General features: G+C 33.9%; 22 protein-coding genes across 32 annotated transcripts in view; 9 read left to right on the top strand and 13 right to left on the bottom strand.

Annotated features, from left to right (window-relative positions):
* Positions 1-1801, bottom strand: part of LOC129809657 (homeobox protein rough-like) — a 10014-nt gene extending 8213 nt beyond the window's left edge. Inside the window, exon 1 of the mRNA XM_055859669.1 lies at positions 1314-1801. Within this exon, the coding sequence (XP_055715644.1) occupies positions 1314-1578 (265 nt within the window). The 5' untranslated portion in view covers positions 1579-1801. The remainder of the gene's footprint in view (positions 1-1313) is intronic.
* A 5583-nt stretch (positions 1802-7384) lies between these two features.
* LOC129810090 (coiled-coil domain-containing protein 12) lies at positions 7385-8075 on the top strand. The gene is made up of 2 exons (XM_055860351.1): positions 7385-7631; positions 7690-8075. The coding sequence occupies exons 1-2, from the start codon at positions 7477-7479 to the stop codon at positions 8027-8029; spliced, it is 495 nt and encodes a 164-aa protein (XP_055716326.1). The 5' UTR covers positions 7385-7476; the 3' UTR covers positions 8030-8075.
* On the bottom strand, positions 8017-9592 carry LOC129810089 (spindle assembly abnormal protein 6 homolog). The gene is made up of 2 exons (XM_055860350.1): positions 9375-9592; positions 8017-9315 (listed from the first exon to the last, which is right to left on the bottom strand). Exons 1-2 carry the CDS (start codon positions 9528-9530, stop codon positions 8071-8073), a joined length of 1401 nt encoding a protein of 466 aa, XP_055716325.1. The 5' UTR covers positions 9531-9592; the 3' UTR covers positions 8017-8070.
* A 2721-nt stretch (positions 9593-12313) lies between these two features.
* Positions 12314-13203, top strand: LOC129810091 (ribonuclease H1-like). The gene is made up of 3 exons (XM_055860352.1): positions 12314-12484; positions 12551-12913; positions 12976-13203. Exons 1-3 carry the CDS (start codon positions 12476-12478, stop codon positions 13054-13056), a joined length of 453 nt encoding a protein of 150 aa, XP_055716327.1. The 5' UTR covers positions 12314-12475; the 3' UTR covers positions 13057-13203.
* A 4479-nt stretch (positions 13204-17682) lies between these two features.
* On the top strand, positions 17683-19505 carry LOC129810094 (ribonuclease H1-like). 3 transcript variants are annotated; one of them, XM_055860355.1, is made up of 5 exons: positions 17683-17950; positions 18041-18339; positions 18414-18570; positions 18627-18796; positions 18850-19505. In XM_055860355.1, exons 2-5 carry the CDS (start codon positions 18248-18250, stop codon positions 19205-19207), a joined length of 777 nt encoding a protein of 258 aa, XP_055716330.1. In that variant the 5' UTR covers positions 17683-17950; positions 18041-18247; the 3' UTR covers positions 19208-19505. The 3 variants fall into 3 exon arrangements, with proteins under 3 accessions (XP_055716330.1, XP_055716329.1, XP_055716331.1); XM_055860356.1 differs by having other exon boundaries at positions 17684-17804; XM_055860354.1 differs by having other exon boundaries at positions 17683-18339.
* LOC129810092 (mitochondrial-processing peptidase subunit alpha) lies at positions 19228-25034 on the bottom strand. The gene is made up of 4 exons (XM_055860353.1): positions 24858-25034; positions 23677-24792; positions 23314-23612; positions 19228-19448 (listed from the first exon to the last, which is right to left on the bottom strand). Exons 1-4 carry the CDS (start codon positions 24914-24916, stop codon positions 19273-19275), a joined length of 1650 nt encoding a protein of 549 aa, XP_055716328.1. The 5' UTR covers positions 24917-25034; the 3' UTR covers positions 19228-19272.
* A 3749-nt stretch (positions 25035-28783) lies between these two features.
* Positions 28784-40616, top strand: LOC129810095 (zinc finger X-linked protein ZXDB). The gene is made up of 5 exons (XM_055860357.1): positions 28784-29060; positions 29263-29368; positions 33625-33730; positions 33913-35075; positions 39420-40616. The coding sequence occupies exons 1-5, from the start codon at positions 28822-28824 to the stop codon at positions 39774-39776; spliced, it is 1971 nt and encodes a 656-aa protein (XP_055716332.1). The 5' UTR covers positions 28784-28821; the 3' UTR covers positions 39777-40616.
* Positions 40617-44484: 3868 nt separating this feature from the next.
* LOC129810097 (attacin-B-like) lies at positions 44485-45238 on the top strand. The gene has a single exon (XM_055860359.1). It carries the CDS (start codon positions 44584-44586, stop codon positions 45130-45132), a length of 549 nt encoding a protein of 182 aa, XP_055716334.1. The 5' UTR covers positions 44485-44583; the 3' UTR covers positions 45133-45238.
* A 3466-nt stretch (positions 45239-48704) lies between these two features.
* LOC129810096 (uncharacterized) lies at positions 48705-59963 on the bottom strand. Its single transcript, XM_055860358.1, has 7 exons — positions 59141-59963; positions 58801-58933; positions 54432-54519; positions 54183-54364; positions 53585-53714; positions 49272-50158; positions 48705-49211 (listed from the first exon to the last, which is right to left on the bottom strand). The coding sequence occupies exons 1-7, from the start codon at positions 59184-59186 to the stop codon at positions 48884-48886; spliced, it is 1794 nt and encodes a 597-aa protein (XP_055716333.1). The 5' UTR covers positions 59187-59963; the 3' UTR covers positions 48705-48883.
* Positions 59964-64789: 4826 nt separating this feature from the next.
* On the bottom strand, positions 64790-89495 carry LOC129810149 (phospholipid phosphatase 3-like). Of its 2 annotated transcripts, XM_055860452.1 has the most exons (6): positions 89212-89495; positions 84650-84840; positions 66039-66190; positions 65751-65968; positions 65388-65688; positions 64790-65319 (listed from the first exon to the last, which is right to left on the bottom strand). In XM_055860452.1, exons 2-6 carry the CDS (start codon positions 84693-84695, stop codon positions 65191-65193), a joined length of 846 nt encoding a protein of 281 aa, XP_055716427.1. In that variant the 5' UTR covers positions 84696-84840; positions 89212-89495; the 3' UTR covers positions 64790-65190. The 2 variants fall into 2 exon arrangements, with proteins under 2 accessions (XP_055716427.1, XP_055716425.1); XM_055860450.1 differs by lacking the exons at positions 84650-84840; positions 89212-89495 and adding an exon at positions 69388-69757.
* Positions 89496-89734: 239 nt separating this feature from the next.
* On the bottom strand, positions 89735-110759 carry LOC129810137 (phospholipid phosphatase homolog 1.2 homolog). Of its 2 annotated transcripts, none has more exons than XM_055860434.1 (7): positions 110302-110759; positions 99321-99522; positions 99070-99221; positions 95447-95664; positions 95082-95382; positions 94896-95021; positions 89735-89870 (listed from the first exon to the last, which is right to left on the bottom strand). In XM_055860434.1, the coding sequence occupies exons 1-7, from the start codon at positions 110386-110388 to the stop codon at positions 89769-89771; spliced, it is 1188 nt and encodes a 395-aa protein (XP_055716409.1). In that variant the 5' UTR covers positions 110389-110759; the 3' UTR covers positions 89735-89768. The 2 variants fall into 2 exon arrangements, with proteins under 2 accessions (XP_055716409.1, XP_055716410.1); XM_055860435.1 differs by lacking the exon at positions 110302-110759 and adding an exon at positions 100321-100369.
* An 11714-nt stretch (positions 110760-122473) lies between these two features.
* Positions 122474-123512, top strand: LOC129810160 (protein JTB). The gene is made up of 4 exons (XM_055860466.1): positions 122474-122760; positions 122820-122956; positions 123016-123109; positions 123175-123512. The coding sequence occupies exons 1-4, from the start codon at positions 122705-122707 to the stop codon at positions 123335-123337; spliced, it is 450 nt and encodes a 149-aa protein (XP_055716441.1). The 5' UTR covers positions 122474-122704; the 3' UTR covers positions 123338-123512.
* LOC129810113 (transcription factor TFIIIB component B'' homolog) lies at positions 123485-133377 on the bottom strand. Its single transcript, XM_055860398.1, has 4 exons — positions 132213-133377; positions 131800-132136; positions 123791-124236; positions 123485-123728 (listed from the first exon to the last, which is right to left on the bottom strand). Exons 1-4 carry the CDS (start codon positions 133279-133281, stop codon positions 123514-123516), a joined length of 2067 nt encoding a protein of 688 aa, XP_055716373.1. The 5' UTR covers positions 133282-133377; the 3' UTR covers positions 123485-123513.
* A 99-nt stretch (positions 133378-133476) lies between these two features.
* Positions 133477-142146, bottom strand: LOC129810122 (leucine-rich repeat-containing protein 40). Its single transcript, XM_055860412.1, has 5 exons — positions 141831-142146; positions 141332-141531; positions 140939-141266; positions 136396-137425; positions 133477-136335 (listed from the first exon to the last, which is right to left on the bottom strand). Exons 1-5 carry the CDS (start codon positions 142006-142008, stop codon positions 136230-136232), a joined length of 1842 nt encoding a protein of 613 aa, XP_055716387.1. The 5' UTR covers positions 142009-142146; the 3' UTR covers positions 133477-136229.
* Positions 142147-147779: 5633 nt separating this feature from the next.
* LOC129810107 (uncharacterized) lies at positions 147780-155186 on the top strand. The gene is made up of 5 exons (XM_055860383.1): positions 147780-148240; positions 148319-148645; positions 148829-149170; positions 153186-153464; positions 153732-155186. Exons 1-5 carry the CDS (start codon positions 147979-147981, stop codon positions 155138-155140), a joined length of 2619 nt encoding a protein of 872 aa, XP_055716358.1. The 5' UTR covers positions 147780-147978; the 3' UTR covers positions 155141-155186.
* Positions 155128-159492, bottom strand: LOC129810127 (guanine deaminase). The gene is made up of 4 exons (XM_055860421.1): positions 159289-159492; positions 158974-159228; positions 156141-156295; positions 155128-156062 (listed from the first exon to the last, which is right to left on the bottom strand). Exons 1-4 carry the CDS (start codon positions 159382-159384, stop codon positions 155189-155191), a joined length of 1380 nt encoding a protein of 459 aa, XP_055716396.1. The 5' UTR covers positions 159385-159492; the 3' UTR covers positions 155128-155188.
* A 2223-nt stretch (positions 159493-161715) lies between these two features.
* On the bottom strand, positions 161716-166753 carry LOC129809662 (uncharacterized). The gene is made up of 2 exons (XM_055859682.1): positions 165181-166753; positions 161716-161729 (listed from the first exon to the last, which is right to left on the bottom strand). The coding sequence occupies exons 1-2, from the start codon at positions 166751-166753 to the stop codon at positions 161716-161718; spliced, it is 1587 nt and encodes a 528-aa protein (XP_055715657.1).
* Positions 166754-179288: 12535 nt separating this feature from the next.
* On the top strand, positions 179289-234384 carry LOC129810112 (cytoplasmic polyadenylation element-binding protein 2). 7 transcript variants are annotated; one of them, XM_055860392.1, is made up of 11 exons: positions 179289-180724; positions 193277-193682; positions 197683-198459; positions 201265-201367; positions 201442-201492; positions 224645-224827; positions 224908-225020; positions 225103-225313; positions 231511-231596; positions 231681-231887; positions 231971-234384. In XM_055860392.1, the coding sequence occupies exons 2-11, from the start codon at positions 193395-193397 to the stop codon at positions 232085-232087; spliced, it is 2136 nt and encodes a 711-aa protein (XP_055716367.1). In that variant the 5' UTR covers positions 179289-180724; positions 193277-193394; the 3' UTR covers positions 232088-234384. The 7 variants fall into 7 exon arrangements, with proteins under 7 accessions (XP_055716367.1, XP_055716366.1, XP_055716365.1 ...); XM_055860391.1 differs by having other exon boundaries at positions 179289-180637; XM_055860390.1 differs by having other exon boundaries at positions 179289-180621.
* Positions 204395-216757, bottom strand: LOC129810119 (uncharacterized). The gene is made up of 3 exons (XM_055860405.1): positions 216315-216757; positions 208111-208316; positions 204395-208026 (listed from the first exon to the last, which is right to left on the bottom strand). The coding sequence occupies exons 1-3, from the start codon at positions 216665-216667 to the stop codon at positions 206627-206629; spliced, it is 1959 nt and encodes a 652-aa protein (XP_055716380.1). The 5' UTR covers positions 216668-216757; the 3' UTR covers positions 204395-206626.
* Positions 234385-266965: 32581 nt separating the features above from the next.
* LOC129810115 (protein asunder) lies at positions 266966-269105 on the top strand. Its single transcript, XM_055860400.1, has one exon. The coding sequence runs from the start codon at positions 267058-267060 to the stop codon at positions 269065-269067; it is 2010 nt and encodes a 669-aa protein (XP_055716375.1). The 5' UTR covers positions 266966-267057; the 3' UTR covers positions 269068-269105.
* LOC129810118 (intraflagellar transport protein 81 homolog) lies at positions 269078-274319 on the bottom strand. The gene is made up of 2 exons (XM_055860404.1): positions 272658-274319; positions 269078-269540 (listed from the first exon to the last, which is right to left on the bottom strand). Exons 1-2 carry the CDS (start codon positions 274197-274199, stop codon positions 269118-269120), a joined length of 1965 nt encoding a protein of 654 aa, XP_055716379.1. The 5' UTR covers positions 274200-274319; the 3' UTR covers positions 269078-269117.
* Positions 274320-277528: 3209 nt separating this feature from the next.
* LOC129810156 (uncharacterized) lies at positions 277529-278349 on the bottom strand. Its single transcript, XM_055860460.1, has 2 exons — positions 277893-278349; positions 277529-277829 (listed from the first exon to the last, which is right to left on the bottom strand). The coding sequence occupies exons 1-2, from the start codon at positions 278248-278250 to the stop codon at positions 277660-277662; spliced, it is 528 nt and encodes a 175-aa protein (XP_055716435.1). The 5' UTR covers positions 278251-278349; the 3' UTR covers positions 277529-277659.
* Positions 278350-281694: the final 3345 nt, after the last annotated feature.

Genomic DNA, 281694 nt, shown 5'->3' on the forward strand with positions numbered 1-281694 from the left:
GCAGAAAAAGTTCATGAAAAACATAATCCTTCAGTGTTTCGATATTTTTTTTTTAGTGATAAAATTGTTATAAAGAATCTATATTTTCTATAAAATGTACAGGATAATGTAAATAAAATAACCAAAATATGTACAGACGTGTTTTTCTTCTATGTTTCTTACTTTTTCGGGTTATAATAATTATATTTTATCTTATTAGAATAAAAAAGGTTAATGGCGTGGAATATTACATAAATTAGGTGATACCAAACACAATTTAATAGAAATATAACGCAAAAAAAACATTGTGTGCCGATAATTATCCAGAATTGTGTTTAAAGTGCTATATTTTATTATTATACACTCAGTTAAACACAAAGATTCATAAATTTTTAAATTATATGATGAAAAGAGTCGGGAATGCGATTTTGTTCACTAATATTGTGCCCTCGGAAAACAGTCGTTGTATTAAACTTTCATATATGATAAAAGTGCACGAGGCTCTGGAATTCTAACTGAATTGGTGAAGATAAATAATAATTATTCATTCGAGAAAAATATTTGAGCAAGTTTTAGAAAAAAAATAAAGGAAATGACAGTTCTTCAGTCGATAGTTATAATATCGACATTACAGAGTGATTATGTTTTATTTAGTCATAATCGATACATTTTACCGTACATCATGACGTGATTATATATTTAAAAAAATTGTTATAATTCGGATGTAAAAATTCACTACAAAAATGGGCCTCTATTATGTGGTTATATAGAAGACATTTGTAAAATCTTCGTCATCGTTTTCGTATAGAAGTCAGACATTTCTACTCGTTTATAGCCATAAATGCTCCTTGGAAATTATCTCATTATAACGTAATGGTTTTTTCATCAAAATTACCATTGCTGAATTAAATTTGCTACTTGGGTGTAAACATAACAAATTTTAGTTAATTAAAAAACTATTTCTATAATTTAAAAAATAAAATTCCCAAAATTAAACAAAAAATCTAATTCTAGCGCAAATGAAGTAACCAAGAGTTTCCACTTAAAAAAAACTGAAAACGAATGGCATTTGTTATATTATTTAAAATTTTAGATGCTCCGAAAAAAATTTCTCTTCTATAAAATTATTATCGTAATGTGCAGGGATTATAGATGAATGAATTTCCATGGAAAATTATCACAATAGAATTCAAATATTCGCGCACTCGCAATATTAAATATTTTCTGATATTCTTTTTAGATTTTACAGAAGGTTGCCCTATTTTTTTCAATCCGGATTTTCATTGCTTTTCGCAACTTAAACAGATTTTTCTAATAATAAAAATTTCACTCACAAAAAGCTGAAAATCCCATGGGGAAATGAGATGAATCTGGTCCAAATCCCACGATTGTGTGCTGAAATGTTGGCAAAAAATGCGCAAATTCTAATCGATTTTCACAGATTTTCTGCGAATTTCGACTTTTTTCCTCAATTTCCGGCGACGGGCTGCTTATTTCGCTTGGCGATGACGAATTCCTATCCAAATTTCCGTACAAATATTCAAAAAATCTCCTCGGTGATGATGGACGATTTGCACAAGTTTTGGTCACTTCACTCATTTTCTTTTGATTTTCACAGCAATATCCAATAAAAAAAAAGACACCGCAATCCTCCAGAGTTCTTTTCCCTTCAACCGCCCATTGGACACTGATCAATTAATCACTGCAACAACACTTGATATCCCTCTTTGGGCTTTAGAACTCCTTCACAACAATGCACTAATTTTCAGCGGCATTTTTTGGATTTAGCTGATTTTAACTTTTCCCGAGCAATCTGCTCATGGTAATGATACCTTTTGGACTGATAACGTCTATGCAATGGTATCAATTGATATATTTTCCACTTTTCTTTTGCACTTTGTGACAAAGTGTTTTCTGATTGGTTGAGAATTTCATTGGGAAAATGTGTAACCACGCCCATTTTGTCGCACCGGCTCAGAAGGGATCATTCACAATAGAAAGCGCAAGTGAAGACCAATATTCTCAATTTTTAAGAGGCATTGTCAATGTATAATTCTCTATTAAAGTGTTATGTATCATAAATTAGACAGTATTTAAATCAGGGGGTGAATAAGTAGGGTTAATGACCGACTGTGGTGAGTGACAAATCGGCTAATTGGCGCCGATAAGTGTCTCAATGATCAGCTGATCGACAGTTAAATGCAAAAGTGAAAAGTTAGTGACACACTTGTCTGTACGTTCTGATATAATTAAAATTGTAAAAGAGTGATGTGAATTAAAAGTCTTTTTTTAATAGGATTAGTGTAAAGTGGTACAAGTTGGACCATGGTACAATTTGGACAGGGCTTTTTGTCTTGATAAATTTAGTACTTCATTTTTACTTGTATATTTTTAATGCTTTAGTTTTATAATTTGATTCCTTGTGCTTAAAAAAAAAAATTAAGTACTGTAGTTATCAAGAAAAAATCCCTGTCCAACTTATACCGGCGAATTTTCCAACTTGTATCACTTTACCCTAAGACGCTTTTTTATGTCTAAAACATATTTCTTAAATTTAAAATGGAAAGGGGTGACGACAACGCGTCCGAGGCTTTGCGAGCTGCTCGAACTACCGAGAAGGAGCTTTATTTATTTATTTAGGAAATTTTTTGGATGCATGTAAGATGAATGTAGATTTAAATTTTTTTATAAATCATCATAAAACCATCTGAAAGTTAAAAATTGTCTAAGAAAAGGGTAATTAAAAAAAATAATATTTTAATTAGTTGATTGACCAAATCTCTTTTTATCAAACGAACGAAATCGCCTAGGCCAATTTTCTGGGAAGTTATATGGCAACTCTCGTTGAGTTCGAGCAGTTTGTTTAAAAGAAATTAGCGGTATATTATCACAATTTTTTGGCTTTTTAAGTGTTAAATAGTTACAAATTTCTAATCTAAAAAGAAAAGCAAAAAAATGCCACTTTCTTTGTCTTTCAAATTGTAAAAAAAACACTTTTTATAATTACATTGTTAATAATAAACAATTTTTTTTCGAACTTTGAACAAAATATTGAAATTTTATTGTAGTTTTTACATTAATACTTCCAGTTCATAATCTGACCGTGCTATCACACTTGGATTTTTTCAATTTGTAAATTCAATAAATTTAATTTTCAGATGAATTGTTCCTATGCGTTATTTTGCATTAAAAATCATTTAAATTGATGCATTTTCGATCATTTATTGATATAAACTAATACTTGGCCCATCAAAACGTAGCATAAATGTGGTTGCTCAATTAAATTTGAATTCAGCAAATTAAAATGTTAAAATTGCTCATTAATTTCAATTTTATTGCAGTTAAACAAGTAGTGTTTTGAACCAAATGGTTCTTATTAAATTTATTTACTCGTAATAATTATTATTTGTGGCCAAAAAATAAGATAAGTACAGTAATTTAGTGATAAACTTGTACGCGAGTGAAGCATCAGTATCGGGAGTAATTTGCTAATTTTTTCCAAAGCTATTATTGTGCCAAGAAATCTCCTACGACATCTTCAGGAAAGTGCCGAAAATTCATGAAATTTTCTATAGAAATTCTGTAGAAAATTCTGCAGAATTTTCATACAACGATCGGAGATCGGATCCACCTTTAGAACAAAATTCTGCAGAATTTTCGACAGTTACATTTTCAAATCTGACGAATTTCTGCAGAATTCTGCAGAAATTGCCGGGTGGGTTCCGGAATCATTCACAATCAAAAATCTAGCGGCACTATTTAAAATTGAGAAAATTTCTTGCAAAATATGTCTCGGCTGTGAGAATTTTCAAGTAAATTCTAGAAATCTTATAATGCTCAATTGGCTCAATAGAATATAAATTTAAATTGTGAAAATCCTAGTGCGATAGCACCGTGAGACAAGAAAATTGTAATGGTAGGGTTAGTCGGTTGAGTTTGATTGAGATTTTAAATTGAAAGAATTAAATTGAAGGTGATAAAACATATGGCATATGGCACTGGTCGCCGCGCGCCCGAGAAGCCTATAGATGATGATGAAATCTCAATCAAACTCAACCGACTAACCCTAACCATTACAATTTTCTTGTCTCAGATGATGAAATGGAAGTATTAAGGTAAAAACTACAATAAAATTTCTATAATTTGCTCAAAATTCGAAAAAAATAGGTGCGGTTATGGTTTTGTCGCACACTCCATCTTTCTTATTATCTTAAAATGAGAAAATAAACCTATAAAATTGATTGGATAGAACATCAATAACTATTTATTAAAACTTCAGTCAATCAGAGAACATGAGAGAGCAAATTATTAAATGGGATAAAATTTATAATAATTCTTATGTTGGAAATGCTTCAAAAACCGATTTAGAAATCTCCAAAAATCTCCAAGAATTGAAAAATATTGATAAAATTCAGAGAAAATAATCTAAAAGTGCTTTTTTAGTTTTTTATATCCGCTGTCTTTAACACGAAATTTTTCATATTTATATTGCATTAAAAAAATGGTAAATTTTTATCTAATCGATCTTTTAATTTTAAGCATGCCCTTTAATATTGGTTCTTACATTTTAGTTAGTCCCATCGCGTTTTGTGATTGTCTGCAAAGCTTCTAATATTTTCTAATTCCCAGTCAATCAGAGGATAAGAAGAAATTCAGGTCATAGTCATAAGGCAAAATCTTCAATCCCCAAGGGCAGAGAATAAACTGAATTGCAAATTAAAATTATTTTGTGAGATCAAATACTTCATTAAAATAGATTCTAATAATACTTTAGCTTTTAGCAAAACATAATAATTTTAAAAACCTAGCTGAGTTATTTCTTTTTAGATAAATTATGTAATCATTACAATTTAAGATTTTGCATTTGAAAAAATAATTATTTGTAGACTCCATATTTTTTTAACACTTCGTAGAACCCTAACTAAAAGTGTCACGGAAGGACCAAGTGGCAGCCGCTGCCACTTATCGAATTTTACATAATATTTTGATATTTTTAATTACATTTTAACATTCGGAGCTTTAGTCAGTTCTTTTCTGGTGTCTGAACCAGAAATTTCATTTCTTTGGGTACTGTATCTAAAGATTTTTAACCATTCGATGTTGTCATCTTTATCAGAATCATGGAGTCAGGGAAAGTGGTGTACCTTTTAATACGGCAGCCTTTGAATTTTTAATTTTTCTCTTATTTTTCAAAGGAAAAATTCTACTTTATGAACAATAGTTAATACTATTAACTATTTTCTATTAACTTCGCTTAACAAAATGGATTTTTAGCTTTGGGAAATAAGAAAAAATTGAAGCATTCTGATTTTGACGCATTTAAAGGTATGTCACTTTTCCCTATATTTCATCTCAATAATTAGCAAAAACACTTTCAAACTGTTCTTTTAGGGCTTTTATACACTAACAATCAAGAAAATTACATCTGCAGAACGTCAAACTCCCATATAAAATGCAAATGGCAGCAACTGCCACTTGGTCCTTCCGAGTGCAGTTTTTTGTTTTTGCAATATATTTACACTAATATTTAATTTTTATTAAAAATTTTATAACGAAAAAATAGCTAGATAAATTCTGCACGCATTCAATCAGGCCTCCAGGCGAAATGATATATTCTTCACTATAAAAAATAACATTGAAAACTAAATTGGCAGCGGCTGCCACTAGGGTCCTTCCAAGTGTTAAAATTAAAACACTCAGTATAATTTTTAGGCTTTTTATTCTGCACGTCTGCTCTCTTCGGCGTTCAGTCTCAGTCTGTCGTCTGTCGTGCGCTCGTGAAATGCGCTCGTCCATGCTCGTCCGTCTGTGTCTCCACCTCGCGGAATATTTTTGCAAATACGTCCCGTCCGTTATATGTCCGTTGACCACATATTTAAAAAATACAAGAATTTCTAATTTTTAACCTATTCCTTACCATGGTATTATACATCATACGCAAATTGAGAAATTTTAGATTATTCATTCCTGGGCAATTTTTATCCGAATTGCTAACGGGAATGGATTTTTACTAATTTTTAGTTCTTCAATTACTTGGGAAAATAGTCCGACAGAAATGAAAATACATTTTGTTCAAGATTTTGTTATTGTTTTCTTGCTTCGCGGAAGGTGATGCAAAATTTTTGCTCAAAATGGAGGAAGCAAAATTCGACATCCCATCGAATTTGTTAAAATTGGGCTCTTTCCTCTTTCCTGATTTGAATTCTAGTTGCCAATTTGTGTTCTTGGATAGTTACTCTATCTAAATCAGTAAAGTTTGTAATTAATTAATGCACAGAATTTAAATTCCGTGACATTTTATATTATTTAAATTCACCAGGAGTACAATGTTCATCAAGACAATTCAGTTTGCCATGGTTTTGGCCAAATTAATAACTTCAAGCAAAAAAAACTCTTAAAAAGCCCGTGATATAGATTTTGAAAATGGTATGTACACTTCCCTTGAGGACAATAGGATCATATCTGACCCGGGGTTTTTCCGTGTTTTCACGCAATGGAAAATTTTTTTCCTCTCAGAACTATTAGGGTAAGTGTGCCAAATTTCGGCATAGTTGCATGCAAGCGCCAAAGTCTCAAGTTTTAAATGTAATATTTTAAATTTAAATTGATTTTTTTATTCTTTCTTCTGAAAGAGTGTTGTATGGAACCTTGTAAAGAGTTTACAGTCTTTATTTACTCTAAAATAATTCTTAATACATTTTAAAATGAATAAAAATGTAGACATAGCTTTGGTGCCCTATTTCGGCCACCTTCATCCTCATAGTTCCTTGCCCTTCAGGAATTCTTCCAATGCCTTTTTCACGTCATCTCGTTTGTCGAAGCTACATTTTTCGTTATTCTTTTGCATTGTATAATCTCTAGAGTATGTAAAAACTAAAAATTCATGGAAATTCGAGGAACAAAAAAGGTGGCCGAAATTGCAAGCTGGCCGGAATTTGGCACACTTACCCTAGATGTAAGACCTTTTACTGATTTTGTTTATCGGTTTCATTTTTATTGCTGATTTTCGGTCAGCGAACATTGTCTCGTCGTTAAAGGGTTAATAGCTAGTTATTTCTTTTGAGGTAAATTATGTAATCATTACAATTTAAAATTTTGAATTTGAAAAAAATAATTTAAAAAAATACGTGAATTTCCAATTTTTAATTATCATCCTAAAATCTTATTTTCCTATTTAAAAAAAATAGTAAATTTAGCTTAAATTTTAATACTTTTTCCAATATAATAATGAAATTTTATATTTTTAAAATTATTCTATGCGTATTATTTCTGTATTAATTTTCCTGAATGCTTTTGCAAAAAATCGTGAAAGCATTCCACTAACCGTTAATGTTTAGAAAAATTTAAATTGAAAAAATGCTAACCGTGCTAGCAGACCCTCTAGCGGAATTCTACAGAAGTGCTTTTAGTAAACAAACTCATCACGCGTTTCCATATCGAAAAATCAACAATTTTCCGCAAAATTTCGAGAAATCTTAGAAATAATCACGCTAGAAAATGTCCACAGAAACAGAACCGGTGGAAAAGGAAAAGAATGCAGCGAAGAACATAGGACACATGACGGAAAATGCTCTGAAAAGGCGAGAAAAACTCTTGGCGCTGAAGCGAAAGATAAACAAAGATGCTCCAGGAGCAGAAAATGGTCCTGAAAAGTAAGGATATCACTGCTGAAGCATAGCTTGGTGTACTCAAGGATCTTGTGGATTTCAGGAAACTCTTCCGGAACTATGAGTCTGAGGATCCGGCGATTGTGACGGAGAAAGCAGAGCCAGGATGCGTGGAGAATGAAGTTCAGGGGCAGCTGGAATCCATGAAGACGCCCATCGTGATCGACGAGATAGACATTGCCAATTTAGCCCCAAGGAAACCCGATTGGGACCTCAAAAGAGACGTGGCCAAGAAATTGGAGATTCTAGAGCGAAGGACGCAGAAAGCTATTGCTGAATTGATTCGGGAACGCCTGAAAACAGGAAAAGATCCGGAAGATTTCCTGCAGGCTGTCAATGCAGCCGCTGAGAGGGCTGCAGACAAATCGGATGAAGATGAATAGGGGAATTTATTGAAAATAGAGGGGAAAAGGGGGATTTTTTCTTAAATTCTGTTTCTCTGGAGGAGGATATTAGGTTGTTTGGTGCCCAGGAGTTTGTGAGAGAGATCTCCGAGTTTCCGGGTGTATTTTTCTTCGATCGCATCGATTGCATCATGGAGATTTTCCATCGTTGTGGTCACTTCCTTTCCATTTTCCGCGTAATCTTTCAATTTCTGCTCCATTGTCTTGAGAATTTCGCTGAATTTCCGGATTTCTTTGGATTTTTCCTCGATAATCCTTTCCTGCTTCGCTGTGAGTTCCTTCGTTGAGCACAATTTCTCTGTCAGAGAATCATTTTTCTTCCTCAGCTTCAGGATAATGGAGTTTGCCTTGCTGTTCTCTTCAGTGGCAATCTGCAGGGAGTTCCTCTTTGTCCTGCAGAGGCTCCTCTCGGCCTCCAGCTCAGCAGTGAGATCTGAGATCTGTTTCTCACAGCTCAGCACCTTTTCACGCTGATCCTTTAGCTGCCTCTTGAGATCCATGGCATTGAGCTCCTGCTTTCGTCCCTTGCAAGCCACTTCACTGGCTGCTTCCTGGAGTTTTGCATTCTCCTCAGTCAAACGCCTGTTCTGACTCCTCAATCCTGCCAGTTCCATTGTCAGGGCTTCAATTTTAGCCGATTGGTCAGAGATTCCCTGATTCAGCCTGAAATTCTCTTTCTTCATCTGCTCCAGCTTCTCCAGGTTCTTCAAATTGATCTCCTGCAGCCTCTTTTCCTCACTCACCTTCTCCTTCTGAAGCTGCTGCACTGCCTTCTTGAAATCCTCAATCTCCTCCGAAGTCTCCAGAAGGGCCTTCTGCCGCTCCTCCTGGAGTTTCTTCGGAAACTGATTCACTTCTCCCTGAAGCCTCACACAAATCTCTTCCCGCCGGGAGAGTTCATCCTTCAGAGCTCCCACTTGATCATTCAGCCCAGTTATCTGCTTCTGCAGCCCAGAATTCTTCTCACTCAGATGATACAGGACAGTCTCCAGAGGAGCTTTCTCCACTGGCAAACTCAAATGCGTAAGATTCCTGAAGGATCTCCTCTCAAAAATATTCAGCCTGAAGCTACTATGATCACACTTTTCCAGAGAGACGGACAATTCACCCTTCCGGCAGGAAACCAGGATATTTATGAGATGATCAACAAATTCCTGGAATGTCACATGAAGTGCCTGATCTGTCTTGATTTTCTCAAACGCCGCAGTGTCTACCGTTGAGATTGCCATCCAGGAATCATCACACAAACTCGTCAGCCTCAATTGCTGCGGAAAATTTAGGAATTTACACCTGGAAAGGGCATTTTCTCAGCATTTTTCCTCACCACCAAATTCAAGGAGTTTGCCTTCTCCACGCAAATGTGAAATTGTCGTTGATCCTGCACCTCATACTCATGATAGCTCACGGAAATTGGTGTGCACTTGAAGATCTTCACAATGGAAATCCTATTTTGCTTCGTGGTAAAGTATTTTTCACACATTTTCCGCGGGAAATGCTAATAATTGCGAAAATGTAAACAAATTCCTTGTCACTGGAAATTCTAAACAAATTGCCATTGTTTCACGCTAGAGGGCAATATAGTAGCTGCTTTCCCGCCAAAAGTGTTCAGCATTACTCTTTCCGGACCACAAATCCAGCGAACGAATTCAACTCATTTTATTCTAGGTGTCTACACATTATAAGAAATTTCTATCAAAAATGAGCTTCAAGAAGTGTTCTTCAAGAAAATTGCCTACACATTGGTGAGAATTTTTGACAAAAAGATGGATTTTTGAAGAAAATTTGTCTAACGGCGTTATCACACTTGCACATTAAAATTTTAATGTGATTCACATTAATTGTCGCTTATGAGCGTCCAAATATGTTATTTGTGTCTTTGAGTCACTTAATATTTGGAGTTTTTCTATTTATTGATAAAGAAGTGGACTTGGCCTGCAAAAATAAGTTTAAATTTACCTAAAGCATAAATATTTTTCACATTAAAAAATTAAAGAGAAAATCGCATTAATTTTTCCCATTAATGCTATAAATCAATTTATATCCAATTTTGCGGGCCAAGTCTACCTTTTTATCAACAAATAGATCAAATTTTGAATATAAAATGATTCAAACACACTAATTACACATTTGGACTCTCACCAGCAACAATTAATGTGAATCATATTAAAATTTTAATGTGCAAGTGTGATAACACAGTAATGTGTAGACAAATTTCTTCAAAAATCATATCCAATTGAAGGTAATTTCCATCAAAAAATTTTAGAAAGAAATTACCCGCTACACATTGGAATAAATTTCATCAGTCATTCTTGACAGAATTCTTGAAGGAAACCATCACGATTCAAGATTGTTTTTCACGAAAATTTGTTATTTTCTGTTGGAAAAAGTGAGAAAAACGTTTGGTGAAGTTCATTGGGATAGTAGGGGAATGTGGGCATGGTTCGCACAGAGTGAACCTTCAAACGATGCGAATTTTCTCTTTGTTTGCAAAGATTTGGTTTACTATTTTTCATCTCGTCTTGTAAGGTTAATAATCAATTATCGTATGGGTAAGATGTGACGACCTAGCTCTTTGCAAACAAAGAGAAAATTCGCATCGTTTGAAGGTTCACTCTGTGCGAACCATGCCTACATTCCCCTATTTAGTCACTGTAGTATATAGGGGGAGGCTTTGATTGTTCGCACATACGCTACTTTCAGACACTTCATATTTCTCCCATATTCCTTTATGAATCTCACATATGGCTATATATTTCAATAGCTAGACTTAAATCCCATCTTTCCTGAAAAAATTGAGAGTCTAATCCTTTTTTCCTAGTTTCAGGAAGCAAAAAATAAAAACAGGTCCAAAACTGTAATTTTGCTGTGTAATATTTCATACGATTGTGCACAATTAATAATCACTTTTCTGAAAAACTACTATCACAGAGGGTAGAAGGGTTATTAGGGATCAGATTTATGTAAAAATCTTTTAGACTGAACAGGCACTTTTTGTGGGTGGAACAAAATTCACAAACTTGACTCAGATTCATCGATCGCACATAGAAGACATGGCTTCTCTCACATTTTCCAAGAAACTTCATTTTAGATGCGATCCCTCATATTCACATCTATTGTAATATACCGATTTGATCCACCACTAAAAAGGAAAACTTAAAAATCGTAAAGTTGATAAACAAGAAGTAATTTGACTCAAATAAGCTGCAGTTGAGTAATTATTGAGCAATTTTGCATTTCTTTGATATAAAAATATTTTTCAAGCTTGCACAAACTGAATGTGCAATGAAAGAATCACATCTGCAATAAGATCATACAGTTTACAACTGGATTTTTGACAATCTTTGACATAACCTCACTTTTGTGTTGTTTTTCAAGTCAAACAAAAAAAATTGTCCGTGAGAAGCTGTTTTGTGAAAATTTTAGCCTGTTCACCTGCTGAAGCTCAATATCTGTGCTAAATCCCGATTCCGGTAGCTGCAGGAACAGAGAAATCTTCAATGATGCGCATTCAAACGTTTTTGTGCATATCCGGCTCCGTGGAGGAATGGTGGAATCTTGTGTGGTCTTCTCGCTTGCAGAGTTTTAGTCAATTTTTAGCTTTAAAAACTTATTAATTCGTGTAAATTTGGTGATATTTGGACATTTCAAGAAAGTATTCATCAGATTTAACCGTTTCCGGAGTCAAATTCTCGTAGAATCAAGCTAAAAAATGGTTTTTAGTGTCAATAAAACATCTCTCAGAAAAGTTCCAAAAAAGTGATATTAAAATGTTTTATTCCTTATAAAAATAGTTTAATCAAGTAGATTAGAGTTCCCTTTAAACAATGATGTGCAACTTTTAGTGTCCGGTGCAAAATTTACGGTGAAAATGGGGTGTTCAATGATGGCGTGAATCGTGTGCGAAAATAGAAACTTGATTCATCTATCGGACAAATCGCCATTAAATTTTCATTTTCCTCTGGAGGAAAATCTAAGGATTTCCTGGGATTTTGTGTGGAGGGATTATGAACCTTATAAGTAAGACATTTTTTTTGGCATATAGTTGAAGAATTCATACGGTTTGCATGATAGTCAGAAAAAATCATTGAACTTGAGCATCATTTTTGTGTGCGAAAGTTCAAAGCCTCCCCCTACATTCTGGCGTATTTCAAAAATTATTTCATAAATTGACTCCCAAATGTAGGCAAATTTTCATAATTGTATATGCATAATTCCGACAGGTGTATATGGTGTATATGTGTATAATCCCGATGTCGCTATCTGCCGATATCGTGGATGTGATTTCCCCTTTTTTGCGCTCTCTTTTTCTTCGCGATCTATTTCACAATCTTATTCTGTTCTTGAATCTTAAAGTGTTCGGACGGTGTTTTTTCCTAGTTGGAATATTACTTTGATTCAATTCGAACGTGCGCATAAAAAATCAGGATGTCTATGGTAAGATTTTCAGCCATAATTGCGCTTCAATAAAATCATTAAAATTGTGCAATTTCGTTTTTCCAGGGAAAAGGATACATGAATTGCTGGACGGATGGCTGCTGCCTCGGTAATGGGCTTTCCGCAGGAAGGGGAGTCTTCTTCGGTGACAACCATCAATGGAATGTCTGGGAGAAGGCTTCTGGGGCCCCCACAAATACCATCGCAGAGATCCAGGCGGCTCGTCGTGCCATTGAGATCGCAAAGAGGAACGGAGTGAGGAAGCTGAGGATCTATTGTGACTCCCTTCAGGTCATTGAGGCTGTTAAGTTGTGGATTCCCAATTGGAAGATGAATGGTTGGAGGACTACAGATGGTCATGAGGTTATCAATAAGAAGGATTATATGGATCTGGACCAAGCGCTGGATGGCACCATTGCTGTGGAATTGGTAAGATATTCTCTATTCTACTTTGTCTTTTTTCCAATCATCATAGAAAATTTTCTTCTCAGAAACATGTGGCAGCCCACAGTGGAGATTATGGGAATAACCAGGCGGATCGCTTGGCTAGGAAAGGAGCCGAATTGCGCTAAAATTCTGCTTAAATGCCCACGTCGACTGCATGCTTTTTAGCTTCCTTTCAGTGAATTTAATTTTCCTTTGGCTAAATCCGTGGGCTGTTTTTTAATAATTTCACTTGCAGTGTATTGAATTACAAAATAAAGTTCTTCAGAATTTAATTTACAATTGTATTTTTTCTTTATTTTTCCAGGAAATTGATTAAAAAAAGATTGCATCTTGTCTGCATTTAATGATTCATTTTTTTAATCAATTTCTTGGTAAAAAAAAAGCGCGAAAAGGAAGTGGTTTCTAGTGCTCGTTGTTCATGTTCACATTCACAGCTATTGAAATTGAAATATAGTAAGAGAGTAAGGACGGACAGGTGATTTACTTTTACAGTAGACTCTCTCTCAATCGGGAATATGGGGCAAAATGTCATCCGGTTTAGCGATAGAATTGAGCGTCAAAGCCTTTGTAAATTCCACAAAAAGCGCTCAATTATAATGAATCACGATAAAATAGGAAGAACTACAGCGAATTTGAGCAAATTACCTTCATAATTAAACGTGAAAATTGTCAACAAAATTTGTCGCCCGATTGAGAAAGAGCCGATTGAGCGAGAGTCTACTGTAACTCTTTCGTCTCCTTTGGGACTCTGGGTACCCATGGAAAAAATATTTTTTTTTAGACTATTTAGAATAGACAAAAAACCAATTCTTGTGGATGAGTACAAACTATAAGGATGTCCAAATCTAGGATATTTTTTGCAGCATCCCAATTAACTCCTGAGCTAAGATATTCTTGGTCAAAAATCGTGAATTTTCGATTTTCTGCTTCCTTGCACATATTGTGACTTTTTTCATATTTCTAGACCCGAATAAGGAAAAACCTCTCGGGGCCAATAAATATGATAACTAACAATTACAGATTACATAAATTCGAAAAACAATTTTTTCATAAATTTTCAAAAAACTTGTTCAAACTTGATGGGAACTCTCGTCCGCATAAATCTAGAGGTCAAATGTAAGGTTATCCCGCCAATGCCCGCCATTTGCTTTTTGACACCAACCTTGCAAGAAAATTCCAAGCGGGAGCGAAATTTTTGCCAATATGGCCGATAATTTTGACATTTAGCAGCTAGGGAGATTGCTTTCAGGGAAGTTTTTCCTATTCTTCCAGATTTTGGTGAATTCTGATTGTCCAGGAAGTGTTTTTTTTTGGCTCTTGAGAAAGCTTAATGTGTCTGCAATAACATCGTTTTGAGAGAAATGTGTGTTAAAGTGTTATTCTGTGAAATATTTTGAGGAATCTGTTGGCAAGCAGGAGCTGGGTGTCTTTTTTAGCACTTCCTGGACATCCCACAAGATACTGGTCAATAATTCTTCTTGTTTTAGTGGTCAACATTTTAAAGGAGTCATTTGACAAGCAAAAATACTTCACAAAATTGATATTATTGGCTTTTGGAAAACTGAAGTTTGTCCAAGTTTGTATCCTTTGCGTTCTTTAGGGGACGAGAGTTCCCATGAGTTTTCCAATTTCCCAGAGGCGGAGAAAATTCTTTCTCTACAAAAGTATCATATTTGACCAGTAAGACTTACAATAAAGTGAGTTTTACTGAAATTCGTTCGCTGGATATGTTGTGGTCCGGAAAGAGATATACGGGAAACCGGGGCACCTTTGAATTGGCACACTTGGGCTTTCTGTTATTAGGTGATATTTTTAACAATTATTGTAGTAACCCGACTTTGAGGGTTACTTTCAATGACAATTTCATCATCCTAAGATTTTTCTAGAAATATAACTTCCAGAAACAATTCAGATCAAAACAGGAAATAATTGACAAAAAATATATGATTAAAAAGTATTTGTCACACCATAAGTGTGAAGTAATTAAATAGAGGCGACACTCTTATCTCAAAATGATGGTGCGGAGTCTGAACACCGCCAAAAATGAAAGCAAATTGTGGTGCAGATTGAGCACCCGGAATAAAATAAAATGATAATAGTGGAGCCTCCGAAAAATAGTCACAACATTGCCGAAATTATTAATTATTGGAAAAATAATAAAAGAGGGTGAGCTGGAATGAATAATTAGTCTACTCAGTCTACTCAGTCCACTCAGTGAGTACTGATATCATCCATGTACGGAATTTAAGTCGAGAAATAAATCCTCAGTCACTCTCACTAAGGGTTTTATTATGTTGTGACAGTGTCTTGATTATTCTTCACAAACCCACCACTGCACTACATTATAATTATCACAAATCATGCCCTCAGATCAGCTCCAAACTTTGCCAAAATCTGTTTGACCACTTCCTGATCACGAAGGCTAAGAAACGTTCCTGGCCGGAACTTAATATCTGCCGAACTAAGAAAGATATCTATTTGGGGTTTTCGGCAAAAGTTCTCTATCTGGTGAAAATTGCAACTTGGTGTATTGACCTTCCACCTCCCTTCCATCATTTTGGATACCCCTCTTTTTTGCTACATTAAATTAATTTAATTTTGGCTACATTTAATGCCATCTTAGAATAATAATCAAAATGTTGTAAGGTAAATTAAGCTAATTCAAAACCTGCTTCAATTGCTTGAATGGAAGATCACTAGTGCAAAGTTATTTTGGCTATCAAGACGTCAATCATCTTTGTCTCTGCATTGCAAAGTTTTGATCTATAATATGATCCTCAAACCCGTTTGGATGTACGCTGCTCCTATCTGGGGATGCGCTGCGAATACCCTAATTGATAAACTGCAATCTTTTCAGTCCAACTGACTAAGGAAAGCCATTGGTGCTCCGTGGTATATTACAAATCACTGCATTCATCGCGATTTAAGGATGGATACAGTAAGGGAGTCTATCTCTGAAGCAGCTGTGAAATTCAACGCACGTATCCGGGTTCATCCGAATCCCCTTGTAACAAAAGTGTATCATAATTGTGACTTTAGAAGACTGAACAAAGTAGATTCTGGCCAGGTGATGTGTAGGCTGTGTAGGTGGCCTAAGTGATTTTTTTTCTGTTTTTTTTTTTTTAATTTATAGAAGTGATTTTTTTCCTCTAAGTCTGAGCATTGGCCCCGTCTTCAGCAGATTCTTCTAACACGAGGCACCTTGTAATGATTACATTGTAATACCAAATAAAGTATCTCGATACGATAAATAATAATAATAATAATAATAATAATAATAATAATAAAAATAATAATGCTGGCAAAACATTCCATGAAGGAACTAGGCCTTCAAGTTTTCAAGGGTATTTCTAGACATGCATTATTATTTTTTCTTGTACGGGATGAGGTTGTCAGTCCCATGCCCGTGGAATCAAGTGCAGTGAAGCTCACTGGATGCAATCCGAACACCTTTAACGCCAGAAAAATTCCCGGTGACCTAAGGGGGATTCGAACCTGGGACACTTGCATCATAGAGCGAGTACTCTACCACTTGACCCATCGAGTGCCTCAAATTTTTCTGATGCTACGAGAAATCAAACCTTTGTCATAATGTTACAAAGAGTTGCACATTATGACTCGCTAATTTATTAAGAGTAATCGATCGAAATAGTAAAATAAATTAATTTAAAACGTTTTTTATGGATGAATGGTGTATGATTATCTAAGAAATGATAATTTTTAGGAAAAAAAAACTTTTATAATTTTTATAATTAGACGTTAATGAAGCTCAAGGTGTTTCAATGAGACTGATTTTAAACTAATAGGTCGCAGGCTAGGTATGAAAACATCACCTTCTTGTATAATTTGAAAGGTCCTTTGAAATATGTACATTGCTCATCTTCTGGTTTTATTTCACAATCTGGAGCATTAAAGGACGAATTAGGGAATTCATCATCACTGTTGAAGTCTGCTTTTTTGTCAATTTCACTTAATTCGCAGAAATCGACCATTTTACTCATTCTAGACAGTCTTCGTGTAATCTCAATTATTTTCCAAGATTAATATATTGCAAAATAATAATATATTTTACTAGAACAACCAAAACAATTAAATAAAAAAATCGATAATTTTTAAAAATTTTACCCTTGAACGGATAAGACCGCCCACAGGCGGTCTTCCTTTTTTTCTTCTAAAACTCTTACTTCTAGTTTTTTCACACTTATCAATTGAAATATACACACTAGAAGAACATATCTTTCAGGAAATGAGATTCTTACTACAGTTAGATTACTCTTTAAAACAATCTTTTTTGCACTTGAAAACGCAAAATTTCGCGAGCGACATTTTGTTGTTTTTTCTCTGACATGTCATACAAAACTGAAGATTGTAAGCAAACGAAAGGTCAAAATGAATTCAGCTTCAGAAAATAAGTTAGTAAGACTATAACTGAGGACACTGTAGAATTACGCATTGGCTCACTATGAATCTCACCTACACTAAGCTGATCTAGACTTAGCTTTAGTATGTTTTTCTGTGGTTTTTTAAGTGGAATTATATATTTTATCAATTGCTATTCTTACTGTGTAAATACAATAAAAAGTGTATTCTGTATTGATAAGAAAACAACTTTTATATCATATTTCAACAATAAAACAATTTATAATAGAGATAAAGTTTGATGATTTATTATTTCGGGGAATTCCCTTTTTAGCGAATATTGATTCGGCACCATAGGCTCCATATATATAAAAAACGATATTGCGAGGCCCTGGGCATTAGTCAATACGTTGCCCTTGTAAGACTATCTACCATCCGTATCCGTTCCCCTTGCGACCACACGCTTCTCAAGTGCCCATATACACCACTGATCCAATCACTGAGAAAAAAGAGGGTGCGATTAACATTTTTCCTCAGAAATTTAACACTTTTTAGGTGTAAAAATATATAATATCAACATTTTTTAATGTTAATTTTACACTTTATGGGTAAAATTAACATGAACAAGGGTAACTTTAACCCCCAATGCACCTAAAAAGGGTAATATTTACACCGATTTCGGATCAATAATGCAGGGTAAAATTAACATTTCCGGAATGTTACTTTAACTTTTTTTCGGATTGCTCTCAGTGTTGGAATGAGAAGGATTTGCTAATGCGAGCTTTCTGCAGTTGCAAGTTCTTTGGCTCTGGATCAATTCAACTCTCTGTGACGTCATCAGTACCATGCTGCGCAAGTAGATGTCTCTGTTTTAAATCCCTGATGTTTACAATTTGCTCCGAGTGATTTTTCTTGGATTTCTGCTGCCCAAGTTGCATTTTCAGCAAGAAATCGTTGATGAATAATTTGCTGAGAGTGTTTAAAGTGTGCCCAAAGATGCCTTTTTATGCTGTGGCCAAAGGGAAGACGCCTGGAGTCTATAAAACTTGGTAAAGAAATGAAAATCTTCAATTTTTTGGTTATGTTTGCAAAGAAATTCTGGAAATTCTGATGATTTTCCCAGGGATGAATGCAAGGCAAATGTTAATGGATTCAGTGGGGCTCGATATAAGAAGTTTAGCACAGTGCCAGAGTGTCTTAAATTCATTGAGCAGGAAGGTGTCAGTGCTTCAACGTCTCAGAAGCCCAAAAAGAACAGTTGGAAGGGAAAGAGTTTAGCGGTGAGTGGAAGGTTTCTTGGGATTGTTCCTTCTTGATAAGGGAGACTTCCTTCCAGGATCTCTGTCCAAATCTCTTGCTGAATAGGGGAATTAAGAGAAAGCATTCAGATGTTGAAGATAGGGATGATGACTTTGTGGATGTTTGGACAGATGGAGCTTGTCCGGGAAATGGTAAAAATGCCACGTCAGCCGGGAGGGGAGTCTTTTTCGGAGATGATCATCCATGGTAGATCATTTTGTGAGGATTTTATGTCCTTTCTTAATTAAGTAAATTTCCAGGAATGTCGCTGAACGAGCCGATGGACCTCCGACAAATAACAGAGGAGAAATCCAAGCTTCCCGGCGAGCCATTGAGATTGCCAAGGAGAATGGTGTGAAGAAGCTGAGAATCAACACAGATTCTGATTTTCTGATAAAAAGCGTCAAGGATTACATGCCAAAATGGAAAGTAAATGGCTGGAAGACATCCACAAAAGCCGATGTGAAGAATAAGGATGACTTCCTGTTGCTGGACAAAGTTCTGGATGGGACAATTGAGGTTGAATGGAATAAAGTTCCAGGGCATGAGGGTGTTTATGGGAATGAAAAGGCTGATGAATTGGCTCGTTTGGGAGCTACAAAGCACGCAGAGTCTTGATAATAAAACAAATTCTAGTTGACTGAAATTCCCTTTAATTTATATACAAGTTAATTGATGGCGCTTCAGCGGAAGAGTGAGAGTCTTTTGCTGTTGGGAAGACGTCCTTCTCCATTACCCAGGCCCGATTGAATATCGTCAATGTTTGGAATACCCTTGATCTCGCCACGGGCAGCAACAGCAGCCTTCGATGACAAGAGTCTCTTGGCAAAGCGCATAATATCTTCCGATCGGATTTGTTCTGAAAATTGTTAAAATTAATTGTATTTTGTTTCTAATTAAATATTTTCCAGAAAAAGAAGTATTTTGTAAAGTTCCGCCCAAAATAGTTTTAGACCACGCCCCCTTAAAGTTCTTAATTTCGCTTGAAATTTGCAGCGAACAGAGCAAATCAGAACAATTAGACATCAGAAATTGCTTCGCTTTTTCTTACTTTTTGCTCTATACCTTTTGTTACTTTTTACCCCAAGTGGCCATTTTTAATAAAAGGATTTCTGGAGAATAACCTTTGTAAAATTCTAAAATGGATAGCAGATTCGTATTCAAAGAATCCAAATCATTTAGAAAATATTTACCAGTGCATCAATTTTGTAAAATAAGTAGATAAGGGAAGAGCACCCCGGATCGGAATGTTAAGAGACATGCTCAATAAATTAGTTGGAAATATAAGCCTCAAAATACTATTTGGTGTTTTTGTGTATGCGCTACTCGGAATATTAGTGATCCATTTCACTATATCTGTACATTTCATTTTTAAATTTTTACAGTAAATTAATAAAAAACAGATGTAATTGCAACTGTGTATGTTGCACCTCGGATCGTCACGAATTTAATCAAATGTCTCACGGAAAATTGGCTGTATAATTTAAATTTAAACTAATGCACTATATTCTTGTGAAATTTAAATGGTAAAAAGTAGCTAATAATTTTTAAAAAGTCATTTGAATTGGTGCAACAATATGGTAATAAGCTGACGAACCGAGGAACACTGCCGATCGCTAGTGCTCTTCCCTTAATAATTGATATCTTCTGCAAGGAAAATACTTCAAAAATAGAGCTAAAAATTTAGATATTTTTTATTTTCTAAATTCTTTGTTCGAATTTTAAGAAACTTACGACATTGAACAAGGTCTATGGAGGCTATCTATGGAAAAAAATTGAAGCTGCTATTTCTTTTATCTTGGAAGATATTGAATTTTGAAGTTTTTCGATTTGTGACTTTTTGCCCCATATCAAAAAGTTTGTTAGAGTTTATAAATATTTTAGTTACCAACAATTTCAAGTACACAGTAAAAAGGGTTGCAATGCGTCCCAAGCTCTGCAAAGTGTTCGAATTTGGGACTTAGATGGTATGGTATACCTCAAAGGTACTTTCGTATCATTTACCCATTTATCGGTTATCAACCCATTTAAACCGATTCCTAATCACTCAGAAGATCCCACAAAATATTTTTAAGAGAAATAGAATTGATTTTCGGCCAACAATTGCTTATTGGTTTATAACTTGATTATTAACGGTTCACAACTGATCGATCACTCAAAACATTACTCAAAATAGAGTAACGGCGTTATCACACTTGCACATTAAAATTTTAATGTGATTCACATTAATTGTCGCTTGTGAGCGTCCAAATATGTTATTTGTGTCTTTGAGTCACTTAATATTTGGGGTTTTTCTATTTATTGATAAAGAAGTGGACTTGGCCTGCAAAAATAAGTTTAAATTTACCTAAAGCATAAATATTTTTCACATTAAAAAATTAAAGAGAAAATCGCATTAATTTTTCACATTAATGCTATAAATCAAATTTTGCGGGCCAAGTCTACCTTTTTATCAACAAATAGATCAAATTTTGAATATAAAATGATTCAAACACACAAATTACACATTTGGACTCTCACCAGCGACAATTAATGTGAATCATATTAAAATTTTAATGTGCAAGTGTGATAACATAGTAAGATGGTGTAATTTGGAATCATATCTAATACTTGGAATTTTGAGATTTTCTCACTGTTTCAGATGGTCAAAGAGAAAAAGAAAATCACGAAGAAGTACAAGACTTTACACTCGAGCGTACTACTTGGTTGTTTTTTACTTTTGCAATCTAAAACGGTTAGGAAATCTTAAAGTTCTAAAGTAGACATGATTCCAGATACCACATCTTATCCTACACCTCAGGAGTAATATAACTCAATTTCGTATAAAAAATGGTTATCGGTTATGAATCTGTTCAGATTAGAACCACTTCAGTTTTATTGGAAATTCCAAGACCTTTCCAACGAGCCCAAAAGTGATTTTATTCTGATGAGCAATACGCTCTCTAGAGCCTTTTGAAACTTTGACCTTGGAAAACCGTTATTAAAAATAATTCAACGGGATTTTTGTATAAACACGAGTGTCCGCCTGGATAAACTCTGTAAAACATCCAAAAATTAAAAAAAAAATCTCACGACGCGTTTTCGAGCAATTCCAAAAAACATGGTTTTGGAAGAGAAATGGAGGGATTGGGGGAAAATGAGAGGCATGTTATAATGATCCTTGAGTCGACTTATGGGGGGTCCCCCAAAGTTCCAAAGCCGATATGTCTTACCGTTTGGCCTCGAGACAGCCGGATTTACAGATGGATAAACAACGTGACATTTCTCAGAAATCGTCCGAAACGTGAAAATTTTGGGAGTGGAAAAACCGGGAGATTGTTATATAGTCATATGTGAGATTCATAAGGGAATATGGGAGAAATATGAAGTGTTTGAAGGTAGCGTATGTGCGAACGATCAAAGCCTTCCCTTACTGCTTTCTCTGTGGAGTTCGAGCAGTTAAAAATAAGGTGAAATTTCCGCATTGAATATTTTTCGAAATAAAAGGATAATCGTTGTAATTTACCACTGTAAAAATTACTACGATTTATTGTAGTAAAAAATCATTTTTTCAAAACCATTTTTTTCCATTTTAGAAGGAATATAAAATAATTTTACCGTTACTTTGACGTTAATCATTTGAAATATTACTATGCTTTCCTTACAAGACATGATAATCGTAGTAATTTTTACAATGAAAAATTACTACGATTGCCGTTTTTATTTGTAGGACTTCAACTAGAAAAAATCAACTCCTTTTTACTGTGTCAAATAGTTCAAGTGGTAATCATTGTAAAATTCAATTTTTGGTTGAAAAATGACACTCCTAAGATCCATTAATCGTTGGAATGATAATCTTGTTGCTCTCATAACATGCAATAATCGTAGTAATTTTACAGTAAAAATTTACATCGATTATCGTTTTATTTTTGGGAACTAACCAAAAATGTTACAAATTCAGCGATAATCATTGTAAATTTGAACACTTAGACACGTCAATTGTTAGAAATATCACTATGGCAATAATATTACTCTCACGAGACACGATACTTGTTGTAATTTTTACATTGAAAAATTACAACGATTATCGTTTTCTTTTTGGCAATTGATTAAAAAAAAAACAAAGTCCTGTTTACTATGTCACATAATTTCAAGCGATAATTATCATACAATTTAGTTTTCGGTTGAAAAAACAAAACTTGTTGATTTGATGGAAATATTATATGATAATCATGTTACTCTCATGACATGACATACGAAAATATTCGTAATCGTAGTAGTTTTTACAATGAAAGCTGAGATTGTAAAGAATCTCAGGGAATTTTACAGCCAAAACTTGCTACGGTTATTGTTTTTATGAAATTTACCTAGAAAATTTTTATTCCTTTTTATTGTGTTTTCAATCGGATAATCATTGTAAAATTTAATTTTCGGTTGAAAAAAAAAGAACTCTCCTACAAGAATCGTTGAAAGTACGATAATACTGTTACTCTTGTAACACAAGATAATCGTAGTAATTTTTACATAGGTAATTGCAACGATTCAACTAGGAAATTTTTTTTCAACTTCTTTTTACCGTGTCAATTAATCTTAAAATTAATTGAAAAATGAATTCTGAATTTCAATATATTCAATACACATGATAATCGTAGTAATTCTTTCTACACTCACAAGAAATATATGAGAAGTTTCTGCTAAAAAGAGGCGTGGCCTAATATTATTTCAAGTATAATTTTGACACTTACCGATTTCCCGGATAAAGTCCTCGGGACGCTTCCTGTGACCTGTGGATAGAACTTGTCGGCCAATGTCCTCAAAGACAACCGGCCTGGCTTCCAGATTCATCAGTAGCATTGACTGGAGTTGTGTCTTGGCCCGGCGCAGCTCTTGCTCTCCGGGAGCTGTGGCCATTGTGACTAGCTCCTTCGTCAGGACTTCGACCATGCCACGGACGTGCGATGGAGGAGCACTGGCGTGAATGCAGAACAGCCCGGTGTCGTTGTAGGCATGATTGAAGGCTGTTGCGCTGTACATCCAGTGGAATCTGATCGAAGGAAGATGAAGTCACGGACTTGCAGGGATACTCTGGAATGGTCAATCCCACTCACCTGTTCAGGACATTTGTGTAGAGTCTCGTGTACATTCCCTTTCCTGGACCTCCGGCTGAAAAAGATCCTCCACCGCCCATCATGATGTTGAGAACGCAGGCAGGGATGAAGTCTGGATCTCTGTGAGAGCATCCTTCCAGCCCAATGACCACATGAGCCAATTCAGGAAGTCCTGCAGCTGCATAGATTGGAATCTCGCATTCCTCCAGCTTCGAGCCTCCTGTGTACAGAGCCAGCGAAGTATCTGCTGCACTGGGGCCCCTTGTCTTGGTATTTTCCGTCTCCCACGTCGCTGGAGTGTCCACAAAGTATTTTTCAACATACCTGACCAGGTCATCATGAGGCACTCCAACTCCTGCCACTACCATCCTCGACGGAGTGTGATGGAGCTTCAAGTAGCTCAGCAGGGTATTCCTGTCGATGACACTGGCATTGGGCTCTGGGCAGAGCTTGGGGAAGCCCAGGGTATTTTCTCTGTAGGCTGCAGCATGAATCATGTCTGTCAGAATGAGATCTTGTTCAGGACGCATCTTCAGAGACTCCAGTTCAAACAGAATCGTCTGTCGGGCTATATCAATCTCATCCATCTGCAGACTAGGCCTCAGGACAACATCCGCCAAGATCCTGGTGATACTCTCCAGGCCACGACTGTCCACAGAGGCTGCATAGATGAAGGTATCGCGACTACTCTGACAATCACAGATTCCACCGTGTCTCTCCAATTCCTTCAGGATATTATCCTTGTCCGGATAGTTTTCCGTGGACTGGAAAGCCAATTTCTCCAGAAAATGTGACACTCCCTTCGGATAGGCCACTTCATACCTCGCCCCAGAGTCTATTACCACCCCAATGGTGCAGAACTGCCCGAATCTGCTCTCTGAGGCCACTCTCAGGCCATTGGACAAGGTGGTAACGTGAGTGGTGTTCTGTTCCGGAGTCACTGTAGCGTACTGCACTTCCTGCAGATTTTCCACGGGCTCTGACAAAGGCGGCAGCGGCGTGACAATCTTCCGGGAGGGAATATTTACAGTAGAACCTCCGCCACTGGCACTCCCAGCATTTGGAGGATCTCCAGACCCGTCTTGGGAGGATCTCGTGGTAAAACTTTTCCATAGTCTGCAACAAAAAAAATTAATTGTACTTAATGACCGGAAAAAACGCATTTTCCGGAGGATACTCACCGTGGTCTGTTGATCAGGACACCTCTTGTGAGAGCTGAAAGGTTGAGCCGAAGGGACATGGTGCTGTTGCTTCTAGGATATTTTTACAATTGAGAAAATGCTGAAGAAATCATGCGAAATTATCACGAAAAAACCGTCCCGGAAAATGTCGCATGTGTCAAGGTGCCATAAAAGGCTAAACTGATTGCCGGTGTCTATGATTCTTCTGGTTGCCATGTTAGACTTAGGGGTCAATTCAGAGATTCAGCTAATTACTGATTACACATTAATAAATCTCGCTCCTTGGAAATTACAAGGGGCCAACTCACTTTTTCGCGATTTTGAGGTTTTAATGCACTCAGATAGAGAATTTAATAAAACTTCAGATGATATGAGTCAATAAATTTCGTTATTAGAGAAGTTTTTCAAAATTTTACTCTTTATGATTGCTTGCGCGGTTTTGCTTGAAGTCAAGGGGCACAAAATGGATTTATCGTTTAAATTTTCGTGAAACAAGGGACTAACTCAAGCAAGTTGATCCCTTGTCATTCTAATTTCATGAAAATTTGCGCATCATTTAGAACGACAAAGAGCTAACTCATAAAAAAATATATTTTGAAAGATAAAAATACGTAGTTAAGTCAAGTCATATCATGTTCAATCATGTTTGTATGATCACCACTGAATTCTTATTTTTTGTACACCCTAATAATTCCATTTTGTATTTAAAATCTTGAAGACTCATTAGAGTTGAGAATAAATTAAAAGAAGTTGACACTTTTATTGCCTTCTGCACTTGGACAAGTTAAAAGGGAGAAATTCAGAGAACCCATTAATGAATCACAAGGAAATGGTGATCTCATTATTTTTACTATTGAATCACAAAGATCTTGAGCAGTGGCTCAAAAGTTATATAAGATGTAAAAACACAATTTTGGATAGAATAAAGTGGACATCGAGAGAAGCAAGAAGTCTTCTTTATTTCTCAACATTCTGATTTCCCCGCTCGGAAATCATAATTGTATGTTTCGATGTTTATAATAATGCTCATACAAATATAAAAGAATTAAATTGTTTTTATTAACATACTTAATTGAGATAATTATTTATACAAAGTTGATTGAATCTTTCATGCTGTCTCCTGAAAAATGGCTCAGAATGAGTTGGCCCCTTGTAATTTCCAAGGAGCGATCTGAATTCCAATTCAGACATCCTAACTGATTACTGGTTTAGCTGATTAAAAAAGTCTCCAAAAAGCTCCTATGTTGTTTTCGTATTCAGACACATCGTAATCAGCAAATTACACTGATTAGCCGCTGATTTATTCTCGACCACCTCTCGCGGTGGCCGATAAACTGATTTAAGTTAATTTGACATTTATGAAAATGTAGTGATTTGTATCATATTTTCCCGGCTATTTTTTTTTTTTGAAAAATTATGTAAATAAGGTGATTGTATTTTTATTATTTTTATTTTTTCTGTCATTTTTTTATCCATAAAACAATATTTTGTGGCAAAGGGCCACTGAAACTGCGATTAGAAAATAACTCTGAAGAACTCGATATTATTTTTTTCGAATATTGAAATTATGAAACGAATACTAAAATTCCTTATTTATGTTTTTGCCTTCCGTATTCCAAATCATGAAAGCTTTATTTCCAGGATGTGATTGATTTCTTGGACTCCAGTTTGTTGATATATTTCCATTCAGAAGTTTTTTTTTCTAGCACGCATGTCTCGGATGATTTTCCAACTTGAAGAATATGAAACCCTGTCGTGGTTTCTTGTGATGGTTTTCAATTTCGAAGCCGATTATAAGAATATGAACAAAGAGTTTTCGGGAACAGTAATTCGTCTTCCGAAAGCCTCCTCTCTATCCAAGACTTGCTCTTGCCTTGCTCTAACATCGATGTGAATAATTGTTGACAAAGTGAGAGGTTATACAATATTTAACTTTGAGAGACCTTGTATATTTAAGGTTTGTGATGCAGATAAATGAAGATTTTCACACTACATATTCTGTATCAAGCATAAAATGTTGAATGATAAAGGAATTGATCAATATAATGATACAAAATTGCGAAATTTTAGTTCATTATTCTATAAATTTTACGAAAATGACAGACCCCTTTGAGAAATTTTGAATTCCCGTCAAACTGCAAACTCTCCACACTGATTTGCGATAATCAGTACCCATTAGGAGCTTTTTTTGAGAAAGCTCATAACCTGTGAATAGCCACGCAATCGAATAAACGTCAAAATAAGTTTGTCCGCGTAGAGTTTCTCCATTGACGTACGATTTTCATTTGACGTTTGTTCGGTTTCAAACGTTTCTTGCTTACCTCTGCTTTATAACTTTATCCAGAACATTTTTTATTATCTAAACGAGAAATGTGCTTTACAAGTTATTTTCCAAAAGCTGTTTTTAGCAAGAAAATTCTTGGAAAATTCTTTGGCAAAAAAGAGTTGAACCGAACTTTGCCGCGTAGGTGTCACACAGCAAAACGAGTGCAAAAGTGGCGGAGAGTATTTTGTATTTATTAAACTCCAGAGAAATTTAGGCCTTAAAAACACATTTGTGATGCTGGGAATTCTTCCAAAAATCATTTAATGCAGAGGCGAGCAAGAACCGTTGAAACCGAATAAACGTCAAATGAAACATAATGTTAATAGTCAAAACACTACTAGAACAAACTTATATTGACGTTTATTCGGTTTGAACGGTTCTTGCACACCTCTGAAATGTCTTCCTATCAGAATTGTGCTGCTTTAGAAATTGTATGCAGTCTAATTAGAACCATGGATTTCGGATGGGCCTTTTCGCCATGTGCAATGTTGGAATTATTTGTTTTTTTTGCCAATTGGAATGTAAGTCGACGAAAAATTATATCTCCCGAAGGAGAAATATTTTAAAAACAAGGATTAAAATTTCAATATTTTTTCTTTTCTATATTCCTTGCTCGAATTCCTTAAAACATTTGACGTTTATTGAAGTTCATGAAGGATTTTCTTCATAAAAAATAAAAATTTGAAGTCTCGGTCTCTTTTCTCTTGGAAGCTGGAAGATATCGAATTTCAAATTTTTTTTATTTGACAAATGATTAATTAATTCTTTATTGTACATGGGCCTACTGGCCATTTTGTACATGATAAATGTGAAATAAATAGGGTGCCTGAGTCCACTTCAATAAAACCTAAACCTAAGCTACTTGACATTTTGCTCCCTATGAAGTTTATTCAAATATCTTACAAAAATGGTTCGAAAATACTGGTAGGGGGAAGTGGGGCACTTTTGAAAGTGGGGCACCTTTGAAATTGGAATTTTTCACCTATTTTTAAATAAAATTGAGCCTTATCGTGATATAATTTAGCTTCTCAATCTGTTTGTGCAGCTAAATTACATCACAAGGCTCAATTTTATTTAAAAATAGGTGAAAAATCCCAATTTCAAAGGTGCCCCAGTTTCAAAGGTGCCCCACTTCCCCCTAGATAAAGTTTTGAACAAAAAAAGTAAATTAATCTGTAATTTAAAGAAAAAGGTATAGAAAAGAAAAGGATTGTTTTTTATTTGACAAATTTTGCTCCAGTTTTCCATATAAACTAAATTATTTATTGAGTTTATATGTATTGAGCAAAACAACTAAATTTTAAAGTTGATCCAATTCAATTTTGCCCCACTTCCCCCTAATTTCAGCTGAAATAGGATTTTTTTTTTTGACTTTTAAATTAGGAATTTGGATATTTTATTCAACATGGTGGATAGTGAAATATTTCTTTGGATATTACAATAAATTGTTATGTAGCAAATATCGCAGGAAATTTATAAATAATTAAAAACTTATGAAGATCGAAGTCAGTCAAAACAATTTTCTTACAAAGTACTTTCTGGCTCGATTGCAATAGCTGTGAGATTGTAAAAGGGCGCCTTAGACTATTGCGTCACGGATGAAACGTCAGATTTTATAGTGCAAAAATTCCGTGAAAGATGGCTGCTGAAGGAAGTGCTGAGAAAAATACCGTGAATATCCTGGCTGAGACAGGAGAGAGGATTGATTTCCAGCTAGATGACTCGGACTTGCAGGACTGCATTGATAATCCTTTAGATATTGCTGATCTGCAGCGAGTGATTGAGCAGGGGACGTCGTTTAGTGACAAGGCCTTTCCGGACGATGTTACGTCCTCTGAAAAGGTCTTCCCGGACACCAAGGCGGAGCAGCTGAATGGGTAACAAGATCAATAATTCACTTCATTAGCTATTTTGGTGCATTTATCTGGTATTTTTCCATGTTGTTTTGCCCACTGTGCTGGGCTATTTTGTTCGAAAAAAAAAACAAACTGGATGTGATCCTCCCCATTCCGATGCAACGATATCACTGATCTTTCGTGATAATTCCCATCTTTCTGACCACAAATTCTTGTTAATCAGTTACATGGAGCATACAATCCTTCCTGATGAAATATCCCTCTGTATACGACCCGGAGCTAAACACAAACTCAGCGGAGAGCCCTCGCATGCGACGATTACAATCGAGGTACTTTGCATTTCGTGAGTGTTTTCCTTCCTTCTCGCCACCCAAAATCTCTAATTGCCATCATCCACCCACATTCTAAAATCCTCATTAATTGTGTCAGATAATCATTTACCAGAAATTTTGTGAGTTTGTGTCGTCTTTTGCTTTTTTTCGCTTTTTTAAAACAGCTTCTTCCATCCCTTTATTGTCTGCCTCAGCACTTATCACAAGAAGCATATCATATCGCTGTGTGGAGCTATATTATTCATTCTAATGACTCTGTAGATGTACTGGCCATAAATCATCCCAGAGTGTTTCATCTTAGTGCCGAGAGGAAGATGTCTAATCAAATATAAGCTGGTTTTTATCCATATTTCTCTCACAATTGCATCTTCAATTCGTTCACTTCCATATACAGAACAGATTTGTCCCAAATATGATGACGCATTTACAATTATTAATTTTATAATAGTTTTTTTTAAGATTTTGAAAATTGGAATTAGAAAAAAAAATAATGGTAAAAAATTATACGATATTTTTTCCGAGAATAAAATAAAAACAGACTTAAAAACAGTGTTAGCCCTATTGAAAAGAATTCCTATGTCTCCAGCACACCTTTTAGATCAAGAAAATTTTCTGAAATCTAAATTCAGATCCTTTCTTTCTTAAATGGTTTGCTTTGCTTGTTCCTTTGGCATTCAAAATTAGATTGAACGAGATTGAATTTATTCTGATGTTCAAAAGAAGAAGAAGAAGAAGAATGTTACAAAGTGGGATAGACATATGCAAAACGTTTGAGAAAGAAAGGGATGTGAATTTCGATTTCAAGTAACTTACCTGATTTAAAATGTGTGCCGGAACGGAACCATTAGAATCTAACGGTTTCGGCACACCTTTTTGATCAGTAAAATTTCATGAAATTTAGATTCATATTCACTTCCTTTTTAAACGTTTTGTAAGTCTACCACAATCTTTCGCACTCAAAATTAATTAGAAATAAATTGAATTTATTGTGATATTTAAAAGAAGAAGAGTAGAAGAAAAGTTTGAGATAGATATATTGGCTCCGTTCAGTAATGGCCTTTCGAAGAGACAAAGTCGCTCTAAAAAACCAAGCCAAACTTATGCCCTAGACACACTTATGACTAAAGTCCAGAGGCGACTAAGCTAGTTCATAGCCAAGTCAGTTCCTGACACACTACAATCCAATTTTCGATAATACAGGATTTTTTTGTGTTTTCCGGCAGTTAATTTAATATGAGTGGAAACTGATAATGACAATTGGTATATTGGTATTGAATTGACTAACAAATTTACAAAACATGATCTTAATTCTCTTTCTATTCCTCTCCTATTCCTCCACACCCATGTTTTTAAGTTATCTTGAAATTGATACCAGGTTACTTATTATTAAATATATTTTAAAGATAAGGTATTTTCAATTGGATTGGGGTGAGATTAGTTTTATTTGAAAGGCCTTGAACTCCCGGATAAGTTTGAATGAATTTTATACGATTATAAATCGCAAACCAAACAGTAGCGACACCCATGCCTAAATTAACGTTAAGGATAAGGTTAAGGATAAGTGCTTTCCAAAAACTTATTGGTGAGCCTTTAAACTTGAATTCGAAATTCGATATTTTCCAAAGTAAACGAGATCGAGGCTTTTAATTTTCTCCATAGAACTTCTTAATAGTTTAAAACATTTTGTTGAGCACACACTGATCAATTTTTATGAACTTTTTTTCATTTTTTTTTCATCAGTCAGTCTTCTCAAAATTATTTGGATACGCTGATAAAGAATTCGATGTTCATGTAACAAAAATATACAGTAGACTCTCCCAAATTCGGGCATTTGGGACCGAAATGTCAACCGAATTTGAGACAAATTCGGGCAACAAATTAAAGAGCCGAATTAGCGAGAGTCTACTGTACACTTCAGTTACATTAACTCGGCTTATTTCGTCTCCAGTTCGCCTTTTTTGCTTGCTCTAAATCAGAGACTTCTGTCGTTTAACATAACGTTTGGTTAACGACTTGTCATATTTCTCGTCAAGATAGAGTGAAATGGTCTAGTGCAAATTATAGAGGAATAATTTTCGGCCAATATTCCGAAAGACAAAATCTCGATAGTGAAGATCCTGAAAAGCCAAAATCCTGAACGACAAAATCTCGAAAAATCAAGATCCCTATAAGAGACAAAATCCCGATATACAAAATTCAGAAAAACTAAGATTTCCAAAAGCCAAAATCCTGGAATTCGAAGTGCCGAACGCCAAGATCCCTAAGACCAAAATTTCGAAAACCAAAATTCTGAAAGTCAAAATCCCGAAAACCCAAAATCTCGAGAGCCAAAATTCCGAAAGCCAAGATCTCGAAAAGTCAAGATTCTGAAGCAACAAAATCTCGAAAACCAAAATCTCAAAAACCTGAAATCTTGAACGTCAAAATCGCTAAAAGCTAAATTCATGAAAACCAAAATTCTAAAAAAGGCTAAAAAGCCAAAATTTCGACGTAAAAATTCCGAAAATTTAAAGTTCGAGGACGCCAAATTCCCGAAAACTAAAAATTCCGAACGCTAGAATCTCGAATGAGCAAAATCCTGAAAGGGACAAAATTATACGGAGGATAATGTATAGAATAATTTCTCAAAAGACAGAAAATTTCCTTTCGCCTCCAACAAGTGGGAGTGCAATCGTTGGAGTAGGGTAGAGTCAGCCCTTTTGGCCACCTAAAGTAAAATCACATTGTAAGGCAATTATGAGTTTATTTAGAACAGGAAAATGGATCTTATTTCGTGACCCCTAATCTAACGAATCAGAAAACCATATTTGATTTTGTATCGACTTGATTAATTCTAAGTTATTGAAAGAAATTCTCGACAAGGTAAACAATCACTAAAAGAACATGGGATTCTTAAGAAACTTGTTAATATTAAGAGAAATTGTTTTGCATTATTTCCAAAAGTCCATTTTTTAATTAACTAAATTTTATTGTGATATCATCATTAACAAGATTTTCTAATAAATTAAATGAAAATCGGATGTGGCTAAAAGAGTTTACTTTTTTCGGCTGTGTAAGTACTTTTGGCCATTCATTTTCCCCATTTTCCCATACATTTTACACATGGCGCACCTCGCGGATTTCAGTAAAACCAATCGTGACTTTTGAGTGACTTTTACATCAAATAGAAAATGTGCAAAAGGTCGTTTAAAATACTCTAATAATCGCATGAAATTGGTGTTAAACAAAAATAGGACTTGTGCTGTGTATGGCCAAAAGTGCTTACAAAGTGGCCAAAAGTACTGAAACATGCATAGTTGCATAAAATGAATTTTTTACCAAAATATCCAAAAAAATTGGGAATTCTCTTGGATTATTAGGAAGAAACGACTTTAAGGTATCTTTGTACTAAATTTCATTTTATTTAAGTGAAGATTATAAAAATTACAAGCACATGAAACCTTAAAATGGCCAAAAGTACTTACTCCACCCTAGCTATGACACATAAGAATTCGAGATTGTGGCATTCAGGATTTTGGGTTTCGGATTTTGCATGAAATGTGGAGTTAGCTAAGAATTGGGACACTTTAGAACAGGAAGGGAGAGATATAAAGATTTACTTGTGAAGAAAGGGATTTAATATGACCTATTCGGGATTTTGATACATTCGGAATTTCGGTTTTCCGGATTTCGGGCCATTGGTGATTTTGGCTGTTTTGAATATCAATTCATTCGGGATATTTGGCCTTTTTGGGATTTTGGATTTCGGGATTTTGGCTTTCGGGATTTTGACATCCGGAACTTTAACCGGATATATGGCTCTTTTTCAAAAGCCATATCAATAATTAAAGATTGTGTGTTTTTTTTAAAGTTCTTATGCCAGATAAGGTAAAATGGTACAACATCAATCAAATTAAAATTAAAAATCCTAAAAATCCAATATTGAACGCAATTGTAAGGGTTCCATTTACTCAAAATTAGACCACGCCCTCTATAAGACTTTTATAAAGAAGCGAAATGTATTGTTCAAATTTAAGGAGTGAGAAATGTCATCTAAACCCCCCAAATGTTCAAATTTGAGGAACTAAAATTTTTGCAAGGTTAATGCACATCATTTTTGAGACAAATCTGTACGATAGAGTTGAACTGGAAGCATTTATTGTTATTCATCTCAGCCTCTCTAGGCAAATTAACGCGGAAATAATAAGCGTGGAGAAAAGCTTTTGAAAATGAAGATGGATGGGCGTGTGTAATATTTTCAAAATCTATTTTAGGGCTCCGAACCGCACATCTTGGCGCGATATCGTTGCAACTACGACAGTTGCTCGAGAAGCTACAGCACTGTGGGCAACTTGAGGACACACCTAAAGACGCACAGAGGTAAGTTTTTTTTTAATTTTTTTTATTTGTATTTTCTGCAATATTAAAAGTTTTTTGAAAATATTTTAAAAACACGCTTACGATGTTAGAGATCTTAAAATGGTAATTACGAGAAGAAGTGCTTTTAGCGGGCTTTTTGGGGGACAGAAAGGGGTTTTAGTGTTGATATTTTTGGTTTGCAGGGGAATATCGGTTTAAGTGTACACAGGAAGGATGTGGTAAGGCTTTTCTCACTTCCTACAGCCTTAAGATTCACATTCGTGTGCACACGAAGGTGAAACCGTATGAATGTCCTGAGGGGGGATGTGAGAAGTCATTCAATACGCGATACCGCCTCAGGGCGCATCTTCGGCTGCACAATGGGGAAACGGTCAATTGTACAATGTGCCATAAGTTTTTTACGACTCTCAGTGATCTTAAGAAGCACATGAGGACCCATACGCAAGAGAGACCGTACAAATGTGCTGAGAATGGATGTGGGAAGGCTTTTATTGCTTCCCATCATCTCAAAACACATATCCGGATCCATACAGGAGAGCGTCCGTATTCATGTCGCGAAGATAATTGCACAAAGGCATTCAGTACGGCTCATAGCTTAAAGTCTCACGTGAAGACGCATAAAAAGTACAATCAGGTGAAGAAGGAAGTTGCACCAGGTGAGGAAATAGTCAAGGGGAGAAGCTGTGAAAAATCTCCGGAGAAATCCGACCCAAAAAGTGAGGTTAAATCCACGGAGAAGAATGCAGAATCCTCTGAACAATTCAATTTGGAGACATCAAAAGCAATTGAAATGGCCATAGCTAATGAAATTGAGATCCCATCCCCATGGATAGATGTCTCAGAGCTAGCTTCGAAGCCCATTATGCCAGCTGTTCCGGTCACTCCAGCCTGCATGGCCCTGCCGACTGGAGTAACTTCCTACGTTGATCTTCCCTTCAATATCGCCTCAGCGGACACGGATTTCATCGATTCTTCCTTTGAGAGTGAACAAATGTCCTTTGAGCAACTCTTTGGGTCTCCAGGCAAGGACAAGGGGACTCGGGAGGGTGTCGATACGGATACCGGAACTATGGATATTGGTACAAATTTCTCTCCTTTACCCACGGATTTGGGCAATAAGCAGCAAATTGAGGCTGAAGCTCTGCTCAATGAGATCTTCTTTGAGACACTAAATACACCAACATCAAATCTGCCCAGCCAGGGAAAGATTATGATGTCTGAACAATTTGAAAATATGCAGAATAATGTGGAGTTTCCGGAAACTGTCACGGGGACCAGTGCTGAAATGTTAATGGTCAGGACGGCTTCGGTTCTTGGAAATGGGAACAATACCAGGGCTCTTCAGGTAAGGTTTCTGATAAGACTCAGAGATTTGTAACTAAATACGTGAGCAATTGAATTTGATTGATTTATCTTACCATCAAACAATCGCCATGAGATAAAGAATTAACCCATTTGAACAATGTACTAGAAAAACTAAGTGTGAAATATTCTGAAGGTGATTTTCTTGAAGGTCATTGATTCTTTACATTATTTTACTTTAAATTACATTTATTTACATTGTGTAACTATCAAAGAAAAGACTTTGTCTCCTAAAATCCAAATCAGAAAAGAAAATGAAGGAAAATATTACCAAAATCGACGTTGAGTCAAAGTTTCCATTTATAAATTCGTGCGCAAACTATCCATAAAATATTCGAGTTCAAATTGTTTTTTAAGTGATTAATGCACGTTGATTCGATTATCAGAGTTTATACTTGCTATCATGCCTATTTTTATTTTTTTTTAAATGAATTTATAATAAAAATCAAATGCAAAGATACCCTTACAGAAATCACAAAAATGCCAAGAAAACGGTTCAGATATTTGAAACAAAGTTTTCACATGTAAAAAGGGTGAGAAACATTCGCAGTTTCTACTTGACAAATTAATTTCACTTAAGGTTTATACTTCAGTCGAGATGATTTTCGCTTAGCGGGAACTCAGGAGTCGCTGTTGAGCAGAAATTTTTTAATGTGCAAAGTCCAAAAAGTAGTGTAACAATTTTGGTGACTAGTTCTTTCCCAAAAATTTGCACACCTGAGTGTAGTGTAAGGTCTGAAATTGTAGAAGTCAACGTGAGAGAGTGCTCCGAGAGAGAGAAATAGATCCTCTTGGAGGGGGTTGAGAGCGCGGCTATAAAAGAGCGAAGGATGCTGTCAATTTCCTCTTTGCCGCCTAGCCGTCTACGGATTAGTTAGTCAAGTCAGTGTCGCAATAAAAGCTTTTTCCTCAAGCCACAGTGTTTACTTCCGGTTCTTATAAGAACGCGTGTCCACTTGAAATACGTCACTGAGGAAGGAGGAAACCCCCTCCGAAACGTCGGTTTTATGAGAAAATAAAGAAGAAGGAGCCTAAGGTGAAATCCGTGTTCATTTCTTTATCTATCCAATCTATTGAACGAAAATCATATAAGAAATTTCTTCAGTTTTTTGGAAAATGCAAAGGTATTGGAAAACATTAACAAAATTGTTGGTAAAAATACAAATAAAAAACCAGTGGTAAGCCCAGATAAGCCTATGGTAGCAGAGTTTTTACAGGTGACCTCGAAATGCGTACAACTTGGGGTGCTTGCAACTTGGAATACGTGAAAATTTGATTGTCAGTTGAATTTTGGGGGTAAAGAATTGTGTCGAGCAAACAATTCTCAAACCACCGAAATAGAATTTTCACGAATTCCAAGTTGCAAGCACCCCGAGTTGTGCACGCATTTCTAGGTTACCTGTAAAGAATCTCTGCTACCATAAGTTTATCTGGGCTTATCACTGGTCATTTTCTATCTTAAGCAGTCTGAGTGTAGAAGGCCAACAAAAGAAAAAAAAAGTTCATTGAAATCGGTTAATAAACATTCGATCTCAGATACAATATATAAACCAAAATTTCATCGAAATCGATTCATAAACACCGAAAATATGGTCCGGTCAAGACATTTTCGATTATGGCTGGGGTCAGGGAACATAGAGGGAGGAGTGCGACCCACAGTTGGAAAGGTTTCGACCTCAGATACAACATACTAAAATTTAAAGAAAAAGCATAGTCTAGTTTTCGAAATATTCGAAATCGAAATTTCGAAAATCGATTTTTCGATTAATCGGTCTTTCGATTAAATCGGATGAATTTGGGGTGCCGTAAAGAGTTTTATTATTCCACGAAAGCTTTTCCGCGAAAGCTGAAAAACGTTGAGCAAAAATTTGCGAAAGGCATACGGGAAAGGTTTGAACAAATTCCACAATTTCCTTCTGACATTGAGGCTGAATGGGCATGCTTCCAAACAGCCATTCGGCCTCGGCTACAGAAGCTTGTGGCGTTAAGCGCATTAATGTGACGAACAACATGAAACGGTCATCTTGGTGGGGAAAACCGGGAGTAAAAGAAGCCGTTGCGTTGGAGTGAAAAAGAAGGCTTACAAGTTGTACATGCAACGTAAAGATTCTGAGTCTCTTGATCGTTACGTTGAAGCGCGAAGGGCTGCAAAGCTCGCAGTTAAAGCCGTTAAAGAGGAGGTGTGGAAAAAGTTCAGTGAAAAGCTGGAACTCGACTACAGGATGGCAAACAAAACTTTCTGGCAAACAGTCCAAAGACTCCGAAGGAAGAAGATCAATTCAATCCAAGGAGTAACATCCAAGAAAGGAAATCTTTTGACCAAAGAGGAAGAGGTCTTAAATCGCTGGAAAGAGTACTTCTCAGAATTGCTCAATCCTCAACAAGGCACTGATGATGACGTACCCACGATAAAAGGCAGGGAAGAGAGTAGTCCCTTCAGAGAGTAAAATCCTGTATGCGATCAGTAAATTGAAGGATGGAAAGGCTGCAGGAATTGACGAAATACGTCTCGAAATGCTATAAAGCGTCTGAAACGCGAAGATTTGTTGACAAAAGTGGTCTCCGGGGGATTGATTGTGGAAATTGGGGGGGGGGGGGTTGGGTGTTGAAAAAATCGAGGGAAAATATACTGCTCTCTCCATGGAGTTCGAGCAGTAATAAATAATAATAATGGTGGCACAACGTGTTCCATAGAGTAACTTAGGTCTTCTCGCAAGGGGAGTTCGGGACATCCATTATTATTTTTCATATAAAGGGATGGGGTTGTCAGTCTCATGCACCGTGAAATCAAGTGCAGTGAAGCTCACTGGATGCAATTCGAACATCTTTAACGTCAGAAAATTTCCTGGTGACCTAAAGGGGATTCGAACCCGGAACACTTGCATCATAGAGCGACTGTTCTACCACTTGATCTATTGCATTGAGTGCGACAGTTTCAGAAAGAAAAGGGATGTTTAAGCTTTCCCGAAAACCGCTTGTTGATATCTCTTTCCTTTCTCTCTCTTGAAGCTTTTTTACTCCGGACGAGGCGCACGGGACGGCCGTCCACGAAAATCGATTTTTGGCGCATATGATATTCGTGATTTATGAATGCCCAAAATGTATATAAATCCAAAATTTGGGCCCGATCTGTCGAGGGTGGATTTCACCTGAAACCACAAATTGTAACGATTGTAAAGAAACTGAAATATTTTGGGGAAAAATTGCTGATTCCTGCAACACTTTTCTTATTTTCCTTAACAATCGTTCTCATTAACGAAACCCAAAATTTTATTCGTACGAATATGATGGCCTAGGACTAAACCGCAAATGCATGATATCATGAAACACAAGAACTTTCTAGAACATTTGAACGTCGTAGAAACAATACAAAGGACGCCTAAGGGCCCAAATAGACCCAGGCTGATCCTCGAGAATATTTAGCATATAAAATTTGACAGTAAAGTTTTATCCTGAACTTTCATACACTGAGAGCTTAGGAACATTGATTAGAAGCCCTTTGCATAAATTTGCTTTACCTAATCCTTTATTACTGTATTTTACAGGCTAAATATTCTCAAGGATCAGCCTTAGTCTATTTAGGCCCTAAGTCATAGAAACCAATTTACATGACACATAACCTCACATATTTCAATTTCTACTGAACCGATTTTGACAATCACTTCAGCACAATTCTTGTTAATTATTTAAAGTCGGTTTGGTGCTTAATATCTCTGAAAATTTCGCATAATAAATCTATTTCTCTCATTCGATAAGAAGAATTATTCTATAATTTGAGGTTATGTGTGACCTAACCTCGAAAAGGAGTGTCATTCATCACTTGAAATTTCTAAATTTAGTCGAAAACGCAATTTTCTTGTTTAATTAAAAAAAATCATTAATATTTTTATTTCACTATTAAAAAACAGATGGTTTTTGTGGTTAGATTGTTTTTTTTTTTTAAATTTAAAGGACTTATGGATTGCTCTAAGAAAAACTTGCAGGGCTGATAAAGGGATTTATGAACCTTTCTCCCATTTTATGTAATGTAAATTTAACAATTTGAGATAATGATCTAACCTCAAATTAAAATTAACCTCAAACTCTGTGTTGAATGAGAAAAGTCCGCCCCTGATTTAGAAACTGTAAACTTTGTATCAAATCTTCCCAATTTTAAGTTGAATCTACAAAATGCTGGGTTTTTTTTTACTTTTATTTCTATCTCAGTCCAGACTTTTAGATAATTACTTATCTCATGGCGAGAGATAAATGCTATCAAAACACAGCTGCTTTTGAGGATTGATTGTTAATTGTTTTATTTGATGCGGGAACGATGATTGTTCTGTAGGACATTACGGCTGATGCTGATATCTGTCGATGCACCAATTGTACTTGTGACCATCAATCTGGTGGTTGTCAGGGTGGATGTGGTCCCAATAATCCCTGTAGATCCCCTGAAAATCCCCAAATCATCACAGATACAAATAATAATGCCCCAGAAGTGGATAAAGGTGTCCCTCAGAGTGTCTCTGTGGACGCAAATCCGGGCAATTCGTCATCCTGCAAATGCTCGTCGCCAAATGAAGGATTGGCCAATGGTTGCTGTGTAGTCATTTGCCTGAAGACACTCGAGTCACTGAGAAATATGATCTTTCAGAAGAATAGCCTGATAACTTGTGGTGGATCATCCATGTTCACGAGTTAAAGGGGGAAGCATAAGTAGCAGATGCATATGCCGCCGCTTGAACTGTTTTTGCATCGCATATTTTTGATGAAAAAAAAAATATGGCCAAGAAATGAAGCTTTTAATGAGTGAGTAAATTTTGCTTTAATTTATTTTAATGCACCAATTTCTCTTTCAAGTAAAAATGAAAAGTATATTACACCAGTTTCTGCCAAAGACTAAAACACGTAACTCAAAGAAACTCAATCCAAATTTACATTTTACCCGGAAATGGCAATGATTATTATATTTTTTAAAATTGAAAAATTTTCAATGAAGTATTTTGATGATTTTTGCAATTTATTTTTTTTTTTTAGAAAATTTTGTACAAAAAATGACTAAAACATCAGCTTTGTGCTTTATTCACGTTTAAAAAAATATTTAGAGAGAACTTTGAAAGTTTCCAAAGCTTTCAAAGCTTTAGCCAATTAGCGAACGGAACAAGGCTAAAATATTTGGCGAGATCAAATATTTAGTTAGATGTGAATAATGCATGAAGATTAATCAAATAAGTTTTCTTTGCATTAACTACAAAATCAACTCACAGTTTTGTGTCAACCTGTGTCTTCTCTTATTCGTGAATTGTGCATATTTTAATTAAAATGCAATTAGATATGGAGAGAGTGCCATAAATTGAAAAAGCAGGCTTTAGGTGGTTGAACTAGTCAAAAGAAATATGTCAATAAAAAAAGAAAAAACAAAGCAAAAAAAATAGAGCAAAGATTTGTTTTTGAGCAATTGTTAATTACCTCAAAATGCAAGATTTATAGTATCATGGTTTATTAAGCAATAAGATTGAAATAAAGCATTTCGCACAATTTACTTGGTTTGTTTCAACTTCCACTGCGAGATTTTTAAATCCATGCTCTATTTTCACGCCCAAGGACTTCCTTCTTAGCGACAACTATTTTTAGCATGTCTCAGGATGAGTAGAATTCTTCCGTGCAGGATAAGTTTAGCTATTTGTTCATCGCTCGACGAGAGCCAGGAGACAGGGAGAAGAAAGGTAAATGTTACATATTAAAGGGTAGAATAATTCAATAGAGAAACAGGGAAAGTGGATTGTTTAATTGAAGGGTGAAAGCGTAGGAGAGGGTTTTCAGGCTTCGATTATATTCTGGCTTCGAACACTTCATATTTTTCCCATATTCTAACTGTGTTATCACACTTGCACATTAAAATTTTAATATGATTCACATTAATTGTCGCTGGTGGAGAGTCCAAATATGTTATTTGTGTGTTTGAATCATTCAAAATTTGATCTATATGTTGATAAAAAGGTAGACTTGGCCCGCAAAATTTGATATAAATTGATTTATAGCATCAATGCGAAAAATTAATGCGATTTTCTCTTTAATTTTTCAATGTGAAAAATATTTATGCTTTAGGTAAATTTAAACTTATTTTTGCAAGCCGTCCACTTCTTTATCAATAAATAGAAAAACCCCAAATATTAAGTGACTCAAAGACACAAATAACATATTTGGACACTCACAAGCGACAATTAATGTGAATCTCATTAAAATTTTAATGTGCAAGTGTGATAACGCCGTAATAATAATAATAATTTATTGCCAACCTCCTTTTTTCCGTCTGCCGCCGACTTCAAAACCGACTTCACCGGGAATCAGTGGCGCAATAGGCAAGACCGTTGGCTCTTGGGCGGATCGATTCCCCAGCTCGATTCACTGTTGTGAGTTCGAGTCCCGCCCGGTGCAAAGATCTGAATGTTTAGAAAGAGACATTTTCACAATGGTCTACAATGGACTTAGCAGATTCTTCCAACACGGGATATGACATTATTGTAAAAATGATTACCTTGTAATAAATATCTCGATACGATTATTAATAATAATAACCGGGTAAGACGGTAGAAAATCCCGGATCACTAGTCGTATAAGCCGCTGATATTATTACAATAAGTGACATAACAAAATAACTATAACAGTGTAAAACAAATTAAAGTAGCATTAACAAATTATAAAAAAAATACACCAAACATTGACAGTCATCGTGGCGAAAAATGGATAGGAGATCAGCAGCTGGACTCCGTGAAGGAGTTCGTGTTGCTGCCGACGAGTCAAAAAGAAACTATAGAATGGGGTAAAATATATATAATATAAAAGACGATTTAACTAAAATGCAAAAGGAATTGTAATAAACACATTAATAGGGAAACAACGAGGGAAAATAGAATATCATTTACGTAAAGAAAGCATAGAAAAAGGGATTTCATTAAATTCATAAGGAAGTAGTATTTAAAAATTATGAGGCAACTTAGCGAATCAGTTATAGAGCAAAAGACACTTTAAAAGCATATGGGATTGGGAGAGGCAAAGCGAGCGATTAGGCGCCCCGCTGCCAGAGGGTCCTAGGGCCAAAGCCCCCCGTCGCCACCGAACAGCAGACAAACCCGGCTGCATCCCGGCACTCCCAGACCTCAGAGTGGACCATAATGATCTCAACTCCACACAGGTGTGGGCAGAGGAGAGGCATAAGGCCCGGAGGAGATCCCACAAAGTAGAAGGCATCAAAAGGGGCTCTGGTTGTACACCTAACATTAACTCTTTCACGTCATTAGGGTCATATATGACCCGGGGAAAAAACAGTTTTTTGACTATTTACATTAATTGAAATCTATCGGTTTGTGCACGACATCATAATAGAAGGATGTAAGATTCTTGGCTAATTTTCTCAAGACTCCAGATATTCAGGAAAAGAAAATATTTGAGATCAAAAATCTCGAATTTCGAACTTTGTAAAATGACTTTTCTTTTTCAATTTTTTTTTTATATTCATTAATTTTTTTCAGCAAACGTTCTTTAGAAACACAAAATAGAATATCCAAAGATTGTATATTGCATATTTTGATATAATAAAGTACCCTCAATTTCCAGAAAAGCGCGTAGAATTTTCTGGGTCATATATGACCCTATTGTCGGCAAGGGAAAGGTTTATGACAGTTTTTCGTGCATACAATGCAGTTGGGACAGTTGGGACATTGGTTTTCTTTGTGAAATCCAGAAGGAAAATATCATGCTCATGGACATTTCATCTTATATCTGAGTATTCTGCAAGCGTCCCATATTGCGCAATTGTATTGTGTGTGAATAAATATGTAGATAAGTTTATTTTTGCCAAATATCACTCAAAATATTGTGACAGTGACTGTTCAAGGGATTACCAGGAAGATTCCTTGAACACCAGGAGTACAGTGTTCATCAAAACAATCCATTTTGCCATGGATTTGGTCAAATTAATAACTTCAAGCAAAAAAACTCTTAGAAAGCCCGTGATATAGATTTTGAAAATGGTATGTATACTTCCCTTGCAGACAATAGGGTCATATATGACCCGGAGTTTTTCAAAGTTTTCACACAATGGAAAATTTCCTCTGAACTATTATATTTGTTCATAAAGCATTAGGAAAAACTCAATTTTACATGAATTCACTTGCTGAATAAAAGTGGGACGCGAAAGAGTTAAATAGACTTACATAGACACATAGGGGGAAGTGGGGCACCTTTGAGAGTGGGGTACCTTTGAAATTGTGATTTTTCACCTATATTTAAGTGAAACTGAGCCATATCATAATGTAATTTAGCTTCTCAACCTGTTTGTGCAGCTAAATTACTTCACGATAAAGCTCAATTTTATTTAAAAATAGGTAAAAAAAATCCCAATTTCAAAGGTGCCCCACTTCCCCCTATTGTTGCGGATCAGATCGACGGCCTGATCGTAGCATCAGTATAATAGGTTTATTAAAAGAATCACAGGTATAGTTGGAAGTTCTTATTGCATTACCTACAAAGAAACTTTAAAAATATTAGAAATACTGATATTTTTAAAAATTTGCAAAGGTGTTTATTACATGAAAAATGTTATTTGATAAATAAACGCGTGTTCATTTGGAAGATCAACAATCAATCTTTCTTATCAGCAAAGCCTAACTCTGAATTAGGACAAGACATATGGTTCTTGCATGTATAAACCAGACGTAATGTACTCATTTTTACTTTTCTTTTTTGGAAGTTGCTGCATGATAACGGTGACAATCAAAAGAAAATTTCAGATACTCTTACTTTTTTAGATTAATTTCTCGAAGCTGATCAAATAAAAAAAAAATAAAATATTTTAAACTCAGATGGTTCAAGTCCAATTAGCACTTTATGAATAATTTCTCTGTAAATAATATGCCGTTTAAGTTGTTTTGGGAAATTCTAATTGCATAATTCCTGTTTAATGTGTTTTTTGCTTCGTTAAATTTACTGAAGATAAATAGATGGAAAACACAATTCAAAATTCTTACCTTTAAGAGCCAAAGGTTATCATTCGAAAAAGCTCGTAACATTCTGATGTATCGGTAGAATGTTCTCCATAGGATTTTTTCTCGCTTAAAATGATGATCATTCACCTTTTGCTTCTCTTTGCACAGTAATTCTCTCAATGAAGTAATGATTTTTTTGCTCCTTGTCGCGAGATGAGGTCATTTCACTCTAATTTTGCGCGGGAAAAAACTGATAATGCTTCAATCAATGCGTTTGGGATTCTTCGAGTAATTGCAAGTGGAGGAATCCCCAATCCGGTGATTCCCTGCGTAGCTATGATAATTCTAGACAGTCTCTTTGATCAAGAAGGGGATTTTTCTTAGATTGCGCCATTTTTTGTAGTCTGCATTTGGGTATATAAAGTTGGGATCTTTAGGAGATCAATCATCAGTTAGTATTCAGACTCTCGAGAGTTGTAAAAGTGAAAAGTTCTTTCGAAATCCAAAGAATCTCAATTCAAAATGATCTCAGTGAAAGTTGTGTTCGTTCTTGCCTGTGCCATTTCTGCTGCGTACTCCTTTGAATATCCTGAAATTGAGGATATTGAGGAGTATGCTCCTGTCGATCTCTCTGAGGATGTCGTGTACTTGGTGCCACTGCCAGTGGCTAGAAATCGGGTCAGGCGGCAGACGGTATTTGGGGGAGTGACTCCTGGACAGGGAGGAGGAGTGACGGGAACTCTTGGAACTCGTGGGACTCTGTATGAGAACAGGGGACACCGAGTTGACGGTCATGCAAGTGTTTCTCGCCAATGGCATCCGACAGGACCTACAAGCGTAGGAGGAGGACTGGATTACACAGGACCAAGAGGATCAGCCTCAGTCAATGCCCAACATAGTCATCGGTTCGGTACCAGCCTCAGTGCCGAAGGTAGGGCCAATCTCTACAGAAGTCCCAATGGAAGGACATCCCTGGACGCTACTGGAGGCTACCAGCGTCACTTCGGAGGTCCCTTCGGCACATCCAAGCCAAACTACAACGTCGGTCTGGGACTTTCACATCGTTTCTAAATTTTAACAAACTGAAAGAAACTTTTTGGCCATAATTTTACATGTAAATAAAACAAATGAACATTTTTAGTAAAATAAATTTATTCAACAATTTTTTGTAACAAAATACCAGTCTTTTCCGATGCTATTGGGTAGTCTTACAATCATATTACGCCAAGATGCAAAAATTCATCTCATCGACTTGAACTAGCCTTAAATCGATTTCTCCAATCGGGTTTTGCATGTTTTACTTTCAAAACTTTTGCAAAATTTAATGGATTGAAGATCACGCAATTAATATTTTTATGTTTTTAAATCCGGTTCACACTTCAAATATGGACATATTGAAAAATTAAGGCAATTAAGAAGGCCATAAAGGTCCATTTTGATGATTTTGATCATTTACTGATTGACCTTTTTGATACTTTCTGAAAATATCAAATTTTGAGTTATTACTTTTAAATGGTTTACATGGAACTTTTAAAGGGATCGCTTTTCTAACCAATTTCATCACTCTGATTTATTTTACGTCAAGAGTCTTAGAACTGTGCGATATTCTGGGATTTAAAAAAGAAGAAAATACAATTGCAAAATCTAGACCGTCTTACTTAAAAAAGGGGTATCAAAGCGTTCCAGGCTTTGGGAAGTGCTCGAAACTTGCGACTTAGATGTCATCACTCAAAAGTACTTTCGCATCATTTACTATCTACCGGTTCTTACCAGATTTAAACCGATTCATAAATCACTCAAAAGATCCCCCAAAATTGTTTTAAGAGTAATAAAATTAATTTTCGGACAAAAATTACTTATCTTTTCATAATCGGTTCACAACCGATTTGAACAGATTTTAAATCACTTAAAACATTTCTAAAAAAAACATCCTAAATACCTAAATATCCTTAAAACATCCTAAATACACATCAGGTGTAATTTAATTGAATTTCGTATGAAACTTAGTCAACGGTTATGGACTGGTTCATTACCGATTCAAAACTGATTGGAACCGGTTCAGTTTTGCCGGAAATTCCAAGACCTTTCCAACGAGCTTAAACATGGCTCAATTTGGTTGATAAATGCGCTCTATAGGGGGAAGTGGGGCACCTTTGAAAGTGGGGCACTTTTGAAATTGAAATTTTTATCCTATTTTTAAATTGAATATAGACATATCATAACGTAATTTACCTTCTCAATCTGTTTGAACAGCTAAATTATATCACGATAAGGCTCAATTTTATTTGAAAATAGGTGAAAAATCCCAATTTCAAAGGTACCCCACTTTCAAAGGCGCCCCACTTCCCCCTAGAGTTTTTTTAACATTTGACCTTGAAAAACCGTTGTTAGGAATGATTCAACGGCATTTTTGCACATGGTCAATTGTCCACCTGGGTAATCTCTAAAACATCTTCAAAAATGAAAAAAATTGCACCACGCGTTTTCGAGCCAATCCAAAAAAATCAGGGGTAGGGAAGGAGTGGGAGAAAATGATTGGCATGTTAACAATCCTTGGGTCGAGTTATGGGGGTTGTCCACCGAAGGTCCTCAGTCGCTATCTCTTATCGTTTGGCCTCTAGAGCTGGCGACAGCCGGACAGACAGACGTACAGATTGACAAACAATGTAACGACATTTCTCAGAAATCGTCTGAAACGCGAAAATTTGTTGAGAAAAGTGGTCCTCAGGGGGTGGAAGCTGGAAATTTCGGGGCGGGGGGGGGGTAGAAATCAAGGGATTATATATACTGCTCTCTCCGTGGAGTTCGAGCAGTAAAATATTCCAGATACAGAGTAATCCTAAAAGAAGCATCCCATACTAAGGTGTTTTTTCTATCAAACAGGCAAAATGGTACAGAGACAGAGCAGTGCACCAAAGGAGCTCCCCCGGAGAGTTTCCCCAATAGCTCTAGTTTTACTTCTGCTAGTTAGGCTTCTAAAACGCAACTACTCTTATTTTTTTGCAGAGTGTTCTATTTAGTTAATCATTGCCTGGAACCCTCAAAATGGACCACTATAGTGTCATTATAAAGAAGAATCAGTTCAATTTAAATGGTTTGATGAAAGGCATTCTTATTAATTCCTTATTAATTGCGTATAATTTTCTCTCCAGAAGTATACGCCAAAGTGTTAATCTCTTTGAAATGACAGAGTTGATAACAGTATCACTGTTTGGATAAGCAAGGATCGCTTTCGTTCAAGTACTTTTGGTTATTATTAATCGTGTCGAGGCCTAAAATCAAGTTTGTCTTACCCAAAAACGGGCACGTCAATGGCAAGCGGACTTGTCGACATCAAGTCCCCTGTTCCGCATGAAGCAGGGGACAACGGACAAATACATGTTTGTCCGTTAAGGATGTTTTTGGTGAAAAGCATCCTTAATAATTCCTAGTTAATTACTTATAGTTTTCCGGCCCGAAGTGTACGCTTAAGTGTTAATCCCTTTGAAAGGTTCGAATTGTTGTATCACTGCCTTCTAAGTCTAAATGGATCACTATAGTGACTATTGTGATATTTCAAGAAAGGATCTCTTTCATTCAAGTACTTTGATGAAAGGCATCCTCTTGAACTACGATTCTTTTTGGAAGGATTCTGGGGAAACCGTTTATTACTCACGATTCGATGAGGATTTGAATTTCGAGGATTTGAAATTCCATCGATTTCAGACTTGCACGTGTTGAGTAATTTCGGAAAAACTAGGGGATGAACCAGTATCGTAACCGAATTAACAATGAGTGAAAAATTTACTAATCACGCTAATCGATCGTTCCGAATACCTCTTCAGATCTGAGCGGGATAATTTAATTTTTTTCGGAATAGGAGAGCATCTTTAAGAAATTCAATTTAGAATGCAGGAGATCAAGAGTACCGTAAATGCGGGTGACTTTGTCCTTCGTCGGTGATTTTGCCCCCTACTGTTCGTAATTCTAATGTGTAAGAACGGCCATAACCGATCAGATAATGGTAATATCGAATCGGTAAAGGCCATCCTTAATTGATAGAATTAAAGAAAAGCTTACGAACAGGAAGGGGCCAAAGTCGCCCACAGGACAAATTCAAGGTAAATAACCTTTCGGACTCTTAAAATTCATTGATTCTGTTTAAAAATTAAGGACCGTCAGCCAAGGGCGTAGCCAGGACTTTAGTAAGGCGGGGGCGAAAATTTGAAGTAATGTCGGCTGGTATTTGAGAAGAATATTTTCAGATCTGAATAGGTATTCTAAATAGGTTTTATTCGGATTTTCAAATCCAAAGATCGGTACAGTCCTCGTACCAGTACATAACACTCTGGAATACGGTTAATCCCTCTCAGTTTAAGTCTGAAACCGATGTAATTGGTAGGTCACAACCAGAATCAGACTGAAGCCCTATTTGTTTGCCTCATTGCCCCTTTTTTCAATACCTCTATATTTATTTAAAGTGTGAAGTGGTTTTAAGGTTTTGATAAATCGATTGAATATTTCTATTATGAGGATACAATTTTACAGCCGTATTGCACTTGTGAGTTGCTCTATATCCCTGAAATATGCTTTCGATTTTCCAATTACGATTTTTGATTTTTTTTATTTAAATTTTTAAACTTGAAGTATTTCTGCAACAGCAATTTACTAATACAAGGTCTTTTTATTTTGAACTCTAATCCCTGTTTGATCAACATTGAATTTTAAAGCTTTACATTTTTCATGTCCAAGTCTAAAATCAATTCTTAAAAGTTTAGTTTATCTTAAAGCGGTTACCATAATGACCATTCAGGTACAAAATTTTGAGCAATAGGGTCAATAGTCACTGAAAAGCAAATAGAAGGATAAAGAAGGGAACAGCTAGGACGCATAGGAGATAGATGGCTGTTCTGGGTTCACATTCAGATACAAAAACATATTCTTCATTTGACTGAGATGATTTTTCCTTCATTGGCAATTCAAGTACTACCTTTTCGTTACTGAGGAAGTCCAATGGTAGGGAGCACTGCTCTGTGGTTTGGTTACAAACAGCCATTGGATGAGTGACGTTGTAGATGATCTTGTGGAGATCGAATCTAACTCGAATGTAGTTCTGCTGAACCTCGTTTTCACTGTTGAAGACGAAGAAGTAATATCCGCTTCGAGGAACTCTGTTAAGGAGGGAAAAGTTAGGACTGTCTAATCTTCTAAACGGTATGGTAGGTGCTTACGTGTAGGTGATCGTATTGGCGTAGCTTGCTCCATTTATCTTGGACTCAGGCTTCCTTCGGTCACAATCTCGATGAGGTGTTAGGGGTAGGCTTAAGATCAGACCGGCACAGTTCAGTAGGGCCTCTTCACTCGATGAGAATGATGACCAAAATTCTGAGTTTGATTTGTCATTGAGGGTGGTTTCATTGAGAACGTAGTGATGATCAGCATGTCCGTCTGGGACGAAGCCTTCTTCTAGGGCCGAATTCTTTTCTTCGTCGTCTTGGGACAAGTCATCTCCAAAAGCTGTCTTAAAAATAATATCACGTCGTTTTCGCAGGAGAGTTTCAAATTCACTCTCAATCTCAGGATCTTTCTGTCTGTCCTTCGTGATCTTATCTCTAACACCGAAAGCCAATTTGATGTCAGATGTCGAGACTTGATCACCAACTTTTTCCACCAATTCCGTTTGCAATTCCCGAAGAATCTTCCGTCCTCTGAGTCCCATGTTTCTTAGTTTATGCAGCAATTCATCAAAGACTTCTGACGATGTCTGTGGTTTTTGTTCCCTATCTCTGTCCTCTTTGGCATGATCGTGCTTCGGGTCATTCACGAATTCCCTGTTTGATGCAACTTTTTCTGGCTCAGCATTGTCTCTTGTGTTCTCTGTTGAGATTGTCTTGTTTGGTTTTGATCTTTCGGCCTTGTACACCAATTGACTCAGTAATTCTTTCATTTCTTTTGCTGTGATATCAGAATCCTCAGATGTCTCAGCAGACGCCTTCCTATTGCGTTTTAATGCAAATTTATTGGCATTTTCTTGTGCCACAGGATCGTGAAATGCAACCTCGGGCTTAGCTCTTTTGAGCATGTCTACACGGTTTGATGGAGCAAAATCACCTTCTTTCTGCAAAGTAATTTGACAAAAGGAATATCTGTTTATTGGATTTGAAAGTACCATTTAACACTCGGCAGATACACACAAAAAAAGTTTAAAAGGAAAGTAAATAGAGCTTCTCAATTCCGTTTTCATTATTGCCTAAAAAATAATAGCATTGCGTAATTCCTCTTAATGATGTTTCAAAGTTAGTGGTTTAAAATATTGTAGAAAGTGTATTTCTGAACCGATTTGTCCAAGTTTAGGTTGGTTGGAAAGGTCTTGGAATCTTGGACAAGTCTGAATCAATCATAATCGGATTTGAGCCGGTTATGAACCTATTATAAATTTTTATCGAGAATTCAATTATATGACTTCTAAGCAGTTCTTGGAAGAGGATTCATTTCTTATCCAATTGGGGTAAATTTGAATTAGTTTGAGAGGTTCGTTTGTATGTTTCCAGAACTAGAAGCCAAACGGTTGGAGAATACCAATTGGTATCGTTTCGGGATACCCTAAAATTGCATTATTATCATTAACATAATCTTAATTTTCCCCCGACAACTTGTTTATCTCAAATAGGCTTAAAAAAACGCGACGTGCAATTTTTTCATTTTCTGAAGTGTCCAAAAATCCCGAAAGCCAAGATCCCGAATGGGTCAAAATCCCCAAAAAAAAAAACAAAACAAAATTAAGAAGAGCTAAAATCTTGAAAGCCAAAGTCATGAATCTAAATGCCAAAATCCTGAGAGCCAAAAATCCCGAAAGCCAAAATCCCGAATGGGTCAAAATCCCAAAAACAAAAATCCCGAAGAGCGAAAATCCTGAAAGCCAGTCTTGAATCTAAATGCCAATATTCTGAAAGCCAAAATCCCAAAAAACAAAATTAAGAAGAGCCAAAATCTTGAAAGCCAAAGTCATGAATCTAAATGCCAAAATCCTGAGAGCCAAAAATCCCGAAAGCCAAAATCCCGAATGGGTCAAAATCCCAAAAACAAAAATCCCGAAGAGCGAAAATCCTGAAAGCCAGTCTTGAATCTAAATGCCAATATTCTGAAAGCCAAAATCCCAAAAAACAAAATTAAGAAGAGCCAAAATCTTGAAAGCCAAAGTCATGAATCTAAATGCCAAAATCCTGAGAGCCAAAAATCCCGAAAGCCAAAATCCCGAATGGGTCAAAATCCCAAAAACAAAAATCCCGAAGAGCGAAAATCCTGAAAGCCAGTCTTGAATCTAAATGCCAATATTCTGAAAGCCAAAATCCCAAAAAACAAAATTAAGAAGAGCCAAAATCTTGAAAGCCAAAGTCATGAAACTGAATGCCGAAATCTCGAAAGCCAAAATCCCGAACGGTTTGAAATGCCAAACAGCCAAAATCCTGAATGGGTCAAAATATCGGAAAACCAAAATCCCGAACACTAAAATCCTGAATATTTTAAAATTCCGAAAAACCCAATATCTCGAAAAAGCCAAAATCTCGAATTCTTAAAAGTGTCATATCTATTTCCACGACTGCATCCTTGGTTGTTGGAGGCAAAGTCCCTAATTTCTTAATTTTGTCTCTTTCAGGATTTTGACCATTCGGGATTTGGTTTTTGGGATTTAGACTTTTCGGGATTTTGATCAATTTGGGATTTCGACCCATTAGGATTTTGCCTTGTCGGGACTTCGACTTTTCGGAATTTTTGTAGACACTGTCATAGATCAATTAAACGTAAACCAATTTTAGTAACATGCCTTGAAAAATAACGAAATTGAGCATTCTGCAAAACTAAGATTTCAATTAGTAGAACAAATATTGAATAGTAGCGTTTCGGTAGCAATTTCTGGAATCTTATAAAAAATTTATTACAATTTTAATTTTTGAGAAATGTACGATTTTTCAGTATTCATCATTTATTACTTAACTCGGTCTTTAATACGTTTTAGGATCAGTTAGGAATATCATCGTCGTTTTTCATTTTTTAAGTTGGGAAATTCTTCAACGTAAACTTGTTGCAAACAAAAACTTCAAACGAAAACAATCTTTTTGTTTATTACAGGTCCATCTATAAGATTATGCCCCCGGTTTTTTAGACTTGACGATATAATATAAATTTATGAAAATTTTAAATGAAGCAAAAAATCACTAAGTGAGAACTGAAAAATTCAATTAAATAATTTTCAAACTTCAAAATACTCTTACAGTAGTATAATTTTTAAATTTTCATTATACCAACAAAGTTTGAACATCAAAATAGGATTTAAGGGGTTACATAGGTCTTTTAGGTAAAAAATAGGTCTTTTTTTCTGATAATAATTTATTGTGTTGAAAATATTTTAGAAATTCTAACTTTTGGGATATGAAAGAATAACTGTAGAACAAAATTTAAAAAAAAAATTGAAAATTCGACTGTTGGTAGCTGATTATCGGAACCATTCCTCAAAAAACAGACTTTGCGGTAGGAAGGATTTCTCCCAGTAGGTTCATCCGAAATTAAGAAACCAAATATACTCTATTAGAGGATTAGTTGGACCCCTGGATGAACGAAGGATTTTTGAAAAAAACAAAATTTAGATTTTTTGCAAAGTTTTTGTAAAAAAGTATCAACTTTACCCTATTTTTTAACACATTTTGTATTGTAAAAATTATTCTGATTAAAGGAAGTGCAAATTATTCGTTCAAACAGTAGATAATACTTCTCAAAATAAGTATGCAAAATTTCAGAAAGATCGGTTCAGTAGACTCTGAGTAATCTTGACTACCGCATTGTAAAACGGTGTTTGGAGAAAAACGCGTTTAAGATTTTACATTTACAACAATATGCCCGCGCGGGCGGAATGAATAACTAAAGGCGTCTACACATTAGGAGATATTTTCGTCAAAAATTGCGTTTTTGACAGAAATTTGACGTTTCCCCCTACAACGCTGCAGGTAATTTCCTTCAAAAAAGCAATTTTTGACAAAAATTGCTCCCAATGTGTAGAGGCCATAAAACTGCTCTACCTCCGAGAGTTTTACTCTGATTGACTTGACATTTTCAGAAAATATTTTTCAAAAAAAAGAATAAAAAATTGTTTTTTTTTAACCTGAGAGACCCATGTAACCCCTTAAAGAAATTTCAAATTCTACCCTACTTTGAAGACCCTCGTTTATCAAGGGAGTTCTTTTATCATTAATTTTAGAATTTTGCTTTTTTTCTAGAGGTTTTAATGTTTGACCTTTCTAAAGCATGTAAAATGATCAAAATCAATTAGTCCGAATCACAAAGGTCCTGGGGGTTCTAGTTTTCTGATCGTGATTTAATTTTTTCTCAGATGAAACAGCTAATTGGAACAAATGCCTATAACGCCTATAACACTCTAAGAATCAAGTAATTGTTTAAATAAAATTTTCTAAATTTCACAAAAAGTGTCTATTTTTTAATGCCTTTGATGCTTTGATTGCCTATCCGACGATGAATTAAATCGACTTACTTCCTTTTTCTCAAGCTCCAATTCAATTTCCTGGAGTTCATCCTCCTCTTCAGACGAATCGTCACCAATGTAAGCACACTCGTGAAGATGCCTATGACCTCTAATTAAGATGAGCGATGCTCCGGGCCATCTGAAATTGTTGTAGTCAATTAGTAAAATTCATAGAAAAGACCATGGTTGTTAGAGAAGATTTTCCGCACAATAAAAATGATCAAGTGCACGCGCTATCAGTTGGAGGAGTAATTAAGTACTTAAGAGATACATGATCGCAATAAAATTGAGAGCATGATGACGACGTAATTATTTCGATTCTTTTTTTCAATGGTATCAGCTGAAGTATAAAATCATAAATGGAAATTTTACGACTGTAACGGGGAGGGATGTCTGGTAGAAGAGTGCGATATTATTCCCAGGATTTTAGAAAGATCTCACCAAATGACCGTTGTATTTGATTTAATCTAATGAGTTCATGAGCCTGTTATTGCGTTTGCATCTCTAATAAAATGGCAATAAATTTATCCAAGTGCAAAATTGCACAACGTCAGAGTTAATCATTGTGTCTACACAAGTGCCATAAATTGGTTAATTTTTATCATACCTCGAACAACTGGAAACTGTAACAGTGGATCCTTTGAGAAGATAAAATCCCCAGTATTCTTTCATGTCGTCATCGAGCAGAAGATGCCGTGTCATGTTAACCGGTAATCGATCTTTGGAGATTGTTGGTAGATTTGGCATGAGAAATGCATTGAAGGAGATATTTGCCTTCACGATTTGCCTCTGAAAGTCCATTGGAATACAATAATGTGGATAATGATGTACACATGCAACATATTTTAAAACTTACTTGGCACCACGTCGTTGAGACTTTACTGTCGATAAGACGCATATCTGAAATTCCCAGTGGATATAGCTGGGCATCATACACACGATACCTAAAGCAATATTGATTTAAAAGGAATATATTAGAGGGAATATCGTTTAGCAGATTGAGAAAGATGATAAGACACGGAGATTCTAAAGCCCCCTATTTAGTGCAAAATGTTTGTCTTATATAATGTCTGAGGAGTGTGGGAAATTCTCTCAATACACATATTCGGAAAGTTATCCCAAATATCAAAGTCCGCAAGTGTATTGACAAGCAAAATGCAACAATGTTGTTTACTTAAAATAAATTTAGTAAAATGTTGCGGAAAATGCAAGTGTGCTTTGTTTGGTAAAAAGACGATTAACTTCTAAAATAAGAGACTTCATTTTTGGGGAAAATCATTATAGCTACACAATGGATAGGGGAAAGTGGAGCAGTTCAAGTTTTAATACTTTGAAAATATCTTCTTTAAAGATTATCAGGCTGAAAGGGCTAAAATGGGGAAATTTAGAATCGTTTTGGAATTGGAATTTAGGATTTTCTTATTTCTTCTTTCGATGGGCAGAGAAAAAAATGACTACGAAGAAGTACAAGCCTTATACGAGTTTTAGACCTAAGGTTAAGAGGTTTAGCCCAATTCAACCCGTTTTACTCTCAAGAGTACTTCTTTATCCATTAAAAACAGTGAGAAAATCTTTAAATTCCGAATTAGAAATGATTCCAATTTACCCAATTTTACTCGAAAGTAACGTACGGGGTATCTCATTAATTATGATATAAAGAAAGCCTGAACATTAAAGTTGACATAAAAAATCAGGACTTTTTGACTCATGCTATCCATAGGCTTATAATGCACGATCTCACGGAAGATGCAAATATCAGTGTAATGCGGGATGAATTCGCAACTGTTAAAAAACCCAAAGAGCATTGATTCACAATCAAACAAAAATGCAAAAAAAATCCAAAAACGGTAATTTGAAAGCTCCAAAGACGAAGACGAAAGGTTAATACTACTTATTTTTTAAATTAAATATTTTCTATTAAGTAAGTTTTTTTGTTTAACTTTCAATATTTAAAAGGTATAAACACGAATATTAAGATTTGAAATTAAAACGATCGAAATTTTTAATATTTGCAAGGTAAAGCGTTTTCGAAGTTGGAGTAAGCTTTGGGAAATTTGTGATTTTCTAACTAAGCCTTTCAAATTTATTTATTTAATTTAATTATTTATTCATATCCATCTACATTAATCTAAAAGTACAAAAGTACTTAGAAAGTACGAAAGTACTTAGATTAATCTTACTTTAAAATTTTAAATTTTTAGCTCCATGATTTATCTTAAAATTGATGGGATATTGCATTGATCACCGTGAGTCATAATTTATAAACGTTGTATACTTTATTGACAATCCGTAGGAATCTAATATCTAAAACAGATTTCCAAAAATCTTAAAAATACTTATGATCACATTTAAATCTTACTATGTCAATTTATAAAATGTTAATGATCGCTTAACCCAAGAAGCAAAATAGCTGCCTTATAGAACCAAGTATTAAACAAGTCTTTTAGTGCACTTTTAAAAGACTTAAAGTGAGAATTTTCTGTTGAAATTCCTATAGAAGCTCTTAAGATCCTTAATAGTGCGCCACTTTACTTATAGTAAATCTCAGTGATGGAACCAAGAGCGTTATAAGCAAATAAAAAGTTTTTTAGTTCTATAGTGCCTTACTTAAGGAATTCTATAAGACTATATTAAGAAAAAATTGCTTCTTGGGAAGTGACGTTTACAACGAATATAGACACAAAGCAAAAGCCGTTACCACAGTTACTGATCTAGCAGACTATTTATCGAAGGTTTAAAAGTGGTCTTCAAACTAAAGGTTTAGACCAGTTTTTGTAAATCTCTAACAGGTCATTGTTTTCAAAAAATCTTGATTGATAAGAAATTACAGCAGTCAAGCACTATTAGGGTAAAGTTGACATGTCCATATAATACGGACTTCAGGCCTTAGAGCTTAAATGCTGTAGTTTCTCAATAAGCGAGGTTTTTCAGAAAATTTTGACATTATTATCAATAATTAAAAATTTAAAGTAATTAGATAATTGTAGAAAATAATTGGTCCAATTGATTCTTAATATCACAATAACTGCTCCTATTTTAGAAATCCTTTATTTTCTTAAAATGGACTTATAGTGCTATTACAATTAAAAATGAACATTTTTTTAGTACTTTACTATTTTTAATTGGTTCTGCATTATCGACATTTCTTTGTGTTGGTTGTTATCTCTACTTTTTTCCCCATGCCTCGCTGTGCTGTGTACTAAAACCATCAAACGGTCGTGAACTTAATTTAAACTTATTTTTTCAGAACTTTTCTATAACTATTGTTTTTGAGTTAATAATCTAACTAAAGTGTCTTTAAAAAATTATAGTAAAATAATTTGTTTTATTTGATTTTGAAAAAATCGTTTTAATTATTATTAAGACTCGGACGGAGCTTCCCTCCGAAAATTTCTACTGCTTATTAAAACTTTTATTACTGAAATTACTGAAAACCGTATTACTGTAGATATATTTGAACTTTGAATTTTTAGGGTAAGAAAGACTTTGAATATTACGTAATTAAGATATATGTTTTCGTAAATCATTTGACCATGATTATTATTTAATGATAAGAAGAACAATGGGTAGAGCTTGAAAGCTTTTATGGTATTTAAAGCTTCTAGTACCTATGTAGAGCTTCACGGGCTGTGTATTAGTGGGTATTTTCAAATGCATACCACTGTATTTTGCACCCGTGAGTCTTGGAAAATGCCCCATAATGGTTCGTTTATCCAATAAAATCAGAATGCCGTATGGTCAATCGAAAAAATCGTTAAATTGTTCGTAAATTTGTTCGCGACCCCAATAGGGATAAGCGGTTGAAAATGATGATAATTATAATAATTATTCCTAAATGATTGTGAATTCCTATACTGGAGACTTTCGAAATGTACGTAAAGCGTATGACCCAATATAAAATTTGTAAAAGTTTATTCTTTTTCACAAACTTTGTTCGTAACATCATTTGTTGAGCATTGTTTTTTTTACAAACATTTAGGGTAAAGTGATATAATTTGGACATAGCGTTACAAGTTGGACATTGTTTTTTTTTTGATAAATGCAGTACAAAATTTGTTTTTAAGCACAAGGAACCAAATTATAAAACTAATGGCGCTGGCACACCTTTTCAATTGAGTGAAATTCAATCGATTGAAATTTTACCTCTTACTCTTTCAAACTGAAATAACATATGTTTGTCTCTTTCTGTCAAATGAAGATTGAAATTTCAATTTCATTTTCAATTTGAATTTGAATTTTCATTTGACAGAAAGAGATGCGTTTATCTGATTTCAGTTTGAAAGAGTGAGAGATAAAATTTCAATCGATTGAATTTCACTCAATTGAAAAGGTGTGCCGTGTGCCAGCATCATAAAGAATTAAAAATGTACAAATAAAAATGAAGTACTAAATTTATCAAGAAAAAAAGCCCTGTCCAACTTGTACCATTGTCCAACTTGTACCACTTTACCCTATTTCCATTAAATTTCTTTATGATAGTGCTATGCTAATGTGTTTACATAATTAACCATGCAAAATTCAGAATTGTGAATATTTGCGTGCTCTACGTCTGCTCAATTTAAGGGCATAAGTTTATCTTTTAGCGCTTGAGATAATAATTGTGAACCCTTTGTGACCCGGGCTACTGTACAGAAGATTCTCACAGATGCTTAATTTCTTTATTTGTCAGCTTGGAAAAACAAAGATTTTTTAAACATGCTTTCAAATCCTACATGTCCTAAAGGTCCAAAGTGCAGTTGTATTATTATCTCTTAGTTTCTCAGAAATATATTTGCAAAAAGAGCGCAATTAATAGTGAAAAGTGATCTAAAATTTACTTGAATTCAGTTTGAAACTTGTTTTGTTTTTCTTAAGTTTTCCAAGGGGTGATTCATTCACTTTTTTTTAAAGTAATATAGGTTTCTGGTTTCTGGTGTTTCGCGTATGTTTTCAAGGGTTTCTCGGGTTTCACAAAACGTTTCCCAAATAATTGAATCATTCCTCAGGATTTTCTTTTTTCACAAAATATCTTTGAAAAAAGTAACTTGGCAATAGGAAATTATTAAGTTAGAGAGTAGGGGGCATCTTATCTGAATTTATTGACTGTGTAAAAATGGTCAAATGATTCCAATATCTGTATGGCCTTGTTAGCCAATGAAACCGGTGAACTTTTGAAGTGGTAGATCAAGTTTAAAACAAATTGCGTAGAAAAAAAGCAAATAATATAGGATTTGTAAAAGACATACCTTAAATAAATTGGAACTGAGATTAATATTCCTGGCATGATAATTCCAAGAAGAAGGAGTCTGATGACTTTTTTCGGTCCAGTCCATGATTTAGTTTTGCGTATATTCGATGTGAATTTGAGCGAGAATCCATCTAGGATGGGATGATACAATATGAAATTTGGGAGAACAATAAAGTGAGGGCGAAATATAAATAGAATTTCTTCACAAACAACACGAGAAAATTTTATATATCTAAAATTAAACAAAGTGTGGAAGACTTTTATCTTCAATTTAATATCAAACATCTCCTTTTGAGTGTTTGAGTTGAAGAAGAATAAGGCTTTTCCGGAGTTATTACCTTGCAGAGGACGTAGGGATTCGGCATCACGGGACTCCATTCTCATTGATGATTTCTTAGGGCATAACACACTTTTTTCTTGCACTTTTATTTGGATTTTTAAATTTTGGTTTTAGAAATATCAGTATAGGGGCGTTGATGTAACTACTAGAAACGATCTGATTGAGTGTCTATCTATGACTAAAGCGGTAGGTTTATCTTCAACAATAAAATACTCCTATTCCCAAGGAATTGCAGTATTATGAACGGGTATTTACAGAAACTGTGACAATTTAGTTGATAATACACTTTCTTAATCAAATACTTAAACACTCATTAAATGTTATGATGGCTGTAAATTTCACTTAATTTATTGTCCAACACGGTATATAGCACTGAATATAATCTTAAGAGCACTCTCCGATCTTTATATCTCCAGACAAAATATCTCGCGCTACCAAGTTGATGATGCGAACAACTGGATTTTAACAGCAGTTCTTGCAGTTTTTTTTTGAGCACCTTGTTTTGTTTTAAAATGAACTAAAGAGCGGGTGCACGTGGAAAAAAGTCAAACTATATACACAAGATTTAAATTAAGAGTAACTTTTTTATTATGCCGATTTCACCCCATGTCATAACTGATAAGTGACACAGAGAGATAGGAAAAATGTAATATGAAAATGTCGGAATAACTTCACTGGGTCTCTCCAATCGGAGATGTTCACATTAAAGTGGCTTTGTGAGGACTGATTTTACTTTTTCTCACAACTTTTGTAGTATTTAGTTGCGATCACATATGCCGTCCCCTTGTTATTACACTCACAGAGACCCGAGATATTTATAAAGTGTGCCTTATGAAAATGTCATATGTTGAAACAGAAAAACCATTTGATAAGCCCTATGAGAGTGTAGAGTACCCATACAATCATCGAAAGTACTGCCCAACTTCAGAAGAAGAAGAAAAAATCTCGATTTGAAAAATCATTTAAAAAAAATTCTAATTAATACAGCGATAACATTCACGATGACACGTGTGATGGGAATAACAAGTTTCCCTGGACGGACACTTGTCACTTTATCTGAATTTGCATGGAAACCTTTTAATTTAAATATAGGTGAGATAATTGCATGGCAATACAAATTTATTTACTATGTCATATCTCTTCAAAAAAAAAAAAAGACTTAAGAAAACTCCTACTGCATCATGAGTCACTTAAACGCAAAATCTATTAAAATTTTCTGCATCTTGAAATTCGAGGCAATAGGAAATTAGATCATTAACGCAAACTTGAGTTCAAACTGCCAGATTTACGAATGATCTTCACTTCAGATTTTTAAGCGAAAATCAGTGCTAAGTTGAAGTTTATGAACTTGCAATTGATCTCACTTTATAAAAGCGAAAAGCTTCAGGAAGCATATTAAGCAGCGCAATAACAAATTGATAACACAATTTTTTTGAAAATTTTTGTTTTTAGATAAGATTAACTCAATTCGAGCAATCAATGTAGGAGCGTAACCGGCTTGTTTAAATACAGTAGTAAGGTTATAAGTAAGACGTAGGCGATGCAAAGTTTTTGTTTACTGAAAAAAACAAAACATTCCCCATTCCTGTTTACTGTGACTGCGACTAAGAAGCAATTGTCAATAATTTCGTAAAAAATCTCAGCAGACTATGTAAATTTTTGCAATACTATATGCTATGACTAGTTTTAAATTAGAAAAAGCTCAGTACACGTGTTTAGCTTGTTGATCATTCACGTAGCAGAGGGTAGGGCAGTTTTAGAATGCAAAATTTTTAAAAATATAAAATTCGATATAATAAATTATTATGTTTAGAAAACGTGCTAAATAAGAGAAACTATTTAGATTTAGCATAATATAATTCTTAAAAGTTTTGCAAATAACTTAAAAAAATACTTCAGTTGAAACTACCCCATATTCCCCTGCATCTGTATATATGAATCATGTTAATAGTAATAATAAACAATAAAGCGGTATACAACTTAAAGAAGAATGAACTTGACCTTCTCGGAAGCGAGATTTGTAGACATGCTTTTTTATACAATGATGGATAATTCAATCTTTGAAGCCCTATGAAATTAAATAGGGGAGACAGGGGTAAAATTTGTCAAAACGAATATTACATTTTTTTCACAAGCTCATAGAAAATCTGGAATGCTTTCTATAGTTCATTTACGGTAATTTACTGCTTTACAAATTTGTCGAACTTTATTGTTTATGGCTCCGGCACACCTTTTAGATCAAGAAAATTTCATGAAATCCAAATTCACATCCTTTTCCTTCTCAAACTATTTGCATAAGTCTATCCCACTCTTTCGCACTATTCACCTTCTTTTGAACATCAGACCAAATTAAATTTAGTCCAGTACAATTTGGTGTCGAAAGAGTAGGATAGACTTATGCAAATTTTTTGAGAAAGGAAAGGACGCGAATTTTGATTTCATGAAAGTTTAGCGATCTAAAAGGGGTGCCGGAGGCACGAAAGGAAATGCGTTTTTCGAGCTATGATTTTGTGGAAATTCTCAAAACTGTGTCTTCGGTGTGAAATAAAAATAAAGCTAGGGTAAATGTCCTAATTCATAACCATTTCCAGACGCTTTAATTTTGACAGAAGATTCAACACATTTTCTGAAGAGACTTACATAAATTTGCTTCTTGACTCTTCTAGAATGTTACTGTTTAGTGAAAATTCTTAGATATAATTTGAAAACTTCTTAAATACAAGAAAAATACGCGAGCGTAAAATGCTTCTATTGGAAACATATTAATCCAAATGGAGACAAGGGAAAGTTTCTAATTGGAGACAAACAGTGTAAGTGAAACCACGACGAAAGGCTTCTAAAATCTTGTTAAGTTGCTCCTGAGTGCAGGATTTGTTCTTATTCCTGGTCTATTCTCCTTTCTCTTTTAAAACAATAAGAAAATCTCTCCAAAAAACATCATATTTCCGGCATTTGCAGATACTTCAGAAAACCCCTTTTTGTTCACGAAATAAGTAATTATTTCATTTGAAAACTTCACGTACCGTTAATAATAAAGATTATAGCACTTAATTTAACTAAAATTAGCCAGAAATTATACATAAATGTTAAATAAAACGAATAACAGTCACCTTATTGTGTTTTTCATTGGAAAACATGGTCGATCAATGAAAAATTCGATGGTAAAAAGATACACTTTTAATTTTTCTGAGAAATTAAGAAATTAAAATTTGAGAATATTAATAGATTTTTGCTTTATTTGGAGCAAAATGAGCTAAATAATGAAAGTGTGGTATAGAAAATATATAAATATAATAATTTAGTACTGTATTTATCAGGGAAAAAATGACGTTTCCATTTGGAGTAGCGAAAAATTTCCATTTGGAGCAGGTTTGAATTAGCTTAATTTACCCTAATTCTGTTGGATTATAACTTAAAAAAATCGTAAACGGACAACAAATTCGAGTTACGGATATACAAATTATTCAGTAGTAGCTCCGGCACACCTTTTGGATCAAAACAATTTCAGGAAATCAAAATTCACTATACCGTTGATTCTCAAACGTTTCGCATGTTTGTATCACCCTTTTGCTCTCAAAATTAGATAAAACTAATTGAATTGAATGGTGTGATGCTTAAAAGAAAAAGAGGAGTGCGAAAGAATGGGATGGACTTATGCATAAAGTTTGGGAATGAAAGGGACCTGAATTTTGATTTTATAAAATTTTCTTGATCTAAAAGGTGTGCCAGAGCTATAAACACATAAATTTTTTTATTTGTTTTTTAAGTTAATTTAATTCTTGCTCGGATTCCTTAAAATTTTAGACGTTTAATGAGATCTATGAAGACAATTGGTGGTAAAAAAGTTAAAAAATTGATGCCTGCTTAGTAACTTTTGATTTAATTCCAAGAGATATCTACGTAATTCAAAAAAAAAAAAAATTAAAAAATTGATGCCTGCTTAGTATAACTTTTGATTTAATTCCACGAGATATCTACGTAATTCATTCGCTTCTCGGCCTAACGGCTAAGATCAAAGTGTAGTATCTACGTAATTCGAAAAAAAACAAAAAATTGATTCCTGTTTAATAACTTTGGGTCAATTTTTGAATGTTTGATGGTCAATTTCGTCAATTTCTATGAATTTGCCACTGGTTCGTATTATTCATGGAATGATTGACCTATTAATGTTAGATCATACGCAAAATATTATAGCAAATATAAATAAATTGAATAAATAAATCTACCGCTCGAGACGAGGAACCGGTCGAGCGAGGGCACTTTACCTTATTTAAATGCATAAATACATGTTCTTTGACTCTGTAAACATAAAAAAAAATATTTTTTTCTTTTTTATTTAAATTTTCACTGCCTTTGTTTTTTTGTCCTTTTTGCGTTTGTTTTTCTTTACTTCTGAAAGCTGTAAAAGTGTAAAGTTAACTCTTTTGGATTCATTTTAAAAGCTTAAAAAATATGTTATTCCTTGGCTAAAACATTTGTTGAACATATCAGTTGAAGAATCTGAAGACAAAGTCAAGTTTACTAATTAAATACTTTTTATGCTATTCACAAAAGCTAGAATATTAAAATAATAAATTTTGCATTAGAAATGTTCTATTATTCGGAAAATTAAAGTAATATTAAAATATTTTCTTTAAATCTCTCAAAAACTAGCGACGGAAGCTCACCAAAATCCTTATAGCAAATGATCATTTCGATTAATTTAATTTTAAAGACGGAGTTTATCATTTTGTCGAACTTAGAGTGAAGATACGATTGAACATTGAGTTGGGTATATACTTGATTGACCTACATTTTTTCGTTTACCTTAAGCATATTTTGAATATGCAATTAGGCAAAAAAATATTATCAAATTTCAGATGTTTAAGCTTTCTTGTAATGTTCAGCTCCAAAACAGATCAAAACACTTCTTAACACTTTAAAGTTTGACAGAAATATCGCTTTTTAGTTTTTTTCGTTATTTATTATTGATATAAAATTTATTGAATCTTGTTGTAATAGAAAAATTAAGCCAAATAAATTCTCTGTACATATTAAATAAAAAAAAGAAATTGGCGTAAATGCCACTTCGGGATTTTATGTTAAGAAATGCTAGTACAGTAGAGTCTCTCAAATCTGAATCTCTCAAATTCGAACGCCGGTTGGATTCAAAATGTCAATTGTAGGGTTGTGTTAAAAATTTCGTATTCTGGACGAATGAAAATCATATTTATGTGCTACTTCCTGAATGTATGATCGTATAAAATGAAAAGGAAGTATGTTACCACTAAGATTTGTGAGAAATTACGGGAATTTGATTCAAAGTGCAATTTAATCTCACATAAATTCAGTTAGTTTTAAAAATATCGTTCGAATTTGAGAGGTGAGAAATGTCAAAAATACCCCCCAATCGTTCGAATTTGAGAGACTCTACTGTAATTTAAAACTTACTCTTTGATAAATCCATGAAACTCGATTAAGACAACGAATGAACCTTCTGCTGGGAAGTGTACTTGAGGAATGTTTAAAAGCTAAAGGGCCGATCAAGAAACAATGTTGAGAGATCACGATAACATCCAAATTGGTTGAAAGAAAACCCTATAGGGGACCATTGTTCAATTTCTTCTTCATTCGATCCAACGCGTGTTGTAAATAATAAACATTCTGATAAAATCTAAAAAGCATTTATTTGAGTTTATTGACATTTTCATCATTTTTGCAATAGTCCTTTTTCTTCGTGATTGTTCTCTATGAATGATTATTTTTTTTAATATTGCCTAGCTTCAGACTATTTGTGACACCTTCACAATTTATTTAAAATCTACCTAAAAACCAGCCTTGCCAGCCTAAAACCCTAAAATATCGTAATACTTTTAGAAATGCAATCTATAATACCTATAAATATTCTTTTTACAAAATTGTGTTCTTTTGGTTGCTTCTTCTCTCTCTCTTTAATTGGATTTACAAAAATTTCTGAAGTCTGTGATCGTAATCCCATAAATACGAATTACTAATACAGATTTTAATATCACAGCAAAATCGAGAATGTTTCTCGCCATCATCTTCCTGTTATACTTGGTTGAGAGTAGTTTCTTCTCGATCTTTGATAGAGGTTCTGATTAAGATGCCATTGTGAGAGGCTGGTTCGGGATCTGAAGCTTGCCTACATCCTCTAAAGTTATTGCAAAGAACCATGCACTGCAAAAACATTTCGGAAATTATTAGGTTTCAAAGATTTTTTATCTATTTGGAAAGTTTGAACTTACATTAAAATAAGCCATTATGATTCCTATGATAAACCCTGCCAGGACATCATACCAATGATGTCGATGGTCAGTTACTCTGGATAGTCCACAAAAACATGCCCAAGATATGCAAATAGTCTGAAGTAGTGGTACAAGTAAAATACTTTTCAATTTTGGAATTCGCTTCTGGAAGTACCAGATGATGAATAGGGCTTCGAAAGCTGATACAGCTGAATGTCCAGAAGGGAAGGATTTCTGACTATCTTTGACAAAAGATATTCTTGGTTCAGTGTTTTTGCACACGTAGCGAAATATGAGTTCCCTGGAAAGATTAAGGATATATTATTAAACTTCCATTAAATTCCGAATCATTTTCGTATTTACCCTGGCTGGCAAACATCCATAACATCAGGACGGCATGTGTAGAAAAAGTGAGGGCGTAATCCTCCCACAACGACTTTAAGTGTCTGAACTATTGCCAAGCTCATTATAATGCCAATGTAGTATTTCTTAAAAAAATAAAATGCCTTCTTAAGGGATGTCCTCGTACGGGATAGTTTGAGGTTTGCTGGTTTGGCTAATATAGCCTCGGTTATCCATAACTAAAAAAAAAAGTTTAAAAAATAAATAAATATAAGGCTTAATCTAAAATTTGATTTTAAAAAGACTTACTATGAAAAAGGGTAAGAATGTAGAAAGTATAAGAACTGCTGGTGAAATCGTATCTCCATTGTACTTAAAGGATAGGGCAGGGTCTCGACAGTGGAACTCACGTTGCGTATGGGGAAACCATCCACCTTCAATCACAGCGAACCATGCAGCAACTGAAAATATTATTAAGTTTAAAAGTAAATAAAGCTTAGCGTTTGATAAGGGCTTTGAAAAGTCATAAAATTTTCATAATAAATATCGATTGTGTAAGTTATCAAATGCTTGTTGCGTAAATCAAACCACAAATCGCATAGAGTTTTGGCGTGTTTTAGGCGTGATCCGTATAAATAAATATTCAATAGATTTTTTGGAAAATATATTAAACAAATTATAGCCCCTTATGATTAAATTTGAAACAGAATTTTAATATAATATTTTTTTATTAAAATCTTGTTCCACAATTCAACGCTTTTACAAAGAATTATAAAAAAAGATGTAAAAACAAATTTTTTAAAACACTTCAGGTTTTTGCAATCTTATAATGATTATCTGAGAATAAAAATATAACTGCGATTCGGTTAGTAAAATACGAAATTGAACCAGTAAACAAGAATTACTGATTTAACAACGAAATTTCAATATGCAGTGGCATAGAATAGTGGAACAATTTAATGTCATACCGCGTATTTAAGATATTTTAAACTTTATTAAAAAAATACTTATAAAATATTTTGATTTTATCATTTTCAAAATAATGAAAAAAAGAATACGAAATGAGAAGATTTAAGTGCAAGAGTGTTTACTGGAGCCTTAAAATGTTATTTAACATACTTGTTTCTTTCTAAAATTATTCTTACTGGAATAAGTATTAAAATATTGCCTTGTGTGTTACATCGGACAAGATCTCTTTGCCCCTAGACTTTTCAGAACCCTTCTAAATATTTTACTACAACATTATATTGCACAAACGATGCTTTTTTGTTTTTTGGTTTTAAAATTGAAAAAAAAATTATAGTTTTAAGAAACAAGAAAGTGTCCGACATTATAAGCTGTCCAAAATTTAGTAAAGTTTCAAATTTCGTAATATATGCACCCTTCAAACATTTATTTGACTTTTAATTCCATGGCTTATACTTTTATTAATTTTAATTAGTTATGGATCATTTTTTTTATTATTTTTTGTTTATTAAAATCAGAAAAATCTATTAGACTTAATTTTCAAATATTCAAACATTGACATGTTTTTTTATCTCCTTTAATTCTTGTGTTTCTGCAGTTTTCTAAGGTATTATAGTGTTGTTATAGTTAAAAGTTGACTAAGAATTTTACCTAATAAAACTTGTATCGCATTTTGTATTACTCTAGAATTTTATAATCTTCAATTGTGTTTTAAATTTTTAGGGGTTGATCTTTGACAGAATTAAAGTCGCACTGTAATTAAAGTTCTCCGACAGTTGCCTTATTTATTCTTATAATAATAAATAATAATCTTAGAACAATATTCCATAGAGGAACTAAGTTTTCGAAAGCCCACTGGATGCAATTCGAACTTATTTAATCCCAAAATAATTTCCAGTAAATTAAAGGAGATTAAGACTAATATTCTAGACTCACTTGCGACTTAAGCTGAGAGATGGCTTAATGTAATTATAATCAGAATAATGATTTTACTAAATTCCAATCAGTTTCCCACTAACTAAGCTGTTTTTCGGCTTAAGCTGAGATACGGATTAGTTAGAAACTGATGGAAATGTAATCTGATTATTATAATGATTATAGTAACGTTAAGCTGTGTCTCGGCTTCAGTCGTAAGAGTGTCTGGCATAAGATAGACTCAGGCTGATCCTCGAGAACAATTAGCGATTAATATTTAGCGATTAAACATAATGTAGAATAAGTTTACGCAACGATCTCTGAAACTATGATCTTAAGTCAAGATAGTGTTGTGACTTAATGTGCGTTTTGCACAAAAAAACAATTTTTAACTTTAGACTATAATTCTTGTGAGCAACCCATATTATTACTATTACTATTATTAGTGTATTAGTGTGATGCCAAAGCAGGTCAGCCACTGCTACTGGTCAGTCTGATGTACCCATTCTCTCTATTTATTAGAGGTTTGTTTTGGTGTCCTTAATAAAGGAAACAGTAAGGGCTGAATCAGATTGACAATAAAATGCTCGCCGTAGCCTCACCGTATTTCGTTAATTTACGTTCATTAATGTAATTAATTTTCATTGCAATTCTTACGCAAATTTTCCATTACCGTATTACCTTATCTCATACTCGGTGGCACTATGTGAAAATAATATACAAAAAATTGAAGTAAGTTCTGACCATTGAGTCAGAAGATAAGTGGAACGATTATCGTTCTGACCATTGTGATGTCCATCTCGTCCAATTGTGAATAAAGTGTAGTGAAAATTTATATTGACCCCCCTTTTCCCACTAGTTACTTGCATACCTGAGGAAGGAGCCATAAAGCTCCGAAACGTCGTATGTGTAGTAATAAAGGAGGATACGTCCAGGTCAAAATCCGTGTTTCCTTTGTCCAAAGTTCAACTCTTGAACGATTCTTAAGCAGTAGAACTTGAAGTTTTCGGAGATGCGCTTGATTTTGTTTGTAGACGAAACTTGTGAATGATCTACCCCGATTTGTTTGAGGGTTATCTTATGAGGGAGAACCTTTCTTAGCATCGGTCTTTAAAGTGTCCCTTTGAGCCTAAATTATTTCTTATGCCCTAGACACACTTACGACTTAAGCCGAGAGACGACTTAGTGGAAAATGATGGAAATGTAGTTTGACCATTATTTCTAATATAATTACGCTAAGCCGTCTCTCGGCTAATCCTCATGTCTGTCAAGGCCCTTAGACTAAGAAGTAAAGTCAATTCGTCTTGTTTTCCTTTTTGTTGGAAGGTTCTACCTGTTCTTCCCTTCTTTCAGAATTATAACAATACGATAGTATTGGTTATCCTTCTGATGCCAAATTTTACAGGTTAACTATTCTCAAGGATTAGACTGAGTCTATTCGCGATCTTTAGATCTCAGGGCATTTGCACTATAAGGCGATCGCCCTACTACCCATTACCTATCATAAAGCTCATATAAAGCTCACTTATAAGTTTTAGCGTGACGTATTATTGATGTCAAACAGCAATTAGATATAAAAGACCCATAAGATTTTATAAGTAATTCTTTTGATCCAGTGATAAAGTTTTTACTGATCGAAATAAATGAATTTCCCAGTACTGTCTTTTAAAGTAATTTTCGCACATTTTCGTCATTTTTGCTGAGTCAATATTTCGTTTTTGGTATTACTATGTGAATTAATGTTTATAGACAAAAAATTTAAATAATAATGTCTCACCTGCAAGTATTTTATTTATCTTTGGAATTCGTCTGAATTTCTCCTGAATTATTTCTAAGTTAAATATTCTGTGACTTGGCATGTAGTACATAAGCATTCTAGTGCACGATTTCTAATATTTCCCTATGTGAAGACTTTTGTGTTCTCTGTAATTAGCTCGTTTAGTGCCTCTTTGGTTGTTTTAAATCACATGTTATAGTGAAAGAATCATTTGTGTACTTTTGCATAAAGACCTATTATACTGAAGTTGCTCTTGGGTGTAAAATCATCTGTGGTGATGGACTTTAAATACTCGCCAACGACTCAATTGTCAACTCTTGAGATTAATGACTTGCTGGAAGTGTTTTATTTTTGTGGCAAAAATCACACTTTGAAAGGGACAGATAATCCTAACCGGCTTATGTAGGTGAGATTCTTAACGTGAGCTAACTCGGAGTGCATGCAAATTCGATTTAGAGCTGAAGTTGGGAGACGCCATTCAGTCATCTTGAATCAAATTCGTGAAATTATACAAATTTTGTATTTAAACCAAAATATCAAGGATTTGGATGAACTGACAGAAAAGTGTTATATGGGTGAAATGTAGACCAGAATGTTCTCTATAATTTTCCCATAGAACATGATCTCATCGATTACTCAGAAGCCAAGATAATCGAGGTTTTTTGTTTCTTAACTCGTTTTTTCATCCAGAGTGCCCCAAGTAGTCATTTGTTGAACTTCAACTATATCAAAGAATTGTTGTATTCTGTGGGATTTTCCATTTAAAACCCTATTTTAAGTGTCTTGGTGGAGTAGAGGCAGTCAAATTGGCATCTGAGTGATTTCAAAGCGTTATTATTGGAAAAATCAATTTTTTCACACTTAAACGGCAAAATCGGAGTGATAGCGTAGTCTGAGCGGAAAATGATGTATGGACGAAATGTAGAGACAAATGTCCTCTACAATTATGTCGAAGTAATCATCAAAATCGGTTCAGCGACAGTCGAGATAATTGAGGTTATGTGATATTGAAATTGATTTTTCGACTGTGGCGCCCCTGGTGTTGGTCCCACGAAGTTCAAATATTCTAGAAAGTTGTAGCATTTGGTGAGATCTTTCGTTTAAGCCCTCATTCATCAAAATCGGTCACATAGAACCGGAGATATGATTTTTTGAATTTCGTGAACTTTGACCCCTCATATCTCCGGTTCTATTGAAACCACAGCGCACATACGCACCATTTTGGAAACGTGCTAGACTGGACTACAACATACTAAAATTTCATTAACTTGCACAATGCCGTTTTTGAGAAAAATGTCTTTGAATTTCGATGAATTTTGACGTTATCACAGCGCCACCTGTGGTGATTTTTTGAACTTCCATCTGAAAGTGCTCATCGAGACGAAACCAAAAAGGTAAAATTTATGTCGATATGTTAATTAGAACCGGAGATAGAGGCCGGTCAATGTTCGAACTTTGACCCCTTATAGCTCGGGTCAGGGGTTATGGATCGACTTAAGGTTTTTTTTGTTTGATAGGTATAATCAACGGCTACAACATACTAAAATTTCAGCCCGATCGCATAAGGAATTTTTGAGTTATTTAACTTTTAAGATTTAAAAATTTTCTTTTTAAAAAAAGCGCCCCTAGCGGTGGTTTTATGAACTTGCGATGTTAGAAGAGGAAGTGGCATTTCACGAGAGCTTTCCAAAAAGTCCTCATTTTTTAAATTCTGACAATTAGAACCGGAGTTATGGCCATTTTAAGAATTTTTTTTTGGACCCTTATAGCTCGGGTCAGGGGGGTCGGGGGACCTTAAGTTTGGTATTGATGGAAAGCTCTAAGGCCCAGCTATAACATACTAAAATTTGAGCCCGATCGATGCCATAGGGGCGGAGCTATTGAGAAAACAAAAAAAGGGGGGTCTTCAAAATGGCGGAAGGAGGGGTGGGGGGTGGGGGGTCAATGCACCAAGTTGCAATTTTCATGCGATATATAACCTTTGCCGAAAACCGCAAGTCGATATCTTTTTTAGTTTAGGAGCTATTAAGCTCCAAAGAGCGGCCGGCCGGCCGGCCGGCCGGGAACGTAACTTAGCCCCCCATATATTCGTGATCAGGAAGTGGCGAAACACATTTTGGCCAAGTTTGAGCGCGATCGGAGGACATGAAATTTTGTTAGGATTATAGTAGGAGAGATTGTTAAGAATCTCACCTAATATTCTAGCGGAGGATTGATTGCAAAATTCTATTGATTTTCTTCCCTTCATCTAATTTGCAGAACCAATAGTCATCGTTATAAAATTATGTTAAATCACAAAATTAGATAGCAGTTTTTCTGAGTGCGCGACTGATTTATGAATGTATTTTGAGACACTAATCAATTTTGTTTCTTTGCTAATCTCATGCTGGAACACTGTATTTGTGCCTTTTCACTCTTAAAATATTCACAAATTCTCTTTATTCTTCTTCAATGCGACGTTCAATGCAGAAGATGCACTTCAATGACTTTCTTCACATTAAAATTTAACACCTTTTAGCACTATTCCCATCAAACTCTACACTCTAAATCAGTCTGAACTCCTCAATGAACTGACACGGAATACATAGAAAATGTGTTACGTTTGTAATTTTGGAAGTGCTGTTATGTATGTTACGTAGTGCTCAGGCACGAATTTAGGAGAATGAGACCTATCAGCCAATTTTATTTATTATTAACCTTTAACTAAAATTGTACGAGCGTTTCGTGCCTGGATTTTAACACCAACGCAAAAAGAAAAAAGAGTTGTGGTTTTTGTCATTGGTTCGTTCGCGTGTGTGTAAATCGTATGACATGTTGGATATTTTCAGCTTTTACGAAACACTCTGTACTCAAACATCATTTCAAGATTAACATTTTAACTCACACGTGGTATAATGCTTTTTGATGTACGCGCGATGTGCAGTTTGCAAATTGGCGCAAAAGCAAATGTTTAGGAAATGTGTGACAAGGGTTTAAGATTGTGCATATCTCAGCCTTGCACTTTAAGTAATTTTGAGCAAATGATTAATTAACCGGTATGCAGTTTCACATGATACTCTTGCAACACAAGTTCAGCAGGCAATATATTTTGCCTGTACCTTATCAAAGAATCGAACTGCAACCTGTCTATTAACGTTATCAGTCCTGTGTGTTATTTTGAAAAGTTAAGGAAAGCACAGGGAAAGTCTATGAAGGTCTTGAGACGAGAGATAGTAGGTACGTTCGATAAATTTCTTGGAATTGTAATTCCTATAATTTCAAAATTGATTAGAGTATCATAAATAGTTACTAGTATTTACCCGTTTACTTTTGGTATTAGGGTAAGGCCAGCTTCAGACTGGAGGTTTAGCCTACACAGTAAAAAGTTGTGTAAAATTTTACTAATAGTGCAAAATCGACCATTTTAGTTGTTTAATTTAAAAATATTTAAAAAATACACAACATTTTGGTAATTAATTGTCACGTGATTGAAAATTACCACTATTATAGTTGAAAAATTCTCAACAATGTTGTTAATTTGAAAATGTGTAAAATTTTAACACTATAATAGTGTGAAATCAGATAAATTAATTATTTAATTGTGATCTCTGTAAAATTTCTCACAATTATAGTGTTAAAATTTTTTAAACAATGTTTCAATTCAATTCAATTCAATTTGAAGTTTATTCCATGCCTAAAAGATACAATGTTTCCTAAACATAAGGCTATAATATAACTTACAATAAGTTTTTTTTTGTGACATGAGTTGCAACCAATTCAAGCTAACAGAGTGACGCTTACAAAAGTTCATTGAGCAATTTCTTAATATGTTTTACAGTTTGGTGATTAAAATTCAATTTCATTCTTTGTGGTAAATTATTGTAATTTTTTATGGCAATAAATGTAATAGATTTTGTTCCATATTTAGTTGTTTTAGAACGTATGTTTATTATATCCCCTTGTTGTCTTCTTTCCTGTGTATTAATTTCTAATTGACTTTGTGTATGAATTAATTTATTTTTTTTATTTTGTGTGTGTAAGATTTGCTGTACTATAATAATTCGTCTTATAGGAAGTACCTTTGTCTCTTTATATAAAGTTTCAGTTTTTGTGTAAGGTAAGGTACTCTCTAGTCGGCCGTTTAACAAGTCGGCCACTATGGGTTCTTCAAGTCGGCCGGTGGAATTATTTATTCATATTATATAATTTTGCAATAATATTCCAGGAGTTTTATAACATCATAAGGTCAGTAATTGTATAAATAACACAAATGACCGAGAATACAAATGAAATTAGACACAAAACATTAAAAAAAATTATTAAAAGTCAGAGGATTCAAATTTACCTTAAGCAATATTGGTAATTTTTCAGCATATTTTGATGTTCTTTATAATATTCACGACATTTTTTCACAAAGAATTATTCGATTTATTACCTGTACAGATTACTTTAGCAGTCAAATTTTGAGTCAAACCGCAAGTTGAGAACTTTAACTAACTCACTGTGCAATAAATTTATTTTCATTATTGATAAAAATATTAATTTTCTATCTTAAATGTGAAGGTGTGAAATTTTAAAGCCATGTTCCTCGATTCGGCCGGCTAAATAAAAGAATAAAAAGAATTTTTCCCTTACAATTTTTTGTTTTCTTAAAATTACTATTCTTTAAAGGTTTTCTTTCTTTCTTTCTCAATATCCTTTTCTAGTCCGTAAAAACGTTACGGGCTTTTAAAATTTGAAAAATGGGTGGCCGACTAGAGGAACCCCAGGTGGCCGAGTAGAGAAACGCTTATATTGAAGTGGCCGAATTGAGGAACACTATACATTTTTAAAACATTTTAATTTTTTAATAATCTAAAATTATTTTATCTCCAAATAAAGTGTACAATCAGATGGACAAAGATCTATACTACAACTTAGGGTGAAAATTTGATCAAAACAGGCAAATTAAATGTCCTTTTACATAAGTTTTTCATAAAACCCATCCTTAAGTGGCCGACATACAGCCCCTTACCTTACCTATTATTATAGTTGAATAGTTTCGTGATTGAAAAAAATAAAAACCGTTATCACTATTATAGTATGATTATAGTTTTTCACATTTTATAGTGTTAAAAAATACACAACTTTATGGTATTTTTTGTCACATGATCAAAAATGAACACTATTATAGTTTGATCATATTTTTTCACACTATTATAGTGGGAAGCCTTGTGTATTTCAACCAAAGTTGTTAAATTTTTAAACAAAAGTTGTGTAAAAATTGTTCAATTTCCATTTAAGACTTATACTTCAGTCGAAATGCTGTTAATTGTACAAAAGTCATACAGAACATCGAATATTTATATGCATAATAAGTATATCGTGAAGATCAGAGCATCAGATGTAATCATTTCGCATTAGAGGGGATCCCGAGTACAGGAAAAACATTAGAATTGTGTAAGAAGGCAAAAAAATCAAAATCTTTGATATGAAATGAAAATTCAATATAAACAGAATTTAACAATTTTCGAGTTTGCACATAAAAATTCAACAATTTTTAAATTAAATATATTGAAATTCAACAACTTTAAAATAAACAATTTTAAAATAAACACTTTTTCCAAATTTAACGCTATAATAATGGTGTGAAAGATTACACACTATAATAATGTTAGTTTTTTTACTGTGTAGTTCCCGAAGGTCTCGAAAATCTTAATAACAAGCATTTTTATTGATTTTCCAAAATCTATGAATCATTTGCCCTTAATATTCAATCCTAAACAACAATGTCCTAAAAAATCATGCTTGATAAGGAATTAGAGGAGTTAAGCCAGATAGCTAAACCTTAGGTCTGAGCCCGTATAAGATTGGGTAATTTGGAATAATCGTTTCTAATTTGGAACTGTGAGATTTCCTAAGATTTTTATATGGGAAAAGGTGAAAACTACGAAGAAGTACTCTCAATTATAAAGAATCACGATAAAACAAGAGGAACTAAAGTGAATTTAAGCAAATTTTCTTCAAAAACAAACGTAAAAATTGTCAACAAAATTTTTCGCCCGATTGAAAAAGAGCCAATTTGAGCGAGAGTCTACTGTACATATCTACTTATAATCAGAAAAATTCTTGAGACCTCGGAAAATTTTTCGAACTACACTAGGAAATCCTGAATAACCCGGAAGAATTCTTCAAAATTGGGTATTTTCGAATTTAAAAATATATTTAGGATTTGAGCAGAGATTCAACAACTAACGAGTGCCTCCGAAGCTGTCGAGGAAACCGTTAAATCTTAAAGAAACCTAGAGAATCAATTGGGATGCCAAGAACCGTTAATGTACACGTTTTGACTCTCATAGATCACAAATATCATACCCGTCAAAATCCGATTTCCGGAACCCTGCGGCCGTCCGGCTGATTCTACTTACAAACGCTTCTGGCGAGAGAACGGAAAGAGATAATTAACAATCGGTTTTCGGCAAAGATTAAATATCGGGTGGACGACATCAGATAGTGATAACAGATCCATCCTTCATCCCCTTCCGCCATTATGTAACACCCCAAATTTCGTTTTCTCAAAAACTCGTCCCTACTGCATCGATCGATCTCAAATTTTAGTGCGTTATAGCTGGACCTAAGACCCTTCGATAAAAAGAAAACTTACTCCCCCCGACCCCCGGACCCGAACTAGAAGGGGTCAAAAATTTAATTTTTAAATAATGATATTTCCGGTTCTGAATGGTTTGAAAGAATTTGGTGATTTCAAAAGCTCTCGTTAAATGCAACAACTCTACGGACACCCCAACTTCATTCGATTTAACAAAGAGTTCAATTAATCGAAAAATCGATTTTCGAAATTTCGATGTCGCAATTTTGCAAGCATCCTGAGGTTTCCTATAAAGAATCTCGGCTACCATAAGCTTATTCAGCTTTCTTGTGCAGTAGAAAAATGGATTTTATTAAAATTTTGTCAAAAGGATGTTACTAACCAATTGGACAAAAGTTTTTATTACTTTTTGTATAGAGAAACATTCTTTTGACAAACTTTTAACAGGACTCAGTTTGCCACCGGTTTCACAAAACTTTTGCGTAGAATTCTAAATGGAAGAACATCCTTTTGACGAAGTCTTCTTTTTAATTTGACAAAACATTTTTTCAAAGTTTGTAATACAATTATCACACGAAATAATTTTATTGCACATTTGAGAAAAATTACATAGATTTTAAATGTAATGCGTAGATGAAATATAAATTTACTTTACTAAATATATTACTAGACGGTTGTTAAAGTAACTTTAGTCATATTAGGTATTTGTAAGTGTGTAGAAATTATGAAAAAAAAAACATTTAAAGATTCAGATTTATAATTTGTTTTTGTGGCTTAATGAATTCGTCAAAGTTTTTCCAAACTAACTAAAATGTTTTACTTTGCAATCAACAAATTATATTACTTTCAATTCAGTGATCACGTTTTCGTTTAAGAATTTAGAGACAGGTGGGAATGTAGTTAAATCTCCAATTTGAAGACCGTTTATGGGCTTATTTTTTCTCTAATTTTTTAGCAGCCAAGAGCTTTTGGAAAATTTTGACTTATAATTGGACTATTAAGAATAAAGGTCCTAAGAGGAAGTGCAACACCTTTGAATAATTAGGTCACCTTTAAAATAGGGTTTATTTCTCCTATTTTTATATGGAACTGGACCTTATCATAATATAATTTGGTTTCACAAAGCCATTGTCAAGCTAAATTATATTATGATTAGGCTCAGTTCTATAAGAAAAAAGCTTAATTTTAAAGTTGTCTGAATTCAAAGGTAACCCACTTTCCCCTTTTAGATTCTAATGACCTCATAAAAATCGTCGCTATTTAGGTTTATAAGACTTTTAAACTGCGCTAAACCTTGAATTTGAACACCGCTTTACGGTTTCTACAAACTGCAGTGAGTTATTAGGTGAGATTCTTAACAATCTCACCTACTATAATCCTAACAAAATTTCATGTCGTCCGATCGACCTCAAATTTGGCCAAAATGTGTTTCAGCACTTCCTGATCACGAATATATATGTGGCTAATTTACGTTCCCGGCCGGCCGCTCTTTGGAGCTTAATAGCTCCTAAACTAAAAAAGATATCGACTTGCGGTTTTCGGCAAAGGTTATATATCGGGTGAAAATTGCAACTTGGTGCATATACCCCCCACCCCCCACCCCTCCTTCCGCCATTTTGAAGACCCCCCTTTTTTTGTTTTCTCAATAGCTCCGCCCCTATGGCATCGACCGAGCTCAAATTTTAGTATGTTATAGCTGGGCCTTAGAGCTTTTCATCAATACCAAACTTAAGGTCCCCCGACCCCCCTGACCCGAGCTATAAGGGTCCAAAAAAAATTTCTTAAAATGGCCATAACTCCGGTTCTAATTGTCAGAATTTAAAAAGTGAGGGCTTTTTGGAAAGCTCTCGTGAAATGCCACTTCCCCTTCTAACATCGCAAGTTCATAAAACCACCGCTAGGGGCGCTATTATTAAAAAGAAAATTTTTAAATCTTAAAAGTTAAATAACTCAAAAATTCCATTGTGCATCGGGCTGAAAATTTAGTATGTTGTATCCGTTGATTCTACCTATCAAACAAAAAAAACCTTAAGTCGATCCATAACCCCTGACCCGAGCTATAAGGGGTCAAAGTTCGAACATTGACCGGCCTCTATCTCCGGTTCTAATTAACATAGCGACCTAAATTTTACCTTTTTGGTTTCGTCTCGATGAGCACTTTCAGATGGAAGTTCAAAAAGTCACCACAGGTGGCGCTGTGATAGCGTCAAAATTCATCGAAATTCAAAGTCACTTTTCTCAAAAACGGCATTGTGCAAGTTAATGAAATTTTAGTATGTTGTAGTCCAGTCTAGGACGTTTCCAAAATGGTGCGTAAGCGCGCTGTGGTTAAAACAGAACCGGAGATATGAGGGGTCAAAGTTCACAAAATTCAAAAAATCATATCTCCGGTTCTATGTGACCGATTTTGATGAATGAGGGCTTAAACGAAAGATCTCACCAAATGCTACAACTTTCTAGAATATTTGAACTTCGTGGGACCAACACCAGGGGCGCCACAGTCGAAAAACCAATTTCAATATCACATAACCTCAATTATCTCGACTGTCGCTAAACCAATTTTGATGATTACTTCGACACAATTGTAGAATACATTTGTCTCTACATTTCATCCATACATCATTTTCCGATCAGACTACGCTATCACTCCGATTTTGCCGTTTAAGTGTGAAAAAAATGATTTTTCCCATAATAACGCTTTGAAATCACTCAGATGCCAATTTGACTGCCTCTGCTCCACCAAGACACTTAAAATAGGGTTTTAAATGGAAAGTCCCACAAAATACAACAATTCTTTGAAATAGTTGAAGCTCAACAAATGACTACTTGGGGCACTCTGGATGAAAAAACGAGTTAAGAAACAAAAAACCTCGCTTATCTTGGCTTCTAAGTAATCGATGAGATCATGTTCTATAGGAAAATGATAGAGAACATTCTGGTCTACATTTCACCCATATATCACTTTTCTGCCAGTTCATCCAAATCCTTGATATTTTGGTTTAAATACAAAATTTGCATAATTTCACGAATTTGATTCAAGATAACTGAATGGCGTCTCCCAACTTCAGCTCTAAATCGAATTTGCATGCACTCCGAGTTAGCTCACGTTAAGAATCTCACCTACATAAGCCGGTTAGGATTATCTGTCCCTTTATTTAAAAATTTAATATTTTTGAAGTAAATTACCCTCGATTCACCAATAATTCGTCACTAAATTTCTATCAATATTCTGAGTCCAATTCCCGGAAAATTTCTGTACAAAGCCCATAAGCTACAGTTGTTATAAAAAATTACTGACTTACAATTAAAACCAGAATTTCTCTACAGATCTTATACAATAAAATTGGTTGATCTGTTTTTTTTTCAATTCAATAAAAATAGTTTTAATTAGATTTTGTCACGTATATAAATAAACAATTTGTAAACGCCTCAACTCGAAATAATGTAGACTGTTAACTATTACTCAAGTTTTATGGCTTTTTTATTCAAAAACGTTCTGAGTCTGAGACAATATTTCCAAGATATCTCTATGCACTTATTCAAAAAATTATTTCACACTTTTCCAGTAAGTGCCCAGCAAAGTCCATTAAGTGCCTTTTGTGTCACACATTGAGATTTATAGGAAAGAAAGGCGTATGAATCTCCCGCCAATAGGATTTTCTTATCAAACATTTTGCAGCAATAATTACTTACAAGTGTACATCGACAATGGAATGCTTTTGTGTGATTGAAAAGCAATTGCCGTATAAAAGTTGGACGTGAAAGTATAAATAAGTATTTATCTATTGATGTCCACTTAGCATCCAATCGATACCGGATGTTTAGTATTTGAATGACTCTTTCATCTCAAAACTGGCAAAACATTTATCAATTTACTATGAACTAATGGTAATGTGGTGGAAATTATGTTGCACTTTGGGAGAAAAATTATTTATGGTTGGCAATTTATCTTGATATGTGTAGCAGACTTGCATTAAAGCGAGAGTCTTTCCTTGCAGAATAAATAAAAATATTGTTGGACAGCAAAATTACTTGAGACGATTAATTGCGATATGTTATTTATTGCTATATTATTTTCAATTTATCAATATATTCTGCGAATTTTTTTTCAGTTGATACAGGTATATTAATCGGATCATGGGGCTGTCGTATATATCATAAATTTCTGGTAAAATTGGTACCTCTGGGAAAAGGTCATTTTCTCAATAAGTTACTTATTTCTTTTCTTGTTTAAATCGATGTTTATGATAAAATGAATTAGGAATTTATAAGAAAAGTCATAGGGTTGATAAAAACGGCTTCTCTAAAATTGACAAGAAGTCTGGCTATTAAAAGGTTACGTGGGTCTCGAAGACTAAAATTAAGGTGAATATTTAAAATCTATTTTGTCTCCTTTAAAGTAACGCCTTAGACAGACTTACGGCTTAAGCTGATAGACGCCTTAGTGGGAAACTGATGGGAATTGTAGCCTAATCATTATTTTTATTATAATTACGTTAAGCCGTCTCTCGGCTTAAGTCGTAAGTGTATCCGGCACATAATTTGCTTCAGATTTAATACACTTATGCTTGAGCTTTTTCCAATTCTCGAAATGCTTATGATAATCACGTTTTGATATGGTTTTAAACTCTTCCGACGATATGGTGTTTGTCCCCTAAATCGTGACAAAACACTATATTTTCATGGAGAAGAAAATCCCTAGGGGCAATTCTTGTAAAAACGGCAGCTGAGGTATGATTACGGCATTGGTTTTGACCAAAAATTCATGAACAAACAACTGATAAATCAATAACCTCAGAAACTTCTTTAATAAAGTGATCCAAAATTGTTCTAATATATTCATTGTTTTTTGAAAAACAGGACAAATATCGTTATTAAAATGTTCTAAGTCTTTTGTAAAGGACTTAAACCTCTTATAATTGTCTTGCTCAAAATAGACTTCCTTAATGCCTTCAATTACGTTAAAGGGTTGAATTTTATTTTTTACACGCAAATTTCACGCAAAGTTTGGGCTCGTTGTCAACCGTTGGAAAGGTCTTGGAATTTCCGACAAAACTGAACCGATTAAAATCGGTTTTGAATAGTTAATGAACCGGTTCATAATTGATAACTAATTTTTATTCGAAATTCAGCTATTTTTGTTCTAAGTTATTTTGGGTAATGTTTTGAGAGATTTATAAATTCGTTCAAATCGGTTGTGAAGCGGTAATGAACCAATTATGAACTGATTACTAATTTTGGTCCGGAAATCAATTTTATTACAGTAGACTCTGGCTAATTCGGCTCCTTTAACATCGGGCTACTTTTTAATTCGGGCAGCAGTTGAATTTGAAAAAAGTTTGTTGACATTTTTCGAGTTCGATTATGATTATCGAATGAAGCAAATATGCTCAAATTCGCCATGCTTTATCTCACTTGTGATGTTATTTTGCATTATTAAGGGGTTTTCATGAAATTTACAATAAATATGCGCATGTAAACTTAATATGAGTATGCAGGTAAACAAAAAATCGTTACATTTCAAACAATTTGATGCCCGAATTTCACTCTAATTCGTCTGTCATTTCGGTCCCAAATGCCCGAATTTGGAAGAGTCTACTGTACTCTTAAAATTATTTTGTGGGATCTTTCGACTGATTTATAAATCGGTTGAAAACCAGTAAATGGTAAATGATGTGAAAGTAATTTTGAGGGATATCATCTAAGTCACGAGTTCGAGCACTTCACAAAGCCTGGGACGCTTTGGCGCCCCTTTTTCTTTACTTTTGTTAACCCTTTAACGTTTCGGAGTCACTCCAGAGTATCATTACAAAAATTGCATTTTCTGCGACAATAATGGTTTTATTGATTTAAAATTGCTATAGTATCCTCGGTCGTAGTCTTATTGACATCTTCTGAAGGTTTGAAGTAATTTTGAGTCATCGTTTAGTTGCTCTCCCCAGTTTTGTGTGACAGGTCAGAGAAAAAGCAACAAAAAATATTTGTGCAAAAAAACTCATTTCCATATTTAAGAAAACTACCGGTTTAAAGCAATCTGACTAAAATAAATTTATTTTTTATACAAAGATATCGGCAGTTGGATCAGTCGTAACTTTCTCATAACCTCATCAGCATTTTGTCTAAAAACATGAAAGTACACTCACTACACAAGAACTGCTGATGAGGTGATGAGGAAGTTACGACAATTGCTGATCCAACTGACGATATGTCATTCTACTTTGTAAATTTTAATTTAGAAAATTGAAAAAAAAATAAAATGTGAATTTTAGGAGCGAAAAGAGTTTAAATTTTTTTTTTTATATTTTCGCATTTTGCGCCTAAACTAAAAGATATAATGAAAAACGGATGGTATTTTTTAAATGGATGGAATTCACAAAGAAGGTATTTTTTAAGTTCAGTTGACAAAAAATTATGTTATAACTTTTTACTCATTTAGTTAAAGCCCTTATCTCAGTGCGGATATTCTATACAATATTAAGAAAATTACGGTAGAAGAATTATAGGTCGTAAAATTCTTGTTGTTAAGAGTAATTTGGTTTTTTTATTTATAAACTTATGAACTTTTATTAAAGTTCTTGGAAAAATACGCAAATAATGCGCGTAATCATTACATATTTTAGGATTATTACGTGAAAAATAAAACAAATTAAATAAAATTTTATTTCCTCCGCTCTAAAAATGTCATACACGTTTGAGGAAAATTTATGGACTAAGAAATAGTGTAAGGAAATGTTTTTGTAACTAGTAAATATCTTACCATTTTCAATGGTAAGATTAAGGTTCACCTAGGATGGTAAGGTTAGGAAATAGTGCCTTAAAAAATAGTTTTTTCACTTAAAAAAAAAAGAAAAGAATTTTGGAAAATTCCGGGAGACATAAATTTCTCTAAGGGGCAGATGTCATTATGCTCTGAGATCTGGGTACTGAATGGTTAGAGGTAGAGACTTGGAGTCTTCGGATAATCCCCATGTAGATCTTTTTGTTTTAAAAATTGCTATGTATTTTTCTTTTAAAATAGGTGTGATTAGAAGGAATCACACCTAAAATCGCAAAATCCTTAGGGCCTGAATTGACTCAGGCTGATCCTCGGGAATATTTAGTTTGTAAAATTGGACAGTAGGGTATTAGGTAAAGAAAATTTATGCAAAGGAACTCTAATATATAATCCAAAGTCCTCAGTGTATGACCATTTGGGAAAAATCTTTCTTGCAAAATTTTACAGGCTAAATATTCTAGAGGATCTGCCTGAGTCTAATTTGGGTCCTTACTATCACGGATAAGAATCAAGAACTCTACACTGCTTTAATAGATTTCAAGTATTTTGAAGTTCAAAAATCGTTATTAGGAAATATTCAACTAGTTCAGTTAGGGAAATGCAGGCACGGTTTGCACATAGGTGAACCTTCAATGGATGAGAATTTTCTCTTTGGTTGGAAAGAGCTAGTTCATCATGTCTTGGCCATAAGATAGATAATTAATAACATCATGAGTAGCTCTTTGCAAACAAAGAGAAAATTCACATAATTTGAAGGTTCACTGTGTGCGAACCATGCCTACGTTTCCCTAGTTGAATCTTTCCTACACTGAGAAAAAAACGGGGGTGTAATTAACTTTCTTTCCTCATAACTTTCACATTTTTAGGTGTAAAAATATATCAACATTTTTTATGTTAATTTTACACCTTTTTAAGGGTAAAATTAACATGAAAAGGGTAACTTTAACCCCTAATACACCTAAAAAGCATAATATTTACACCGATTTCGGATCAATACTGCAGGGTAAAATTAACATTTCCGGAATGTTATTTTAACTTTTTCGGATTTCTCTCACTCAGTGTATAATAAGGGTTTTAAAATTCAAAACATTTGAAATCTATTAAAACGGTATAGAGTCCTTGGTCTTTGACCGTTTGGTAAGTGTTTTGCGATCAAGATGATTCCGCTCTAGGTTTATAAGAGGAATAATTAAATATGAATTGTTTTGTCTAAAGTTATTAGTCATAAAATTTTAAATAAAATATGCGAAAAAACTTTATTTGGTCCTTTAGATCTTGTGATTAAAAGAAAATATGGGTACTTAAACCTGTTGCTTTCGGTTAATAACGTTATTATTACCAGCAGCTAATTACTGACCAACTTAACCTCTGAATTTTTTCTTGTACCTTACCAGGTACAATTTTATCTCCATCTAGATTATTTTAATTGAGCGAATTTTCCTGGTTTAACTAGGAATTTTTAAAATATTGCAAGATAAGATAACAAGTCGGTTTAGAATGTATTTTCGATTACGATAAAGATGTCTATAGCATGAGTACAATTGAGATTCTCAGAATAACTTTTAATCACACAATGACCTGAAGCTTCAAGAATTCTTTGATACAGAAATGTACGCAATGTTATCGTATAAATCTTAATTCAGAACCATCTTCAGTTATCCCATTAACCACAATTTTCTTTACAACAACGCAGCACATTGCTTTGTAAGTTCATTTGAAAACATCGTTGGTATAAGAATACGTCCATTTAAATGTTGATTAGACGTTAGTGCGATTTTACATGATTTCGAGACAAATTTCTTCCTGTGTGACTGCCTCACACCAATTACAAAATTGCTCTCGTGGGCGAACCTATTTTCTCTCATTTGCACTGAAAAATTCTGTCCAATTCATAAACATATTTATGTATTTGGAATACTCACAGAGGAAGCAAATAATAACATCCAAAGCTATACTCGGTGACAACATTACTAGTTGGATAATACAGCCAGTTCTATGACATAAATATGAGATATCACCCTATCTGGTGCGAGATTTCTTACTAATATCGGAAAGAAGTCATTTGATAGTGTCATGAGCGGGAAAAATGGACAGAATCCATTCATTGATGGCCCTGAAATTAGATTAAAAGAGAAAGATTAAGAGTCAAGAGGGTTAAAGAGTGTCGCATGTAAAAAGAACACAGAATTTTTCTAAAACAGATTATGCTCTCTGCATTCCCTCTTTTGTCTCAAAAAGAAACTGTCTTGGATTTCACATCTCCGTCAACTTTTGTTGTGCATGAAATTTAATGCAACTCTGAATTGCATTATTATGTGGTTTTGCCACTTTGAGCCTCAACCAGTGTGGTTGAGATGATATAGAGTGGCAAGGTTTTTTTTTAATCGTCATTTTCTTTAATTTGCTTAACATTCTAATGTTTCACAAGGATTATTGCAAAAAGTTTAATGGATGAATTAAAATTTTACACGAAAACATATTTTTTAATGATGATTTTAATTTTGAATATAACTTTTAATTTCATTATCAATTAAACACTTTTAATTTAGTAAAAGTTTAGAGATAGTTATATTCTTCTAAAAAAAATTATTTGTGAACTTCAGATATCTTTTTTGTATATACTAACTTTTAATTTGCAACACCTGCTTTACTTAAAAATTTAATAACCATTAATTTTACTGTCGTACTCATCAAAAATTATATTCGTCAGGTGTACAATTTTTTTGGAATAAAATATATAAAATCTTTTAGGGTAAGTGTGCCAAATTCCGGCCAGCTTGCAATTCCGGCCACCTTTCTTATTCCTCGAATATCCATGAATTTTTAGTTTTTGCATACCCTGGAGATTATACAATCCAAAAAATACCAAAAAATGTCGCTTCGACGAACAAGATGATCTGAAAAAGACATTGGAAGAATTCCGGAAGGGCAAGGAACTATGAGAATGAAGATGGCCGGAATAGGCTACCAATTCTTTGTCTATATTTTTATTTATTTTAAAGTGTATTAAGAATGATTTTAGAGAAAATAAAGACGATAAACTGTCTACAAGGTTCCAAGCAACACTCCTTATAAAACGTTCAAAAAAAAATCAATTTGTAATAAAAGTATTGCATTTCAAACTTGCGACTTTAGCGCGTGCATGCAACTATGCCGAAATTTGGCACACTTACCCTATTAATTTAATTTTGCAAATGTCCAGATCCAGAAATGTTTCTTTAATTAAATTTTTTTTATACTCCATTACATTGCTAGAATTCGAAGATAGATCAGCGTATAATCTACATGTCTAAATCTTCCCTTATAGATGTAAATCTATATAATCGACCTTAAGAACTATAGATAGCTATCTATTCTTATCACGTCCCCAACTTCTTGGAAGATATGTACATATTCGCTTCTCTCACCTGATGTCCTATTTATTTAATTTTTGATGATTTTTAATTTTTCTTTTCTACACAAAAAAATATTTTGTAAAATTGTTCGTAAATGTTTGTGAATTCCTACAGGGGACTTACAAAATGCTCGTAAATCATACAATCCACGAAAGAGTTCGTAAAAGTTTGTATTTTTTTTAATAAACATGTAATGTATGTAATTTATTTGCCAACATGTGTCTTTACAAAAATTCCCTATACCATGCGTCCGCCGCCGACTCAGCGTTGGTGCTGTACCAATTTTTGGCATAGTTGCATGCAATTGCCAAAGTCTTGAGTTTGAAAAGTAATATTTTTAAATATAAATTTATTTTTTGTTGCTTCTTTTTGAGGAGTATTGATTGGAACTTTGTAAATAGTTTATCATCTTTGTTTTCTCTAAAAACATTCTTAATACATTTTAAAATGAATAAAAATCTAGACGTAGCTTTGGGTAATATATCGGCCAACTTGATTCTCATAGTTTCTTGTCTTTTCGGAATTATTCCAAAGTCTTTTGCACATCATCTCGTTCGTAGAAGCGACATTTTTGTTTTTTTGCATTGTAAAATCTATAGATTATGCAAAAACTAAAAAATCATAGAAATTTGAGGAAAAAAAGAAGTGGCCGAAATTGCAAATTGGCCGAGATTTTGTACAGTTACCCTAGTCTTTTTAATTTCAAATGCCGAAACTAAAAAAAAAAATATTTTTCCGTGTTATGTTTTATTTTTAAATAATTTTGTAATGTATCACATTACAATGGGAACACAATGGGTTAAGTCGGACAGCTTTTAAGCATTAATAATGCAAAAGTTCTGTGTTCGAATTTCCTTTAAATCACCAGAAATGTTTTCTTAGCGGTTTTGGATACTAGATAACGGAACGGTTTTGGAGGCTAGATACTTGCACAGGGTATATATCTTAGTCAATACCGACAGGATTGTATATTCATTATTAGTTTCACTAGATTTTACTTATAATAAAAACCATAATAAAAACTTCTATAAAGCTATCAGGAGTTAAAGCCCATACAGAGTCGGGCTGATCCTTAAAGATAATTAGTTCGTAAAATTTGACGGTAAAGGATCGGGCAAGGAGGATTTATGGAAAAACCACTAGTCCTTGATTCAAAACTCTCAATGTTTGCCCCCCTTAGTGTTCGTAAGTTTTTCTTTAATTCTAGAATTCAATAATTGTGTCTTCACCGATCGGACATGTTAGATCGGATCAGTGAAATTAAGACCATCCTTAAGTGCTAGAATTAAAGAAAAGCTTACGAACAGCAGGTGGTAAAGTTACCCGCATCTGCGATAACAATTTAGGCTAATTCTTTGCCGTCAAATCTTAGGATCTAAATATTTCCTAGGATCAATCTGAACCTAATTAGGCCTTTAGGCTTTTTTCTCTTACGGTATTTGCTCGTTTTACTTCAACGTAGAGGGGAAGGTTTTCAAACTTTAAATGGTATGCTTCTTTACGTCCATCTCTTCCTCATTTCTGAGTCCCGGAGATCTGATACCAACGGTATATTATATCCGAAAGCAGCCAAAATTCCGAAAGCCAAAATCCCAAATGTTCAAAATCCTGAAAAGGATGAAATTATATGGAAGATAATGTGTAGAATAATTTCTCAAATACAGAAAATTTCCCTTTGCCTCCAGAAAGCGCGGGTGCAGTCGTGGGAGTAGCTATGACACTTTTAAGAGTTTGGGATTTTGGATTTCGGGATTTTAACCGGGACCCATATACAGTGGCGACCAAAATAATAGAATCAGCTCCGCAAAGAAACTTATTTTACCTTTAGCATTTTCGTTTATTCCAATTCCTTGAAATAATTTTGATATAGAAATGTTCAAATAATTACATTATGTCAAATAAGTATTGTTTTGGCCGCTAGAGTTCTCTATTTTTCACAGAATACATCAAATCGATAGTGAAAATTGGTTTGAACAACACGATAAGATCACTTTCATTTAAATTAAAGAATGTGGTCTATAAATCGAATAAGTTTAAATAAAGCCATATTTAGAAACCATAAATGACAGTTTTACATTTTTTTGACCGAACTGAATTTCACTATTGACGTATTCTGTGTAAAATACTAGTGGCCAAAACAACCCTTATTCTACGATTCTAATAATTTGAAGATTTCTACTTCAGAAATATAAAAACAAATTGGGAAGAAATACAAAAGTAAAAAAAATATAAGCTTTGCAAAGTGATTCTATTATTTTGGCCGCCACCGTATATATCATACCTCTACTTTGCTTTGTATAACGAGACTTTGGAAGGCTTGGCAAAGTTCTGATTCTGATTATTTTCAACTCGTCAAATCGAAGTTGAAAAGCAGAATATTTCTAATCTGAGGGGATAAATAGGTAGGCCTGTACCTCATGGTTACTTCAAAGCACCATATAGATCTAATTCATTGAGAATAGAAGGAAAAAAATCGAGTTGGATGAAGATATCTTCATTCCAAGCTTTAAAACCTTCCCTAATGGGAATTTGTAAGATGCAAGGCTATACAGCCAATACAGGGACTTTCTCGTAATTTTGTCCTGAGGGTTGAAAGTAAGGCTAAGACGGCAATGGACGCATTAGACAAAGGGACAATTTCAAAAATATATAATTCGAACCTAGCTTTAATAAGAAATTATTTGGTTTATTTGCATTATTTCTTTACTATATTTAGCACGTTTAGGGAAACATTTTGAACTGTTCTAAATCTGGTACGATTTCCTTCCCTTCCTTTATTTTACCTAAATCGATAGTGCCTGATTTCTCAAGGTTTGAACTTTTTACAAATCTTCTGAAAGCTGCTCTTAATCAATAATATAAGAATATTTTCGGATTTCTTCATTTCGCAAAAATGAGTTTGAGAAACTCTGAGCAGAGATGTCTGGCCAATTAATTGAATTTCGGCACAAAGCAGACAATTTTGCGCGCAAAAATAGGTCTTATCGTATTAGATTAGTTTCCTGGAATATATAATGAATGCAAAAAGCACTTTCTTTCTTTTTTTTCTTTCCAAAAAAAATTAATTTAAACACTGATTATTAACTCACAAGACCAAGTGGATTCTGTTGGGGAATTGTGTCAACTGGTGAAGTCCACAAAAATTGAATTATGCTTCTGGAACAACCTTTTTTTGGTGTAATTAAGTCTGGTTAATTAAGTTCATTGTAATCCATATAAGTCCCGCATGTTTGCGGAGGAAATATGTTAGGAATTATGCTTGAGTCATACAATAAGATCACACGAAATGTAACAATTCACTTTTGTCTGGTTGAATGCACTGTCTTTAGCAACAATTTAGATGGTGCTCGACGACTGATAAAAGCAAACTGGCATTCTCTTTACAATTTCATGCTGTTATATCCTCGAGACGAGACGTTATGTTCGACTTCTGTTTGATACGAAAATATACGAGGAAAGTCTATATAACATATTGTCCACATTCAAACGATAGCTCAGAAGTGCCTTCAAATGTGCGGACTTTTTTTTTAAGCTGTTTTAGTACATACCAATATAATTTGTCTTGATATCAAATGGTCAAAACAAATCGACACTAAAGGAAAATACCGGGTAATTTAAATGTTTTTTTATTATCTCAAATTTTTGCTCAACAATTTTCTACCTTTTTGTAACCATTGAAAAGGGGTGTTGATGTAGCACTCCTAATGTTGTGGTACTCCACTTGCAACAACTCTGTATCAGAAGGCATCTTTAAATATAGAAAAATCCACATGAGTGTAATTGCATTTTCGTATAAATAGATTATTTTGTATTTCCGCGATTATGCTTTCTATAAATACAGATACTTTCCATTTAATGAATTTAATTAAGCATAGGGTGGATGTATTACTATACCAATTTACGCAGAAAATCAATTTATAATGTCTTTTCTACCTCTCCTAATCTCTACTTTGATATATTTGTTTGCCTATCTATTTTTTTTCCCTTGTCAATTCTTTACGCAACACTGATAGTACAACTTCGAGATACCACGACTGTATGCTGGTATGCATTACTGACTGGTATACAGGTGAAAACTTAAAATAATATTAGACGGAGTAGAGTAAATGAGCTTAAGGGTGTGTCAATTAAATATTTTGACATTCATTAATTTGAACATGCGACGAGCTGTGATTATTGCAATAAAGATACTTCCATAATAATAATGAATGTAGACATTAAGTTATTGTTTTGATCTTTTGCCAAACACGTGGCTCAGAAGTTGTACTAAAATTTTAGCGGAACGCCGAAGGGTTCATCAACTCAAAGCGTATGTACAACTTTTTAAGAAAGATCTTTCTTTTATGCTTCTTGTACTTTTTTTTAAAAATATTTTATTGATTTTTTTTTTAATTTTTCTTCTATGGTTTCTGTTATGAGAAATTTAAAATCACATTCGATTCACAATAGATTCACCGTAAATTTATTTCAAAATTCGAATTTTTGACGTAACTTTCTTCTAATGTTTACTGGTTTTTAACTCATTACTGATCAAGGATTTTATGTTAGGGGAAACTGGGGCACCACCAAACACGGGGTACCACCAAACACTGCGATTTTTTAATTAGATATTCGACTTCTAAGGACAAGACCTATACGAATTTATAGGCACTATTGGGATGCTTGTCTACTGAAGGAATGGTTGAGATAGTCCAAGTAGGGGGAGGTGGGGCTACTTTGAGCTGTGGGGCTACATTGTTATACGATTTTTTCAAATATTTCTAAAGGAAACTGGGTTTTAACATGATGCAATTTGGATAGACAAAATAATTGTGTATCTAAATAAAATAATTGTAAGGCCCAGCTTCATTTACTAATAGACGAAAAAGCCGTATAACAATCTAGCCCCACAGCTCAAAGTAGCCCCACCTCCCCCTAGTTAAGAAATAAAAATTAGTGTTTGGCGCTACCCCGTGTTTGGTGGTGCCCCAGTTTCCCCTATTTATAAACTTTAAACCCCCTATTTATAAACTATTTATAAACTATTTATTAAACTGCTTGGGGTTCGGCTTTGCGCCCGTGATCCGGAACCACTTTCTGATGCTCTGTATTGTTTTTTCTTTAGATTTTATATATTTTTTTTTTCTTTTTTTTTGTGGCTCACTGTCTGATGTCATTCATTATTTGTATAATTCATGTTTTTATTTCTTTTCTTATTAATTACAAAAATTTGTTGTGCACAGTGGCCAAACAGCTATTATGGCTAGGCCCATTTCTTACCATTAAGGCACTCATGGACAGACTCACCATTTTTGTATTTGTATTATAAATAAAAATTGTAAAAATATTGTAAAAGTGTAAACCTGACTATACAACCTATGAAGGGGTTTTCCATCGTTTTACCCTGGAGGTTGGTCACCAACGCTAAGACGGCGATGGCCGCAAGGTACGGTGGGGTTAACATGAGTTATTATAAGTTATTAATGGTAATGAAAAATAAATACAATACAATACAATACAATTTCTCTTCTTCAATAACGTCGGAAAAATAGCCTGACAGAGAAAAATATTTTATTGCACTTTTTTGATTACGTGGAATGCTATGCAAAATGCACGAAAAGTTTGACATTGCGTCGATTTTGATAATATTTTCCTTCATTTTCTTTACTGATTTGAATACTGGGTAGCAAATTCTTTTCTTATACAGTTACACTACATAAATAAATAGTATTTGAAATCGTTTAATGTGAAGAATTTAAATTCAATGACCATTAAGACGCTAGTGCAATAGTGTCTTCTCATACCTCTAACCCAGTAAGGACGAGTAGGATTCCGGTGACCTAAAAACAAAAACATTTTAATGACTATAGAAAGTTATACTGTCCTCTATATAGTCCGAAAAATTGGTTTGTATTTTTTGGACACCGGTGTCTCATTCGTCCTTAAAGGGTTAATTGGATTATTTCTTCTCAAAGATGAACATTCTATTCCTAGTCTATCTAATGTCTAACAGGTTAAAAATATTAATCTTTGGTTTCTGGTTCTTCTTATGGTTTATTTACATGAGAAGACAAAATTCCATAAGTTCTAAAAGAATGCTAAAATACCCATTCTTGAGTTAAAATTTAATAATTTACTATAGTAAGGTGCGGTAACCGGATCGTTTTCCGTAGAGTGCTACTTAAACGCTTGTTAAGACAGTAAGAGCGATTTATCGCGTGAAAAAGCCTTAAAAGATTTCATACTTAGTATGCTAAATACAAAATTTATTTACAAAATTTTACTATTGTTTGTTTTCTTTTTATTATTATTTGTTGTTTATTGTGTAACCGTGTTGATACGCTTGAAAACACAAAACAATTTAAATACACCAAAGTAACGTACTTTCCATCATTGATAACAATAAATAATCTAAAACTCTATCTAATCTAAAACCGAGGTGTGTAATCTATTAATAGTAAATATTTATATTCTTAATAAATATAGGCCTTTCCTTTATGTAATATATTAACATAACATGAAATCACATTAATTACTTTGTGATAGCCAAAATTATTCGTTTCTTTTCCCGTCAATACATTTTTCAAAACATAAAAGATACTTTCAATATTCGGATTTAACATTTCAAAAGTTTAAAAGTTTCAGATATAGCCATAAAATGCTGCACTTCTCTCATTTCTCATCATGCACGATTTTTGGGAAAATTTTCTTTCGGGATTGCATATAAAAAGCAAGCGATCTATTACATTTTGAGAAGACAGAATTAAAAGCTTTCAGTACACAGAAAAAAAATCGTAAAATTGTTCACAAATGTTTGTGAGTTTCTATTGGAGGCTTACGAAATGCTCGTAAATTGTATAACCCACTGAAAAGTTCGTAAAATTTTGTATTTTTTTTTACAATCATTGGCCTCAATTCTGAGACCAAAATCAACATTAAAATTTCAAGCTGTCAAATATTTCCAAAATCCAGATTTCATATTCTGATGCGAAGTCTTTTTTGGAACTTAAATTGTCTTAGCTAAAACCAAAATTTCAAGATTTTTCATCACACTTAACGTAACGTCACTTCTGACAAATATCTTCATTTCTGTGCTGAATTTAGAGTTGGTAAATTTCAAGAAATTTCATGAATTTCCGCCTAAAGTAGGTGGCGACTGCTGTGAAATTTCTGAAATTTTACCATCTCTAGCTGAATTTGTTGAAATTTCATCACATAAATTAGGAAAATTAATTATAAGTTGTGTTAAATAATTATGAGAGCCCATAATCCAGAGTAAATTAAGTGCAAATAAAACTTGTGACGTATCATAAACTCTGAAATGCTTATGGAAGATGTGATACTTTTACAGGTATTCTAAGGGTGTTGTACTTCAATGCGAACATCTAGAAATAATATACCATTTCGATTAAATTACAAGACTAAACGCAGTATTTTTCATAGTAATTCTGTTTTTGTCGTTTTGTATCATCTCTTATAGAAATATTCCTCATCAATAGTAATTTCCATATGAAAATCTTCAAATTGTTAGTATCTTGAAAATTCCAAGCACCTCCAAGAGGTTCTTGGAATTATTTCAAGAAAACAAGACATTTGGCGTCTTGAAATTTAAAAATAATTGGTTGCAGAATTGCAAAACTTGATATCCACATGGTTTGTGTCTTGTATTTCAAGATTAGAAGACTTTTGACAGATTTGACATCTTGATCTTGATTTTTTGATTTTAGAATTCCAAAATCCTGAAATTTTCTTGATCTCGATCTTGCTCTTGGTCTCAGAATTGAGGCCATTGTCCGTAACTAGCTTGATCACTTGACGAGCATTGTTTGTTCTTTTGCAAAACCTTATTCGTACCTTTTTGTTTATCTTACAAAAATTTACAAACAAATGACAACATTTTACGAACATTTTTCTGTGTGTTTACGAACATTTACGAACAATTGTTTGTAAAAGAACGAAGAATGCCCGTAAGTTATCATGTTACGAACAAAATTTATGTACAATTTTGTAATTTAAACTTTTACGAACTCTTGTGGGTTATACGATTTACGATCATTTTGTAAGTACCCAGTAGGAATTCACAAACATTTACGAACAATTTACGGTTTTTTTTCTGTCCAAGAAACACAGTTTAAGAATTTTCCATTATAATAATTCCAAAATAATTTTTGAAATATTTTAAAAATTTATTTCAAGAATTCTCTTAACAACTTTTATACTTAAACTAGCTTGGAAGCATTATAATTATCTAATAAAATAAATATAAATATACATAGGAATGTCAATGAATAAAGGCAATCAATAAATCTTTGATTGCGTTTTGTACAAAAACTTCTCGCATTTAAATGCTTAAGCAAAAAACAAAAATTTATTACAAGTAAAAGTTATTGAGCTTTCTAAAAAATATCACTAAATTGACTGTACAGTGAGTTTAAAAATATTATGTACACACTTTATTTGTAATTTTGAGAAATTCTGGGGTGGGAATTTTGATATGTCATCTTGTTTGATTGTGAAAAATGTACAAAACTTAGGTTTAAGCTTTTAAAATAAATCTTTGATATGTATAATTTCTTGTGGGAAAAAAATAACAAATAGTCTTTTCAAGAAAAAATATTTTTATAGGGAATTAAGGGGTTTAAAAGTATTTAACTTAGCTAAAGCTACAAAAGATATTTACATGGGGTTTAAATAGTGGAATTCTGGCTTTTTTTCTGACTTGAGCCAAGATTTTAGATTTGGAATGCTAAATTATGAGTAGATTCTAAGGATTCTAAACATGGTGAATGTTTACTTCGTCCTTTGCACTGGTAGTGACTGATAAGAGTGTCTTATTGTTGCTGAGATGTATTGATGATGATTCGATATCATCACTGCTTCTCGTGCTGATGACTCTGAAGTTATGGCACAAAATTTTCGCCTGGACAAAGTAAAATAATTAGTTTACAAAGTCAAGTGGAAGTGTGAAGTTTGTAATTACTGTGTAGGCTGCGAAAATGAGACCAATGATTCCGCCAAAAAGGACATCCCACCAATGATGACGGTTATCTGTTATCCTGGTGATACCACAAGTCGCTGCCCAAATGAAGCAAGTTGTTTGAAGCAGAGGAACAGACCACTTGCAGCGGAATGAGGGAAACCGTATTAAGAAGTACCAGGCCATGAATAATCCCTCAAAATTGCCAACTGAAGAATGTCCTGAAGGGAATGATCTGAAACTGTCGTTCACAAGTTGAGCAGAGACTTCAGTATTTGTACACGTGAAGTCGCTGATGTACGTTCTGAAATGGACGGTGAATTATTAAGAAGAAAATTCCTTTTGAATTAAACTTTAAAGTCCCTTACCCAATTGTACAGTTTACAGCTGTATCAGGTCTGCAAGTGTCCAAAAAATGGGGTCTTGACTCACCCATCAGGGTCTTCATGGCTTCAATGATAGCAATATGAATGGAGAATCCAATGAGGAACTTGTTGTACCAATTCAGGGAGATATACAGCGATCGCTTCCACAAACAAATCCTGCTGGATTGTCCTATCCCTCTCAATGCTTCTACTATCCACATCTGAAAGTGAAAAGATAATTTGTAATTGTTTAAAGTAAATCGAATAAAATTGAAAATATAAATGTTCTATATATTTAACTTGAATTTATATTGTCAAAATTAAAGATTTGCTATTTAGCTTTAGAGTTAAAGTTCGGTAGCTCTTCAGATGTATAATCTCATCCCAAATTTTTGCATATTTAAAAATAAATAAAAAGCGGTGCTGGCCATAATTCCGAACGTCAAAATCTCGAAACGCCGAAATCCCAAAATCCAAAATCGTATCTACTGAAATTGGGATAGTCATTCCAAAAGAAAAAATATATATTTTTTAATCATTTGCCGTTTTATATGAATTATATTTTGCATAATGTGTTTCATTACGCTACCCTAACTGCATTTTGCATAAAACAATTAATGGAATTCATTAAATTTGACGATCCGACTTTCAGTGTCTATCATTCTAGTGCTTGCATCACTCTTTTATACCATAGAGTACGGTATAAGGAGTTTAGAGAAACTCACATCAGTAGGGGAAAGTACTCTCCCTTCGAACGTTCCTTCCTTCGAATAATGTGAATTTCTTTTATCTTCCTTAAGACATTTATACATAATTATTACGTAATTATCAATAATTGACGATAACCTAACTCTAACTAATGATTAATAGAAATGTGTAAGTATCTCATGAAAAATAAAAGAAAATTCCTATTATACGGAGGCATGATCGTTCGAAGGGAGAGTACTTTCCCCTAGTGCTATGAGTACGGAGTTTCTGGTAATTGAGAATAGGTCCCAACTCCCAAATGAAAGATCTTTATTGTAAAATATGAAAAAGATATCAGACAGATTTGAAACAAAATCGGTATCATATGAAAGGTTTGAAGTTGCCCGCCTTTACTTCTTTGTTGGTCCATCTGACGAGGGTTAATTTAGACTTCAATTTCAGTTTCAATTACACCAGTGAATATTAAAAGGGTTAAAAAGGCTCCAGTGAGTGAATTTCTCAATAGAATGGTATTACGTTTCACTTCGTTGGAAAGGTTTTGGAATTTCTGATAAAACTCGACCGATTCCAATTGGTTATGAATCTGTAATAAACCAATTCATAACCGATAACTAATTTTTATCTGAAATTCAATTATATTACTCCTAAGGTGTATTTTAGGTAATGTTTTGAATGATTTATGAATCAATTCTAATCGGTTTTAAACCGGTAATGAATCGGTTATGAGTCGATAAGTAAGTTTTGACCGAAAATAATTTTTATTACTTTCAAAACTATTATGGAAGATTTTTTGAGTGATTTATAAATCGATTTTAATCGGTTGCGAACCGGTAAACGGTAAATAATGCGATAGTACTTTTGAAGAATAGCCTTTAACCCTTTAAGGACGATTGGAACACCGGTGTCCCATAAAAAAAATAATTTTTCCTGACCACCTAAAGTTATTTTTCTTCTTATGTTTGTACGTAATTGCAAAGTAGAAGGTTGAATGAATCTAGGATATTGTTTTGCAAATCTCCAGTTACTTGCTGTATAATAAATTTTTAAGCACAAAAATGGCAAATTTTTAAATCCTCATTTAATTATTTTTTGTAATTCCAATTTTTTTTAGGCAAAACCGTTTTGGAAAAAGAAACTACAATACTCAAACATAATATTTTTCATTAAAGTGAAAATTATCAGTCATTGGTATCGTCAGAAAAATTACTTAAATTTTTGGGCTATTTTTGTCCCTATCGTTCATAAGAGACAAAAAATACACCAAATCAGACTGTTGGATTTTCGAAGGTTAGATGTAAGACTTTTTACTGATTTTATTTATCGGTTTCATTTTTATTGCTGATTTTCGGTCAGCGAAAACTGTCCCGGCGTTAAAGGGTTAAGAAGTCATGAATTCGAGCACTTCGCAAAGCCTGGGACGCTTTACTACCCTTTTTAATTTTGAAGGAATTTCTTTTTTATTATTTTTTGCCTGTCATATCTATGCGATTTAAAGACTAGATATTTTATCTTTTTGTTATTACTTTATATCAACTATAAGGAGTTAAAGTTTATAAATGATTTCTCTGAAAACAATATTTTCTGATATTTAATTACGATTTCCATAAAGGCCTCTACACATTGGAAGCAATTTTCGTCAAAAATGGCTTTCTTGAAGAAAATTGTCTGCACTGCTATAGGTGAAAACGTCAAAATTCTGTAAAAATGCAATTTTTGACAAAAATTGCTGCCAATGTGTAGAGACCTTAAGGGTTTGGGGGATTTTTACTTTTTTTTTTTTGATAATTTAAGGGGATCCCAAATCAAAAGATCATGAATACAATGATCCCGAAATCCTGGGGTCTCATAATAAGATTTTCAAGTTTTCGATTTTGGAAAACCTATATTTAATATTAAAATATTATCAACATAAAACTTATCACCAGACCGTCATGTCATCCCCGTGTTGTTGTTTAAAAATTAAATGGTTTAAAAAAAATATTCGCAACTTTTTACCATTTAACTCTTGCAACGATGCACTGAATTAATTCACATTTAACTTATAAAAGCTCTCTGTGAGAAACCTGGTTAAATTTGTTTAATTAGAATAAACTTAATGAATAGAAAATTTAATAATTAATAAAATAATTATTTACTAACAATTAAAAATTAAATTAATTAATAGATTATTACTTTAATAAGCATAACAAAAATACCAAATAGTGTTTTGAGGCTTATATTTTTGACTAAATAAAGCGCACGTATCCTAATATCCTGATTCATGGTGCTCATCGCTTATAATGACTGGCTATTTTATCATTGGCTAGAACTTAGAAGTTCTTAAAGATTTATCCAACCACAGATTCTAATAGCACTAAATATTCTTGATTAAATTAAACAGATAATACTTTTCCATTTAGAGTTTATCGAAAAGTTTAATAGATTAATTTTCAGTATTAGGGGAATGTAGGCATGGTTCGCACAGAGTGAACCTTCAAACGATGCGAATTTTCTCTTTGTTTGCACAGAGATAACTTACCATTTCTCAGCTCGTTTCATGAGCTTAATAATGATCTCTATCTTATGGCTAAGAAATAACGAACTAGCTCTTTGCAAACAAAGAGAAAATTTGCGTTGTTTGAAGGTTCACTCTGTGCGAACCATGCCAACATTCCCCTAGTTCGGCCAATTTTGAATACCGTAAGTGCGAGTGACTTTGTCCCCTGCGGGCGACTTTGACACCCCCCTGTTTGTAAGCTTTTCTTTACTTTTAGAACTTAAGGATGGTCTTTACCGTTCCAATCTACCATGTCTGATCGGTGAAAACCATTCTTAAAGATTAGAATTAAAGAAAAGCTTACGAAAAGGAGGGGGTCAAAGTCACTCGCACTTACCGTACCAATGTACCTACATTTTATCATGAAATGTCTTTCACTTACCAATATAAATGGTATTATTATGCTACTCAGGATCATAGCAGTTGAAATGGTATCGCCGTTGAATTTGAAACTTATCGAGATATCCCCGCAGATGAAACCTCTTTTATTTGATGGAATTATTGCAAGTTCAACTAAGATGACCCAGACAGCAACTAAAAGAAAATTTCATGCAATTAAATTTTAAGCACATTAAAAAGATTAGTTTGTAGAGGAAATGAGGTAATTGGGCAATTTCTTTAAATTATACTAACAGAAAGCACAGAGGGATAAGTCGCAGAAGATCGGTATCGTTCCCATTTTTTTGAAGAATGCCTTCAAGGAAGGAAAATCTGTGGAAAGGCTCGGATTTTTTGAATGCTTTTCAGAGATTCCTTCTGGTATTGGCAATTTGACGGTGTCATTCGTGCAATCGGCGGAAACTTCTGAGATTGTGTGACCAAAGTTAAATCGACCCTGTAAAGAGATACACAATTTTATAAATATTCTTTTATATTAAAGTTTGAAATGAATGACATCTTAGACAGATTAAGAAACAGTTTTATTAAATAAAACTGACATCTTTTGTGACATGGTCCAACAGTTTAGTATAAAGTATGTGTTCCCTTTAATTAATTTCAAGAATACTGACGGCAATGCAATACTTAATATTTCTACAAATTCCGAGATTTTGAAATAAAAATTTAATGTCTATATTTTATTATATTTTAAAATACCTCCACGATTAATTTTAAGAAATTTCTCTTGTGGACATTAAATTGTTTATAGTCAATTTTAATTCAATAATCCTGTAATTTTAATTAGATTACACAAGCGAGTTGGAAAGGAAAGTATGACTGAAGGTTTCATCATCATTTAAGCAATAAATCTGTGATAAAGCGTCATGGGGAAATTGTCTATAAGAAGGGCTTCAGACAACCTTAACTAATGTCTCGGGCAGAAGACTGAGTCAATGAAATGGGGCGCATTATATTGATTTCTATTTAAGGAAAAGACTTGCTTTAGCTCTTGACCTTTAATGTTTAACCATTCTTTTTAAAGGTGTAAATAATTTTAATGGAATTTTATTGATGAGATATAAATCACTGGTAAAATTTCTTTAATCAAATTACACAAAAAGTTAAGATATTTGCTTTTATATAAAAGCATCGCAAAATTAAAGTAACATAATAAAAGTAATAAAAAAATTATTTACGGTAAGTTTTAAAGAAATTGTTTTGGAAATTTAAAAAATAAACTTCAAATACGAAAAACCTTTTGCTTTAAGAGACGCACTTCTCACTAAAGATGTTAATAATGTGAGCAAGCAAACTAAACTGACTTGCAGACAGAACATTTTTAGTTTAAATCATGCAATTGTCGTACACATATATATGTTGCCGTCACTTACAAAATGTGGTGGAAATAGGAATTTGTACGAAAAACGAGTGTGATATGCGGAATATTCATAATTTTAATACGTCTACAGAAAATTATGTTTTATTAGTTGGTAATTATTAACAGCCGTATTTCATTTTTCCAACTTCATTTTTGTTGGGCTCGTAACTCTAAATATTACGAAATTAATAAGTCATAAAATAAAATCAGTCACATTTTTCACCTTCCCAAAAATGTGTTGCAACTGAGATTTGCGTGAAATAATAAAGCTCACCTGAAATAGGTACTACTCAAACATTAAAATATATGTTTTTGTATAATAAAATAAAATTTGTAATTAAAACATATAGGTATGCCTTAACCCTTTAAGGACGATTGGGTCACCCGTGACCCAAAAATTAATTTTTTCCTACAGCTTTCTAAAGCTGTATTTTGCTCTAAAAAGTTAGAAAAAATTATTTTTTCTGACTTTCTATTTTTGACCTTCTCTTCCTTAAAGGGTTAACAATGAAATCAGGGAATTGTCAGCAAATTAGAAAAGCTGTACATTAAACTGGTTGAGAAATTTTCAATAAAATCAATAGTAAAAATTCTATTCTACTGAGAGAAATGGGATTAATAGTAAAGTAAAGAATTATAAAAATTTTTTTCTTTATAAAGAATGAAAAAATTGCAGTTTTCAAAGGCGATAACATTTGTAGGCTGTCCAGTTCACCTGCCCCTATTAAGATCAAAATTACCGTTTTTTCTTCATTTTGATCTATTAAATTAAAAAAAAAATGCACGTTATCTTTTGAATGCTTTTCCGGCACATCTTTTAGAACGGTAAAATTGGACTGAACTAAATTTAATTTGGCGAGATGTTTAAAAGAAGAAGAAGAGTGCGAAAGAGTAGGATAGACATATGCAAAACCTTAAAGAAAGAAAGGGACTTGAATTTAGAGTTCATGAAATTTTCCTGATCTAAATAATGTGCCGGAGCCATTAAAATTTAAGAAAAAATTGAAAAATATTATGCATAATTTTATTTCTTAAGTGACAAATATAATTTTACCCAAGAAGAATACTTTTGATAAGTAGAAAAGAAAACATGGTCAGTAAAATGTATTTTCTTGTAATACGAAATGTAAATGTTTAGAGAAATTAAGGCAATTAACATAATTAACATTTAATGTGGTTGCTCCGAAAAGAAATTCTTCTTATTTTCCCTTTGACAAACTTCTCATAACAGTCTGAGGGTTTCTTAACTCTTTATCCGGACTGATTCAAAATATCTTAGCTCAGAAATTACACGGACTCCTGCAAAAATATTAGGTCAAGTAAAAAGTTCTGAACCCTTTTCCCAAGATGGTTTTAGTGAGAAATATCTGATGATATATAAATCGTATCGGGTCATACTAAACGTTGTTTTCAAGCTGATAACACTCTTCAAAAAAAGTTCTTTCACAGTTTTGTGCTTGGTGAAGCCAGTTGTATGTTACTGCTTTCCAAAATGAAGGTACAGTAGACTCTCTCAAATTCGGGCATATGGGACCGAAATTTCAGCCGAATTACACAAAAATTCAGGCGACAAACTTTTTTGAAATGCAACGATTTTTTATTCATGTGCATAATAGATATTGAGTTTACACACTCATATATAACGTAAATTGCATGAAAATCTCTCAATAACGCAAAATCACATCAAAACTAAGACAAACCATGCCAAATTTGAGCATATTTGATTCATTTGATAATCATAATCAAACTTGAAAAATGACAACAAACTTTTTTCAAATGTAACTGCTGCCCGAATTAAAAAGTAGCCCGATCTTAAAAGAGCCGAATTTGCGAGAGTCTACTGTACAACAAAAGAAAATTCAATATTTTCTTCACTATTATGGGTAGGCTATACACTTTGACTTCGAACACTTCATATTTTTCTCATATTCTTTTAATGAATATGACCCAATCAGACCTATTTAGATATTAAAACACATTGTTATAGACAAGGTTAGATTCATTAAAGGAATATGGGAAAACTATGAAGTGTTCGAAACCAGAGTGTGTGCGAAGTCTGAAAGCTTTTCGTACCACGACAAAGGTCAAAAGACGAAGGAGACGGTTAAAAAATTTATAGAGGTGCGTTCTGGGAAAATGAAGATCTCTCTGGCAGGCCAATTTTCGAAAATGTCAATAAAATTATAGAAATCGTTGAGTTCGGACCGGCACGTGAGTATTTTATTCTATTACCCAAGAGCTGAAGATTAGCCATAAAACAGTCTGAAACCATTTACATATGGATAGTCTCAGGAAGAAGCTAGATGAATTGATGCCACACGAATTGTCTCAAAAGAACCTTTTGGTTCGAATTTATGTTTGCGATTCTTTGCTGAAACGCAAGGAAATCGACCCGTTTTTGTGTCCAAAAATGCCTAATAAGGAGAGCGTTGTACTCCATCTAGGCAACGCTAGGCCGCGCTTTCACCGTTTCAAGCGTTTACAAAATTTTCTTGATGGTACAAAACTATCCTCAAGAGAGACTTCTGAAAATGAGCTAGTCAGAGTTTTTACTACCAGGGGATGATGACTTCTTCAATTGTGGAATTATGAAATTGCCATCAAAATGAACGAAACTTATCGAATAAAATGGTGAATATTTGAATAATTTCAGATAAACCTAAGTCTGTTTTTGGTTTTAATCAGAACGAGTGAACACAACACCCTATCTTTAGTTCTCATCTGAGACAGAAAAAATTTTTGCTTCCACTTGGACTTGAACTGAGGACACTGAGGACCTTTTGCTATCTAGGCGAGTGCTCCGGCTCTACTGAGCTATGAGGGTAACTGCTCTGATTGAGTATATTCTGCCTGAATTTGACCTAATTAATTAACTATGTTAATTTCATCTTCAAAGTATAGCTTAAAAGGGCTCAGAACTTTTCACTTCACTCAATATGTGTGAAATTCTTTCCTATTATTTTGTATTGTTTGTTTTGTTTAAGTAAAAATTCGTATGTTTCAAATTTTCACAAATATTTACGAAAACTTGGAAAAACCAGACAAACTTTTTGTTTGTCTAGAATAACTTGACGATCTGGTGAAAATGTTCAAAACTCTGAAATTTACGAATATGTGCATAGACAAGTGCACAAGAACAGAAATGTCCCGGTCCTAAATAAGTTAAAAAAGAGTTAATTAAATAAGTTAAAAAGTTGCGGAATGCTTGAACTCGCGAGATGGAGTGAATAAGTTTTTCGCATGATATTTAGGTGCTTACCGGTCTACTAGAGATCGAATTGATTCATAAATCACAAAAGCATTTTAAAATAAAAAAAATCACCACATAACCGATTCACAACCGATGAAGACCGATGCAGACGGGTTCGAAATTTCAATACCTTTTCAAAAAATCCAAATTTAATCAAATCGGTTGAAAAATGGGCACTCCAAAGTGGTTGATTTGACCTTCAATAATTCAAAACGGCGAATTTTCCGGTCATAGGTGTGTTTGGACGAAATGTTCGCCTGGACTACCTCTAATACACATACGTAAATCATTGAAAAAGCTTGTGCCAATTTTGAGAAAAACCGAAGAGACATGGTTTTTTAGGGAATGGAGGGGGGAGGGTGGGGGGGAAAAGAAAAGACGTTTGGAGATATTGTTTTTTTTATTGGGGGTCATCGAAGACCGGAAGTCGATATCTTTTATCTTTTTAACTTCAGAACAGTGACAAGTTGAAAAAAAGTCGACTATATAACTGCTCTCTCTTTGAGTTCTAGCAGTAAAATTTTACAGGAATTTATGAAAACAAACTTTGTGCATTGTTTTTTAAACAAATACTAAGATTTTTATTATATCTTTAATTATAAAAAAAAATTATATCGAGATTTACTTTTAAAAATGGACATAGAACGAGTTGATCTACCCCAGAAGTGTACTAATCTACCCCGGATATTTATTAGTATAGATAAAATGCACAATTAATTTTATAATTTTTATTTCCTGAATATTTTTATTTTTCAAAATCAAAACCCTGGATGTATAGGCTATAGACCCCATATTTTAGAGTAAAACATGAGCTGCTAACCGCGGTATCTCACTTACACTACATTAAAATTTTAATGTTATTCACATTAATTCGTGATTGTATTATAATTGCTTTGTCTATGCGATTTATATACCAAAATTTTGCGAAGTGCTCAAACCAAACTCGTAACTTAGATGCTATACTTCAAAAGTACTTTTATATCAGTTACCGTTTACCGATTCATAACTAATTTAAACCTAATGAGCATTTAAATGTGTGATTTATGTCTTCGAATTATTTAATTATTTGGAATTTATTCTGTTTATCGATTTATGATTAAAAGGCAGACCTATAGGGGAATTCTATAACAATATGATAATGTCATATGACAAATTTTCGTGGTTATACCGGGGAGCAGAACAGCATTAAAGCCCGGTGAGTATTGAATGTCCATTGCAAGCAGTTCTATGAAGCTCTCACTATGAGTCACTTGAATTATTTTATACGATTTTACGAGCATTTCGTAAGTCCCCAATAGACATTCACAAACATTTACGATTAATTTTACGATTTTTTATTCTGTGTAAGGAAATTACATAGTGTAAATTCTATGTTATTATAATATTGCTTGACTCGACTAGTTCGCTTATGTAAATATTTAATTAATTAATTTAAATTCAATTATTATAATGAGTACATGGTTTTTATCTTAAGTAGAAAATGTTATTAATTTATTTTTAATATAATTTTGAATTTTAAGTAACCTCATAACTCATCTCAGAATGTTCCCCTATTCATGTGTCTATGTAAAATGCTTTATGACCTGCATGGGAATTCAATTCAGATTCAAAGTCCCATCTCTGAACACATGTAGCAGATTTCAATTTGCCTAATTCCTATTTACTGATTGAAAAAATTAAATATTTCCGTACTACAACCCCTTTCTACAGTCAGTTCGTGTCTTCATTGAAGCATTGAATGTTTAAAGTTGTCCAACAATGAGAGTAACATTTTTTACAGCATCGTCACAGTTCGTCGTTCTGAACACCGAGGCTTTGTTTAGATTTTGATGCTAAACTATTCCAATCTAAACTCTGCAAGGTGTATTATTTGTGTATCGGTCAGGTGCAGAATCAATTAAATTATTCTATTTGATGCATTGTTAGATTGACGATGCTTCATCGTGCCAGATAAATTGTTTCATTCACTTTAACCTAAACAAAAAGCATAGTTTCTTTTATTCATGCATTGCGTTGGAAACTTTATGTGGCACTGCACTCGGTTTAAATAAATTATTTTAGCTTTTGATGAATTTACGTGAATATCATCATTTCCACATTGATTCAGTAATTTCAATAATTTTTCCTGGTGACTGTTTTTTGGTCAGGTGAATTTTATGAGTCAATTTGTGGTTGATGTAAACATATTAATTAGCTTTTAAGAATTTTGTCAAACTGTTCATGCGTATAAAATTACTTCCAAGTTTTTGTCGTATAAACAAAAAATTTTCTCAACTAAAATTCAAAGAAAAAAATTTCTTCTGGGTCATGAATTTCTCTTGCAATCGTGGTTCTTGGTTCAATGACTTTAGTTGTAAATTTCAAGGTTTAAAAGATATTCAATTTTAACTAGGAGCCGTGAAATAAGCTGAATTTATTGCAATTCATGATAAATCCCATCTTGAAAATGATTCAAATATTATTTCTCATTTCTATTTTCGATGGATTTTTTCACGAACTTGAGGAATTTGATTTTATTTTGCTAAAACCGACGAAACGCAATATATTGCGGTTCAATGGCAAATGGGATTTCTTTTCACCACCGGAGTTCCAGTTGACTTACGAAATACTCTTCTTTTCAATTAAAAATCATATCAAGTCAAATCACGATTTTTATCGTTAAAATATCCAAAAACTTTCATTTACGGGAAATCTTATAAATATATTCAGAAAAATTCGTGATTGTATTATAATTGGTTTATCTATGCGATTTCTATACCAAAATTTTGCGAAGTGCTCAAACACTGAGAAAAATCCGAAAAAGTTAAAATAACATTCCGGAAATGTTAATTTTACCCTGCAGTATTGATCCAAAATCCGTGTAAATATTACACTTTTTAGGTATATTAGGGGTTAAAGTTACCCTTTTTCACGTTAATTTTACCATTAAAAAGGTGTAAAATTAACATTAGAAAATGTTGATATGTTTTTACACCTAAACAGTGTTAAAGTTATGAGGAAAAAAAGTTAATCGCACCCCCGTTTTTTTCTCAGTGAACCAAACTCATAACTTAGATGCTATACTTCAAAAGTACTTTCATATCAGTTACCGTTTACCGGTTTACAACTGATTTAAACCGATTTATGAATCACTCAAAAAATCACCAAAAATAACTGAGCAGTCGAATTGATCTTCAGATAAAAATTTTATTCATAGGTTCATAACCGGTTCATTGCAGGTACAGATTAGAACCGGTTCAGTTCAGACTTGTCAGAAATTCTAAAATCTTTCCAGTAAGCCCAAGTATGATACCATTCGGCTGATAAATGCGCTCTCTAAAAGCTTTTTTTTTTAACTTTTGACCTTGAAAAAACGTTATAAAATGATATCTTAAATATAACATCTTAAAAAAAACTACCATAATTCACGGAGATAATATTAACGGATTTTTTGCAATTTTTTGTTTTGAAAAATAAGGAAAGCAGTTATAATTATCTTAGGTTTTATAATACGCATATTGAATTTTGACAATCTTGTCCTATTTTAATATAAAGCGTGTCCACGATAAGATTGTTTCCAAGAATAATGCTTTAAAAATGAAGTCTACATAATTAAAAAAAAATGAAAAATATTTTTTTTTAACTTTAATTCATTGTAGATTTATTAGATATACAGTAGAGTCTCGCTATAGTTCATATTTGGTTCCAGATTTGACACTTGGGTCGCATTGTAGTCCATCTCATTTTTTTAAAATTGTCAACGACTTTTAGTATTGAAATTGCTCGACGGCTTCCACTTTCTTTGAGATTGTGGTATTTGTCCTCGCTCTCTTCATTATGGATCACAATTATCACAACTACTCAATAAAATTTGCGAAAAATATTAAAATAAATATGATATATAATAGACATTGCATGTCGCGTACTAAAAAATATAACCTAACTTAAAATCAGTGTTTTGAAATCAACAGTCGATAAATTGTGGACTATAGAGCGATGGCCTATAACGGGGTTCTACTGTATTAGTTTTTTAAATTTATTTTTGTGCACAAGACTGGGAGAACACTTAAGTTTTTTAGCCATATCCTTCACAGATGTTCAAGGATTGTTCATGTAGCGCATGATCACCTTTCTCTCCAAATCTCGATAACCAATACCCCGATTTTTTCCACATCCAGGTTTCTGTGCAGTGGTTTTACTGTCGAGGAATCGAAGAATTACCCTCCGGACGGTCTGGCATGAGATATTTGTGAGTTTTCCAAGGTCCGCGTAATTGATTCCATGATTTTTTAGATATGTGTATACGATCAGTTCCCTTTTCTTTTCCATTATTATTTCGTATCTCAGTGAAAAATGAACAGAATTTGATTAGAGTTTCACCAAAAGAAAGGTAAAAACACGTGTTACAATGTTTGACAACTTTGGAAATGTCCAAACCCACCATTGGCCTCTCAAATGATATAAACTTAAATATAGACGGTTTACTTTAAGTTCGTTGCATGTTTTTGCCCATTGTGAGTAACATTTCAAATGAGGCAACAAACTTTTGACGCATGAAAAATGAACAACTTTTAGAAAACAATTATTTTTTCTATGAAATAAAATTAAATATTTTTTCGAAATTCATAAATAAGATCTACGGATTACAGGCAACTAATTTGCAAAAAGAAAAATTTTAAAAAGTAATTTTTTCTATCATTTTTTGCACCTGATTTGCCGAACATACATGAGGCAACAAACTTTTGACACCTACTTTACAACGAAAATGCGGAAGCTAGTGACATTTTTCATAAAAATATCAAATCATTGGAACAATCTTGTCGTAGACACGCTTTATTTCTCTGTGATTTTTTTTTAATCCCTAAAAGAAGATTTCCCTTGAAGCCTAAAATCAAGTTTGTCTTGCCCAAAAACGGGCCTTACATAACATAAAATAAAATAAAATAAATAAATTAATCCTTAAACTTAATCCTTTCGGACTTCCTCTTAGAGACGTTTTTGCAACATCCCGGGAAGACTTTGTGTTCTTTCTGATGGTTCTTAATCTTCATACTATTTTCTTAAAATCCAGTTTTACAGTCATCTCTGATAGAACACTTTTCTCACCTTTTCCCACATTTTTCGCATATTTGGACACCAGAAAACTATGTTATTAATTTTGCTTTGTGTAAATAAAATTCCGTGTTGTCCAAAATTCCCAATTTTACCCTACAAAACTGTCTGCTTAAAATTATTTTTACACTGACTGAGAGAGAAATCCGAAAAACTTAAAATAACATCCCGGAAATGTTAATTTTACCCTGCATTATTGATCGGAAATCGGTGTAAATATTATGCTTTTTATGTGTATTATGGGTTAAAGTTACCCTTTTTCATGTTAATTTTACCCTTAAGAAGGTGTAAAATTAACATTAAAAAATGTTGATATATTTTTACACCTAAAAAGTGTTAAAGTTACGAGGAAAAAAAGTTAATCGTACCACTTTTTTTTCTCAGTGTAGGGAGACTTTAGCATGATCACTGAGAAAAAAGAGGGTGCAATTAACTTTTTTTCTCATAACTTTAACACTTTTTAGTTGTAAAAATATATCAACATTTTTTAATGTTGATTTTTCACCTTTTTGAGGGTAAAATTAGCATTAAAAAAGGGTAACTTTAACCCCTAGTACACTTAAAGGGGGTAAAATTTACACCGATTTCGGATCTATATTGCAGGGTAAAATTAACATTTCCGAAATGTTATTTTAACTTTTTCGGATTTCTCTCAGTGATAGAATTTAGTTCGATAAACTAATCGCAAAGCTCAATTACATTCTAATAAGCCTTAATTCCTTTTAAAATTAGGAAAAAAGCCCAATTTGAACGGTACCCCAATTCAAAGGTGCCCAACTTCCCCCTATTAATGTTTGGGAAAAATTTTCAATCTCACTTGAATGAAATTCACTAGATTTTTACATTAAAAGTGTTGTAGAATCACTCATTGGATCGTGTAAGTGTTAATTATGTTAATAATAACAATCTCACAGTTTACAAAACATTTAAAATCGTCTGGAGATACTGTTAATGTGACTTTTACAATCAAAATTCAGCAATTCTGTTAATATGGACCATGAATATATTATCTAGTTTTTTTTTAGTGTATTTTGAAGAAAGTGGCAAATCAGAGAATCTCAAAGTGTTGAAAATGCAAATCAAGATCTTTTATTAACAATAGAAACGTGCACCTTCGTCATTCTTAAAGAAATACTTAGCCTATTAGTCATCTTTAGCATAAATTCCCGAACACCTCATCTCTCTTCAGATGTTTCTCTGGAGGAGATACTCGATGAGAATGATTGTGGTTCTTATAAATAATAAAGTCTTAGCACGTGACGCATAGGCTTAAGGGTTTTTGCAATTCTTGTACGGTGTATTCGTTATATCATCATGAGATGTGAGAATAATTTGTCTCAGTGTTTGAACTATATTATTTTGTGCAAATACACATGAGACGTAAAGAAAGTATTTCAATGTATAAATTTACGATCGTATCGAAACATTTGTGATTACAATTTCAGGTGTATATTGCCACTCTTGCCACTCTTATTTACAATGGAGAAATGGTATTGAGTGTCTAAATTCTAAAGTACCTCTAATTTATCATTACTGGAGCTTGTGTACATGATTTTTGATGTACCACTGATAGCACACCTATCCAATTGCTTTTCCGCTGACATTTTTCCACTGTTGATCACTTTTAATGCACTTTTTTTGTTGCAAAAATGAATATAAAATGGTATTGCAATTTTTATTCGCAATATTCCATACACAACTTTTACTTTTGAGGCACAAAGCGCGAATAACGTTGCAATTTGTGATCGTGGCGTACGATCAAGAGAGAGCTACACTTTCATGTGATTGTGCCTCTCTCGATGGATGACTGCGAACTGAATCACAATCGGAGAATCCCTCCTTAATATATTGAAGTTAAATGTTTTCAAAAGCTCAAGCACTATATAGAGATATCAGAGGCAACATGAGCAAGGTATTACACGTATAACATTTTTTACAGACCAGAAAATTGCCTACAATTGTCCCAAACGGGGAAATACTTTATCTCCCAAAATAGTACCAATATTAAGCAGTGTTAGTATTGAATTGCGATATAATCTCGCTATCAGAGCAACCAAAATGACTCAGACCACCTGCGAGGTGGATCTTGTTGACTAATTACAAATTATTTAATTTAAAAATTCGCTGATAACGATTATGCTTAGCAATAAAAAAACTATAGGATAGGTCACTTTGAGATTTATTCGGAATATACATTGAGGAAGGAGGAATTGTTAGGGAATAAATTTGAGAAATTTCTCTACAAAACATCAATTTGATGTCAGAGACTTGTTTTTTGCCTTTTCAAAGTACTTACCTTAAACCCTAAATTATGGTCAGTGTACAGTGCTTGACCTGGCGATTAACCAAAGGGTAAAATTCTGAACCAGGTTCAAGTTCCAGCAAAAAAAAACAACAAAAAGAAATGTGACAAAACCTTGTGTAAAAGTTCATGTGGAAATACTATTGATACTCCATGACTTAATAATGTGATAAGCACTCAGCAGTTATCAAATGCATAAATTCTGTGACACTCTAGGAACGATAGTCTTTTAACATGGGTGGCAAGGTGTCCCATTACAAAGTGCTCGAACTCGTGATTTACCGATCCTACAATATCCCAAAACAATCCTAAAAGATCCCACAAAATAGTTTGAAAGGTAATAAAATTGATTTTCGGACAAAAATCACTTATCGGTTCATAAGCGGTTCATTACCGGTTTAGAACCGTTTTGAATCGATTTATAAATCACTCAAAACATTGTCCGAAACACACCTTAGGAGTAGTATACTAAAATTTGGGATTAAAATTAGTTATCGGTTGTAAACTGGTTCCATTACCGGTTTACATGGGATTTTAACAGGTTCAATTTATCGAAAATTCCAAGACCTTTCCAACCAGCCCAAATATTACTCCATTTAGATGATAAATGCGCTCTGCAGAACCTCTTTTAAGAAATGATTAAACAGTAATTTAACAATAACTTAAGAATGATTGAACAGTATTTTCGTATAAGGACGAATGTCTGCCTTGGTAATCTCTAGAGGAAACTGGCGCATCACCGAATAGACCGAATATTATTTTTTATTTCTAAACTATCTTTCTGTTCCAAACTATGTCTTCAGTAGACAAGCATTCCTATAGTGCTTATAAATTCCTATAGGTCGTATCCTTTGAAGTCTGATGTCTGATTAAAAAATTGCAGTATTCGATAGTGCCCCGGTTTCCCCTAAAACATATCCAAAAATGAAAAAAATTCGTACGATGCGTTTTTGAGCAAGCCCAAAAAACATGGTTCTGATGGGGAAGAAAAGGGGTGGAGGTAAAATGAGGGGCATGTCAATGGTCTCAGGGTTGACTTATGGAGGGGTCCCCCGAAGGTCCTAAGTCTTTATCTCTAATAGTTTAGGCTCTAGGCGGGGTAATGGCCGGACGGACAGACGAACAGACGGACAAACACGGTAAGATCATTTCTCAGAAATCGTCTGAAATGAGGAGATATGTTGAGAAAAGTGATCCCCGAGTTGGAGCAGGAAAGCATTAAAATTATAAAAAGTTTTGACAAAGAAAAACTATTTTATTTTTATATCGGGAAAAATTAATAAAACCAAAATTCACAATCCTTTCTTTCTTAAATGCTTTGTATATATCCATCCCATTCTTACGTACTCTTCTTCTTCTTTCGAACATCACAACAAATTCAATTTGTTTCAATTGACTGCCAGAAAGTGCGATAGAGATGTGGAAAACTTTCAAAAAAGGAATCTAATGGCCCAAGTACAGCTTTTAGAACAGGAAAATTTCGTTAAGTCCAAATTCGCATCTTTTTTCTTAACCTTATTGCATATATCTATCTTACTCTTTCGCACTCTTCTTCTTATTTTCAATATCACCGCAAATTCAATTTAGCTCAATCGAATTTGGAGTGCGAAAGAATGTGGTTGACATTGTCAAAACGTTTGAGGAAAAAGTGATGTGAATTTTGATTTCATGACATTTTCGTGATCTAAAATTCGTATTAAATATTGATTTCATGAAGTTTTTCTGACATTTTATACCGGAGCCATATTAAAAAGAATTAAATATTTTTTTTTGAAAGATTTAGGTTTTTCTCTGATCAAAATGAAATATTTATGCGAATTTTGATTTAATGATATTTTACCGATCTAAAAGGTGCTGATGCATAAATTTGAATTTTTATACTTCCTTTAAGATCGTGAAAATATCATGAAATCTAAATTTTCATCCCTTCCTCTTTTGTGCCCAAGTCTAAATTGAATTTGTATTTAGGACTACGTCCTAAGTATAGGATTAGAATGTGTAATAAAATTGGGAAAGAAAAGAATAGAAATTTTGATTTCATAAAATTTTTCGATTTAAATGTTGTGGATTGGATTTAATAAGATAAATTAGAACAATTTTCGTAAAGATTTACAATTTTTGTAGATTTAAATTATATACTTTACTGATTGAATTTTAGATTTTACTGATCAAACTTAAATTAACGTTATTACGCGTTTTTAATAGAAATACATTTTTATCTAAATAGAAAATAATATTAAATATGAAAGTGAAGCAATGACTCATTCTACCATTTTATTTATTGCTCGAATATTAAAAATTTGTGTTTTTTATTTTCCAAGAAATACAAAAAATAGTCTGAATTTTATATCCGAAAAACATTTATTACGGGAGATTAAATTGGTTTTCAAACGTGCGTCAATTTTGTTAACAAAGTTTTTACTTAATAAGATACAAATAACTTTATTGTCTTTTAATTAAAAATATTAAGTATAAGAAAAAGCTGATAGCGTAAAACATTTTTATTTAGTTTTATCTACTTAATTTCAATTAGAAACTGTATGACGAATTTTTTTTTGCAAAAAATTTCCCAGTGTAAAAAAACTACGTATTTATAAGAAAAATTTTGCAAATGCACAAGTGAATAATCTTTATTCATTGTCTACACTACATTATACATATTGTTTAAATATTGACGTTTGGACAGGTAGGAACAGTAAGATTTGTTGTGTAAATAGTGACAATTTCTTATCACTTGAGAAAATCTAGTTGAATAATTATAATTGTCTTTGAAACTTCTTATCATTTTTCTTTTAAAAAAAGTGGCATTCTTGTAAAGAACAAAACTGACTGTGATAGATCAAGCGAAATCACTTGATTGATGCTAAGACCTGAACATCTCATGCCAATTCTTCTTTGTAAACTGACCTAAATCTATTTTCATATTATAATTAACCTTACGCTTACTTAGAATTTCCACGATAATAACTTTATGGTCATAAGATGAAATGACTATTTAAAGCTACTTTTATTTGCTCATAAGATGTAGAATATGATTACGATGATGAGACAACTTTGGAGGATATGTTCTCAGAGGAAATATTTTGTATATTTTCTTGAAGATTTTCTGTCTAGTTTTGCTCATTTTAACATTGTTCTAGTAATTAAAGTCTCTAAGGTTGATAGTTGAATAGTTTTCTATTTTTTTTTGTTGAGATTATAGTCCAATCGGATAAATGTCTTCAAAATATATAGAAAATAAATGTGGAGTCCCGGGCAAACAAATTTAGAAGTTCAGACCTTGATAATGATATATAGCATATAGTAGTATTATTATTATTAAATAATTATGCAATTCTACTGATAAGATTATTTATTTGATTTATTATCGACTTTTAAGAGAATTTTTCTAATCCCAAATTGATTTGTAGGGTGATCTAAATTCTATCTTATTTGCTTATCTAGATCCAAAATACTGGAAACATAATCCCCATAATTCTTGTGTAATACTTGTCCTATTTTTATCCTATGGAATTTCGAACGAAGAAGAGGATATGGCCATAAGTGTAAACAATACTCAGAAGTTTCTACGGTTATGGCCATAGACATTGTTCCTAACGATTCACGAAATTCCGTATATTTTGTAAGACTTTAGAAAAACTGAAAGACCAGTTTTTAAATTTTTATAAAATATTTTAATTGTGGCAAAAGCGGAAGCGAATTTTGTGAAGGACCGGAACTTCTGTGGAATACAACCGATCTACGCAACGATCGGTTCCACTTTGACCGGTCTCACAGAGGCCACCCACCTGTAAGAACCAGTTTCCACAGTAGCACAGCCACTCGATCCAGAGGCCAAATTATTGAAATCGTACTCGTACCCGTCAGCTCTTTAGAGGCCAAGATAAATCCACTCGGCAGATTCAAATCCTTTTCTAATTACTTCTTTATAATATGAAGTACTTGCTGCATGTACTCAAGAATCTGCGGGGTGTGCCAGTGGATTTCTCTTGGCCAATAAAAAGGTAACGGGTGCGAGTACCATTTCAATAATTTTCCCTCAGAAAGGATAGAGAAGGATAGGGAGATCTATGATCTTTATCAACTCTTAAATGAGAAGAGGAAATAATGGAGAGTTTTTTTTGGATGGTACCGCTACATAATGTTCAAGGAAAAATTAAAACTAGTGCTAAGCCTAGATCAGCTTATAGTAGGTGAAATTCTTAACGTGAGCAAATTCAGTTTGCATGCAAATTTGATTTGGAACTAAAGATGAGAGGTATTATTAAGAAATTTGGAGTCAAATTTCTGAAAATGGCAATTTTTATTTAAATAAAATATCGAAGATGTAAATGAAATGACAGAAAAATGATAATGGAATATGGACCAAAATCTAGAATTTGCCCCAAAACTTGATCTTATCATCGGTTGCTCGGTAGCCGAGTTAATTCAATTTTTGTTTTAGAACACGTTTATTTAGCCACAGCCAGCGGGCAGTTTGTGTGACGAACTACCACAATATCAAAGAATGATTGAATTTTGTAAGAAATTTCTTTTAAACCTTTATTTTAATAACGTAGTCGAATAAAAGCGATCATATCAGTAAAGCACCTATGTATTTTCGCAGCGTAATTGTAGGATTTTTTTTTTACACTAAATCGACAAAATCGGACACATGGCATAATCTGAGCAAAAAAGATATAAGCATAATCTGAGCATAATCTGAGTTTGGGCGAAAAATAGATATAAATAATGTCCTCTACGATTATGCCGAAATAATTATTAAAATGTATTGAGCAAGAGTCGAAATGTAATATGAAAATTTGTTTTTGGACTGTGGCACCCCCAGCGTTGGCCCGACGAAGTTTGAATGTCCTAGAAATTTATAGCGGTTTTCGAGACCTGTAATTCGCGCTCTCACACTTCAAAATCGTTCAAATAGAACCGGTGATAAGAGGTTTTGAATTCAGTGAAATTTGACCCCTCATATCACCGGTTCTGTTGTAACCACAGCGAACCTACGCCACTTTTTGTAAACTTCATAGCCTAGGCTGCAACGCTATAAAATTTGATCAAAATGCCCAATGGCGTTTTTGAGAAAAATGAGTTTGAATTTTGATGAATTTTTACGCTATCGCAGCGCCACCTGTGGTGACTTTTTGAACTTTATCTGAAAGTGTTCATCAAGACGAAACTAAAAACCCAAAATTTAGGTCAAAATATTAATTAGAACCGGAGATAGAGGCCGGTCAATTTTCGAACTTTGACCCCTTATAGCTCGGGTCAGGGATTATCGATCGATTTAATTTTTTTTTTGATAGGTATATTTAATATGCGGCTACAACACAATAAAATTTAGGCCTAAGGGCCTCGACAGACTTGAGGATTAGTCGAGAGACGGCTTAGCGTAACTATTTTAGAAATAATCGTTAAAATGCGTTTCCATTATTTTCCGCAAAGCCTTCGGTAAGCCGTCTCTCGGCTTAAGTCGTAAGTGTGTCTAGGGCATAATGCACAATGGTATTTTTGAGTTATTGTATTTAACTTAGAAAATTGAAAAATTTGCGATGTTAAAAGAGAAGTAGCATTTCAGGAGAGCTTTTCATAATTCCCACACTTTTTAAATTTTGGCAATTAGAACCGCAGTCAATGAGCCAAATTGCAATTTTTACTGAATTATATAACTCAAAAGGGAAGCCTTACGAAATTATTATTAGGTGAGATTCTTAACAATCTCACCTACTATAATCCTAACAAAATTTCATGTCCTCCGATCGCGCTCAAACTTGGCCAAAATGTGTTTCGCCACTTCCTGATCACGAATATATGGGGGGCTAAGTTACGTTCCCGGCCGGCCGGCCGGCCGTCCGGCCGTCCGGCCGCTCTTTGGAGCTTAATAGCTCCTAAACTAAAAAAGATATCGACTTGCGGTTTTCGGCAAAGGTTATATATCGCATGAAAATTGCAACTTGGTGCATTGACCCCCCACCCCCCACCCCTCCTTCCGCCATTTTGAAGACCCCCCTTTTTTTGTTTTCTCAATAGCTCCGCCCCTATGGCATCGATCGGGCTTAAATTTTAGTATGTTATAGCTGGGCCTTAGAGCTTTCCATCAATACCAAACTTAAGGTCCCCCGACCCCCCTGACCCGAGCTATAAGGGTCCAAAAAAAAATTCTTAAAATGGCCATAACTCCGGTTCTAATTGTCAGAATTTAAAAAATGAGGGCTTTTTGGAAAGCTCTCGTGAAATGCCACTTCCCCTTCTAACATCGCAAGTTCATAAAACCACCGCTAGGGGCGCTATTATTAAAAAGAAAATTTTTAAATATTAAAAGTTAAATAACTCAAAAATTCCTTATGCAATCGGGCTGAAATTTTAGTATGTTGTAGCCGTTGATTATACCTATCAAACAAAAAAAACCTTAAGTCGATCCATAACCCCTGACCCGAGCTATAAGGGGTCAAAGTTCGAACATTGACCGGCCTCTATCTCCGGTTCTAATTAACATAGCGACCTAAATTTTACCTTTTTAGTTTCGTCTCGATGAGCACTTTCAGATGGAAGTTCAAAAACTCACCACAGGTGGCGCTGTGATAGCGTCAAAATTCATCGAAATTCAAAGACATTTTTCTCAAAAACGGCATTGTGCAAGTTAATGAAATTTTAGTATGTTGTAGTCCAGTCTAGGACGTTTCCAAAATGGTGCGTATGCGCGCTGTGGTTTCAATAGAACCGGAGATATGAGGGGTCAAAGTTCACGAAATTTAAAAAATCATATCTCCGGTTCTATGTGACGGATTTTGATGAATGAGGGCTTAAACGAAAGATCTTACCAAATGCTACAACTTTCTAGAATATTTGAACTTCTTGGGACCAACACCAGGGGCGCCACAGTCGAAAAACCAATTTCAATATCACATAACCTCAATTATCTCGACTGTCGCTGAACCGATTTTGATGATTACTTCGACATAATTGTAGAGGACATTTGTCTCTACATTTCGTCCATACATCATTTTCCGCTCAGACTGAGCTATCACTCCGATTTTGCCGTTTAAGTGTGAAAAAATTGATTTTTCCCATAATAACGCTTTGAAATCACTCAGATGCCAATTTGACTGCCTCTACTCCACCAAGACACCTAAAATAGGGTTTTAAATGGAAAGTCCCACAAAATACAACAATTCTTTGATATAGTTGAAGTTCAACAAATGACTACTTGGGGCACTCTGGATGAAAAAACGAGTTAAGAAACAAAAAAACCTCGATTATCTTGGCTTCTGAGTAATCGATGAGATCATGTTCTATGGGAAAATTATAGAGAACATTCTGGTCTACATTTCACCCATATAAGACTTTTCTGTCAGTTCATCCAAATCCTTGATATTTTGGTTTAAATACAAAATTTGTATAATTTCACGAATTTGATTCAAGATAACTGAATGGCGTCTCCCAACATCAGCTCCAAATCGAATTTGCATGCACTCCGAGTTAGCTCACGTTAAGAATCTCACCTACATAAGCCGGTTAGGATTATCTGTCCCTTTTTTGTGATTATGGAGCTTATATGTATCACTATAAATAATTTAAAGGTTTTATTCCATTCCTTTATAAAGAATAAGAAAAATATGCAAAAATCGAAACTGCCCCTCTGTTAAAATGCCCTACTCTCCCCTATTGCAATCTATGACAAAAAGTACCATTTTTATTGAATAAATATATTTATGTGAATTCTTAATGATACTTTTTGAACAAATCATAATTTTTTGTCTTGGAATTAGGTATTAGGATAATAATTGCTGTGGTTAAGAAGGGAAGTTTCTATTATACAGTGGGACCTCGATAGAGTCAGCCACCGCTAGAGTCAATCTCCATTAAAGTCAACAGCTATTAGGTGAGATTCTTAACAATCTCACCTACTATAATCGTATAATCCTAACAAAATTTCATGTCGTCCGATCGACCTCAAATTTGGCCAAAATGTGTTTCTCCACTTCCTGATTCCGAATATATATGTGGCTAAGTTACGTTCCCGGCCGGCCGGCCGGCCGGCCGCTCTTTGGAGCTTAATAGCTCCTAAACTAAAAAAGATATCGACTTGCGGTTTTCGGCAAAGGTTATATATCGGGTGAAAATTGCAACTTGGTGCATAGACCCCCCACCCCCCACCCCTCCTTCCGCCATTTTGAAGACCCCCCTTTTTTTGTTTTCTCAATAGCTCCGCCCCTATGGCATCGAGCGGGCTCAAATTTTAGTATGTTATAGCTGGGCCTTAGAGCTTTCCATCAATACCAAACTTAAGGTCCCCCGACCCCCCTGACCCGAGCTATAAGGGTCCAAAAAAAATTTCTTAAAATGGTCATAACTCCGGTTCTAATTGTCAGAATTTAAAAAGTGAGGGCTTTTTGGAAAGCTCTCGTGAAATGCCACTTCCCCTTCTAACATCGCAAGTTCGTAAAACCACCGCTAGGGGCGCTTTTTTTAAAAAGAAAATTTTTAAATCTTAAAAGTTAAATAACTCAAAAATTCCATTGTGCATCGGGCTGAAAATTTAGTATGTTGTAGCCGTTGATTATACCTACCAAACAAAAAAAACCTTAAGTCGATCCATAACCCCTGACCCGAGCTATAAGGGGTCAAAGTTCGAACATTGACCGGCCTCTATCTCCGGTTCTAATTAACATAGCGACCTAAATTTTACCTTTTTGGTTTCGTCTCGATGAGCACTTTCAGATGGAAGTTCAAAAAGTCACCACAGGTGGCGCTGTGATAGCGTCAAAATTCATCGAAATTCAAAGTCACTTTTCTCAAAAACGGCATTGTGCAAGTTAATGAAATTTTAGTATGTTGTAGTCCAGTCTAGGACGTTTTCAAAATGGTGCGTATGCGCGCTGTGGTTTCAATAGAACCGGAGATATGAGGGGTCAAAGTTCACGAAATTCAAAAAATCACATCTCCGGTTCTATGTGACCGATTTTGATGAATGAGGGCTTAAACGAAAGATCTCACCAAATGCTACAACTTTCTAGAATATTTGAACTTCGTGGGACCAACACCAGGGGCGCCACAGTCGAAAAATCAATTTCAATATCACATAACCTCAATTATCTCGACTGTCGCTAAACCGATTTTGATGATTACTTCAACATAATTGTAGAGCACATTTGTCTCTACATTTCGTCCATACATCATTTTCCACTCAGACTACGCTATCACTCCGATTTTGCCGTTTAAGTGTGAAAAAATTGATTTTTCCAATAATAACGCTTTGAAATCACTCAGATGCCAATTTGACTGCCTCTACTCCACCAAGACACTTAAAATATGGTTTTAAATGGAAAGTCCCGCAAAATACAACAATTCTTTGATATAGTTGAAGTTCAACAAATGACTACTTGGGGAACTCTGGATGAAAAAACGAGTTAAGAAACAAAAAACCTCGCTTATCTTGGCTTCTGAGTAGTCGATGAGTTCAAGTTCTACGGCAAAGTTATAGAGAACATTCTGGTCTACATTTCACCCATATAACACTTTTCTGTCAGTTCATCCAAATCCTTGACATTTTGGTTCAAATACAAAACTTGTATAATTTCACGAATTTGATTCAAGATAACTGAATGGCGTCTCCCAACTTCAGCTCCAAATCGAATTTGCATGCACTCCGAGTTAGCTCACGTTAAGAATCTCACCTACATAAGCCGGTAAGGATTATCTGTCCCTTTTTTTACTTTACGGACTCCGATAAAGTCAACTTTGGGCCCAAATTGACTCCGACAGTCAAATTTTCCTTTAATATTAAACTAATAATATTATAATAATCTAATTATGATATATTCCACATTAAAATCAGTGTTTTGGTGTGTCAACATAACACTTTTAACACAAGAAAAAAAATTATGTAAGAACATGGTAATTTTTTGATAAAATTCGTATATTGGCTGTGTAATCATTTTTCAACAAAATAATTTTCTTTGACTTGTTACGGGGTTGTTGACTTAAAAGGGCGTTATCTGAAGACTCCAAGTCGATATCTCTAACCATCTAGCGTCCATATTACAGAACAACAATTGATTTTATTGCTATTTAGAAAAGAAATAAAATTCTCTTTTTAAAAGTTTAAAAGAAATTCTAGTAAATAACGTTAATGCTAGATAATTTTCGACCAGTAAATTGAGTATCAGGGACAGTATAGTACACGGTATTGACCTTTGGCTCCTTTCTCCTTTTAAATTATGAAGGCTTGAGAATTTAAAAGGAGAAAGGAGCTAAAAATCAATACCGTGTTTTACTATCCCTATTAACGTTAATTGCAGTAGAATTATCAATAACCAAATATGTACCGCAGCTCTTCTGAAAAAAAGTCAGAAAAGAAATCTTTAAGACAGCATTTCCTTATCTAAAATCAAAATTGTGGGTTGACCTCAATATTACCGCATGGAGAGTAATTTATACTTAATGTTTAAATAAAAACATTCCGTAATATCATTCCATGATCTCCAACTCTTACCTGAACATACGACTCCTTTGGGCCAGAGGGTATGGAATTTATGGGTTCATTAAATAATATTCGACCTATTCGACTATGTTTTGAATTTATCAATAGTACAAACATGAAATAATACACCTTTCTATCAAAAATTCACTTTTAACCCTTTAAGGACGATTGGAACACCGGTGTCCCATAAAGAAAATCATATTTCCTGACCACCTAAAGTTATTTTTTCTTATGTCTGTACGTAATTGCAAAGTGGAAGGTTGAATGAATCTAGGATATTTTTTGGAAGTCTCTAGCTATTTGCTATATTAGTAAATTTTTAAGCTAAAAATGACGAATTTTTAAATTCTCTTAATTAAAATTAATTTTCAACATTTTTTATGCTTCCAATTTTTTTTAAGCAAAACCGTTTTAAGAAAAGAAACTACAATACTGAAACATAATATTTTTCATTAGATTGAAAATTATCATTCATTAGTATTGTTAGAAAAATTACTTAAATTTTTTGGCTATTTTTGTCCCTATCGTTCGTAGAGGCAAGAAATACATCAAATCAGACTTTTTAGCTTTTTGAAGCCCAGATATAAAACCTTTTACTGCTTTTGTTCATTGGTTTAATTTTTATTGCTGATTTTCGGTCCGCGAAAACTGTCTCGTCGTTTAAGGGTTAAATTGAGTTTTTTCGGACTCCAATATAGTCAACAAATCCAATAGATTCAACAGGTCTGGAAATAATTAGTTGACTCTATCGAGGTCCCACTGTAATTATCTTTATGGTTTTCTCTTCTTAAAAAAACCGTTGATAAATAGTATTTGAAAATTGTTTAGAAAGTTTAGAATTATAGCACCGATTGGAATCTTCCAACGAAATTTCCGTGTTTTGCGTGGAAGTGTCTGAGTTTTTCCACTTTGCGATTTATTGGGTTTTCTTTCCAACCAAAAACACGTAAAAGTTGATTGTGAAAGCGTAAAATTGATTTTCCACAATTTCCAGCAGTAAATCCTGTAAAAAGTAGAAAGAAAACTGCAGTATGCAGTGTTAGGAAGTTCAGGAATAAAAAAACAGAGACTGTGAATGAGAAAGAGGGGAGAAAATGGGATAAATCTGTTGGGATTCCTGCTGCATAAAAGATAAACAAAGATGATTGAAACGTGTCCTCGTCGCCGGATGATTACCGGAATATCCTTTCTTGTTATGTGAGTTTGGCTGGTGTCCGGGAAAGGTGAGGGTTTGAGGGATTTTTTCTCGTTTTCAGACTAACGACTTTGGTACTGATAATTGAGTCCAGATGGACAGGATCTCCGAAGCCCAAGCATTTCGTCATTGAGAACAATTCAACTTGCTGGATGAAGGAAGAGTATGAAATCATCCAGGATTGCCATCCTTGTTCAGGTAGGTTGAATGGAAATTGGGAAAATTGTGGATTTGTGTTTGTGACTTGTTTTTTGTAGCTTTTGAGATTGCCAGCAAGATCAAGGGAGTCTGCATTCATACCCACAACAAGGAAGTCCTCAGATGCAAGAGCGGAGAGACAGTTTCAAGGAGGTTGGTCAGAACTCCAGAGCAAGATGGTTTTTAGTCTATTTTTCTTTTTTAAATTTGGTTTTCAGCTGCGACAAAGTTGCCTGGATGGACAAGAGGAATTTCTGGACATTCGAGAGCATTCTCTGCATTGTTGGCATCCTCTCCACTCTCGTATCTTTTTATCGGCAGAAACTCCTGGACAAAAAGGTAATGATGAGAATTCACAGGCAGCTGCATCAGTCAGTTTGATGAGACGCCTCTCAGGACAATGAGTTTCTGCCACAATTTCCTAGCCAGAAATTCTGGCAGAAGCTCAATTCTCTGTAATATTTTGTTTTTGTAAATACAACCATGAGTCATCGATCGCAGTTTGCCATGAAAAATGCTAAAAATTGATGAAGAATAATTTATTTTATAAAGAAAATTTATATTTTTTGACCTAAATGCGCCGCTACAATGCAATTGATAATGTCCTGTGGCAAATCCAAAGGTTTCTCACTGACTCCTTCGGATAATCTCAGATGAATCTTGTATCTGACGGTTCCTTCGTCAGCCTCCTGGACTATAACGAGGTTACTGAGATCGATATTTGGCAAATCATTTTCAGGTTCCGGACTTGCTAGAATTTCCTCTTCGTGATCTGTTGAAGTTGAAAAAAATCTTAATTTTCCTCCTGGATTTCCTAAAAAAACAAAATCTTACCATAATTCATGATATCTTCCTCAAAATATTGCTCTTCGGAAGACAAAACAGTCTCTTCCACAATTTCTTCAATCTCCTGGTACACTTCCGCAGCCTCTTGGCCTGGAATCTCTTCCTGAACTTGTTCCTCTTGGACTGGATCTTCTTCAATTTGCACCACTTCAATTTGTCCTTGCCCGTGGTCCTCTTCCATTTGATCCTCTCTCATTTGCTCCTTTTCAACTTGTTCCTTATTTTCTTCAAAACTTTGAGCATTTTGTGACGCAGCTGGCTGTTCAGGAAGCGAGGATTCTTTCTGACTAGACTCACTCTTTGATTCATTCCTCTTCTTCTTCCTGGGCCTTGAGAGTATTTCTTCGAACTTGTAGGCAAAGTCTCCGTCCGAGAGCTGCCTCTGCATGCGACTTGTATTTCGAAGGGGGCGCTTCTTCGAGCTGAATTTTTCCCTAAAATCAAAACCCATCAGAAAACCCAAAAAAAAAGTGAGCACGTTTATACGCAAAATAATCTTAGACTAATTGATCCTGGATTGTTTTTTCAAATATTTTACCGCTAAGGATTAAGTCAATCAAGGGGCAACTCATATGGGAAAAAGTTGTCATTTGATGGGGCTTTTATCGTTCTTGATTTTGGTGTAGTGCAAATTACGGTTTTACAATTCTACCATGCTCAGATTAGATTGAGATTGAATTATCCCAACATTTCTTGAAGTACAGTGCTGTCTCTCTTTATGCACAGTTTGGGTACTTTTTTTTGACAGTTCTCTCTCTGAATATGCACAACTTTTTTTGAAATTCCCAACGGTTTTTTTCTTTCTTTTAATAAATTATCATTTTTTTATTGTTCTAGAATTTCCCGTGTTATTTTAAATATAATATGAGACAGAAAAAATAAAATTAAGAAAATTAAAAACAAGAAAAATTAGTTACCAAGAAAATAATTTTCTTTATTACTTTGTCAAAATGTAAACAAATTGATTTTGAATGCAACCGACACAAAAGCTGTGCATATAGAGAGTGTGCATATAGAGACAGCACTGTAATTGGCTAAATTTTGGTTTTGATTGCCCAAATTCGGTTTAAAATGTCCTTAATCCATTCAGTCAATGTACCAGAAATACTTGAAATAGATTGTTCATATTTTGGAATTAGTTTCATACAAATTATTAGATTTTTTTTAAAAGAAAAAAAATTATCTATCATCGGGGTGCGGGGAACCCTTGTCAAACATGCGTCTTAACGGTCACTGAATTTAAATTCTGTACATTATTTAATTACAAACTCTTGATTTAGATAGAGTAACTATCTAAAACACGAATTAGCAATCAGAATTCAAATCAGGAAAGAGGATGGAGGTCAATTTTAAGAAATTCAACGGGATGTCATATTTTCCGTTCGCCATTTTGAGCAAAAATTTTGCATGACCTTCCACGAAGCGAAAAAAGAACAACAAAATGCATTTCTATCTCTGTCGGACTATTTTTCCCAAGTAATTGAAGAATTAAAGTTACTAAAAATCCATTCCCGACAGCAATTCTGTTAAAAGTGGCCCAGGAATAAATCATCTAAATTCACTCAATTTGCGTATGATGTATAATACAATGGTAAGGAATGGGTTAATACGCCGCGTTTTTAGTAACCAGTTTTTTGAATACCGTTCCGGATATCTAGCATTATTATTATTATTTTATTTTTATTACCGCGTTCCAAGAAATGTTTTCGTGCTTTTTTGAACATAGTTCCGCGTTTCGAATAATGGCCGCTACACACTTGAGAAATTTATGTCCACAGTCAAGAGCTTTTCTTATTTAAAATAAATGTTATTTTAAATAAGAAAACTTTTAAGTGAAAAGAGAAAAATTTGGAGTTATACTCTATCAAATGTTTTCCGCATTTAAAACGGAGAAATTTCCCATTTTGAAACTGGAAATCAACAAGAGAAATTTAAAAAAAAATCGAAAGAAAAAGATCTTAAAATTTTCAATCTTAATTCGCAAATAGAATTTTATCCGGTAATCATTTATTTCCAAATTAGAAGAATAACGTTCAGAAAACTAATAGAGAGAGAGAGTGGTATAGAGAGAGCTCAATTTTATTTCATGTTCGGTTTAAAAGATTTCCAAAAATCTCCGATTTGAGTGCAGCTGTCAAATACATGAGGACAAAAAATCCCCCATTGGTTTTTATCTGTCATATTCGGTTCTAATCACCCGAATTTCGTAAAGCTCATTATTAAGAAATCAATTTTTGGAAATACAGTAGAGTCTCTCAAATCTGAATCTCTCAAATTCGAACGACGTTTGGATTCAAAATGTCAATTGTGGGGTTATGTTAAAAAATTCGTATTCTGGATGAACGAAAATCATATTTATGTGCTTCTTCCTGAATGCTTATACAAACATTGTGATCGTATAAAATGAAAAGAAAGTATGTTACCACTAAAACTTGTGAAAAAATACGGGAATTTGATTCAAAGTACGATTCAATCTCACATAATATCGTTAGTTTTGAAAAAAAATCGTTCGAATTTGGGAGGTGAGAAATGTCAAAAATACCCCCCGAGCGTTCGAATTTAGGAGACTCTACTGTACTTTGAAATTTTTAGCCACTAATAAAAGAAATCTTGACAGATGGCTCTGTCAACTGTTCCAGTTTTAATTATAAAAAGTTCATAAAATTCATGAACATTTTAAGAAGTTCTGCTCCAGATATTTGTTTCTTATGGATCATTTCCATTTGGGAAAAATTTCAGATTTTTGTAATTCCCAATTCACACAAAAACTCGCAAAAAAACAGTTTTGAAACTGAATATTTCGTTGACGTTTTGTTGCTTTGATTTATGTTCTTAAGGTGTCTACACATTGGAGCTGATTTCATCAAGAATTATTTCAAGAATTTTTTAAAGAAAAATTCATATTTTTGAAGGAATTTTTGAAGAAAAATGCCTCCACATTGGGTTTTTTATTTTCCATCAAAAATTTTTTTGACAGATTGCCATCATTTCCAAGTCTCTACCTCTTCTGACTGTTTTTCACGAAAATTTGTTGTTTCACTACTGGAAAAAGTGTGAAAAGCGTTTAGTGAAGTTGCTTGGGATAGTATTTAGTGAATTTGTGAAGAAAATCTTCTAAATATGCAAGGGAATAGTGTTTTTCTTGAGATGTCGTTCCTGGTGGAATCCAACCCAGCCTTTGAAGGAACATTTCCTGTGATTTTCCTCCAGAAATTGCCGGAAGTTGATCCATCTGTGTATTCTTGAGGTGTTCCACAATACAGTGGCCTCGTACTCCATGGATTGCAAGATGGAGGGAAAGGAGAAAATTTACGGGCACTTTGGAATCTCTGCCTTGGTTACCAATCAAAACAAGAGCTAACCAGAGCTGCAAACGAGAGCTGTCCGGAGCTACCAGAAGCCATCACTTAAACCCCCAGAAGAACATCAGAATGATCTTTTATATCATTCACTTTCTCAACCACTAGGAACTCTGTGGGATTGCTTCCTTTCGAGAACATCAGAACTGGATAGCCACATGCCTTCAATTCCTCATGTCAATGGAACATGGAACCCAGTAAATAAATCAGTAGTGGAATTATTTTGGAACATCCATGGAATTTTCACAGGAATATTCTTCTATTATATTAATTTAAAAAAAACTACATTTTTTACATAATAGAGATCCTTTATGTAATTTTTTTTAATTTATTAAGGGGTCCATCTGGAAGATGATTGCCCCGCCTTTATGTAATTTCTAATGATTATTTATTAAAAATTCCTACTTTTAATAACATAATGCAATGTAAAGGACTTTTAATTTAGAAGATTACGTGGATTTTTAAATATTTAGGTTTGCTTATTTTTAGTAGTAGAAAATATATTTGATGTGGGGATGTTATAAAAAATAAATAAACTAAAATATAAAATAAAAAAAAAATAAATGAAAAAATTAAATAAAAAAAATTTAAAATAAATGAACTAAAAAAAATCTAGTATAATATCGACCACTCAGAATATAATCCGACTATCTCGATTTTTTGCAAAATTCGTTTTTTTCGCTTTTCGGATACTCCGTGAAACCCTCTACCTTCCCTGTGAATATTATACCTGAATATAAATTATTTCCAAATTTATAGCGCTTTTTCTAAAAAAGCAAAATCTCACTCATTTTTCAATTCAGTCAGGATAAGAGCCGCATAATTCGACCGTGTGACGTCATCATTTTGCATGTCAAAAGTATTCCGGCTGATTTCACGATAATAGATAAGCTATTATTTGGCTGCAAATATGTTTAGTTTTCAATTTGGTAATATCTAGTTAATAACCAGTATTGTTAATAATAATTAATAACTCTTCTATAAAATTAAAAAAATGGATCAAAAACTAAAAATTGGATATTGAATACGAAATAGGCGTAAAGTGCTAGTATTTTTTATATGGAGTTTGACAGCTGTAATGGACATTTGAATGGCTTATATTTTATAAAGATCAAAGAAAATTTCACGATTTAATCCAGAATATAAATTTTGCGAATATTGCAATTATTTATGAAATATTACTGATATCTTGATAGTTTTTTGAGGTTCTCTAGTATTGCAAGTGTTGCAAAACCTGGATAAAAGCAATAAAATGCTAATTTATTATGCATCAAACTTCTCTTTGGCGCGAGAGCTCATAACCTATTAACTTTTAAGAGGTTTTGTTGCTTGATAATTGGTTAGAAATAATAATAAGAAATATGTGAAAAGGTGAAAATAATAAAAACTAAATAATATAAGACCTATAGGGGGTGTGGTTACCCGTCCTACTTCACTGAAACACTACCTCTTGTTTCGATAATTATATCTTTTTATTAATCAATTTTCACATGAAAGTTTTCTACATTTTCTTTCGGATAATTAGCCGTCATTCCACACTTCACTTCTTCTTCTTCTTCCCCTTCCAGTTCCCCATCCTAGACACACACCAACTGATTGACATTTTCCCATCACTACAGTTCCCACAGGGTAAATTCTGTAATTGCCGTGGAATTTTCACGCTTTGCGTTTGATACCTGTCAATGCCAATCGTCATATCACATTTGTTCGATTCGAAAATTGAATGAATTGATTTTTTCACACTTTAAAACCCAAATTGACATTTTACTTTAATTTTAAGTGATAACACTAATGTATAGAGAATTTAATGACCTTTCGTTTAGTAGAAAAAAATAGTTGATAACTTTTTTATTATGTTAAAAATTGAAAAAAAACTAAAAAATGGGCGTAAAATACCAAATTGGCGTAAAATACTACCTTTTTATACGTAGTTGGCATCCGAAATGGACATTTTCTCTATTATGTAAAAAATGTAGTTTTTTTTTTAATTAATATAATAGAAGAATATTCCTGTGAAAATTCCATGGATGTTCCAAAATAATTCCACTACTGATTTATTTACTGGGTTCCATGTTCCATTGACATGAGGAATTGAAGGCATGTGGCTATCCAGTTCTGATCTCGAAAGGAAGCAATCCCACAGAGTTCCTAGTGGTTGAGAAAGTGAATGATATAAAAGATCATTCTGATGTTCTTCTGGGGGTTTAAGTGATGGCTTCTGGTAGCTCCGGACAGCTCTCGTTTGCATTGAGATCTCCTCGGTGGCTCTGGTTAGCTCTTGTTTTGATTGGTAACCAAGGCAGAGATTCCAAAGTGCCCGTAAATTTTCTCCTTTCCCTCCATCTTGCAATCCATGGAGTACGAGGCCACTGTATTGTGGAACACCTCAAGAATACACAGATGGATCAACTTCCGGCAATTTCTGGAGGAAAATCACAGGAAATGTTCCTTCAAAGGCTGGGCTGGATTCCATCAGGAACGACATCTCCAGAAAAACACTATTCCCTTGCATATTTAGAAGATTTTCTTCACAAATTCACTAAATACTATCCCAAGGAACTTCACCAAACGCTTTTCTCACTTTTTCCAGCAGAAAATAATAAATTTTCGGGAAAAACAATCTTGAATCGTGATGGTTTCCTTCAAGAATTCTGTCAAGAATGACTTTGATGAATTTTATTCCAATGTGTAGCCGATAATTTCTTTCAAAAATTCTTGATGGAAATTTCCTTCAATTGGATATGATTTTTGAAGAAATTTGTCTACACATTAGACAAATTTTCTTCAAGAATCCATCTTTTTGTCAAAAATTCTCAACAATGTGTAGGCAATTTTCTTGAAGAACACTTCTTGAAGCTCATTTTTGATAGAAATTTCTTATAATGTGTAGACAGTCAAAATTAATAGAAACAATTAGAACTTTCGTGAAATCACTGCTAAAGGATATCTTTAATCGTTTGGTATGCAAATTAAGGCATAGAAAGAGGTAATGAGGGGAAATTGTAACCATTACTATTTTTAAACAGCGCCGATATTTTTTGAGACATTTTTGATACACTGCCCGTTTTTACCAAAAGGGCAGAATCACATTGACAGTAAAATGCTCACCGTATTTCGTTAATTTACTCATATTACCTTATCTCATACTCGGTGGCACTATGTGAAATAATATAAGCAAAAAAACTGTACGATTAATTTCTCTTAGTTTTTTGCTCGCCGTTTATCGTATTTTCGTTTTATTTCTTTAATTCTCTTATATTGTTTTCACCTAGTGCCACCAGTGTATGAGATAAGGTAATACGGTAATGCCACATTTGCGTAAAGATTGCAATGAAAATGCGTAAATTAACGAAATACGGTGACGCACCACGAGCATTTTATTGTCAATGTGATTCTGTCTTAAATCAAAATTCAGGGCATACCGTATCTTCCATACAGGGACATTTTCTCACTGAAAGCACTATTTTCACCTCCAAGGAACCCACAATTACTTGAATTTCATCTACAGTAGACTCTTACTCAATCGGCTCTTTCTCAATCGGGTGAAAAATTTTGTTGACAATTTTCACGTTTAATTATCAAGTTAATTCGTTCAAATTCGCTGTAGATCTTCCTATTTTATCGTGATTCTTTATAATTGAGCGCTTTTTGTGGAATTTACAAAGGCTTTGACGCCCAAATCTATCGATAAACCGGATTACCTTTTGCCCCAAATGCCCAATTGAGAGAGAGTCTACTGTAAAAACACATTCATTGTGAAATGAAAACAAGTGCCAGAAGAAAACACGTTGAATGGCGCTATTCTTGATAGAAACAGTTTAAAAAAACTGTTCCCAATTTTTATTTTTAAGCTTTTAGCCGAAAAGAAGTTCAACCAAATTGATGTTCTTCTCGTAAAACCTCCCTTTTTTATATGGAGTTGAAAAGTTTCCAATAAATTTGTTCAAAAATTTCTCAATGGAAATGGCCCATTAGAATTAAAAAATGTTGCAAATTTGTCAAGAAATTTCTCCATGCAAATAGGCAAATTATAATACTTCTGTTGTACATCCCCATCGGTTACAAACGCAGAAAATTATAAGGAAACTGAAGTAGGGTAAAAGTAAAGTAATAATTTCATAAGTAAAGTTACTTCTGGTAATTTTTTTTCTTAAAGTTTAACGATAGTAGGAGTACTCTACTGTCAATTTTCGAAACTTTTCCGAAAAAATAATTTGCATAACTTTGCATTATGCTTATTTTGTTACTTGGGTATGAAAATCTCCAAATTAATTTCCAATGGGAATTAATCTTCTATAAGGGGAATTTCTGATCGATTTTAGCACTTTGGGTAATTTATCTGGGCAATTTACAGTAGACTCTCTCTCAATTGGGAATATGGGGCGAAATGTCATCCAGTTTATCGATAGATTTGGGCGTCAAAGCCTTTAAAAATTCCACAAAAAGTGCTTAATTATAAAGAATCACGATAAAATACGAAGAACTATAGCGAATTTGAGCGAATTAGCTTCATAATTAAGCGTGAAAATTGTCAACAAAATTTGACGCCCGATTGAAAAAGAGCCGATTGAGTGAGAGTCTACTGTAAGTAAATCCGGATTATCTCAAGTGTATAAACGGGCTCATTTTAGCACTTACTTTCTCTGATTCTTCCGTTCCTTCTTCATCTCAGCCACAGCCTGTTTCTTCTCATCCTTGGCTGCTGCTGCATTTTCCTGCGCGCTCTTCTCCAGCTCCTTCCTCAATTCATCGAGATCGAAGCTCTTGGGGTACATGAGAGCCTTGTCAACGAGGGCTCGATTGAGTCTCTCTTCTTTCTTGAACTTGAGCTTGAGATCCCGTCGGGATCGATTTGTGAAGAGAGTGCACATTAGAGAAAAATCCGTTCCGACAGTGTGGAGGCATTTGTAGAAGATGATGGTCTCATTGTCTGACCAATCCTTGGTCCTGGCCTGCCTCTTGTAGAATCCATTGTCTGGAAGGAAGATTAGAGGCTGATCCTTGAAGAATTCCTGGGTTTCTGGAAAGTTTTTGGTGCTTTCGATACTTACTTGAGCTGTATTCATCGTCGTAGACAATGCTGGCATTTGCGAGGGTTTCCCTTGCTTCCCGGTCTCCTGTTGTCTCAATCACTAAACTCTTTTCGTCCAGGATCATTTCTCCGTTGGGTCCTAGCTTGAGTTGAGGCACTGGCATTGCAGGTTCCTCTTTGATGCGGATTTCAGGAACTATTGGAGGGGATTTTTCCACGCTGTCACTCGGCATTCTGTCGGATTTTGTGGAGGAAATGCTGACAACACTCGAGACACTCAATCTCCTGTCCGGAGTGGTCTTGGTTTTGTCTTTTTTTGCTGGGCTCTTCATGGGATTCGAACTGGGATTGTAGTAAATCATGTCGAACATTGTCAATCGGGATTTATCCGGATATTTCCCACTGGCCATCCGATGGGAAATTTCCTTTCTCAGTTCATTAGTCTTCGAAGTCTCATCGGCTTTTTGGTTTCTCCTCTTCTGACCATCCCTCATTTGACTGGCGTCAGACATTGTTGAGCAAGTTGATTCTGTCCGGATTCTCTGACCAAGCGGTCCAGGAAGCATCTTGGGCATCTGAGGGGTCATGGGTGATGCTATTGAAGGACTATCCGGAGGAACAGAACCCCTCTGTCGCCGGCTTTCGTCGTCACTCTCGTGAGTACTGTTTCTCCTGGACAGTCCAAAGAAAGGTGTTGGCCTGATCCTTTGCCGAATTTTTGTGGGAGATAACGAACCAATAGGAACTTCCCTTTCCACCTCGGGCAATACATCAGGCTTCTGGGGAACAGGGATGGGATCTGGGGACTTGAACACTTCTTCATGCTCCCAATTATTCCCACTTTCTCCTTCCTCCGGGAAATTTTGTGGAGATGGAGATCGTTCCTTCTTAATAGGTTCACTTTTAATATGTGTCTTCAGCAGGATAACACTTTCCGGAGGTTGAGTATTTTTCTGGCTCTTCCTGGGACTCTCAGGAACTTCATCCTTAGGAATCGACACAGTATTTTCAGGCTTTTTCTCACTTTTATTTGGGCGTTTGAGTACTAAATTGGCTGATGCCTTCACACGAGGACGTCTGAAGGACATCCTTTACCTATTTTACAATTTCCCTATTCAAAAAACGGTAAAAACTTATCCTTTTCCAGAAAACACGTCGTGGCTCCCGTGTTTACGTTCGCGAAAAGTTAGGTTAGGGGTTTGACACGTTTTGCGCCTTGACGATTTTATAGCACAATTCAAATTTAACGGACGGCTCCACGTTGGATTTATTAATAAAACACATTTATAATTATTCATTTTATTGCCCATTTATTACAAAAGAAGTGTTACAATGGTTAATAAACAAAAAACAAAAATTAATTAAATTAAAAAATATCAGAGTGATGTGAAATTGGGGTTAAATAGTGGAAATCACAGGGTTTTTCTTGTAAGAAATCTCCTCTCTTCGACAAATCCATCGAGTTTTGGGTTTAAAGTAGACTAGACTTGATATTTGCCGTGAAAATATATTATTTTTGAGTAAAACACTAAAAAACAAGAATTATTCAGGTAAACAAAACAACTAATGAATAAAAAACTTTGGCGAAGAGCTTCTTTAAACTTCAAAATTTGTGGTATTTCTTATGATAAAGTTTTCCAACTAAAGCTAAACTATCTTAATTTGCAAAAGAAACTTAAGACAATGATCTCTATTCCCTAAACAAAGATAAAAAATATACGAACAAGGTGGATTTTTTATTCAAAAAAAAAAGCTTAAAAAGCTGGACTGGGCCACAATTGCAAAAGCTGAGATCCCGAGAACCGAAATCCCTAAAGTTAATATCCCGAAAGGCCCATAATCCCAAAAACCAAATTTCGGAAAGAGTAACAATCCCGAAAGCTAAAATCACGAAAGGGCTCCAATTCCGAAAGTGAAAATCCTGAAAGGACCACATTCCCAAAAGGGCTACAATCCTAAAATCCAAAATTCGAAAAGAGCTACAATTTCCAAAAACAAAATCCAGAAAGTCTCAAAGAGCTACAGTCCTGAAAGAAAAATTTCGAAAAAAGCTACAATCTTTAAAACCAAAATCTACAATTGGCTAAAATTCAGAAAACCAAAATCACGAAAGGGCCACATTCCCGAAAGTCGAAATCCCGACAGGGCTACAATCCTGAAAACCAAAATCCGGAAAAAGCGAAAAACACGAAAACCAAAATCTCGAAAAAAACTACAATCCTGAATGAGTAAAAATCCCGAAAGCTAAAATCACGAATGGGCTACAATTCCGAAAGTGACAATCCTGAAAGCATCACATTTCCGAAAGGGCTACAATCCTAAAAGCCAAAATTCGAAAAGAGCTACAATCTCCAAAACCAAAATCCCGAATTGGCTACAATATCGAAAGAGTCATAATTCCGAATGAGTTACAATCCCGAAAGTCAGAATCCCGAAACGGTCAGAATTCCGAAAGTGAAAATCCCGACAGGGTCAGAATCCCGAAAGTCAAAATTTTAATAGGGCTACAACCCCGGAAACCAAAATCCCGAAAGGTTCACAATCCCGAAAGTTAAAATCTCGACAGGGCTACAATCACGGAAATCAAAATCCCGAAAGGGCCACAATCCCGAAAGTCAAAATTCTGAAAGAACCACATTCCCAAAAGAGTTACAATCTTTAAAACAAAAATCCAGAATTGGCCACAATCCCGAAAACCAAAATCACGAAAAAGCCACAATCCCGAAAGTCAAAATCTCGACAGGGCTACAACCCTGAAAACCAAAATCCGGAAGAAATACAATTTCGAAAACAAAAATCTCGAAAGAGCCACAATCTTGAATGACTTACAATCCCGAAATCCAAAATCCCGAAAGGTTCACAATCCTGTCAGTCAAAATCCCGAAAGAACCACATTCCCGAAAGTGCTACAATCCTGGAAGCCAAAATTCCGAAAGAGCTACAATCTTGAAAAAATACAATCTCGAAAGCCAAAATCACGAAAAGGGCATAATCCCGAAAATCAAAATCACGAAAGGGCCACAATCCTGAAAACCAAAAACCTGAATGTGTAATATGTAATGTGTAATATGTGAATGTGGAATATTTTCCAAAATACTGAAAGTATTCCTTTCCTTCGACCAAGTAGGGATCAATAGTGAGAGGTAATTTACCAATTTGAGTCGTGACCAATTTGGGATTTTGGCTTTGGGGAGTTTAACCGGGATCGGGACCCGTAAATTGGATAGATCTTTTATTTATGAAACCTTATAATAAAGTCCATATTTGCCCCAAAAAATAAGACGATCCATAAAACCGATTATAAAAAAAATCGAAAAGTGCATTTTCCTACCAGCTGGATTAAAATTGTTTTCGGAAAAATTGATATCATAGCATTTTTTTGTAACAATTGGCTTCTTATAAATAATATTGTTGAAATTAACGAAAACATTCTAGGAACTAGGATATTTTACAATTTTTCAGGTTTTTCAAGACGATTTGGTCAAAAAGGAACCTGAATTGAATGAAGTCCAGAATGTTTAAAAAATCGTATTGAAACTAAAAGAAAATGAAACCTATTTTCAAAATTGTTTTAAAGTGAAGATTGGGCATTTGAAGAGATTTATGAACAGAAACGCTTTACTTTCTCTTTGAAATCCTAATGACAGCTGTCAAATACTCGAATTTTATATAAGTTTTTGTCTTCAAATTTTACCCTCAATCTTTATCAACGGAAATTATTATTAATTATATTATTATTATCTTTATTTATCTTTATCAACGGAATAGAGACTATTGTCTTTGTAATTGCAAAAAAGTTAAAGTGAACTTAAACTAGATCATTTGCGTCACTATTACATTTTTTTCTAAAGCTTTAATATAAACGTATACGAATTTTGAAAAATAATTTCATAAATTTCAACAAAAATAAATAAAAACAAAATAGAATTAAGATTTTCCAAATCTGATAGATATCCTCTGAAAATAAACTTTGAAAACATCAACGAAACCTGAAAAAAAAGATAAATATTTAAAAATTAATCACAAAAAGGATTCATCACTCAGATATCCTATCCCTTAGGTAGGATAGAATTGAGTATGTTCCTTTCATTAGGATTTGGTGTCTTGGATGGCGAAATTTGTTTCCAGTAACTTGCAAATTTCTGGAAAAAATAAAACAGAGTTAAGGGTTATTTGATTAAAATCGGTTTCAAGGATCATACTTGATTTGCTTCATATTTCCAAGGATGGGAGGTAGGATTTCAATGCTGTTGTTGGATAGATCAAGCGTTGCGAGTTTCTTGAGAGCTCCCAGTCCTTCTTTCGTAGCATCAATGGCTTCAATCTGATTACCACTGGCTTGAAGAATCTCAAGATTGGTCAGTTCGTAGAGACAATTTGGTAGGGATGTTAGTCTATTGCTAGCAATGTTGATCTCTCGAAGAGTGATTAGTAATCCCAAGGATTCTGGCAAATCTTCAATAAGGTTGTTGGACACATTCAAGTAATGGATGTGACTGAATTGTGATAGAAAATCTGGTAGGTCTTTAAGCAGGTTTACGGATAGATCTAGTTCGGTTACTATTGAACTCGTAGATTTGAGAGCCTCAGGGATTGATGAGAGTTTGTTTCTGCTCAAGTTAATGCAAGATACGTTAGCAGTGACTGCGTCTTCGAAAACCGATTGCGGAATATCAACCAATTCCTTAAGGCTTAGGTTTAGTGTCCTATGTCGTTCCATTTCGTATTTATCTGGGAAATTATCACAGATTTCTGCAAGTTTAACCGTTGATTGTTCAGATATTCGTTCACTTCTGAGCGATTTTAGTATTCTTGCAGTTCCACATTGAACGATGTCCCTTCTTATTGTTTTCAAAGGATTGCCTTCAACTTGCAAACTGGCTAGATGCGATAGCATTGACAGGGATGATGGTAATTGTTCTAGTAAATTGTTTGAAACGTCTAGAGAGGATAGGCTTCGTAGTAAGACAATCTCATTGGATATTTCAGTTAATTTGTTATCCTTCAGATTGAGCACTTTCAATTGAGGCAAAGACTGGCAAAATTCATCATTTATTGTGGTTATTGAATTACTTCCCAGATGAATTTCCTTTAAAGCATTACAGCCTACAAGGCTAGGTATTTCGGTGATGTGGTTATTTTGTGAGTAAAGAAATTCCAACTTCCTCAATTCTCCCATGAATTCGGGTAAGTTCTTCAACTCGTTATTCATGATATTTAGTTTGATGAGTGCTATGGATAAATTTTTAGACTATCAACATAAGGGTTACATAATTTAGTGAGGTCATTTACATCATCGGATTAGATTGATAAAAATTTCCCAAAAAAATTAAGCGTACGAAAACGAATTCGGTGTAGTAGGGTCAAATTTAGAATTGAGGAAACGAAGAAATCCGGATAAACCAATTTAAAGTTAAGACAATTGGTAAGAAGCTCTATAAAGACTCGAAAAGGGTCCTTATTGGATAGGTGCATAGAGTATAGTCTATGCGTGAAACGTTATAATATTGTAGATGCAGGATATTCACTTCCGCTGATCCAAAAATCCAGAAAAGCCTCAATTAAAAAGTGGCGTGCCTGGATTGATCGCTAATGGACCAAGCAAATTCTTTGAATGCGAGACTAATTCGAAATGAACCAATAAATTAACGAACAAACCTTTTGGTATGAAAATGATTTTAAAAAACCAACGGTAGAGTAGTGCCTGGGCTTCAAGTTTAATTGTTGGTGTTTTCCGACGAGTAAGTATGATCAATTCCGATAAGCTTCAGCGGATGGGGCAGTTAAGAAAAAATCGGTTTTTTCCTAAGCTTTCGGCTCGGGCTTGTAAAGCTTGGAGTCCGAGCCGAAAGCTTTGGGAAAAACAGATTTTGCCTTGACTGTCCCATTCCGCGATGCCTGCCGGAATTGATAATATTCAAATTTAAGATTTCTGCAAAATACACAGCCATATTCACCTACAACCTTTGTACGCGGGTCTTCTTTTTCGTTGTGACGAAACATTACACTGTTTTAACCTAGAACTGGACCATGTTTCAAGCATTGTCATAGGTAATTTGCAATTAAAATTTCGTTGTATTTAGGTACAACTGATCGGGGTCGGACATGTCGAACATAGAAAAAATGCTCCACGGTTTGTTGGTGTCCCACTTTTGTAAACTAACCTTTTACCATTCCACCTCTGTTCTTAGTCAGTTCAGTAACCCATGTATGCCAACTTAATTCATAGTCCCCTATCAAGCCATCGCTCAGTTCAACATAATTTTCAGGAAAAGATTTTGAGCTGAAAGCGCTAATCTGTCAGCCTCGGGGCCTCTATCACTAGGCCGCTAGCTTCTCAGGAAGCACTTCCACGCCTTTAACGTCTCCCAGGATGGCTGCTTTAAAAATAAATAGTGCTTTTGATTGTTTTGGGCCTTGGATAAGTCTTTTTTAAGAAAGATCTCTCATCTAATTGCCGGTAAAGATATGCCTGCCAGAGCATAAACCTTCTTAAAAGAGGAATGCTTAAGGCTTCCTGTTTACAACACGTGGGGTAGCATGGGTAGCATACTTGCCGATAGAAAAACTTAATTCTAGAACGGATGTTCTAAGCACACTAGGCAGAACACCCCTCGAATTATTTGTGAGTTTTTTCGGAAGGTTCGGGTAGAAATAAGAGTGGGTTTTGAAGGTGAGTTTTCGGTGTACGAAGGATATCTGGTTCTAGCTTTTAAGACCGGTTAAGACAAACATGTTTCACGAAGGTGGAGCCAAAACTTGAGACCTACCTTGTTGAATATTCAAAATTCTACTAGAACAATCAACTAAAACTTAAATTCCTCTGTAATAGAGGTAAGTTGTTACCATATGAGTTACAAGTGGGTCCAAATTCTCTTAAATGTAATCTGGGAAGGATATTTTTTGAAGATCGATTTTCTATCTAAATACCTGTATCGATTCAATCTGCAGTAATGTTATGGGGGACCTTAATGGATCAGTGCATAGAGTTTTGGAGTATTGGGAGATAGGAAAACTTCCTTCCTCCACCCAGAATTAAACTGGAGACCTCTCGTTAACTAGACGAGACTCTACTCCTTAAAAATTGGATGATTTGAGTGTCACTTGCTTTTATTGACGATTCTCTATTTTCAAATACAATTAACTTGAATTAAAGTTCCTAAAATTCTTATATATTCCCATGGGTCACACGACAAGTCAATCGAACCGCCCAGTGCTTGGAAAAAAGTCTTCGACTGATAAACAATTGCCGTGTTCTGTATTTGAACCTTGTTTTGGAAAGGGATTGTTTGGATAATTCGGTTAATATTAATATTATTAATATTAATATTAAGAACAAGGTCAAAACACGAAGCAATTTACTGTGAAAACTTGTCAATACTTTGTGAGTTCAGATCTAATGTGCTGTTCACACATACGACTTAACTGTCTCTCGGCTTAAGTCGTGAGTGTGTCCAGCACATAGGTTCAGCCATATGGGTTAATGGGTCCTGGTCAAATTCTCGAAAGTCAAAATCCGGAATGGGTCGGTTTTGGCTCTCTGAATTTTTGGCTTTTCGGGATTTTATCTGGCATCGGCCTTAACATCTCTAATTTGTCATTATGTGACGTAAGGGAGAGGTCCGCTCATGCTAAACAAGCTAAGACCGCTTTTGACAACACTTAATGCTTAAAAGGCACTCCGGTAGACTAACTTTATCTTTAGCAAGGATTGCTTTATAACGGGTAGGAGTCAAAAATTCAAAGTATGATTGATGCTGCGTAAGAACTTTACCCATTCTGTCAAACCACTTTGAAAGGATATCATAATCAGTAGTCTCACAAAGAAATCTCAAGAAAGACACACAAAGAGAGAAAAATTGCTAAAAAATCTTAAAATAAGTAGAAAATTAAGTGCAGTGCCCCAAATCTCATGTCCTGTGAACAAAAAGATCCTTTGACAAAGCAAGAAAAGACTAAAAATTTGACCACTACTGAGAAAGGCTTGGAGTCCGAGCCGAAAGCTTTGGGAAGAATTTGAAATTTTCTTTGCTTCTGTTTACCCGATGCTCACCGGTTTCCATACCTATTGTATTAATCGTCGGAAATTACCAAAAAAGATATCACTACCGTAGATGCGGGTTTCTTTGCACACAGGGGATACCTTTGTACCCCTGCTTTTCGTAAGCTTTTCTTTAATCGGAGAACTTAAGGATGACTTTCATCGATCCGATCTCTTACATCTGACTAGTAAAGACTACCCTTAAGTGCTAGTATTAATGCAGAACTTAGGGAAAGCAGGGGTGCAAAGTTACCCCGGAATACAGTTAGGCGCATCTGTGTTACCAAAAATTTTTTTTGCTAAGTTAAGAAGAAGTTCCGTAAACACTGACGTACCAGAACTTAATATAAAACGATAGAAACCAGTGTGGTCAACAGATAGGCTTAACCAAAATGGCTTAACATATCCTGGTCAAAATCACAAAATTCAAAATCCCGAAAGCCAAAATCCCGAAAGCCAAAATCCAGAACGCCAAAATGCCGCGTGGCTCGGGTTTGGCTTTCGGGATTTTGGATTTTTGGCTTTTCGGTATTTTAGCCCATTCGGGATTTTGGGTTTTCGGGATTTTGTTCGGGATTAACATCTCTAATTTCTTATCAGTCAAAATTTTTATTTAAAATTAAGTTTGGATATTGGGACAATTCAATCTCAATCTAATTCGGTTGTGCAAATGACCTCAATTAGCCTTAGTTCAAAATGCTTACATCTGATATTCACTATATCACTGGGTAGCTCCTCGAGGTTGTTGAAGGAAAGATTAAGCGATGTTAGACGAACTAAGAATCCAATACCATTTGGAATGGACTTTAAGTTATTGTGAGAAAGATCTAAATTTTCAAGCATTACAAGATCCACAAAATCAGGATGAAGATCCTCGAAGTTATTATGCGATAGATCTAGGACACGGAGGTCTTGCATCTTGAAAAATTCTACAGGTAGACTGTCCAATTTGTTAGAATTCAGATAGAGATGGGTTAATTTTCTAAGATACCCAATTTGAGAAGGTAGCTGAGTCAGGGCATTGTTACTAAGCTAGAGTAGAATATTTACAGGTTATTAATTATTTGACTAAAAAGGAAAAATTATAAAATTATTACATTTAGTACAGAGAGATCTTCTAGATTTTGGATATTTGTACTTATTGTTACGAGAGAATTTGAACTTAGATTTAGCTCAACTAGATTTTGTCTGTTCCACCATTCATCTTCGCTGGACTTTCTTTTGTCCATGCAGTACCTTGTTTCTTCGTCATCTTCGAAGTTAATCGATCCAGGAATGTTCCACACGTTATCTGGAACTGGATTGAAGATTAGATTAGATTTTATTATCCTAAAAATTTTTTCTTCATTTTATTTGTGTACAGAATTTGAAGAAACAATACAAAATTTATTTATTTAATTTATTTATCTATTGTAAAATTGCAAATTGATGCAATCATGACATCTTCCATTTCTCTTTTCTTCGCACCATAGCGCTAATTGTATTACAAAATAACAAATGTACTCCATAACAAAATGTTGACGCAAAACCATAAATTATTCATAGGATTTTCTATGCGATCAATGAAAAAAATTGGGAAGAATATTTTCAACTTACCATGAGCTAGTCCTTTTCCTGACAAATTGAGGACACCTGTTTTCCACGTTTGTTTTATTAATGCTTTACTGAGAACCCCATCATCTTCACTTTTGGTCTTTGAGTGGAAAACAGGACGAATTTGTCTCAATCTCAGGGATTTTTTCTCCTTTTGAACACTTTCTGACTTCTTTTCCATTTAATTGTGGCGGGATAAATTCTCAGAAGCACTTTCTACAAATTGTTTTTTTTTCACTTTTAAAAATAAATACGCATTTATATTTTTGTTTTGAAAAGGTGTACTCGCGAAGTGTATGGATGAACAAAGAAGAGATAAATGTCAGAGGCAGAGGAGAATTGGAGAAAAATGAACGAAAATGTAAGAGGGTTTGTTAAGTGGTATCGATTTATGGCAGAGTTGGTTTTGAAGAGTAACGAATAGCATGCGTTTCGTACATTTTGTGATTGTTCCCTGGAGTTTAGTAGTTTTGGATTCAAAAATAAGAACAAAAAACCAGGCAGTTTTCAGGAAAAATAATTTAAAAATGTTAATTTTAAACTTTTTCATCTGATTGTGGTTTACACCATTCGATTTTAATGTTTGCAAAGAAAAGGTAAAAAATAATGGAAAGGAACATAAAACAGATTTTATTTCGATTTCTTTTATCGTGGATATTATTTAAATTCATTTTTTCTTATATTTATAAAATTGAAGAAATTGTCAAAGGATAAAAAGGGACTAATCAATTAAAGGCTAAAGAAACTCAAACACTTCATTATTCCATCTCTATCACCTCGACCTCGATAGAGGACCTCGATAGAGTCAACTAATTATTTCCACGCTTATTGACTCTATTAGAGTAGAAAAAAATTAATGAAAATGTGAAATTTTGATAGAAAGGGGTCTTAAAAATCTTAAAAATTTTAAGACAAGAGAACTTCAATCGGTCAAAACGCTTAAAATCACAAAAAGAAAATTATTTTGTTAGAAAATGATTACACCGTTAATATACGAATTTTATCATAATATTACCATATGTACTTATATAAATGTTTTTCTTGTGTTAAAAACGTTACATTGATACAGCAAAACACTGATTTTAATTTCGAAAAAATCATGATAATATCATATACTATTAGTTTAATAATAAAGAAAAATCGAAGTCAATTTAGGTCCAAGTTGACTCTATCGGGAGTTGGCTCTATCGAGGTCCCACTGTATTTAGTTGCAATACAAGGGACTTGCTAATGAAAGTGACCATTTTATTACATAGAATATTTATTTGATTTAAAAAATATGGCATTGGTCATATACTAGTTATATGCTAACTGTATAAAAGTCGTATACTAGTCTCATATTAGTAATATACCGGTAAAACTGATATCTCAAACATTTTTGGTGTGTTTGTTACATAATCACAACTATTTATTACACGATTTCGTTGTTTTATTTGAATAATTTTTAAGATAATTTTAGTATTAAATATGGATTTCTTTAGCAAATTTACGACAAATTCGAGATAAACTACAAGAAAATTTCGTATAATTACTTAGATTAGACTATCTAAATATCTAAAACAATTATCAATGTCCTTAATCCTTTAAGGATCACTGGGATATCGGTGTCAAGAAAATCATTTTTTTCTCACCATTTAGAAAGGACAAAATAACTTTCTAGAGAATCAGAGAAATAGTAACGCGGTTATCCACTGGTCTTTAGCAGCTGAATGTTGAATCGAAGTATAAAGATAATTCGAGGATGATCCACCGTTTTCTAATGTTTGAACGAGAAATAGAATAAATTTAAACAGTGGATTAACGTTTAAGCCAAAAATTAGACCCCCGATTTCGGAGGTATAATTTTTGGCTTAAAGATGGAATAAACCTGTCCACATCTATTCGTAAATTCTTCTCGAAAATACTGTTAAATGATACCAAATAGATCTAATCTGCACTTTAGTGGATTTAATGAAAAGAAATAAGGCTTTCACTCTATTTACAGCTTCTTAAAAAGCCAATTTTGCCTGAAATAAAAAGAAACATCCACCATATGCAACTTCAATGAGTCGCCACTGAAGTAGGAGTCGCGGGAATCGCGCTTTTTTTGCACCCAAAAAACATGCACATTCTTTCACATCCACAATACTCATTCCTATTTTATTTTAGAGAATTTTTAGCAAGTCTGGTGGTTCAAGATTACCAAATAACGAGAAACAGCCGTGGAATCTTGCTAAATCGAACGAAAACATTGACGAATTGACATTTTCTGGCATGCCAGAAAAGCAAAAATATGGGGTTGCCGTATGACAAAAACAGCTTACGCCAAAGCACTATTCCACGTTTCTGCATACGAAAAAATATTTAAACCTAGCTTAATTTTAACTCTAGATTAACGCTAATCTGAGGTTCAACTGAAGTTATTCTTCGTTTCAACATTCAGCTGTAGAAGATTAAACATTATGTCCTCTTTTGATAGCAAATTGTAAAGATGAACCCAAAACAAATAATATCCCTAGAATTGCAACGTTAAATATATTGTACTGCTATATACAAAATTTCTAGATTTTCTAGGGTAACAAAGCGTCTCAGGCTTTGCGAAGTGTTCGAACTCGTGCCTTGGTGCTAGACTTAAAAAGTATTTTTCGTCGATTACCAGGTTTTAACCAATTTGAACTGATATATAAATCACTTCAAAGATCCCTAAAATAGTTTTAAGAAGAATAGAATTAATTTTTGGACAAACATTACTTATCGGTTCATTACAGGTTCATAACTGATTTGATCCGATTTATAAATCACTTAAAACATTGTCGAAAATACCTTAGAAGTTATATAATTGCATTTCGGATAAAAATTAGTCACATTCCACTAGTTCATATCACAATAAATATTGGCGATTGGTATAGAGTTAGACTTGTCAGGAATTCCAATACCTTTCCAACGAGCCCAATCATAATAGCATTAAAAATATTTGACCTTGGAAAACCATGACAGAACCATGAAAAAATTGAGGGATTATGCTGCACTCTTTATGGAGTTCGAGCAAAAAAAAAAACAAGAAGTTTGTGAAGAATTTGAGCTTAATTTATTCTATTTGATTTTCATCTTCTTCGTCCTTACTTACTGAATAATCTTATTTTTTTTAGTAACTATATAAAATTGGTTAACACCTTAAAGTCGAGAATTCGGGGTCAAAAAGTATATTTTCCTAACTTTTTATTTTAGGAAAACATTACTTGAAAGAGCTTTTGGATTTTTTTACTATCGTATTTAGGATCGTATTTAGTATTTAGGATCGTACTGAAGGATTAAATAGTTATTTTGTAATTTTTATAAAATAGTGATTCCCTTTTCACCTAAACTGAACTAGACGGAATCTGTTATCATTTTCTTAAAACTTTCAATTTAATCTCCAAGCCTCCCTTAGTAGCTTTCTAGCTTTAACGTAAAGTCTGATCTATGTCTTTTTTTATTTTATTATATGAGGCGCTCGGAGCAAAAAACTCTAAGTTGTAATGCATTTCCCTATTAAAATAGCGTTTTTTTGCTCTGATCTCCTCATATATCCCTTATAGTGGAAGGAGTAGGCTATCAAAAACTACTCTCTTTATCTCTAAAATGTCATACATTAGGAAAATAAAATTTATTCCAAAAGAAAAGCTGTTTTTTTTCGGGTAAAATCATTGAAAATAAAGGATTTTTAAAAGTAAATGTTTTTTGTTTTGCGAATATATTTATTATTTTTACCAATGACAAAAAAATCCTAGAAATAATTTCTTGATCAGAGATTTGTTTTCCCAAACGTGTGACGTTTTTGGAACAGAAGGTAATATAATTTTTCCGAATATTCAGAGGGAAATATAACTTTAGAATGGTTAAAGGAAAAGTTTTTGTTTGGGCTAGTAATGACTTAATGACACAATTGTTCTTAAAGGGATATTTAGAAGATCTTATTTTTGGTATTAAATTTAAAAATAAAAGAAAGAATAATTTTTTTTTAAATTAAAATTAAATACTTTTTAGAAATGGAGTAGGAGAGATCGAGGCTAAATTAGTCAATCAATGATATTTTTTTCACTCCGTGTAATTTATTAAAAGGTCCTTGATTTTTCTGATTTGTTAGAGTTTAATAGAATTTAGAAATTAGGCATTCAAGATTGTAGGTAATTAAAAAATGCGATAAGACTGATATTTAAGACTTTATATGATTGGTATTTTATAGTAGGGGAAGGTGCGGTAGTTTTACGTATGCTATATTTTGAAAATACATATTTTTCGGGTAATCTGATAATTGCACTATAATTTTTAGGTAACCAATGCTTAAGAGAAAATTCCGAAAGCCAGAATTTCGAACGCTAAAATCCTGAAAGCCAAAATTCCAAAAAGCTGAAAAGCCAAAATTTCAAATTCTTAAAAGTATCATAGCTACTCCCACGATTACATCCGCTTTTGTTGTAGGCAAAGAAAAATGTTCCGTGTTTTGGGAAATTTATTCTACACATTAATCTTCCGTATATAATTTCGTCCGTTTCAGGATTTTGACTATTCGAGATTTAGGCTGTCGGGATTTTGAATCATTCGGGATTACGGCCAATTCGAGATTTTGATCCATTCGGAATTTACAGTAGAGTCTCGCTATAGTCCATATTTGGTTTCAAATTTGATACTTGGGTCGCACTATAGTCTATGTAATTTTTTAAAATTATCAACGATTTTTAGTATTGAAATTGCTCGACGGCTTCCACTTTCTTTGCGATTGTGGTACTTGTCCTTGCTCTCTTCATTATAAATCACAATTATCACAACTACTTAATAAAGTTTGCCAAAAATATTAAAATAATTACCCGTCAAATCATTGCTCTACCTGCCGATTTTACTCGGAGGTTTTTTTGAATTTTAACGGTATATTCTAGTACATTCAGAGAAAATCTGCAGATTCTCGGCAGAATTTCTCCCTAGAAAATCTGCATAACCTCCATTACTTCACAAAAATATTGTTGATTTATGAAGAAACTGTAGAAGTTATAAATAAAATTGTATGCTCTGCTTAACAAGCATTACCGAGTACACATTTTAGATAAGTAAAAAAACTGCGAGCAAAAATACTAATTTCTTAAAAATCGCCAATCGAATGATACAAAAACACGAAATTTTGGTCGACACTCTGTTTAAAGTTTTCACTTCACTTTTCTCTACTTGTAACACGGCGTCGCAGAATTCTTTATTTTATATAAACACCGTGATATCACTAAGAATAACTCTATAGAATTTTGCAAACTTCAGTGAAAAATTTTTCCATCTCTTCTGAGACACATCTTGTCTGGAAAGTCTGGAATGTAGAAAAAATCTACAGAATATCTACAGAAATTCGTCAGAGATTCGTCAGAAAATCTGCCGAAATATTCTGACGAATTTTGTCCCAAGCCCAAATAAAATTCGTAAGAATATCTACAGAATTTATCTGCAGATATTCTGTAGAGGTGTAGATTTTCTCTACAGAAATCTTAAAGATATCTGCAGATATTATTTGACGGGTATGCATGTCGCATACTAAAAAACATAACCTAACTTAAAATCAGTGTTTTGAAATCAACGGTCGATGAATTGTGGACTATAGAGCGATGGCTTATAGCGAGACTCTACTGTAATCTTTTCGGGATTTTGGCTTTTTGGAATTTTAATATTCGGAATTTTGGCTCTCAGGATTTTGGTCGGCACTGAATAGGAAGAGGCGGTTTGGGGAAAACAGTCTAGACATGAACCAACACAAAAAAAGTCAGTAATGTAGAAATACTTGAGAACAGTCAAGTGCTAAAAAAGTGTTCAAGAGAAAAATTTTTCTCTGAATTTTCCATTGGAATAGCACCATTACTTCTTATCTTAAATGACAATTTTATCTAAAGTTATTCAATAATTTTAAACCACAGACCACTAATTACGTATTGACGATTTTTTTCTAATGATAATCAGGCGGTAGTTCAAGTTAAACTTTTCAGTGAGATTTGGTTGCCACAGAAATGGTTGTCACATTTTCTATAAAGAATAATTCTTATTTTAAGAATAATATAGACAAAATTTTTAGCATTTTTTTGTAAATGGTGCTGAATTTCTAACTCTTATTATTTATTGTCAAATTAGCAAATAAGAAATCGTCAACTCTTAATCATTTATGATTAATGTTAAACAAATTCTTTATGATAGAATATCCAGTGTGTCGTCCGAACTTCCGCGACGATACGACCGTTTTTTCTTCGCATCTTTTCTCACTGTTTGTTTGCAAATTCACCTAGGTTTTTCTCAAACGTCTTTCACGATTTTTCTCAGTTTGTATCTAAGCTCGAACTCGGAAGCACAGGGTCAAGTGTTGTGTGGCAAGATAATGAATACTCTCAAATTTCTACTATTGTACTTAATGTTAGTGCTATCGCGAGGTATTATTAGTTAATCCGGTGTTCAGTGATGTGATCCAAAATGCAATATTCTTTTTTTTTCTGTACGCTTTTTTCCAGCGGAATACCTAAAATGCCCTATTCATCAGCAGCATTTTGAGAAAATTATTGGCTGTCGACCTTCAACGCACTATGATATCAACATGAATTTTAATTTAAAGAAAAATATGAGTGTCATCGCTGAATCTCAGCAATTGAACACTTTCTGTTGGTCTCAGTGCTACAAGGATATCAATTGCTTTGGCTATATCTACTTTTTGAAGAATAACACTTGCTTTGGGTACAGTGTTAGGATGACTTTTGAAGATACCTACTACATCAAGTATCACAAACTTTTACTTTTACCCGATGCCAATGCAGTGTTTTTCCAGAAAATGTGCCTGAAAGGTGAGCCATTATTCACCTGAGTTTTCTAACAGCTTCACCATGAAGCTGTTGAAGTTATTAAGCGTGTGAACTCTCTAACCTTGAATTGTTTGGCTCTTTTTGCGATATTAACTATAAACTCACACAATTGAAGCAAAATTTCATGTGATGATGCCACATAAAATTTGCGTCTCTTATTATCAGTTCCAGGGCATTGTCAGCCGAAGATGTGGCCAATTATCAGATATCCAGGAGCTTTGGTTGTACCCCAAGAATATGAGAGATCAGAAAAGCTCATGAGTCGTCGAGAATGTGTGGAGAGTTGCATACAGGAGAATAAATTTGCGTGTCATTCAGTTATTTTTATTCCATCAAGTCGGAATAATTTCATAAGAAGCGGCAATCCATCCTTGTATGTTAACAAAGATATTGGACAATGTGTTCTTAACACCATTAAGAGCCCTTTGATCAATGGAACTTTGGCGGGAAATTCTTCATCTTCACACTTTCGCATGGAGTATATTGAAAATCTCTGCGTCGATCAATGTAAGTGCTTTTATCTCTATTTGCTTAATTTTTTCCTCAATTTCTAGTGTTGTGGTTTTTCAATTATATTCCAATGATTCAAAGTCTTCTTGGGGTTTTTTTGTAATGTTTCTGTTTATCAACACAAAAGAGAAAAAAGAAAATTACTTTCTTAGTTTATTATTATTTTTTGAATGCTCAAATGTGACTTTAAAGTATTTTATACAAGATTTCTTTTTATTTAGAGGAGATTTTAGATTTTTTTAATTCTTCCGTTTCACACTGAAGACCTGAAATAGATTCAGGCTGGTCCTCGAGAATATTTAGCTCGTGAAATTTGGCTCTAGAATTATCTTTGATCCTTTGAAAATTGAAAAAAAATATGAAATTTATTTCTTTTCCTGATACTTCTGATCATTTGGGATCCAGAAATTCGAAGGGATGAATAAGATGAGATTCAGAATACTTCTGTAAAGTGGAAATCATTAATAGAACAGCTTATCCTAAATTCAAGTTTTATTTTCCTTTTATAAATTCAATTGAAACATTATTTAGATTTTGGATTTTTCATTTCTATTTTAAAATTTTAGATTTTCTGGCTATAGTGTACAAATTATATTGCGAAAAAGGAATTCTTATGTCACAAAAATTGCTCGGGATAGCCTTGATCTGTATCTAGTTTTATACCTTAATAAAACGTAATTTTTACTTCAAATATTTACATCAGAATTGACTAAAAATTTACGTTATTCTTACTAAAGTTTTGAAAAGTTAAACAGTTGGTGAAAAGTAAAAAGAATGACAAGTGATTAACCCAGATAGGCTGGTAAGTCGGTAGCTAAGATTCTTCACAAGGCGACCTAGGAGTGCTTGCAACTCGGAATACGTGCAATTTCGATTGTTTGGATTTCGAGGTTTATAAAGTCAGTCCCAGGTCGCTTGTAGAGAATCTCAGCTACCATAAGCTCTTCTTTAATTTCATCGAAATTGAACATGGAAGTTTCACAATATTTGATATCGAATTCTTGAAAGTCAATTTTTCGATTATTCGGCCTTTCGATTAAGGGGGTTCCCCTAAAGGTCAAAAGAGGTGTACAGATATATTTTTTTATTGTTTAAATCGATAAACTATTTAAGAATATACCATAAAAATGTCAGAAGCCAAATCGAAGTATTTTCGAAGATACAGTGACGAAGGCAAAGGAGCACGAAGCAGATTTGCATGCGTTTGGGCGAACATCCAAAACTTTGAAGCGTATTTTCTCCATTTCTCATTCTTACAATATCTTCAGATTTGCGGGAAATATTAAGAAAAATGTCATTGATCCATTAAAATGAGGCTTATTCTCTTCAGTATTAAATGCTCTTCTGTTTGCACTAAAAGAATTGTTGTCAACGCATTTTTCCAGCCTTGTTTCCAGCTTTTACAGCATTTTAATACTAAACTTACCAAAATCGGTCAAATTGACCACTTTAAAAACTTTTTAAATTTACACATATTTAAACGGTACAATGTCGCTTCATGAATTTCAATTCAATTCAATTCAATTTATTTTAATCTAATTTCGCCTTTTATCCCCCTTCCCATGGTTCCATCGCCGTCTTAGCGTTGATTTCAGCCTCCATGACTATATGATGGAAATGTCCCTTCGCAGGATGTTACTTGTTACAATATCACTGTTACATTTGCTTTGGGAATAGGCTACACAGAATTGTGAGAAGGAGAAAGACCACTTCCGATCCAAAAACTGTTTGGAAAAGTGGGTGTTTTTTTTACATAAAAAAACTACAAAAAAGTGAAATGTCCGAAAACTATTAGCTAGTCAAACTAATCGCCACTCGTACACAACTGGGTCAAAATAAAACAGAAAAACAGAAAATAGTCAGGAGTGAGACAATATAAAAAGTTTAGGAAGTCGTAAGAAAAACAGCATTATGAAAGTTCTGAGAGTTCAAAAAATTTCTAAAAATATGCATGTAATATATTTTTCAGAGCCTAATTTTAATTTTTTCCTCTTTTCCAAAAAAAAAAATGTTGAGTGTCCTACGTTCCGCGGTCTGTCATTCGACCGAGCGTACTGGGAAAAACGACCAAAAACGGTCGGATGGTCAAAAAAAAAAAAACACTGAAAAAAGTTCTGACTTCACGATTTTCTTTGGGACTTTTTAGTTTAAATATGAAATACATTCATAGGAATCGAAAGTTTTTTTATTTGCTTTTTCTCAGACAAAAATTACGAGCTGCAGATTTCTTGCTAATTAGGATATCTTGCGATACAGCGCTCCAGTAAATAATTCATTGGTCTGTCATTTTGTAATATTTGTTTTTCAAAAAAAAAAAAAATTAATTATACTTAGATATGTATACTTAAATCTAATTAAAATGTCATGAAGCTTGATCGTCTGCTATTTCAAACAAATTCGCGAACAACAGTACATTTTTGGCTTCATAATTAGGAAAACCGTCTTTAATCTTATTGATTTTTTTTTATAAATTTGAGACTGTTCTATACAATGGATACAACATTTTTGTGGAGTTTCGAAACGGCGGATTGGGGTAGGGGTGGGTGGATCTGACATAACCAACTTCTAAGCTATCTATTGACCGCCGAAAAATGCTTGTCAATATCTCTTTTCGTTCTTTCTAGATTGCTTGTACTACGTAGAAACGGCATGCCGGACGTATATTTAAGGATATTAAGATGAGATTATGAAGAATTTCAGCTAGAGAAGTTAAACTTAACTTAATAATTTTTATTGTAATAATTACTTTATTATAACGTTGAGGCTACTCCCCACTCCAAAAGTATTGCGTGTGGATTTCCAAATAATTATGATTAGGCGTTAAAAATAGCCCTATTCTGATTTAATTTTGCTACTGAAATATATGAACAATTCTCTATTAGCGTTATTAATTGGATATTATAAATTTTATAATTTGTTAGACTTTCTGGAGGAAGCTTTAAAAATCTCTAAAACCTATGTAGTTCTTTTTTGTAATGTATCATATTCAAACAAAAGTGGCTAAGCTTACATTTTTTCAATCAGAATCATATACCTGGTTGAATTTGGATATCTTGGAAACCTTCTTGGTTCTTATAGATACGCCAACTTTTTAAAATAACGCACAGATAGTGTCTGTCCAACAACCAAAAGTATCAAATATTCGCAAAAATAAGTAGTCTTAGGTTTATTTTTTTTCTTTTTGGGAGTTTATGCAAAAATCAGAGCTTTACTAGTTGAGACGCTCAAAGGAGAAGTGGTCTCATTGGTATGCATTTTCCTATTAAAACAGTCCATTTCTGCTCTGAGCGTCTCATTTGAGGTAAAATTGAAAGAAAACCTTAAATATAAATGCACAAAATTGCCAAAAAAATTGCTGTAATATATTGCGTATTTTAAGTTTGGCCTAATAGGGTGTTACGCTCTTTCTCCATTTGTCCGACTGTTGTGACATATAGAGGCTAAACGGGTGGAGATAGCCACATGGGATGTTTAGGGACCTCCTCCTCGCATGACTTTCTTCTTAGTGTCTTTAAATACCTACATCATCGTTTTATTGTATGTCTTTATTGATGGATTTGTCGATTTTTTAGTTAAGATTTATTTTTATTTTTGGTCACATTGCTACGGAAGTTGTCTAGACAAATATTTCATCCATAATATGGAAAAAATGACGATGACTTTTTTCTTTTAATAGTCTTTCAAGGTCATAAGTCAAAAAGATTTAGAAGAGCGTATTTTGAAACCGATTTCGATAAATTCAGATTCATTTGAAAGGCTTTTGAATCCTTTATGAAATTAAATCGATTTTAATTGGATAGAAATACTCTAAGCGTTCCATTTTCATATTAACTTCTCGGAAGCCATTCTTGGGCACTGCTAGGACCCAATCTTGCACCAATATGCCAGCTTGATTTTCTTTAAATAAATTGACTTAATTTTACGATATGAGTAACAAAGCTGGCAAACTTTACCAACGACATCCAAAGGAATCAGTCCATAATTCAAAGCCTTCGTTTCGCAATTGTTTTAGGGTCTCCTTCCGATTCCGATGATCCAACTTCAGAGTGTTCTTTCGAAAAGTACTACAACCGAAGCTTCATCTATGCTGATAGTGCCTTTGATGAAGCTACATTGGAGGAATGTCAGATGATGTGCTTCCAGGAAGATTCCTTTTCTTGCCGAGGAATCTCATACATTTCCCGGACAAGGAAGTGCCTGTTGCATTCTGACGACATCGCTCTGTTTGGGGAACTCTCCCTCCGTCATACCCATGGATCAGTCTACATGAGACGTGTTGAATGCTTAAACGGTGAGTTTTCTTTTTATTGCACAGAAAATATTCCCACATTTAGCACTTTTCCATAGAATAATTGCAAATCTATTTAATCGCTAATGGATTTCTCATTCACACGATAACTTTTTTAATTGCAATTGTGATTTATTTTTGGGGTGAAAAACATTGAAATTAAATAATTAATTTAGCAATGCACTTCATTTGACCTCATAAAGCACCTTAAGTATCTTCTTTAAACGCGATCTACTGATTTTAAGTGGATCTTATTTTTTGTTTTTGCAGTAACTGTTGCATGCATGGATGACGAAATGATTGTACGATATCGTCCTAGGAGTTCCTTCAAAGGAAAACTCTACCTTAATTCACGTTTTGGCAATTGTTCTATTCAGGAAAATCGGAATTCTTCGGTTAATTTAAAAGTGCCATTCGGTGAGGAGATTCAGGAAAATATTTGTGGGATTGTTAGGGCTTATGAAATGCGTGATGATGTTAACAGAACGTTGATTTCCACGTTGATTGTTATTCAGAAGAATCCCTCGATGAGAACTTACGATGATCGGGTGATTAAGATCGGCTGTGTGATTAACAATAGTGAAGTTTTAGTAAGGAATAGTAAGGAAAAGAAGGGTAAATCAATTGAATCGCAAGCAGAAAGAAAAGATGAAGTAAAGTTATTTAGCAATAGTGAGCTAAAGTTCGTGAAAATTGAATTGTTTGATCTCGAAAAGGGGATTAAAGTGTCTGAAGTTAATTTAGGTCAGAGGGTACTTATAAAGATCTACAGTGACTCTCTGGGAGATAGATTTAAATTTAGGGTCGTCAATTTAACTGCCATATCAGAATCGGGAGAAGAAATGCTCTTGATTGATGAGAAGGGTTGCCCTGAAGATCCTTCGATTATAACGACTTTAAGAACGTTAAAATCGAACGGACAATTCATTTTAACTTCCCAATTTAGGGCTTTTAAATTTTTTGATAGTCCCCGAGTGATTTTTAAGGTCCTACTGCAATTTTGTACGCAGAATTGCTCCCAAATGATTTGTGGGGAGATGTCAAGAAAGGAGATAGGGGTCAAGTACTACTCTGAAAATAATGCAACAGAAGTCTTTGATGACCTATCTTCAAGCCCTACTCACATGGATCTGAAGTTTCCGGAAATTTTTCACAGCTACAGGGACAATTCCTTAAATAATGCAACAGTTGACGTAGATGATGATAATTTTATTGAATCAAGCGAGGTTCATTATCAAAGGATCCTAGCATCGTTAGATAGCGATGAAGATGATGATCTCAGTACATCTTCGAAAATTTTCGAAAAATACAACAGTTTCTATTCCTTGGCAATGCACGATTTTCTAGTTTACACGGAAGATGCAAAATCGGAAAGTTTCGTATTTGGGAGTGATTCTTTGAAAGATAATTCAACTCAAGATCCAAATGTTAATACGTTTAAACTCGATGATTTGGTGTGTATCGATACGACTTTACTGAAGATTCTCTTTTCGTTCTTCGTTATCTTAATTATTGTTATCCTACTCGTAAGTTACTGTTGCATACGGAGGCATAGGAAACTAGCTGAATACGAAAGCAATAGTTACGGAAGTAGTTCGTTAAATGGAAGATTGCCAAAATTTCTCCAAGGCCATCGTCATGTTAAGTGGGCGGATGAAAATTTCGGTTTTGTGTATTGAATTGTTATTTATTGAGTAAGAAAATAAAAAAAAACAATAAAACCAATTTTATTTAACTGGTTTTCCTTTAACGAAAACTCTCGAAATGTTGCGATCATCTCCCGTATAGATGAACTTCTGAATACGTTCCTCAAGATTTTCAGGCTTGTCCTTGATACCTTCAACGTTAGGGGTGTAGACATCAATAGGATCAACATCAATATCAATAAGCAGGGCGTCAAACTCCTTCCCAACTTCGAAATTCCCAATTTTCTGGGACAAATTGAGAGCTTCAGCACCACCCAAAGTCGCTAGGTACAGGGCTTGCTTGTAATTCATCGGGACGTATTCTTCGTTCACCTTTTTCTGCAACTCGTTCTGCGGCGTAACGCTTCCAGTTCCCTTGATATTTTGCTTTTTGACAAAGTTCAGATGATGAGAGACACCAAGAGCATCCCTAATCGTCGTTAAAATTGACACATTACTTCCACCGGAAATGTCCGTTCCAAGCCCTACAGCAACCCCTGCTTTTCTCAATCTCAGCACATCACAGAGACCTGACTGGAGATTGGTATTGGATGAGGGACAGTGAGCTACAGAGGTCCCACGAGCCTTGAGAAGATCAATTTCCTCATCTTCCAAGTGTACTCCATGAGCAAGGATGCATTTTGGTGTTAGAAGGTTAGCCGAATCGTAAACACTCGCATAGTTAGAAGCCCTAAATACTTCCTTCACTGCAGCGATTTCCCCAAGATTTTCCGAAATATGAGTCTGAATGTTCAAATTGTGCTCCTTTGCCAACTTTCCCAATTCATTCATCAGGTATTGGTCACAAGATAGGGCAAATCTTGGAGTTATCGTTACGCTTATCAAGTCGGAATTCAGAGCTTTAATGCCTTCGATGAAAGCCTTATTCTCCCTGATTGACTCTTCGGTAGTTTCCCTAATAAGAAAAAAAAGGAAAACCATAGATGCGAGTGACTTTGCGCCCTCCTGTTCGTAAGCTTTTCTTGCAACGTACTTGTAATAATCTACGGTTGATTGATTGGCTGAAACTTTGCCCACTAGAGCGCGCTGACCCTGTTTTAGACATTCCTGAGCCAGAATCATAGTACCTTCTCTATGGTTAGTTCCGTAGTAACTCGCACATGTAGTCCCTGACGTTAAGGTTCTTTTCTGATATAAAAAAAAATATATTGTAAAATATTTTTATGACAGAATAATATATTAAAAAAATTATAATTAAGGTAAAGTGATTGATTTTTCGGAAGAGTTTAATGACATAGTTAAAACCGGTAGATCATCAGTGACCCAAAAATGAATTTTCTGACTAGTTATCCACTGGTTTTGTTTTGAAAGACCCTCTGGTACTCATAGGGCTTAAAGATGCTACAATACACATCAGATCCGAATAGAGCGACCGCGAAAAGTTTGAATCTGAAGCGGTTGCACTATTCACAGATAGCTCTCATGGAAGGCTGTTCAGGGGCCGGATATCACTGTCTCCGGTTAAGTGGATCAGTTCCGCTTGGCCGATACACAATTGTTTCAGGTCGAGGTTGCTGCCATAGTGGAGCACATAGGCTGCAGGAAGCCGGTGTCGAGGTAAGAAAAAGCTAGTGATAAGCCTAGATCAGCCTATTGTAGGTGAGATTCTTACTGTGAGCTAAGGGCCTTGACACACTTGAGGATTAGCCGAGAGACGGATTAGCGTAATTATATTCGAAATAACGGTTAAACAACATTTCTATCATTTTGCACTATACCGTCTCTCGGCTTAAGTCTCAAGTGTGTCGAGGACCTAACTCGGAATGCATACAAATTCGATTTAGATCTGAAATTGTGAGTCGCCATTCAGTTATCTTGAATCAAATTCGTGAAATTATACAAATTTTGTATTTAAATCAAAATATCAAGGATTTGGATGGACTGTCAGAAAAGTGATATATGGGTGAAACGTAGACCAGAATGTTATCTAAAATTTTGCCGTAGAACATGATCTCATCGAGTACTCAGAAGCGGAGATAATCAAGCTTGTTTATTTCTGAACTCGGTTGTTCAACCAGAGCGCCCCAAGTGTTCATTTGATGAACTTCAGCTATATCAAAGAATTGTTGTATTTTGTGGGACTTTCCATTTAAAATCCTATTTTAAGTGTCTTGGTCGAGTAGAGGCAGTCAAATTGGCATCTGAGTGATTTCAAAGCGTTATTATGGGAAAAGTCGTTTTATCACACTTAAACGGTAAAATTGGACAGATTGCATTGTCTGAACAAAAAATGATGTATGGACGAAATATACACTGGGAGAGATCTGAAAAAGTCAAAATAACATTCCGGAAATGTTAATTTCACCCTGCAGTATTGATCCGAAATTGGTGTAAATATTACGCTTTTTAGGTGTATTAGGGGTTAAAGTGACCCTTTTTCATGTTATTTCTACCCTTAAAAAGGTGTAATATTAACATTAAAAAATGTTGATATATTTTTACACCTAAAAAGTGTTAAAGTTATGAGGAAAAAAAGTTAATCGCAGCATCTTTTCTTTCTCAGTGTAAATACAAATGTCCTCTACAATTATGCCGAAGTATTTATCAAAATCGGTTCAGGACAGTCGAGATAATTAAAGTTATGTGTTATGAAAAGTGGTTTTTTCGACTGTGGCGCCCTTAGAGTTAGTAGCGCTTTGCGAGATCTTTAATTTGCGCTCTCACTCGTCAAGATCGGTTAAATAGAACTGGATATATGGCGTTTGAATTTCGTGAACTTTGACCCCTCATATCTCCGGTTCTATTATAATCACAGTGAACCCACGCCACTTTTTGGAAACCTCATAGCTTAGACTACAACACTCTAAAATTTTACCAAAATGCGCAATGGCGTTTGTGAGAAAAATGAGTTTGTATTTTGTTGAATTTTGACGCTATCACAGCGCTACCTATGGTGACTTTTTGAACTTCCATCTGAAAGTGCTCATCGAGACCGAACTAAAAAGCCAAAATTTAGGTCGATATGTTAATTAGAACCGGAGATAGAGGCCGGTCAATATTCGAACTTTGACCCCTTATAGCTCGGGTCAGGGGTTATGGATCGACTTAAGTATTTTTTTGTGACATACTAAAATTTCAATCTGAACGTCCGAAGCAGAAAGGAATTTCTGAGTTATTTAACTTAGAAAATTGAAAAATCTTCTTTTAAAAAATAGCGCCCCTAGCGGTGGTTTTATGAACTTGTGATGTTAGAAGGGGAAGTGGCATTTCACGAGAGCTTTCCAAAAAGGCCTCTCTTTTTAAATTCTGATAATTAGAACCGGAGTTATGGCCATTTTAAGAATTGTTGTAAAATTGCAAGTCGCTACCTCTCTTAGTTTAGGAGCTATTAAGTTCCAAATAGCGGCCGCACGGACGGCCGGGAACGTTACTTTAGGCATCCATATATTCGTAATCAGGAAATGGTCGAACACATTTTGGCAAAGTTTGTTGCCGATCGGAGGTCATGAGATTTTGTTAGGATTATAGTAGGCATAGTAGGTGTTATTGTTAAGAATTTCAGTTAATGTAACGTTGCAGAGCAGGGGTGTGCAAGAACCGTTTGAAACCGAATAAACGTCAAAATAAGTTTGTCCAGGTAGCACTTTGACCATTGACGTACAATTTTGATTTGACGTTTGTTCGGTTTCAAACGGTTCTTACTCACCTCTGTTGTAAAGGTACATTAGTTTATTAGTAGCTATATTATTAGCATTTGTCTATAGGTGTCCAACAACGTATCAGTATAATATTTCAAAAATGTAGATAAAGCAGTCGAAAATGTGGAATCTACTCCAATCAGTATCTTCGCTTTTAAATAAACTCACCACAACTTTAGCATAAACGTACGCAGCAAACTGAGAATCTTTGTACTGACTTTCCATGGGAAATGTGTAGGTTTTAAGCCAATCAAGGAGTTCCATGTTCAATCCAAGTCCAATGTTGGGCATTTGGGGAGCATGAATGTGGCAGTCAATAAATCCAGGCAAAATGAATTGATTCTTCGTCATCCGAATCACTTCATATTTGCTTGTATCTTTTCTCCAATTAGGCAATTGTGTAGCGTCTCCTATCGCTATAATCTGTCAAAATTGCAAACTCTTATCAATTTAGTTACCATTAATAAAAACCATCTCTTTTACTTTTCCATTTTCTACGGCTAGGAAACCATTGTCGATAACTTCCAGTTCATCAAATGATTTTGAATGAACGATTTGGCCAACAAAAAGATATCCCATTTTCAAGAAAAAACTTTTTAAGATTATCTCACTTCACTTCAGATACAGCACGATGAAGCACTAAAGATGTACATTAAGTGAGAGACACAGACAAACTGAACACATTTTAGTTCAATTCTCAACGTTTTCTTGTGTTGCTTGCCCAACATAAAAAGTTGCTTATCGCACGCGGTCAAGTTTGAGTGTAGAGGGAACATGGTTAAAAACTTCTCTAAATGCTTGTTTATTTATTCGTGGATAGCAATTCGAAAAAAATTAACAGTAGGGTAAGTGTGCTAAATTCCGGCCAGCTTGCAATTCCGGCCCCATTTTTTGTTCCTCAAATTTCCATGAATTTTTAGTTTTTGCATAATCTTTTTTTAATATATAAATGCAAAAAATAACAAAAAATGTCGTTTCTACGAGCAAGATGATCTGAAAAAGGCAATGGAAGAATTCCTGAAGGGTAAGGAACTATGAGAATGAAGGTGGCCGGAATAGGTCCCAATGTTATGTCTACATTTTTATTCATTTTAAAATGTATTAAGAATGATTTTAGAGAAAATAAATACGATAAATTGTCTACAAGGTTTCAAGCAACACTCCTTATAAAAAAGTAACAAAAAATTCAATTTGTATTAAAAATATTACATTTCAAATTTGAAGCTTCGGCGCTTGCATGCAACTATGCCGAAATTTGGCATACTTACTACTTACAATTTGACATACAGAACACTTTTTAAATCAGGATTATTTCATGAAATCAAAATTAACAACTCTTTTTACTCAAATGTTTTTGCATGCTCTTTCGCACTCAAAAATGAAGTTGTTGTGATATTTAACAGAAGAAGAAGAAGAAGTAGAAAGGGAGAGGGTGGTGTAGAGGTATGCAAAACGTTTGATAATGCCTCCGGAACACCTTTTAGATCAAGAAAACTTTCTTTTTCAAACATTTTGAATATGTCCGTCCCAGTTTTTCGTACTTTAAATTAGTTTTAACCAAATTCAATTTGGTGTGATGTTTAAAAGAAGAAGAAGAGTACGAAGGAGTGAGAGAGTCTTACACAAAATGATTGAGAAAGAAAGGGATCTGAATTTTGATTTCTTGAAATTTTCCTGATCTAAAAAGTGTGCTGATGTCATAAAGAAAAAGATTAAAATTTGATTTCATGACATTTTCCTAATCTAAAACCTATGGATTTAGTCCTAAATTTCGAAAAAAATTGTTTACCTATTGGTTACGAAACCTAATGGCTCGGGCACATCTTTTAGATCAGGAAAATTTCATGAAGTTGAAATTCGAAACCCTTTCTTTCTCACATATTTTGCATATGACTATCTCATTCTTTCGCATACCAAATTCGATTGAGCTAAATTGAATTTGCAGTGATGTTTAAGAGAAGAAGAAGAGTTCGAGAGAATGAGATATACATATGCAAAACATGCGAGAAAGAAAGGGATCCGAATTTCAACTTCATGAAATTTTCCTGATCTAAAAGATGTGCAGGAGCCATAAAGACCAAAATGGTGTTACCTATGGAAAATTTCCATGCATCAATTCCTTCAGTCTTAGCAAGACAACATTATTATAAATTTCAGTTCATTGGAGCTGATTTCCCTCAGTTTTCCCATGGAGGCTTTAAGTAATGTGGCTGGGGTCGCTGCTAGATTATCAGCGTTAGACGCTGGTTGCTTTGTGGCTTGCCAAGGTTTGTCATAAATAAATAATAAGAAATAAATATTTTTTAGGATAATAATACAGATAATAATAATATTTTGTCGTTATTAGATATCTAGAAATTGACAATATAAAAGTGTAAAACGGATTTTAACTAGCTTTTTGTGTCTAATTATTTTTCTATTTTTAAATTAATCTATTACTGAAGTAAATAATTTTCTACAAAAATTGTAATTAATTGCAATATAACTCTTCAACTAAAACCGCATACGAGTTTAAGCGATAATGACAAGTAATCGTCACACTTACTCTATGAGTATTTGGTTGAAAGCGATACGGCTCCTGAGATAACGCTTGAAATGGCAATTAAAATAAGAAAAAAAATATACTACTGTTTTCGGCTTTTAGAAAATAAAATTAATAAATAGAAAAAGATGTGCTAATGCTAATGTTATCGCAATGTAAAACTCTTTGCATTATTTTTTGCATTATATTTTCAACATTAAATAATCGCATTACCGAAGTTTGAATATGTTTTTGCCTCATGTTTTGTGTGCTTTTGATAATGTAAAACCATTTTTTTGACATTAAGTTGATAAGTTATGAAGTTTAAACGTCTATTTAAAATCAACCATAGAAAATCATTAGATTATTTCATATCAAAACTATGTTAATTACTTCATAGACGCTATTTTCAAAAAAAAAGAAAAACAAATTTTGCAAGAAATTCTATTAAAACCCTATTTATAATTCAGAAAATGATGCTCGTTAATTACAGATAAAATTTTCAATCTTTTGGACGTTCTTTTTATGTAAAATCTGTTTACATGATGTTATGTTGTTCTTAATAATATTAATTTTTACGACTTCGGTGGCATTAATATTAATAGGTATGCGCATATGCCATATTCAATATAATTAGGCAGAAAACAGTACAACTTTTAATTTATTCGTTCCAGTGTTTTAATTGATCCAAGAAACTTTTATTCTTTGTCAAAGAGTTTACAATAAACTGTTCTTTAATGAACTGTTTTACTCTTTCAACTTCAGGAATTTCCGTAATTGAGTGGATCAATTATCCAAATGTTAAAATTATGGGTTTACTAGTCCTACTCACTTTATAAAATTAAGACATTAAAATGACTTTTACTTCAAGGAAACTTTACAATGGTCTTAAGAGAACTAGTAGATTTTGAATGTGGTATTTTGAAAACGTAGGGGAGACCGGGGTACAATTAGTCAGGAGTAGAAGTAGACAGTGGATTTTTCTCGTTTCCCTTAAAATGCATATTGAGCAAAGTATTTTTTTTTAATGAAAGCAGGAACACATCAACATATTCCCAGAAATATTTGTAAGTCTGATCCTGTTATCCTACAATTTAGAAGCATTTTTATAAAAGGGATATAAAATTGTAATTTTGATGGTACAGTTTTTGGCCCAGCATTTGGTTTTCTGAGTTTCTAGTCAAGATTTCATATTTTTACCTCGTTTCTGGTTTAATAAACCTAATTAAAAAATATTTTTCACTTGGATAATAATTATCCAATTTTTTATATAAGATGATAAACACTGAAACAGCCCTCTGGGCAGTTGTAGCCACTCTTCCGTGGCGGGATAAAACTATCAATTATTTTTCACTAATGCATGGATAAATGTTAGATGGAAAAGTACTATTGATATTCCAAGCAATATTGCCATTCGGATGAAAAATTTGTGAAATAGATTTTTTCAGGATGTTTTCATCAATTTTGCGGCAATTATAAGAATGTCATAAAAAAGTCGGCTAAGGCCTTTTTTCATTAAACTTAAGTGACATATTTAGCATCAGTGGGCTTCAGTTGATAATCAAGCGAAACAATATTTGGTATCTCCAGTTTAAAATTTCGTCTGGAAAAATGGTGGCAATTATTACCCTGAAAGTGGCTATATCTACCCAGGTCGGGGCAAGTGTAGCCAATATGTCATACTTTTTTCATTATCCTTTCTAGAAAACTCAAGAGTTTTAGAGCTTTAAACTACACTGTTTCATATAGCCAATATCTTAATGCTACTTATGAAACATAAAAACATTAGACAAACCTTATCATTTTTCCACAATTCATGCGCGAAAAAAAGCCTCATTTGCTGGCTAAAAGTACCCCGGTCTCCCCTACTAGCAAATATTTTAGATTTTATTTAAAAAGACTTAGGTTTCTTTTTTAAGTCTTGGATTTGTCTGTACAAAGTTTCTATTTTTAACACTAAACCTAGATTGCTTACTAAAAAATAGTGTAGATTTGAAAACAAATTTCTAAATTTATAGACTTTAGATTGTTTTTTAAATCCTCAAAGTTTGGGACAAACAAAGCCTCAAGTTTTATTTATCATTAGATTATACGAAAACTAAAATCTATGGAAATTTGAGGAACAAAAGAATTGGTCGAAATTGCAAGGTGGCCGAAATTGCAAGTTTTTGGCGAAATTTTGTACAGTTAGGGTAAGATCGGGTAATTCGGAATCATGTCTATTTTGGAATTTTGAGATTTTTCCACTGTTTCAGATGATCAAAGAGAAAATGATTAGTAAGTTTTTTCTTCGTTGTTTTTTCCTTTTGTCATTTAAAACTGTTAGAAAAGCTCATTCATTCATTCATTCATTCATTCATTTTCAACCGCTTATCCCTATTGGGGTCGCGGGCCCATGACATCCAATCTAGCAGCCCACGCCTGTCGGTCCTCCGCCACTTCAGGAAGATGTTCGAGTTCGATCCCGAGGCGTTCCAAGGCAAGATTCTGAATTTGATTCAGCCACCTTGTCCTAGGTCTGCCTCGAGGCCGAGGTCTCCTCACAATGGCTTGCATAGCTTTTCTGGGGAATCTTTCTTCATTCATGCGTTGAACATGTCCATACCATCGAAGTTGTGATCTCTCAACCCGAAGAAGCAGCTCCTCGACTCTTAGTTCCTCACGAACGGCCACATTCCTCACTCGATCTCTACGAGTGATTCCCTTTACCGCTCGAAGGTACCTCATCTCGGCAGCTTGTACTCGCGATCTTACCCTTTCGGTCATTACCCAAATCTCATGACCATAGGTGAGAATAGGAATGAACACAGCTTTGAAAACCGATAATTTAGCCGATCGACTAAGCTCGACCTTCCTCAACACGCTTCTGCCAAGCTCCCTCATTACTGCAGAAGCCTGACCGATTCGCGACGAGAGTTCTGCCTCCATCCTACCATCACTCGTGAATAACACCCCGAGATACTTGAACTTCTTCACCTGTGTCAATGAGGCTCCACTAACATGTAGAGTGCATCCCACAGATTCTCGGGAAATCACCATTACCTCCGACTTTTTGTCGTTCACATTCATACCTGTTTCAGCACAAACATTTACAAATCGGTCAAGTGTGCGTTGAAGCTCTTCTTCGGAAGATCCAAAAAGAACCAAATCATCTGCATAGAGGAGATGGCTCACCCTGAAATCCCCAATACGAATCGCATTCCGCCCCCGACTGCGTTCCATAATCTTGTCCATGTATATTATGAACAACAATGGTGATAGAACACACCCTTGACGCAGTCCAACACCCACTTGAAAACCTTCCGATTTGGATCCGTTTACACGAACACAGCTACTACAGTCTCTGTACAATGACTGAATGGCTCCTACCAATTCTTCATCCAGTCCGTACTCGTGCAGTACATCCCAAAGTTGTTCTCTCGGTACTCGGTCATATGCTTTTTCCAAATCTATGAAACAAGCATAGAGTGGAATTGCATACTCCCAAGCCTTTTCGACAATCATCCTCAGGGTAAAAAGCTGATCCGTGGTGCTTCTACCAGGTCTGAAACCGCATTGTTCCTCACCCAGTCTGGGTTCGACTATTTCTCGGCATCTTCTCTCAAGGATTTTGGCATACACTTTGCCGGGCAAACTCAGAAGGGAAATTCCCCTATAATTGGAGCAATCTTTCTTGTTTCCCTTCTTGAATATGGGTACAATGACCCCAACTTGCCAGTCCTTTGGTGCTCTCCCACTTTGCCAAGCCACCTTAATGACACGCGTGAGCCAATTGACACCCGCTATACCCATGAGTTTTAGCATTTCGGGACGTATTTCGTCAATTCCTGCAGCTTTTCCATCCTTCAATTTACTAATCGCATACAGGACTTCACTCTCTGAAGGACTACTTTCCTCCCTGCCTTTACTCGTGGGTACGTCATCATCAGTGCCTTGCTGAGGATTGAGCAATTCTGAGAAGTACTCTTTCCAGCGATTTAAAACCTCTTCCTCTTTGGTCAGAAGATTTCCTTTCTTGGATGTTACTCCTTGGATGGAATTGCTCTTCTTCCCTCGGAGTCTTCGGACTGTTTGCCAGAAAGTTTTGTTTGCCGACCTATAGTCAAGCTCCAGCTTTTCACCGAACTTTTTCCACGCCTCCTCTCTAGCGGCTTTAACTGCGAGCTTTGCAGCCTTTCGCGCCTCAACATAACGATCACGAGAATCAGAATCCTTACGTTGTATGTACAACTTGTAAGCCTTCTTTTTCTCTCCAACGGCTTCTTTTACTCCCGGTGTTCCCCACCAAGATGACCGTTTCACGTTGTTCGTCACATTAATGCGCTTAACGCCACAAGCTTCTGTAGCCGAGGCCAAAATGGCTGTTTGGAAGCAGGCCCATTCAGCCTCTATGTCAGAAGGAGACTGTGGAATTTGTTCAAACCTTTCCTGTATGCCCTTCACAAATTTTTCCTCAACGTCTTTCTTCTTGAGACTCTCCCACCTAATGCATTTAAGCACTTTGCTCTTACCCTTAGGTAGAGCGGGAGGATCTTCGTTGAGGTTAATTTTTGCAAAGAGCAGGTGGTGATCAGTTGACAGTTCAGCACTGTTAAAAACTCGAACGTCTTGGACAATTCTTCTATCAACACCGGGAACCAGGACAAAGTCAATTATTGACTTAAGTCCTCGTTTTGTGTCTTCCCAGGTGTATTTATGAATCTCCTTGTGCTGGAAAAAGGTATTCATGATCGAATAACCTTTGATTGCGCAGAAATCCAGCAACATTTTACCGTTCGGGTTCTCACTCTTATCCCCGTTCTTCCCAATCACACCCCTCCATGTCTCAGAGTCAACACCAACATGGGCATTGAAATCCCCAAACAACACAACTGAATCCGCTTCAGAAGATGCCTTATTCAGGACTTCCTCCACTTCATCTAGGAAAGCTGGGTACTCTGACGATGCGTTCGGTGCGTACACCTGCAACACCGCCAGGGAAGATCTCTCAAGTTTGATCTTGATACCCATCACTCTCCCACTGTGTGTCCAGACATCACAAACCCTGTCTGACAGCCGAGGGCTTGTGAGTATCCCCACACCCGCCTGTGCAGACATTTCCGGTGCCACTCCGGACAGGAAAAGTTGCCACCCTTCCTCAAGATCCACAGTTCCACTACCTCTTTGCTTAGTAGACGAAACACCAATTATATCTAATTGGAATCTTTTTGCTTCGCTCTTAAGCTCCTGGTGCTTCCCTGTGAGTGAAAAGATATTCCATGTAGCCATTTTGAAGTGCCGTTGTCGTCGTGGTAGGCTTGTCAAACCTGATGTCACTCCAGAGCCTCTTCCGTTACTCTGGTGCCCTCCGACCCCGGGACCAGCGGTTGAAGCAACAGCTTGTCCATTGTCTCGCGTAGGTCGTTTCCGGTGCAATCCGTCCGACATCCGAGGCTCTTTGTTGTGTTTTTTTGCTGACAGGTTACTGTGACAACAGGGTGCAAACCTGATGCACAGGCCTCCTTACCCAGGAGACACGGGTTTTGGGGTGGTCCGCGGTTTAGTATTCACTAAGGACTTCTCGTAGACGCAAAGATGCCGATACGTGCCTATAGCTATTTCCAAACAAACTATAGCCAGTTCTAAAACCAACTACAGCCATTCCCTATAGTTAGAAAAGCTCAAAGTTCCAAATTAGACATGATTCCAAATTACCCCATCTTACCCTACACTACTTTGTTATTTTAAAACATTCCGGAAAAGGGGACAGGCTAAACTTCCAGCCTTAAACCCGGTTTATGATATTAATTTCATGTACTACAAGCTAACCTAGATTATAGCAGTATTTATAGATATATTAAATAATTGCGATTAGCTTTAAGAATAAAGGAAAATTAAAGAAATTTTTCAATCTCATTAATTCTTTTTTTTTTGAAGCCCGTTGCAAAAGTTTTAAGTAACTTTATGTTTTTTAATCTTTCTCGTAGAATTACAATTTGAGCGGTTTTTAATTAATTACTAAAATCTCTGCAATATTTTTCAATTTTACAATTGAAATAAATTAATAATACTAATTTTGGAACAACCCATTTTATAAACGGAAATGTCGTAGTTTGGTAAAGCTTTAGATTTCGTTGAATCATTAGAATTAAAATGCACAACCCCTGTAATTATCTCAAGAAACTTTTACTATATAAGACCAAGACGTTGCTTGAAAAACTTCAGTTACAAGGACACAATGGAGGATACAAAATTCTTTTACTACGCTAAAATATTTTTTAAGCCTCATGGATTCTCTTTGGATGTGAAAGGAAACAGGGTTTTTCAGAGAATGTTTGCATTTTTTAATCTCTTTAGCTTGGAAGTTATGTTGGCTTTGGTTATTTTAAACATCTACTACAAGTATCCGGATGTTGATCTAATGGTGTCGAATTCTACTGCTGTGTTTGGATTCCTTGTGAATACCTTTAAAATGGTTACTACTTTTTTTCAAATTAAGAAATTTGCGATTTTTCACGATAAGCTCAAGGATTTGTGGGATATCAGTGAGTCTGTCCAAAATTTTCTTATCAAAGTCTTTTTCTAACAATTTTAATCAATTGATTTTAGCAACCAAAGATGAAAGAAAGTTTCTGGTGCAGCATAAATCTTTCGTCAATGCTGTATCTTTGATCAATTTCATAAGTTTGTTTTGTGGGATAGTTTGGTGAGTTGATGACTTTGATACTTGTATTTTGTTTTCTGAAAAGGAATATGTTTTTTGTCAGGTGGCTCCTTCTTCCCCCAGTCTTCTCGTCTTTAGAGGAATATAGAACAGGTTCTGCAATCTGGATTCCTCCTTATAACATCACCATTCACGATGTTTTTATTACCTCGCCAGGATATGGCATTTCTACTACACTCATTTTTATTGAATCAATGATTGATATAATTGGCGGTTGTGGATTTGATGCTTTCTTTCTAGAGAGTTGCTTCTATCTTTCTTCCCATTTTGATATCATTCGGGAGAGATTTAAGGCCATTAAATTTACCTTGTCTCTTCAAAATGAAGCATCCATCCAGTCTGAAATTTCGGATATTGTTACATATCACAACAAAATATTGGATATTTGTGATGAGCTTCGGAAATTGGTAAACTACGCAGTATTTCCATTTTTGCTCTTTGATTCTATTTTAATATGCACCTGCTTCTACACGGTTATAAAGGTTTGATGCTTTCGAAATACTCTTTCAATTTGGTTATAACTTTGTTAGTATTTTAGGTTCCGGATATAACTAAGACCTTAGCTTTTGGTGCTCTTTGCTGTGCTACAATAGCTCAAATTTACGTACTAACATGCAGTGGAGATAAACTCGTTAGCTCAAGTCAAACCCTTTGTTTTGGGATTTACGAATCCAATTGGTACGAAGGAATTCCCAAACATAGGGAATATCTTATTCCGTGTATGATGAAAGGCAGAAAGGGTGTTGTCTTCACCATGGGACTCTTTGAATTGTCCCTTAAAACTTTGTCGTCGGTGAGTAGTCCTTACGGTTTAGAACCATATCCTTTCAATGTTAGTTTTAAGGGATACATTAAAGGTTTATTTTGCAGATCCTTCAAGGAGCGGGTTCTTATATAGCGCTTCTGAAGTCCATATCTGATTAATTGTGATGCTCGTATTCGTTCTATTTAGAATGTGTTCACTTGTCAATCTATTCACTATCTCACGAATTTTACTCTTGCAGCACTCAATGTTATTCTACAATTAATTTATAGGGGACGGCTTTCAAGTTTCGCACATATTCCATGTTCAAACACTTCCTTTAATGAATCTGATCTATTTTTTCAGGAAATGTGTGACTTTATGGCTATTAAAACATATTTCCATGTATAGGTCAGATTTTTTAATGAAATATTGGAAAAATATAAAGAGTTCTAAGCCAGAGTGTGTGCGTGGCCTAGAAGCTTTCACTTATTTCAAAACAGTTGTAACATATTAAAAAGTAAATTTCACTGTGGAATAATAAAGTTTATAAATATTCTAGTTCCAGAATATAAGTGATACATTTCATTCGGAAGGTTTGAGTTCCAAGAGAAAGAATCTATAGGGGGAAATGGGGCAACTTTGAAATGAGGTACCTTTGAAATTGGTTTTTTTCTCATATTTCTAAAAGAAATTATGGCTTATCATAATAATGTAATTTAGCTTCACAATTGATTTATGAAGGTATATCATATCAAGGTAAGGCCCAGTTCTATTTAAAAATAGAAGAAAAAGCCAAATTTCAAAGGTGCTCAAGTTCCCCCCAACAACTTTGCAAGATTATTTGAGCTGGAAACGGGTACTAATTCTTCAAAGAGTGGTAAAATTTTCAATAAATACTTAATGCTACCTGGGGAGTTTGATTTTCCTCCAATGTGAATTAGCTGTTGATAGCCAAGAGGTTGAAGCAAGGGGTAGAGGACAATCTTATCTCGGCAGATAATTCCCTTGATGTCTTGTTGTAAATATCTCTAAGAAATCCATCTAATATTCAAAGTGGCTCTCAAGGGTCTTCAGAAATTGATAGACCAATAAATTGAGCTACAGGGCTTATGGCAATTTATCCCCCAAGTGTTAACGACACAAAGGGATGCCTCGTTAATAAAGATAGGAATGATTTTACAATTTTTAAGTATTCTAGTGTATTCTTTAGGAATGATCTCCTCAACACAGATTTTAACTTAAAAAAAAATCTCTATGTTCTCTTTTGATTTATGGCAAGGGTTTCAGACTAGAGGTTAGCCTGGTTCCTGGAGGATTTTTTTTTAATAATATTCAATATTTTCTTTTTTTTCATAAATTTTACTTAATCGTTATCCAATAAATTAATTTTTTTAAAGACCTTACCTTAAACATTAAAGAAGTTAAGTTATACCCTAGACACACTTACGACTTAATGTGATTATAATGAAAATAATGATCAGATTACATTTTTATCAGTTTCTGACCAATCCGTCTCTTGGCTTAAGCCGAGAGAAGGCTTAGTTAGTGGAAAACTGATGAGAATTTAGTCAAATCATTATTTTGATTATAATTACGTTAAAATATCTCGCGGCTTTAGTCGCAAGTGTGTTTAAGGCATTAGGCGCATTAGTCCTGGAGATTGTATTAGGGTCTAAATAGAATCAGGCTCATTCCTGAGAATATTTAGCTCGTGAAATTTGACAGTAAAGTCAATTAAAGGAATTTTATAAAAAGAATTTCTAATTGATGATTCTAATCTTCAGTGATTTATTGGTTTAATTTTTACTACCAAATATTACACGGTAAATATACTAGAGGATAAGCCTAAGTCTATTTAGATTTAGATGGACAGACTTACGGATGAAGACGAGAGACGGCTTAGTGGGAAACTAATGCGAACGTAGTCAAATCGTTATTTTGATTGTCTCTCGGCCGAGAGACTTCTTATCGACAAATTTATAAAAATGGAGATTAATTATTATTTTGAATATAATAACGCTAAGCCATATCTAGAGTTACGCTAACACTCAGGACTGTGCTGGCTGTTAAGCCTAAATATCAGTCAGAACATTTATGGGATACACTAAGGGCTCCAATACATCGTAAGTATTAAATTGAAGGATTGTAGGGTATTTTGGTATATAATTTAAGAAATTCTCTGTCATTGTTTCAGTAACAAAAAATCATTAATTTTCAGTATAAATCATTATTGATTTCAAGGTCCTGTAGCATTGATTTAAACCCACTGCAGTATTGCAGTATCGATTTTAGGGTGGTCCGGTATTCATTGTATTCCATTTTGGTATAGATTTTAGGGTATTTTGGTATTGATTCTGTTTCTTTTGGTGTTGATTTTATGTCACTTCGGTATTGATTTAGGGTTTTCCCGGTATTGATTCTATCCCATTTTGGGAATGATTTTAGGACACCCCGGTATTGATATTATCCCACTGTGGTATCGATTCTATATCTATTAAAGTATTTATCCTGGTCTCCCAGGGATGCAGTCAATATCGCAATGAGATTGACCCAACAGTGGAACATCCTAAAATCTATACCAAAATGGAGTATAATCAATACCGGATTGTCTAAAAATCAATCCCAAAGTGTGATAAAATCAATACCGAAGTGTTGTAAACACAATTACCTCAATGGGATAAACTCAACGCCAAAATACCCTAAATTCAATATCGAAATGGCATAGAATCAACACCAGAATGCCTTATAATTAATACCTCAATGGGATAATTTAGGGTCAGATCTTGGATTCGATCTGTTTTCAAGGAGAATATTTTGGTGAAAGAAACAAGTCCCCCCCCCCCACACAATCCTTTTCATGAATTTGAAGAATATTTAAAGATTTATAATTAAAACTGGAAAGTTTTAGGGAAAATGAGGAATGTTTGTTCTAAGTAAATCTTCCTTGAATCCTCCTCTATCAATAATCGTTTGACACCAACATCTTAGGATGTATCGTTTTTGAGATAAGTTTAATCAAATAATAATTTCCTCAGAAATTTTCACTTCAAGGTATTTCAGAATTATTTAATTCCGAATTTTCTTGGCAACCATACTTGGTACAACTCTCTGATTTTTAGTGACCCTAGCTCTCTTCTCAAGGAGAATATTTATATGAAGGATGCTAGTCCATTCCGTGCATCCTTTTTATGGATTTCAAGGACATTTAAGGATTTATGATGAAAATATGGGAGAATGAAGAGATAGGAGTAGGGTTTGTTCCAGGAGAATATTCTTAGAGCTTTGCTCTACAAGTCATCCTAAAATATTTCTACCAATTTCTTAAAGAACTTCACCTTAAGATATCTCAGAAACTTGATATGATGACCTACATATAAGTTTCTCCAGGGGACCAATGCTTAGGAGAGATAAAAGAACAAGAAAGTTCTAATCGTTTTCCGGGTTTTTCACTATAAAATCATTTTGGTGCACTGACTGTGTAATGATTCATAATGCCAATTTATTTAATTATTAATTCATATCTCGAAAAAATCACAAGGCTCCTTGTACTCCATGTTCTTAGGACATAAATAACCTTTCACATGTAGATTTAAATATTCATTTTTGGATAGGCACAAAATGAGAAAATTTAAAATTGGTTTGTTGTATCCAACAAGCCCAGATCAAATTGTCCCCCTCATAAGCGGACTTTGCCAATATATTCATTTATTATTATTATTTTTTATACAAAGATTGGGTTTAAAATCTAAAGTTGTATGAAATTATAAGTCGAAACGGTGCGATTGGTACACTATAAATCCCAAAAAAATATATCTGGGGAACGAGGGAACTTAACGTGAATGTGAACCTGTAACACGTAATTCAATCGAGATATTCTATTTTAGAATATGATATTATTTTTTCACATTATTATTTCTAGCCAAAATTCCATGAAATTCTATTTATGGTAATTTTAGAATTAATTTCTTAATTCTCTGTAACTGGAGTACCAGAGGTTTGACGTCTTGATAAAGGCTAAATTAAAATATTAATCACTATAACGACTCTGGTGACATTGCTATATTATTAATTATATGTTTCTACACCAATGTATTCTGTATAATTAGAAAAGAGTACAACTTTAAATTAATTAGTTCAAATGTTTTAATTAACTCCAGAAACTTTTGTTCTTGAAGGAACGCTCTTGAATTCAAGAATGATTAGGTAGATCAATTTTCCAAACGCTAAAATTATGGGTTTCCTTATTTCACTCGCTTTATAAAATCAAGAAATTAAATTGACTTTTACTTTACTGAAATTTTATAAAGGTTTTTAGAGTACCATTATTTTAATCAACAAATTTTTTTAATTCGGAAACTTACTGAATTTCTGCATATTTTGATTAGGTTTCGAGACAAATAATAAAATCAATATTTTTCATTAAAAAATAATAATAAAATCAATATTCTTTAACATTTTAATAGACTTTTTTAAATGATTAGAAAATTTTCGTTATTTAATTCGAGAGACTCCTCCACTTGAAGTATGGACAATAATAATATAATCAAGTTTTAAAAATAAAAATTAGGAATCGATCGCTCAGAATAAGAAACGGATAACTCGAAGTTGGCAAATTTAACAGGAAAACGATTTGAAGCTGAGATTTTACATGCAGAGTGTAGGATTTTTGAGATTTAAAATATTTATACAGTAGAGTTCCTCAAATTTGACCATTTGGGGGGTATAGATGACATTTCTCACTCCTCAAATTTGAACGATATTTTCAAAAATGTAACCGAATTCATGTGAAGTGCACCTTCCCTAAATTAAGATAAACAATTTTAGAGAATATATCAGTGTAGTTTATTGTGAAATAAATAGAATTTGTTGCGAAAGTTAATATAATACGATAATATTGGGGAAATACCAGAGAAAAATCGTTCTAATTCAGACTCCATGCTAAACTTTCTTCACATAACCTCAAATTTTACATTTTGAACTCAACCGTCGTCGTTTAAATTTGAGGAACTCGACTGTAACTTTAAAAGTAATTATCTTTCAAGTACAATATTCACAGGGTAGTTAAAGGCTATAAAGGAGTATCCAAAAAGCATATAAAACAATTTTTGTAAAAAATCGAGTTGTTCGACTTATATTCTGAGTCGTTGAAATGAAATTGTCGTATTCTTGTGAAGCTTCAGATTTAGTTGGATCATTACAGTTAAAGTGCACAAACCCTGTAATTATCTCAAGAAACTTTTACTATATAAAACCAAGACGTTGTTTGAAAAAGTTCAGTTACAAGGACACAATGGAGGATACAAAATTCTTTTACTACGCTAAAATATTTTTTAGGCCCCATGGATTCTCTTTGGATGTGAAAGGAAACACAATTATTCAGAGAATTTGGGCATTTATTAGTCTTCTTAACTTGGAACTTATACTTGTTTGTGTCACCTTAAATATGTTTTACATGTATCCGGATGTTGATCTAATGGTGTCAAATTCAACTGCTGTATTGGGATTCTTTGTGAATAATTTCAAAATAACAACTACGTTTTTCAAAATTAAAAAATTTGCGATTTTCTATGATAAACTTAAGGATTTGTGGGATATCAGTGAGTCTGTCCAAAATTTTCTTATCAAAGTCTTTTTCTAACAATTTTAATCAATTGTTTTTAGCAACCAAAGATGAAAGAAAGTTTCTGCTGCAGCATAAATCTTTCGTCAATGCTGTATCTTTGATTAATTTCATAACGTTGTGTTGTGGGATAGTTTGGTAAGTTTGTTGTTTCAAAATTGTTTTTTGAAAATTAATAAGTTTTTTGTCAGGTGGCTCCTTCTTCCCCCAGTCTTCTCGGCTTTAGAGCAATATAGAACAGGTTCTGCAATTTGGGTTCCTCCTTTTAACATCACCATCCATGAAGTTTTTATTACGTCGCCAGGATATGATATTTTCTCTACACTTTTCTTTTTTGAAGCAATGATTGATATATTCGGGGGATGTGGATTTGATGCTTTCTTTCTAGAGAGTTGCTTCTATCTTTCTTCTCATTTTGATATTGTCCGGGAGAGATTTAAGGCCATTAAATTTTCTCTCCAAAACGATGGGTCCTTCCAGTCTGAAATTTCGTCTATTGTTAGATATCACAACAGAATCTTGGATATTTGTGATGAGCTCCAGGAATTGATAAAGAATGCCGTATTTCCTTTTATGCTGTTTGATTCTATTTTAATATGCACCTGCTTCTACACGGTTATAAAGGTTTGATGCTTTCGAAATACTCTTAAAATTCGGTTATAACTTTGTTAGTATTTTAGGTTCCGGATATAACTAAGACCTTAGCTTTTGGTGCTTTTTGCTGCGCTACAATTGCTCAAATTTACGTACTAACATGCAGTGGAGATATACTCGTTAACTCAAGTCAAACCCTTTGTTTTGGGATTTACGAATCCAATTGGTACGAAGGAATTCCCAAACATAGGAAATATCTTATTCCGTGCATGATGAAGGGCAGAAAGGGTGTAGTCTTCACCATGGGACTCTTCGAATTGTCTCTTAAAACTTTGTCATCGGTGAGTAGTCCTTACGGTTTTAGAACCAGGGTTTTGTATGTTGCTGGCCAAAAACCAGAAAGCCAAAATCCCGAATAGGTCAAAATCTCAAATGGGTCAAAATCCTGAATTTTTACAAAAGTTGCAATATTTGAAAGGAAAAGTTAATATAAAAAGAGTATATTAAAGCTTTATTTTGCAGATCCTTCAGGGAGCGGGTTCGTATTTAGCACTTCTAAAGTCTATATCTGAATAATCGTGATGGTTACAATTGAATTCATTCATCGAATTGGCGTTATTTGTTTAATCTGTGCTCACATTTTCCACGAATTTTACTCCTTTTGTACTACTAAACAATCTTATGCAATAAATTTAAATATTTGCTGATTTCAAGGATTAGTGACACCTTAAGGATAATTAATTTCAATTGAATTAATAAAGTTGGTTAATTATGAAAAATAAAGTTTATTTGTTTAACCCGTTTATCCCGAAGAAATAAGATACGTTTCGTTCCGTAACTGACTAAAAAAATAGAATTATTTTAAATAAAATATAAAAGTATATTATTTAGTAAATATAATATTTACTAAACTCAGTGTTGAAACTCAGGTAAAAGGATACTTTGAACTTTGCACCCGTCAGATAATTCTTACTTAATTTGGAAGGATTAAGAGGTTGCCATAATTACAAGGTCAAAAGAGGTCTATATATTCTTATTACTTAAATAGATTCATAAACTATCTAAGAATATATCATAAAAATTTTAGAAGCCTACGATAACATGTGGTATTTCTGGACAAGGTGCTTTTCGGGACATAATATGGGTATTTCTAGACACATCAAAAATCATTCAAATATTTATTTTCTTATTATTTTTAAGTTCTATATGAAATTTTAAGCTCTTTACATATCACACAAACATAAAACTTCTGAAATTTTATGTAATTTAAAGTGTGAAATACGCGTGAATTGTGAGTATCACATTCCACTTTTTACAAAACCTTCAGTGTGGTCAATTTTGCATATGTCAACATAAACAGTGCTGAGTTTTTTTTCGATTTAAGTAACTGAAATTTAAACAAAATTTTTATGAAAGAGTGAAGTTTAGACCTTCTACTTAATGGTAAATATAGTTAGGATAAGTGACATTTATTTGCTTAATAGCGATTTTTGTCTGTCCCGAAATACACAATTTTTACTTCTTTACATTTTTGCTATTTTGAATAAAAAATTGTGCATTTTTCAACATTTTTGGGTAAGAATCTCATTGTGGATAGAATAAGGAAAATGAATATTCGTATCAATAAAGAAAAAAATAATTTGAGAAGTCATTGTGCTGTTTGTAATTTGAATGTGCTAAAAAGTGTCCCGAAATACCACACATTACCCTATTCGTAGTATTTTTGAAGATACAGATACAAAAACAAAAGAGCGCCGAGCTGATTTTGAAGCATTCGCATGAAGATTTAAATCGATCCGCTTGGTCATTTCCTTCTCCTCAAAAAACAATCGCGAAAAACAGTCACGTAATAATAGAACGTTTAACGTAATGCCCAACATGACATTTCAATGAGAATGAGTTAGATCTAGATCTAGTCATCTCGCTCATTCTTATAGAAAATTTTAAAAACATGTTTACAAACAAAAGTTATTGTGCGTTGGACATAATGATGGAACCAAAATTAATATTGTTAGTAAACATGTAAAACAATGAGACATAAAAATACATTTTTTCCACTATTTGCAAATAGAGAAATAGTATGACTTGACCAATCAATTTTTAAAATCTAAAAAAAAAAATACTTTTTAATAATTTCTTATAGTAATACACATAGGTTATTTTTAACAGTCTTTGATATAATGACACGTAAAAGAACTTGCGATTCCTGTGTTTGCAACATTTGTAATAATTGCAATGTAAATATAATACAGTGATATATTGTCTACATTATTGATTATCGTTTACCCAGAAATTCAAACTAAAGGAAAGTGTTTCAAATAGAAGAGTTGATCAAGAATTATTTAGCTGTTTTTGTGTATTGAAAGAGCCAATCAACCAGAAGGGCAGGAAAAATTAAGGATTTTGTGTTCTTAATACAGGGGATTGAAACACACAACGCGAAAAATAAGGCCGCAATATCAAGGGGGAGATATTTGAGTGAAAATGTGTACACCACTTCCAAGCACTTCCACGATTTGTATGGAAGAGGCCTTCGCACTTCCAAAACTTCACAACACTCTCGAAAATGTGGGAATACTTCCAGCACTTCTTTCACTCCCATGCACTTCTCATACTAAGAAATCGGAAATTTATTTAATCTGATGAACAATCTAATTAGCAAAACTTAAAAAAAAAATCTAAAAAAAAATTTTTACACATATATATATATATATATATATTTTTTTTTTAATTTGTCTTATATTTTGATTTTCTAGCGCCAGATAAAGGGGTCTATGAAGGGGTATCAATATATTTTGAATTTTCCTAAGAGACTGTACTTTTGGAAAATAGAGTCTCTAAAAAAGTGTAATTTCATTTGTATAAATATTGAAACTACACAGTTCAATAAATGAGGTAATTAATAACAATTTTCTTAGAAATTGGAAGAAAAAATTGGTTCTGTAGATAAAAATAAACCAACATAATACATTTAGTTAAAAATACATTTTATTTCAGGATTCCGATACGCGGGATAGAGCCTTTCGGTCCAAGGAACACTAACGATTCCTGATGGTACCTTATCAGGAGAAAAGCGGTCATATTTATAAACGAGTTTTTAAACACATACAAGCTTTTCTAAATAGCGTAATACGATATTATTATTGATTTCCAACATTTTATCCAATTTCTTCAATTGTTATTAGACCTTTCTAAAATTAATCTAACAAACGCATCTTTTCGTCCTTCATTTGGTAAAAGTCCTGAATTTAGTGTTTCCTCGGAAAAATTACAACACGATTAATCTATAATAAATTTGAGTTTATTTGCTCCATTTACTGTCATAATCGAACTTAAAAATTTCAACAAAACTTTTCAGTTTGCCGCTCGAATTATAAATCTTAACTAAAAGTAACGTAATCTGAAAAATACATAATTAGACAACAAAAAAACTTTATATTTGAGCACTCCCACTTCCAAAGACTTCCAAGCAATTCATTTTCTCCTGTACACCACTTCCGACCCTAATATCCCTTTATTCAAAAACGATCATTATTGTGCATAAAACTCGCACTGCTTAAGTTAAATATGGTTAAAGTCATAGAACCGGCACTGCTTCAGTTTGATCGAATCCGAACATCTTCCTGAAGTGGCGGAGGATCGACAAGCGTGGGCTGCTAATTTGGATGTCATGGGCCCGCGACCCCAATAGGGATAAGCGGTTGAAAATGAATGAATGAAAGATTTATATTGCAAGATCCCGTCTGACACAGGGTAAGGGGGACCCAGCCGTGAGCCATTAAAGCTAAACCCACGCACATTTATTATTATAAAAAAAAAAACCACTAAAATCAATGAGAATCTTTGCGAGAATTTTAAAAACAAAATGATTGGAAAATATTCCATCTTGTCACTGACAGCTGAGCAACAAGGCCGGCAACATAATTTTCGTAGTTCCGCTACTCACCACCATGAACGCAAAACAGTGTCCTTCACGTATATTTGGTAAGGGGTATTTTGTATGGGAGCTTCTTAAAAGTAAGGTATGAAAGATATGGGTTAGTCTAAGTGTGCCAAATTTCGGCATAGTTGCATGCAAGCGTCAAAGTCTCAAGTTTGAAATGTAATACTTTAAATACAAATTGATTTTTTTATTCTTTCTTCCGAAACAGTGTTGCTGGGAACCTTGTAAAGATTTTACCGTCTTTATTTACTCTAAAATCATTCTAAATACATTTTAAAATGAATAAAAATATAGACATAGCTTTGGTGCCCTATTTCGGCCAACTTTATTCTCATAGTTCTTTGCCCTTCGAGAATTCTTCCAATATCTTTTTCACGTCATCTCGTTCGTCGAAGCTACATTTTTTGTTATTTTTTTACGTTGTATAATGTCTAGAGTACGTAAAATCTAAAAGTTCATGGAAATTCGAGGAACAAAAAAGGTGGCCGAAATTGCAAGCCGGCCGGAATTTGGCACACTTACACTAATTGAGGCTATAATCCACGCTTCCTTGGTCAGACGGGATCAAGCAATAAAGCATAAGGCATAAGATCAAAATATATTTTGTGTTGTGATATTAATTAACGGCTAGTTTATATGAATGTAAATAGTATAAATTCCGGCAATATCTAAGATTTCCCGACAATTTTCCCAATATTTCTAATTTCCCCTCAATAATCAAATTGTTAGTGTATAAGCAAAATTTGTGTATAAAAGGTGATCGATTTTTGGCAATAAATCAGTTCAACTGACCAAGAATTCGCAAGTCTTTTACTTGCGTTTACACTTCTTGTCTTTTGAAGAGGAACTAGGACGACAAGAGAAAGTGCTTAATTATAATTAGATATCCTGTAGCAGGAGGAGTACAACCATGTGTCCCCCCCCCGTGCATACTTTTTCTTGTCCTATTACGATATCAAATGAAGAGGACATACATCCTCTTGTGAAAATCGAGAAAGGTCTTGTTTTTCCGTCAATTTTTTACTATATTATGTAGGATTGAAGTTCTTCAGATCCAGTAAAAACTTCTAAAACTAAATGCTTATTATTGTTATCTCTCAAATGACAACTACAAAGTTGAATGTGGGTGTTTTTGTTTTGACAATAGTCGGCCATTGCGCAAATCACCACGCCATCTGGCAACTCAACGTAGATTTGATGAAGGCTGCTAGTGTCAAACGAGCGCCACGGTCCCCTCAATCGTGATCTAAAATATCCAAATGGCAAGTCGTAGAACTGTGATATAATTTTAATCGTGTAATTTTAATCAAGCGTCGTTTTGTTAAAAAAAAGGAAAAAAATAAACAGATTCGTTTAACATTAGTGCAATAAATTCAAAGACTGTTTTGTGTTTTCAACCAATGTGCATAATTCAATTTATGAATTAATTCACGAGTTTTTTCATGTAGCTGAAAATTGGTTTTTCTCTATGCTTGATTTTATTGATTGTCAAATGTGAGGTGAAAAAAAAAGTCTTTTGGATTATTTTGCACCTCATGCTCATGTGAAAAGTTCGCAAGGCGAAGGTTGCAGAGCTGAGGATAATTTTCCTGTTCACGAGATAAAAAAGGGGATTTTCTTGGTGGAAGGCACAGAGAGAGAGAGTGAGAGAAAAAAAAACAGAAAAAGAAGAGGAGAAAAATAAGCAGAGGTGGATAAAAAAAAATGTAATATCGAGAAGTGCAATCAATATGTTATCACATTGCAGGAATTTTTTTTTGCGTTACATCACAATGTCCCAGACACAGGAAGAAGTATTACATTAGTAGAAAATAATCATACAGCATTAATCTATTCTGTCCTCTGAATAGCACTTGCTAAATTTCACATCTTCACGCCTGTTTAAAATTAGACTACAATCGTGCTTGCTTTATTTTGATAATATTCAGTAATGGCGGAATTAAAAGTATTATTGTATTTTGGTTGGATAAAAACCACAAAGTATTAGACCCATCTTCATTGTGTCAATACAGTCGGTCGTGATGGAAAAGTTGCTATAGCTTTTGATCAATGAGTTTCTATATTCACAAATTTTTCTCTGGTGGCCCCCAAATGCCGTGGGGCCTCTTTTTTTTGCGATGGGCTCTCGCCTCGAATATACGTGGTACGACCAAGTGGGAGTGAGACAAAATATCGCACCTTCTTGCTCCATCAATGCCAAAAGTGTACCCGCGAATTGGGCTCCAATCAAATCTTGTACCCCATTTCAATTTTTTTTCTTTCATATTTTTCTTTTTGGGCCACAAAAATTTTTGAATGAATCCCCCTCATCGGAATATGATATACTATACATATAGCTATAAATTATTCCATCACTGCAGTATTTTCCAGTTCAAGAATACCCAAGGATTGCGCTCTACAAACGTCACACTATATAGAGCTCGCGTATGAAATGTTGGCGCATGCGATATTGTTAGCAGAGAGGGATGCATCTCTATATGTATTTCATAAATACGACATCCCAAGTTGACCAATAAAATAGAATAGCACAAGGGAGCATGTATGCGTTCGATTCACAATAATTGGGCCAATTGACGGGGGATGATAGTTGGAGGGTGCTACATAGTGCTCTATCCCCGTGGCACGCGACCACTTGCTCCATCTTACAACAACCAGGTGCTATTCCCAATTACTGTGGCACTCATATTACTTAAAAGTACCTGAGCATTTGGTGAACTATCTTCTTTTTTTTTGTTCAGACCGTGCCACATCCTGGGACAATATCCATTCAGAATTTCAGGAGCCAAAACATACCACAACTGAAAACCGAGAATGTCGTGTAGTGGTTTTGTGAACTGTGGTTATTCTGTATAGGGCACCAAAAAGCCCTGAGTGCTTCGTAGTCCTAATGAGATAAAATGTGAAAAGTTTTGTGGTTTTAGGGGAAACACACACCTAATTGAAGAAGGAACCTTTACTACAAATTAAAAAAAAATATATAATATCAAGTTAGATCATCATACAGAAGTTTGTGCAGAAAGGAGAGTGAGAGTAATGCGTGCTAATTGAATTTTCAAGTTTATAAACTAATACCGTGGTGAAGTAGACAGGACTTTGCTGAATGCTTGAACTCGTTAGTTCGATGCTGTATGCTTAAGTTTCACACTGAGAAAAAAACGGGGGTGCGATTAACTTTTTTCCTCATAACTTTAACACAAAGGTGTAAAAATCTATCAACATTTTCCAATGTTAATTTTACACTTTTTAAAGGGTAAAATTAACATGAAAAAGGGTAACTTTAACCCCTATACACATAAAAAGCATAATATTTACACCGATTTCGGATCAATACTGCAGGGTAAAATAAACATTTCCAGAATATTATTTTAACTTTTTCGGATTTCTCTCAGTGCATAAACATAAACATAAGTTTCATAAAGTTTCTCGTTAGAAATTATAGGGGACTAATGGTAATCCTCGAGCTTTGAATGAGCCAAGTGGTGGACCACTCGTTCTGTTTCAAACTGTTTGAAGTTGGAATACTATTTAGGTCATTAATAAGTTTAAAAATAATAATTTATTAATTGATGCCCATATTACATAATAAAGAATGAGGACTAGGGAGAAGTTGGTCACCTTTGAAATTAGGATTTTTCACCTATTTGTAAATAAGATTGAGTCTTATCGTGATAAGGCTCATGATATGGCTCAGTTCCACTGAAACATAGGTGAAAAATTCTAATTTCAAAGATGACCCACTTCTCCTATACATATAACAAAAATGACTATACAATATAGCAATAATGACTATACAATGAACAACATTTTTTCTGGCTTTAACTTTCTCATTTCTTTTGGGACTCTGAGGTACCCAAAAAGAAGACTTTCTTAGCCATTACAGATTATTAAAATTTGGCCCTTATGGATAATTGTAAAATAAGGCAAGATGGGGTAATTTGGAACCAGTCTATTTTGCAATTTTGGAACTTTATTATTATTTTAGATGATCAAAGAGGAAAAAAATCACGAAGAACATTCAAGAGCACTTCTTCGTTGTTTTTTTTTATTTTATATCTAAAGTTTAAAATTGTTAGAAATTCATAGTTCCAAATTAGACTTGATTCTAAATTACCCCATCTTACCCTAGAAGCCATAGAAGGACAACGAAATTTTAGAAAACTCTTGGCAAACATCTAGCTATATCTTGCAACACTTACTGTTTGAAGTCAAAGAGAGAACAGTTATATAATCCGTTTTTTCCAACTTGTCACTGCTCTGGAACTTAAACGATAACTTCGGCGACCCCCAATAAAAAAAACATTATCTCTAGACTCTCCAGATGGTTTGTCCCTTTTTCTCCTAACCCCATTTAACCCTTCTAAAACCTTGGTTTATTTCGAAAACGGCACCATAGATTTCCTCTATTTTTTCGGATATGTTTCAGAGGTAGCCTAGGCGAACATTTCGTCCAAACATACCTATGACCGGAATAATTATCATTTTGAATTATTGAAGTTCAAAGGTACTTTGGAGGGCTCATTTTTTAACAGATTTGATTAAATTTGGATTTTTGGAAAGGTCATGAGATTTCAAATCCCGTTGCATCGGTCTTCATCGGTAATGTATCAGTTAAATACCGATAATTGAATAGTTTTTTTTCAGAAATTATTTTTTAACTAGACCTTAAGCCCCACCCCCCGTATGAGTGAACATTATTTCGGACGGTTTCTTTTCCTTTTTCCTCTAACCGTCCTTTACCCCTGCAAAACCATATTTTTTGGCTTATTTCTAAAACGGCAGTATAGATGTCTTTTATTTTCGGATGTTTTAGAGGTAACTTCGTTACTTTTTACCATTTAAATATTACATGGATGAATTGTGGTAGTTCACAATTTATAAAATCTTTAAATTCGTGTTGATCCAAGGTACAGAGTGCGCGATTGCAACTTTACTATGATAAATGCCTTTATTCCCAGAAAAATTCCTGATGATCTAAAGTGGAATCGCGTCCGGGACACTTGTATTATAGAGCTAGTACTCTATCACTCGACCTTGCTATAAATTAGCCTAGCCCCCTGTTAGTTTCTTTTTTATAAAACTATATTGAAAGATTAGACAGATTATGAAAAAGTATACACCACTTTGTTATTTATATCACAGAAAGTAATATGCCCAACGCACAATAACTTTTGTTCTCAAAATTTTCTATGAGAGAGAGTGAGATAACTAGATCTAGATCTCAGTCCCTCTCACAGGAAGCTCTGAAAACATTTTTTACAAAACAAAAGTAATTGTGCGTTGGGCAATATGTAATACTGACATAATTATATCTGTTTTTAACATATTTATTTTCAAACAAGCGAAAAATTTTGTGCTAAACTTGAAGTTTTTTTTCTCCGTTTAAAGATTTTACTCATTATCATTACACTCAAATACGAACTACTGTATGATTTGAGATTATGACAGTAGCTTTCATGATTTTAGTTAGATTTATTAACTAAAGTTCAAAATGGAAAATTTCCTTATTTTCCTTATTTCTTATTTCGAAATCTCACTTCTCTTCATATATTTTTCAAAGTTTTAGTTCTACAACATATTTTTATTTATTTTAGAAAATTGATTAGGTTGTATTGCCAATTACTAAAATATAAATATTTAATGCAAGAATAAACATTTGCAGAGTAACCGCGGAAACTGCAGTATACTGTAATTAATTAAAAGTCTGAGATAACTTTCGACGAGTAAACTAGTATATTTACAACATAAAGGGTTTCAAATAATGCAGGAATATAAGCGCTAACAGCACTAAGAGCGTATACACTATTGGAGTTTCACTGCATTTAATTTCAAACATTTTAATAATAATATTGTTCACGAATTTACGTAAATATTAGGATAAAGTTATTAATTTTAATTCTATTGTCTTATGTTTGGAATCATTTAGAAACTCCTTGGTTTATCACTAAAAAGCGAATTAATATGAAAGACAATGGAACATTTCAATAGTATTCTACACCGTTTTTTCATCTCAAATTATAATGACGAGAACAGTACCAAAAACAATTCTCTAAAATGTTTAAAATATTTCCAAATGGGATTTTCTTAAGTGAAAATTCTGATAAAGAAAAAGATTTTGAAATATGATGTGAAAAAGATTTTGAAAGAATTCCTGGAAGGGCAAGGAACTGAGATGAAGGTGGCCGAAGTAGGCAACTAAAGCTGTGTCTACATTTTTGCTCATTTTAAAATGTATTAAGAATGATTTTAGATAAAATAAAAACGATAAACTGTCTACAAAATTCCAAGCAACACTCCTTAAGAAGAAGTAATAAAAAAAAAACAATTTGTATTAAAAATATTATACACTTCAAACTTGAGACTTTGGCGCTTTCATTGCCGAAATTTGGCACACTTACCCTATTCAAAATAAATTATTATAAATGTCTGGTACTTTTCACAAGAACTTTTACAGAATCTTTCTATAGTGTCGCCTATATTCCACATATTGACTAAGACTTCTTATGGTATGCAACAGTCATTAGAAAGTTATAATGGAAGACAGTCTTTAAGAGAATTTTTATATAGGTCAGCTCATTAAAAAGATATTTATAAATCGTTCACTTTATAAAAAGGATGAGCTTTATTCTGAAGTAAGAAATAGGGGACGGATTTCATCCTTCGCACACACTTTGGCTTCGAAAACTGCGTAGTTTTCCCCTATACCTTTAATAGATCTGACCCAGGGCAGAGCATTCTCATACATTTTCCGTACAAAAATGTGGTATATTAGGTGAGATTCTTAACAATCTCACCTACTATAATCCTAACAAAATTTCATGTCGTCCGATCGATTTTTTCTTTAGTGGTTTTTTAGTTTTGGTATAAAACCAAATGCAATCATTTTAAAACTTTTACCAAATGAAAGAGTATCTAATGTTATGGTATTAGCACAAAATTTATAATGATTGTACGAGTATAATAGTTCCTAAAACCTTTATGAAAAAGACGTAAAATTCGCTTTTTTTGAATTTTTCTGAAAAATTTTCTATTTTTACCACCAGTAAAATTTTAAATTCAATAAAAATATATTCTCTGTATATGTGGCTGCCATTTCGTGTTATATTTATTTTTGTGGGATCTAAAGCTAAAAAATTATAAAGAATTTAAGAACAATATACCTTTTGTGAATTAAAATTATCCATCCGTTAGTTAATCATCCTAGATTTGACCTAATTTTTCTTAAAGGAATATATAGGAAATTATAAGAAGGTTCCAAGCTGAGTATGTGCGAAACCTGAAAGCCTTCCCCTACTGCGGATAATAAATTCAGCAATGATTTAGGCACCTCCGTTAAAAAATTGTAATTTATTTTATTTAAATATGATTTTTTAATTTTGAAGCCCTTTCCCTTTGTGGTTTGGTTATTTAAGAAAGATATGCTAATCTCATTTCCTGACAAAAAAAATTTTACTCATGCATTTTCATGTGACCACCTCGAATTCCTGTATAGTATATTGAGGTTCCATTTTCAACGAGCGCATGAGGTTGAACTTCTAGTCCCAAAAGGCCCAAAGTATTTTCCCCAAAAGACCACAGAAAGTCAGTTTCTGAGTACATTTCTCCTCGAATTGATTTAATTCTTGTGCTTCTGCACGAACATCGTCCCCTCAGTTGAAATTCAACCGCCCTAATGTGTTTGCCCCAAATTTCGATTGTACCTCCCCATAGTGCTGCTGAAGATGGTCACATACTGCAGAGATCTATAGCTTCTGGTGGCAAACACTATTTCCTGCTCAAAATTATATTTGCGGCAATATATGCACACGAAAATGTACTTTCCCAAAAAACTTTCAAGCTCTCCGACACTATGTTTATTTTTTTCAATGAATTTTCCACATTATTTTCAAGCCTTGAAGGCTCATGGGGGAGAGTGCTGAAATTGCCCCAGAGAGAACATTGCGAGGGGTGGTTGGTTGTGTAAAAAAGTTTCCCTGACAAAACTGATTTTTATCAGAGGGTCATCTGAGGAGAAAAAAAGGTTTCTGATGGGTATTTCATTTTGGCATTTTGGGGACTTCTGCCAGGGTTAGAGAAAGGCTGGTTCTTTGACTGGAAAATTTAGACAAAAGAACAATGCCAGAGAAAACAATAGATCCTAGTCCAAAAACTCCAGCATCATCAATTGAAATGCTCCATCTTCAATATTCATTGAAAATTCTTCCACTCAATTGAACACACAATGTCTAGACTCTTGAATTGGAAACTATCTTGAGAACTCTCTTATATTAAACCTTACCGCAGTAGAATCTTTAGTTACATTTCTCTTCCTGCTTCATATGGACTATCCATATATGCGTTTCAGTTTCAAATTAAACACAAATCCAAAACCTGATAAGTGTAAAGTCCCAAGTGTACTCATGAATGGGGGCGGATTAGTCACTGAGAGAGAGACAACTCCACAAAGACCAAATAGTGAACATTGAGAGTCCATCAGTTTAATTTTAGGAAAATTGTCGCTGTATTTGAAATTATCTTATCCGATTAATTTCATTCAAATTGACTCCTATTACTGCCCACTAATTCATTTTCTTGCTTCACTATCGTGTTGTATAAACAAATCCCCACAAGTTAATTGGATTTCAATAAAGTGTTTTTGGTGCTGGATCTCGAATAGGAGGCAAGAAAAAAAAAGATGGAAATTCTAATTGAGCTTTCGTTTACTATGCCTCTTGCATCTTGATAAATATTGTGATTAGATTGGTATGTATAGTGTGGGAAAACAATAGAATATACTAGTATTAGTTGCTACCTAACACAATGGATCCAATTCCGAACGGAAGGATTTTGGTTTTCCACAATAGGATAATACTAAACAGAATTTCAGGAATGTATATATCTGCGATGGGAAACTACATTCCATTTTCCAGTATCGATTTCATGGTTATTTCCTGCAACTGGTCGATTTATAAATTTCATATTTAAACTTCGAAAAACTTTTATATGTTACTATTAGCATTGCAGATGGGCACTGTGCAGCGCTGAATATATTTTGGAAGAGTACGTGCCTGGGTTTAACGAAATTTAGGATAAAATAAACAATTCGGGATAAAAGTATATCAACTGAGCAATAGATATTGTTACTTTGAGCAACAAAGAGCATGTTAGATTCCTTTAAACATATTAATGGATTCGTAAAGTAATAATCCTACACACAGAAAAATTTTGACTCTTAATTTAAGAATATATAAGAATCCGGGAACTTAAATTTGCCGTGAATCCCCGAGGCGTTTAAATTCAGAAGCTCAGGCTAGAATCCCTATCTCTTTGATGGTAAGAAATCGGGAGTTTTAGTTCAGGATTAGCTGAAAAATGAAAAATGTCTTGAGATTTGCAAATTACAACTAAAACTAAATGATCAAGGATTTAGGATTAGGGCATTGGCATTCATTGGATGGCATTTGAAATTAAAATTCTGGGTGTTTCCGTTTAAGAATTTTCCATTTTTCTGTGTGAAATTTAAGGTTAAAGGGTTAAACAAATTGACAGAAAATTTTCCTTAGAATCACTTATTAAGCGATAGAATTATAAACTAAAGTAGGGGAGACTGGGGCAAAAAGTAACAAAAAAATTTCAAAATTCAATATCTTCCAAGGTAAAATCGTCATAATTTTCTTAGAAGTCTTACAAGGAATTTAGAAAATCAAATATATTGAAATTTTTAGCTCTATTTTTGAAATATTTTCCTTACAGCAGATATCAATTTTTACTTATTTATTTTTCAAAAGTTGATCCACTGGTGAATATTTCCTAAATGATTTGGATTCATTGAATACGAAGACGCTATCCGTTTTAGCATTTTCCAAAGATTCTTTTCTCCAGAAATCTTTTTATTATAAATGACCACTTGGGGTAAAAATAAATAAAAGGTGTGGGGCAAAAAGTAACAAAAACCGAAACAATTTCTAATGTCTCACTGCGAAAAGAAACGTCATTGGCTTGTGTCGCCGCTTGTTGTTGTCTTGCCTCAGTCTCCCCTAGTTTTGGGTGACTAGTTTGACTAGTTTATGGAACTGAAAGTTTGGAAAAAAAATATTAAATATTACTCCCTCCGTCCCAAAAAAGTCGTACATTTGAGAAAAATTCTTGTCCCAAAAAAAGTCGTACGTTTGGAAGAATATCGCTAGGAAGAGACTGTGTAAAGTAGAAATGCTGTGTATTGGAAATATCTTATGTATATACTATCCTCCATCTTCAGTGGTAATATGGAGGTCCACCTGCGATTGTAAGATAAGAAAACAATGTCTTAAAAACATCTTTCTTTTGAATATTTTTAGTAAGATTTAAGTACCAAAAGGTTGGAGATAGAAGCTTGGCACCTTCGGCGGCGCCCCCGTAAGTCGACCTTAGGATCATTACCCTACCCCTCATTTACCTCCCCCCTTCCCTTCCCCTCCAAAAACCATATTGTTTTTTGGGATTGCTCAAAAACACATAGTGCGACTTTTTTCTGTGGAAGAGGAGGGGCGGGGGAAACTGGGGACATATTGAAAATCCAAAAGTTGACCTACGGGGGGAGGGAGTCGTCCAAAGACATTAAATCTTTATCTCCAACCATTCAGCACCTATATCACAGAACGTAGAAAAAAAGAGCAAGATTGGTTTTATTGCCCATTTTGTAAATTTAGACCCATTGTTATGGCATAACGAAAAGAACTATAAATCCCTTCTTTGGTACACTAAATTTCTAAATTAAATTTAAGTTAAAAATGTTAATTGCAGTAGAATTTTCAAAGGTTACATATCGACCGGAGCTATTCGAAAAAAAGTGAAAAAAATAAATCTTCAAGACACCAGTTCCTTATCTTACCGTGGTAGGTGGACCTCAGTATTACTACTGAAGATGGAGAATAGTTCATACGTAAGATATTTACCATTAACAAAAACATTCCGTAAAACAATTCCTTAATCCCTAATTTTTCCCCAAACGTACGACTTTTTTTGGGACGGAGGGAGTAATAATTTAAAAATACATCTGGCAATTTTTCTTACTTCACAAACCAACAAAAAATTACGTTTTTTATATTTTAAAAAATAGTTTCGTTATGATGATAGAAAAAAATTATTGATTGATGATTTGGTATTTTTGAAAACATAGGTAATTCTATATCGGATCTCCCAACATTGAATTTTGGTCAAAATAGTCCTCAAGGCCTAAGACCCTGGTAAGGGGAGAAACAAAAAAAAAATAACATCTAGGGATTTCAAGCAAATTCATTTGCAAAAGAAAAAAAAAATTAAAATGTTATTTTTTCTATAATTTTTCCACTTGGTTTCTCGAACATGGATTTGGCAAGAAACTTTGTCGACGGCGTTGTCTTGTTCAACTCACTTCCCTAAATGCCAGATCATCACTGATCGGTACCGCTAGATTCTACCAGGCTGGGTTAGGTTAAATTCTTTCATTTTTCCTTGTTATAATTTTTCGATTTTGTATTTTCTTTTTCTTTTTTCAATCTTTTTTTCCTCACTCAATCAAATGATGTAAGAGGGGCAGACTATATTGGTATTGACTTAAATAAATATATAAATAAAACATTTATAAAAATATTCAGAGTTATTGTCGTATTATTATCGAAATATTCAACTGCACTATTCCTTGAAAATACTGAAATATAACAAATAATGTATGATTTTGTACCTCTGCTTATTGTAAGCTTTTCTTTAATTCTAACACTTAAGGATCGTTTCTAGATCTTTCTAGATCTTACGGTCTTTAGACTATGCTCAAGAGCTTGAATGTGAGAAAAGTTCATGAAAAGCAGGGGCACAATCTCACCCTCGGAGTGGAAGGTCGTCCGCATCTACGGCATAGCCTAATACGGGCTTCAGACCTAATGCCGGCTTTTGTCTAAAGGTTTAACCCAGGTCTCTAAAATCTAAATAACAAGTTAATTTACTGATTTTTCAAAATCTAATGGATCATTTGCTCTTAATATTCAATCCTAAACAATAATTTCCGAAAAAACATGCCTGATAAGGAATTAGAGGAGTTAAAGCAAATGGCTAAGCTTTAAGTCTGAAACCCGTATAAGGCTTTGCTATATGTCTTAACATCTCTAATTCCTTATCAGTCCAAATTTTTCTTGTCTTGTCTTGAATTGTCTTGAAAATTGTCTGCCCTCATTAGGAGTAGTGGAGATAATTTCAAGACATTTTTCAGAGAAAATATCACAGTTTGAGTGAGTTGAAAAACAACAAAGAAATGTATTCATGACAGTCTACAATAAAAATTTCCCTCCTTTTTAGCCACTGAGGAAGGCGCATTGAACGCCGAAATCTTTGGCATGTACATGAAAAGACAAACACCCCTACCGCACCCGGAAGGAGGTGATCTCCCTGAGTCTTTCAAATTTTCAATTAGGATTGGATTATTATAGGCAAATTCAAAAGCAGCACACATTATACGGGCTTCAGACCTAAGGCTTAGCTATATGGCTTAATTTCTCTAATTCCTTATCAGTCTAGATTTGTTGGGAAAATATGACTTAGGATTGCACATTATGGGCAAATGATCCAGTTAATTCTGAAAAATCAATGAAATTGGTTTAAGACTTTCGGGAACTGGGCTAAACCTCCAGTCTGAAGCCGGCATTAGATTATCTATTAGATTTTGAAAAACCAATAAAATTGGTTGTTATTTCTGATTTTCTGACCTTCGGGAACTGGGCTAAACCTCTAGTCTAAATCGTCTAATTTTCATTATATACCAAAATACGGTTTTAGATGTATTCGATAAGAATGATGATAAAATTAAAACCACATCTTCAATGAATTTTCCGGTAAGGGGTTTTCGAAAACCTGAAATCGATATCTTTTACAACGTAGATTCTACGGCCTCAATTCTTTTGTGTTATTATACACGAAATTTCGCAATCGTAAAATTGTGATGTAAAATCTATAGAGATTGTATTAATTAATTAATTAATTAAAAATAGATAAATACATTGGTATATAATTAAATAAATCAATAATATATTGCTCTCCCAGTTGAAAATGTCGGTTTCGACAGCTATTGTTCAGCAAATATTAAAGAATACATATTTTATGGAGCATTATACATGCAAAGCGATGAAATTTCGCTTGTGAAAAGGCTGTAGATTCCTTAAAGGGATGTATTGACCTGATTATTAATATTTAAAAAAAAAAACAGGGTTTGTAATTGATGTCAAATAAAATAAGATGGGAAAAAGAGTTTAGAGTTAAGGTATTTCTCCTTTAATCAGATACTAAATAGTATAGCTTCGTTCCCGATCTGGTAAATGGTGTGACTTAATTATTACACAGGTTCATAATATAATTACTATATTATTGCAGTTTGGTCCTCTGGAAATTTGTGAAATGTAGAAAGTGCAATTACTCACACAAGCAATGTTTACCAATTTAGCAATCGAATATGTAATATTTGCCAGGAAAACATTTTGAATCCTGGCTCATATCACAAAATTTGTTTTAGAAAGACCGGAAATAAAATAAAATACAAACACGTATGTATCGTTAGGGAACATTAAATGGTGCACAAGTGGAAAAGATTAAATACAATTTCCTACATTTTGCAGTTCCCAATGCCTCCGGGTTTTCACGTGAGATCCTGGAAAATTGTATTGTGGCAGTTAAGTCCTTCTGTCCAGTTGCACATGTGCATATAAATCATCCCTACAAATATGTAAATGTACTTAACCTCATGGGTGCTTCATAATATTTTCGAGAGGGGGAATATGAGATTAAAGCCACCATTATATTTTCCTTTAATTACTAATTTAGAGAAATGGATGAATTTAGAAAAGGGACTCTTCTCATATTTTATTAAAGACTCGAGAATAATTAGCATTGCAGGTTTCTCATGAATTAACGTGGGTGGTTTGTACAGGGGTATAATGTTACTTCAATGGGGTGTTTCCACTTCAAAGGGGCCACTGGAAACTGTAAAACAATATGTGGAAGAAAGTTTGAAGCAGCTAGGTTTTTTTGTTTTCTAAAAATAAAGTTTCTGGGACAAAAACTAAAACTTCCCTATGTGGGAGTTTCAGAGAAGTTTTATGACTTTTTTTTTTAATGCTGAATGGTCTATTTGAGATGAATTTGTAAAAGTGGATAAATTCATCTTTTTCATGTATTTTTCTTCCCATTTGTTTCCCTTGTGTCTTATTCCTAGGAAAATGTTTGGGACTATCATTAGGACTTATTGGATTGTCGCACAGTTTTTGGCTCAACTTTCTTAAGCACTTTCTCATATAATAAACTTTTCCACAAAAAGACAATCACTCTCTAGAATCAAGCTTGAAGAAAGACCAAATGTCTTTTTGCAGATGCAATTATATGTTGAGAAAGCAGTGCAAGATTTAACAGTTGAATGCAAAAGTTATCACTAAATTACACTAAAGTGGAAAGATTGTGGATAAAAGTGAATATTGTGTGCTGCAGAAGATGCCTACATCGACAACAATGAGTAATGCACAGCATTCTGGTGATGATAGCAGTATTCTAATAACATCAAGTGCTGTCGTATCGTCACCTGTTACAACAGTCGAATCCAATATTGGGAGCATACCAAATGTCTTATCAGACGACATTGCACAGCATCAGGATGCTACGGCCTCCAATCCATTGTCATCTTCACCCACACCAACTGGAGTACTCGAGGATTCATCCACACCATCAATTTCTTTGCTAAATGGCGGAACTCTGCGAGCATCTAACATAATTACAACTTCGGTAAGATGACACCTCTCTCTTGGAAGCACAAGTCACTTTAGATGATTTTGGTGCTCAATGGGGTTGGGGTTGAGAATTTATATGGGGATGATGTGTTTTTCAGCTCTTAAGAGCTGAAGGGCGCAATTTGTTAAAATTTTCGAGAGATAAGCTCTTGTACACTGGAAAACATAAAGGAATGACCAGCATAAGAAACAATTCATTCTCAAATTTTAATCATTCTAAAATAATGATTAGACTACATTCACATCAGTTTCCCACTAAGTTGTAAACTCTAAGTCTATCTAGGGCATGACTTATACTTACTTACTTATTTGGCTGCAACATCCCTTTAAGGAACTGGCTTCACACTAACCTTCTCCAGTCCTGGCGACTCTAGCTCGCTTCAAAAATGTAGCATAGGTCGTCGTCGTAAAGTCCATCCCGTCGGAGGCCTCTTGCGAATTTTCGTAACAATCTTGCTTTTACAGGGAGGGGTTGGTAGCCCCTCGCCCGTAACCCTCTCTATAAGGACCACATCCCTTGTTCATTAGCTTCAGGTTCGTGACTTTCCACTAATGCCCTGGACACATTTACGACTAAAGTCCAGAGACGACTAAGCTAGTTCATAGCCAAGTCAGTTCCTGGCACACTACAAATGAGGCTTAGCACCACAAAACATAACTTCCCTAGGTTTTTATGCAGATATTTCTACTGAAATTCACTAATACTCCTCTGAAAAGGAAACTATTTGTAATATCATGTCTTAGTACACGTCCAATAATTATTGTTAATTACAATTATTTGTGAGGTTGAAGCTAACTCGCGACTTAATCCAATTTTAGTTATTCTAAGTGAATTAATTCTTGTTGTTATACGTGAATTGTGAAGTAAATTTAAAAGTTGTTTCATTTTCAAAGGACTACTAGTGTATTTCAGTAGGAATATCTGCATAAAAACCCACGAAAGTTATGTTTTCTGAGTGCCAGAAAATGTTAAGCCTCGTTTGTAGTGTGTCAGGAACTGACTTGGCTATGAACGAGCTTAGTCGTCTCTGGACTTTAGTCGTAAGTGTGTCCAGGACATAAGGCTGGTTACGCAATCTGAGTGTACCGGGGCCTACCAGTCATCTGGCCTCCTTGGAGGTGATCGTAGAAATTGAGGGGCAGAGGCTATGTGTCGTGTTACCCCCCATTTAGATCCCATTTGGATATACTAAGGGTCGGGGTACAGTGGGTTGGTGTAGAAATGGATGGGCCCATCGTTAGAAAGATCTGGATTTCAGATACAATATATACTAAAATTTAATCGAAATCGCTTCAAAAACACCGAAAATGCAGTCCGGTCAAGAAAATTTCGATTATAGCTCAGGTCAGGAACATGACATTTCCCATGTTTTCCATATGTTTCTAGCGTGCCGAAAAAACTTTTGGGTTTATTAGCTGTTTTCTGTCAGTGTAGAATGAATTAGCAAAAAATATAAACACGAAATAAAAGCCAACTTAATACTAAAATGGCAACCGAACACTACAAATTGGCAACCTACGTAATTTTAGAGATATCTTGTGAAATATGTACGAAAACCGTGAAAAATTTATACTAAAACCGGTCGCATTTTTCAGAGCTAATGTCACCCCATTGGCTCAGGTCAGGGAACATCGAGGAAGATGTGCGACCCACCGTTGGAAAGGTCTCAACCTTGGCTACAACATACTAAAATTTAAAGAAAAAGCATCGTCTATAGTTTTCGAAATATTCTAGATCGATTGATCAAAATTCGGTTTTTCGTTTAATCGAACCTTCGATTAAATCGGATGAAATTGGGATGTCAAAATAGTTGCTGTACTTCACGAGAGCTTTCCAAAACATCAAAATTTTTCAAATTCTGGCAATTAAAACCGGAGATACAGTAAAGCCTCGCTATATTTGGTTAGCCATATTTGGTTCCAGATTTTACACTTGGGTCGCACTATAGTCCATGTCATTTTTTTAAAATTATTAACGACTTTTAGTATTGAAATTGTTCGACGGCTTGTCCTAGATCTCCTCCTCGAGGTCTCCTCGAGGAATCTTTCTTCATTCATGCTTTGAACATGACCAAAGTTGTGATCTTTCGACCCGAAGAAGCAGCTCCTTGAGTCTTAGGGGGAGGTGGGGCTACTTTGAGCTGTGGGGCTAGATTGTTATACGACTTTTTTGCCTATTTCTAAATCAAGCTGGTCCTTACAATTATTTTATTAAGATCCACAATTGTTTTATCTATTCAAATTACATCATGTTAAAACCCAGTTTCCTTTAGAAGTATGCGAAAAAATTGTATAACAATGTAGCCCCACAGCTCAAAGTAGCCCCACTTCCCCCTAGTTCCTCACGAATGGCTACGTTACTCACTTGATCTCGGCAAGTGATTCCCTTAACCGCCCGGAGGTACCTTATCGGCAGCTTGTACTCGCGATCTTATTTTTTCAGTCATTACCGAAACCTCATGACCATATGTGAAAATAGGAATAAACACAGCTTTGAAAACCGATAATTTAGCCGAACGGTTAAGCTCGGCCTACCTCACCACTCTTCCGCCAAGCTCTATCATAACTGCAGAAGCTTGATTTATTCACGAGAGAACATACCCCTGGCGCAGTCCAACACCCACCTGAAAACCTTCGACTTGGATACGTTTACACGAACACAGCTACTACAGTCTCTGTGCAATGACTGAATGCCTCCTATCAACTCCTCATCTGGTATTCGTACAGTACATCCCAAAGTTGTTCTCTCGGCATTCGGTCTTATGCTTTTTCCAAATGTATGAAACAAGCATAAAGTGAAATTTTATGCTCTCAAGCCTTTTCAACAATCATCTTCAGGGTAAAAAGCTGATCCGTGATGCTTCTATCAGATCTTCTCAGAAGAGAACTTCCCCTAAAGTAGAATGTAATACTTTAATTGAAAAAAAAGTATTTTAATTGAATTTTAAAATTAATTCTCAAAAAATGTTCGTACAAGGTTGTTTGTTTATTGATCAAGGATACTTTCGTTGTTTTCCCTGGATTTAATTTCTATAGATTTTCAGTAGATTAATTTTTGAATGACAAAAAAACACGGATTTGACCTAGATCCTTCTCTTCCTTTATTACTTTTTATTCTATTTACTTTATTCTTTACTTTTTAAGTCAATTCAAATTTAATATATTGAGATTCCTTACGGCGTTATCACACTTGAACATTAAAATTTTAATGTGATTCACATTAATTTTCGCTTGTGAGCGTCCAAATATGTTATTTGTGTCTTTGAGTCACTTAATATTTGGGATTTTTCTATTTATTGATAAAGAAGTGGACTCGACATGCAAAAATAAGTTTAAATTTACCTAAAGCATAAATATTTTTCACATTAAAAAATTAAAGAGAAAATCGCATTCATTTTCTGCATTAATGCTATAAATCAATTTATATGAAATTTTGCGGGCCAAGTCTACCTTTTTATCAACAAATAGATCAAATGCTATAGAATTGCATAATTACTAACATGTTACTACATTATCAAAGTTCTAACTTGCAAAATGGTTTGTACAAAATTTCGCGCTGTCCGGAATTCCAAACTTTACGCTAATATCGTGTTGTAAAATCAAGAAATCAAAAGAAAACTCGTTGTATCAAACTATGAATTAGATATTTGAGCATTTTCTGTAACTTCTTCTGCATTGGTCGTCTTCTTTTGCGATATATTTGTAAAGAGCGAAGATATGTTGGCATAAAAAATCGATATACTTAATAATAAAGTTTAATTTGAAAAGTACCCTTCGGTTGTGCTTTTGAATTGTTTTTCAATGTGCTTTCACTTTCAAAGAATATCAAAGGGATCTTTTGATAAAACCTTTTGAAAAGATGTATACCTTTTATTCGTTTCCTGGAAAAACCCATGAAAGGATTGAAATGGTCTTTTTATTTTTTCAAGTGTACAGACAAAATAAAACGTCCTTTTGACCTAGATTTGTCGTTACAATCTTTTGCCTTTCCACAGTCTGGAAATAGTTCGCACAGCAATTCATCCATGATGAGTGGCAGTGCAAATTCAGTCATCAACTTCACGCATCAACAACAGGTCAGTGATGAGGGCAATTCGAACCTGTGGCCAACAGGTGCTGAAGACATTGCAGCTCCATCCACCCACATATCGGTGAATGGTTTCAGCAGTGGCTTTCAAAATTACTCAGCACCACTGTTCAACGGTGGTGTTTCTGTGGCCGTGGCCCCCAACCATCAGCATCCCCGGAGAGCCATTACGGCGTCACATACGGGCAATGGAAGCGGTACGAACCTCGTGAGCGGATATTCGCAGCATCATGGCCTCTCACCAACGGCCATTGGGCGAAATTCGTCGATGCATCAGCAGAGTAACATGTCGGGTGGACAGCAACAGAATCACCATCAGAACCTCTTTAAGAACTCATACCCGGCATGGTCAAATCCACCGCCGTCGATTGCATGGCCGCTGCAGAGCAACCAGAATCATCAGGCAGCTCTGGGCGCCTGGAATCGTGGGCGTTCTGTACCAAATCTCAATCCACTGTCCACAGGGATGCAACAGACACGTAAACCCACATCACCCAATCCACCATGCCACTCACCCTTTGGCTCCCTGATCAATTCGGGAGCACAGGGTGGTATGGGTGGTCAAAATTCATCGATATCACCCATGAAGTATCGCCGGAGTACATCATTTCCCGGAAAAGTCTCCGTCGGCCCTCTGGAAATCAGCAATATCGACGATGCCCGAGACTCATTTATGGCATATCAGGTAATTTCCTAAGAAAACACGCTATTTCGGCTAACACAGTGGAGTAAAGAATTTTGGGTACGCTGGATTTTTGACTAGTTTAAAACTAGTTTAAAGCAGATTTTGAAAATAAAATTGACAAGAAATTGTTTCTTAATGTAAATTTTTTTAAATTGATACTTTCGTGGGAAAATTAAACAAAAAAAAATTTTTAAAAATATTTTTAACTTTTAATTGATCGATAAATCGTTTATTCTTTAATCGAATAGTCTTGAAGATCAGTAAGCAAATTTTATACAGTTTTAATGTTTAAAAATTACAGATGAATTTATCAAAAATAATGACAAACGCTTATACTTTTTGTTCGATTTTAGTGATAGGATTTTGAGGTTCTTTCCTATTGAAAAGACCTGAAGAGAACCTAAGTAATCCAAACCTTTAATTTGAAGTTTAACTCTGTTTTTTAATAATCAAAAATTTAAAATTCAAGTTTTTTTTTGAATCTCACTTTATTTTAAATATGAGACGTGATGCATCTCAAGAAATTAGAATAAGGGCTCTTTTAGATTTTAAGCCCAACAAGATTTCAGATCAACAAACAATTGGAATGATCTTAAAAAGCTGTTAGAATGGATGCAAGTACAGGCCAAAATCTCGAAAGCTAAAATTCCGAAAGGTCAAAATCCTGAAAGCCAAAATTCCGAATAGATCAAAATCCCAAATAGTCAAAATTCTGAAAGGGACGAAATTATACAGAAGATGATATGTGGAATAATTTTCCAAAATACAGAAATTATTTCCGGTAAGTGCAGATGCAATCATGGGAGTACACATGTGGTACTTTTAGAATTCGGAATTTTAGTCCATTTGGGATTTTGGCTATTCAAGATTTCGACCACGAGATTTTGGCTTTCGGGATTTGGTATTTTGTCTTTTCGGAATTTTGAACTAATCGGGATTTCGACTTCCGGGATTATGATATTTTCAAAAATTTGGAATTTTTGGCTTTCGGGATTTGGTGTTCCAGATTTAGGCGTTTACGTTTTTGGCTTTTTTGGTTTTGGCGTTTCGGAATTTTGACACAATATGGATTTTGGTTTTTCGGGATTATGACACTTTCAAGAATACGAAGTTTTTGGCTTTCGAAATTTCGTGTTCGAGATATTGGCGTTTACGTATTTGGCTTTGACGTTTCGGAATTTTGATACAATCGGGATTTTGACTTTCGGGATAATGACACTTTCAAGAATTCGAAGTTTTTGGCTTTCAAGATTTGGTATTCCAGATTTAGGCGTTTACGTTTTTGGCTTTTTATAATTTTGGCGTTTCAGAACAAAATAAAAAAATTCTTTGGAACTTTTAAAGTTTTTGTACCTATTTATTATCATTATTAAATCGATACCTTCAGACGACTCAAGTTTCGAATAACTCATTTTTTCAATACGTTTTTACTTAATTTGAGTCATTATGATAATATATTTTAATAGCTAGTCCAATATCTCAAATTTCCTAAAAAGTCATGGGTCTATTCCGTTAAGAATATAGAAAGAAAATTGAGGAGTTCGAAACTTGAGCTGTTCGAAGACAGAACGCTTTCCCTATATGGAAAATTCTCTGCTTTAAAAATCTAAATTGAGCTCTTGTCCTCTTTTTTATTGACCAAATTTGAATTTAAATTTTTAGGGTAATTTCTCAGATAGATTTTCTATGGAAATACATAAGATTTTTTAAGAAATATTGATTTTACAAAATGGGTAGAAACATGAGGAAAAAACACGATTTTTTGCCTAGTAAATTGACTTTGTTTATTTTTAACAAATGTACTTGTCTATCGATATTAAAATCCTATTTGTTTCTATTAAGGATATATCTGAGCAACTACTCTGAAAATTTCTAGTCATTTGGATAAAAATTATTCGAGCTTTGCTGCTATCCGCGGAGTGCCGTAAACAAATTTACATGCAATCTGCCCACTCCTGGGTCGCTATTTTGTAATCAAAATTGATTTTTTTGTTTTTATCAAGATATTTGTAATAATCTCTAAAAATTGCATATTGATCGATTCATTAGCAAAGTCACAAAAAATATACGAAAACGTTAATTTTAGGCGTTCTGGTAGATGTTACCCCTTAAAAAGAGACCTTTGGCTTCATTGAAAATTTCCGAAATTTCCCAAAAGTAATTCAAAGGAGTTTTTTGAAAGCTTACAGCTATAATTTGTGGAAAAATGTAATGAAAGTGGGTTCTAATGCGTCCACTGCATCATTTAGATTAGGAAAATTTCATTAAATCAAAATTCATATCCCTTTTTTCTTTCTTTTGTGAATGTTTATCCCACTTATTCGCTTTCAAATTGAGTTGAATTTGTTGTGATGTTTGAAAGAAGAAGAAGAAGAATGGGAAAGAGTGGGATAAACATATGCAAAACTTGTAAGAAAAGAAAGGATGTGAAATTAGATTTCGTGAAATTTTGTTTCGATTTTGAATCTGACGCAATCTTGATGCAATCTGATGAAAATCTTCAATTTTCCCTCCGTATGACCCATTGAGGAAGACTCATACCGGGAGTCTAAAGCTCTGGGAAAAATTTAGTCTTTTTGATTTGAGAAATAGTTAATTTACTGACAAACACCGAAAGAACTCGTGGTTGAAAATAGCTTCGATTTTCATGTTGAACTTTAAAGAATTTATCGGTAATACCAAGGATGTTCCGAAATTTCTATTCTCCACTGTGTTTGCCAATAACTGAGCGGCATGTCAAAACTTTAATATCCCTTAGCAACTTAAAGCTAATATTATTTTGTTATATATGTATGGATTTTGCAGGAACGTGGCTTGGGAAATGGATTGGATATGAGAACTCTAGAACACTGTCTCAGCGATATTATGAGAGGCGTAGCAGATTGTGGATCATCTGAACATTTTAAAGGTTTGCCTCAATAACTTATTCAAATCCAATTACATCCCTCTCCTCATGAGATTTTCCGCATATTTTCTGCACAGGTTTCCAAGGCAGCAACATTAACTCTTTGCAATCAATGGCGCAATTACATGGTGAGTTATTTCAACATTTATCCTCATCATTGCCTTTTATCTGCCCATTTTCAGCACCAATAACGTCCAATTAAAACGAGAGTTGTACGAGTCTTTTTTTTTTGTTTAATTCAAAATTTATTTGTTCCAAAGTACAATTAATCTGGTGACATTTATATTAAATTGTACAAATTGGTGGGAGGCAATAACAGGTCTCGTGTGAAGAGCTACATGGATTTTTTTTTATGTCTTATCACAATTTATTTGGCAATTAATGACATCGCAATGGATTTTTCCGGGGTAATGATATATTTTTATGTGGTTGCATTTAAGGCCAAAAACACGGTGCTATTGATACAGCTATTTCTCCGATTTATCACTTGAGCCACTGATGCTAATCACCCAATAAGTACATGCGAAAATTGAATCACTCTTTGCATATAACTCGTGTCTCTGCCCCATAAAATGGTATTCCTCAGTTTTACGAGCTTTTCCTTTGTTTAGAAAAGTACATATACTCTAAAACAGGAGATTATTTTAATGTTGATTAGGATCAAATCTCATTTAATAGCTGTCTCTGCCTCTTGCTATAAAATAGACTTTAATTTTACTGTTGATAAAATCATTAAAAAACGTCATAAACAAATTATTCTATGTTATCCTAAGTACTATATAAGATTTTTACTCTATGCAATATTGATTTTTTATTCTCTGAATTCAAATAACTCTTAATTTTGCCTCGAATTTATTTTTGCCCCTGTCTAGGCAAATCTATTTTTACTGGTTTTTGGTGTTAAAATTATCTGGTTTTAAATGATTAAATTTGAATTTCCATAGAGAAAGTTTAAGTGGTTTTTGTTTGGTTGAGAATTCTCTAGAACTTTTTGGAAAAAAATTTCAGAGGTTCTGTAGTTGCATATTTCCTTGATTTCCTACAATGGAATAATGCTATACAACAAGGAAATAGAATAGAAAGAGAATACCTTTGCAGGGAATCAAAAAATACTTCGTGGATCTTGATAATAATTCAAAGTGCTAAATCCAAGAGTTCCTATGAAGTATTCGTAAAACCTGAGAATTCCAAGAAATCATTCGCGAATCCCAAAAATCCCAATGAAGTATTCGTAATCGGGAATCCCAGGAAATTATTCGTGAATCCCAATGAAATATTCGTAATCGAGAATTCTAAAAATCCCAATGAAGTATTCTTAATCGAGAATTCCAAGAAATTATTCGCAAATCCCAAAAATTCCACTGAAGTATTCGTAATCGAGAATCGCAAGAAATTATTCGCAAATTCTAAAAATTCCACTGAAGTATTCGTAACCGAAAATCCCAAGAAATTATTCGTGAATTCCAATGAAATATTCGTAATCGGGAATCCTAAAAATCCCAATGAAGTATTCTTAATCGAGAATCCCAAGAAAAAATCCACTGAAGTATTCGTTATCGAGAATCCAAAAAATTTTATTTGCGAATCCCAGAAATCCCACTGAAGTATTCGTAATCGAGAATCTCAAGAAATTATTCGCGAATCCTAAAAATCCCAATGAAGTATTCGTAGTCGAGAATCCCAAGAAATTATTCGCAAATCCCACAAAAAGCCAATGAAATATTCGTAATCGAGAATCCCAAGAAATTATTCGCGGAAAACAAGGATAAAAAGAGTTTCACGGACCTCAAGAATTTTAATGAAGGATTTATAAAGTTTTAGAATTCTTGGAAAGTATTCTCAGACCTCGAGAATCCCAAGAAAGTATTCGTTAAACCCAAAAATAGTTGAAGAGTGTTTGTGAAACCAAAAAATCCTAATTAACTATTCGTTAAACTCAAGAATTCAAATTAAGAATTCGTGACCAAACCCAAGCATCCCAATGAATGATGTATCGCCAAACCCGAGAATTCTAATTAGTTATTCGTACAACTGGAGAATCCCAAGAAAGTATTCGCGAAACTTCATTATCCTAAAAAATTATTCACAAAACCCGAGAATCCCAACGAACTATTTTCTAAACCCGAGAATTCCAATGAAGAATGAATTCAGAAACCTTAAATCCGATGAAGTATTCATAAAATCCGAGGATACCAAGGAAATATTTGCAAAATCCGTGAATTTCTATTCGCAAAAATCGAGAATTTTAATGAATCATTTATGAAACCTGAGAGGGCACTGAAATATTCGTAACCGAATATTCAAAGGAAGTATTCTCGAAACACAGAGGGTCCAATTAAATATTCATGAATTCTATGATAACTTTAAAAATATTCGGGAATCTTAAGAATATTTCAGAAGTATTCCTAAAATCCGAGAATCCTGAAAAATTAATCGGGAATTTCAAAAATGCTTTAAACGTAATTTCGAGACTTTTGATAGTCTTGCAAGTGAACTATGTGAATGAGAAAATTTTACAGAAGACTTCAAGTTTTATCAAAATCAGACTCAGAATTAAAAAAAAAAAGCTATTCGGAATTTTGATTTCTATATTTTTGATTTTGTTCAAAAGTTATTTTAATATCGATCGCTCTTTGTAAAGGGCGTCACTTTATTTAATTCGATTCCGGGTGGTGGCCGTAATTCAATGCCGTAAAGCGGCTGCAATGCGCGAGTTCTATCACCAGGCTGGATCCTAGAGTTTCTTTTCTTCTTTCATCTTTGTTTCTTTTTCTTTCATTTTTTTTTATCTTGATTATCACATTTATAAGAAGGATGACCCTATTTTTTGTGATTGGATTAAATAATAATAACAATATTTCTTAAATCCTAAATTAAAAAAATATATAGTGATTTTTTGAGTTTTTGAAGCTATATTTCAAGTAACTCTAACGTAACTTATAGATTATGGATAAATCTGACTGACAAAGTATTTTTTCCTATTTTTTAAAAATTTTATTTAAAGATTTAAGACAATAAAAAATAGTTTGAGACAATGCAATGTTAAGAATGAAGACTTTTAAACAAGTCGATAAATTGCGGAAAGTTATCAAAATAGTCAGATTGATTGGGTTCTAAGGAATGCTTTATGTGGATGATTGTAACGGATTGTAAGAGACAAAAACTGTTTAGATTATTGATCAGAAAATGAACATTTTGTACAAAAAGACAAAGTTATAAATCAAATTTGGAATTTTGCTCTAAAAATCTTTCTTGCTCTTTCTTACGGTTTTATTGGTTGACGTTTTGATGCTTGTTTGGGACCTTCTTTTCCGAGTTTTTGATGTGAGTTTGTAGAAAAAATTTTAAATGCATTTTGTAAATTGTTGAAATTGTATGTAGGCCTTGAAGAAGGTCCCAACCAAGGACCCAAACGTCGGCCAATTGAAACATAAAGAAGAACAACAAAGTTTTTTTTTTTTACCGAAATTCCTAATTTGACTTACATCATATCCTAATGCTGGCTTCAGACCTAAGGTTTAGCCCAGTTCCCGATGATCTCGAAATTCAAAATGGCAACCAAGTTTATTGGTTTTTTAAGATTTAATGGATCGCTTGCCCATATTGTCCAATATTAAGTGATGATTTTCCAAGTAAATGATGAAATGAAATTAGATTAGAAGATGATTGAAATGAAATTAGAGAAGATAAGCATATGGCTAAGCCTTAGGTCTGTATTAGTCGTAACGGTCTGCTCTAAAATTGGAAAGATAAAGATTTTGCTATAAGATTCTCTTTATAGTAGGGAGACTGTTTTAAGGATTTTACGATTTATAGTAACTTTGTAGTAACTAACTAACGATTGTAGTAACTAAGAAAGCTTTGTTGATGTTCGATAAAATAGATAGATGGATAGATTCAAAAACAATAAAAATCTGAAAGTCGAAAACATTAAATTGCAGATACGGCAAAGCTTTATAAAAATAACATTGGCATCTCTGAATTGGAGTACCTTTAAAATAGTGCTTTTTCTTCTATTTTCAAATGAAAGTGGTCTTCATCCTGATATGATTTATAAAGTTCCCCGTCAGACTCCAAAAGAAAGATGATATGATTTAGTTCCACAAACCTGTTATGAAGCTAAATTACTTTATGTTACTGTTAATTTTCTTTTAGAGATAGGGGGCAGGGTCCACAAACCAATTGCGAAGCTAAATTTCATTGTGATAGGGCTTAATTCAATTTAAAAATAATTAAAATAATTAAAAAAAAGCCTTTTTTTAAAGCTACCCCAATTCAAAGATGCCCCACTTCCTCCTTTATAGAGAAAAATCGAACTAAGGGAATTTGTGAAGAATTTTTCTGCATTAGGTCGGGTTTTTAATAATCTCACTTATTCGACTAAAATAAAAATTTCAAGAATATCTAAGCATAACACGTTCTGGTTTTCAAAAAATCTCAATTCTATTTTTAATACAGATGGAATTTTTAAGGTTTTGTAGCATTATGCAACTGTACCGACCACAAAACTTTAAAACAGTTTTAGAGAGTTTTCGTCTGTACAAAGGCCTTTCATATTCTCTTTATGAATATTTAAATGCATTCAATAGAACCTGAGCTTAAACAGTTTAAGCATTAGAAAGTGGTGAATGAGGTTTTGCCTATAATACAGGGGCAAAAGGAAAATAATTGTAATTAAATTACAGGAATTTTCGAATAAGATTTCATGAGAATTCAGGTTGAAAATCATTATTGCATAGTGTTACAAGATCACAATGGAAGCTTTTAAAAAATTAAAAAAAAAAGTGGTATGCAATTTATGTCTCAATAATTTCTCTTTTGCATTTCAAATAGTTTATTCAAGTCATTCCCAGTATTCCCATGTTTATTCTCTGTTTAAGTGTAAATTGAGAAATCAACGACAAATGCAGAGGGAAAATTATGCAAAAAATATCAAGATGAGAAAATTGTAAAATATGCCACTGCTATTCTTGTTGCAGTTATAGTTGGACGTGGTATAGTGTTATAAGTTTATCGATTGACATTTTGCTTTTAGGAAAATATAAAACATTTTCTATTTGAGCATATTTTCATGCAAACACTGAAATTTGCAATTATATTATTTTATAGTAAATAAAAGAGAGGGTAAAAAAGAGAGAAAGTACACTTTATATTATATATGTAAAGTGCATAGAAATAGTATTTTGTTATTATTTCCATTTCCTTGAGGTTTAAATTAGATTTTCCTTCTTGCCTTTTTTTGAAAAGAAAACTACTTGGTATTCATGCTTCTGTATTTTGTTCTGTGTTTGTTATTTCAAAGAGAATCTTATCCCTTGGCTTCAGGATGATGTAGTATGTTACTAGACATCCTATACTCAAAGCACCACTAACTAATATCATGGCAAATAAGTAGTGAAACCACCAGGATTGAAAGTCATCCGTTAGGAACCACCAGAGAGACATGAGAACATTCTGTGTCAGCATTAGTCCGCAATATAGCAAATACCATACCCTTATATTTCGGAATTTAATTTTAAACTCGATTATGCAGAAGATGTAAACATAGGCCAGGAAGATGTAGAAAAAATCCCGTTCGGCCTTTTCATGAAATCGTGTCTCTATAAATAGCCAAATGAGCATTAAAATATAGTGACTGAGACAGAGATAACCAGTGGCTTTTAGATAGAACACCGCAAAAAGTGATAGGGCTAGCATTCGCATGAGCAGGAATAGAACCCATCCCATAAATGCAACGGACTTCCCTAGAATGTCATCCTGTTCAATGCCATTTATCATAGTTCTTCGGGTTGGCAGTGATATATCGACAACATCACTGGTATCTTTAATTACTTGATGATTGGAAATATCACTAAAGTTAGCGGATTGCCTTCGATGTTGTGTCTTAACATCGTGATTAAGGATTTTTTGGGGAAGTCGTGGTACATTTTCTTTCAAATATATCTCAGCATTTACAAGAAACATGTCCTTTATGGTGGAAAAACGATTCAGTGGCTCCAGGAAGAATTGGGTGGCACGAAAGGGTGGTAAATCAGGACGGGGTGGTGGTGCAGATTTTGGTACAGCATCGAAATTGTCCAATTCATCTTCATACTCCTCACCAATATTTGCCAAATTCCCTTCAGTCGTCGTATCCTTCTCAATTGCATCCCAATCTGGTGAATCTGCAATTTGACTCTGATGGGACGATGTCCTAACTCCTGAAGCATTTGCATTAGTACTCTGAGTGTCACTGGGTTTGTTCTGTGACCCAGTTGAATTACGCAAAATTACTGCATCATCCATTTGGGCGTCCATTGATGCTTTTCGTATGGTTTTACCTGCATCTTTATTGAAATTCTCCTGATCAACGTGCATAGTCTTCCTGAAATCCCCTTCAGTCTCCTCTCTAACATCCCGATTTGAGCCAAATCTCTCCTCAAATACCCTCATAACATCCGGAAACTCCATGGCTGTGTTAGACAATCCACTTATTTCTCTGTAGTACTTTTTTGGCGTAAATTTTGTCTGGTGTAATCTCTTCTTATGCATCTCACATTGCTCTGTCGTATGCCAGGGATAATTCCGCCCAACGATTTTTTGGCTCTCAAACCGCTGAAAACATTCCACAGTCATTCCCATTTTTATTAGTGAAAATACAACGCTTATCACTTGGGCAGTAGCTGAAAGTATGGACAAAAATGTGATGCATTAAAAGTTTATGTGTAATTGTCATGTGGGGAGGAAAAGTAAATGTGGTAGTTTACTCGTTTCATAATCCCGAAAGACATCCTCGCGCAGCATAATGTTCATTTGGAGGATGATTTGGGGAGCAGCTTGGGTGAATGCCTGCAGAAAGTGATAGAGCTCGAAAGGTGATGACTCAATGGCTTTGCCAACAGCATGATGCCTCTCATAAGATTCACGATCGTGAAAAAGGGCTTCGATACACCAGAATATCCGCCGAGAAAACCTATTGCATTTTTTTTAGTCATTTTATTGGTAAAAAAAATATATTCAGTTTAGTTGCACAGTGAATGTCACAAGTTTAAAGACATTTTATTGTTAGTGATCAAGGCAGAGTATAAGTTTCTTCAAAATATCATTGTGACTTAGGGGAAAGTACCCTGCCATCGAATGTTCATGCCTTCGAATAATTTACTTTTAGTTTTCCTAGGAGACTTACACATTTATATTAAATATTGATTGGCTTATCATCAACTATTGATAAATATGTTATAATCATGTGTAATTCTCTTAAGAAAAGTAGAAGAAATTCACATTATTCGAAGGCATGAACGTTCGAAGGGAGAGCACTTTCTCCTACATTTTAGCTAGAGTCAGGATTTTAAAATACATTTAATTGTGTGATGCGTTTCAAAATCAATTAGATGATCGCCCAAAATGGCTTAGGGGTAATGCAAATTGATTTTCGTATAAAAATTTGGTTGTTGGTTCATAGCCCGTTCATATAACTGGTTGAAGCCGGTTCATAACTGTCAGATATTTTAAGACCTTTCCAATGAGCACTAAACCCATTCGGTTGAGAACTGCGCTCTCTAGAGCTTTTTGTTTTTAACATTTGACCTTGAAAAACCGTTCTTACACTAAGAAAAACCCTAAAAAATTTAAACAACTCTATGGCAGAGTTGAATTAACTCTACGAATATCGATGTAATTGTTACTCTTTTTCGCTGTAAAAAAAACATATATAACACTTACGAATAAGTATATGCTTAAGTGTTTTCGTTTTAAGAATATACTTCAGTCAAGAAGATTTTCGTGTGACAAAGTTCATACACTGAGAAAAAATTTTGGGAGCGATTAACTTTTTTTTCCTCATAATTTTAACCCCTTTTAGGTGTAAAAATATATAAACATTTTTTAATGTTAATTTTACACCTTTTTAAGGGTAAAATTAACATGAAAAGGGTAACTTTAACCCCTAATACACCTAAAAAGCATAATATTTAGACCGATTTTGGATCAATACTGCAGGGTAAAATAAACATTTCCGGAATGTTATTTTAACTTTTTAGGTTATTTTAACTTTTTGAGTTATCTTCAATCTTAAAAATAGTTATTTACACTCTTTTGTCATGTAAATTTTAGGAAAAAAAGTTAAAACAACTCTTTCGAATATTACATCTCCTAAATAGAAGTAAAATCAATTCTAAAATATAGTTAATCGAAAATCACAACGAAAAGGAGTTAATTCAGCATCGATTCGAGTAAGTTTTACTCGATTATTTTTCTGAGTGTAGGAATGATTCAACGGTGTTTTCGTAAATGAACAAAATATACGCCTAGGAAATCTTTGATCCCATATCCAATTCTAGTGTTTACAGGGGTTGTTTATATGGTTTTTTGCAGGGGTCTTTTTGACGAAGTCATTTGCTGTGGATCGTTCTTAAGGGTCTCGTTTGCACGTAGACGTTTGCAGAGGATTGTGTGCAGGTGCTTGTTTTATAGGGTCGTTTATAGGGGGTTATTTTTAAGAGGTTGTTTGTAAAGCGTCATTTTCAGGAGATCGTTTGTAGAGAGTTATTTGCAGGGGGTTGTTTACAGGGGTTCGTTTTCAGGAAGTCATTTACAGGAGGTCTTTTGTAGGAGGTCGTTTGCAGTCTGTCGTTTGCAGGCAGTCATGTGCTGGGGATCGTTTGCAGGGGTTGTTTGCAGGGGGTCTTTTGCAAGGGGTCTTTTACAAGGCGTCATTTGTAGGGGGGTCGTTTGCAGGGGGCGTTTGCAGGAGATCGTTTGCAGGGTGTCGTTTACAGGGGGTCGTTTACAAGGGGTCGTTTACATATGATAATTTGCAGAGGTCCTGTACAGGGGTCGTTTGCAGGGGGTCGTTTATGGGGGTGATCGTTTTCAAGGAGTCGTGTGCAGGTGGTCCTTTTCAGGGGATCGTTTGTAAAGTGTGATTTGCAGTGGCTCGTGTGGATGTCATTGTGTGTAGGGTATCGTTTGCAGGTGGTCGTTTGCTGAGGTCGTTTGCAGGCAGTCGTTTGCTGAAAATTGTTTGCAGTAGTCATTTGCAGGCGGTGGTTTTACTACGATATTTCGAATAATAGCATTATTCGAAATCTCTAAGTATTTACGAAGTAGTAGGATAGTTTATAAAAAAAATGAGGTTGATGGAACCCACATATTACTCAAGCTATCCACTTTAAAATAGTTTCTTAATTAAATTTAGTTGCGTATATACTGCTCTTTTTGAGTAGTTCGATAAGTTAAATTGAAATTTTGAGATTTCTTGACAGATTCAGATGGAAACATGTATAAGCCCCATAAGCTCTGTTCTTAAAGTATTTTTTCCGTGATGTTTTTTGCTCACATCAAAGTTTAGACTTAAATTCTGATTAAAATTATTTCACTGTACCCTATGCATGATTCAGCTCTTTTGCGACTTATTTTAAAAGGAATTTTAATAAAATTTAAGATGTAATTCAACACATTGAAGCATACGAAATAATATTTACCTAGCAAATTATATCGATAATTATATAAAAATAACGAATTTATTTTACCAAAACTTTTCCGTTCTCTTTATATTGAATTTTCATCATGAGGGTAATGGAAAAAGAATTTAATATCTTATAACTTTTGGGAACAGTTAAAGTTAGTCTGATAAGCGTTAGTGGGGTTCAAATAACATTTAACACATTAATCGTGTGCTCCACATGGCTCCTTTTTTTACCTTTCTAGGTGACCCGATGACTGAAAAAATTAAATAGTTTAAATGCACTCTCAGTGATAAATTGAAATACTCATTGAGTGTCAAAGAATCTAAGCCATTTGAAAGGATTTGATTTGAGAAATCAAACTAAACTTTTCTAAACTCTTTTAAAAAGTTATTTAAAGTGGTTTAGACAAGCAAATTGAGTTTAAATAATGTTTTTGCCACTTAGCAAAAATTTTCTAAAAAATCTTATTTTTTTGATTTTAGGTACTTATAGCAACTCTCATTTTTTAATGCTTTTTTAAAGCTTAATTAGAAATGGATTTGGTTTTTTTTTGAATTATAAGTTCTTATTCAAAGGGCTAATTGTTCTTTATGATTTACGGTACGCAATCCAATATTAGATTAGGGGCAATTAAATTTAATTTATAGATATGTACCATATGTACATTAATTTATGTTTAAAACTACTTAAAGACATTCAAGTCTAATGTAGAACTCTCAATATATTCTATAGTCCTAAAGATAAATATCATAAATGAATCATTTGTCACATTCAAAATAAATAGTTTTGTTACACTAATTGAAAATTAATCTACTTTACACAAAGGGTAAATCAACTCATTGGACTAGATAAAAATGGGTTTCAAAGAGAACCAATATTATTTTAAAACTTGCCAATTTTTTTAGGTAGAGAATTGGTATCCGTACTTTTTCGTAATATTCATAAAGTCACAAATTGAATAATAAATCCGACATATCTATTAAATTTTAATTTTTTTGCGCATGCAATTTTTTCTTTAAAATATGTTTGCGCTATGCATTATCTACATGTAATTAAATATTGTATGCCATAAAATAATTTAGTTCTATCGTGCTGTGGGTTTTGTTGAAGCTGCCAAATTATAACCAATCAGCGAATGCAATGGGATTAAAATGGTTTGTGCGAATGAATATATAAAATTAAACATGGATAAAACTTTACTCGTTGTTTTGAGTAAAGTTGAATGAAAAATTTGTCGTTGAATAAAAACTTTAGCGAAAATAATAATTGGAGAAGACTTAATAAAGAAATCTTTGAATCGTAACCTCGTTTACTTAATGTCCAATGTTTAGAAGAATACTGCAGATAGAAAAAATGAGGCTCACAATTTTTATGTACCTTTTGTGATTATTTACGACACAGTAATTTGCAATTTTTCAAAATTGAAAAATTGACACCCTCCTATTGAGGTGTATTAGCTGTCCAAAATTACAATCAAAGTGTCCAAATTTACAACCAAGGTATCCAAAATTTGACTCAAATTCGCCTCGACATATAAACTCATTTTTAAACGTATTAAGACTAATTTTAGTAAAAACAATGACGATAAACAACTTGCCAAGTTTCTAAACAACCCTTCTGAAAAGAGATTAACAAAAAAATCCAATTAGTATTGAAAATATCGCACTTCAAAATTGGAACATTGATGTTAATAAACACCCTGTTTAAAATTATAAGCTCTTCCCCTGGCATAATATTTAATAAATATTTAATAATATCTATTAAAAATATCGGAGAAAAAATAGTCCTTCACTAAAGCTTAAATAAAACTGAAGTAAATAAAAAGTTCCGTTATACTTTCTCGTAAGAAACTGCTTATACTAAAGTTTCAACAAAGGAATTTCAATTAAAATTAAATATATTTAAAATTCAACGTATCTAGTATTAATAACTTTTAAAAAGAACAAATATTTAGATAGAATACATTATGTTTGAGCAAAATCTTTTGTTTAGCCCTGAATAATTGACAAAAGTAAATTTAAAATATTGAGTTATCCTTCTGATCTTTGTATGACGAGCCTCCTTGTCCTATTAGGGTCGAAGGAACACCTCTTCGATAGTGAACCCCTATCCACACTTTTGTAAAAATGAAATGCATCCAATAAAATCTAAGTAAATAGGGGAAACTGGGGCAAAAAGTCACAATATGAATATTTTATTTTTTTACAAGCTACTCAAACGCTTCAAAAATTTCCAATTAGCGCAGTTTTAAAGAAAATTTACCGCTCTACAACTTTGTGAAAGTAATTTTGCTCTATTTTGTAAGGAAATACGTTTATCGAGCCAATTTCTAAAAGGTAATTTTGTGACTATTCTAAAAAATGCTGGGGCAAATAGTACCAGACATGGAACGAGAAAAGCGCTTTTCAAGCTATTTTAGAAAAAAAAGCACACAAAAGACTGCAAATCGTTTCACCAATGCAAACAACAACCGGCGAGACATGGTAATGACGTTTCTTTTCGCCATGAGACATCAGAAATTGCTTCGCTTTTTTGTTACTTTTTGCTCTATACCTTTTGTTACTTTTTACCCCAAGCGGCCATTTTTAATAAAAGGATTTCTTGAGAAAAGAACTTTTGTGAAATTCTACAATAGATAGCGGATTCGTATTAAAAAAATCCAAATTATTTAGAAAATATTCACCTGTGCATCAATTTTGGAAAATACAGTGAGTGTCAATAGTTTGTTGCCTAACGAAAGTTTGAGAAATCAAGTGAAAAAAATGATAGGAAAAAATACTTTTCCAAATTTTTCTTTTTGCAGATGAGTTCCTTGTAACCCGTAGATATTATTTATAGTTTTCAAAAAAAATAATTAATTTTATTTCATATCAAAAATAATTGTTTTCCAAAAGTTGGTCATTTTTGAAAAATCAAAAGTTTGTTGCCTCATTAAAAAAACTAATTCAAAATGGTGAAAACGTGCAACCAACTTTATGTAAACCGGTTACATTTTGAGCTTATGTCATTTGAGAGGCAAATGGTGGATTTGTACATTTTTAAGGCTGTCAATGTTAAATATATAGGTGTAAGAGTGATGATAAATAACAAGAAATAATCAGTTTTTTGATAATTCATAATTTAGGTTATAATGGCAAATTACAAAAAGTTGAAAGGTGGGATATTGTCCAGAGATACCGCTGGAAGGAATCGGCGTCGCTTAATTGCCAAATTTTATGGAAATTCATGAAAAGTTATACATAAAATGGTCAAATATTATAGTTATGAGGCACGAGTACATCTGAAAAACGCTACTGGTAGACCCAGGGTTTCGACTCAGAAAGTCGATAACCGCATTCTAGGTATCTCTGATAGTAACCCCATGATGTTTGCTTCAAAAATTCAGAGTCGGCTGGTTACAGAAGGCATACAGGCTTCAAAACCAACCGCAATTTAATGAAAGTGGTAAGAATAATTACTTGGTTTGCAGGTTTCCATTGGTAAACAAAACCAATCTGGTTAAAAGGTTGTAAATTCACTTGGAGCATGCTAAAAACGTAAAAATACAACCTCTTACGCAGTTTGGTTTTGCTTACCAATGGAATCTTGCGAGCCAAGTACCTATTCTTATATTTTCTTTCATTTTGAGTTTGATTTTCGAAGCATTTGAAGCCTGTATGCCTTCTGTAACCAGCCGACTCTGAATTTTTGAAGCAAACATCATGGGGTTACTATCAGAGATACCTAGAATGCGGTTATCGACTTTCTGAATCGAAACCCTGGGTCTACCAGTAGCGTTTTTCAGATGTACTCGTGCCTCATAACTATAATATTTGACCATTTTATGTATAACTTTTCATGAATTTCCATAAAATTTGGCAATTAAGCGACGCCGATTCCTTCCAGCAGTATCTCTGGACAATATCCCACCTTTCAACTTTTTGTAATTTGCCATTATAACCTAAATTATGAATTATCAAAAAACTGATTATTTCTTGTTATTTATCATCACTCTTACACCTATATATTTAACATTGACAGCCTTAAAAATGTACAAATCCACCATTTGCCTCTCAAATGACATAAGCTCAAAATGTAACCGGTTTACATAAAGTTGGTTGCACGTTTTCACCATTTTGAATTAGTTTTTTTAATGAGGCAACAAACTTTTGATTTTTCAAAAATGACCAACTTTTGGAAAACAATTATTTTTGATATGAAATAAAATTAATTATTTTTTTTGAAAACTATAAATAATATCTACGGGTTACAAGGAACTCATCTGCAAAAAGAAAAATTTGGAAAAGTATTTTTTCCTATCATTTTTTTCACTTGATTTCTCAAACTTTCGTTAGGCAACAAACTATTGACACTCACTGTAAGTGGGTAATAATTGTTATCTTCTGCAAGGAAAATGTTTCAAAAATAGTGCTAAAAATTTCGATATTTTTTATTTTCTAAATTCCTTGTTCGAATTCTAAGAAACATACAACATTGAAGAAGGTCTATGGAAGTTATCTATAGAAAAAAATTGAGCCGCTATCTTCTTTACTTTGGAAGATTCTGAATCTTGAGTTTTTCGATTTGTGATTTTTTGCCCAATCTCCCCTAACGTTTTTTATAAATCTATATTTTTCGATAAGGATAAATGTTAGAATTTCGTATTCCAAATGGTAGAGAGTAGGGTGTCAATAAGTCCTGATACGACTTCTTAAAGTGTCAATAGGTGTTCCTTTCACCCTAATTAAGGATATGAAAAATGCAATGAGACCGGTCCTGTCCTTTATGTTTTCGTAATTGAGCTGATTTCCTAGCCCTTTCTTGGATACTTCAATTAATCAGCAATGAGCATGCTTTTAAACAACTATGTTAAATGTAAATACAAATGAATTTCCTTGTTTTAAATTATTTTGAAGGACACTTAGAGTTTGAAGTACTGCAAATAGTGATCTCCTCCACAGGATATTTTAGTCATAGTTTAAATGGGTTAATATTCTTGTTTATTTTGAACAATGTTTATTAAGTATTTGAAGAAAATTCCATAATTTTACTTAATTTGGTTGTAGTGTCCGACTTTACCCTCAAAGTGTCCAAAATTAGAAGCTGTCCCAAATAGTCTTCTTAAATAAATTAAAATGTGACCCCCTTCTTTCTAAAATCTTAGCTACGCCCTTGATTTTTGGGTAATGCCTGAATCTACCTCGTCTTCCCGTAGAGTACTATCAGTTATGGCATAATATTGTATATATGAGTCCCATTTGTAATATTCCCATAATTTATTTATATCACATTCGTATATCGAAGAAAAAACAACAATGTAAAATAATGATGTCTTTTTATCGCCAGTATTGATGAAACTTTTATGGATTTTATTAATTCGGTCAGCTTTACTTTTGATAGACGGCATTTTTGGTTTCATATCACAAAGCAGATATTTGGCCTAGTTTGTGAAGTGTCTGAAAACTTTTGTCATTCACTGTGCTATATTACAAGGTCTGTATAAGGGAGAATCCAATAAATATCACCTCCATATGGCACCAAGCGGGAAGAGCAGGAGATTGAATAGTTGCCTGAAGAAGAACTTCCAATGGCTATTTGCTTCCGCACAATCACTTTGATCTGGCCATTGCCAGGGCGATGAGATGATTATGGTGAAGCAGAGAATGGCGGGCAAGCACAAGAATGTCAGAGTTAGGGCTCCCCATAGATAATCACCACTTTGAAAATGATTTACACTAGTTGTTATATCAGCAATTGTTAGCACAATGTACACGGATATTTCCACAAGGGTTGGCACTAGAATTGATGCAATGATCTGGGTTCTTGTTTTTATCGGATAGAAGAAGATGCGTTTGGGAATTCCATCCAATTCATCCATAATTACTCTATATGGATTCTGATGGAATTCTTGATGAAGAAAATTTTTAAAAGAAAATAAGGTATTTGTATCTTGTTCACTCAACAAATGGAAAACTTATGTGAAATTCAGAAAATTGACGGTGAAAAGAGAAAAAACGATAGCTTATCATTGTTAGAGAGATATGATAAGAAAATGACGAATAACTTTATCTTGCCCTACCTTTACTTCCACCTGATTAATGCAATACATTGAAGGGGTGCTTTCATGATGTGAATTTCATGAGCAAAAGCATATAGAGAGAATGTGTAGGTGGTGTAGATGGTGTAATGCACAAACCATTGAGCTCTAAATTGATGGAGGTGCAATGTTACAATACCAACAAGTTCTTAAGAGCTTAACAAATTCATTTTTAAGTAGGGTAAGTGTGCCAAATTTCGGCATAGTTGCATATAAGCACCGAAGTCCTAAGTTTGAAATGCAATATTTTTAATTCATATTCTTTTTTTTTGTTACTTCCTTTTCGGTAGGGTTGTTTGGAATCTTGAAGAGTAGTTTATCATCTTTGTTTTCTTTAAATCACTTCTTAAAATATTGAAAAATTAATAAAAATATGGACATTGCTTTGGGTAGTATTCCGGCCAGTTTGTGTGAAATTCCGGCCACCTTTTCTCTGACCACCTTTTGTGACGCAACGGATAGAAAATTTCAAAACGTCAAACGGAACGAGTTTAATATTTTGTTTAATACGTTTATATGACTCACAGGCCCCGAGATCTTCCGTGTAATTTGTCCTGAAGGCCTGAAGAGTAGCATCTCAAATTTATGCGCAGATTCCCGTAGCAATTTGCCCTTCCTGAACTCTTCCAAAGCCGTTTCCACATCATCTTTTTCATAGAAGCGATGGTTTTTTCTCTGGACATTGTAGTATTCAGAAATTGAAAAAGAAAACATAAAATGAATAAGAAATTTAGGAAAGCAAAAGATGTTGCCGGAATAGACAACACTACCTCACTGTAGAGACGCTCACAAAGTATATACTTTTTTATGCGAAATACAGGATCCAGTTGGAAAATTTTACCCGAAATTTAAAAATTGATTCACTATTAACATAAACAGAAACAATCTTTAATGAAAACTAATCAATTTTCATGAAAAACACCGAAGGAAAACCTTCTGCACTTCACCACAAATCACAACACTGCTAGAAACACAATCGATCTGTCACATTTTTTGTAAGACTCTTTCCCCACTGAGTTTTTACAACGCAATTTAAATTCAAATTATACATAAAATTTAATGGTCTTTGTGTTAATACATCCTAAAATGAATAAATATTTAAAATCAAAATGAATTCATTGACTATTCGAAGATTACATACATAATTTTAATTAATTTAATTGCATGGCCGAAATTACACTCAAAGTGGCCGAAATTAGAAGCTGGCCGAAATTTGGCACACATACCCTATACCAGGACGTCTTTTGAATTCCTCTAAGCTATTTTGTAATATTTTTTACCGCTTTTCTTTAAACTTAAAATTCAATATCTATTGAAATTTATGTGTCAATACATTACTCTCTATCATTTTCAATCTCCATGGCTCAATTATTCCCGACTCAGAACGTTCCTCGTGTACACGGATGTATAGCAATGGAACTTTATAGTGCTTTAGGGTATTCCATGTGCCATGAACTCTATACACCGCTTTTTTTTTCATCGAAAGTTTGATGTATTAAATTTGTAATTCTACATATCGTCAAGTTTTCCTCCTCCTATCGATATTTTATCCATCCATGAGCGAAAACTTGGGATATTCCGGGAGATTATCGAGATGAATCCTTCTTATATTGAATTTTCAATGTCTGGTCTATATATCGTTTCTGTGTATTAGAGAAAATGCAACTTTATAGAAGAAAAGTCTGTAATATTTTCTTCCATCTCTTAAGCTTTCCATATTTCATGCATTTCTTCCTCTTTCTCTTTACAAAGAAGAAAAAGAACAGCATATACACAAACAAAAATGAGGTTTGTAAACTAAAATCATTACCTCGGGAAATCAATTTCATATCACAGTTGAAAACTGTTGAGAAGACATTGCAGATGGTTCTTATCACAGAAAATGTCTTTCCTCATGCAATTTAGAAGTTTTCCTGGCCCAAAAACTTTCAACAAAACTTTTCCTCTGGGGAGTATACAAGTTTTATTGCATACGCTATCACCTTGATTTCTTACTCTAATATTGAAATAAGCTTTCAAATATTTACACACAGAATTCTGGAGAGATATGGGTTTAATATAATAATAAAAAAAAAGATAGAAAACCAAAAACTGTATCTAACTTTAACCTCCTGCATGGAGCAATTGTGGTGAAAAGTGTATCTAGGACGATCTGAATGAAGAAAATTTCTCACATTATTTCCGGAAGACCTATTTGTGATTTATTCTATCATATAAATTTTCAGCATTCATTTTATTTCCGTCGCAGAAAGTGTTATAAAGTCTCTCGGAAACATTTTGCAAGGATTTATCATTTTGAAAAAATCTTAAGATAGTCACTTACTAAAGTAATTTACAATTTAAACTCAAATTTCTATGTTCGATAATAACTTGCAAATTAGACTGTTAGAATTTTGAAACACCGGATTGACCTATATTTAAATATAACCGAGACTTCTTATCTCAATACTCAATTACTATTCAAGATTAAGTATCCTTTTCTCAACAAAATCTTCTTTGTGAGATAACTCTTAATCCTTGTCTTATTCTTATTCCGTTGTGAAACTCTTTGGTGATTTTTTTTTCAAAAGTGTAGAAGTTCCTAAGGCCTTTTGTAGCATGGAAAGAAAAACTTGTCAATCAAAGTGTAAAACTTTTGTAAGTTGTTTTTTTCTCTTTTAAAGCGCATTGCGGGAATCTTTTAAATAATCTTTAAAGAGTATTATAAATGAGACGAGCTTGTTAAATACGAGGTGTAATAGTTGAAAGATGTCTGTAGTACATTGATACAAGAGGAAATTTATTCGGATTGCAGTCAAAGGAAAACGGGGTGTTAATTTCTCAGCATGAAACTGATGTTTTGTGTTTTATTTAAGGACTTCTTCAGGCTCTTCAAAGGGAGATTTGTAACCTTTTGCTCTATTTTTTTTTAGTTCTTGTATTTAATTTTTATTTGATTCAATTTTGTCTCAGTCTCCCGAATACAGAGAGGGTTATTATTGTTTTTCTTTACCTCATCTATCGTGTTATTGGCATAAAAGTCAAACGTTTGGAGATATTATAGGCTTAGGTCTTCGACGACCCCTCTTGAAGCGGCTCCTGCTCAGCTAAGAAGCCGAATTAAGAGAAAGAGATTATTGGTCTGAATCCGGTGATATCTTAAGAAAATTCCGGGGGGTTCGTCCTCTGTTTGGACTGACTCTTGGTTATGTTTCAGAAACTCTAAGTAACAGTTCTTTCGAACTCGCGGGCTTAAGGCAGTAATGCTCCTTTTTGTAGGCTACCCCCGGGGGTGCCTCGAGAGAGTTTCAACTCAAGGTTAGAAAATAAAATTGTTGGAAGTTACAACATTCGTGAAATTTATGAAAATTGATATTTCATGTTCATCTTGAACACCTTTCATAAATCGATATTGTTCAGACACATTTATTGTATTTTTTCCTTCTGTTTTCTTTTTAGTAAAAGCTATATGTTTATTATATTTAGAAAGTACATACGCTGAGAAAACAAGCCTCGTAAAATTTACTATCTTCTATAAAAAATTTTAATGATCAAATAGTAAACAAGTCACTAAGCTAACAGGTTTATTAGAGGATAGTCGAAAATTGTGGAATACGTATTAAACTTTAGAATTCAATATTCTATGGATCTTAGATTTTAATAGTTGAGTGGTAAATTCTACTATCCTACTTCCGATTTAACCTTAAGCTTCTATTCTGTTAGATTCTAATATTCAGATAGTAGATTTTACTAGCCGGATACTAAACTGTACTGTATATTCTTTGAAAAAAATATTTATTTATTTGGTTTGGGGCTTGGATCCCTTCCTGTTTGATGTCATTTGGATTCCAACCCATTGTGGTCCGTGCAAATATTAGGTGAGATTCTTAACAAAATCTCACCTACTATAATCCTAACAAAATTTCATGTCGTCCGATCGACCTCAAATTTGGCCAAAATGTGTTTCGCCACTTCCTGATTCCGAATATATATGTGGCTAAGTTACGTTCCCGGCCGGCCGGCCGGCCGGCCGCTCTTTGGAGCTTAATAGCTCCTAAACTAAAAAAGATATCGACTTGCGGTTTTCGGCAAAGGTTATATATCGGGTGAAAATTGCAACTTGGTGCATTGACCCCCCACCCCCCACCCCTCCTTCCGCCATTTTGAAGACCCCCCTTTTTTTGTTTTCTCAATAGCTCCGCCCCTATGGCATTCAGCGGACTCAAATTTTAGTATGTTATAGCTGGGCCTTAGAGCTTTCCATCAATACCAAACTTAAGGTCCCCCGACCCCCCTGACCCGAGCTATAAGGGTCCAAAAAAAATTTCTTAAAATGGCCATAACTCCGGTTCTAATTGTCAGAATTTAAAAAGTGAGGGCTTTTTGGAAAACTCTCGTGAAATGCCACTTCCCCTTCTAACATCGCAAGTTCATAAAACCACCGCTAGGGGCGCTTTTTTTAAAAAGAAAATTTTTAAATCTTAAAAGTTAAATAACTCAAAAATTCCATTGTGCATCGGGCTGAAAATTCAGTATGTTGTAGCCGTTGATTATACCTATCAAACAAAAAAAACCTTAAGTCGATCCATAACCCCTGACCCGAGCTATAAGGGGTCAAAGTTCGAACATTGACCGGCCTCTATCTCCGGTTCTAATTAACATAGCGACCTAAATTTTACCTTTTTGGTTTCGTCTCGATGAGCACTTTCAGATGGAAGTTCAAAAAGTCACCACAGGTGGCGCTGTGATAGCGTCAAAATTCATCGAAATTCAAAGTCACTTTTCTCAAAAACGGCATTGTGCAAGTTAATGAAATTTTAGTATGTTGTAGTCCAGTCTAGGACGTTTCCAAAATGGTGCGTATGCGCGCTGTGGTTAAAACAGAACCGGAGACATGAGGGGTCAAAGTTCACAAAATTCAAAAAATCATATCTCCGGTTCTATGTGACCGATTTTGATGAGTGAGGGCTTAAACGAAAGATCTCACCAAATGCTACAACTTTCTAGAATATTTGAACTTCGTGGGACCAACACCAGGGGCGCCACAGTCGAAAAACCAATTTCAATATCACATAACCTCAATTATCTCGACTGTCGCTAAACCGATTTTGATGATTACTTCGACACAATTGTAGAACACATTTGTCTCTACATTTCGTCCATACATCATTTTCCGCTCAGACTACGCTATCACTCCGATTTTGCCGTTTAAGTGTGAAAAAAATGATTTTTCCCATAAAAACGCTTTGAAATCACTCAGATGCCAATTTGACTGCCTCTACTCCACCAAGACACTTAAAATAGGGTTTTAAATGGAAAGTTCCACAAAATACAACAATTCTTTGAAATAGTTGAAGCTCAACAAATGACTACTTGGGGCACTCTGGATGAAAAAACGAGTTAAGAAACAAAAAACCTCGCTTATCTTGGCTTCTGAGTAATCGATGAGATCATGTTCTATGGGAAAATTATAGAGAACATTCTGGTCTACATTTCATCCATATATCACTTTTCTATCAGTTCATCCAAATCCTTGATATTTTGGTTTAAATACAAAATTTGTATAATTTCACGAATTTGATTCAAGATAACTGAATGGCGTCTCCCAACTTCAGCTCTAAATCGAATTTGCATGCACTCCGAATTAGCTCACGTTAAGAATCTCACCTACATAAGCCGGTTAGGATTATCTGTCCCTTTTTTCAATATTTGTGGCCACGTAGAGATTTTAACACGGGGAGTTTGTGAAGACAATCTATCAAATTTCGATTGCGGCACGAATTCCTATAGTCCCTATAGTCTAAATCTAAACCTATACAAAGCATATCGGGAACCCTTGCATCGTCACCTATTATTCACACATGTTTTTACACATTGTTTCGTAAATTTTTTACTTTTTTTTAAAGCCGTATTTTTATGTATATTAATAAATTGAATTTAGACATTCCAAGATGACATTCTAACAGCAGGATGGTAAATTTTACTGGCTTGGAGAGTTATTTAAATCCAATTTGCTATACTCCGGCAAATTTTATAGTCTTCAAGTTAAATTCTGATAATCCGGCTAGTACAATCTACTATGTGGATAGTAAAATCTACTATCCAGATATTAGAATCTGGGAGAGGCTTGATGTTAAATATAAATGAGGTTAGTAGAATTTAATATACGGCTATTAGAACACTGGTAAAAATAAAAGAATCAAATTGAATCATATTTGATGCTTTTTAAAAGGATGGATCATTATAATCATTTAAAATGATTACTAGTGTCTTTCGACATTTTTTATGAAAATTGATCATGAATAGGATTATGTTTTATCGGAAACTTATTACTCATTATCAGTTTCTCGTATTCGGGAATTAGATAAGTATAACGAAATAGCGGCGCTGTCAAAGGATTCTCGATTATCACGATTGTACAATAGGAATCAATTTTATTGGTTTTTCGAAACCCATGGGAATGGGAATTTAGAGATGGTTATACATATGGTTAAGCCTTAGGTCTTAAATCTACATAAGCGTTCGTAAGGGTTTACGATTTAAATAAATTTCCGTGCACTATTAAATACATAGCATCAAACCGAAATTCGGTTTTAGCAAAACCTCTTGAGAAAAAAGGTCAAAATACTAACTTTTAATTTTTATTAAAATTTTGTTTATTGTTCTTTAATTGTAGTTAATCATTATATTTTCCGGAAAGCTTATTTCATATTGGTCCATATTGAATTAGCTGTAGGGGAATTCAACACCGTATAACAAATTTAAAATTTTTATGCGGTAGATTCTGAAGAACTAATTGAAAATTCCATTCATATTAGTTACTAAAAGCTTCATAGAGCTCTTTCTGATAGCTATTTAAAAAAGAATTTAGTGTTAACGGTTTAATTATGGTACCTGGTAGCTGTAATTGCTTAATAATCTAAGACATAATTAACAATAATTTAAGACATAAATTCGCAGTATTTAAAGTTTTATAATGCCTTCGATTCTTGGTTTATAATAAGTGACATCTTCAAGAATTTTAATATTTCCGATATTTCAATTTTTGTGGAGTTATTGTATTGCAATTTAAAGGCCTAAAGAAACTAACACGTTAAAAGTTTTAAAGATTAAGATTTATTAAAAAAAAAAACAGAATAGAATTATTTCACTTTCATCTGATAAAGATTGATGAAAAAATAGAGTGAAAATCCTTACTCCCTTCCTTAATTGATAGTAATTTTTTATTTAAAGTGGAAAACAATGTGTTTCGATTTTTTATAATTCGTGAAACGATTTTTAACAACCTTGAGTGATTTAAGCAGAAAAGTTTTAGTAATTTTCTAAAGATCCCTAAAATAGTTTTCCTAATGTTTTGGCAAGAAACTGTATCAATATCAATATAACAATGAGTTAAACCACATTTTTATTGTTTAAAATGGAACAACTTTTCCATTTTCAGTTTGATTTATAGTGTTTAATGGGGAAATGTTGGGGATATTAAATTCTGTGGGTCGCAGGTGCAAAAGTTCGCGGAAAAGTTAAGCAACCGGGGCAACCATATTTTGTTTTTTTTCCTGCAAGCATTCAGTAGTTTTTCATAAAATTTCATTTTGTGTTCTGAATTTTCCAAACTACTTTTCACTTGAAGATTGAGAAAAATGGATAAGTTTCTGAAGAGAATCAAGAACAATATCCAGAGTGAGTTATGGTGGTGAAAAAAAGGCTGATGAGAAAATGCTTTTTGGTTGTTTGAACTGAAATTTGATGCTGGGTTTCTTTTTCTCCATTTTCCTGCAGGAAAACCATTTTTCCAAGGAATCGATGATCATATACCCGAGGAAGCTGGTGGATTTGTGGATAGTAGCGTGATGCCAATGAATTCCCCAACTCGCTCTTCGCCGCATTCGCAGAATTCTGAGAGTGTTGAGCGTTTCTCGCGCAAAGTCTTTGTTGGGGGCCTTCCGCCTGATATTGACGAAGGTAATTCTTTGGGCGCAGAATTTTTGGCACAATTTCAGACTTTTACCATACGAAAATTCCGCTTCTCATGCATTTTTTAGATGAGATTACGTCCTCTTTTCGGCGATTTGGTCCACTGGTTGTGGATTGGCCGCACAAAGCTGAATCCAAATCCTACTTCCCACCGAAGGGCTATGCTTTTCTGCTTTTCCAGGTGAGTTACCTTTGTCCCATATTTTTTTTGGCGGGACGTTGGAAGTCTGAAAATTGATTTTTCCGCCTTTTTCACCTTCCAGGACGAAAGCAGTGTTCAACAATTAATTGAGGCTTGCATCACCGATGAGGATAAACTGTATTTGTGTGTATCATCGCCAACAATAAAGGATAAACCAGTCCAAATCCGCCCATGGCGTCTTTCCGATGCGGATTTCGTGCTGAATGCATCCATGCCATTGGATCCCAGGAAGACAGTCTTTGTCGGTGGTGTCCCAAGACCCCTGAAAGCATGTAAGTGTTTTATTTTATTTTTTCCTTTCTCCTGACATATGACCATACTCCAGACAATTGCCCTTAAACTTGCCGACAAAGTCTTGGCACATAAAATCTTGCTCTTTCCCTGCATCATCCATCAACTCCATGGGTATACATTTTGCTTTACAATATTCTGGCAACGAATTCTCCATTTGGATTGAGTCAGGAAAGAGAACAAAATCATCTTAAGTAACATTTGGTCTTGGGGTGACTAGGATTATTGAAGCAAAATGCTATTATTGCTCGAACTCAGAGGGAAAGCTTTAAGTAAAGTTCGTGGATATTAAAAACCATGATATTTCCTTCTTTGTTCTACACAATTTTTACCAGGGCTTAAGGCAAAACAGGAAAAGATGTCAACTGGAAGATTTTAGAGAACCACTTGCCCGCAATAAGATTTAAAATGATTTAGAAGCATTTTTTCTTTATTCGGAAAAGAAAGTTTTGCCATATGAACAAAAATAATTTCTCTAAAGGATGTTCGCGTATGGCCGATGTCGTCGCGCGCCTATACAACCTCTAAAGGATGTTCTTCCATGCAGAATTATTGAAAAGTTTGTCGAAAAGAAGTTCTTCCTGGCAAAATTTTTAAAAAGTTTGTCGAAAGGATGTTCGTTCTTCCTTGCAGAATTTTTAAAAAGTTTGTCGAAAGGATGTTTTTCCTTGCAGAATTATGGAAAAGTTTGTCGAGAGGATGTTCTACCATACAGAGTTATTGAAAAGTTTGTCGAAAGGATGTTCTTCCTTGCGGAATTATTGAAAAGTTTGTCGAAAGGATGTTCTTCCACACAGAGTTATTGAAAAGTTTGTCGAAAGGATGTTTTTCCTCGCAAAATTATTAAAAAGTTTGTCGAAAAGAAGTTCTTCCTGGCAGAATTTTTAAAAAGTTTGTCGAAAGGATCTTCTACCTTGCAGAATTTTTGAAAAGTTTGTCGAAAGGATGTTCTTCCTTGCAGAATTTTTAAAAAGTTTGTCGAAATGATGTTTTTCCTTGCAGAATTATGGAAAAGTTTGTCGAAAGGATATTTTTCCTTGCAGAATTATGGAAAAGTTTGTCGAAAGGATGTTTTTCCTTGCAGAATTATGGAAAAGTTTGTCGAAAGGATGTTTTTCCTTGCAGAATTATGGAAAAGTTTGTCGAGAGGATGTTCTACCATACAGAGTTATTGAAAAGTTTGTCGAAAGGATGTTCTTCCTTGCGGAATTATTGAAAAGTTTGTCGAAAGGATGTTCTTCCACACAGAGTTATTGAAAAGTTTGTCGAAAGGATGTTTTTCCTCGCAAAATTATTAAAAAGTTTGTCGAAAAGAAGTTCTTCCTGGCAGAATTTTTAAAAAGTTTGTCGAAAGGATCTTCTACCTTGCAGAATTTTTGAAAAGTTTGTCGAAAGGATGTTCTTCCTTGCAGAATTTTTTAAAAAGTTTGTCAAAGGATTTCAAAGTTTTTGAGTCTTAGATTGGAATGGGTGCAAATCTACAAAGATTTAATAAATCTTTGTAGATAAAGATATATAAATCTAAAAAGATTCATTTATTATAGAATTTAACTAAATAAAGGACTTTAGAATTCACTGACCTTGAATTATTCTTTATTATGGAGTTTCAGAGTTAAATATAAAATTGATAATTTGAATCATGGATTAAATTAGAATGTAGTTTCAAATTGTAGATGGAAAGTAATTTATATTCGGAACTCACTCTGTACAATATGAATTTTACAAATAAAATAGAACAATTCAGCGACCTTAAGACTTTTTTAATAGGTTTTCAAGGTCAAATACTGTAAGGTCATTAAGATTATTAATTAATTCATTCTGATGAAACTGTTTCACTAATAATTAAAATAAAGTGATTCCAGATAAACTTAATCTGAAGAATTCCAATTGATCGGGAAAACTCGAATACTTTCTAAGAATTTTTCAAGGTCAAAATAAAAAAGTCTTTAAGGGCATATTTTTCAAATTATTCCATCAAATTTGTATTTCTTTTAGAAGTTTTTGAATCCTGACTTTTAATTATCTATATTAATGAACAGTAATTAATTTTTCTTTGGAAATCAATTTATTATAAATACGTAAATGTCAACAAGATTGAACTATTCCTTTTTAATGGCTTTTCAAGGGCAAATACGGAATAATGCCGCAGAATATAATTCCTGATTAATTCAGCCGAAATTGTATCTATTTTTAATTTTTTCTCATCCTGGATTCATTTATTTTTTCAAATTGAAAAACCTAAATTTACTTTTTCCAAATTTTATCGACTTAAACTTGATTTTATATAAATTTAGATAGTTTTTTTATCTTAATTCGTAGTGAACCCGATTATTGTAAAAAGGAATATCAGAATTACCAAAAGATTTTGCTGAATGTTCAAACTTGTGAGCAGATTAGTGCTAACCAACTTTATATATCCAAATAAAGCTAAGAAAGAAAGCGTTCAGCAAAGTTTTATCTATCTTGTCACCACTTTTATTTTAAAATGAAACTGAAGAAGAATTGTCGAACGGGGGTTTTTTGTCGGATAGTCAATGACGAGAATGAAATTGATCCAATTTGTTTTATTTGTTCTATTTCTTCCATATGGCCATTTACTGAGATCGTCGGGAAAATTCAAATGCAATGTTTTAGCATAATTTCGAGAGAATATCATTTAACTTATTGATTTGTACCAATACTGTGTGTGATATGCATTAAAGATAATTTTCATTTTAAATGCAAATTAAATATAGTTTTTCAAAGTATTTCATTAAAGTTTTAGCAATGATAATTATTAATAATTATTATAGATTTCAACATTTCGAGTACTATTTCAATTAATTTTAATTTTGTTAGATTTTTCGCGAAATTGGATTTATTATTCTTAACTAGAAGAGAATCAACTAAGAAGTACTTGTTTTAAAAGTTATTGACTTATTGAAATGGAATTTAATAGCTTAATTTTATAATAAGTGAATCGAATTTAATTTGAATAAATATTTTGCAATAATTGTGATTTACATATTTCTTTATAATTTTATTGCTGATCATTTTAAAAATAAGTAAAATATCGTCGGCAAAATATTTTAATAAATTATAAATTATCATTTCTTATACCTTTGAAAATAAACCGGAACCTTTCGATGATTCACAACACTACAAGGCAAATTTATGTCCAAAAAGAACATTTCCAAAGTTTAGATTATTTTAGGCTTTGCACAAGATTTAGTGAACGAGTTGACCCAATCGATAAGAAACAATCAACTTTTTTCTTTAATGTTGTGCTATTGTTCTTTATGGTTTTTTTTTATTCCGTTCCTCTTCGAAAATACATCTTTCGGGTGCTTACAACAGGATTTTCTTCGAGAATAGAGACATTCGAAGATCGTTTTCGATTTCGAAACTCAAAACAAGAATTGAAATTTTCCAAAGAGGAAAGATATTCGAAGATCCGTTTTGAAAGACAAAGAACAAAGACGAGACATTTTAAATTCTCCTTTCGTACGTTTGTAAAACAAGTCTTCATTTTAACATGAAGAAAATCAAATAAACGTTGCTTGTAGTCCTGTACAATTATTAAATTCCTTTAAAACGATTTAGTTAGTTTTTTGACAGATTTTTACTGTCCTATTTTATAAATTTTATAACATTATTTTTTAATATTTTAGTATGAAAATTTCTTTGCTTAAGTTCTTCAAACACGAGAATTCAAATAAAGAATATTCATTTGTTACCTCGTAATTTCAGCCAAAATTCCTAACCCTAAAATCCCGAAAGAGCCAAAATCACGAATGGGCAAAAATCCGGAATAATTTGTCGGATTTAGGGGAAAACCCGCTACCTTCGGACGTTTTATGCTTCGCACAAACCATTCTTTTCAATGTGTTATATATGAGCCCCATTATAATATTATATTTCAATAGCTAGTCCAATGCCTCATTTTGAGAAAAGAGCTATGAGTGAAATCCATAAGGAACATAGAGAAAGAATTGAATTGTCCAAAGCTTGAGTCGTCCGAAGGTAGCGCTTTTCCCTATAGAAAATTTCCTTTTGTTCCAATTTTTTTTCTGAAAATACAGAAAATTTACATTTGCCGCAAAAACCTAAACTAATGATTTCCCAAAACACAAAAAAATCTTCAAAAATCTTTGCCTCTACGTTTTCCAAAATACAGAAAATTTTTCATTGTTCCAACAACCGAAATTAATAATATTCCAAACCATTTCCGGATTGTGGCTCTCAGGATTTTTACCTTCTCTGGATTTTGTTTTTTTTTCGGCATTTTGGCCTTTGCGGGATATTGACCTTTGCGGGACTTTGGCTTCTTCGAGATTTTGGTTTTCAGGATTTTGGGCTTTTCAGAATTTTGGCCTCTGCGGGACTTTATATTCTTCGGAATTTTGGTTTTTTTGAGATTTTGGTTTTTTTTTGTAATTTTGACCTTTGGTTAATATCCCAAATAATTTCCGGATTGTGGCTCTCAGAATTTTGACCTTTGCGGAATTTTGGTTTTTCCAGGCTTTTGGTTTTTTCGAGATTTTGATTTTCGGGATTTTGGTTTTCGGGATTTTGGGTTTTTCAGGATTTTGGCCTCTGCGGGACTTTATTTTCTTCGGAATTTTGGTTTTTTTGTAATCTTGGCCTTTGGTTAATATCCCAAATAATTTCCGGATTATGGCTTTCAGAATTTTGACCTTTGCGGAATTTTGGTTTTTCCAGGCTTTTAGTTTTTCGAGATTTTGGTATTTGGGATTTTGGGCTTTTCGGGATTTTGTTTATTGGAAGTTTGCCTTTTTCTGGATTTTAGTCTTTGCGGGATTTTGGCTTTTGTGAGACTATGGTTTTTTTTCTCAATTTTGGTTTTTGAGATTTTGATATTTTCGGGATTTTGACTTTCAGGATTTTGGCTTTTTTTTGGGATTTTGGCCTTATTGTGATTTTGGATTTCTCGGGATTTTGCAGGCTTTTCCGAATTTTGACTTCACGGAATTTCGATTTTTTCAGTATTTTGGCTTTTGGGAATTTGGCTATTGATATTTTGACCTTTCCGGGATATTGGTCGTTTTCGTATTTTATTTTTTGATTTTTTTGGGATATTGGCTGTCGAGATTTTGGCTTTTTTGGTATTGTAACCTTTTAGTGATTTTGATTTTTGGGATTTTGGTTTTCATGTTTTTGGCCTTTTTAAGATTATGGATTTTCGGAATTTTGTTTTTTTCGGGACTTTGACGAGGACCTGTTATGCTCCTTCTCCCCTCTAAGCACTTTGATCTGTCATCTCTTCTGTGAATGAGAGCTATGCTATTTTTATTCTATTTATTGATTTTCCTGGGTATCCCGGGTGACTGGTGTGTATTTTGATTATGAAGAATGTGACTAAGGTTCGAGGATTCATAGTGCCCATTAAAGTTTAAGGTGACTGCCTCTTTCGGTCGTTTTTTCTTTAAGAACGTCATTTTGTTTTATTTTGTTCTGGGTACTAGCCGTTTTCTGCGTTCTATTCTACTATTAAATGGTTAGAATTTTTGTCAATATTTTTTGTTTCTCTGTTTTCTTCTATTTCTTTTGTTGTTTTTGTGATAATAATGTAAATAGCATAAAGGATATTTTGTGCAAGTGGAAAGCTATTTATCTTACATCCGAAACACTGTTATATAATCAAATTTCTAGGTGTGATAACACTAATTAGCTTAGTACTAGTGCTGCCCTCGGGCGGTGAACATAGAAAACGTATGCTTAATTTTAATAAGGATCTAAACAGAGTTTTTGGGCTTTATTTTCTGACTTTTTGCATAGCTTTACTGATTTATTAAATCAAAATAATTAATAATTCAGTTATTTTCCATCCAGAACATTTTTACTATTCAGACATTTTCATTCATCTTGAAATATATATTCGTAATTTTCGTCAATTGAGGGTTCAAGCAATAAAATGTAAATACCACAATAATAATACATAGTAGTGAATGTCTTGGAAGTTCCTGGAGTACTGATGGGAATATTTCTTTCCTTGACATGTTCATTCTAGAGACATTTGCAATTGATTTCTTGGTATTGTATGGGTTTTGAGAAAATTGAAGAAAACTTTATGATTTCCCATGTGATTTATTCTCTCCCATCCTCAGTGGACTTTAGCCATGTGCTGGAGTACAAACATTTGTATGGGAATTATTACATTTTTGACATCTTCTTGCAGTTGAACTGGCAATGATAATGGATCGACTGTACGGTGGTGTTTGCTATGCTGGCATCGACACCGATCCTGAATTGAAATACCCAAAGGTGATTTTTGAGGGTTTTTTTGGGGTGGTTTTTTGAAGTTTTTGTAATGATAATTTTGGGTTTTGGTTGGTTTTGTTTCTACAGGGGGCTGGTAGAGTGGCTTTTGCCAATCAGCAGAGCTACATTGCAGCCATTTCGGCTAGATTTGTCCAACTTCAGCATGGTGACATTGATAAGCGCGTTGAAGTGAAGCCTTATGTTCTCGATGACCAAATGTGTGACGAATGTCAGGGTCAGTTGTGCGGTGGCAAGTTTGCACCCTTCTTCTGTGCAAATGTTACATGCCTACAGGTAAGTTTAATTGCTTTTTTCAATTTGGGAAATATTCAAATAGGGTTCGGTTTAAAATGAAAAATATTGTGTAAATTTTCAAGTACTATTGTGAGCAATGTTGGGCAACAATTCACTCAAAAACTGGACGTGAGTATCACAAACCACTCGTTAAAGAGGGGGCAGATCGACCACGTGCTGTTCCATTTCGCTGGTGTTAAATGAATGGCACAACATTAAACAAAAAAGATTAAAAAAAACAAGAAAAAATATAATCTATTATTGTAACTTAAAGCCTTCCAAAAGGACAGGAAAGGCGTCTTATTGCGTTAACTTTTAAATTAAAAAAAAAAAAACAAAAAATAAACTATACTATTGATGTAAAAAAAAGCAGATATATTGGAATCTACTTGAGTGACAAGGAAAAAAACAACAATTGGAAGAATTTTGGATCTTAGGAGAAATTAAAAAAAAATAGAAATGAAAAAACTGAAAGATAGATACCAAGAAAAAATTCTTCCATTAGTCATCGGATGATAAACTATATTTTTACGTAGTCAAAAAAAACAAATCGATTAGAATGAACTTTTAACAATTTATAATATTTTTATCTATTTATAAAATAAATTAAATAAACGAGTATGCCTATACAAAAATGAAATAATATAGCAGTGAAACAACAAATTTTCAATTTGCTAAATATTAAGTTCTTTTTTATATTATTGTTTTTTGTTTTTTTTTGAAAACAATTATTTTTTAATTGTTTGTATTTGTGTTACAATTCAATGAGTATTGTGTTAATTAACCAAAATCAAATTGATGGATCTTGTTGTTTCATGTTATGTATTTTAGTGAAAAATATATATATTAAAAAAAAGTGAAAAAAACATATGATTTCAAGTCAAATTTATATTTAAAAAAAATATAAAATTTAAATCATATGCGCGATTTAGATGAGTCCAAAAAAAACACAATTTACATTATTAATAATAAATAAAAATACCAATAAATGAAGAAACAACAAAATTTTAGGCAAAATTTCTTTCACAAAACAAAACATCTAATATATATTTAAAAAAATATATAAATAATAAACTTGTAAATCTATATGTATAAAAAAATAATACCAAAATTTTAAAATTACACTATCGTAAAACAAAATATTTAAATTTTTAATTATCTAATGCAAAAACAAATTTATTTCAAATGAAGTGAAAAAAAACTTGAGCAAACCTAGATAACCGAATGAATTGATCTCTTCTTCATGTACATATAATATTAAATGGAAAAGGAAAAAAAACAAGAAACTTTTTTTTCAAATTATTTATGTCCTTCTCATTTGTATCTTCTTGCAAAAATATTTCTTAAGTGAAGAAAAAGATATCCCCCAAACGTAAAGGAAAAATCTGTATTAGTCAAATTTAAAAAAAAAAGAAAAATAATCAAATATTTTATAAATATTAAAAAAAAGGATGAACAGAGATGAAATAGTAAATTTTTAGCTATTCATTAAAGAAAAATAGTAATTCGCTACAACCCATTAGAGATAAAAACTTTGAAAAAAAAATTCTAATATTATTTTTATAAATGTACTGAGAATGTGTATTTGAATATACAATATAATAACATAGTAATCAAATATCGTTTATACTTTTATATATTTTTATGATGTATATAATATATAATTATTTTTATTACGTACCAACGGTGAAACCAGTTTTTCGAAAAAACATAAAAAATAAAAATGAAGTGTTTATAAAATGAAGTAAAAAAAAAAATTAAAATAATTCGTTATGCTGAGAAGGTGACAAATGAAAAAGAAGTAAGAGAAATATATTTTTTCCTTTTTCTAAATGAAGTAAAAAAAATGAAAACTTTTTAGACACATTTTGTTATTTAATAAATTTTAAGTATTTTTATTATTCATGTGAAAAAAAACCTATCTTGACAAACAAGATTGCATCATGTTTATAAAACTTAGAAAAATTTTTCAAACACGTGAACTAAAAAAAACATTACATCTACTACCAGATATAAAGGTAAATTCCATAATTAACTTCTACTTAGTCAAAAAAAAACAAAGAATACAATTTAGTAAAAAAAAAAGAAATATGAGTGGAGAGAAGTTTTAGGAATTGTCCTATATTTTCATAATTCTTATTCACGTCGTTGCAATAATGTTTAAATCCAGATGAAAGGAGAAGAAGAGAAAAAATACTAATCAAATACTTGCATTGCAAAAAAAAATAATACCAAAACAAATTAAAAAAAATTATAAATTCAGAAATTACGAGTATTTTGATGTTAAAGCCTTTTCTCTCAAAGAAAAAAAGGGGAAGATAAACAAGTGATTTTCTGAGTTTGTTTTTTATGGGCTCGTATAATTTTTATCATGTGAAAGAAAGCAAATGCTATGAGTTCGTAAACAGAAAAAAAATACACCCAATATGGGATATTTAGGTAAAAGGATTTAAAAAAAAAAATTACACACGGAAGTAGGTAAAAAGGTAGATAAAAATTATAGGAGAGCATAATTAGTAAAATTTTTCAAAAAACAAAAAAAATCTAGTAATAGTAAACTAATAATTAAATCTAATGGCGTATATTACAAAAAAATGTATATCTATATCGTTATTGATATTTCAAGAGAAAGGGGAAAATCTAATTTTGAGTTTACTCGAAAAAGTTTCCTGCTCGGGAAAGAGGAAGGGTTGATTCGGAGAAAAGTGGACAGAAAATATTATTTCGGGATATGTTTTTTAGCGAAACTAAAAAAGGCTATAGTTGTATTGAAATTAGGCTTCATTCTATAATTCGTTATAGAGGTTATTTTGTTTGAAACGTCACACTTGCTCTGCCTAACCTAAAAAAAAAAGATTGAGGTTAGATTTTGGGTGGAGAGAATCATAGACTTCTGACCAAATATTAATGTAGCAGGAAATAGACGGAGACACTGAACCTTTCTTGATTTTCACAATTTTATTCTCTACGACGTTTCGAGGATGGATGTCCTCTTCATCAGGTATCGAATATGGCAGGGAAAATCACGTACAGGTGGGAGTTGTTACACTGCACTTGAACTTTGATCACAAATTGATCTGTGATGTTCACCATTCGACTGACCGACACAGAAACTGTGTCAGTCGGATGGTGAACATCACAGATCAATTTGTGATCAAAGTTCAAGTGCAGTGTAACAACTCCCACCTGTACGTGATTTTCCCTGCCATATTCGATACCTGATGAAGAGGACATCCATCCTCGAAACGTCGTAGAGAATAAAATTGTGAAAATCAAGAAAGGTTCAGTGTCTCCGTCTATTTCCTGCTACATTCTGTCGAACCGAAATTCTTCTCAAATATTAATGATTCAAAAAAAAAGAGTAATAGGTAGAATCTAGTCGTTTCTTTCATTCTAGACGCTACACGGTAAGAGATATTAACTTCCTATCTTCGGTGACCCCCTACTAAGTAAACATTCTCTAAAGATGTTGTAAGTTTACGTATTGATCCGAATATGTTTAACCTCAATTTATTCTGAGAATAATGCCCTAGACACAGTTATGATTTAAGCCGCGACACGACTTAATGTAATTGCAATCAAAATAAGGATCAGATTACATTTCCATCATTTTCTGAATAATCAGTCTCTAAGCTTAAGCAGAGGAACGGCTTAGTTAGTGGGAAACTGAAGAAATTATTTGGATTACAATTACGTTAAGCCACATCTTGGCTTAAGTCGAAAGTGTGTCTGGAGCACAAGATTCCCCAGAAAATCTTCCCAAGCCATTGTGGGGAGGCGTGGATCTCGGGGCAGACCTAGGACAAAGTAGTTAAAATAAATTTAGGATCTTGCGTTGGATCTTGCTTTGGAGCGCCTTGGGGTCGACTGCGAACATCTTCTGAAGTGGCGGATGATTGACAAGCCTAGATTAACCCATTCCTTACCATGGTATTATACATCATACGCAAATTGAGTGATTTTAGATGATTTATTCTTCGGCAACTGCTATCCGAATTGTTGTCGGGAATGGATTTTTAGTAACTTTAGTCTTTTAATTACTTGGGAAAAATAGTCCGACAGATATGAAAATACATTTTGTTATTGTTTTCTTGCTTTGCGGAAGGTCATGCAAAATATTTACTCAAAATGGCGAACGGAAAATTCGACCTCCCGTTGAATTTGTTAAAATTAGCCTCTTTCCGCTTTTCTAATTTGAATTCTAGTTGCCAATTTGTTTTCTTGAATAGCTACTCTATCTAAATCAATAGAGTTTGTAATGAATTAATGCACAGAATTTAAATTCAGTGACCGTTAAGACGTGTGTTTGACAGGGGCTCCCCGCGCCCCCATAATAGATAAAAAAATTCTTTTCAAAAAAATCATCTATTAATCTCTAAGAAACTAATCCCAAAATATTAACATTCTATCTCAGGTATTTCTGGTACATTGACTGGATGGGTTAATGAAATTAATTAATGAAAGATTTGTTCTGAGAATTTTGGAACTCGGGGGCGAAGAAACCCATCCGTATCCTCCATTGAGTAAAAACATCGTAGTTTTCCTAATTTATATTTTGGATTGGTTAGGGGATGATATAACGTCAATGTAGGCGGATTCAACCTGAAACGTTGAATCGTAGAGACTCCAAGAAAAGCGTATGCGACAATGTATCTTTCCATTGACTCCCTATACCATGCGTCTGCCGCCGTCTTAGCGTTGGCGCCCAGCTTCCAAAACCAAACGGTGGAAATGCTGCATAGTCTTTTGTCGTGTTTATCGATCTTTTTTCAGTTCAGTAATTGCCTTTGACTATAAGTTGTACGGAAGGAAGTGAAATCATCGGATAAGACAAATGGGAGATGCGACAACGAGGCTAGGGTTTAGTACGTGTTGTTGTCATAGTGAAGAAAATTGAAGAGTAAAATTTAAGGAACTTAGAATTGCAAATCAGAAAAAAATAGAAAAAAATGTGCAATAAGAATGGAAAACGGATATCTTGACATCTCTGTTCTTCATGCGTGATGCGTGCTCTGTTATTCGTGATGCTAAGAAAATAATGTTTCGACTTTTTCTGTTCTAACTTGTCCCTTTTTGATCTCTTTTCGAGCTATTCTTGGTTCTAATTGATTAATTTATTGAACCAGTAGCGAGTATTGATAGGTTCATCAAATTTCAGCTAATAATGCTTGTAGATCGGCGTGCTTAATTGTTTTTGGTCCTTCTGTCTTCTGTATCGAAAAAGCCATTTCTTTGCTTTTCAATGGTATACTTTTGCTATTAGTCTCATCATGTAAACCACATACCTATTTAAGTTATTTTTCAAGCTAAAGCAGAAAAGCAAAATTACATTTTTAATCCAATTAAACTATATTGTCTACGGTTCCATGAAATGATTTATTCTGCCTTATTCAGCCTAATGATGGCGCTGTATTCTGAAGTTAGAGTGCTTAAAATCAATTCATAACCTAATAATTTCGTTCATTACATCATGTTCTTTGGCAGTTTGTTCATTAAAAGAATATTTAAAAAATTTCATATTTTCTTTTGGAAATATATTTATCATTTGTCTTATGGTTGAGATAACGCCAGAAGACGGTAATCCTGGGAAGCTTATTCATCTTTATAATATTTTTGCAATTTTGGGGGAGCGTAGAAACCTTCCAAGCTCTCGCACGTAAATCGCAATTGTCTGGCGATCAAACGGAAGGCAAGAAATGCTTATAGAAGGATAACTCGCAGGATAAATTTACCGCTCATGTTTTTATTCTCAATTTGAAGTGTCTTATCCTGTCTCATCCTACTCTTTTGTCAATAAAAAGTTATTAAATTTTATATTTCAATTTTAATGTTATATCAAAAGGTACAAAAGATTTATAAAAGAAAATTTATATAATTTTATCCAACAATTCCAGTCAGAACGTCAGTAGCTCCTCCTAAGGCTCCTTGGAGCAAGCCCAAAACCATATCCACTAGACCATTTACCAAGCCCTGGTTTTGTTGGGTCTGATCCCGATTGGGTGGACGATTTCCCTCTGGAAATTACCACAGATTTATCTACTAAATATTACCAAAAAAAATAATTTAAAAAATCCTTACGTGCAAGGACAAGAACCACAGTCAACCAAAGAAAGAAAAGTGAAAGGAAAATTATACGCATTTTTACTAAAAATTTTGTGATGATTTGAAATTCACGAATTGACTGAATTCCATTTTAAAGTGTTCGTCTTTTATATCAAGATAGTTGCATCAAAATTTCACTTGAATTTCATCAATTTCTGGTCTGTTTAAATATTTCAAGCAATGTAACCTCCTTCTGGAAATTTTTTACACTTTACAAGAGTTTGGGATTTATAGGTCAATTTCACCATTTCCAATAAAATATTCACATTGGGCATTCTTCTAATTAGCAACAGAAATTTCAATTAAAAATAAAACACGGTCACAAATTGGTTTTTAGGACAAACAGTAAGGCAAAAAGCAAACGAGTAGTAAAAGATTCAAAATGGGTAGTAAAAAATTAAAAATAAGCAGTAAAATATCTAATTATGGTCAGTAAAAACTTAAATCTTCACAAAAATGGGTCTAATTTTTATGTTTAACGTTTAAAATCGTTGCAGATAGAATGAAAAACCCTTTATTTTCCCTTTATCAAAATTTGGACGATAATATCACTTTCAATTTTTTTTTTGTTACTGCTCATTTATACAATGCCTGTGTAGGCAATTGCAATATTTGTTTCAATATGGAGCATTTTTTTCAATATTTTATTTCATTATTTTGAGAGGCTACACACTAGGCCAAATAATGTCAATAAAAATTTTCAAAGTCACATTGAAATAAAATTTCAAAGAAATTCTAAATATCAAATTGATTTGATATTTCCTTCAATATTTTTTAATGGTCAGGAATCTACTTGGGTTCAGAACATCATAGAACTGTTGGGATTTCCTTGCTCATGAATGAAAACACATTCAAGATCAAAATCCAAGTCAGGACACATCTATTTCTGCTTCCTCCAGAAAATCCCAGATTCTTGGAATTTCGCTGCATATTTTGTCAAATCTTCTCAAGAACCCAGATTGGTTAGCACTCCAGGAAATCACAGTTACACTGGAATTTTGCTGTGCACTTGGTCGAATACACCCAGAATACTCAAATTGGTCAGAAGATTTCTCCTGGTTTTTCCAGGAAATCACAGATCTTCTGGGATTTTCTTCTGTATTTTGTCAAGATCACCCAAGATACCCAAGTTGGTCAGAAGATTTCTCTTGATTCCTCCAGGAAATCACAGAAAATCTCAGAAGATCTGTGACTTGCTGGAGTAAACCAGGAGAAATCCTTTGACCGACTTGGGTATCTTTGGTGTGCTTGACAAAAATACAGAAGAAAATCCCGGAAGATCCGTGATTTTTCTGGAAGAACCAGGACGAATCCTCTGACCAACTTGGGTATTTCGGGTGTTTTTGACAAAATACAGGATAAAATCCCGGAAGATCCGTGATTTCCTGGAAGAACCAGGAGAAATCCTTTGACCAACTAGGGTATTTCGGGTGTTTTTGACAAAATACAGGATAAAATCCCGGAAGATCCGTGATTTCCTGGAGGAATCAGGAGAAATCTTCTGACCTTGGGTATCTTGGGTGTTCTTGACAAAATACGAAAGAAAATCCCAGAACATCTGTGATTTCGTAGAGGAACCAGTAGAAATCTTCTGACCAACATGAGTATTCCGGGCGTACTTAACAAAAGATACAACAAAATCCCAGAAGATCTGAGATTTTCTAGAGGAAGTAGGGGAGAAGTCCTGACAAAGATGGGTTTCTGGAAAGAATAGAGCAGGATATCCAGCAGAATCTCTGGTCCTGTCTACGATGATATTCGAAGATGTCTTCTTGTTCATACACATGCTAATTCCAAGACTTTTTAGATGTTTGAAAGGAACTGAACCTCTGACTTAAATGCTATTTTAATAAATTATAATATTGAAGTCAATTTGCTCAGTGTGTAGACAAATATTGAAATATTGGTTTCAATATTCGCTTAAATATTGAAGTTTTATTTCAATGTCGCTTTGAAATGTTATTATTGCAATAATTTGCTTAGTGTGTTAGCTTTATGAAGGCTGTTAGCTTTATGAAGCTAACAGATTTAATCCACCCTAAAGACAAACTTTATTCTTTTTCTAGCCTAGGCCTAAAGCGATCTTACTTTAAGATCCAAAATAACCTCTTCAGCAATTGAATAGAATGAAGTACCTTTTAGATAAATATTAGTAAAAATAAATTTCAAATGATCTTCGAAATGGTATTTTCTTTCACTATTGAAACACTTTATTTAATTGAGAAATCATATATTTTTTGTTTCTTTTTTGTTTTTTTTTATTGTTTTTATTTTTTATTTTTTATTAATTTTTTTATGTACTTACAAAATAAAATAACCGTAGTGTTGAAGAACATTTCGGTAGATGAGAGAGCGAAAGAGGAAAATTTGAAGTTTGCAGAAAATATTTGAAAAGAAAAAATATAAATAAATTTAGGCCTTATTTCTTGATAAATGACAAGGATAAATTTAGTAAAGAAAAAATAAAACAAATATTGCTTTGAAAATCACATATGTTCATCATAGAGAAGAAAAAAAAAGATAATATACAAAAAAATGGAGAAAAATAAGTAAAAAAAACACGAATATTTCGTATGCGAGATTTTACACAAAAGAATTTTTCTATTAAAATTTTTTATTTTGAGAATATATAAGGCGTAAATATTATTATTATAAAAAAAAATAATGAACATATCAGATATTGAAACTTCAAATGAGAGAAAAGAAATGCAATGGAGATGCCATTTTTGTGTAAATACCTAATCAGTATGTTTTGGTTTTATTTTTATGTAAAATGGATTAATGAGAAAGGAAAAGGGCATGGAGCTGTATGGATAGAATGGAAATGAATACCAAAAAAGAAAAAAAAAAAACAAACAACAAATAATGTCAAATGAGGTGTTTAAAACATCTTTTTACAAATGTAAACAAAACGCGCGCAACTACCAAAAAACCTTTTTTTGTGTATTGAGCGTGGAATGTGAAGAAAAAAAAATAGTCTAAATTGGTGTGATAATTTAAGACATACACAATTTGAAGATAAATTTAATTTTTTCTTTGTCTTGTCTCATATATTTACCAATTACAAAATATTTTATTGTTATGTAACTTATACCAACAGTAACTTAAAAAAAATGAAAATTAAATAATGCAAATATTACACATATATTTTAGCTGACAAACTTTTATATTACAGTTGTTACCTAACAAAAATATATAGGCAAAAAAAACGTGATGATAAACGGTGAAGAATTGAGAAATAGGAAGGAACATTACATTTTTTAAAACTAAGGTAATTTTCGAAGTTCTGTTGAACATCATGATCATCGACAAATTAATTGCGTCAACAATTAATTGATGACACTTATAACATGGATATATCCCCTCTATCACCATAGATTGATTTAATAAAAAAAAAGAAAAAAATATACCAAAATGAAAATATATGCACTCTGCATTATTCTCTAATAAATAATTAATCAATTTATAAAAAGAAAGAAAAGATAAATACTGAATAAGATGAGAGAATATAATATGATACATGCGGGTAGTCGTATTCGTAAAAAAAAAATTATAGCGAAAAGTAAAAAACAAAAAAAATCTCTAAATAACGACTTTTCAAAGGCCTACAGCTTTTTACACAAACACACACACCAACACTCATCTACAAAAAACAAATTTCTAAAATATAAATTATTAACTTCTACATTATATTAAAATAATTCAATTTAACTCTTAAATTTAACTCTGAGTTTTTTTTTATCTAAAACTTTTAAGAGTAATGCTTCTAGATTTTTCAATGAAAAATTACATTATAGCTTAGACACTGTTAATCCAATTAAAAAGAAAAGAAACTATAATGAAAAATGCGAGAAATATTTTAGAGAAAAAAAAAACAAAATAAAAAATATTGATTTCTTTCACCAAAAAAAAATCACACGCAAACAAAAAATATAAAAGAGATAAAAGACAAAATCAAAGCAAAGGTGAAAAGCAATAATGTGTAATTTTTGTACTAAGATTTATTCAAAGAAAAAAAAAGAGTAAAAGCTAAAAAAACGGTATAAAGATAAAAGTTCAGTGAAATCCTAAACACGAAATAAAGAGTAAACCAAAGTTATGTAAACTAAAGCGTCACTATAATTTTTTTTTTAATTTTTAAAAATATCTTTAGAATGAACTTAAAAAGTTTTTTTTATACATCTATTAATTAGTGATATCTATTTTGCAAGCTTTTTTTTGTAGGTATTTTATAAAACTTCTTTTTCAATTTGACCTTAAAGTTAAACTGCGGAAGAGATAAAATTTTATCTCTGATACCAAAAATTCTTATTCACTGATAAAAGCTTTGCCCTAAAGTGAACAGGGTGGATTTTCAGGGGCTTTGAAAGCTCTGTTTATCACGGAAAAGGAAAATATTGTCCCTTAATAGCACCCAATAGCAACATGAAAAGTTTCCCGCGGAAATATTAACCAACTTAGCCATTAAACCCCATGTAATTAAATATTGAATCCAATAAAATATTTAAGTCCCAGCGTACTCTCTGATTCATTAGAGCTTAAAAGCTTTTAAAGCTTCAACTGGTCAGAGCGGTCAGAGAATGTGACGGAATTAAAACATTTTATGGAATTAAATACCTAATTAAATGACGACTTAAAATTTCGAGAAAGACACTTGACATCTCTTCAAAACCAAAAATTTAGGATGATAATTATTGAATTGTATTCAGTATACAGTGAATAGGGGCAAGTCGGGCATCTTTGATTGGGGTAGTTTTGAAATAGGGTTTTTTCTCCTATTTTGAAATTCAAATGAGCCTTATCATAAATCAATTTAGCTTCACAATTGGTTTGTGAAGCTGAATTATGTCATGATAAGGTCCAGTTTAATTTAAAAACAGAAGAAAAAAGCCCAATTTCAAAGCTGTCCCAATTCAAAGGTACGCGACTTCTCCCTGGGTAGTAAAAAAATACCTTTGGACGTTTTAATCCTTTGCACTGAGCGGATTTCGAACTCAGAACTATGACAGTTGAGCCAGAGGTCTCACCGCTTAACCCTTTAAGGACGAATGGGATACCAGTGTCACAAAAATGACTTTCCGGACTATTTCGAGGACAAAATAACTTCCTATAGTCAAAACAAAATTGTTATACTGCTCGAACTCCATGGAGAGAGCGGTATCCTAATCCCTCGATTTTTTCACTCTCTCAAAATTTTCACCTTCCACCTCCCGGAGACCACTTCTCTCAACAAATCATCGCGTTTCAGACGATTTTTGAGAAATATCGTCACGCTGTGTGTCCGTTTGTTCGTCTATCTGTCTTTCCGTCTGACTGTCGCCAGCTCTAGATGCCAAACGGTTAGAGATAGCGACTTGGAACTTTCGGGTGCTCCCAATAAGTCGACCCAAGGATCGATAACATTCTTTTCATTTCCCTCTCACTCCCCCCTTCCCCTCTAAAACCATGTTTTCCGGGATTGCTCCAAAAAATAACTCCGATAACTAATTTTTATTCGAAATTCAATTATGTTAGTCCTAAGTTATTTTAAGCAATGTTTTGAATGAATTATAAATCCATTCAAATCAGTTGTGAACCGGTAATGCACCGGTTATAAACTGCTAAGTTTCACTGCTTAACTGCTAAGTTGAGTCACTTTTATTACTCTTTAAATTATTTTGTGGGATCTTTCGAGTGATTTACAAATCGATTTACATCGGTTGAGAACCTGTGAACGGTAAATAATGCGAAAGTACTTTTGAGGGATAGCATCTAAGTCACGAGTTCGGGCATTTCGCAAAGCGTAAGATGTTTTTCCACCCCTTGTTATTGGGACAGCGGTGTCCCACTCATCCTCAAAGGATTAATAACACCACAAGACCCGTAGAAGCTTGCCCAAAATAGTGGATTTAGCACTTAAAACTGGATACTTCAATTTCTTTACTGACAATAACTCCCAATTAGAATATTAAAGAATTTAGTTAGATCAATAGTAAAACAATTATGGTCACAGATGTCCCCTCTAGCTCTCAACTTCAGTTAAAGGTCACCAGACCGCATGTCATTGGAAAGTTCGGCCATCATTTTAGACGCCGCAACGGCCGCAACATATAGCATTGTCACACTTGAGTTCGAAACTTGACAATGCCAATCGAACTTTTTTTCTCATATCACATGAGTTCGAAAATTTAATTTACTGAGTGTTTTGAGTTAAATTGTCGAAGAACATCCTTTTGACTCTTTTCAGAGTTTCAGTTAGCTACATTACAATTTTTTTTCTAAAACATTTTGTCATCGTTCTATTTTACCAATACACGATAAAGGTATTTACTAAAAAATATAAATTCAGAATGTAAAACAAAGAGGTTAAGTTACAGTCAAAGTTATCATAAATATTCACTTCGTATGCGGCAAAATTGTAAAACAATTTTTGATAATAAAATTTTGGGTTTATGTAGGGTAAGTGAGCCAAATTTCGGTATAGTTCCATGCAAACGCAAAAGCCTCAAGTTTGCAATGTAATATTATTAATACAAATTGATTTTTTTGTTATTTTATTTTAAGGAGTGTTATTCGGAACCTTATAGACAGTTTGTCGTCTTTATTTTCTCTAAAATCATTCTTAATACATTTTAAAATGAATAAAAATGTAAACATAGTTTTGGTGGTCTATTCCGGCCACCTTCATTATCATAGTTCTTCTTTCAATGTGTTTTTCAGATCATCTTGCTTTTCGAAGCGATATTTTTTGTTTTTTTTTGCATTGTAATCTCTAGAGTATGCAAAAATTAAAAATTCATGGAAATTTAAGGAACAAAAAACGTGGAATTGCAAGCTGGCCGGAATTTGGTACACTTACCCTATACAAAACCAATTTAAGTCGAGTGAAGATTAGACGAAAAATTTGCAATGAAAAAGCCAAATATGATCTGTTATGGTTAGCTAAGACACATGCTATAAAATGAATTGTATTTCTACAATTCTGAATTTTGAACCTCTTCTCGTTCTCATAAGGTTTTATTTATTTTAATTAGATTAAAAACTACAAAAAAAGTAAAAACTAACCATTTTTGAGTTAATTAATTTGAATTGTTTTGTAGAACTACCTTAGATCCAGACTACACTGACTGTTGAAATTAAGCAAATTGTGAACCAAGACACATAGTAACTTGCTATAAAAATAAAAGATCCTTATTAAAATTTTTGATTATAAAAAATTAAAAGAGCGTTGAACACTCTCAAAAAAAATAACAGAGGAAAACTTTCCGAAATAAGGCTTATTTTGCCCACCCTCGTACCGTATAGGGTGGAGCCATCGTTTATGGACGCTATATATGTATGGGCAGTTGGCAGTAATCCTCAATTTTTACATAAACCTAGTGATGATTCCAACCTAGTCTATAGCCAACCATGGCCCACGTTAATCTGACACTGTGTCAAGTGGTTCGTTATCACAAAAGAACATTCAAAAAATAAAAGCTTGTGAGAACGAAAAAAGTTGCAAAATTTTGAATAGAAGAAATTACAATTCATTCTTTTTATAGCATGTGTCTTGGCTAACTGCCAAAAATAACATGAAAATGATTGAATAAAGCCAAAAAATCCCTGGTTTTTATGGAAAAATATCCTAATTATTTGTGCTATAATCTTTATAGTGAAATTATAATCTCATACAGTTATAGAACGTGTCAATGCTCTCCAACTCTGTTTTTAGAAGGGCTATTTCGCTAATACACAAACAATCGGTTGAATAGGCTTTCGGCTTGTTCAAAGCTACAACCTTTAATAGTGTATTCGACCAACTTCAGGGAGGTGATCATTTCTACTTGACGTCAGAATTCCCTTAAATTCTGTAATTTTTGTCGTTCTTAAAGGGTTCAAGGTAATCTTTCGCACGTGTGCGCTTTTCAGATTATAGGCTTAGCCGACTTCCTGAAGATCCTAAAATCTTAAATAACAACCAATTTTATTGCTTTTCAAGATAAAAATCATGTGTCTTTAATAATTGAATCCTAAATCAAAATTTTCCATAGAATCTTGACTGAGAAGAAAATAGAGAAGTTAAGCCATATGGCTAAGCCTTGTACGGGCTTCAGACCTCAGACTTAGCCATATAGTTTAGCTTATATAATTATTTATTAATCAAGATTTTTTTCGAAAATTGTGACTTTGGATTGGATAATAAGAGTAAATGGTCCATTAGATTCTGATCAACTAATAAAATTTCGTCTTGTTTAGGATTTTGAGACCCTCAAAAACCGGGCTAAACCTCTAGTCTAAAGACCGCTTTAGGTCTGAAGCCTATATAAGCGATTTGACCTTTATAAAATCCTTAAGGGCTTTTATTGATGCTCATACGATTCTGTACCTTCTACGATTTAACATGAATGAGATTCCGATTGATACGAGGAGAAACTCGGACAAGTCTGACCAAAGAATTTGAGCAGAAAATCCTTGAGAGTCCAGGAATCTTTCAGGAAACCCAAGTGTATTTTTAAGGGCTTATAAGACAAGTTAGTGCTGTCAAACTGGTATACTAATTGAAGTTGAAGTCCCTGATTATCCTATCAAATATTTTAATGAGTTTTACATGTTCACTTTAAGGACTAAAGTATTTTTCCTTCAAGTTCTGCCATAGATATGGGATAATACACCTAATTATTCTTTAGTTATTTTGACAGTTGTTGAGTGAGAGAATGTTATGGAAGAATATAATTTTTCTGATTCTCCAAATCTTGTTCCTATTGCTATAGTTATTGTTTAGTAGTTAAGAACAATTTTCTCAGACTTTCTGACAGCTGTCTTATGTTTCTCAGAGAAGTTCTGACAGCTTATTGACAGATGCTAAGTGACATATGTCATACATTTTAACTTATTATTTATTTTGTGATTTTTTATTGTGATAAGATTTCTTTTATTCTTTTGATTTTTGATTTTAATCTAAAATTTTGGTTGGCTAAACTGCGGTTACGTGTTAAAGGTCTTCAGTAAGATAAAATTAAATACATAACCTTATTCAAAGCTGAGAACTGAGAACTATAAGAAGAGTTGATGAAAATATTTTGGGTTTTACTAGTAGTTTCTAGACAATACCTCTCCTTGTCCTAGGCTATGGCAAAACATCTTGAAGGTAGTAAAGTGCAATATCAGTGAATAAGAATAAATTATTTTTCTATAGGACATTTTGATAGACAATTCAGTGGAGCAGAATCTGTTTTCACACAATAAAATACTTTATTAGTAAATATAACTTCTCACTTGCAATCTGAAGAAAAAATGTTGTGCAAAGCTCGTGTCTTTGTTCATTGGATTGTTTTTTTATTTTTAATTAAACCTTTTATTTTTTTGCGTATTTGTATAGAGAATTTATATTGTTGATAATTTCAGTATATTTTTGTAATGAAATATTGAAAAAAAAGTGAAAAAAAAATGATTTTGGTGCCATTTTTCCAATAAAAAAATAATTTGTCTACTACAACTACAGAATATTAATTAAAAAAAATAAATAAATATATTTATGTCGATGAAAACAAATACGAAAAAAAGAACATGCGGATGAAAAAAGAACATTTTTATTATTGTTTCTCACAGAAATAATTATTTTTTATTTTATTTATGTGGTGGTATTGTGTTACGAGTTTCATGATTTTTTTTGTCCTCCCCCCCATTTTTTTGATAAATTCACTTTTGTTATGCAATTTTGAATATTTTATTGAGCAATTTGTTACGTTATTTTTATTATGAATTATTTTGTAATAATTTAAGTTACTGTAGAATACATTTTATATAAAAAAAATTATATTTGAATAAAGAAACGTTTTCGACTATGTGTTTTTACAAAATGTGTTTTTATTTTGTTTTTTTTTTACAATCTTGGGATTTATGTTTGGTTTTTTGGAATATAATATCTTGTAGTTGAGACAAAGAGTCGTCTTTGCACCATTCTGTGAGCACTTGGAAGATAGGAAACTTTTTGATATTAAGCATTATATTACAAGTAATTAAATATTTATTCCTGTAATGTCCTAGACACCCTTACGACTTAAGCCGAGAGACGGTTTAGTCAGAAAATGATGGAAATGCAATTTGATCATTATTTTGATTTTACAGGGTGGCAGGAATGAACTGCAACTAATTTCAGATTGCTATAACTGTCAAACCGCTCGTGATGGAGCTCATATTACGCATAATGGCCTCTACACATTGGGAGCAATTTTTGTCAAAAATTGCTTTTTTTGAAGGAAATTCCCTGCAGCGTTGTAGAGGGAAACGTCAAATTTCTGTCAAAAACGCAATTTTTGACGAAAATTGCTCCCAATGTGTAGACGCCTTAAAGGTAGTTTATTTCTTGGCTACAAGCCTGCAAGGCTACAAGCATTTGTAAAAATTTTAATTGAAATTCTTTTAACCTGTAATGTGTAGTTTAAACACTTTTTTAAAGATTTTCAATTTATTTTACCACCTTCACTTTTGTTTTTTTCACCAGCGAGTGCCATCACCGCCATCTACCGTAATTAATGACAATTTTTTGACCGAAGCGCCGACTACAATCTGAAGTTAACTGAAGTTCAATTCTAAATTTAAATTATACTACAACTCGGCCAATCTACAATAATGATCGACCTCGATCATGAAAGTTCTAAATTAGTCGGAATACCAGAAGGGTCAAATCGCTAACGGTCTAAATACTTTAGCGCACAAATAAAATTAACAAAATTTAGCCAACAGGCCTTATGCTGAAGGCTTACGTTAACCACATTTGATCAGTGTCACTGACCAACACCGATTTATGATGGAATGCTTACCCATTTTCTAATATTACAAGCCTCAATAACACCATCATAAGGCAATTGTGTTATTGGACAATCTTCAATGTCCCTGATCACGTATCTGTCATTCGGAAGAACTTTGTGAACAACATAAGGACCCTTAAACTTAGGTATAAGCTTCTTATTTTTACCAATGGTAGTATCAGTATTTTTAATTACAACATATTCACCAATTTCGTAAGTCTTAGCTGGATTGTGATGTTCATCAAATTGTTGTAAATTAGCATCTTGCAATTTCTTAATTGAACTGTGCGCGTGTTCACGAATCACATCAAGATTTCGGTCCACTCGATTGACATTTTTAACTGAAGTCCATTTTCTGCACAACAACATAGCACTCTTGATAGCAATTCCTTATGGTCTTCAAAATTCTCACTTGCGATCAAAATATCATCAAAGTACACGACAATTTCATTATTGTCAGTAAAAGAACGGAATATTTGAGAGATATATCGCTGGAAGACGGAGGGTGCATTTTTAAGACCGAACGGCATTCGTGTATATTCGTACTGGCCACTTGGAGTAACAAATGATGTAAATCGGGCTGAAGAATCTGCCATTTTAACATGATGGAATCCACTCCGCAAATCTAATATTGTAAAATAATTTTTATTCGCAAGATATTCCAAGCAATCATCTATTAATGGAATCGGAAAATTATCTCTTACAGTCAATTTATTAAGCGTTCGATAATCAACGCACATACGAGTTTCTCCAGATTTCTTCTTCACTAACACTATTGGTGAGGCGTAAGGGGAGTTACTTGGTTGCACTATTCCTTCATCCAAAAGATTTTGGACAATATCTCTGACTTCAGACTTTTCTTTGTATGACAGTCTTCTCGGAAGATGATGAAATGGAGTATCAGAAGTTAGACGAATTTCCATTTCGTAATTCGGAGGTTTAGGAATTATACTTGAATTTATATAATCTCGTTTAACAATACACTCCAATTCTCTTTTCTTATCAAGACTCAAAGTTGGTTCTATCAACAATTCATCTTGAAGATGGTCAATGTCAATCGCAAATATATTATTTTCTGCTAAAACAACCGGCTCAATTTGAATTCCATTCCCATTCAAACCAAGCCCAACGAAAGGTTCACACTGACTTAAACTATCGGAAAGTTCTAATTCACTTTTAAAATGTTCACAAAGTTTTCCCGGAATATTAGTCTTTGTCAACTGTTCAAGTCTATGAGAAGTCATAATATTTAATGGGTTATTCTCAACATAATTCGATGCAGATTTTCTCAGTTTAGAAGGCTTATAAGCACACACATCCAAAAAATAACTTGAACTAGGAAGATTGAATTCTGGATTTATTTCAAGTGAATTCATTTTCTTAACAGAAAACTTCTTAGGGCAAAATGCAGACAAGTGCACATTAAATTGTTTCAAAATGTCACGTCCGATCAATAAAGGAATTGGGATAACATTGTCCGGAATGACAAGGAAATGAACTTCATCCTCTCGATTCGCCAATCGTAGTCTGCACTTAATTCGCCCATAAGTATATAGTTTAGTATTTCCGAGTCCCTTCAAATTTGAGTACTTCAATTCGCCTTTCTGGAGGTCACTCGGAAGCTGTGATTGATGAATAAAACTAGCCGGACTGCCGGTATCCAGAAGAGAATTACAATTCAGAAATCGTGTGTACTTACAATTCCCTAAACTGATAGCAACACTTACCATCTGTGTAGCGCTCAAGGCCTGCGCTATATCATCCACATCATCTTCTACATCATTTGGTTCAGAAGGCTGAAGATCCGAAGTAACAGCTGCAACTTGCTTACGAGATGGGCAATTTCGGTAAACATGTTCCAAAGAAGCACAATTGAAGCAGGAACCAATCGGACGTTTTTCTTTAGGACACTCTGAAGAGAAATGTCCCAGCCTCGAGCAATTAAAGCACCTAATTTGGTCCAAAGGTGCTTTTGTCAATGAAGTTCCATCAGCGGAAGTTGATGTACGGCCAGAGGCAGAAGTAACAGGTGTACGAGCTGAAGTTGCAGAAGCACGAATTGAAGCAGTAGTTACTGAGGCACGAGTGGTTGGAGGTGTCACAATAGCTTTTGTTCGTAGACGCTCGTATTTTACAAGCAGAACCTTTAAATCAGCAATATTTTTGGCGCCGTACAGAAGGGCGATATTGCTGGATGAGTCCCGGAGTCCCAAAATGATAAATTCAATCAGAACTTGCTCACTAATATCCAAGTTCATGGCATATTCCTGCATTATTAGCACGTATTGCTGATAACTTTCATCCGGTCGTTTAATTCGACTCCTCAGTTTGTCATAAATTTCGAAATCCTCCCTACGGCGTCCAAATTCCTCCAAGAGCGCCGCCTTTAGTTGTTCCCAGTTCTGGATGGTGATAGTGCGCAAAAATATTTTTGCGGTTCCAGTCATAAGCCTTCTGGCGCATAGTAGCTTAAAGCGCTCATCACATCCAAAGGATGTCACAACATCTTCAAAATCAGCAATCCACTTGCGAATTCCATAGGAGTCAGAGCCGGAAAACTTCTGAATGGAATGCTCAATATCGGAAAAATCAACACGGGCTGGTCTCACTGACGCTTGATTTTCTTGCTCAAGGGCTGCAATTTCTTTTTGTAGCAAGAGAATTTTTTTTGCGTTTTTCCAAACGCTCTAATGTTAACTGAAGGTTTTCGTCGGAATCTGTTTCTTCAGAAGGCTCAAATATAGCTGAAGTATCTGAATTAGGGTTCACAGAAGTTTGCAGAAGAGTTGCTTCATAAAGCGTCCGTAGCTGAGAAATGCTTGCTGTAGCCGGAGGATTAACACCAGCACTGCTCAGAGCTTCCAAGATCTGAGCTCGTGTCAGGCGGTCCATTTTCTGGGGTAACCCCACACCTGAGATGTAGTTTAAACACTTTTTTAAAGATTTTCAATTTATTTTACCACCTTCACTTTTGTTTTTTTCACCAGCGAGTGCCATCACCGCCATCTACCGTAATTAATGACAATTTTTTGACCGAAGCGCCGACTACAATCTGAAGTTAACTGAAGTTCAATTCTAAATTTAAATTATACTACAAATGGAACGAAAACGTTATATCGTGTTTGGCTTATATTTTGTTGAAAAAGCACAATCGGCTATCAGAGCCCTCAAGGTTTACGGAAAATCTGCAAATTGTGCCGATTTTCCACGAATTCGTCGGAAATTCACATTTTGGCAGCGTGTGATACGTTTATGAGCAGACTCAGGGCAGTAGTCAATACCTTAGGTGGTTATGTCAAAAATTGCAAATGATTTCTCAAATAATGAAAGATTTCTGGGTTTTTTCGCTTTAACACCAATAAAATTCAGTCTGATAAATTGGTCTGGATTGATCATTGGATTGACCTTGGACAAAGCCATGTTCATTATTCTGGTCCTTCTGGACTTTTTCAACGCCTTTGACAGTATCTCTCATGAGTTACTCTGTCACAAACAAAGCGATCTAGGGGGAACTGGGGCAGTAGTAAACTGGGGTAGTTGTAAACACCGTGATTTTTTTTCATTAATTTTAAGACTCCAGAGGATAAAACCCATAAGCATTCATAGATACCATGGGGATGTATGTCCACAAATTAATTGGTCAATAAAATCCTAATACTTTAAGAATAAAAATCATTTTTCCTGAAAATGTTGATATTTCGATTATTTTGGTCATTTGGATTTCCACCTGGAAATTAAAAACTGTGTAGAATAATCGAAATGTAGCAATATCAGTTCTTTCCTACATCTTTTAGGATTATATTAATGCATTTACTAGACAAATTGAGATTCTTATTATTTCAAAAGATTTAATAATTGGTCAGAAAACAGCATTTGGGGTAGATGTAAACAGGCAATTGGAATTTCACAAAATGAGTAGGTAAAAGAGCGGGAAATTGACCTTCATGCGAAATGTCTAATTCATTGACTACGAAAAAATTGGTGGCGCTGTGTTTAAAAAATGTCTCTAAAAAAGAAAATCCATTGAAAAATGTCTTTAATTTGTATGCTTTTAGTTTTTTTCCTATTTTAATATTCCTTGTAAAAATTGTAGTGATTTTTTGAAAAATAAACAGTCTTTATATATCTCTTAAGTAATTAAAATAATTAAAAGTGGTGCAAAGTTAATTTGAAGGGTGGAAAAAAGAGTGTTTACATCCTCCCCAGAAAGTGTTTACTTCTACCCCAGGTATTTTGTGAAAAGAGAAAAATGCACAGTGACACAAATTTTATTTTTATGGAAAACTCAATTGTTTTCCAGCATCCGCATTACCCTCGACGAATTGCCTATACCCAAGGGTAAAACATTAGCTAAGAAAGATTTCCCAAAAAGTCACGGTGTCCTTGGAAAATCACCTCAAATTCGCATCTATTGAAAATGGTTACATGTGCCCCAGTCTCCCCTATTTGGTTTTTCTGAGGTTTCCGTTCGCCTGATCTCCTCTTACCTGGCGGCTCGCTCTCAAGTTTTCAGATCTGTAGGGGTATTCTGTAACGATATAACGATGTCATATGACAAATTTTCGTGATAAAGTCGTTCTAAATTTGGGAACAGGACAGCATTGAAGGCCAGTGAGTACCGAATGGTCATTGCAAAGAGCTATATGAAGCTCTTAGTGACTAATGTGAATCTGATTTTCAATGAATTTTTCCGAATTTTTCATATAAAAAATTTTAAAATTTGTCATGTGATATTGTTATAGAGTAATAGAATTCCCCTACTGGTGACTTGGTTTCATCTCCCCTTGACCTTACGCAGAGTATTACTCACGGCTCCATTTTTTGCCCAATCTTCTTCTCCCTCTTCATCAATGTCCTTCAACAGGACCTCAAATTTTGTGGCTATCACTTGAATGCAGATGATCTACAAATCTAATGTTCTGGTGATCAAACTCACTACTTCTACAAATTTGAAACTGTGAATGATGATCTTGAGAGGATTACCATTTGGGCCTTGAACAATGGCTTGGTTCTTAATTGCAGGAAGAACCAGGTTATAGTCGTTCATACGAGAGGTAGGCACCCTACTACTCTTTTAGTAATGCTCTCGGGTGAAGTGATTCCATTCTCTCCTCGGGTGAAGAATCTGGGACCTGGGAGTCGTATTTAATGACACATTAAACCTGGCCGGATCATATGGTTCAGGTCTACCGTAAGGTCTTATTTACGTTGCATACTTTGGGATGCTTTCAAATCTTTACTCCCAGGGAGCCTAGACGACTTCTCCCTATTAAGGCCTTCATAATCCCATTTTTCTGGGGCGGAGTTATTTTTCAGTGCTAATGCCGAGGAGCAGAATCGGTTGCAGCTGGTTTTCAATTCTTGTTTGCGTTACGTTTTTGAACTTTGCAAATATGATCATGTTTATGCTTTTGCAAATTCCATTCTCGGTTTACCACTGATCTCTTATCTTGAAGTTCGTGTGGTGGACTTTATTTCTCGGTTTCTTTGCGACGACGGTAGACCCTATCCTGCGGAGATCGGAGTTCTTGAATTACCAGGTCTTCGTGTCTCCGTGTACCCGGTTCAGGGAGTCGCAATTCTTTCTTTATCCAAGGTGTCGTTCTCTTTGGAGTTCCCTTCGTAGGGAACGAAAGAGTGGGCTTATCTTCAATCGTGTGGCTTTCACTTATTTTTCAAGTCCAACATCACAATCACAAATGTTTAGGGCTAACATTTGTAGAGCATAATACTGAAAGATAGTTGCAGAAAGTTGTTAGAAAGTTGCAGTTCATTCGGACCACCTTGTAATTATACGTTAAACCGTGTCTAAGTCGTAAGTGTGTCAGGAACATAAAATATTTAGTTTTAATGGCGTTTGCTGATTGGCTGGAACTTGAAAGCTTTCAAAGCTCCAACCAATCAGAGAACGCCATGGCATTAAAATATTTAATAGACTTAAATATTTAATTGCTTTACTATTACTGCTTTAGTAGGCAAAATAAGCTTACGTAATATCAAAAACTATTTTTAAAAAATAGAATATTCTTCTGTAAGTTCACCTGGACATAGTCTATTTTTCTATCAAACGTGCAAGTTTAATTTCGCGGTTGTTTTCCTTGTTAAAAATAATCTTGTGAATTTTCTTCGGAATAAAAAAAAAGTCATAGGCAAAGTAAAATGTATTAAAAAGAAAGATGTTTGACATAAAATTTGAAAAGTTAAAAAAAGAATTTTCAGAATGACAAAGTTCGCGCTCATTGTAAATCAATTAGTAAAAGAAAAAAAGTAAATAAAATTGGGATCTGAAAATTAAGAGAGATTTTAAAGTAAAAAAAATTACAAATGGGTTTCATATAAATGAAATTTTATAATACTAATGACAAATAACTATAGTTAATTTTTTGCTATATAAGTACAAAATTTGTAGATTCTGATTTTTACAATATATATTTCAAAAAAAATATCGATGCATTGATAGAAAGATATTCAACATTTTTTAAAAAAGAAAACAAAATGATATTTAATTAAATTAAATGAATGTAGGCTGATTTGATACTTTTATATCTTCGCCACATTATATCTTAAATTAAGCATTTAAAAATTATTGCATATTTTATGAATATTTTCGGATATTAACATTTTAGCGTAAAATTTTTTTAGCATAAATTGATGGTGAGATTCTTCGCATTTGCCCATAAAGTATTTCTTTTAAAATAAAATAGCAAAAAGATTAGGAAAATCTAACACAACTTTTATTTTAAAGTCTGACTCTGCTTTTTTATTTTTTATTTTTCAATTTTCCTTATTATTTAACAAATAAACTATTTTCTAAAGGATCTAATTGGAAAAGAATGGGACTAAGAACGTATATAAAAAAAAATAAATTCACAAATTCGTGATGATGCTTATTGTGATATTTTCAGTAGTAATTGATCAATCTATCCTCCCCCGAAAAAAAATATTGTGACATCTTTCTTAATAAAAAAAATATGAAACAAAAAATAATATTAAATGCAAAATTAAATAAATGCATAATTGAATATATCAATCTCTTTCATTTTTTTCTATAAATATAGAATGAGAAGAAATTGAGCTAAAAAACACTTTCTAATCTTATCATCCCAGAAGAATTAATAAAACAATTAAAAGAAAAACTTTCTAAACGTTCAAAAAGAAAGTTTAACAAATTTCTTTCCAATTAGATTTCTTACTAAAAATCTATTTCTTTTCTAAACAAAAAATATTAATTGATTACTTGACTATGTGTTTTGTGTAATAACCAAAAAAATAGAACAAATGTAGTACATAAAAATATAAAATACTAAAAAAAATGACAGACCTTCATAATCTATTAGATAATAATGTTATTAATCATACCTTTAGAACACTTTAATGGAAGAGAAAGAAGATAATTAAATTAAAAAGAATCTTAGTATCTAAACAAAAAGAAAAAAATATTAGAATAATTGCTATACCTTAAAAAGAGAAAAAAAAGATTAGTAAAAAAAACAAGCAGTAATAACTATTTACCAAAAAAAAATCATCTAAAGTATATAATAAACAAATTACAATATTTTTGATGCTGATGGAGATTTCCATAATATTTTTCATACAATATTGATTAAATATACATTGTGTGTATGTAAAAAAAAAACAAAAAAAAGAAACATTAGCACGAGCATTGAGAAGTTTAAATAAAAAAGAAAAAACAAAGAAAAACAAGAAGGAAATTTATAAAATATCGGTATAAGTTTAATCTCCCTTCAGCTAATTTAAGTACAGGGTGTGAATTATTTAATTAATTAAAAAAAAATAGAATGAGTAGAATTTGAAGAAAGAAAAATATGGGCAAAAAACTAACATTAACATTGCAGTATTTTCTCGTAGGAATCGTATTTTTAATACATTTTTTTTCTCTAAGTTCTTTTGTGTGTCAATTTTTGAATAGAAAAAAAAGAATAAATAAAAATTGTAGAGAAATGCACCAATTTTTGAGACGAAGACACAACAAAAAAATATTGAAGAAAAAAAATTCGAACCCGACTGCAATTTTGCGAACAAAGAAAAATTTGAAAAATAAAAAATTTAACGAAAACATACCCCTTAAAAAATTAGAAGACAATAAATATAGAACTATTTTAGGCCATTTTTTCCAGATTATTTTTTCGATTTTTTTTACTTATTCAAATTAAAAGAATTTTGGTGTTTTTTGAAGAAAAAAATATGTACACTTTGAAAGGAAAAACATTTTGTCACAGCAGCGATCTTTTTTATTGCCAAAATTGCAGAAATTCGAGCAAAAAAATCATATGGGGTATTTTTGTAAAACAATTTGCGAATTTTGATAAAAGAATTTTTACATAATTCCATTGCCTTCCGAATATTCTTTTTGTATTCAAGTGTTTTTTCTTCTTTTTTCTCGTAAAGAAAATAAATAAAACTTTTTAATGATAAAATACATCATATCTTCAGAAGCATTTTCGAGTAAATGTATTGTAAAAGATTGGCATCGAAATGTTCTGTAATTGCTCAATCTCGTAAAATTAAAAAGAAAGTAAATAGTCCAAAAGATATTTGTAGTTTTTGCAAAAGGGATTTGTAAGGGGTTATTAATATCTTTTAATTTTTAAATTTCTTGATGTTTTTTTAAAGAAAAATATTCTTCATGTGAAAATTCTAGTCATTAGGCCCATTTAAAAAAAAAGTATACAGAAGGATATAGAAACAAAAACACGTAACACAGCTAGAAATCATTTGTGATGTGGACTACCCGAAAGTTCATACATAAAGACCTTTATACATTGAGAGCAGTTTTCGTCAAAAATAGCATTTTTGAGAGAATTTTGACGTTTCCATCTGCAGCAGTGCAGGTGATTTCCTTCAAAAGAGCATTTCTTGAATATTATTAATTGGATCGATGCGTAAAAATACTTATACAAAAGTTACCCAGAAACGGATCATGTCAATAACGGCGGAATTAAGCGGTATTCAGACTACAGGTTTAGTCCAGTTCCCGAATGTCTTAGAATCCTAAATGGCAACCAATTTTATTGCTTTTATTTTTGGAATCTATTATATTAGTTCATTTATCCTTTACAATCCAATCCTAAGTTATATTTTCCAAAATATCTTGGCTGATAAAAAATTATAATCGTTAAGCCATATGGCTAAGCCTTAGATCTAAAGCCCGTATTAGCCATCGTTAACACTAAACCTACCGACCGTTTTTGGTCGTTTTTCGGTCAAATAAGAAACCGCGGTAGGGTAGGATACTCAACAAATTTGTCTTGGAAAAAAGCAAGAAATTAAAATTTAAACACTGAAAAACATATTACATGCATATTTTAAGAAATGAATAAAGTTTAATAGTGACATTGTACCGTTCAAATGTGTGTTAATTTTAAACAGGTCAAGTTGACCAGGTCTTGGTAGGTTTAGTGTTAAATCTCCTCTCTCACATGATGCAGGAGCTAGTGGACAAACATACAAGTAGGGAGTAGTTTGAACATGTCCCGGTTAAAATCGCGAAAGCCAAAATCCCGAATTCTTAAAAGTGTCATAGCTACTCCCACGATTGCACCCGTGCTTGCTGGAGGCAAAGGGAAATCTTCTGTGTCTTGGGAAATTAGTCTAAACATTTTCCTCCACATAATTTCATCCCTTTCAGGATTTTTAAAATTCGGGATTTTGGTTTTCGGGATTTTGTCTGCCACCGGTTTGAACAACTCTATAGTCACACAAAACGTTACCTTCCAAAATGCCTCATTGTCGTCTGTTATCCCTTGACCGTGACACTCAGCTTTTCAAACGATTTAACGCTCTCCAAGTTTTCCAGTCTTGGTCACCACCAGGGTCTCCGGCAAGGTTTACTTTTGCGAAGACCAGGTGGTTCAACTATCTTAGTTCAAGTTCAAGTATCTCGGGGATTTATTCACGAGTGATGATAGGTTGCACACCGAACTATCGTCGCGAATCGGTCAAGCTTCTGCAGTAATGAGGGAGCTTGGCGGAAGCGTAGTGAGGCAGGCCGAGCTTAGTCGTTCGGACAACCTATGGTCATGAGATTTGGGTATGACCAAAAAAGTAAGATCGCGAGTACAAACTGCCGAGATAAGGTACCTCCGGGCGGTTAAGGGAATCACTTGCCGAGATCAAGTGAGTAACGTAGTCATTCGTAAGGAGCTAAGAGTCGAAGAGTTGCTTCTTTGAGTTGATAGTTTACAACTTCGATGGTATGGACATGTTAAGCGTATGGATAGAAAAAGATTCCCCAGAAAAGCTATGCAAGTCATTGTGAAGAGGCGTCGACCTCGAGGCAGATCTAGGACACGTTGGCTGATTCAAATTCAGGATCTTGCCTTGTAGCGTTTTGGGATCAAACCCGAACATTTTCCTGAAATAGCGCAGGTTCGACAAGCGTGGGCTGCTACGTATATTGGATGTCATGGGCCCACGACCCCAATAGGGACAAGCGGTTGAAAATTATAATGATGCTGCCACTACCAGGGGGAGATTTTTTTTCTTGGGCTCAACAAAGTCTGGAGGGAAGGTATTCTTCCACAGATTAAGTTAGATTAGAGATCTATCAAGGGTGACGCTAGCCCACCTATTGCGCATATGAAAACAACACACCTCTGTTTTCGATGCGGTTGGCCTTAACTTATTTTCCCTAGAACTATGAAACTGAACTTTCACATTTTCAAATGAAGACGCCTTTACAGCTAAGGCCAGATCATCCGCGTAAAGGAAAGCTTTTGATTGAGACGGCAACGGCTGATCTTTTGTATATATGTATATGCATGGGAGCTAAAACCGCTAAAACACTACCTTGTGGTAAGCCATTTTTCTGAAGTCGCTATCGGTTTGCAAAAAAGTACTGATCAGTCGTGTGAGCCGGTAGTTAGATGTAACCTTGTAGACTTTGGATTAAAGAACTCATTGATTTACTGTATCGAAGGCTGCCGAGAGGTTAACGAAGGTAACACTTATCTTCCTCAAAACCATCTTTAATTATTATTATCAATCGTATCGGGATATATTTGGTACAATTCAATCATGTTGTCGTATATCCCGTGTTAGAAGAATCTACTGATCGTAAATCTCCCGGGAGCGCCTTCCCCGCCATGTGGATACTTCTTCCATGTTCCTAGAGTTTTTAGACAGAGGCAGTGCATTTTATTACGTTTTCATCACAGTGAAAATGCCTTTTCTAGACATTCAGATCTTTGCACCGGGCGAGACTCGAACTCTTGGCTATTGTGCCACTGAGATCCCCACCATCTTCAATGAATTGAGTCAGGATTAAGACTTGGTTTGAGCTGAATTTTCCTGGGCGATATCCAGTTTGCTCGCTGATCAACTTTTCCTCATAGTTATAATCCTATTTAACAACATTTTCTCAAAGACTTTAAAGAGATAACAGAGAAGTGAGAGGTCGGTGGCTTTTTGGGTTGTTAATGTCTTTCCCAGGTTTAGGGATCGCTACTACGTGAGCTTTTCGTCATGTTTTCGGTATCTTACGTGACTCTGACACCCTCCTGTTCGTAAGCTTTTCTTTAATTCAAATGTTTAAGAACGGTTTTCTCCGCTCAGTTATAAAAGTTATAAGTTCTTTAGTTATAAAAGTAAAGAAAATCTTATACCCTAGACAAACTTACGACTTAAGCCGAGTAGTTGAAAAGTAGGAGGAGCCGAGAGGAGTAGCCGAGTAGTTGAAAAGTCTAAGGAGCCAGTCAATAGTCTGGGGCTTAAAACTCTTTACCTGTTTTGCATATAGGCCATCACAGCCTGCCTCTTTCTTATTATTTTTTTTCATGGAAATTGCTCTCAATGTAGAGGCCTTAATACACTGAACTGAAAGTGCACGTAAACCTGATGCGAGAAAATTGTGCTATCACAGACACGCTAATGGCTCTAGCATTCTTTTAAAATTCCTCTTTCTATTAATTTTTTTATTAACAAATTATTAAAAAAATAAAAGTAACATATATAACATATACTTTAGGAAAAAAATTGAATTAGATAAGAAAGTTGAAGGATATCGAAGTAGAAAAAATGAGTGAAGGGTTAGATGTAATTTTATAGAGATGAGTCAATAGAAATGTATTTGGAAAAAAGACAAAAAAAACATGATAAAAATCGAATAACGAAAGCTAGATTGTAGATCACATCACATTTGCGGGATTAGGTAATAAATAAACTTGCAATTTAGAATGCTAATGAGGCAAATTTTTATGAAGAAAAAAAAAAGAGAACAGGAATTTTTATTGCCACATAAGCTAAATATTCGTATAATGAGACCGTCTTTAACGTCATGAGTCCAGTGTATCACAGCAAATATGTTGTGAAACACCAAGAAATAATTAAATCACTTTTGATTTTTAATAAAGTTATCATCACTTTTTGAACATTTCCAACACCCTGTATGAATAGAGAAAAAAAAGGATACTTTCTGATTCAATTGCTCTTCAGTAGAATGCAGGAAAACTATACTCTCAAGCTCAGTCTTCTTTATACATATTACTGCGGTGGGATACTGTATCTGCCACATAATCATATTAGAAAGTGAAAGAGAATCAACATAGCGGCAGAACGAAATATAAATAAAATGTACCGAGAGGTGAAAAATATTGTTATTAATTTCAACGAACAACTAAATCATAAAGAAAATAGAATAGAAGATGGTATTTAGAATAAAAAAGGGCAATAAAAAGTTTTTGTATAATGCATTTTATTCTCTGAATTTTACCAGACTTTTCTGTTTTTTTCCTTTAAATTTATTTTCAGTCTTAAACAATATTTGAAAGTTCACAAAGGCAATGTGATATTTGGTAAATACAATAAAAGAAAATTTTTCGAAAAAAAAAATTGAAAAAAAAACATCGTAAAAACTATCAATTACCTTGCGTCCGAAATAGAATTGTAATTTTTGCGCTGATTTCCCTTTTTTCTTAATAGTGCTTTTGTAATTTTTTAATTTTAATAGAGAAAAAAAAACAAGTTAAAAGAGTATATTTTTAAATTTAATTTTCTCTCAAGATGAAAAGGACAAAATAATAAAATTATATTTGCTAAAAAGATTATAAATTAATGAAGAACTATATTGTGTAATGAAGAAAAGAAGTACTCGAAAACATATTTTGAGATATGAAGATAAAAAAAAATGGTAATAAAATTATAAAGATTTTTATTAGTAAATGTTCTTAAATATATAAGATGGATAATTTTTATGCGATTTTCACGACTTTTTAGATGTATTATACTGAATTTAATAGTAAATATCTTTGTGTAACAAAAAAAAAGTTATGGCAAGTTAGCAAAAAAAACATAGAATATAAATAACATACACACATTAATTTTATTATATTTATTAGACTAAGGAATTTATTAATACAATTTAATACAACTAAAAAAAAAACTTTTGAGGTAAAAAAAATCATTATTTTAGAAGTGAAAAGAAAAATACATTGTGTATTCTAAAAAAAAAAATTACTAATAATATATGTATGAAATATTATTATGAAAGAATTTAAAGAGAAAATATAGCGAAATCCTCTCCCATTCAGAAAATGAAGATTGTAATTCCATAAAATTTAATTAATTTTTAACATCTCGTCTATGTGCGTAATTTGTATTTTCTCTGACAAATATCAATCCATCAATTTTAGACAACAACAAAAAAAATCCAAATTGAAATTCTTGTAAAACTTTTCCTATCATCCTTCCTTTGTACTTCTCTAAACTTTTTTTTACAGTGTACTTTCTTCTTTGTAAAACAAAATCAGAATCTTTGTGATTTGCGTTTCACAGTGTAAAATGTAATAATGTCAATTGTATTAATTTCATACATATATAAATATTGCTATTAAATCTTCAATAAAATTCAGAATTTTAACAAATCGACTTTTTTCTGGTTTTTTATTTAATTTTAGTCCACTTCTTTCGTCTTCATCTTTAGAGTTTTTACAGGTGCTGATCCGGACATATTTTGACATTTACACAGCCGTTACTTTTTATTCACCACTCTTTTAAATTTAAATTTTATCGTTTGTTACCTTATTGAACTTTTATTAGGTTTCAAGATTTCATTAATTTCGTTGACTTTTCATTTTGTGGAATCGAACTGCTCTTCAGATCATTCTATTGATTTTCTTCCTTTACATCTCACTTTCTTACTAGCTGCACTTCAAAAGTATCTTGTCGTTATATTCACAATTGCCCATGGTCCATCCCCTGTTGTTCCTGGAAAGACCAGCGTAGTTCCAAATTCTCCTGAGGACCACTACTGTACTGACACCTAATCTTGGCAGTATTGTATAGTGTAAGTCATTCTCTCTTTCACTTTTATCTATTGTATCTCCTCCTCTTTTTTGAACACAGGAAATCATTTTGATAAAGCCAATTGATAATCCAACTTGATCAGATGTTATTGGCAACGATGCTCACAGAGTGTTCATTTCAATTTCAGAAGCTTATAATGCATGATTCCCCATAGATCCCACCAAACACAGAACTTAAACATTACACAAACATTAATTCCTGCTGAGGATTTTGATGCATTACCAGATGAAAAACAACAACATTTTCGGTTTTGGATACTCGAACAGGGGTACCTTAAAGCAGAGGTGTGCAAAAACCGCATTTGAAACCGGACAAACGTCAAATGAAACGTGTACATCAATCGTCAAAATGCTACCTGAACAAACTTATTTTGACGTTTATTCAGTTTCAACGATTCTTGCACACCTCTGCTTTAAGGGTTCCACCCTTATAGATTCCCTAACGGTTCTTAATAAATTAGCTGAGATTCTTTACAATCTTAGCTTTTGTGGTCCTAGATGAAATCCGAACTCGTCAGATCTTACCCAAATTTTAAATTAATACGTTTTGACACTCATAAATCACGAATATCATATACGTTAAAAATCAACGTCCGTCCCGTCCATCACGTCCGGGGTACAAACGCTTTTGGAGAGAAAACTGAAAAAGATATCGACAAACAATTTTCGGCAAAGGTTAAATGTCGATAGCTAGATAGAAGTTAGTGATGTCAGAAACTAGACGATGATTTTTCTCTAACCCTCTATCAGGTGAAACCATCTCAAGACGGTCATTCTATAAATCGCATTTACTGTGATAATAAATATTACTTATTCTAATTTAAAATATCTACAGTGTCCTCAATTATAGTGTCATTAACATAATTTCTGAAGCTGAACTCATTTCGACCTTTCGTTTGGTTACCATTTTCAGTTTTGTGTGACAGGTCAGAGAAAAAACAACAAAATTTCGTTCGCCACATTTTTCGATTTTGAGTGCAGAAAAAACATATATATATATATTCTGCAGCCACAGAATGGTGGCTGGACTTTCCGGTTACTTGTGGCCCGGTTGCCTGTGAGCATAAGCAAAGTGAGGGGGGACGGCTGCAGGGTTCTTTGCAGTACCTTCAGTGAGGCAATGGAACTATTTGCCAGCCCCCCCTTCACTATATTCACTCTCAACCCAGTCGGGCTGAGGGTCCACCTTGTCTTTGTCCTCCCGGGGATTGGAGCGGTCATGTTTCCTCCCAGTGCTACGCGTTAAAGTCACTGGCTGTCGTTTCGATAAAAATTAAAAATAAATAAATAGATAAATAAATAAACAGATAAACAAATAAGTATTGTATATATGAGAAATAGATAGAGTGTAAAGAGCTCTATTTATGTGTCAAGTCATAAAACTACCCCTCAAAAGAGAGGGTAGATACAAAACACATAAGGAGACAGCACACTTCATATGTAACTTTAGAACGCTAATACACACATTAAAATTAGAGGTGACCTTAGAGGCATAAATTGTAAAGTAAGTCTAAAGTAATCTAATTGTAGTAAAAATGTTATTTTCTAAAAGATATTCTATTTTAGTTTGTATATTTCAATTGATAAATGTAAAAAAAAGCTAAAAGTACAGTTGGACCTCGATATAGTCAACCTCCGATAGAGTCAATCTCCAATAGAGTCAACAGCTATTTTTTTTACTCTACGAACTCCGATAGAGTCAACTTGGACCCAAATTGACTTCGATAGAGTCAACTTTTCCATTATTAGTGCACTCATAACATCGTATGACTTTTTCTAAATTAAAAGCAGTGTTTTGGTGTATCAATGTAACGTTTTTAACACAAGAAAAACAATATTATGATAAAATTCGTATATTAATCGTGTAATCAAATTTCGAAAAAACAATTTTTTTCGTGATTTTAAGCGTTTTGACCGATTGAAAGTCTTCTTATCTTTTCTCACTTCACAGAACATTCATGCATAAATACGTTTGAAATTTGTTTATTTTACTATTTGTTCACTATTTTTCAATAAAAATATTTCAGTCTTTTCATACCTTAAACTTAAACAGGGGAGACCGTCTCCAGGTGGTCTTTGTCTTTTCTCACCTGGCGCCCAAACGGAAAGAGATAATGAGGAACAGATGGTTTTTTTTTAAAAGTTTATTGGACCATTAATTACCATAGACAAAACTATTTAATTCTTTTTTTCTATATTAAATAAAATAGTTTTAGATCGTTAAAATGTAGTACGTTATAATTGCGATCGAGGCCTTTCCAACGGTGGGTCGGGCTCCTCCCTCGATATTCCCTGACCTGAGCTATAATAGAAAATATCTTTATTTTGGTGTTTAAGAAGCTATTGCAATGAAATTTTAGTATATATTGTATCTGAAATTGAGATTTTTCTAACGATGGGTCCCATCCAACCCTACCTCACGCCACTGTACCCCGACCCTTACTATGTATATCCGTATAGACCGGACTCTATCTCTAATGTTTATTAACCGATTTCAATGAAGACTAACATTAGAGTCAACTCGTCAGTTAAATCAGCATTTGCCGTAACTTCCTTTTGACAACTTTTCAGGAAACGAAATTTTCAGTTCAATATTATTTTTCTTAAAAATGAGCCCCGAATGCGATACTTTTGAGTCAAAATATAATAAAAGTGGCACTAATAAACTGTAAGTTAACTCGAGAAAATCTTCAAAAAAATAATTTAAAAGCTGCATAATTGAGAAATATGTTAGAAGAAACACAATAATATTTTGTCGTAACTTCCATCGTTTATAAAGCCGTAACTTCCAATGTATGGAGATCTTGTAAGTTACGACAATTTTTAAAAATGCATTATATCAATTTCAATGACTCTAGTGATAATAAGCGCATTATTTGACTAAATTAATCAATTAAACTCTTATCCCTGGCTCTAAAAGCTTTTATTTCATAAATTTTATTGAATAAATTTTGTGCGCCACGTCGCTTGTTTTGTTTTGAATTAATGACAGGTGGGTAGGGATTTTTTCTCACTTTTTTCTCACAAATATTGAATTAAAATGATTTCATGTTACACTATTCGCACTGTCTTTCGATATTTGGAAGAGTTTATAAAAGTTTTATTGAGAAATATTGCAATTTTGCTGCAAATTACAAGCCACGCAAGTGAGCAAAAGAAGTTACGGCACATGCTGATTATTGAAAATTTTGTATGAAAATTTGTCGTAACTTCCCCAAAAATGGAAGTTACGACAAATTCTGATAAATTTTTCTTAATTAAGGGCACTTACGATAATTTTGATTTAAAATAATTTTTATTGGGCTTATAAAAATTTCTTTTTAATAAGTGCGTTTAATAAACAAAATTACGCTGATTCCAAATATGTATACAGTAGACTCTCGCTTATCCGTGGAACGGGACCGAAACGTCACACGGATTTTGAGAGTGATACACATCAAATTGTTTGAAATCTAACGATTTTTTTGTGTACATTGCAAATTTATGGAGTGAATTCTGATCTGACTGAATCGACATTCTCTCTAAACATGCGTACTGTCCAAAAAAGTTACAATGAGAAAGAATTAACAGTAGATAGAGCACATTTGCTTTAACAAAAAAACCCAAAACGGGGAAAATATGTCAACAAAATTTTTAAAATTCAACTGTCTCACGGATTTTTTTATGTCACCCGGAAAAAGAGTCTACGGATAAGCGAGAGTCTACTACTGTATATCTCAAAATCGCAAAAATGAAGTTACGATAAATGCTGATTTAACTGACGAACTATAGTTGCTTTTCTGGGTTTCTCCTCAATATTTTATCGGAGTACATTACCAAAAATTCACCACTAAACACTTCAATCGTTCCATTCTTTGAAGTGTACTGCAGCATATGCTCGATGCATATGCTGCTTGTGTAATCTGTCAAGTTTGTTTGGGTTTTACGCCCGGAATCAGTGATTCTACTCCTTTGGGGACTTTATCCTGGCCAGAGATGAACGATTTCAATCACAAGAGTGTTTTTGTGTTGGATCACACCCCCTACTTCGGAATCTCGAGTCAGACAAGCGTAAATCTCGAGTTTCTGGGCTCCAAAGCCATCCTCCTGCCACCTTCGCCGCTTCCCATCATCTCCAAGAGCCTCTGGACCTGCTCCGTGGAGGCTTCAGTAGAGTACTGTCGAATTGTGTGGGATCTCTTCCCTCAGGGAAAATTTGTCCGCTTCATTGTGAGTGATAGTGCTGCCCATATTGTAAATACCTGGAATGCCACGACTCAGAACACGGTACATGTCCTCAATGCCATGTCCATGATTGGGACTCCGCCCAGGTCTACGGGACAGGTCACTGAGTATTCAGTGATTCATGGGCTCAGGGCGGCTATTGAGGCACTAGCAGAACCTACAGAATTCCAGAGGGAATGCGTATCCAATATCCATTCCGGAGACGGCAAAAAGTTGATCAATCGTGGCAGGATCATCTGTATCACTTCAGCCAGGGATGATGCCAGCATGAAGAGCCTGGAGGATATTGTCCATACAGTGCTCATTCAGCAGAATTCCATTTCCAGCAGCCATGAGGATTCCTTTGTCATTTCCCACGTCCATCTGGTCATTGTGAACATCTGCCCATCCAATGCTGAACTCCTTGTCTCCAATCGACCCCTGAGGGACATCTCGCCCATTTTCAAGTCTGAAATACACTCTGTAAGAGCCTCGGACATCTCCAATCTCCTGACCCATTTGATTCTGTCGCATTATGATCTGGCCAGTACCACAGTCACGGGGATTCCCATGAAGGAGGAACAGAATGCCAGTTCCAGTGCCAATTACGACGTTGAGATTTTTCATAGCAGCATCGCTCACTCCGTAATCCTGGGAAATGAATTAGTTCTGCCCAAGAGCACGAAGGAGGGAGCTAATTATGAGACAGTCACCCTCAAATGGTGCACTCCTCGTGGCTGTGGATCCTCAGAGATGCAACCATGCCTGGCACAGTACCGAGTCACTCCCGTGGATGTCACTTCCAGGCCCAGTTCCTGCCTCATCAATTTCCTCCTGAATGGGCGTTCAGTTTTGCTGGAGATGCCTAGGAAGTCCGGAGGAAAGCTGACGAGTCATCTTCTGTCTGCCCATGGAGGTGAAATCTTTATTCACTCCCTGAGTATCGCTAGGAGTTCCCTCGAAGATCCTCCATCAATCTCAGAAGGCGTTGGCGGAAGGATAACTGACTACCGGATCCCGGACTTTGGAATGCTGATGCAGAGATTCAAACTGATTCCTCTGAGGCAGCTCGCAGAGCGCCCAAAGGATGAGAATCTGTCAAAGTTGCGAAGGAAGCTGTACAGAAGCACAAAATACTGGCCAATAACCCTTGGATCGACAATTCTCTACAGTGTCCGGCAGTTTGTCGATCCTCTGCTGTCCCTTATCACGAAACCCGAACTGACAGACGAAGATATCATCCAGTGTCAGCAGGTAGTGTACAATCTAGTGAGCCTGGAAGCCAGACATGAGCATCTTCCTCTTCCCAGCATGGGACACAGGCTAAAGGGCAGCAAAAAAGAGGACCAATACCGACTCTTCTGGTCAGAACTAGAAATCCTCGTGGCCACTTCCGGAACCTCCAAGGGACACAAAACTGTTCTGGCTTGCATCCGGGAATGTAGATCACGTGGCTCAGATTCCGCAGAGAAATTCACATTTGATGCAACTCACCGGGAATTTGATACGCAGGAAGCAACACACAAAAGCAACGTGATCAGAGCCACAACAGACTCTCCAATGTCACCTCCGTCAGCCGTGGACATGTCAGCGATTGGGAAGAAGTTCTCGAGTGGCGAAAACAAATCACTCCTGGACATAATAACTGCATCGGAGAAAAATGCAACGCAGAAGAGACTCGACTTTGGTGGCAGATTGTGCACTCCGGCCGGACAAATAGCCAAGCTCTATCCCAATTTGGGAGCCAAGGAAGCACCAGCGAGGGATGCAGAAATTAAATAAAAGCCAGAAATGTTAAATATATCATGATTTTATTGAAATTATCCGAGTTTCTACTGCAATGTGAATGTTTCTGCCCCACGATCAACATGCAAAACCCCCCCAATTCCCTGGTTTTTCCCCTCGCGTTGACATTGAATCTTCACTTGGAGTAGTTTGTTGAGGTCCCCCCAGAGCTCCACTTGTTTCTCTCGCTTGTCCCTGAGGGACAGGAGACGCTGATTCTCTTCATTGAGCTTAGATATGGACTTTTCTTCATCCCGAATTTGCAGAGAAAGCGATTCTGCCACGGATGATGTTTTATCATCATTGTTGTCCTGCCCAATGTCCTTCAGTAGATGACCAATTCTCTCCTGTTCCAGCTGCAACTCACGCCACTCTTCCTCGTAGTTCCCAATGAGATTCTCAGTTTCATTGATGTCCTTCTGCATCGACGATGCTTCGGCTTTCAGAGTTGCAGACAAGGCATCATAAGCCTGGAAGGTTCAAGATTGGATGTAGATTCTAAAACTCAAATAAAAAGGGGTGGCAAAGCGTCCCAGGCCTTGCGGAATGCTCGAACTCGTGACTTAGATGCTATACCGCTAAAGTACTTTCGCATCATTTACCGTTTACCGGTTCCCAAACGATTTGAACTGATTCATAAATCACTCAAAAGATCCCCCAAAATAGTTTTAAAAGTAATAGAATTGATTTTCAGATAAAAATTAGTTATCTATTATGAATTGTTCATTACCGGTTCAAAACCGATTGGAACCGATTCAGTTTTGTCGGAAATTCGAAGACCTTTCCAACGAGCCCAAACATGACCCCATTCGCTTGATAAATGCGCTCTATAGGGACTTTTTAACCTTTGACCTTGAAAAACCGTTATTAGGAATGATTACGGTATTTTCGTATAAAAACGAAATGTCCGCCTGGGTAATCTTTAAAACAGAGGCGTGCAAGAACCGTTGAAATCGAATTAACGTCAAATGAAACACGTACGTCAATGTTCAAAACGCTACCAAAACAAACTTTTTTTTGACGTTTATTCGGTTTCAACGGTTGTAGCACACCTCTGCTCTAAAACATATCCAAAAATGAAAAAAATCGCACGATGCGATTTCGAGCCAATCCAAAAAAAATCAGGGGAAGGGGACGAGTTGGAGAAAATGAGTGGCATGTTAACGATCCTTGGGTCGACTTATGGGGGGGTCCCCCGAAGGTCCCAAGTCGCTATCTCTTACCGTTTGGCCTCTAGAGCTGGCGACGGTCGGACGGACAGACGGACAAACAGCGTGACGACATTGCTCAGAAATCGTCTAAAACTTGAAGATTTGTTGATAAAATTGGTCTCCGGGGGATGAAAGGTGGAAATTTGGTGGGGGGGGGGGGAATCGAGGGATTATATACTGCTCTCTCCATGGAGTTCGAGCAGTAAATTAGCTTGACGCGGTGCCTTATTTCAGAATTATAAGATTTAAGAATTTGGAGATTTCGAAGTTGCACGCAGAGCTTTCCGGAAAGGAAAGATTATCCTGACTTTACTTAATTTCTTTATTCCTGAATTTTGAGTTTCAAGAATTTCGAGATTTCGAGGGGGAATTTTTCTCTTCCAGAAAGAGAAAAAATAGGTTAACTGAATTCTTTATTCCAGAATTTAGAGTACTAGCATTTCCGAGGTTCTATGGAAATACGTTCCCGATAAACAAAACTCAGCTTGAATTCTTTATTTCAGAATTTTGAATTTCAAGCATTTCGAAGTTAAATGCAAAGCTTGCCAGAAAGCAAAGATAAGCTTGACGCGATTCTTAATTACAGAATTTAACTGAATTCTTTATTCTAGAATTTGGATTATTAACAATTCGAGGTTTTATGGAAATACTTCCCGAAAAACAAAAATCAGCTTGACCGAATTCTTTGTTCCAGAATTTTGAGTTTCAACGATTTCGAGTTTTCAATCAAAGATTCTGGAGGAAAAAAATTAGGTTAATTGAATTCTTTATTCCAGAAATTAGATTATTAACATTTGGAGGTTTTATGGAAATTCCTTCCAGAAAAACAAAAATGAGCTTGACCGAATTCTTTATTCCAGAATTTTGAATTTCAAGCCCTTCAAGGTTGAATGTAAAGCTTGCCGGAAAACAAGGATTAGCTTGATGCGATTTTAAATTTCAGAATTTAGATTTCAAACATTCCGAGGTTTTATCGAAATACATTCCCGAAAAACAAAACACATCTCGCCTGAATTCTTTATTCCAGAATTTTGAATTTCAAGTATTTCGAGGCCAAATTCAAAGCTTGCCGGAAAGCAGAGATCATTCTGACGCGATTCTCAATTCCCGAATTTAGATTACCAACAATCCGAGGTTTTATGGGAATACGTTCCCGAAAAACTAAACTCAGCTTGACCGAATTCTTTATTCCAGAATTTTGAATTTCAAGAAACTTCTCCTATGTTCGAAATTTCAAGGTTGCACGAAAAGCTTTCCGAAAGTGAAAAAATATGTCAACTGAATTCTCTACCCCAGAATTAAGAGTACCTATATTTTGAGTTTTATGGAAATATCTTCCAGAAAAACAAAAATCAGCTTGATTAAGTCCTTCATTCCGTAATTTTGAGTAAGAGAGATTTCGGGATTTCGAGATTGCATGCAGAGCTTCCCGGAAAGCTGAGATTATCCTGACGCGATTCTTAATTCCAGAATTTAGATTTCCAACATTTCGAGGTTTTATGGAATAACGCTCTCGAAAAACAAGAATCAGCTTCACAGAATTTTTTATTCCAGAATATTGAGTTTCGAGAAATTCAAGATTTCGAGATTGCATGCAAAGCTTCCCGGAAAGAAAAGATTATCTTGACACGATTCTTAATTCCTGAGAGTACCAAGAGGTTTTATGGAAATACATTCCCGAAAAAGAAAAATTAGGCTAACTGAATTCTTTATTCCATAATTTTGAGTTTCAAGGATTTCGAAATTTCGAGGTTACACGAAAAGATTCCTGAAAATCAAAAAAATATTCTCACGAAATTCTTTATCATAGAATCACGTTGAACTTTCCGAAAGAGAGCCTGACGCTATTCTTCAATTTTTGGCATGTCTGTTTCTAAGCGTTAGAGACTAAATTAGATAGGTCACGTAGGTAGAGGAACTATGCTTTATAGCAAAGCTAAATTTGCAGACCTTATTAAGGATCAAAGAAAATTTTATATTCAGGGACTGGAATTGTTGGATAATTAAAATAGGATTCGAATCTAGGTCTTTGCATCACGGAACTAGTGTTCTAGATCTAGGTCATCTAAAGCGTTATAGATACACTGAGAGAAATTCGAAAAAGTTAAAATAACATTTCGGAAATGTTAATTTTACCCTGCATTATTGATCCGAAATCGGTGTAAATATTATGCTTTTTAGGTATAGGTTTTAGGTTTTCATGTTAATTTTACACTTAAAAAGGTGTAAAATTAACATTAAAAAATGTTGATATATTTTTACACTTAAAAAGTGTTAAAGTTACGAGGAAAAAAAGTTAATCGCACCCTCTTTTTTCTCAGTGTAGGATTTATTATATAGCTGGGATCCTAACTAGTTGCTCTATCCTGTACCAACCTGCTTTTTAGATTCATGAATATCCTTAAGCTCTAGTATTTTCTCCCTCAGAGGACGAATAGTCTGAGACAGGGGGACCAGCCTTTCCCTGGACCCCGCTGTAGCCCTCGAGAGCCCCTCGACAAGCCTTGAAAGTTCTGCGACACCCTGGGTTTCCTGAGGAGAACTTGGCCTAGTAATACTGTCCTCAGGAGATCCTGTCTCATTCAGGGATGTCTGCAGGGACGGATCCTGAGACTTAAGATTGTCCAGTGTCTTCTGCAGATCCATCTCTTCGGATTGCAGTGATGCAAGCTCTGCCCTATGTTGCTTGTAGACAGAGCTTTTGGCGCGAAGAGTATTCACGTAGTTCTTTAGTTCATCCCCGCGCAAAATCACTTCCCCAACAGTGTCCTGGAGCTCCTTCTGTTTCCCCTCGAGAGTAGCATTGACTTCCCTCAGTTCCTTGGTCATCTTGTCCAACTGTTCAAGGGTTAGCTCTTTATTCCTCCTCACCATGCTGGCTTGCTGCTTGAAAGGGCCCAGATTGTCGTTGTGGGCATTGTACTCATGCATTCTGGATTCAACCAAACCCTGGACTTCCTGATTCACCTCTTCAATCTTCCTATTCAAATCCCCAAGATATTCATCTGTTATCTTGGGTTCGTCCAAAACCCTCTGCAGCAACACAATCTCTTCCTGCTTCTCTTTTAGCTCTACCGGAAGTTTCTGCTTCAGCATAAAGTCCAATACTTGAGTCTCATCCACAAGAGTATCCAAGAGATTCTTCGGTCCTGTACTGGCTGTAGCCATTTGCGCTGTGGAGAGTTCCTTTTGCAGCCTCGAATGCAGAAGATTGTTCCTCTCAATTGTCCGTTTTTGCTCATCGAGCTGAGATTCTAACTCCTTATTACGGTCCTTTTCAATCCTGAGGGACCTTCCTGCTTCCAAAAATAATTCCTGCTGCGGGATTTTATCTAAGCGAAGCTGAGTTCTCTCTAGGCGCTTCTTTACATTCTCAATCTCCGTCTCAATAGCCCCAATGTCGTTCTTTAGTTCCTTTGCGCGATTCCCTTCTCCCTGAGCCACACTGTAAGCCTTGTGGATGCCCACAAAATCCTCCATAACCGTTTGGTATTGTTCCCACAACCTGGAGATTTCTGGAATGGCTCGAGCCTCATTGGGCATGTTAAGGGGCATAAGGTATTTCGACAAGTACGCCACTTCCTTTACAGTCTCCTTGTTGGCCCAGATCCAGGAGATTATGGGATAAATCATCTTCTTCTCGCCATTGGCTAAACCTCGACGGAAAATCTCGGGATTTTTGCTAAACTCCTCCCTGGGGCGATACTGAATACACTTAAGGCATTCCGTGATTTTCCTATTTACATCCTCAAAGTCGTTGCCACGCACTTCAAAGTGCTCACAACACTGGAGCTTCGAAAGAACGTCCACTAGGACTTGGATCAATCCTTCAGAAGACAGGGAATCGAAGGAAATCATGTTGTAGTTGGTGTCCAGTAGTGAATTCACTTTGTTCACGAGTTCCTTGAGGTCTTCCATCCTGTTTCAGTATTTGCGGGAGATATTTGAAGAGGATAATGTTCTGGTAATAGTACTTCTTGCTCGGTAACACTGGATCGATGGGATTGTTAGGGATATTATGTTGCTAGGACACAAGAATTCTTGAGTTAATTTCAAACAAATAAGTAATGTAAGTTATGTTCTCCTAAAAATAACTGTTAAAGCAAAAAATACAAATTTATAAAACAAAAAATAATAGATATTGCTTAAATAATAAAAACAATAATTTTAATAATTTTAGTAGCTTGAAATTTAAATCAAAAGGGAAATTATATTGCATAAATTAAGAGTTTTATCCATACCTACTTTTAATTTTGCATATAATATTTAAGAGTTGAAAAATTATTAAAAAAAATAGGGGACACTGGGGCAAAATTAGCAAATGAAATTTTTCAATTTACAAAAAATTTTTTGTATCAAGTTTATAAATATTTTAAAGAATAGGAAGGGAGGTGTTAACTTTGATAGAATTATGGTTTCCTCAATATTCTTTGTAAGGCAAAATATAGCAACCCAATATATAATACCATCTGTGACTAATTTTGCCCCAGTCTTCTCTAAATCTTGATCATTAAAGAATTAGATATTTCTCTTTTCTCAAAATATTTAATAGATTAAATATATTTAGAAAGTAAATTATTAAATTAAATCAGGAAAATTCTAAAAAAAAAACATGTTCACAGAAGATTCAACACATTACATTCATATTTTTTTCTGAAGAGAATTACATAAATTTGCTCCTTGACTCTTCTAGAATGTTACTGTTTAGTGAAAATTCTTTAGATATAATTTGAAAACTTCTTAAATACAAGAAAAATACGCGGGTATAAAATACTTCCATTGGAAACAAATTAATCCAAATGGAGACAAAGGAAAGTTTCTAATTGGAGACAAACAGTGTAAGTGAAACCGCGACGGCAGGCTTCCAAAACCTTGTTGAGTTGCTTTTCAGTGCAGGATTTGTTCTTATTCCTGGTCTTTTCTCCTTTACCATCTAATGGCCTCTACACATTGGGAGAAATTTTTGTCAAAAATTGCTTTTTTGAAGGAAATCCCCTGCAGCGTTGTAGGGGGAAACGTCAAATTTCTGTCAAAAACGCAATTTTTGACGAAAATTGCTCCCAATGTGTAGACGCCTTAAAACAATAAGAAAATCGCTCAAAAAAAATAATATTTCCGGGGTTTCCTATTGAAGCATTTGCAGACACTTCAGAAAAACTCTTTTTGTTCACGAAATAGGTAATTATTTCATTTGAAAACTTCACGTACCGTTAACAATAAATATTAGCATTTAATTTAAGTCAGAAATATGACATAAATGTTAAACAAAACGAATAAAAAAGTCACTATATTGTGTTTTTCATTGCAAAACATTGTCGATCTATGAAAAATTCAATGGTGATAAGGTACACTTTTTAATTTTTCTGAAAAATTAACAAATTAAAATTTGTTAATATGAATGGATTTTTGCTTTATTTGGAGCAAAATTAATTAAATAATGAAACTGTGGTATAGAAAATATTCAAAATAGACTCTTCAACTTACGAGTTAGAAATTAAATCACTCTTAATTCATTGCCATCCAGCCCCCAGTTTTCTTCATTTTATAAATGCATTAAATATATTTTTGGTTCGTAAATGACGTAAAATTGATGCGGAATGATGTAAAATCGTTCATAATGGCTCCAGCACACCTTTTAGATCAGGAAAATTTATTGAAATCGAAATTAACATCCCTTTCTTTCTTAAAAGTTTTGCGTATGTATATTCTACTCTTCTGCACTCTTCTTCTTCTTTTGAACATCACACCAAATTAAATTTAGTTCAGTCGAATTTGGAGTTGAAAGAATGGGATAGACTTACGCAAATATTTTGAGAAAGAAAGGGACGCGACTTTTGATTTTATAAGCTTTTAGCAATCTATAATGTGTACAAGAGGTATAAACAAATCAAAATTAACAAAAAATCAAAATTAGTCTGCGAGAAAGACGAAAAGTTAAATTAAGTCAGTAAAAAATATTAAATTTTGGTTAGTACAAACACTAAATTTTTATTTTAAAAAAACGGGTCTATTTTTTTAAGTTTCACATTTATTAGTACTATTGCAATAGATATGAAAACAATTTCTTTTCTCCTCTTGCAAAATTTTGTATTGAAATTTCACAACTTTGAAATTCGTAAATAAAGCACTGCAGATCAAAATTGATTTTTAGCTGGCCAGATTAACTTTTTTGATCCTAGGTAAAAGTGTCTGTAAATTGGAATTTTCCATGTTTTTTACAGAAAAAATATTTCGTAAAAACGTTCATAAATGTTTGTGACTTCCAAATGGGAGCTCATGAAATGCTTGTAATTTTAATAAATTTTTTGTACTATTCTCATAAACATTTTTCGTGGCATGATCACTTATGGCCAGCGCAAAATAACTTTTGTCTTGTAAACATCTTTTAGACATTTCAATGAGAGTGAGTGAGATCTAGATCTAGTTATCTCCCTCACACTTATAGAAAATGTTCAAAAAATGTTTACAAACAAAAGTCATTGTGCGTTGGGCATTACCGAGCATTTTTTTGTTGTTTACAAACATTTGTTCGTGACTATTCGTAAACACAAAAAAAGTATTCGTTAAATTTTGTCACTTGTTCGTAAAGTTTTGACAGATAAACAAAAGTGTACGAACAAATATTTGTAAAGAAACAAAAAATGCTCTTCGAGTGCTTGCGTTACGAACAATATTGTGAAAAAATACAAATTTTTACGAACTTTTTTTGTGGGTTTTACGATTTACGAACATTTTGTATGTCCGGTATGTCCCTATCCCAATAGGAATTGCAAACATTTACAAATAATTTTACAAAATATTTTTTCCTATAGGGGAAAGTACTCTCCCTTCGAACGTTCATGCCTTCGAATAATGTGAATTTACTTTTGTTTTTCCTAGAAGACTTACAAATTTCTACTAAATATTATTTAGCTTATCATCAATTATTGATAATTACAAGATATTTATGTGTAAGTCTCTTAGAAAAATAAAAGAAAATTTACATTATTCGAAGGCATGAACGTTCAAAGGGAGAGTACTTTCCCCTATACATGGGAACACAGCGCCTCTAGAGTTTGTTTTAGAAAGTTCGCTTGTTCGAATGTATTGTTGGTTAATTTATGGATCTTTTAATTGTCTTTCTATGAAAATTTTCATCAATTCCGTAGAACTGGTGTTATGATCACTTAAGTACTCGAAAAGAGCAAAAATTTGTACTTTAAATCACCTGCACTCAAATAATTTTTGTCCAAATTAAAAAAAAAAGATTTTCTTGAAATAACCAATTTATTTCAAAATTTGCTTATTACTCTGCTTTGCACAATTAAACTTTACATGTTACACAATTTCGTGCCTTTCGTGGTAAGAATGATCATTTTTATGCGGTAGTTTAATGGGCTTATTGGTCACCAAAGTTGCTCAACATTTGCCTTCCGAGTCTGGGAGAGAAGGGTAAGGACTTCTTGCCGAGTCTGGGTGCAAATGGTGGTCTTGTCCTTTGTGAATCTGATCCATTGTCTCCAGATGCATCTCGTCCAAGACGCGGTGTCATGTACTTATTGGACTTTTCTGGATGGAAATTCAAAAATTGCAGAATATGGGCCTCAGTCGGATTTTCAGGAAAGTCCGTACCTGTGAGCAAGAAGATGAGCCATGGAGACTCCTGGACAGCATCTAATCCAAATTTCCTGACATTTTCGCTGTCTTTGAGGCCTTCATGATCTTCACGAACTCCATTGGATACGAGAACTTCAGGAATCACTCCTGTGTATCGTTTAGCTCTCTTATCGTCCAACAAATCTTCTTTCTTGAGGAATTCATTGTTGGCCTCAATGAGGTTCAGCATATTCTTGAGATTTAGAGATGGATATGCTTTCCTTACATTCTCCAGACTGCCTAGAATATCCGGATTGTATGCACACGCAACTGGTGGCACTTGATTTAAGCAAATTGGTACACAGAGCAGCACAAAATAAATCAACTTGTTCATGATGACTGTTATCACTTTCACGTTTCGATATCCAAGTCAATACTCATTGCATCAGGAGCCAAAGGATGTCTTTTATAGTCAGGCAGTGTCCAATGTTCTGCCTTGGTCATTTGTATTCTTCTCACGTCCAATCTTAATCTCACGAGACAGGAATACGAATTAAATTGAACTGTATCATTTAATTTTCAGCGACAGTTGATTTATCAGTTTGCAAACTAGGAAAAACAAGGGATTATCCCAGATTTGCAGTTCAATTTGTCATTTCAAGCCATTTATTGTGGGTGTTCCTATTAATAGCCTCTGTTTAATTACAATCAACAAGAGTATACTCTTTCAATTTTTGTCATTTTGGACCTTTAAAGCATATTTTCGAGTCAAGAATCGTATTGAAAGTGTTTTTGGCTTTGAGAAGCATTTTGGGAACTTTCCACTGGTCATTATCATTAAGAAGATTCGAGAAAGGGAGTCATAAAATTTACCCTGAAATGTTTTTACAGCTCTTTAAAATAAACATTTGCACGAGTGAAGGCTTTTAACTATTTTTGGTAATATTTTACTACATTTTATTATTGGGTCTAAATGGGTCGTAATCGTTATGATGATATCTCAATTTTTTTATATCTTCTTTAACTTCTTTAATCTCCGTAATCTACCTCACAGGTATTTACATTTTGGACGGATTAAAAAGTGAAAATTGATAATATTCAATTATTTATACTTAAGGCCAGGAGGCCCCTGAATGCCCCGCGATCTATTTCCCTGAGAACTATGAGAACTTGACCCCTATCATAATATAACGCATCTAAACAATTAAATTAAATATACCAGTAAAGGTAGGTATTTAATTACGATGACAGCAAAAATTTCGAACAAGCCCCCCTGAGGACTAAAATCCCGAATCCGGCGAAAGTCCGAATAAGTCGGGGTCCTCCGGGTCCTCAGAGCACAAAAAATCGAAAATCAGGGCTAAAATCCCGAAAGGATCGAAGTCCCGAAAGTCAAAATTTCGAAAGGATCTAAATTCCGAATCGTTCGAAGTGCCCAAGACCCAAAATTTCGAAACATAGCAAAATCTTGAATAGAACGTCTAAAAAGGTAAAATGTAAGGTTAAAAGGTAACTGATGATAGAAATTCCGTAAGCCAAAATCTCGATCAAGAATTTTCAAAATGGATGATAACTTATCAATTTCCTATTTGACTCAAACTATTTTCAAACCATTCGGGGTTTTGGATTTCTGGGATTTTTGCCCTCTTTGGATTTTAAGTTTCAGGATTTTGACCGAACTGACATAAGGATGGTACTTTTAAATGCTTCTTTTAAATGGAAGCTCAATTATCTGCAGTTCTTTTCTGTTTCTTTTTAAGAAGTTTTCAAGCCACTATATAGAGAAATTTTTTTCGTAAAATTATTCGTAAAATTTAGAGAATACCCATTTGGAACTTACAAAATGTTTCAAATTGTAAAACCCATAATTAAATTCGTAGAAGTTACTTTCACAAACATTGTATATATGAGATAATCTTCTGAAGAGCTCTTTTTGGTCTTTTATAACCGTTTGTTCGTAAATGTTTGTAAGCACACAGAAATATGTTTGTAAAATTTTGCTATTTGTTCGTAAAATTTTTCTAGACAAATATACAAAAAAAATTGTAAAACAACAAAAAATGTTTGTCAAACGGAGGTTAGTTTGGAGCCATCAAGTTCCGAAATATTGGCGAAGAATAAAGCAAAAGAAGTTAAAAAGTCAATATCCCGGATTTTTGAATATTTTTGGTTAGGAATTTTGAATAACATTGTCTCTTCGAAAAGTTTATTCCTGAAAAGAGATGGCAAAGCGTCTAAGCTTTGCGGAGTGCTCGATCACACGAGGAGGAGCTCTTCGTGTATAATCTTCCCGCATACTTTTTGGGTACATATCGCTTTGCTACCGATTAAAAAAAATCCATTCAGAAATAAGAAATTTCTAAAGCAGGTTTTAGAGTGCATATTTTATCATTAGTAACAAGCATACGAACAAATAGTAAAATAAATCATTTACGGGTATATTGCCGATTCACTTCTGACTAAATCCGATGCAGCCGCATTGAAAATTTCAAGACTTTTAAAAAAAAATCTAAGTTTAAGCAAATCGGTTCGTTTATCGCTTCTCGGCCTAACGGCTAAGATCAAAGTGTAGCAAATCGGTTCAAAAATAGGCCCTCCAAACTCCAAAGGGTTTAAACTTTAATCTTTGAAAATTCTATATCGAAATGATTTTGGGACTAAAGTTTTCGTTCATGGACTAAATAATCGCCTTGACTACCTTTAACCCTCTAACGGGTAAGACCGCCTCCAGGCGGTCTTCACAAAAATCACATTTACAGCGACAATAAAGGTTTTATTTATTTAAAAGTGCTATAGTGTCCTCGGTAATAGTCTTATAAACATTTTTTGAAAGTTTGAACTCATTTTGACTCTTCGTTTTGATGCTATTCCCAGTTTTGTGTGACAGGTCAGAGAAAAAGCAACAAAAAATATTTGTGCAAAAAAACTCATTTCCAATTTCCATAAAAATACCGATTTAAAGTTATTTGACTAAAATAAATCTATTTTTTATTGAAAGATATGTCATTCCACTTTGTATATTTTATTTAAAAAAATTGAAAAAACTAAAAATGTGAATTTTAGAAGCAAAAAGAGTTTCAAAAAAATTTTATATTATCTCACGTAGCGCCTAAACTAAAAGAGATAATGAAGAATGGATGGTTTTTTCAACTTTACTGCATCATAATTATTCTAGAAAACATTGTTTTAGAACTTTTTTTCGCATATCAAAGAAAACACCGTTAGAGGGTTAAGTAATATTCGAAAATCAAAGAAAGACGAAAGAAAGCTGTCTTCGAAACAAAGGAAACAAAACAAAAAACCTGGTTTTAAAGTTGATATCTCTTACTATTTAGACTCTAGCCGTGTCACAAACTTTCGAGCAAATAAAAAATATTTTTTTAAAAATATTTGATAAATAAACATCTCTTACGGGTGGTATAACGATTCATGGCCGATTAAGTCCGATGCAGCCGCGTTGAAAATTTCAGGATCTTTCAAAAAAAATCCAAATTTAAGCAAATCTGCTGAAAAATAGGCCTTCCAAAATGCTTAAACTTTGATCCTCGAAAATTCTGTAACGAAATGGTTTCCGAACACAGGTATTTATGGACGAAATAATCGCCTTGACTACCTCTAAATAATATTCGAAAATCAAAGAAACACGAAAGAAAGCCGTCTTCGAAATAAAACAAAAAAATTGGGTTTAAAGTCGATATCTCTTACAGTTTAGCCCCTAGCCGTGTCAAAATCTTTCGAACAAATAAAAAATATTTTTTAACATATTTCATAAATAAACATTTCTCACGGGTCATAGCGACTCATGACTGATTAAGTCCGATGCAGCCGCATTGAAAAT

Source organism: Phlebotomus papatasi, chromosome 1 (assembly GCF_024763615.1).
Source record: "Phlebotomus papatasi isolate M1 chromosome 1, Ppap_2.1, whole genome shotgun sequence".
Taxonomy (NCBI): domain Eukaryota; kingdom Metazoa; phylum Arthropoda; class Insecta; order Diptera; family Psychodidae; genus Phlebotomus; species Phlebotomus papatasi.

Bases quoted from the DNA above. Each gene is read 5' to 3' on its own strand.
- LOC129809662 (XM_055859682.1), bottom strand. From the start codon at position 166,753: ATGTCGGACGGATTGCACCGGAAACGACCTACGCGAGACAATGGACAA.
- LOC129810112 (XM_055860392.1), top strand. From the start codon at position 193,395: ATGCCTACATCGACAACAATGAGTAATGCACAGCATTCTGGTGATGAT. The intron at 201,493-224,644 runs GTGAGTTATTTC...ATTTTCCTGCAG, and splicing joins ATCAATGGCGCAATTACATG to GAAAACCATTTTTCCAAGGA. The intron at 225,021-225,102 runs GTGAGTTACCTT...TTCACCTTCCAG, and splicing joins ATGCTTTTCTGCTTTTCCAG to GACGAAAGCAGTGTTCAACA.
- LOC129810160 (XM_055860466.1), top strand. From the start codon at position 122,705: ATGATTGAAACGTGTCCTCGTCGCCGGATGATTACCGGAATATCCTTT. The intron at 122,761-122,819 runs GTGAGTTTGGCT...TCTCGTTTTCAG, and splicing joins GGAATATCCTTTCTTGTTAT to ACTAACGACTTTGGTACTGA. The intron at 122,957-123,015 runs GTAGGTTGAATG...TGTTTTTTGTAG, and splicing joins GGATTGCCATCCTTGTTCAG to CTTTTGAGATTGCCAGCAAG.
- LOC129810156 (XM_055860460.1), bottom strand. From the start codon at position 278,250: ATGAACAAGTTGATTTATTTTGTGCTGCTCTGTGTACCAATTTGCTTA. The intron at 277,830-277,892 runs GTACGGACTTTC...ATTTCCATCCAG, and splicing joins GCTCATCTTCTTGCTCACAG to AAAAGTCCAATAAGTACATG.
- LOC129810119 (XM_055860405.1), bottom strand. From the start codon at position 216,667: ATGGATGAATTGGATGGAATTCCCAAACGCATCTTCTTCTATCCGATA. The intron at 208,317-216,314 runs GTGATATTTATT...AAAATGCAATAG, and splicing joins CCGCTTGGTGCCATATGGAG to GTTTTCTCGGCGGATATTCT. The intron at 208,027-208,110 runs GTAAACTACCAC...CCATACTTTCAG, and splicing joins CTTTCGGGATTATGAAACGA to CTACTGCCCAAGTGATAAGC.
- LOC129810091 (XM_055860352.1), top strand. The intron at 12,914-12,975 runs GTAAGATATTCT...TTTTCTTCTCAG, and splicing joins GCACCATTGCTGTGGAATTG to AAACATGTGGCAGCCCACAG.
- LOC129810149 (XM_055860450.1), bottom strand. From the start codon at position 69,484: ATGCTTATGTACTACATGCCAAGTCACAGAATATTTAACTTAGAAATA. The intron at 65,689-65,750 runs GTAAATACGAAA...TAATCTTTCCAG, and splicing joins ATGGATGTTTGCCAGCCAGG to GGAACTCATATTTCGCTACG. The intron at 65,320-65,387 runs GTAAGTTCAAAC...ATGTTTTTGCAG, and splicing joins TCATAATGGCTTATTTTAAT to TGCATGGTTCTTTGCAATAA.
- LOC129810122 (XM_055860412.1), bottom strand. From the start codon at position 142,008: ATGGAAAAGAAGTCAGAAAGTGTTCAAAAGGAGAAAAAATCCCTGAGA. The intron at 141,267-141,331 runs GTAATAATTTTA...ATTCTACTCTAG, and splicing joins AAGATCTCTCTGTACTAAAT to CTTAGTAACAATGCCCTGAC. The intron at 136,336-136,395 runs GTATGATCCTTG...TATTTTTTCCAG, and splicing joins GGAAATATGAAGCAAATCAA to AAATTTGCAAGTTACTGGAA.
- LOC129810094 (XM_055860354.1), top strand. From the start codon at position 18,248: ATGAATAATTTGCTGAGAGTGTTTAAAGTGTGCCCAAAGATGCCTTTT. The intron at 18,340-18,413 runs GTAAAGAAATGA...TGATTTTCCCAG, and splicing joins CCTGGAGTCTATAAAACTTG to GGATGAATGCAAGGCAAATG. The intron at 18,571-18,626 runs GTGAGTGGAAGG...ACTTCCTTCCAG, and splicing joins GGAAGGGAAAGAGTTTAGCG to GATCTCTGTCCAAATCTCTT.
- LOC129810115 (XM_055860400.1), top strand. From the start codon at position 267,058: ATGAACGATTTCAATCACAAGAGTGTTTTTGTGTTGGATCACACCCCC.
- LOC129810113 (XM_055860398.1), bottom strand. From the start codon at position 133,281: ATGTCCTTCAGACGTCCTCGTGTGAAGGCATCAGCCAATTTAGTACTC. The intron at 132,137-132,212 runs GTAAGTATCGAA...TCTTCCTTCCAG, and splicing joins CGACGATGAATACAGCTCAA to ACAATGGATTCTACAAGAGG. The intron at 123,729-123,790 runs GTAAGATTTTGT...CAACTTCAACAG, and splicing joins GGAAGATATCATGAATTATG to ATCACGAAGAGGAAATTCTA.
- LOC129810107 (XM_055860383.1), top strand. From the start codon at position 147,979: ATGATTAATGTTAAACAAATTCTTTATGATAGAATATCCAGTGTGTCG. The intron at 148,646-148,828 runs GTGAGCCATTAT...TCTTATTATCAG, and splicing joins CCAGAAAATGTGCCTGAAAG to TTCCAGGGCATTGTCAGCCG. The intron at 149,171-153,185 runs GTAAGTGCTTTT...CAATTGTTTTAG, and splicing joins AAATCTCTGCGTCGATCAAT to GGTCTCCTTCCGATTCCGAT.
- LOC129810090 (XM_055860351.1), top strand. From the start codon at position 7,477: ATGTCCACAGAAACAGAACCGGTGGAAAAGGAAAAGAATGCAGCGAAG. The intron at 7,632-7,689 runs GTAAGGATATCA...TGTGGATTTCAG, and splicing joins GCAGAAAATGGTCCTGAAAA to GAAACTCTTCCGGAACTATG.
- LOC129810137 (XM_055860434.1), bottom strand. From the start codon at position 110,388: ATGTCAGCGGAAAAGCAATTGGATAGGTGTGCTATCAGTGGTACATCA. The intron at 99,222-99,320 runs GTTAGTATAATT...ATTTTCTTTTAG, and splicing joins CTTATCCCTCTGTGCTTTCT to TTGCTGTCTGGGTCATCTTA. The intron at 95,383-95,446 runs GTAAGGGACTTT...CGTCCATTTCAG, and splicing joins GCTGTAAACTGTACAATTGG to AACGTACATCAGCGACTTCA.
- LOC129810118 (XM_055860404.1), bottom strand. From the start codon at position 274,199: ATGGAAGACCTCAAGGAACTCGTGAACAAAGTGAATTCACTACTGGAC. The intron at 269,541-272,657 runs GTTGGTACAGGA...TGAACCTTCCAG, and splicing joins TTCATGAATCTAAAAAGCAG to GCTTATGATGCCTTGTCTGC.
- LOC129810092 (XM_055860353.1), bottom strand. From the start codon at position 24,916: ATGTCCCTTCGGCTCAACCTTTCAGCTCTCACAAGAGGTGTCCTGATC. The intron at 24,793-24,857 runs GTGAGTATCCTC...TTTTTGTTGCAG, and splicing joins GTCCTGATCAACAGACCACG to ACTATGGAAAAGTTTTACCA. The intron at 19,449-23,313 runs GTAAGTGTCAAA...AACAATTTTCAG, and splicing joins GGACTTTATCCGGGAAATCG to AACAAATCCGATCGGAAGAT.
- LOC129810095 (XM_055860357.1), top strand. From the start codon at position 28,822: ATGGCTGCTGAAGGAAGTGCTGAGAAAAATACCGTGAATATCCTGGCT. The intron at 29,061-29,262 runs GTAACAAGATCA...CTTGTTAATCAG, and splicing joins AAGGCGGAGCAGCTGAATGG to TTACATGGAGCATACAATCC. The intron at 35,076-39,419 runs GTAAGGTTTCTG...ATTGTTCTGTAG, and splicing joins ACAATACCAGGGCTCTTCAG to GACATTACGGCTGATGCTGA.
- LOC129810127 (XM_055860421.1), bottom strand. From the start codon at position 159,384: ATGGGATATCTTTTTGTTGGCCAAATCGTTCATTCAAAATCATTTGAT. The intron at 156,296-158,973 runs GTGAGTTTATTT...TTTTTATATCAG, and splicing joins ACGTTTATGCTAAAGTTGTG to AAAAGAACCTTAACGTCAGG. The intron at 156,063-156,140 runs GTACGTTGCAAG...TTTTCTTATTAG, and splicing joins TCAACCGTAGATTATTACAA to GGAAACTACCGAAGAGTCAA.
- LOC129810096 (XM_055860358.1), bottom strand. From the start codon at position 59,186: ATGAGAATGGAGTCCCGTGATGCCGAATCCCTACGTCCTCTGCAAG. The intron at 54,520-58,800 runs GTATGTCTTTTA...ATATTGCTTTAG, and splicing joins TCAGTTCCAATTTATTTAAG to GTATCGTGTGTATGATGCCC. The intron at 50,159-53,584 runs GTAAGTCGATTT...ATTACTTTGCAG, and splicing joins TGGAGCTTGAGAAAAAGGAA to AAAGAAGGTGATTTTGCTCC.
- LOC129810089 (XM_055860350.1), bottom strand. From the start codon at position 9,530: ATGTGTGAAAAATACTTTACCACGAAGCAAAATAGGATTTCCATTGTG. The intron at 9,316-9,374 runs GTGAGGAAAAAT...AATTTTCCGCAG, and splicing joins CAAACTCCTTGAATTTGGTG to CAATTGAGGCTGACGAGTTT.
- LOC129810097 (XM_055860359.1), top strand. From the start codon at position 44,584: ATGATCTCAGTGAAAGTTGTGTTCGTTCTTGCCTGTGCCATTTCTGCT.